This window comes from Columba livia, chromosome 7, assembly GCF_036013475.1.
Source record: "Columba livia isolate bColLiv1 breed racing homer chromosome 7, bColLiv1.pat.W.v2, whole genome shotgun sequence".
NCBI lineage: Eukaryota > Metazoa > Chordata > Aves > Columbiformes > Columbidae > Columba > Columba livia.
Window position 1 is genome coordinate 27,742,847 of NC_088608.1, and position 243,008 is coordinate 27,985,854.

Consider the following 243,008-nt stretch of genomic DNA (forward strand, 5'->3'; position numbering starts at 1 on the left):
GTATTGGGGCAGAGAACCCTGTGAAAACTGCTGTTTTCTCAGCCATTTGCATTGCATGGGTGGAAGCAATGCCTGTAAGTGCACTGAAGGATTGTACAGACGCAGTTGTTGGCTTACGAACCGTAACCCAGATGTCCATCAGTTATGGAAACTTTTAGGAATGCTCATGAGTGCCAAGAGGCTGAGCGTTTTAATTGTTCCTGGAATTTTCTTCCCACTGATAATGAGGTTTTCTTTTCCTCCATGTCATCCTTCTTTCAACAGTGTTATTTGCCAGGATGCTGCCACAGCTCCTTAGACACGTAACATCTTGTTTGTTCATGTCTAATTATGAAGTGGGTACAAAGACTGGAAGAAGGAAAGTCCAAGTCCAGGCTTTGGTGTGGTTCTCCAGGATACCTGGATCCTTTTTGGTATCCCATGTATACCCGTCTCCTTAGATAGAGGAGACAATTCTTAGTCCATGGAAGAAACAAGTACCTAGAAGTTCTGTTTGCTGAATTTCATAGCATGAAATGCTGAGTAGGGGATATAAATGTGGCTGTAAATGAAAGCTATATTAGAAGGTAACTGACACTTTACATTTGATTAATTAAAATTCTAACAGTGATGCAGAAAAGCATGAAACAATTACGTGGGTTTTTTTCCTTGTTATTTTTTACCGTTCTGCCGCAAACCACAGTGAGAGCACAAGTACAGTTAGTAAAAGTACTTAAAAGCAGATGTTTCGTTGTTTCGTTTCTTCTGGCAGTATCTGAGGCATCCCTTTCACAGTTGTTTTCCCTTCTCTTCTTCTGTCATCATTTTACTAGAGAACCCTGTTCTTACTCATAGGGGCATCAAGACAAAAATGTCTTTTTTTTTTTTTTCCTTCTTAACAGAAGGAGGCTTGGGGTGTATATGTTTATCTTATAGACAATTACTCCAATGTTCCTTTAAAGCAGCAAACTGATTTGAAGGTGTATATATACCTTTCAATTAAACGTTAAACCCACCCCTTGGAAAATCTGTTTTAAAATAATAGTAGAAATTGTAATGCCAAAACCTGATCAACAATGCCATTCAGTAACACAAAATATATGGTATTCAGGTCAAGACTTGAGAGTCTGGAAGAGTTGCATTGCATGGGATGCAGGGGGGAAGGAGACAGAAGATTGATTTGCGTGCTGTGTCTGGACCTTTTTTACAGTACTTCTCATGAGTTTCAGGTTGTCAGAAGTATAGGGTACCCCACATTTTGTTTGTGTTAGGATTGTGAGAACAGGCTAGAATGAAAAGGCATGAAATGGGTGATGCGATGTGAAGTTACGTTTGCTGCTTTAGAAGCCTGTGTTACTGCTTCCAGTTTGACAAAAAGATGGCAAGACCGTTTTTGTTGTATTTTGAAAAATTCCACCAAAGTCCAGGTATCCAGCTTTAAGCCAAAACCAGTTTTTATTCTTACTGATAATATAAATTACAGGTGTTGCCAAAGTATATACATAGTTGCTCTCATTGTTCTGGAACATTATTTATATATGATGCTTTCTGAGGAAAAATTACTTACTCTCTGCAGCTTGCTTTGGATCACTCGTATTAATGAACAGAGATGTGTTTGTTCATTTAAAACCTACTCCTGTGTATCACAGAGGTATCTCATCTTTTTCATTCAGTTGCTTTCAACTAATGTCAATAGTACGGGTGAGAGGAGTAAGTAAAAAGAAGAAATGAAAGTAAAATCCAGGTCTTACTGATTCAAGGAGGTTATGTTTTCATCTTGCCTGTCTGATTTGTATCTACTCAAGAAGAGTGTAAGGTGCAAACATTCAAGTTTTCATAAGTATTTTAAGAGCTTTGCATGTTTCAACCATATATTCTGTAGGCAAAAATTAAATATTGAATAAGCCTGCATGCATGAAATGCAGTGGCCTTGGAATTGTCCATTTATTATTCTATTCACAGAGTTTTAAGGGATGATACTGGGTGGGGGGGGGGGGGGGGGCGGTGCGGGGAGAATACTTCAAAAAGGCAATTTACCACTTATATAAAAAATAGTTATTCTGCTTATTAAATGAGTCCCTGACAGGCACATAACGTTCTGTCATGCAGCACAAATTGCCCAGCGGTCAGCAAATGCTGCAGCTCTTCAGTAACTATTTTTAAAAACTGCTTCCCAGTTTGTGTTTACCAGATAGTAAAATGGAGACACCACCAGTTTTGTGTCTCTTTGCCTTCTGGAACTCTGTTCTTTTCCCAGCCTGCCTGCTTTCCACAACTTCTGCTGTGGTAGCAGATAAAGATCTGTGTTAAAGTAGTTCTTCTTTGGAACACAAGCAAACCCTGGACACCTATGGCACATCTCAACTCAGAGGGGTGAGAATCTTCACTTTAAAATAGAAGCTAAACCAATGGTATGCAAGATGATAATGAAACAGAGACTTTTTAACATAATAAATGCTATTTTCCCCAAATGCATTAATGTCATCAGTTATCCTTATATGCTGTTCTCAGAAGTGAAACATTTTGTTATACGCTTGTATTTACAGCAATTCTATGGACATTAATTCTGCAAGTAAAATTTATCCCTGCTGGACTCCACTGAAGTCACGCAACCTCCAAGCCAGAAAGGATTTGGCCTTTTATCAGAGAGGATAGCAATTCTGACTCGCAGGAGGCTGTGTGCAATCCCTAGGGAGCAGATTTCTGGTTTACATGGTATTGATAACAGAAAGAGCCACCAAGAATAACATAATGGTTTCCAGGAAATGCTGATTTACAAAGAATGACCAAACAAACAAATAATTACTGCATCTTTAGCCCATCCAGTGTTCACAGGATTCCTGATTTTTCTAGGATGTGAACTTCAGTCAGTCGAGTAAGGAGAACTCAGCTAGAAGAGAAGAAAGAAAATATTAGTCTCACAGTAGTTACTGCTGTTTATTCAGAAATAACTGCAGATTAAACCTTGGCAAGGTGACTGCAGTGTCATTTTGACAGTGTAGTACAATCTGGTAAGGTTCTGAGGATCCTCTGTCTGGTCCTTTACAAAATATAGGAGCACTCATTAGAAAACACTGTGGGAAACAGTTGCGATAAAAATGACATATATTTTATATGAACTTTTGTGGTTCTTGCAGCCTATGGATATGTATAGCAAGGTTCTTGATGGAGTCTTTGTTTTCCTAATGGGTAAGGGAATAAAAGGGAATTCAGCAAGACTGCAGAAAGTATCTCTTGCTAAGATGGAGTTGAGTAGTAGGATATTTTGTCCTGCTGCAGATTTCACTTTTGTTCTCTGTGCCTCACGTGATGTCTTTTATTGTCATCTCATGGAGGAAAAGTGTTGCTTTAATAATGCAGATTATTTGCTTGCTGTACTCAGCCAACTCTTCCCCAGGGTAGGTCATGTTGTGTGAATTTGGGATGATAAAAAAACCCCCACAACCTCCATAATTTCCTCATTCCCCTTTAGCGAGGTAAATAGAATAGAAAAAGGAATTCTTTAAACATCTTCCAAAACTGTTTTTCTCCCCTAACTTCTGGGAGAACTTGAAAACACTTCTAGCAAGAGCCTCCAGAGATTCACCTATTAATACTATCTAACAGCACTGAACCACTTCTCTAGTAACCTTAAAAAATGCAGCATGATTGTATTTGACTCCCAATTTGTTCCCACTTTTTTTGTGTGGTTGCGACCCCAAAAGATGTTGGTGGTCACAGCTGGTTTGGAAGCTCTGGGCAGACCTGGTTTGAGAATGACTGTGCATGCTAAAAGAAACTAAAAACATTTGGAGCCTGATGAAAAACAAAAGCGAAGCCAACTATTCTTTTCACTACCAAAACTTTGGGAAACGCAAATGTGTATGTAGCTCACAAATGCAGTTTGGAAAGTCAGAAGTGTTTTCATGAGTATAAACCGAACAACAAACAAGTGGGGACATGTCTCAGATTGGGTGCAGTAGGTTTTAACACAGAATTTTCGTTTAGGCTAGTATTTCAGTTTTAGCTGAAGAACTAGTTTCCAAGAGTGCTAACAGAGAAAAGGTGAAGAAGCCAAAAAAGATATTTTGCTCTTAAACAGATCTTCAGCTTGGTGGATATTAAAGAACTTCTCTATTTGTGCACAAAGTTTAACTGCTTCCAATAATTGACAGTCAGGATTATGGTTTAGTTTTGTTCTGTTTGTGGGTGAGGAGGAGTGTTTACAGAGAGGTATTTGAAGGGGAGTTGGCAGGCTTTTAAATACATAACCATTTTAAGATCATAAATCACTGAACATACAGAAAAAGAACTAGTATTGAGAAGGATGTTTTCTTTAATAGCTGTTAAAGCTATTAAATAGCTGTTAAAGCCAAACCACTGCTGTGTTTCTGGATAGAAGTCTGCAGAACTGCAGAAGTCTGTATACCCCAGTGGGTATACAGCAGTGCTCTAAGGACTCTAAGCCACAATGATCCAGAACACAATTTCCAGTCAATAAGCAAAAGAGGAAAATATTTTTAATAGGACATTGGTACAGTATTTTCCCAGTCTTTCTGTATACTAAGTAAATACCAGTTCTATTTGCTAAAAGTGTTTTAGTTGACTTTTAATTTCTCACTTTTGTACCCCATGTAGAAACTTGCAGCACTAAAAGTTGTTCAAGTTTGCTGAATCGGAAATTCCTACGTGCCTTGTGCAGCTTCCCAGAGCAAGTCAAGTTCCTCGTGCTATCTACAGAATTAATGTAATTATTATGCATTTGCCAGTGTAAAGACTTTGTGCAAGAACTCTGAGACCTTTCAGTTATGACATTCATGATTCACAGGCCACCATGTCAGACAGTTTCTTGTAAGACAGAGCTTTCACAGATTCTTGCAGCATCCTGTCCCGTTTAGAACAGAAAATGGCTGCACCATTGTTTCAGAATATAATACAGCAAGTGGTCAAAGAGCTCTATTTTTTCCTAATTGTACAAGCAGCCTTGGTATAACCAACATCTATGTTGTACATGTCCCATTTGCTTAGTATTAACTTATGAGTGGAAAAGTTTACAACGTACAGCAGTTTCGATCACTGTGGGACTCAGGTGTTCTCTCAGCACAGCATAAACACTTGGAGACATTGGAAGAAGATCTGATGGAGAATGTGGATCTGTAGAATCATTTAAGCTTAAAACAAAAAAAACACAAAAATAATCTTAAAAGCAACCTAAATCCCTCTAGCTTGATGCATAGCAGAGGAGTATGGTGAATGCTTATAAAGTTAGTTAAGCCTGTATGGGGCTTGCTGGTGGCACAGGCCAACAACCTGGTATATGTTTAAAAATGTAGGAGATAAGACCAAGGGAAGAGAGAATAAACCTGGCTCTGTAATATCACCTGCTGGAGAGAAAAAGGAGACAGTGAAAGACAAACAGATCAGAGTACTGTAAAGTCTGCATTCAATTTTTACAAATGTTTTGCCACATGGATAGGAAAAGCATTGTAGAAGTAAAGCTCTTTAATTCCATTTCTTGTCTTTAACAATCTTTTGGCCAAATGAAAACAATATGTTACTATCCCAAACTATTTGAATAGGGGAAGGGAGGCAGGGAAAACTTTGAAATAGTATGTAAATTTAACAAAAATAACATTTGAAGTGTAATACATCTATAAGAGTACTTACATTTTGGAGACTGGGATAAAAACGGAAGGAACGTAACCTTTGCCTCCTCCATCAGAGGGCTTTGAGACTAAAAGTAAATATTAGAGAAATTAAATGTTGACTAGTAATTTTATTATTTATTTGAAAATTATTATCTGCTTTAAGTGCTGTAGACCATAATATATTAAAAAAGAAACCTCCCTGTTTATGCTCAAATAAACAGCCATAAAAATGAGGGGAATTCCTGAGATTAGTCTTTCAATTCAGGTCATAGTCATGTAATTGACTGTGCTCCCTTGATATGAATCGACATCTCAGAATGCAATACAGTAACAGATGAAACAGATCTCATCAGGGCTTCAAAAGCAAATATACTGCCGCTCTACAACCTTGGAACTTTGAGCATCTAGATTGCAGTCTGCAAATGCTTGTATGGAACTCTTATCTGTACAGACACAGCTTCAGCAATGTCTTCATTGTCTTCAGCAATGTGAAATTAAGCATATACATAATTTTTTTAGCAGATTAGAGCATTAGGCAAAGTCCACTGAATTAAAATGAAGAAGGAAAACGTTTGTAGCCTCCAAATATTTTTTTAGTAGTGTAGAAAATTGAATTCAAATGGAGTTGTAACTTTTGGTACTGTAAGTCCGGAAGAATGTGTATTCTCTCTTAAAAAATATCAAGGCTTTGAGGGTTTTTTAGAGAGAGTGCGAGAATGATCTAAAACTGGCCTGACTTGGACAAGAAAGAGCATGGGCCTGAACATATTTGGAGCCATTCTTGTCCAGCCTTTTTCTGTTTGCCAGTGCAGTTCTCAGGGGTTATGCTGCTGCAATAAAAGCAGGTTTTCCAAGCTATTTGGAAACTACAGAATTTCCTTGAAATTAAAGAGATGGCATGCTACAGTGTAACACAATTATGAAGCTGATAAGCAGGATGACTTTCCAGTTTCATCTCATTTGAATGCCTGAGCACTGAATTTTGTAATGCATCAGTCAGGAAAAAAAATCTTAATTTTTTTGACTCTTTCTACCCCAAGATATATTTCTTAGCTTCTTTTCAATATTGTTGTCATTGCCTCTAATATAATACCCAAGACCAGGGATATATTTATAAAATGAAGCTGTCTAAATGATAAGCATGCATTAAAACAGTTCTCTTGCAGATGCCGATTAGAGGAGGCATCTTAATCTGTTCCCTTCCTCCTCCATTCCTCAAACGGCCTCTTGACTTGGCAGCTGCTTTGCAGAAAGGGTAAATACAGCAGTGGAGCCCAAACCTTCACTTGGCTGACAGCTGTAGTGTTTGCCAAAGGCCTTATCTTTGGGAATGTCTGGATAGAGATACTTCAGAGGGTTTTCGGGAACGTTGTCTGCCATAATCACTTTGTAATCGCGCAGTATGTCAGCAAAAGGCAGCGCAGATAGGCGACCTTTGTTATAGGGTTCCACCGAATGAAATGTCACGTCTCCTGTAAATAAAAATACAAAGGCGCCGTAACCACTGATACCTGGGAGATCAGCATCTGCAGGTTTTTTTACTTTCTTCAGCAGTTTACACTATTGTGGGTTTCACCTGTTTGTACCCATGTTGGTATCTTTCAAGTTATGCTTTCTACACATGTGGAAAGAAATTTAAAGCTTGCAATAAGCAGGTGCACCTCCTAATAAACTTATATGGTTAATACAAAGAACTGAGAGGTAGGCTGTCAGAGTTTTGGTTTGTGTTTCAGTAAATATGATACTACTATCTTGGCCGAAGCCATACTAAAGCATGATACACATGAATTTTACTTTTAAACCAAATAAATTGTGGGTCTTGCATTACAGGTGTATAGCAGAGTTTGATGTTAATATTCTTTTTCAAAGATGATACTTACCATTTTCTAACTGATCCACCCACGTAAAGGTAATTCCACCCAGATTGCTTTCACTAAACCTTAATAAAAATGTTCCTGGTGTCTTGTCTTTAAGCAAAATTCGTTCCTTCTCTTTGCTGACAAATCCCATTACATACCTGAAGCGTAACAGGAAATAAAGGGTTTGCTTTTGGAAAAAAATAGAGACTTCAACTGCATCTGGCCAAACTTTATACAGGTGTTCAAAGCCTGGTTACAAAAGTTTTATAAGGTCTTGGAACTATTGACAAAAGATTCCTGTGAGTTATGTGTGGATTGCGGCATTGAGCTCAAAGTGCTATGAAGCCGGACGACATTTATCACCGTACTTGACTGTCCACTGACAGAACTGATAAACAGATCTAAATCTGCATTTCTGAGAGATTCAATAGTGTTCCCTTTTGGCAAACATTTCAAAAAGTTATAAATGGGAAAAGGGAGACAGAAGTACAATGTTCTTTACAAATTCTCTTCTGCATAGCTAAAACTGAGCTTAATAAAGAACAAAGACAAAGCAGAGAGAGATCAATATTCAGCTGTTTCTTTGCTCACCCATCAATCCAAAGAGGAAGGATGTGTTTTTTAATTAAGTCCAGGATTGCTTCAAGCCAAACCCAAAAGGTAAAAGACTTCCCAGGCAAATGTTCCTAATGGTTAAAAAGAAAAAAAAACACACAAGAGAATTGTGAGAGTGGTGTTAACCAATATTCACATGATATGGCCATCTCAATTTCTTAAGAATAATCTAGTTTGTTCAAGCAAGAATGAAAAATGTGAACTGCTGTTTTGAGTAATGTCTCTGAGCCTGATGCAAAAACAATTGGTTTTTAAGATACTCACTAGAAGCATCTCATTTTTCAAGGAAAAAAAAAAAATCACATTTGTTTCTTCCTGGTTATGAAATTACATTTTGAGAGAAATGATGACAAAGTTGAATTTCCTTCCAAGGTTCTATATATGTTTAAATAATGTAGTGAATATAAATAAAATGGGTTTACTCTTCTCAAAAACCTTTCCATTCTACATTAAAGTTACTGGATATATCACCAACTTGAAATAATTTAGGTCAGAACTGAGCATATGAAAAAATTTACTGCTTGCTTTATGAAAAATGCATGCTTTGATAGCAGAAATTTACATTACAGAAATATATAGGGCATGCTGCGATGGCCACTTCTGATCTCTGTAGCAATGTAACTGAGTAGATCTCTTAGCCCAAGCTTTAAAATTCTGGAAATGCTATTTTCACAGTTAATTTTTTTTTAAATGAATGTGATTGTGTTGGGCTATGAGTCCCACGTATGGCAAGTGGGAATCTCATCAGTAGCGCCAGAGAGACAGAGTAAAGCACATGGGTGGGTAGAAAGAGCAAGAGGAGTCTGGTTTTACTTTCAGAACCGTACCTTGCAGAACTTTGCCCAGGATAGTTGATAATCATTGTAACTGACTTGTTGTCCTGAGGGGGGGAGAAAAAAAAAGGCAAACTGTGAATCTATTTTTCTGGAGTTCTGAAATAGACATGGGTTGATATCTGTGTAGCTGTGGGTTAGCAGGGGGGAGCACATTACATCCAGACTTAGAGAGGCATTGAGAAGGGCATGCTTAGGGGCTGTACAACAGCTTTTCTGTATCCTTTTGAAGCAGCTGATAATAGTAATTTTGGGAATATTTGCCTAAATTAGTCTGGGACTTTGTTTCTGCAACTATGTGCTCAGTTTCAGTTTGTAGCCTGCGTGTTACTTCTCTTGGCCTTCACTCTATCTTGAGCTTCCATATTTTAAGACAATCTAGTTTTTCTTTCTTAGGATTGTTGTTGATTTACAATGGCACCTCTCAAATCCACTACCTCTACTAAGCAAGAAATCTCCAAGAAACCATCAGAGAAAGTGACTGTCACCCAGGGAAACCAGTCTTTGAAAGCAATAACAGCAAAGATTCCCCCCGGTCTCTGACAAATGCTCATGTTCTTGCCCGATAGCAGAGGCATTGTTACACCCTCAGCTTGGGGTTTCTTACAGCTCACGATATATAATTGTTTCTTCTCCAGAAACAGATATGGCTTTATTTTCTTCTGCAGCTTTTCTTAAGTCCTCTCCCTTCCAGGGGACAGTCACATCAAAGTGTTCGATGGTTCATCTATTGCAGTGATGGGGCCTCTTTGCTGTGCTGTCACCAGTGAAGGAAGTGTCCCAGAAGTAAACAGACCCACAAGAACAGGTACTTAAAATGAAACAAAACCCAAACCAAACCCCATCAGCAAGCAAAAAGACTTCCTTTTTGTTCGAGATGCAAGAGATAAATTACTTGCTAAGGAAACAAAATAACATCACAGTTCAATGTGACTCTGATGCCCTCTTTCTTCAGTTTAGCAGTCTGGGAGTTCAGAAGTTGAATCACTTTGTGGTAAGAATAAGCTGACATGTGCTTTTCTTTAAAGAAAAAAAAGTCTTTGTAGCATTTTTGAAGGCAGCTCTGGGAGTGGAGGTCATGCTTAAAGTCGTTGCCTGTTAACTATCAACTATAAGAGCCCAAAAGCAACTAAAAATCTGTATATTTCTACCGTCTTACCCATAAGTTTCTCCGCCAGCATGTTGAGCTGCTCAGAATTGAGTCCACGACCGACATATGACGAAAACTGCCAGCTCAGCACTTCTAAGAGCTGACTTAAAGTGGCAGCAGGGGGGTTGTTGAAGAAAGACAAATTCTGCAACAGAATCAGTAGTTTGTTTAGACAGTTAGCAACCATGAAATATGGTACAGGCTGCCAAAGAAGTCTGCAAGTGCTTGAGCAGAATCCAGAAGTGTAAAAAGGGCAGGTCTGTATTATATATCGGTATATATTAGCACAAATTGGGGTAAATGAGTGTTGGCCGTCCCACCTGCAGCCACCCAGCAAGGTCCACTTTGGTGCCTGGGAAGAGTTGGAAGGGAAGAGGGAAAGGGAGCAAGAGAATGTATGTGCACCTTGGATGATAAAATACCTTGCTATGTTTCTTACAGTATCATTTATTAAGACAGTGAAGATGTGCTTAAAGCCTAACCAACAAATGCAGATAGTTTCATCATAGTGTTTAGTGCATGGAAGTCCCAAACGGTTACATGCTTGTACAGCGATATGTTGTTGAATTGTTTGGCTCATCTTAGTTTTGCATTTGGTTTTTGGACTGTACATGTGATGAACATAGTACAGACTGTGCAGAAGACTCTTTGGAGTATCACAGGGTGATCACAAAGTCCAGGCTGCTGCTCAGCTGACCTGCCATGGTTCTTAGGTGCACTCCATGGGAAACTATCTTACCCTTTCCCTCCTCCGAACGTCTGTGTGACTGCTGCTAATCCCCGCCTGAAAGCCTGAGAGCTATTGACAGCGCTGTTCTACAATCTGCAAATACAGTGACTGAATCTAAAATACATCCCGAGGCAGCATGCTCATGGCTAAAGCCTCTAGAAGGTGCTACCTGGCACTTCTGATCTTCTCCGTAGAAAGCACCAGCTCCTGGAAATGCATCAGGAAACATTGCAGAGCCGCCTGTACACCTAGTTTGACAGCTTTGAATTGTGCTAGTAGGATTATTTTGTACCCTCTATAGTTTCGGTGAATTGCATCCAAAAAAGACAAATTCAAACTAGAACAGCTGTTTAAGAGCTACTACTTTAGTCTACAAAAAGGAAGGCTTAGTGTGCCTATGGTTTTAGGTCTGCGTGGGGAATAAAAGATAAAGTGAACAACATTAAAGTATGCTGTTGGTAACAGTGTACATGAGAAAAATAAGGCCAGTTTAAGAGGGAAACACAGCCTTTTTATAATTAATATATTTGGTAACCAAATGTGGAAAATCAGAAAGTCAGTACTTGCATACTAGTACTGACTACCTGAAGACCTACCTGAGGATCATTGGTTGATAGATTGTACCAAATAATAGAAGCCCAGGCGTTGGGTAGTTGGCTGACGTTGGAAATCATCACCACAGGCAATGAGCTGGTCTGGTGGAAAGAGCAAACGCAATATGTAAATGCTGCTATGGAAAGTGTTAGTGCTGGGTTATGCTTTTTCTTTTAGCATCTTCTTTCTTTCTTTCTTTCTTTTTTGTTCCTCCACTCCTCAAAATACTATTCTTCAGCTTGTGGAGCAGGACATGGTTTAGATGTGGACTTGGCAGTGTTGGGTTAATGGCTGGACGTGATGATCTTAAAGGTCTTTTCCAACCAAAATGATTCTATAACAATGGTAGGCAGCCAGAAGAGTGATCTGTGACAGTCCTTACCACTACAAGAGGTCCTGAAGGTCCATTTTAGGCACACAGGGATATCCTCAGCCTACACCTTGCAGTTGGTATCATAGACTTTCTCTAAGACATTAACTTAAAATGTGTAATGGAGGGATGTGCCTGCTGGTGCATATGGATTTTGTGACTGGATTTTGTCACTGACTTCAATGGATCCCACAGTCTTTGCTCAGTAAGATGTATTACCTTTGCATAGCATAAGAAAATTACGATGACAGCCAGTACTTGGGCTTCTGAAGGGCTAAAAATGTTGCTGTAAACCTGTGCCTACTACTTTCTGTCCCAAAGTTCTGAAAATCTCCTGTCTGCTTACGGTTACTGCTGACGACAAAATCCAGGATAGACAGACCTGTAGTCTGGCCCCACAGGTCTGTTCTCATCTGAGGTGCTGGAAAATGCTGTATATACTCACTTCCAGGTTGATGGTCAGTCCGTAGAGGCAGACCTGCGTTTCGAAGCTGATGGAGTGCAGCTCCTCGGTCACCATGTGCGGGCCCTGCGGGAGTGAGGGGGTTGGAAAACTGGGAGAGCACAGGTGGCATTTGGCACTGGTTCAGTGGTCCCACTGCTCAGATTACACAATTTGGCAAAAAAAACCATATCCAATATATAAGTAGAGCAGGACAAGAAGTAAATTGTCAGTTTGTTAAACGCTGACATGAAATTAGTCCAGAACCGGTGGTTTTTTCTGATTAATCTAAAAATCCCCTTGACATTGTTAAAGCAACACTCTTAACTTTTGTTTTTAATTCGTTTAAAACGTTGCTTTTAAACGGTGTTGTGCAGAAGAAGGTAACAGATTAGTTTTTGTGTCTGATAAAGATCATCTCCAACTTTTCCTAAAGTTTCTTCACTGATTGATGATTCCAATTTAAACAAAGATGTTAAACTTCAAGGAGAAACAAAATAGAAACAAGAAGCCACGGCTTTAATGATGAGTAGGAGCTCATTTTACAATAGGTTTGTTGTGACTATCCTTAGATGCTACTAACTGAAGGAGTAGAGACCTAAATCATTAATCAAAAGTAAATCTGATTTTAAAAAAAAGAAGTGTTTTTGGGCAGAAAAAAAAGTCTGTTTGATTAAAGTTTGCAGTACAAGCGTTTTGTGTTGATTACAAGCTAGTATAGCTCTGTAAAGATCTGAATCTCTGCTCCTTGGGGAAACAGATCTTTTGAAATACATTTCCACCCCAGAAGTCAAAGCATAAAAATCTGTTTGTCCTTTTCCTATTTATTTTTGTCTGTCACATATTTGTTGTGTCAGATTTTCTAAAAGAGAAACAAAAAATCCTAAATAAAAATGTTTGAATTTATTGAAATACTCTGCTTTCAGTCAACGTAAAATAAAACTGTTCCTTAGGGAAATGCCTCATACAGGACACTGCAACAGAAGATAGTTGTATAAATGAGAGGTTGAGACTGCAGGAGATCCTCAGGCATCTGAATAATAAATCTGCCTTGATAAACAGAAAATCCAGCTTAGACCTGAAGGCTTTTACATGAAATACTCAACCATCAAATGAGCTCAAATGTTTTAATACAGGTAGAATCAACCTGTATTGCTCAAATAAAGTTGAAAAGGGTTGATGAAACTTTCCTTCCCCTCCCGCCCCGTTATGATTTTGCAAAAACTTCATTTTTTTTGTTATGGAAAAATCATGTAGGCAAAAAGATATATCTGCATGAAAGGACAAATGTCAAAGACAGACAGTTTCCACTTTTTTTTTTCCTTTTATGAGGCCAGTCATACTTAACAAGTACACTCTCAGCTTACTAAACATCCTGTAAGCAAACCAAGTTTTTAAATTATTATATTATGTTAATCAAAAAACTTGCTCATGCTAATGATAATTTCAGACTGTGACTTGACCAAGGAGAAGCCGTTTGAGGGAGTCAGTTACCAGTGAACTGTCTCACAGCTCAGCCGTCTTAATTCTCCACAACCCTATATTTTATATAGTTATAAAAGCCCTATGTGGGAAAGTGGGAGTAAAATGCTACCAAAAGTAGAGCACCAACATTTTTCCACCTACGTTTTTGCCTTCGCTTGTCTTGATGCAAATGACTTTAAGTAGCAAAGTAGCTGGGAGGCGAGCCCGGAGTTTCAGTCTTGCTAACCGGGTTGTGGGTTATTCCGTTCAGAAACGCCGTGTGAGGCCTTCACAAGTACCTTCTGGGGGAGGTTTTTGGTGAAAATTCTCCGTGCTGATCATCGCACCTTAAAGACTGCTGGTAATAACTTTTGTGCTTGTATAACTACACTTATTTGGACTGTGATATCAGTGATTTTGGGGTTTATTTTAGATTTTTTTACAAATTTCTTTTTAAACTCATCAATATGATGTTATCCTCAGCACTTCTACTGTGCAAAAAAATTTACAGGGGTGTGGAGATACCTTACTCCAGTACAGGCAACTTCACCTCCTAGGTTAGTAGATGCATTCACAGAAGCATCTTATTATTTCAGTGACCTTGGGAGACACTGGTGGCCTTGTTGGCCCTGTCCTGGTGGCCTCAGCCAAGGCTGAATCCTTGAACATAGCCGATAATGCTGATTTCTGTTCTCTGCAAAGCAAGAGCATATGGATTTTAAGCTCCTCTGCCAGGAGGTACATGCATGTCTCTGAAGTCTGAGTGCTGCAAATACCTGCTGGTTTGTGAGGGTGAATATGTCACCACATCTTGTCACCACCAGAGGGGAACCTACCACCGGGTTTGGATGAGTATTGGTGAACTAAGCACACTGGTCCTGCTTGAGGCCAGCAAACTTCTTTGATGCAAATATGATTATACCCTTACTTCAGCTGTAAACTTGGCCAACAGGATATATATTCAAAGGACAGTTCCTACAGGAGAAATAGTTTCAGCAAAAAATTCAAAAAGCTTATTTTTTTTTTCCAAAATGTAAATGACCGAAAAGGCAGCCTTCAAGAGGAATTGCATACATTCATATTATTACTTCCTACTTTCTATTGTAACTTTCAAAATATAAATATTTAAGGTATGTAATTAAAACTTATATGAGTAGTTCTGAAAAGTTCTCATTATACTATCAGATGATAATTGGGTCCTATGCTTACTGTAAGAATAATGTGTATTTCAAAATCTAACAACATATGGTTGCCCTTGGATTTAAAGAAAATCCAATGTGAAATAATTGGGAGAGTAACCAAAAAATAACATGTAAAATAAATGCACAAACCTCATTTCCTTTGCTTCCAGCACTTGATTTCATTTCTTTGGGTTGCTGTATAAAACAAAAAGATATTTATGTGCCAAAGAAACTATAGACAGAAGTACACGTAAAGAACCTCATTTGTAACCCTGATGTGCTTCATATAATAAGGTTTAATTTACAATATACAAGTATGCTGTAATTAAGGCTCTGACAATATGCCTTTAAAAGTCTATTCAGTGAATAATTTTTTAAACATTTTTTTTTAAAGTAATTAATGTAACAAAGTGTTAATTAGGGTGCTTGCAAAGTTATAATACACAAAAAAAAGAACTAAAGACTGTCAATCTCCATCTCCTTTTGCAAGACTACCCCATGGCCCTGCATCTGTGATTAACCCAAAAAGAACCCAACCCATATTTCCTCTAGACAATTGTGGTGGTGTTTTGTGGTGGCTGTTTGTTTGTCTGTTTTGTTTGTTTGTTTTTCTTCTTTTTAACAGAACTCAGTTTCTGAAAAGCTGTAATTCAGCATTACTAGATTTTCTTTTTATGGCAATAATTAGGATATGCTTTGTCATTTCTGTGAAAATATATAGTCTTATTTTATGGAAGGGATAAGTACGGAACAGGATAAAGAGGTTAAGAATAAACTTTCTGTATAAGGAAAAAGAAAATGAGAGTAGACTTGACAGTAATATAGTTCTCTCTGTATAGTTTTTAAATAATCTTTCATTTCTTTGCCAGAGGCGTACAACAAGACAAAAGCAGTCAAACTTACCAAATGTCGGAATTCTACTGACAGGCTTCCATTTGCGGACTCATCCATGTTCATTGCTTTCACGTGCGTTCCGCACAGAACAAATCTGCGATTACTATGGAGGACATTACACTTACGCACTCAAATAATATTGTACTGGATAATTTAAGAAACGTGGTATTTTATTTTCTTACCTTACAGTTGAAACATTCCTAAAATAGAAGAGGGGAAGGAACAGATTGTGAGTCAGTAAATGTGTAAGTCATAACTTGTACTGAGAAACATATCCCCAGAGTAGATTTTACCTTGTCAAAGTTAATTTGGATTACCAATGCAACTGCAGTTTTTAAACTAAAGAAAACTGGCTAGCATGCAGCTTTGGAGAGACAGAGTCCTGGTTCCTCTCCTGGTGTTTTCCATCCTTCTTTTTGGGTCAACACCCAGGTCTGTGTGCTCAAGGTGTTTTTTAGGGTCCTGCAGAAGGTGGCTGGGACCTGGGGACGGTGGGTGGTGAGGACTTGGGCCACCTATGCTGATTTTTGAAGTCAGACCTTGACAGCAAGTCTTCTGTGTCGTGTTTTATCATGCTAGGGTGCCCTGAGCTATCTGTGACCAAGCTGGCTCTACAGTGCTGGGTATTGCTCAAAATACAGCTTTTGTGTGATGCTACTTTTTCAGACTGACAAATTCTATTTAGCCTTGAAGCAAATCTTAAATAGACTTCTTGCCTCCAATTTCAAAATGTCAATTAGACATAGCAGGGTTTTTTTAAAGAAAACACAAATAAATCTTCCACATTAAAAAAGAAAAAAAAAAAAAGAAAAAGAAAGTGACAAGCATTACCCTGATGTTTTAACTTTTTTTTTTTTTTTTTTCTTTGAGCAACTTCTAAATCAGCTAGAATAGCCATTAGAAAACCTTGTGTCTCTGTAGGGAGAGAGCGAATATCCTCCCTTTAAAGTTTTCTTACTTGTCAATAGTTGCTTTCACTCTGATCTGGTAGTTCAGCTCTGGCAATTTAATCAGCAACCTTCAAAACAGAAAATGGACAAGTGGATATGAACATAATACACTTCTTACTAGAAAATATTAGAGAGCAGTAGCTCCACATTAAAGTATCTGAAGTTATTACAATCTGAAAACAGATTACGCATTTAGGATTATGAAGGAGTTTCTATCAGATTCCCTTTCCTTACCTTAATTTAACAGTGAACTGTATTAACGTTTTAAGAACCATTGGCCTCTGGGGATGCGTTGGCATACAGGGCTGCCTTTCGACCACAAATGAACTGTGTGAAAAGAAGTGAAACAAACAGATTGTTGGGAATATTCATAAACAAACAGCTATATATAGGAGAAAAAAAAAAAGCACTGGTATCTCTAAGACCTGTTTCTCTACAGCTGCTGAAGTGGGAGATACATGTTCCAACTCTCAGTTCTCAGCATGATCGAGTGGTCTAAGTAACAGTTGAGTTGTTTCCCGTAAGAAACGGATATTTGGAATAAATTAAAAGTCCAACCAAAACAAATTCCATAGTCCTAAAATATCAGACTGATAAAAGTCTGGAAGACTGAGACTTTTACCAGAACCATAAAAGAGAGTATGAAAATACACTGAGCCTGGCTCTAATGAAATGAAACAATCATTTTATCTTTTTTTTTTTTAATTAAAAAAATTGACCTTGTTTTGCTTTCAAATAGTCACTTGAGGTATATCTCTAGTATAGCCAGTACAAAAGGAGCAAGGAATGATGATAATATTTTATATATTAAAAGAAGAGTGAATTGGGCTGGGGGGAGGAATGGGGGAAGAGGAAAGACAAGGAACAAATTAGCACCCTGCCACTTTACTTTAAATATATTTATACGTATATATCTGTGTATATATATATATATATATATATATTTTAACAATGTGGTCTCATTGTTGCCAATAAATTAGTGTCAGTGCATTATGTACGTTGACAATGGTTTACGCACTTGCGGAAGAGGTTGTAGAGCAGAAAGTTGACTTTTTCCAGCAGCTGAGGTCTCTGCACTGGGATAGGGTCCCCATCGTATGTCAGTCGGGTCAACAGTTCATCCAGTTTTTCCAGTTGCCTTCTAACTTGAAAGAGACTCTCTGCCAACAGCGTAAAGCTGCAGCAAGACAAAAAATTTAGTATGTGATCTCTGAAATAAGGCATTTCTTAGAAAATAATGGCTCCTGAGGTTCCTGCTTAGGGAAATCAGAATTGAGACTGATTGGTGCTTTCTAGCTTTATCCAAACTCACTTCACTTCCATCTGTCTTTTGTTTACAGGAGTATAAAAATATATCAGGCAAATTACCTACTTTATTTTGAAATATAAATATTTACACAACAGGCCTCATCAATGGCAATGGAGCACCGTCTTTGATAATTTGGAAGAAATATATATAAGTGGTCCTGATGCTTTTACATGCAGGGCACTTGGGTCACTTTTAATTCTTTCCTACAGTGCACTAGTTTTGCAAAATAAAAGGATAATATTTATGTACAATAAGCAAGTTACCAAGACTGAAGAAGTGTAAAAACAACAAGGAAAATAAAATCCAAACACACTTGCTAACAGCCTAATAGGGTGCGTGTGTATAAAACCACATTTTTGAAGCTATTTTTAACATCTTAATTGGAAAAATATCAGTGAAAAAAAAAATGGGGGGAGGGCAGCAAAAAAATAATTTTTTTCTTCAAATTGAAAGGGTTCTTGATTGTTTTCCTTCCTTTTTCCTTCTTATTCTTTACGTTTTCCAGAGGATGAGTTTGGGAGAGAAATAACCAGGACATTGACATTCTCTGGCTGCATTATATTTTAAAATACAATGCCATTTTCTTTTTTATTTGCAATTGCTTTTAGAGTTGCCACCACAAAGACTCCTGCCGTTCAATTCCTCCCTAGTTTGAAGTCTGGAGGAGTGATGTACCTAGTGAGTCAAAGTATAAGGCGTCTGTATCTTGCGATACCAAACTCCCCCTGTTCTCAGTGACAAAGTCAGTTCTTACTAAAATAAAACTCCCGAGAGGGTACGTATCATCTATCCGGAACAATCGCCAAAGCAAAAAAATAAGTGACTGCCATGGCTCAGGCTCAGCAGTTGTTATTAATGATTCTGAACTATTATTCTGAATGGCAAATATTATCCACCAAAACAGATCTTTTGTTGTTGTTGTTATTTACTTGCTTAGCTGCTAGTGAATTTGCCGCTGTGGCAAGGCAGTGGGTCTAAAGGAATGCTTGTTTTGCGCGCAGCAAACTTCCTGTGGTTTTGGGTGGAAACGCGAGCACGGGGCAGGGTTTTACCAGTTCTGGAGCTGGTCGAGGCCGCCGTGGAGCGGACCCCCGATGCAGGCGATCTGCTGCCGCCTCTTCCAGTCCAGCAGCTCCTCGGTCAGCATGTTGCTCATCAGCACGTCGATCTCGTGAATCACGCGCCCTATTTTGCTGAGCACCTCCTGTCAAATGGGAAAGGTGTTGCACACCGACCGCAGGGCACAGCCATGCGATTCGGCGATTAGCATGAAGTGCTGGTTACATTTCTTTCAATTACTGTGAAACTAACCGTATTTACTCCCCCCAGCTTTATTCTCTTTAATTCAGAGGTGACTGGATTCACCACCCATGGGATTTGATAATTAATCCTGAATCTCTATGAGCTCTTCCTCAGTAAAACTTATTTTTTTGGGGGGGTGGAAAGGAGTATTGTTGTATTCTCTGTGGGCATAACACCTCCAAGGAGTTGATGTTTACAAATACCGCTAAGGTCAAAAAGTTCTCCTTTTGTTTTGTATCATATCCAGGGCACTGTTTTGTTTTTTGTTTTGTTTTTTTTTCTGCTTGCTTGTATCTGTAAAAAGCACATGGACTCAAACAAATTGCCTAAATGTACTGTTTTTTGTGTCAGCAAAGAAGTGGTCAGGGGAATAATTGTTGTATTTGCAAGTCTTGGTTACTGAGCAAAGCAAAGTATAATTTAGTGGGGGGGGGTTGGTTGTTGTTTCGTTTTTTATTAAAAGAAAAAATTCTGTTTGGTTCATGGTTTTTTTTCATTATTAGGTTACATATACTTTGAATACCTGTTGCTTACTTTAAAAGGAATAATTGACAACTAAGTTATCCATTTAGCACGGTACATAAGAGGTCCTGTGAGTTGACATCCCCACCTCCTTTCTAAGGTGTGCAGACCCTTGTCCTTGATTGAGCCATTGCTTAATTGCCAGTTTCTTAACTGCTACTCAAAATCACCCCCACCCACCCAAAACCTTTTGTGGATTTGTACCTCCTGTGTTATTTGTCTGCTCTTCTGAGAGGAGAATTTTAAAAAGCACACGTATGCATTTGGGTATTCGGTGTGGGAATAAGGGGAGAAAGCGAACAAACCACAAATGACAGAACATGCCACTGACCTTTCTCTTGTAGTCTAAAGTGTTGAGCATCGCCTGCAAGGCCAACATTTCCTGCTTAATGAGGGCGCTGTTTTTGTCGCTCTGCTCTGCAGGGGGATGAAAAAAATCAGTATAAATGCACGTGGGTGCATGTGCGTGCTTATAAAGGGAGGAGGGGAAAAAACCACCACCAGACCACGGCGTTGGTTACAGACATCAGTAGATGATGTAATAGTGTGTTTTGTTTGAATGGACTAACGTTTAGTACAAGTGTAAGATAAGGTCTTACTACTCCACTCTTTAGATGTGTGTGTGGAACAGGAGAAGGTAGAAAACATAAGGATGATACCTAGAAATCTAGAAATTTCTTATTCTTTTGCATGCTCAGGTGTATTATGTACATCTGGCTTGGACTGATGATTGATCTGTGCACCACTGCAACGTGCTCGTGGTGTCAGCAGTTAAGACTAAAGCTCTTTGGGCTGAGAGAATGGAGGCTGGGCATTTGAAAAGGAGATAAAGCATTCATTGCTGTGGGGATCGCAGCAGCCAGGAGTATTGGGTATATCCCCCTCCCTGTTACTTTTTTTCTTCTCTGGATCATGCATTAGTTTCAAGCTTCCCCAAGCTTGCCCTTTGCTCATTATTGCCCCTTTTGTTCTTCTTGCATCTTTCATGCTACCTTCAAAAAAGAAACTGGTGCCAACTGTGTCTCTGCTAAGCTCTGGATTGACACCTGCCTGTTACATTTGGGTAGATGTTTCAATAACCAATTGTTCGCACACATTTAAGGTACTGCAAGCTGGCTGTGCTGGTTTAGAGCATTTGTTGACATAGTGAAATTTGAAGCCCTGTTTTTTTATATAAACATGTTTTATTTTGTAAGCAGGGCCGGTTGCAGTCATCTTGTGTGGTCAGTAATTATGACCGGCCTGATGACTAATGACTCATTAAACCATGGAAACTTGATCTCTTCCAGCCATATATCCAGCCTTAAACATATTGGCATGTTAAAGAACTTGGACGTTTTAAGCCTTTTTAAGTCTTTGCTTGTTCAAATGGAGATAATATGAAGGTATCTGGGCTGACACAAGTGGACCTCAGTTTCTTTTCTGAAAGAGATCCTGCCAGGGCTGTTGCCGTGTGCAGATCTCAACCATCGCAGGCTGGTCAAACATGCATTCAGAGTGCTTACCAGCTGGTTACCACCACTGCGGTCAAAAAAAGAACAGAAAGCCAAGTTAGAGGCTAAAAAATCACTTCTGAACAACTCTACTCTGGGAAATAAGAGGCTCTTCTACACCCTGCCAAGGAAGGGCCATGTCCAAGGGGAAGAAATTGAAAAACAGGTTGTTTAAATTAAGGAAACTACTACTTTTCATGCCATTATGCAACTTATCTACAGAAAATTACTATACTTGCTCAACAAGATCCTATTAACCCTCTTAACCCCAAAAGTAACTGTGTTCCAAGACAATAACTTTATATAAACTAAAAATCTGGTTTTTATGTTTACATCTATTATCTGAGGTAATGCTCAAAAAAACCCTGATGCTGGGGTCTATCTGTGGAATCAGCCATTTCCTAGAGAATCTAAAAAGTATTACAAAAACTCTTACCTAAGCTTTGTATTGTTTTATACCTGAAGTCAAATTCCTCTTGCAAGTCTTCCAAGTATTTGACATCTTGATCGGTCATCTTTCCCACCAAAAAGAAAACAAAATTATTTGGGTATTCACAGTGACATAAAAAGGAGTTTGTTTTGTGAGGGACAAATGCATAATGTCATAATTTCCTTTCCTATAAACTGAAAATCCCTAAACAGTTTTAGAAGGTCTGGCTTACTAACTTGTAAACTTTTACAAAGACAATTGAATTAAAAGTGCACATTTATAACTACGTAATTATTTTACTTGCTCAGAAAGCCAACTATTTTCCTCTCTCTCACAGTCAAACAGTAGTTGATGCAATGATGTACTGGAAAGTAAGAATGATTACATTTTCCCTGAGAGAAATTGCAATTATTATGCCAGTAATGTAACTCTCTTCTTGGACCTTTAAAGCAGGACAAATGGATAATTTTGCATTGACTTACTGGAAATTGAAATGGGGTGTGCAAAGCCAAGAAAGGTGAAGCACAAGATGGGGCAGAGCTCAGAGATTTTATTTAGAGAATTACTTAAGATTTTGGGTGAAGAAATGAAACATTCTTGCTGCTTTGGCTTTTTGCAAGGCCTTGTTTTCATATGTACTGCAAAAAGTTTAGAAGGTGTTTTCTAGTAACCAAACAATGATAATATAAAAAAAAAAAAAGACACATCAAAAGAAGGAAAACAAAACTGTAGGAAATAATCTGTTTTACTTAGAAGGTTTGTTTCATAGGAAACCTTGATTCTGCCAACAACTCGTAAACAATCCTTTTTAGTTCCCTGAGATATGCATGTTAAGCGTTTGTGAAAAAAAAACCAAACAAAAACCTCACTTGCTAAATTAGGACACACAGAATTTGCCATTTTGGTTTCCTCTTTATTTTGGAGACTAAACATTTAAATTATATGTGTAACATATGAAATTACATACACAAGGAGCTGGCTGATTTCTGTGTTCAACTTAATTACCTGCTAAAAAAACCCTTGTCTCTAGAAATCATTCTCATTTTCACTGTTTTTCCAGGGATGTCTGTGCTGTTCCCCCAGGCAGAAGGAGCAGCATGGTTGGCTGCTGCTGCAGCTTTGGTTTTGCTCTGCAACCCTTATGACTTTATATGTAGATAGAGATCTAGTATCACATTCTTCTAAAGCTAGCTTTATCCTTTTAAGGGTTTAATAGCATCACAGAATAGTTTGGGTTGGAAGGAGCCTCCAAAGCTCATCCAGTGCCACCCCTGCCATGAGCAGGGACATCTTCACCCAGACCAGGTTGCTCAGAGCCCCGTCCAGCCTGTCCTGGGATGTCTCCAGGGATGGGGCATCCACCACCTCTCTGGGAAGCCTGGGACAGGGTCTCACCTCCCTCAGGGGCAAAAGTTTCTTCCTCCTGTCCAGCCTGAATCTCTCCTCCTTTAGTTTAAAACCATCACCCCTTGTCCTATTGCAACAGGCCCTGCTAAAAAGTCTGTCGCCATCATTCTTATCAGCCCCTTTTAAGTACGGAAATGCCCCAATAAGGTCTCTGTGAAACCTTCTCTTCTCCAGGCTGAACAACCCCAGCTGTCCCAGCCTGTCCTCATAGGAGGTTTCATCTCTCTAACTCTTCTTCTGCATGTGGGGAGACACTGCTGAGAGAGCACTACTAGGACACCTGTTCAGTATACCAGAAGTGTTGCTCCTGAGTGGCCCAGGGACTTCAGCACTGAGACTGCTGCAAAGCTGAAAGGAGAGCTGGGACAGCAAAAAGGCCACAAATAATCTGAATTCTTATCCAGCCTTGAACTGAATGGGCAGGTATTCAAGGTCTGCGTTTTCAAGGTCTCTGTGGGACACAGCTACAGGTATGCCTCGGTCCTGTATAGGAATCCCCTGGAGAATTGTTAGCATCAGCTCCCAGTGTTCTTCTCCCCTCACGTCTCCGAAACATGTGGCTTTCAGCTTTACTACAGTCTTGGTACATGACTTGGAGGTCCCAAAGGGTAGCTACTGCTGGCCCAGCTGAAAGAGGTAAAGTTACATGAATACATCTACTGAACCCCACATCTTTTTTAGAGACAGTAGGTATGTTCTTCTTGTACTCAGTGGTCTGCATAGGGATGAGTGTGATAGCTTTAAAATAGGGAGCTCTCACACTGAACCCAGAGCAGCTGTGAAAACCTGAGCATGCAGGTATGTCCTGAGTAGCTGGTCTGGACTCAGATCTTCAGAAGAATGGAAGCTGGTTGGTGCAGCTTGTCATCAAAACTATTTGTGCAACCCAGCTTAAAGATAGTTCAGGTATGTCTGAAAATCACAGCTGCATAAACAGCAAACAGGACCAAAAAAAATACCTGAGCGCTGTTCTTGATGGCTGACACTTTGTGTTCTACGTTCCGTTGTCGTTCCGAAACCACGGAGTTCTGCAGAGATTTCTCCAGTGGCCCCTGGAACACATGGAACAGATAACGGGAGGATGAGGAATAATGAGTGATTGTAACTGAACGGCGAGTTCCTGCATAGGGAGGGGATTCAGACACTGATCTTCAACCGGCTGAAGACTGGTGCAAACAGACAAAGCTGCTTAGTTCCACAGATTTGAAGAACATCCTGATTTAACTTTGAAATCCAGAAGGTGAGAGGGTGTGAGTATACTGCAAACATTAAACACCTAGTCAAGTCAAGAAACTGAAAGATAGATTATTAGATTTCTGAAAAAGACCCATGTCACATCGCTCATATAAGAATATGTATTATATCCACAGGTGATTAAAAAGAACACATTTGACTTAAAAATTCTGTCTGGGTTTTAACCATGTAACAATTTCCCCAAAATAAGTTTTACATGTAATTTTTAAGTTTATTTCTTCAAAAGTGAAAACTATCAATGCCTTTGTACCATATCAGATGGAATGTCTTTTGCATGGCATAAATAATATGAATTGATGCATTGCATAATTTAAAATATATTTGCAAAGAATAATCTTTTTCAAGCCTTTCATACAGATTAAAGTCTTTGAAGATTAGCTGTGACACTTATAGCAATGTTTGCGGCAGTAGAGCCACTAAAGAAGTACAAACGTGAGTTTAAAGGGCACCATTTGGCAACTCCTTGTGCACACAAATCACTCCAGTGGAACGAGAGGATGGGATTTGGTCCTCAAAGCACGTGAGCAGATTAACAAAATATAATTCATTACCTGTACAGGCATGCTAGCTGCGGCCAATATTCTTCGTTCTTCTCTTAAACAGTTGGAGATGATTACTGCTATATGCATGGGATTACCATGATATTTGCCCTGCAAGCACAAGGAAATACAACTTTTAAAGATTCAGAATTCAGGGTGTCCCTCTGGCAATCACAACGTGTTTTTGTGTCTACGGGCAGCAGCGTGAAGAGACTCCTGTACTGCTCTTGACCTTTCTTAGTGCTGGTTCAGCCTGGCCGTGCAGCAGCGCCTTGTGCCATTGTCACAAAATATTCTTAACAAGGTTCCACAGAGATTATAAAGATACAACTTGGAGATATACATGATTTGGAGATCAAATTGCTCTGCTGCTAACACAGCTGTTTTGAAAGGGCTTTCCTGTCAGCCTGTTCTGTGCACGATTTTATCATGTCTTCCATTTTCAGTAGCATGTAGCACTTCTGCCAATAAAAAAATGGTTAGCGTATCAATACGGTAATGATGCAAGCAGAAAAGCCTCCCCAGCATAAAGCACAAGACCTACATTTTAATGTCTATGAATATTTTTTATCCTTCAATAACTATTGTGCCTAAGATGAAGGAAGAAGCAGCTCTTGTGCCAAGCCAAAGAACAAAAAGTCTCTATTTTTACAGCACCATAAGCAAGGTGCAGTATTGCTGATGTGTGACTGAGGACTGGGCACAATTTGAACAATTACTGGTTTGTGCTGTATTTATAAAATTGCAATGACTGAGGACTCTCAAGCAGCATCTTTCACAGTGATGTATTTGTTCAATGTTTCTGAATATCCTTCATGCCTTCTGTTCAGTATTCACGTATAATTCATTTATTCAGTGCTCATACAGTTTTAAGCCACTTGTTAGAATTAATCCAGTTTTTTATTTTTCCTGTACGGTTGCCACTTTTGGACTTTTTCTATTTTCCCCTCTTTCTGATTAGTTTTTATTCTCATCATATTTTGCTGCCATTTGGAACTTCATTTATTCTTGCTTTCTCTGAATGTGACAATAAGTTTATACATACTCAAACTGACGCTTTATTTTCCTTTGATATCTCATACCAATTGTTGTATTAGAAACAAGGGTGTGAACACATCTGATAGAAATGTGAACACGCTGCTTCTATATTCCAGCTATTACTATGACAGTTATGAACTAGACTGATTTTAGGAGTTTCTCTTGAAAAAAGAAGTGGTAACACTACCCCAGGACACATTGTCTCTGATGAAACGCTCAGTACTCCCTGTCTTTGCATAGCATCAGGATGTAACTTTGGGAAGGGAATGCGGGAGATGGCTACGAGCTTCCTGCAGAAGATGGAGTGGAGCTTCATGGAGAAGTAAGGTAGTGGTAGAGTCCAGCAGCAGCAGCCAGAGAAAATGAATTGCACTCATGCTCCTGGCTGTCTGCCTTGTTTTGGCTGTGGTGAGTGGTGTCCCTAAGCCAGTTTCATCTATCGGCACCTCAACTAGAGGAGAAAAAAGAATTCCTGGTTTTAATAATGCTTGAGGATGAAAGCTGTGGTGAGAAATCTGTGACTAGAGTAAACCCATCAATGTGCATATTAATTCCTCAGTTAATGTCTGTTTATTTCTGCTTGTTGCTGTTTTTTTTTTTTTTTTTTTTTTGCTGGTAAAACAAGGTCCCACCTTCCACATAGATGCTAATATAATGAGGTCCATACCACACCTTGGTGGTTACAGGCTCTTTGAAACTACAAAGCCCAAGGAGTGTTTAGTCCTGGCTTACCACTGCCCAACAGAATTGGAGCACTCTAAGGTTTGATGGTTGCCTTTTGTCTTTGCCCTGTGACAAAAAGGAGTCAAACAGAAGCTATTTAACAAATTCAAGAAGAAACAAAAATCCCTTCTTGGAGCTGGAAAATGCATTTATGTAGAAGATGCACTTCTTCTGACAGTGGGATGGTTTAAAATCCCCCAGATAAAATGCCAGTATTGGGGACTTTCCTAGCATTTCTAGATACTATTCATATGCAAAACTTTAAAAGGTATTTCTCTCTATCATTTTCTTTGTTTCATTAAGAGAAAACCATCTGAATCAAGAGATGAAGTGGAAATTCATTTGTTTTTTTCCTTTCTTCTCTAACTGATAAAGCTCTAGTTATAAGCTGTGCCTGTAGTGATTCCCATACTTGGGCCTGTCTGGTGCTTGCTCAAGTCCGATTTGGTTTGAACAGACACCATCGAGTTGATGAAGAAACTTCCACCCACCTTCCTGACAAAAGCTGGAATAATGATGGATCTGCAGAGGTAATTTGACTTCAGACTGTGCCAGCCAGTATTCCCTTATTATCTGTGTACTGCCAGTTCTTCCTGCCCTGCACTTCCAGTTTGTTGAGGACAGAATTTGCTCAAGACAACCTTGGCTTTTGAATGACTAACTGAAAATCATTTCCCATCCTTGAAAGAGCAGTAGAGTTGGAAAACAAAGGAAATTTAACCAAAAAAAGGCTTGAGAGAGGGGAATTCTTACCTAGTGTGACATGAGCGTCGGCAGCCAGGAAAGGAGGAAGGGTGTGGATTCTGTAGTTATGCAAAACTGTTTTATTAAGTTTAGTTAGACAAAACTTACAATCATCTTTTGATAAATACTAACAAAGAGAAATTGAGGATTCACTTTTCACCTGAAGTTTCTAATAAAAACTTTAGTCTTATCTGCTAATACTACTCTAATTCGGTTGTTCTTAGAAATTTTGTTTCTCCTGCCTTCTGCTTTGATGAGGACGTCCATGTCATGATTTACAACAAACAATAAGTGATCTTATTTGGACTGTCGTCTTCTCAACAACTACCAGCATGATGCTAAATTTAAGCAAATGGGGGAAATTAAACTTTCATTCTGAACAGGTGAAAATTTTCTGTGAATGCTGAAGACATTTCCTCAAGAGAAAACTTTCCTACCACAACCCAGCACACACTGTGGCTGCTCCAGGCACAGCTGTTGTGATAGTATCTTACTAGATCATGGAGAAAAACAAAGCAGCATTTCTGCAAAAAAACCCCACAACAATTTAGACGTTATAGTGTGGAGGGTTTAGACCCTTTAGCCAAATTTTAAAACAGTCTGAAATATTTGGGGTATGTTAAGATGCATGAAACAGTGGCTGGGAAATGCAGGATTTGACTCTCCGAGTTGTGAGATCATGGAAAAACTTTAAAATACATATCATGACACTAAAACACACGTGCTTTTAAAAAGAACACTAAACTGTCAGTTTTAGTATCTGAAATTTACTGTTTTTCCTGAGATGAAGAAATTTAGAAGAGAGAATCATTCTCTTACTCTTCTTTTATTCCCATTTTTGTAAGTTTCCGAAATTTAGCTTATTTTCCTGTGGGCAGCTCCACCAAGTGGATTGCTTTTAACCACAGGAATATTGCCCAGCTTTCTTTTCATGTGTCAAAGGTCTCCATATACTGCGCACATCTATAAATGAATGCTATATAGGCACTACTTGAGCATCCTGAGCCTATTTTTGGTGATTAAAGTAGAGGATTAGAAATTGGGGACTGTTGATCTCTAGGTGTAATGTAGAAGTATGTGCAGTGCAACCTTTAGAAAGTCAGTCAGGGGTTTACCTAGTTATCTCCTGAACTTGAGTAGGTTTTAGTGCTTTCTAATTCTGAAAAGAGTGCTCCAGAATTTGACTGGGTTTTCCCCATTTATTTTTTTTTTTTTAAATTTTTTAACTACCGTAAACATCAGCTGTATTTTTCCTTGGTTCTGCTAAAAAAGCCCTGCCTGGGCCTTTTAATTGTATACAATAAGAGCTTTACTGGAGGCATGGAACTGTCAACTAGTATGACTGTTGATGTATTTGTTGAAGTTGAATGAATATTTGAAGAAGCCGATGGAAAGGAGGTGCGACATGGAGACATAGGAAACAGGGATACTAGTCAAGCAAAAATACATTTCCTTCCCTGTTGCTCACTTGTGATATGCTTATTTTACTAAGTGTGATATTCAGCATCTTTCTAGACAAGCGGATCTTTCAACTTTCATGTAAAAAAAAAACAGGGAGGAAAAAACCCTTTTGTTGAACATTTTATTTTTAAAAGAAAAACAACTTTGTTGTAGTCGTGTATCTCAAAGAAACGTGTGGGTAGGAAGGCATAACCACACACGCATTTCCCGTTTTCACCTTCAAATATGGCAAACAATGTTTTTGCCTTGATTTGTTTTCTACTTTTGTTTATGCATCCAGACAGAAAAATCTAATAAAGTCAGCACTAGAATAGAGAGAAAGAGTCAGTCCTTGTGATACCCTGATATAAGTAAAGTGGTTGGGACTTTTTTGAAAGCCTGTATTTAAACAGGTGGCATTCTTACTGAAAACGTCTTTTTTTCTAATAGAGAAGTGGCTCTGTTTTATCTGGGTCTTTTAGAGGAAGTACCTGTGACACTATCTATTTAGACTGCTCTTGTTAGACTTTTATTTTTAGATTTCCCCTTCCCCCTCTCAAAATACATGAGAGAAATTTAAGGCAACCTCATTGTTTTAGACAATGATGTGTGGGACATCCTAAGACATATATCTGCAAAGTTGTAGTTCTGCTTTTCTCTTTTTGTGTTTTGCATAACTTCCAAAAGATTGTACTGGGGGGTGGTGGGGGGATGGCATGTGTAAGTAAATTGCAACAGGCAAGGCTGTAAAGGCACCATCAATAAGCTGTGAAGACAGAGATCTTTTATTTCCATCCCCCAGTTTGCCCCCAAATTCCACTGCTGAGTCCCTCCCAATGGACACTAAAAGTAGTCAAGAAACAGCAGATTTCTAAGCAGGTAGCGCGAGATACAGCTACAGAAAATATATGGCTGCAGATCTCATTGTTGGGCTTCTAATTTGAATGAGATTGTTTTCAGAATAAATAAAAGTACAGTATTCCCCATGAAAAAAAGGTGAGACAGCAGAGGGGAGAGAAGACTGATTTTGTTGTTGTTGTTGGTTTGGTTTTGTTTTGCTTTCATCTTCTGGACACAAAGACCTGAGAATTATTAACTAATCTCTCAGGGAGACGTTTGACTGCAACTGGATCCTTAATACTCCAGAATGAACAAAGCCCACAAGAGGTTGGTTGCTTGCCTTTTTTTTTTAAGCTTCTATTTGTGAGCTCTTTTATTCCTTCTACAAAACCAAACTGAAACATTTATAATTTCTTAGTTACATTCTTCAAATAATAATGAGGAAGTTAAAATATTTTACTTCTAATAAATAACATTTTTTCAGTCTTGTGTCAGGCACTTTTAAAAATCGGTGTTAGCTGATGTGCCATCACCAGCCAGTGATCACTAACACAGCTGCTTTAGCACAGTCTTCTGTGCGGGATTCCCCATTTGTAAGCAGTTTTAATGCTGGAATTGGAAAACTCACTGGGTTCAAGGCACTAATATGAAAAACCAAGCTGTATTTTATTACACAGCAGGATGTATTGTTGCTTTTTTGATCTGGCGAGTTATATGAGTGCAAAATACAGGTAAATAACACTTTAAAATGGATTTTCTGTGGTACAGTAGAAACTTTCTCTATTTTGTTCTATTCTCACCTTGTAAGTTTTAACAGGAAACTGCAACTTAAACATCATCTGTTTCCATTCTTCACAAGTGATTCTCAGCATAGTGTTTATTAGAAATACTTGTGAGGTACCAACAGGGATGTCGTATTTCTGATCTGATGCTATTTTCTCCATTTTCTTTGTTGCACCGAAATAAACAATGTTAGGATTCCTCATGCATGTACCTTTCTGGTGCAGTGACTTGCATAAACAGTCGCCTGAACTAAAATACAAAACTTTATAAGTTTGCTCTAGTTCTCTTTGGAGAAGCACAAAGATGTTCCGTTCTCATTACAGATGGAAACAGGCTGTGCTGTATAACCGAGAACCTGAAACAGAATCAGGAATGTGATACTGTTTTACCATTACAGAAGTAGTATCATGTAAACTAAGAGGCTATTTGTTTGCACTACTGAGAAAGAGAGTGAATTTTTTTGAATGAAGTGCCACTATGTTAATATATGTTGATTAGGCTGACAGAAGATACTTCTAGATGCTCTTCCAGATCTTTCCGTTTAAAAAGTAGGGCTGTGTACAAGGAAAAAATACAACTAAAATATTATTTCCCAACCTCATAGTGCTTCCAAAAGCTCATTTTACTATAATTGGTTGGTGTGAATTGGCAAATCTGGTTGTTCTGCCTGAGCTCACCCTCGGTAAGCAGGGCCTAAGATGTTCTTGGTCTGCACAAAGACCTGCTCCTTCAGGCAGAATCCCCGCTGCCAAGTGGGTAAAGTTCACCGATACCTGAGAATCTGCCATGAGTATTAAATTAATACCATGAACATAGATCATTTACAGCAAAATGTTCCCCTGAGCACACAGTATATTAATTAACTCAGGCTTCAATGCCAAATGAGCAGTGTAGCACTTCTTCCTATTCCTGAAAGCTGTTATTTCACTTTTTTAGAAAAGAAGATGTATTGTGATCGGATTTTCTCATGAATACCGTAAACAGTGATGTGACACAGATGCGTGTTGCCATTAATGAGAAGGGATTGCTTTCAAAAGTTATCTTGGGATGAGAGCATAAATGAGACATACAATCATGAGTGGGACAATTCTGGGGATTTCTGCTCTTTCCTGATGTAGCTATGGTGTCCCCGCTGCTGCTTGGTTCCTGGGAGCTCACCTGAGCCCACACACAGGCCGGGCTACACCCCATGGAGCTGCACCTCGTCTAGCAGGTACCTGCCGATTGCTCCAAATTCCCAGCTTAGAACTGGGGGGGAAGAACATCCCTGAGGGGAACATCATTGCATTACTCAGAGACCCACAGTCTTGGCTCCCTGGGGACACTGCAGCCCGGCTGCTCTCCCCAAACAAAAGGTTTTCACACGTGAGTCATTTATAAACATTCCTTCTGAAAACTAAGATGTAATTGTTCACAGGTGGAGGTGGCATAGATTGTTGCATCTGTGATTCGGTTTCTAGAGCTTTTGGTTCTGAGCTGAACATCTGCCCTTTACGCTTTGTTGTCATGGCAGCAGCAGCATGAACCATCCTCTCATGACTAATCTGCTCTGCTTTTCTCCATTGAGGTTTTAAACAGGAGAAAGAACCATAGACATAGTTTTCCCTCTTCTCTGCCCCGCTGCCTCCAAACATTTTTTCTTCTCATCCCTTTCCAGAACCGCTGCTGGGGGGCGCAGGAGATGGACAGAGAATTTAACCTTAGCAAGTGCCTGTGCCATGCTGTCTGCCACCAAAATTCACAGCCACAAAGGCTGCTCTACTATAAAAATGAATCCAGTTTACTGACTAGAGAAGTAAAAGTAATAATAAGGTAAGAAGTAAATATGAAGGATTTTAACCTAAACTGCTGACCCTGATTTTAATATATCTGCATTTGTACCAGCTTAATGTCAGGAAGCGATGCTTCAATGAAAGCAAGAAACAGTAGCAAATTACTGAGAGCTAGCAGTAACCTCAGCTGATTAGCTCAGTTTCTCAGCACTTTTTAAAGTGCTTATAATTGTGTCAAATTGCCTGTTTCGGGTCAGTGTTTTTTACTTCAAGACAATTTTGGAAATGTCAGCTGTCTGAGCAGAAATGCTACATTCTGTAGCTATTTGTCTAACAGTGAGAGAATAATTGTCCGTGGTCTAAATTACCAGGTAGATCTGTCTTCCCACTAAGACTTCTGCTCTTTGCCCTTCCCAACACCTAAAATTGCCTAAATCTTTGTATTGCAAGTATGAGGCAGGCAAGTTCTCACTTCTTCCACCACTTCCACCGATATTTTTGTGGCACAACTGAGATATTTACATAAAAATGTCTCAGGTGAAGCTCAGAATACAACATTTTCTCAGTTTTATGACAACAAAATGAATCCCAGGGAGATCTTTCAGATGGGGTGTGCTCGGCTGGGGTGCTGGTAACTCATAGGCATAATTGTCTCTAGATTGAGTAACAGCACCAGGAATCTTGATCCTAACGAGTCCTTTGCAACTCAATCTAGAGACAATTTGCACAAGCCATTTGTGAAGTGTGCATTGCTTCCACTTCTCCACCTGTTGTATTTCTTGTTCTACATCAGTCCTTCATTTTGCCTCTTTTCAAGAATGCTACAGAGTGCTTTTGTGTGCTCTCTAATTTTAATTATTTTATTATTGCTATTGTCATGGTATTTAGGAACCTATACCATAGCTCAGCAGACTACTCTGCATATTTACTGATAAACACTGATTTCCAGCATTAGCTAATTTGACAAGTACTGCTTAAAATTGTAACACAATTTGGCTCAAAAACCCCAAACCTTGTGCTCGCATCATGTGTTGAGTTTGAAGAGTTTTGTGTGTATGTGCTCACTGTACCTGTGCCTGTACGGCTGTGTGTGGTGTAGAGGGGAAGGAAGAGGAGGGAGCTGTGAAATTTCAAAGAAGCGCTCGCACTGGAGAGCAAAGCGGAGATGAAGGTGGGCTCCTGGTAACCAGCCTTCAGAGAAAACCAAACCAATGCTGTTCCCAGAGCCACCAGCAATGAAAAGTTGTTTACAAATGCAGCTTCCTCTCCCCTTCAGGAGCCCAGGCTTTCCTCCAGCGAAGCCAGTGAAAAATCTCACTAGTTGTATATGGTACCCTCCCAGTTTACCTTTCTCTAGGTGCTGTGTTGGGACAAAAGGGACTGTGGCACCTTACTTCAGTCACCTTTTTCTGGTGTCTCATGAAGCTGTCACAAACTACCTCAAATCACAAGTTAGGTGTCTTGCAAGTGCATCCAGCTCTGGGTGGGAGGCAAATGCCCAGTTCCAGACTTCTCATATATTCAGCAATAAAACACAATCCGTGATGCATTAAAAAAATTAGACCCATAATGACATAATTTGCCTACTCAAATTTAAGGACATTACAGCAGATACTGTCCATACTGTGTGTTGTGTATAGTTCATAATCCATTAATAACACTTGACAGTTAATAACAAGGATAGGATGTCAGCTAGTTACAACTACTATAGCATTTTTTTCCTGATGTACTTGACTAACCAATAAAGAAATAATCTGAACAGCTGAAACTCAGGGCTGTGCAGCTCTATAGAACATGCAGCACATATTTTAGCTGAAAATGCACTTATCACTTATGTTGCAACTTGTAATTTTTAGAACGTATTTTACAAACCAGAAAAGAAATATAAAGCAACTTTAGTTTCAAGTTACATGAGACTGCTTGCATAACACCAGAAGAAAAAGTGGTAGCGATGGAAATACTGTCACATTTTAAAAAGGCCACCATTAGGGATAAAAAATAGAAAGATATACAGCCATAAAGAGAACAAAATAATTGGCAAGGTCATGCTAAGATTTTCCAGACCTCTGTGTGTGTGTATATATATATATAAAAGAAAGAAAATGTTTTGCAAGCAATATAATTGTCATTTAAGTACCTATGGAAAACACCACCAAAGAAGAGAAAAAACCCCAAACTTTAATTAAACTCAGATGCATATCTGTTTTATGCAGAAGACTGATAGATGTCAGGAAGTAGGTGACTAATGAAGTGGAAGTCTGAGAATTCTTGCCTTAGATAACCCATTATTAGAGAAACATTCACCCAGTCGAAATAAATATCATTTTGCAGAAGCCTAATGGAAAATACTTTCAGCTATTCATAACAAATAATCCCAGCTAAGCATAAAGTGGCAAACCTGCTAATGATTTACAAGGGTTCCTTTTTCAGGGCACTGCTTTAAGGCCAAAATATGCATGTCTGTTCCTGAGATAACCGCAGCTAATCATAGTGAAATATCTGTATGTGTCTGAAAGGTGATAATTACATTTGTAATACACATGAACATCCATAAGCACTACACAGTGTTATTTTTAAGAGCTGAGTGAAACACAGATTCACCTAGAGCTAAGTAGCCATAGCATTGTTGTATCTGAGCAGAATGCAATAAAATGTGAATTGTTGTTCCACAAAGTAACAGACAGTGGTATTATTATTTTGAATTATCTTGTCAAAGGCTTGGTCTTCCTATAGCTGCTTGGAGTCTGTAGCAATCAGGACAGCTCTGAGCTGTGCACAAGAACAAATGGTGTTCAGCAGAGGTTGGGCACTGCCTTTAGAAACCAGAACAAATATGCAATTTGTCATCTGAATGACCTACCTGCAGCAGCTTTCTGATTCTTTTCAGGTTGTGTATCAAGAGAAGATTCTTCTCCTGTGAAACCCGGTCCAGCTGTTCATCCACCTGTATCAGCAAATTCTGTAAAAGGATCGTTGCCATCGCTTCGTTGTTGGACGCAGCCTCCCTAAAGAACCAATGGAGAACCACACATGTTTAAAATACGGTAAGAAGTGTCTGTACAGAAAAATCATAATCCATTCAGAAATCCAGGCAACTAAAAAAAAATGCTTTTAATATGCAGTGACTTGCATATAGTTAGAGGTTTGTGATTAATTGATTTTATTTACGTTCATGTAGATATGCAGCTATTAAGACAGTGTGAGGATGTTCTTAGCACAGGCTATAGCAGGGGTGTCAAATTAATTTTTGCCAGAGACCACATCAACCTCGTGGTTGCCTTCAAAGGGCTGAATGTAATTTTAGGAGTGTATAAATGTAGGAGTAGTTACAGTTGTCCAGTCCTAAAATTACATTCAGCCCTTTGAAGGCAACCACGAGGCTGATGTGGCCCCCAGTGAAAATGAGTTTGACACCCCTGGGCTACAGGGTCACCCAGAGGGGAGACAACCAGGGTTTTCTAATCTCTGGTCCAGTAAATATATAAATATTTTTAGCTCCCAAATAGGGCTTATGCATACTGTTCCTCTCTGTCAGTCACACAGACATCATTTGTGAATTTGCTTCCCAGTTTCAGACAAAGTGGACACTGGGCTCAAAGTCCAAAAGATAGAGTGTTCTTACAAATTTCATTGGAAACTGGCAGGTTGGGAGAGGAGAAGGATCCAAATTAGCACCTCCGCTGAGGAAAACGGCAATAATAACCTGCTCCAGGAGGCAACAGCCAGATGGCCAGTCAGCGGATCCATATTTTCACACCAGGCACCAGATGAGCCTTCGCTCGGCCAAACTATTTGGGGATACAGGAAACCTCTGAAGCTGCTGGTGAAGGGTATGTAGGGGACAGAGGATGCAAACACACACTGAAACAGGCTTTGCTGCTTCTGCTGTTTATGGAACAGTTTGGTAGGTGAAGGGTGATAACATCAGCAAACAAAACAGAGGAAGATAGACTTTGGACTGCAGGGCGTCCTTGTCCTTGGGACATTCTCCTTGCCCTCCAAATGGCAGATGCCTGTTTGAGATACGCCTGGTAAATCTTGTGAAAAGGAGATTTTAATGTTGCCCATGTTCCCATAGATTATATTCCTTACCAGATTGTTTTTGCAATAGTCTTGTGAAATTAGCTTGAAAAATTGAGATGTATCTGGTACAACTAATATTATCTTTTTTTTTTTTTTCTCATTTGGTTCTGAATTTTCTTAGTATAACTATCCAGTGGATTCAATCCAAATTTGTGCACAATTTCATCTTCTAGAGAACCGTTCCTGCAAACAGCTGTCTTGTTCTGCAAAATTATATATCCAACTTTAAATGCCATTTTGGATAAATGAATAATTTTATGCTGCAGAAGGTTGATGTGCAACATTTCAATTGAAAACTAACTTGTATTATTCTTTTTCTATGAAAATTCTGTAATACCATCAATTTTCTAGACCATTTTTATTGGATTTTGTTTAGGAATAAGTCCAAATGAAAGCTCACCTCCAGATATTCCTTAAATTTGTACAGCTCACAAATGAGCAGGCTAAAATCTGCCAGATAAGTAAAAAATTATTCATGACTGAAATAATAAGGGAAGGAATAAATTTAATCCTACCAGTCTTGGCTTTCTATCCATTGTGCGAGGAGATGCCGGATTTCCATGGGGAAGTTATCATCATAGAACTGGTCTACCTGCTCTAAAAACTTTATTTCCAGTTGTTGAACTTGACTCCATTGGGACATACTGCAAAGAAAAAAGATTGAACATGTTTGTCATTGAAAGGTGAATACAAATTAATAGTCTAAAGTGCATAAATTGGTTATTTGCATTGTAGTTCTTATCATATACTTAATACTTTATTCTGTCTTTCAAAATGGATGGTACTTGGCTAAAGTCAGGTAAAGGGAAGAGGGAGAAAAGCGAGGAAGACCATTAAAAGGGGTTCTAAGTCTTACTCATGGATGGGCACCTCTGCCAATTTCCTTCCTTAATCCAAATGTTTTGGGGCACTGTCTGATGCTTATAAAGCAGGGAGCTTTACACAGCGTCTCTTTCAAATCCAGGTAAAATTATTCTTATGAAATAGTGGTAGAAAGCGATGAATTTGCTCTCTTTTTAGTGAATCCATACCACTCAAATTTTTCTTAAAGCCATAAAGGTTCTATGTTACTGTGCTGTTCTTAGAGCCCCATGTTTTCTGTTTGACAAGTGCTGTTTAGTTTACAACCTTAATTGTTTATCTAGCACATCTTTTCCATTTTTAATTGCCACAGAATTCTGAGATTTGATGTTACAGAAAGAAAAAAAACCCACAAAATTGGGAAGAATAAGGTCATAAGAAAACTGCAAGATGAGCAAGAGTAGCATCGCCCGATGACAGCCTCTGCAATTGTTGCTGAAATAACTATCCCAAGGAAGTTTTGTCTGTTTACTGATTTTACTAGAGACTGCACAGGATTAGGTCAACATATTACATTTTGATATAAATTTTGATTACTAATTTTGATAGGAGATTTCGTAAAAATTGATGGTTTTGTAGAAAGTTGACCTTTTTTATAAACAGCTTTTCTATTTCCAATTCTGAATCACAGTTTCAGAATGCCAACAGTGTGAAGTGGAGAATTCATCAGATATTTAATGCTGTGGTCTTTCATTTCACATTTTCTTAAGTCAGGGGGAAAAAAAAAGCCAACATGAATTGTCTCAAGGTGTACCGGAGTCCTGAGCACTTACTCATGCAAAAGTAAAAGTGACAGGTTTTAGTTTCTCCTTAACAAAGGCTGGATGGGATGGTTCTGTGTGTGGTAGCAAGGTCACTGTGTAACGTCAGTGGAAATGTGCCCAGTGACATTTCCCGCGTCTTTATGACTTCCATGCAGAGAGGAAAAAATATTGCCTGAACATTTACTTTGTTTCTTTAAATTGCTGAAAAGGAGTAATGCACAGGAGCTTTTCTGTTTCGCTGTCTTTGTTGCTATACCCATAGTTACAAAGAATCACAGACCTTATCTCTTGAGATGCATACAAGGAGCCAAATCATGATTCATTAATGACTCATGCTCAGAAAAAAAATATATATTAATATTTGTAAGTCTCTTCACTTTCAGTGCAATTTCAGTGCCAATTTCTGGTGAATTCTGTTATTACAGTATCCTAAAAAAATTAGTAAGAAAACTTAATATTATCTAAATATTATCTAAACCAGGAAAAAAATATATTTTGCCTAGGCTGCAACCCCCCTAGGCCTTCTCTGTAGGGTGCAGGGATGCTCACATGCTTGCAAGGCACACGGGTACAGTTTGTAAGGGGGGTTTTGTGACATGCTCAGTGCAATACATCCAGGCATTTATTCTTCGTTTGTGCAAAAGAAGTCGCACAAGTTAAAAAGCTCAGATGGTTATTTTATTCTGGACCCCGTCAAAGGCAGCTGGCAAAGATGGGTGCCATGTAACAGTATTAAGATGCAGTTGATTGCAGTAGTGACAGCACAGCTGCTTGATGTCCTATTTTTCACATGGCGAAGTTCTCACTTAAATGAATCATAGAATCACAGAATAGTTTGGGTTGAAGGGACCTTCCAAGCTCATGCAGCCCAACCGCTGCCATGAGCAGGGACATCTTCACCCAGACCAGGTTGCTCAGAGCCCTGTCCAGCCTGGCCTGGGATGTCTCCAGGGATGGGGCATCCACCACCTCTCTGGGCAACATGGGACAGGCTCTCACCACCCTCAGTGTAAAAAATTTTTTGCTCATGTCCAGCCTGAATCTCCCCTCCTTTAGTTTAAAACCATCACCCCTTGTCGTGTTGTAACACGGCCTGCTAAACTCTGTCCTCATCTTTCTTATCGGCCCCTTTTATGTACTGAAAGGCAGCAGAAAGGTCTCTTCTTAAATCAATCACAGAATAGTCTGGGTTGGAAAGGGCCTTCCAAGCTCATCTGGTCCAGCCCGCGATGCTGTGGGCTCTGTCCGAGCCCCTGTCTAAGCGCAGCACCTACACCAAACCCTCCGGGAATTTCCTCCCGTCCCTCCGGCCGGGACCCGCTGCCCTTCCCCAGCCTCTCCCCTGCCAGAGCCGCAGGACAGGACGGCTCGACCGTCCCCGCTCCAGCCCCCCCGGGATCGCAGCCCCACTCGCCTGTGCCCGCGGCGGCTCCTCCAGCCCGGCGGTTGCTCCTGCCCGGTCCCCCCCCGCCCCGCCGCCTTTATACCGCGCCCGCCCCCGGCAGCGCCTTCCTGTGCGTCAGCGCTCGTTCCACCGCCCTGACACCCCGGGGTCCAGACAGCGTGTTCCAGCTGTGCGGGACCCCCGGGGGGGTGTGGGAGAAGCAGAAAGTTAGGGCAGTTATTAGGTTGGTGCAAAAGTAATAGTTTCAGACGGTGAATTTTAAACTGTTATAACCAGGCTCAAACACATCTTCATTTGTAAAAATAGGAACCGCTACAGTCAACGCATTTTTGCCAATGAGAAGTAAGTTCGTTTATTCCTGTAGCGTAAAAATCCATGCTTCGGCAAACCCTTGGAAAGTATTTTCTGCACCCTACTGGTTGTGGAGGCATTTTCCCTGCAAAAAGTTGTCAAGATGCTTGAGGAAGTGGTAGTCGGTTGGCGAGAGGTCAGGAGAATATGGTGGATGAGGCAAAACTTCATAGCCCAATTTGTTCAACTTTTGAAGCGTTTGTTGTGCGACACGCGGTTGGGCGTTGTCGTGGAGGAGAATTGTGCCCCACCAGCCTCCCCACATATGTACTCACCATCTGGCTTCCTTGCACCAAGGAAGGTTTAGATTGGATATTAGGAAAAAAGATCTTCCTGGAAAGGGTTGTTGGGCATTGGAACAGGCTGCCCAGGGAAGTGGTGGAGTCACCATCCCTGGAGGGGTTTAACAGATGTGGAGATGAGGTTCTTAGGGACACGGTTTAGTGCCAGAGCTAGGTTATGGTTGGACTCAATGATCTTGAGGGTCTATTCCAACCAAAATGATTCTGTGATTCTGTAATGAACACTAATCAGATAATCAAAGAGCAGTGCTGAGAGGAGCTTGGCAGTAGAACGTGGAAGTGTCACACACTGTTGCTTCCTACGGCAGCTCCTGGTATTCCTCATTTCAGGCAGTACCTGGGATGCAGGACCTTCTTTCCAGGATAATAGACTTGGTCCATGCCCTCGGGAGTTCAGGATCCAACATTGTACCTGTAAATGATATTACAGCAAGGGTTATGGCAACAGAGACATGCTCCAAGTATTTTTTCCCTAATGTAGTGTGTTATTGGAAAGAGGATTTCTGGAATAGTAAGTGCAATAATGCTAAAACCAAAGTGAGTGGAAAATGCTAAATTATTACTATTTCGAATCCATCTTAACTCATTACAGAGCTTGAGTGGTAGGACTGTGGCTCTGGTGCAATGCGAAGCAGCTACAGTCTGCCGTAAAGAACATCCTTTTGAGAGACAATTGCTTTATTTGTCATATTTTGTCTGACCAGAAACCCCAGTCATGAGCAAAGCTTTTCTGTGCCAGGCTGTGCAAACCTGAAGAAAGAGGCGTGCTCACAGAACCTGCCTGGGAGCTGACTGAGTGGTGGGACACACTGCACTGGTAGGAACATGAATCCTTGGTCAAGAGAAAAAAACACATGATGGAAACTCAGGTAAGAGGGAGGTGCATGTCCCTACTGATGCGTTATTGCATTTTCCGGATAGAGCAGAGGGAGAATTGAAAGTGAGGTGAGCAGCTTTGCTAGCCAGGCAGCTTCTAGAAGATTGTACACAGGTGTCAGCAGCTGACCCATGGCTGAATGTCGGCTGGGTAAACATCTTATTCACTGTATGCATCCTTGAAATGAGATTTGTCGTTATGTTTAATAGCATTTAGGAATTTTTCAGGTGCATCTATGTACAGAGAGCCGGGGTCATAACAGAATTCTGCAAAATCCTAATTTATAGAATTGTGAAGTCCAGTGCATATATCAGTAGATTATTGATTTCTGTTACTCTTTTATGTTGTAGCATTGCATAATTGTTCATTACTTTTTTCAAGTGAGATGAGGATGTAAAGTACGAGAGGATTTCCTTCAGCTTTTTTTTTTTTCTTTTCTTTTAAATGACTACAGTGCAAAATCACATTAGATTTACAACTCAGAAACAAAAGCTAGGTGTGTAAGGCCCGAGGAATGCTTCTGTTGCTGACCAGATGCACATCTAGTCCCAAACTGCATTTTGACTTCTGTAAGAGAGTGTTCTTGATTCTGATTTGACTCAGCTGCCACTGGCTCAAAAGAGCTGACACTAGAGCAGAATGATGATGTTTTCCCTGCCTTCTGCTGGGAACTGGGGACCAGAGTGAATGTCAGACTTGTTCATTGAAGAGGTCAGTCCCCAAATGCAGCCCGGGTTTGGCAAGTCTCTGCTCAGACCTGCCATCTGTCCTTTAGATTTCAGCTATATTTCAGCTGCACTTTACCTACATTTCTGCTTTTGTCCATGGGTATCCTGGCATTTCATTCAGAATGCATACCCTCACACTTTATCATCTTTCTGTAAGGCTGCATACTGATATTTTGCATAACTGAAAAATAATCTTAGGGATCAACCGGAGTTTTGTCAAATTTTGTTCCCTACCATTTGATGAATCTTCATAGTTTTGACTGATTTTGACATGTTTTACTGTGTTAGAGGTAAGCTTGTGTAGGTACTGCATCAGGACATTGAATTCGTAATTTGAGGACCACCCAAGAAATAACATAGATTACTAATTTGATTTCGTGCTGTCAGTAGGGGGAACTATTGCACTGTACTTTTTTCTTTAGCCTTTAAAAAAATATTGGTAACTATTTATTTTTCTTTTCAGGTTAAGTACTCATTCTCTGGGCATCCTTACGTAACTGCTATCTGTAACGCTAAGAGGACAAGGTGGTTCATACCACTCCAATAAAATAAGGCAGTAACAGGTTTCCAATCCCCTTTTTTGCTTGCTGTTTCTCTGCTTAACTTAGAAAAGAAGCTACATGGTAGAGAGGTTGCTATTGAGATGATACTGTCTGATGCAAATACCTATTTAGGCTTGCTTCAAGAGTCCAGGAGAAAAAAGTTCAGTTAGGTGTCATTCCCAAAACCTAGAGGTCATTCTTCATCTGAGCTTGAGAGATTAATTTCTGGGAAGACAGCAGGAGAACAGGATGATCCTCACAGCGAGGGGTGCAGGAAAATGAGTGGAGTCACCTGTGGCATCACAGTGAGGCGGGGGACCCCTGGGGCTTTACAGAACCTCGTTGGAGATGGTGGAAGGGACATGCACTTTTTTTTGGAGGAGGGGAGTAAAGAGACTCGTGGTCTCAGGTCACGGTTAATCTTCGCTGTGGAACATCTCATCCCACTTCACTAGCGTTTCAGCAGCAGTCAAAGCAAGAAATAGAAGCAAGTGTCTAAATTAGGTGGGCTATTTAAAGGGAAGAAAAAGTCTCAAGTGATGGAGAAGGGATTCAGGACATGGTAATCTTCTCATCAAAGGTTCACAAAGTTGTTTCTAGGAACAAGGAGCCAATTTATTACTTTGATCTGTCTGACCAACCTCTAATCATGATTATCTTCTCTTATGTTTAGCCTCTAGTCATTATACTCCTTGACTAACCTTTAATTAGAGAATGTATCATCTGTCTTTTACATAAAGGAGACATTTAGCTCGTACATGCTATACATGCGTTATGTCTTGTGTCTGAACTGTTCATTCTTGCATTCAGAACATGGACTTCTGGTCTCAGCGAGACCAGTAAACACTGTAATCATGAGAAATTGTCTTGCTGGCAGGATAGTTCCTCCTAGTCAGCACAGCATAAATCAGCAGTTGTGCGTGCAGGTCACGTCCCTTACTGTCTTCTGTTTGGAGAAAAAGACAGGAACAGCAATTTTGTCCTGAAGTTACATCTTGTAACAAGCTGTTTATGAAAACTGGAAAGAACTCTTAGCTCTCTGTTTATGTGTAGCTAAAAGAATTATTGTTATGCTTAGAAAATATGGGGGGTTTTGGCTATTTGGTTGCTCTCAATTGCTGAAAAACTTCCTGTTTCCCCCCTTCCAGTAATGAATGAACCATATGTGCTGATGTGTAAATCTATATGAAATAAAGATACGTATCTCACCCAAATTCAAGATTATATTGGCTAGAAAAAAAGTAACTAACTTGTCATGTAGAGAATAATGAGAAATCAGGAATTATAGAAGATGAAGTCTCCCACTGAGTTGAGTTTGGGTCTCTGCTTTCACGGCAGTGTGGCCTTTCTGCAGTCTCTAGCTTTGCTTTTTTTTTTGGCAGAGGTGCAAGTAGAGCGACCACGCAGCAATGCAGGACCAGGTCAGGACGAGTGTCATTCCTGCCGCAGGGCGAGGATCTTCTGCGCCACTTCATAGCAAGACCAGAGTGAGAAGTTCTTCTGTCACGCTGGGACACCAGGAGTTCTTTTATTGTTATCTTTGAATAACAGGTATGTTACTTCAATGCAAGCCTTTTTTATCATTTTACCTCTTGATGTCATATTTGCAGGTTTGCACTGCATTATTTAATGCGTATCCTGAAAAAACTCAGAGGTATTTGCTCTAAAGAGGAAAGAATTGGAGACTCTGGTGAGTTGTTTTTTTCCCTGGGAAGGAGGTACTCCTCTTGAGAAAGAGACCTGTGCATCTCTCTCATAGAAGTTAAGGCCAGTGCCACTTGGGGTCCTACAGTCACCTTGCAAACTCGTACACTGACAAAATTAAGGTAGGAAGAAATTATCTGCAAGGCCTCAATTCAACCTAAACATCAACGGAAAGGACATGTGTGGAGAAATGGAGGAAGCAAAGAAAGTAGTTTAGAAGAGCAAGGAGAGGAACTCTGAGGGCCTTGTATTAATTACCTTGTAGTGTAAATGAAACTTCCTTTTGATAATGAAAAATTGCATATGTGGAATATAATTGTAAATCTGTTTTGCCTTGTACCCGTCCTCTAACTATTTTTTCATCCCTTGGTATATATGATTGCTTTAATCCTTCCACTTCCCAAATGATACGGTGCAAATTTAAGTTTTGCTTTTCCTGAATTACTTTGAGTCAGGTTTTCTTTTTTGTTTGTAGTTATGTAGATTGTTAGGAATGCTACTAGTGCTATTTTAACCGGCATTTCCCCTCAATGCAGTCTGTGGGTGCTTAGGAAGCTTTTTATTTTTTACCTTATACAACAGCTTCCCTGTCAATTGGTAATGATCTCTCTTTGTTTGCACAGCAGCTGAGGACTTTGTGATTAGTGCTTTCCACGGTAGAGTGTGAGAAAGGAATACAAAGCCAGTGTGATTTGGGGAACGCTTGGTTTTGTATCTCTGTTCCTGTGAGGTAACAGCTTGGAGGGCAAAATGGAGACTCCTGGTGATGCAACTCGATTAGCATGTAAGTCAGTGTTGGCTGGACAAGAAAAAAGGGAATTTTTTTCATAGTAAGCCCACTTGGGATTTGTGCTGTCAATAGTTACTCAAGTTCTTCCTTCCTTCCTTACCTGGGATAAAGATGACTATGCATAATGGTAATTTCTGAGCATACTTAGGAATATTTTCATTTTGCAGTCTCTTAGGTCCTTAGAGGAGTCCTTGAGTTTTATTCAGCTTGCTAGGCTATGCTAATTGCAGAAACCAGTTTGATGCTGAACAATGAGTTCCAAATGAAAAGATCAATAATTTTAGAATTAGTAATGGATCGTGGTCTGAGAAGATAACTTGGTTAATTAATTTAATAAAGTCTTTTCACAAAGGGAGCAATTAAACCAGGGTCTGATTATCTCTGCTTGATAGTACTTGAAATATTCTATATTAACATTACAGGTTTTAACTCTGATGGTACCAAAAGAACCTCTTGATTTATGTTACACTCTGAAACTTCTTATCTCTTTATATTATTTGTATAACAAAAAGTGTACATCTTCAAAAATAATGTCAGCGTTTTCCTCGGTGAGGCAATAAGATATCGACAAATCTGAAGCACTTGTACAGCTGACCGTGACTGTGTTGTTAGATATCACAAGGAGGAGAGCAGTCTTGGGCCCATTAAGGACTCATTGCCTTTGAGTCCCAGTGAAAGCCTTAAATACAGTGCATGGATTTGAAGGGGAGAGGGATGTTTTGCTGAGATCCGTGCGTGTTGTGCGTTATTTGAGCTAGTGCTCTGGGTTAGAGCGGTGCCGAGGCTCTTGACAAACTGGAGAGTTTGGAATCGGAACCAGGTTGGGGCAGGAAGGTGTTGAACAAACCTGGATACAGGTGGCACAGCTTTCATGGCATCATCCAGACTCCCACAAATTCTAGATGTGTAAAAGACTGAGCAGCGATTCTGAGGATTCTGAGGATGGCATTTATGCCACTCAGATTTCATTCGAAGTACATTCAGGTTGTTGTCTTTAATTAAAAATGAGGCTAAGGTTCTCTTTGATATGCTGCCTTGTGTTCAGCAACGAACTGCATGTTGTTGCTATTCTGTGCATGTGGCCGAGTTGAGTTGATGGGTCACAGGAAAGAACTACTTGGGTATTTCTGCATCTCTCCTTGTCAGGCCCTTGTATACCAGGGGAGCATCCCAGCAAGCAGTGTTAGACTCACCCTGCTCTTCCGTCCTAAGTGTCTAACAATGTAAATGTTGCCAAAATATGGAAGTGGTAGGTAGTATGAAGGTACTCTTTTAAAATACAAACCTTAAATAACTTTTGTTTTCTGATGTTCTTTGACTCATTTTTCATTTCTAATATTTAATGATAGATATTTCTCACATTTCTCAAAACTTTGAACACCAAATAAAGAATTTGTCTTTGTACAGTTTGTATGATTGGCCCTAAAGCCAACATGAGTGGGAACCTGTGATCCCAGTTTTCCTCTCCTCTAGTTCAGGATTCCTGGCATCTGCCTGGTGAGAATCTGCAACACTTATATTTTCAGACAGGGAACCCTGATGGTGAGGCCATCTAGACCACTCTTTTACAGGTGTTTTTTAATAATATGGCCTCTTAAACTTATGGAAAAAATCTGAGAATTGCCTAACTTCTTTTTGGGGAAAAAATCACAAATGCATTGTGGAGTGCTGTCACAGTACTTATCATTTGCAATCAAAAAGAATGAGGCACAGCTTTTGAATGATCATCATTTTCCCAGTGCTGATTTTGTTCAATTGTTTCCACACCTAGGAATGTATGCATATCTTTCAAAAAAATCTCACTTTGTGTATAGTTGTTTTGCAAACCGCTGCACGAAGGTTTATGACCTACTTGTGACCCAAAGAATTGCTGCTCCAACAGCTCCAGTGGTGCAGATAACCTCCACCACTAACATTATCTTTTGTCAGAAAAGAAACCACTGAGCTCTCTGAACCCCTGAGAACCGAGCAAGAAGTTCTCAGTTAAGCTGATGTTAATATCTCTTGTGGTATATATTTTTTTTAACTTTGTTTTACAAGCCATATGTTGTTGTGTGCTTTTTTAAAGTGTTTTTACAGGGAAGGAAACAACATAAGGCTGTATTTGAATGCACAGAGCAGCCACATCACTGGGAGGTGCAGAGCGCTGAGCGATGCCAAAAGGTGTGACATTCTTGAAGGTTGTACTGTTTTGTTGTATATGGCCCGGTTTGTAACTCCATTCCTTGAAGCTCTAGGAACAAAAGGGGCAGCTGAGGGGTTTTGCCCAACCTGTTTTTGGTGCCTCCCTTGGCTGTGTGATGGCCGAGCCCTGGGGACACCTCGGAAGGGACCTGCACAGAGGCTTAAGGGAGCGGTACAGCCCAAGTTTGTACACTGTATAGTTTGAAGACTACATCTTGTAAAGCGCCACTTCTTATTTTTTTCTTGAGATGGTTGGAGCCAGGAGTGTAAGTGCATGTCAGGAAGGACAGGACTTGTCCTCTCCGAGGGAGCAAGTCATCTTCACCCCTCGGTGGCTCCTATGTCATCAGCTACAAGCCATACATATGAAAACAGAACAATACATTTCTTAATATTAAAATCATATTTAGCAGCAGGAATTAGCCATATATGCAAACTTAAATGGCCATACTCAGTTGATGAGAAGAACGATCTTGATGCGTAGTGTTAATTTTTGCATACTTCTGCAGCTAGATTTGAATCTTCTGTCTTGAGCTCACTACCAGTGTTGTGTAAATCATACCATATGTCAGGCATCTTCGAAAGAAAACTGAGCAAACCACATAGTAATTAAAAGTGTGATTTTTGAAAAATCAAAATGCTTTTTCTTATTTGAAGATTTATTGTTTTGCAGTTCTGCTGACAAGTATCTTTTCATTGCTTTGTGAACTGCAGATTTTTTTTCTCAAACCGAGAATCCTAATTCTGACTAAATGCTGGAATCTATGGTGTTTGTGCCATGTCCATCAGAATCAAGAGGGGAAACAACTATGAAAGCAGTTCCCAAATGCAGCAGATTATAGCTAGGGGACAGCAAAGCCTAGCGTTGTCTCGAAACTTTTTGTTTCATCAGTCTGAAGAGATATAAGCATTGATAGGTTTAAGGAGGTTCTCAGGTGACAGGAGGTTGTGTGCTGATGTGGGAGTCCTGTAGTGACTCAGAGGTGGCCACATGTGGGTTGCACAAATGCATCTGTTTTTCAGCAATGTGGTTATGTTGCCTGAGTTCACCAAGGTAAATACTCTGTTTTTCATGTGCCTTTCTTTACGAAAAGCTGATGTTGTGCTAGGTAGCAGGCAGTTAGCAAGAAGGCTGCAAAGAGAGACCCTGATGAAGTTACCAAAATTAAAAGGACTGTGTTGCCATTCAAAAGGTCCTTTGAGAAAGTACATAAAATTAGGTTCTACCTCATGTTACAGAAAGATAATACTGGTAGGATATAGAATCATGGAATGGTTTGGGTTGGAAGGGACCTTAAAGATCATCTGGCTCCAACCCCCTGCCCTGGCCAGTGACACCTTCCACTAGGTCAGGTTGCTCAGGGCCCCATCCAGCCTGGCCTTCCAGGGATGGGGCGTCCACAGCTGCTCTGTGCAGCCTGGGCCAGGGCCTTTCCACCCTCATGGGGAATAATTTTGTCCTTATATTTAATCTAAATCCACCCTCTTGAAGTTTAAAAGTGTCACCCCTCATCCTTTCACTACAGTCCCTGCTAAAAGCTCTGTCCCCATCTTTCTTACAGACCTCTTTTAAGTACGGAAAGGCTGCAATAAGGTCTCCCCAGAGCCTTCTCTTCTCCAGGCTGAACAACCCCAACTCTCTCAGCCTGTCCTCATACAGGAGATGCTCCAGCCCTCTGATCATCTTCATGGCCTTCTCTGAATATAGCTTGTTTCCAAACCAGATCTTGCTCCCATAGCTACTTTCACTGGCCTAAACATTGGCTTGGCTTCATAGCCTGCCAATTGGGTGGGATGTGGAGAACCTCTTGAAAATAAAGCAAAGTAATAGGTGTTATGAGGTGTGTTTAATTCTAGTATATTAAAAAGCAAGTCATGTCTCACACTGACATTCAGACTGCCCAAGGAGCTGTTATCCATTAAAACGTGAGATCAGTATTTTCTTCCATGAGTTGTAAATATTCTTTATGAATATGGAAAACAGGCTAAAGAGAGTACTGGTTGTAAAAGGCATTTCGAGCAGTCCAGGAGCAAAGTTCAGATTCAAATTGTAGGAGCCCATTTGGTCTTCTTTCAACATTCAGGGCTGTGTATGTTGCAGTATCTGCCAGATCCCAGCAGTAAGTGTTTCTTCACCGTGATAAAATGTTTCATTTGTTCTACTATCTACTTTACTGTTTTGGTATTATCTTCAAAGAGATTTTTCTACTTATGGCTCCTTTTTTGTTCCTTCTGTTTTAGTGTTTATATCTTAATCTCTAATAGATATGCTTGTTTGACCTGGAGGAAAAAAGCATGATGATGGCCACAGACATGTTTCAGAGTGGTGACATTGTGTGTTAGTTATGCAAAACAGAAGTATCAGATTCATATGTAATGAGTTTTATTACAATAACTTTTCCCTCTTGCATTCCTTTCTTCCAGTCCATCCTACAGCCAGACTGAGGACTCTGACCACCCTGATCATGTGTGTGGTGATGGTGCTTAGGGGCCCCGACTCAGTTTTGCTAAACATAACATGCATCTCTCACCCAAAATGCGTATTATTGAAAGGTAAATGGGTGGTGCAGTTGAATGAGCACTAGAAACGTTGAAAGGGGAATCAAAGGTGACAGCGGAGTAATGATCAGCATTTGAAGCAGTAGTCACAGTGCTTCAGCTGCCTCTCTGACTCAAACCTTGAGGCAAAGCCACTTAGGGGAACACGTTTGGCTTTTGGTGCCTCAGTTTCTCCGTCTAAAATGCAAATATCTAAATCCATCTGGCAAGCATGTTGTCCTGCTTGTGAGGTTCTTGTTGGTTTTGCACAAGAATGCTATTGTGATGGCACAGTCATTGTTTTTGTTAACGAGGCTTGTGGTGTAGTAGACCTGCCTTATCCAAGTGTTTTTTCAAGTAGATGGTGTTATTAAAATCACCATGATATAGAAAAATTAGGATATTCAAGTACAGTTTAGGTCACTTCAGAGATCACTTTGGGCATTACCTGTCAGCTTTTGTTCTTCCCTTCTTCATTTTGTTGTTTGTTTCCCTGTTAATCTCTTTTTTTGGGAGAGCCTGTGCAAGTAGCTGTAAGGGTCCTATGACAGCCAGTGTTTCTGTTCAATTCCGTGTGAAGGGGTATGATATGTAACAAACCAAGCAAATACTGGTGAGATCACACTGAGTGACTGTTAGGTGTGATTTGGTGGGTTTAGTACTAGAAATGTTTACAGGCATCTTATTAACTAGGAGAAAACTTTCCAGATTATTATTGGTTTAGTGTTCACACTGTAGCTTCTATTCTATGATTCTGTCCCTCATGGATTCTGTGATTTCAATCCTTAAAAAACTAAACCATACAGAAAATATCAATTTGAATTCTGCCAAGATTAGCATTGAAATAAACTCTTCTGCACAACTTTCTTAATCTTTCTGTGAAATTTTAACAATTCTTCTTTTTTTTTTTCCCTGCCTCCTCCCTACTGACCTCGACTATATGGAAAGTATCTTTGGAACATTTATTTAAAACCATAGCTCAGAGTCATGAACAGACACCCACATACACTCATCACCTGGAGTTAAGTACTTTAATGACAAACCAGGGTGTAGCGTAAATCACTCTGGATAAAATCATTTTAATTGAGCAAGAGTTGCTTGTAGAAACACTGGTCAATTTGGTTTTTTTGTTTTGTTTTCTGATTTTTTTTAATAAGGGAAAAGATGATGCAAGTGCAAATTGTTGTAATGCTGAAATACTGTAGGTGTAGTTTCAGTGGGAGAATAATACAGTCAGGACTTAATGTCTCTGTCTCATCCTCCTGGTTATTTGAAGGTAGTAAAATCCCATTGCAGAGCACATGCTCAGACTTGCCACTACATTGTTTGTGTAACGTCTACCATATGAATATTTAATTTGAAGGAAATATGGAAAAAAACCAAAGGCTTATTTTTCAGGGTTTCATCAAACTGTCCTCACCTACAAATGATGCCTGAGTTCCCTTTGCATTCCACCAAAGTTAAAGAAAAGAGGTCCTGTCAGGATTTTGAGGTGTGCTACAGATTTAGACAATTCAGCTCTGAACTCTCTGGCTTTGAGACATCCTGAAGTCCATTACCTGTCCTGTGTTGTTCCTCAGCAAGAATTGATCGAGCCTGACATACACTGTCAGGCAAAACTTTGTCTTTGAATGTACATGCCTGTTCATGAGAAGGTAGTCGTATTTGGAGCAAAATCACTTCTTCTTACAAAGCTGGGCAGTGAAATAATGTCAGAAGTCTGCAGATGTGCCTTGATGAGAGCAGAAGCTAGCCCTCCACTTTAGGCATGTTTCCTGTATTATATTGAACTTACCAGTAGGGACTTCCAAACTGAGAAAACCAACGTGCACAGTACTGTATTTATACATTAGGTGATGTCAAACTTTCTGTTGCAGAAGGGGAAGTGCCAGATTTACTAAACCATGTCATTTCTGTGAAGCCTGCTAATCTCTTTTTCTTATTTCTTTCCTTCCGTCACAACATTAAATGCCCTGAGCTATCTTTACAATGATTTCAGGCAGCAATCCACATTGTTAGTTTATTTCCCCTGGGTATATTTGGTGTATTTTTGAAAGTAAATTTAAAAATTGCATGCCGATCCATTTGAAAATAATACAGCAGTTTCCATTCAATTTTGCCTTATGAGTGCCTCTTGCAGGCTGAATTACCAGAGGCACAGAACTTCTTGGAAACCTGTTATGGAACGGTAGAGTAGAGCCCAACAGGAAAGGTGGTGTTAACACATCATGGCTCTGGTATTCGGTGCTCCGGGCAAAGACTTGCAAAATAGGGAAAAGAAAATCACAAATAAGTGATATCTGCAGTTAGTCAGCAAGTCTGTATAGGCAGATACACCGCTTCCACTTAGGTGTGTGCAGGTAATTGAGTGAGGCAATGGACACAGATTGCCGGTTGCACTCTGGACTGTGAAGGGCTGGACTTACCGAAACCTTAGCTGAGACTGAACCTCTGATTTTTCTTGCCATTAAACAAAATCACCTAGAGATTAACAGGTCTGTTACCAAAAATTAGTAAATTTGCTTTTAAACGCACATTTACTAATTTTGTATTTTCCAAACCAGAGCAGATGAAAATGTTCAGCTCCTGTCTGTGTTCCCCCATGCCTGGTGTTCATGTCTCACCTTGCTAGGGAAGGTGTGCTGCTTTCTGTCTTGCCTCTCAGTTCCAAAGATATTTGTGTCTAAAAGCCACCACAGCCTTAAACATCATGACAGCTGGTAGACAGTTGTGCATTTCCATATTTGGATTTCTAAAAGATTTTGCACATCTATTTCACCATGGCCTTACTATTTAGTTTGAGTCTTACTCCATACGCAAACCAGAAGGACTTTTTGTCATCTTCTACCAGGGAAAAGTGGTTGAATATCAGGCTTTCCACTTGTTAATAACTCTTTTTCTCATAGCTGTGGAAATGCTGTTATGACCGAGCAGAAAAATTATATACATGGCTTTGCAGTCCAGAGATATGTGCTTCTCTTTTCCATTGTTATTTTTAGAAGAATTGTTCATACTTTAATTAAGCTCCTTGTTCAATTTTAGAAGAAAATGTTTGACTGTGTTCTGCGATATAATTGTTAAAATAAGAAATTGCCTTGCTTAATAAGCAAGAGGAAGAATTCAGGTGCTCAGCCCACTGTGTGTGTTGCAATATGCTGAAATGCAAGAAATTATCCTCTTGACGGGGTTTACGTTTCCTGCTGAGGCTTGAAGGACAAACCAGCTCACCAGTTTGTGAAATCGGGTAAAGCTGGATTGTCACTTGTCTTGCCTAAGGAAAGAGATAAGTATGAGACTATACTTTTAAAAAAGGGAGTGATCAGTTCATCTAATAAAACAATATAAACAAGTCTCCTGCTGGCCAAGTGTGATGAACCCTATACAAACATTGCATTTGTTCGTGTGTGTGTGTAAGGTGTTTCTGCTAAAATCAACCTCCAGCTTTCTGCTAAGTCACTGCACAGCTCTGGAAAAAGCTTCACAGAGTCAGAGCTGGTGGATTTCACAATTAAACACTTTTGCTGACTTACAGGACTCTAATTCTTGATCGAGATGCGTGACATCTCAGTTTGTGCCATCCGGCGTGCTGATTGACAGTCGGATGAACACAGAATTCATAAGGATTATTGTTTGATTCTCACAGCGTCTCGCATGTTTGACAGCCAGGCAATCTACAGAACGTGGGATGCTTCTGAAATTTGCCTCTTTAGTGGCTTGGGTTGAGTTTGAGCTTCACAGAAACAAGGTTTCCTTTGTGTTCAGGTGGAGTAAAGATTTCACTGTTTGGTCCACTGACAGGCACATACATTTAGTGAAAAATTTTCAGTTTTACAAGGATGTCTGTTTTTAAGCCATTTCACAGAATCAAGAGAAAAATTGTGGAAAATGCAGTTTAATTGCGGTGGCCATGTTGAGGACGGACTGAGTGATAAAATTTTGGATGTTTTTGATGAAGTGTAATTCAGATAGAGTTGTAATCCTGTTGGGACAGAGGTGATGTGATTTCTCCCAGTAAATGAGACATAAATGGAATCTCTTTTTAAGGAACATGTAGCCCCAGAGGACACTGCAGGTGTGAAACACACACTCGTGCAGCTCATGCCAACTAATGCTTCTTAAATGATACACTGGAGCACTATTTTATGTAAGTTGCCATCAGATGGCATAAATTTTCTGACAAGTCTTAACTACACTGAAGCAAGCATTCTTGGAATAGGTTGTAGTTCTGGAGCCAAGCAGTTAATCAGGTGTAACATGAGGCTTTGACGTGATTTACTGCCTGCTGGTAGCTTGTACTGGGACCGTATTGTCCTTCTGTATGTACTGTATAATAGTTTTAAGCTGTCCTTGGACAGGGCCCTATTGTAAACAAGCTGTCTGGCTTAACTGGGATATCCTGTAAAAATATGTTAATAAAAACTGAAGTCAATGTAAGGGATCCTGCTCCTACTATTTCTGCTTCCCAAGCTATTCCCACCGGTGAAGGGCAGCACATGCTCTTAACTCTTGCTGCACCAATGCTTTGCTGCTGTTGTCATCCTGGTTTCCAAACTGCTCAATCATCGCATGCGTCACGTGAATTCTCTCCTGTCTCGGCTTACACAGTGCAGGAATTACCACCAAAATAAAGTTTATTCTCAAAGGGTCATGTACTTTTATTAGCACTTGTTTTATTTCACGTCCCTTCATATCTCAGCTTAGTTGAGTCTATTGACTGAGTTCTGAGGTAGTACTTTATTTAAGTTAAAGGAGTTTTTAATATAAGGTAACTTGTATTGGGTATTACTATATTATGTTTGGTCCTTGTAGCCTGGAGCCAGTAGGTGAGGATACAACATTAAACCCTTCATGGGGTGTAATTTTCAGAAAGAGATTCTGGAAAATATTGTCAGGCATCATTCACTGAGGGCAACCTCTACTAGACTTTCTGAAAATGCAAGTTCTTGCAAAATGGATGAGATGTGCTTTAAATGGAGAGATGTGCTCTGGTGGGTTTAGCCATGCTGAATTTCTGGAGGAAACATGCTGAAAAGTGCATGCTGAGAGTCTTCTCACAGAAATCACTGCATTTTATAGGCAGGGGGGAGTGTTTAGGAGACCCTCAGAAGAGATGGTGAGCTGCTGTGGAGACATTTCTGGTTCTTCCCTCTCTTCTCACCCTGGAGCTCTGCAAAACACAAATCCTCTGGAATACAGGCACCAGGATTTTAGCAGAAGCTCAAAGGGACCCATGGGTGGCTCAAGAGAGATGCATCAGTTCCAGTTTGAAATGGCCGCAACCCATGCCACTGATTTTTTGTTAAAGATACACTTGTGATATCCTTCCTTTTGTAAAGTAATATGTAATTTTGAATGTAAAGCAGACATCAGATCTATTCAGTAAGTACTTGGATCACCCCCATAGTTGGAAACAACACTTGTGGGTTGTGTGGTGGTTTGGGGAGGGGAGTGTTGTGTGTGTGCAGCTGTGAAAGACCATTAAAAAGTGACCTGAGCCCCTCTGAGAGCAAGCCTGGGATTAACTGTAAATTGATATTGCAGATCTCAAACACAAATTTCAGATTTCTGCATGGCAGAGTTTTCCTAAATGTTCTTATTCCAGGCATTCTCGTTACGCTAATCTTTTCATGCACTTTTAAAAATAGACTGCACAGCAAGCCATCAGCTGATGATACAATTTAATAATTGAAGAGTTAATCTTTCAAATCTGAATGAGAAAATGAATCCCTCCTGATGCATTTCCAGCATAGTAGTCAGTATAGAACTTATCTTTAAAAAATAGGACAGAAAAAGGAGGACTGACAGTTTTGGTTTTATATTTCAAAAGGAAAAATTATTTTTCTTGCTTGGTTTTTAAACTTTGAAGTGTATGTTGTCTTTGCTCTAGTAAACATTTGTCACTGAATGCTACAGGACTTACTGCCATAATTGTGCTGTGTAAAGTTCAGCAGAGCTCAGGATAAAATTTGCCAGTGTTGAAGAGAATGAGACGGTGGGTCCTGATTTAGGTTTGACAGAAGCTCACAAGCAAAGCTCCCATGATGGGAACACTGTTTGGATGGTGGTGGAGAACGCAGAACTGCAGGCAGGATGGGGCTGTCTAACCAGGCTGGTGGATGCTGTGCAGGTGATAGTGTGGTCCAGCAATGTTGGCTCAGCAGATGTCCTACATGTTTGGGTTGATGGACAACTGTTTCCCCATTGGTATTTTGGAGACCTTTGGGTAAGCCCACAAAGCACTTCGTCAAGTAAGAGTGAATAATTCTGAGGTGGCAGAGAGCTAGAAGCAACTAAATGCCTCAAACAGCCTGAAAACGGTGGCAGTGGCCACCAACTGGCTCTGTAGGTTATACCTGTATTTGCAGTCGCTTGGTTACCGTCCCTTGAAAGGAGGCAGACGGAAGGATGGAGGAGGTGCAAAACCATGTCCTTAAACTCACGTAAGTGTTTCGTATTTCAAAGGCCACGTTTTATTATTTCTCTCAGTTCCTGTGAGTGGAACAAGTTCCAACGGCACTGGAAGCAGCGCTGCAGGAAAACGATCACTGCTTTTCCATGGGAATATGGAGCTGAGGAGTCAATGTGGACCTTTGTTGTCTTTTCTGGTTTTGTTAACTGCTAGTTTAATGAAAACACAAGGAATGGAACCTAATTCTTACAAGGTGACTCTCTTTGGAACAACAACAACGAAAGCTATCATGTAAAGTTGCATGCAAATAAGCATCAATCACTGTTTGGGGGAAATACATGCAAATTGCTCATTTTTAATAAAAGAAAATGTTGCCCTCCCCTAACACACCTCTTTTTGGTTTTGTTCCTCATCTTCTGTCTGTACCAGTTCTTAAGGGAGTTGTATAACCTCTTTTCAGCAAGGTAAAGCTGAAAGTTTTCTCAGTCCTATAAAAAGGTGGCGAGCCGTGGCCTTCAGAATATAATTTATTCGCTCAGATGTGATAGTCATATCTTGCAAAACATTTTGCCCTAACTTGTCTCTAAATTTTTCATTGAAGTAGTTCGAATTCATCATTCATTTCCCTCCCCTAAGCCAATGAGACTCAGGAGGGAGTCATGGCAGAGGATTGAAGCCTATTGTATAATCTAGTATTTAAGCGACATGCCTTTTGCATACAGTAAAAGCATCAGGGATTAATGAAAGCATTTTAATGGATTTCTATATTCACAATTCATAGCAGAACCGTGATATCACTAGAGGCAGCCTGACTACCAGGTTTTCAGACTGAGTGGTGCTACTCTATATTAGCAAGTATAGCTTTTCTATGTATGTGAAAAGCAACAACAAAAAAACAAAACAACAACCCGCCCACAGTAGTGTTTTTTGTTTTTGCATTGTATTGTTATACCTTTTAAGATGCATGCTAAGGCTAGTCAAAATCATTTTGACAAATAGAGAATTTATATCTTAAATTTAATCACTTTGTCTTCTATAATAATGTGTCTTCTATCCTTTTCCTGAAAAACTGAAGCCGCTCTAAAATGTCATTTTATGAAGTATGTAAGAGACTCTCTGAATTCACAATAATTCCCACTTAGTGATAAGTGATGTTTTCCTATAAATACATCCAACAAAAAGCATCACAGTAAAATAATTGTAAGTTTATTCAGAGTTAAGGTAAGACGACAAGTTAGATCTCCCCGTGACATGTAGGAAATCTCTTACTCTGTGTAGTGCCTAGAAACCAGACTGCTCACTACACTGAAAAGGTGATGTAAGGAAGGGCAGGAATCAGTTCATATGGCTTGTAGCTCACTTTTTTTTTTAAAAATAAAATCCTTAAATGCTAGGGAGCCTCACTTCTCCCCTTCTAATGAGATCCCTTTCCTTCATTCTGGCATCGTCAATGGGTCTTAGGCTGATTTTGGTACCATTCCTTGAAGGTCCTCAGTGATGCTGGAGAGAATCATAAGGAGTATTTATTATATTACAGATGGAAATTGGACATAGTGTTCTGTCCAGGAGACAATAGGCCTGTTCATAGCTCTGTTTATGAAGTCATTAAAAAATGAGGAGATTGACTTCAAAATAGAATGAACAGACACGTCCAAACTCTGTTAGAAACGGAACAAGTTGGACAGAAACTCGTGTTTTCCTATAAAGTGGTAACTGTTTCCTATAGAGACCATATGGAGTCTGACAAGAATAGCTGAGATGACCCTAAAGGTTTTAGACATGAGCTTTCCTTAATCATTAGATTGGTTAATGGTTTTCTTCCCTGCCACAATGAGGATAAAGTAGTTACAGTGAAGCATATACAGCGGATGACACATGAACACTTTCCATGTAGATGGAAATTTGCCCATCTGAGCAACGACATCAAAATGTCAAACAGGATTCTGGAGACAATGGTAATATATGCATTTAGGCAGACCTTGGTCTATGGCTTACAATTCTTTGTAAAATCATTGCATGTTTGCAAAAGATGCATGGCTTGCAAAAATGAAGACCTACAGAATATAAGATTTAATACCTAGTGCTAGCCTAAATTGACAGTTTTAGGGCATGGGGGAGAATTCTTATATTGCTAGCGTGCATATTTTTTTTCAGTTTTCCTGATTTAGTTTCAAAGCCTAGAAATACTATTTCCCCCCTCTCCTGATTGCTCAAGACATTTTGATTATTAAAATACATTTTGTATAATTTCTTCGCATAGCCTTACAGTGCCTCCTTTGAGCATCTGTTTGAATTGTACTGAACCAAGCTATGATTTTGCTGGCTCAAAAATTTCCAAAGCTGGATGTCAGTAGCAATGTTTTTGGCTACTGCCTTACTCTAGTCCTGCCAAAGCAGGAACTCCCCAGGCTATTCACTTCTGATTTTTTTTCTTCTGGGGGGGTGTGTGGGTGTCAAACTTTAAACCAAGAGATGCATGATCCGGTGTTAGTTTTGATTTGCTTTCAGACTCATTTATCAACACATGTCCCTTCCTCTCTGCAAAAATACTACATAGGAGTTCCATAAAAATGCAAAAACCCCCAAATCTGCTTGCTTTAGCAATGAGAAGGGATTGGAATAGGCCCAGCATGAAAATGTTACGGTAGCAAATATGAAGCCTTGCAGCTACTGTTTACAGCTGTAGAGGATGTTTTCTTGTAATCTTATTCTTGTCTTTATGGTTATTGTTCTGAGTAACTTATTCTGTTTACCCAGGAGATGTCTATGTTTGGCATCCTGTGGAGATGGAATATGTAATACTCTCTTATTTTTTAGGAACAGTACAGTGAAGAAAGAGAATAAGACAATATTTAACACATCCCTTGTGCAAATAAAGTGAGTTACCATAGATCACTGTTGCATTTGAAATCAGCTGTAGCTAGCTGGTTAACAAGGAAAGGGCTGGGGGAAGGAGATGCTGCACAGGATTTCTTTACACAGGTAATAGAAGGACACAAACAGATGGACAGGATTATCCTTTTTTAAAATAAAAACAACTTGCTTTTTGTTTTCTTTTTAAGTGCCAACTGAAAAAATGTGACATCTCAGATGAGTGATTAGCCTTACTATCTATCTATCTATCTAATTATAATTATTATTAGAATGACTGCAGCTCGTGCAAGCCACCCTTGTTCCGCTCTGTTTTGCCATGACTGTGTCCTTGGCCATATCAAAGGTGGTTCAGAAGCAGTCTGGGGGCTCCTGTTCATGGGTTATACCTGTGTAGCTGGTAGGTTTTCTCCTAAATTTAAAAGGTCTACTGGCACCCAGCAGCAGACTGTTTCTATTTTCCTTTCTCTTATTCAGCTTATGTTTCTGTGGATCCTTTAGGATAATATAGCTTTAGGGAAGCAGTTTGCTCAGCTGTGTCATAGTATTCTGCTAATGAGGACAGGCAAGCTGTGTGTCTTAAAGGAAAAATTTGCTATTTAAGTGATAATTGGGTGTTCTTGTGTTGCATATCAGTGTGGTGGTGCATTTAACCCTGTGTGAAGCAGTGGCGTGATCCTGCGCTGTGCTTGGGCTTCAGGAAGTTTGTCTTGCTTTACGCCTTTTCTTAAGTACAGAGATTATTCTAAACATATTTTGACATATCTAAATTTTCTAAACATATCTAAATTATTCTAAACAAAATCCCTGAAACAGGTGCCTGTTTTGAAATATCCATGAATTTCACTAAATTTCCTAAAAGTCTGGTTGCAGCAAGGGGTGAAAAAGCAAGAGGAGGCTGCAGAAGGAGCTGCAACCCTTCTTCCACTCCAAGTGGAAAGGATGGAGAGGACTTAAGTGAGTATCCCAGACAAGTAAGAATGCACTTGCCCCTTAATTATTTGAATCTTGTTTGCAGAGGATTGGGTTTTGTTTCTGCAGGTGGCTGAACATATTAATTGGTGTTTCATACCCCCTTATATGCACATCATTCTATTGCAACTTTTTTCTTCAAAAACTTCAAATATTAGACTGTGGTATTACTGAAAAAGTCAATAATAGAGATGCTGAGTGAGCCAGGGCGGCAATAACAAAGGTGTCTACCCCGGGGGGAGGAACAGGAAGCCCCAGGGTAACTGTTTCATCAGCGATATGTCCGTGATTAACAAATTCGTAAGATGCGCTTGTGTGGCAGTCCGCAGAACAGATCAGTGAGTACGCATTTGGAAACCTTGTTTTAGTAGATTGATATTTATACAGGGCTATTCTAATTTGACAGCTGATATCTTAGTGTATGATCTGAGCCACTGTGTATGAAAAGCATAAGTTCAAAAGGCTTCACAAAAATCTTATATTTATAGAAGTAGTTTAGTGATAAACTATTTGCATAAAAGCCTTTTTATTTTAAATTAAACACCTGTATGCTTTTTGCAATGATATCATAGCTGTAGACTACTGGCATAATAAGAAATTAAAACAAACAAACAAAACAAAAAGACACATACACACAAAAACAAGCACCTCCCCAAAGCAAAACCCCAAACAAAACCAAACACACTCAAAACGCAAACAAAACCCTAATCAAAGCATAAGGTGAACTTACATAAATTAATCTCATAAATAACTAGTTTTCTGAAGGTTTTTGTTTTAAAACTGGCGTGATATTTAGTTTCTTTCTTTTGGCTTTTAATTTGGAATCCTAACATGCACAAATAATAGCAAAAACATAGCTAAAGTTAGTACATCCAGTTGTGTTTGTGTTGTTACCTTTGGCAGAAAGATTCAGCATCTCTTTTTAGCTTTTAGATATAGAAGCACAAAGTAAAAGCCTTTTAGCGTGAGAATTTGCCTTTCTCTCTTCCAGTAAGGCTCCAGGACAGTTTCTTTCAGTCTCTGGATTTACAAGGACAGCCCAAAACTTGGCTTAGGTGGCTGAGACAAAATTGCATCCAATCCTGAATGTTTTGCTATCTAAAGTCCAGATTTCAAGTTCAGCCACTGCCACTTGGGATAAGCTCATTCCTTTTGGCCTTACTGATGCTTAGCAAATAAAATCTGGCTGTTCAAAAGACCAAGGACATGATAAATGCAGATACTTGGCTATATCACAGCCTGGATGTTTAAACAAGAGCGAGTTGTTCATTAACATTAATTTTAAAATAAATTCTTCCTTACACCTGAGCTTGATTAAGGACTCATGCTGCTCAAACTGCAATGTCAGGAGATGAGCAACTGCAGACTAATCAGGGTTGAAATCCTAGTTTCTGCTTGGGAAAAAAAAAGAAAAAAAAAGGAAAAAAAAGAAAACCTAAGGCATTTTTGTCACAAGCTTTGAAATCTCAAAGTGGCAACAGTTAGTGAGTGTTTGTATGAAAAGCGCGGTGCTCTCTGCAGCGCCCGCTCATTCCTGTGAGCCCGTCTCTGCTGGAATTTCTCACAAGGAGAAAGTTATGTGCTCGTTAAACAAGAAAATGTAAATTAATGTCTTTAGTAGGAAACGTGCTGAATAAGGATCTCCTACAGACCTAGTTCTGTATGTAGGCAGAGACAGTTTCTGGACTTAAGCCATTCATTTTTCTCCCTACAGTCAAAAACATTCATTATAGCCTACGTAGGTTTACTTGAAGTCTACCAGCTTTGTTTGTAATAAAGAATCCAGCCTTTTGGAGACTTTCCTATCTTTTCTGGTATGCTATCTTGATGAAGTTTCCAGCCTTAATTCTTGTATTATAGCATGGTAAATGTGTTTTATCCATCCTTTCATCGCATCACAGAAACTCCCTGTCCATGAGTGCTCTTTTCAAGGGCTTGAAAAGCAAATGTATCCTCAGCATCTGTGTGTCCGTTGCCTGTTCATATTGCTTCTCATCCCGTGTTTCAACAGACAGCACATTAGTGTGAAGCTAAACCATTACCCAGAGTGATTCCCTGTAAGGTACGGTGTGGTAGCCCTCATTGTGCACCCTACAGGGAAGGTTTTTCTAGAATTTTCCCTTCTGACGTAACTACCAGATATAAGAGGCAGTACAGCAAGTAGCCTTGGCCAGTCTGGACCATTCTCCTTCTTTTGTAAGGGGAAGGCACCTTTTTTCCTCATCTGCTTCCCAGTATTTATAAGACGTACAGCAGGAACAATACTTATGCTTTACTAAGTCCAAGTCTAACTTCCCCTGGCTCCTGGGATGGGTGACAAGTTGGAGGAAAGGCTCCTTTTTTTCTCCTCTCTTTCTCTCAGGGCCACTCTCTCATAAGTTTTTTAAGGCAAAAAGAGTAATTCATCCCTTAAGCAGATGCTTCAGAGCTCAGAAACAAATTATACAGATGAAAAAGCAGCTTTCTAGTTATTTTCTCTGTATCAGTTATGCTTTCCTAAAGAGAATAATCATAGAAACCACAGGATCTTGTATGAGCCCTTTCTAGCTGTGTGTTATATTAATGCAGTAAATCAGTTTCTTTCATGAATGTGATTTTTCTGTGTGGAAGCTGTTGGGTAATTTAGTCCAAAGTCAACTGAATATCTTGAGTTACTTCAGAGATAATGTGTCCTATGGATGGTTTCCACTAATATTTGTTCAGGGCTGTCTAAAGCAAGTATCTAGTCTGCTTGTTTAGTGAGTGTCAGTTAGAAATATTTCTATTTATGCAATTGAATTTTGACCTTCAGACCTGTTGTGGTTTGGCACAGGCTTTTAATTTATGTCCTTCCATCTTTACCATTTTTTAGCCTGTATTGGAAGTAGGCACAATACCCAGGGCTTGTGGGATGGTCAGCCTCAAGCTGGTGCATCTAGTTGGGGAACAAAAATAGTCATCTTTGTTAAAGCAGTTATTATGGATTTTACAGAGTATATTTTCAATGTTCAAAGCCTGGTTCAGCCCAGCTCTTCTGCTTCAAATTAGCAGGCATTTAGCAACAGGACTTAAACATGAACCTGGTTTATGCAGTTCCCTGGCTGCGGTCGTTCAAAAAGCATCAGGGCCTTTTTAGTTAAACCAGTACTGGAGATAAGGATGGTTTATTACTCGCACAATAAGAGTGTTTCTTAACGAGTGAGTACGAAATAACAAAGTAGATGTTTTGAAGAAAAGACAGGCTGTGAGATCTGTGAAAGCAAATTGTTTGTAGTACGTATTATAGGACAACATGTGCGTAAGACCAAACACCATAAGTATATAGAATTGATTATAATGTGTACATTTTGTTTGTGTAAAAATTAGATTCTATGTATTACGTGGTATAATAATCACAGAGAATAGCCAAGTCATACACAATCAGTGAATGCTGGAAGTGTTCTTGTAAGTTACATTTTGATAGAAAGAGTAGTGATTAATCTGGTGACATTTAATAAAGTATTTTCTTGGATTCAAACAGGGAGCGGAACAGCTTAAGAAACTGCACTGATGAGGAGATAAAAGAGCAACATAGAGGTAAGTTGCATAGATGTGTTCACTCTGTTCCTGTTTGGACAGAGTTAAAAGCTTGGCCGAGGCATCAGTTACATCACCGTTGCCTTGCTGCTTCCAGCAGAATTCCAGCTGGTTCATGCTGGAGCAGCTGGGGCTGGATTCAGGATCCTTGAACCTCCAGCATCTCTCACAAGCACCACATTCACCTATGATGGAAGCAGAAACACACCGTATACACATGTTATTAATTTACTTCTCTTTGGCAAAAATTTGCACTCCTAAAGAGTTCACTATGTTGTAGTAAAGCTGGAGAACAAAGAGATTGCTGTTTCCATGCATATAAGACAGGCATAATCCCCAGTGAGCAGTTAACATTTGGGGAACATAGGAAGGACTCTGGTGCTAGGGATGTCTGCCTGGCGTGTGCAGGCACACTCTTCACAGCTGGGTTACCTTCCCCAGACTTTTCTTGCAATTAAGCTGGAGGAAAAAATTGTCCTTATGTGCCCTGGATAAGTTGATCTCTTTTCTTTAGTGAGCAGGGGAAGCAGAAGGCTCATGGGCTTACAAAATTATTAAGATGGAACTTCCAGAAACATCTCGTTTCTGAGTTCTTTAGCCATTGATTTTTCCATGCTGTACTCCTCTTTATTATTTATACTGCTCTCATTGTTGCTACCGTTCAATAGACTGGGGGACAGCCAGCAAAGAATTTGGCTGGATTGTCCATCTGTCTGCACTTTTGCTTGGAGCTTTTGAATCCTCCACAGCTTAAAACTTGCAAAGTCGTTTAGGATGCATAGTTGTTTAGGATGAGACCTTTTATAAGATTGTTCTCTTTTAAACTTCCATTGGCTTAAATGGTGCAACCCCTTTTCTAACACTGTCTTCTGTCAATTACTTTAGTAAGAAGTGGGCTTTCATTTTCCAAATTCTAGTAGAAACTGCAGACCAGTTTTAAATAGTGGGAAAAACAATAAAAATAATAAAAAAGCACAACTCCTCATTAGAAGTCTTGATAAATATGTTGTAGAAATTTCATATCATTTCATACTATCACACAGGCATGGTAATTCCCAGTGTGCAGCAACTTGTTAAGCCTCAATATATGGCATGTAGGATTTATTATTGTAATATACTTGGTTTTATTCTGAAAACAAGTCTGCATATACCTACAGTTCAATTCCAATGCTTCTGTGTTGGGTAATTTTGTTAGCAAGAATAGTCATAATCCAATATCCTAAATCCAACGACAAGTTTTTGTTCCAAGCAGAGTCCTTGATAAAAGAGGACCATACAAAGCACAAGAACATATCATTGCTATGTTCATATGTCTATGGGAAGGAGGTTCTCCATGTAAGTGCAACGCTAGTGCATCATGTATTGTGCTCGGGAATCTACAAAAATGTATACATTACAAACCCAGACTTATCTGTGAGAAGTATCTAAAATCATAGAATGACAGAATCATTTCAGTTGTAAGAGACCCTCAGGATCAGTGAGTCCAACTGTAAAATGTGGAAAGAATATCCACAATTACCCTGCTGCAAAGATTTTCAAGCTGTGTATCCCAGTATGCACAGAGATTACAGTGTGAATACTTTAATGGTGATGTTTGTCTTTTGGTGCACAAAGAGACTCTTCTCCCTAGTGCTACGTGGTTTCAAACTGAAGATTTTTTCTTTGACACTTAATGTGAGGACAGATCTGACATGAAATTTTTAATCTCGCAGGACACTGGGTCTTTACCTCCATTAATTATGCTTTTTATGATTTGCTTGGAGGGGGTGTTTGTGAAGGGGTGCATGCAGCCATGTCTCAAAAATGTTTCTTTTTCAGAGAGAGGGGAGATTAATTCTTTGTACTGGGAAATATGGGACCTTCTCCTGTCCTGTAAGATCAACAGTACAATGCTCTGGGCATGTGAGGGAGGGAATATTACTTAGGAAGTCTGAAATTGCAAGCGTTACCTCTGGCAAATCCTTCCTTAAGTTGCTGAAAAACATTCACATTTGCAGAGTTATGGGGTGACAGTTCAGAAGGTTCTCATAGCTTTCTTACAACTTTCTTCCTGCCTTTTCCTTATTTCAGTGTGTGTACTTTTGAACGGAAAAGTGGAGACATTTGGGTAGTTTGAGAAATCTGTAATGGGAAGAGATCCTAAGGCAGTTTATCAGGGATAGCTGTATATTGTTTGCTTAAAAAACAGGAAGAGAAGAAGATTCAGCACCTACTGAGTCCATCGGACCATGTAGGACCTGCTTCCTTGGGGAGTCCATTTTTCTGTGCTATTTTCTGTGGCTATCACAAGACCATTAGAATGATACATACAAGTAAAGTTTGGGGACTTCGGTAGCTTGTGTCATGTATTAATACCAGACTGATTTCAAGCCTGAATTAGCCAGAAAAAAGTGAATGCGGCTTCTCAGATCCTGTTGTGTGCTTAATGCCAGCACAACGGGTGAACTCCCTGGGGCTGACCTCTTCTCTTGGACTCCAAGTCTGGACCCTCGGGCTGTCTCATGCAGGTCTTTGCTGTGAAGGGCAGACATGCGGAGCTAATTGAAGGCATATTGCTGCCTCTCGATGAAAAGGGAAAGTCCTTATTTGGCAAAATCAGGAGACTTTATGGCAAAATGGAAAACTGGCGGTGTTTTGACAGGTGGGAATATAAATCCTGTAAAAGATCCCCAGTTGGAGAAGGTGGATGATCCACCTCCGTCCTGAGTTAACTGATGCTTTCCAAAGCAGCGGAGGAGCATTCCAGTGCATGGCTGTACAGAACCACCACTTGTTTGTTCTAACTTGCACACAATTTAATTTGCCACAGGTGGGTGAAAGATGAGACCTGTTCAGTTTTTGCTTTCTGGTTGTCCAGTCACAAAACTGGAATTCTTGGGGCTGCTGGCAGCTTGTTTGTTGAATCATTTATTTGTGCACAGAAAGAGCTCAAACATGTGGCCATTTTCCATGACAAAGAAGCCAGAGACTATTATTGTTAAATCCCTGTGCTCAGTCTTAGAGCAAGATTTCCTGTCATTGTCTTATGAATATTATTTTTGTTTTTTTGCTTGAAGTGGAAAAGTATTGCAACTACTGTAGGGTATATTTCCATGGCTCTCAGTCCCACCGAATTAGAACAGAGGTGTAGCTGCAATGTTTTATGAGGGTGCAGGATTTTCTTACCGTACATAGGAAAAATGGCTAAGCTTGGTGTTGTGGCTGAGCATGAGATTAGAAACATGGACACCTAAATTGTGTTTTCAGCTCTGTCAAGGAATTGCTGTATTTTTTTTTGGTTGAGTTTTATTTCTCAGCAAGTTTCCCTAGGAATTACTTCTAGCCATTAACTAGTGCTCTTCTAACTGCTGGGGATTGTCATGGGCAGATCTATGGACTTTAAGTGTTTGATTTGTGGTTTGTCAAAATGGGTCCCTGAATCTCTGCAGTTCTGCCCTTGCATTCTTAGCAACAGCTAGTTTTACAGTTTGCTTGCTTGGCTTGTAGGCCTTAAGGCTGTAATGAAGAGACTGTAATCTGCCCTGTGGAAAGGTCCAAAAAGAGAAAAGTTTTTAAAAAAGGGTCATCTGTAAATAAGCGTCTCCTGAACTGCTCGATGTACACGGATGTCGGCCACAGCTTCTGCTGAGTCTGTGATTTGGGAGCTGCAAAACAGGGGTGAAGCAACATTCCCCTTTTCTCTCTGAAAATGCTGTTGCCAAATGAAGCCTCTGCCCTTTCAGAGTGGCCTAAAGAAACCATATTTAATTATTCAGTAGCTAGAAAATCCCCTTTAAAATCCTCTGGGTTATATCTAATGTTCGAAAGAGACCTGAATGTGTGCTGGATACTGATTATCCCTGATCTCTTATATGGTCCAGGATATACCATTTGGCTTTAGAAATGAGCCATTTCTTAAAGAGTTCTGAGTATCTGCTTGAGCATCTGTGACCAGACACGTCTTTTAGCTTATTTTAGATGTTTTTATTTAATTTACTGCAGATTGTGTCAGTGGTAATTATGGTAGTTCAGTAGATGTAGTAAAAAGAAAAAAACACCAAACAGCTTGAGTTATGATACCCTTTGTACTAATGTGTGTTAGGGACACAACGCAGGTTTCAGGACCCGTGTTTCTTACTAAGCCAGGAAAAAGCAAAGAGTGTAAAATACAGCAATAGGCTGCTAATTCACATTTTACGAAGAGTGAGAATAGAAAATTGCCCCAGAATAAGGATGGATAATGAGAGATTTTCTTTCGCACAGATCTGAAACAAGGAGGAAATGGAGTGCTGGAAGGCCAGGGGAAAACTCTGAATATTTGTGGCTCGTTTCTTATAGAGGACAAGGCAGCCTCACGAGGACGCTTAATATTATCTGTGTATATAAGTGCTACCAAATATCACCAGCTGTTACAGATGAATATTCTTTTTTGCAGGAATCTAAGCATCCAATGGGTATGAAGAGTGCGTCTGAGAAGCAGGAACCACCAACCCTTCTGAAGCGGAGCGGTAGGACATTGGAAGCAAAGCTACACTGGTTTTGTTCCTGTGTTGAAAATTCTCTTTGGATGAAATGGAGAATATTAAACTCTGAGGTAGAAAATTTTGTATTTTCATGCCAGTGTGATGTTTCACAATAATTTTCATGTGTAAAGTTGAAATGGATACTTCATTAAATGTTTGCAGTCATTGTACTGTCATGCAACTTTCTGTTCTGGGTGCGTTGTTGATAAATAGTGTTGGCTTGATGGTAACTCCTCTCCTTACAAAAACTTGAATTTACTTTTTATTTAGATTTGGAGCAAAAGGAAATTACTTTTTTTTCTTCATTAGTTGAGAAAGAATGCAATAACGATGTCCCGGAGCAGCAAGCTGAGTCATGAGCAAAGCACTCAGCGGAATGGAGAACGGGGCGAAGGGAGGGAGGGGGTCACGGTGCCGCTCAGGAATGGTTCTTCCAGACCACCCCAAACCCGAATTCTCTTCCTGAGAACACCTGCGGCGGAACTGGCGCTGCTTCCGTACAACCGAGCTTAGACCAAGCCTGCAATTTTTCAGTGGGAAAGATATTTTGTTGAAACAGTTTTGACCACTTCTGATGAAAGCAGTCATTGTTTTTACTGATATATAAATACTTAAGGGCAAAACAAACCTTAGGAGCCAAGCATCTGCTCAGAGTATCTACAGATAATAAAACAGTGATGAGTCTATGCATTTGTAGGGCTGTAGAGCTCTGTTTTCTAGAATTCATCAAAAGCTGTCTCTAATATTTATATAGTTACAGATTTGCAAATTTGTGTGAGAATGCAGTATCTTTCTATATGTAGAAGGGCTACTAAGGAATAGTATACGTAACTGAAAATACGGTATTGACTTTGAAATAACGGGAGTGTTTTAATGAGAAAGGCTTTTAAAATGCATTTTGCACCTTTACTGTATGGTTCTGATCATTCTGAATCTGGTGCTGTAAGCTGGATTTCTACCCCATATGAAAAGTTTTGCTTGTGTGCCAGGAGTTCAGTTCCTCTTCACTGTTATCTGTCAAACACAAGGTTTGCTTGTAGCTGAACTGAAGCTTATTGCTCTTTAAAAACAGCATTGCTTGGAAACAGGGCAACGGTTCAGCCCTTTTCATCTCTCTGAGGAGCAAGTGGAGTGTGTAGGTATAAAGTGCAGAGAAAAAGCCAGATTTACATCAGCGTTACTGCAAACTTGCAGTTTTTTTTGTTTGTTTGTGGGGTTTTGTTGTTGTTGTTGTTGTTGTTGTTGTTGTTGTTGTTTTTTTAATACAGTAGTTCTTTTTGTATGTAATTTGGTCAGTTTAAAAAGCCTACTCACAATCATGAAAAAAATAACAAAGAGATCATGTGGTAATTGCTTTCTTAGGAAAAAGTACACGTGGTGAAATTTTTCACATGGGGTATTTTGCCAGGAAGTGTGAGAGTGTAATATATAGACCTAAATACTGCCCTGTCTCATCTGTGCCTTGGGGAATTTTTGTGGGGGTGGGGAGAGATGTCTGCTTCTTTTCCCTCAGACCCACTTTCAGGGCTTTTAACATTTTTTCCTTTCTCTTTTTTTTTTTTTTTTCCCTCCTTTCACAGAATGGGGGAGTCACCCCCATTGTTGATGGCTGATGGTGCTTATCAGGGGCAGGGTTGGGCAGATAAGATATGTCAAAGCTTGCTGTAAATACTTTGGGTGCTTACATTTAAAATGCTGGTATGTTTTGAGGAGGTGCTGAAAACATTATTGCAGAAATGTAGTTGGGGATGTTGCATTTCACACTAAAATAGGTCAGTCTTTTTGTTTAGTTTTGGAGGCTAAAGGTGAACAGTACACAAAACCCCCAATTAATGCCAGGGTAGAGCTGGGGAACTTCAGATGTTTACAGGTGTGAGTCGTACAGCAAACGGGATGGGTGTGCACCCCCTTCCTTGCAGCACGTGGGGCAGATGTGGGGAGGGCCTGTTGAGGTGGGTCCAGAGGAGGCCAGAAAAATGATCAGAGGTCTGGAACAGCTCAGCTATGGGGAAAGGCTGAGAGCTGGGGTTGTTCAGCCTGGAGAAGAGAAGGTGCTGGGGAGACCTTATTGTGGCCTTTCAGTACCTAAAAGGGGCCAATAAGAAAGATGGGGACAGACGTTTAGCAGGGCCTGTAGCAATAGGACAAGAAGAAATGGCCTCAAGTTGTGCCGGGGGAGGTTTAGACTGGATATTAGGAAAAAATTCTTCACAGAATGGGTTGTCAGGTATTGGAACAGGCTGCCCAGGGCAGTGGTGGAATCACCATCCCTGGAGGGCTTTAAAAGGTGTCTAGGCGAGGTTCTTAGGGACACGGTTTAGTGCTAGAGTTAGGTTAGGTTATGGTTGGACTTGATGATCCTGAGGGTCTCTTCCAACTGAAATGCTTCTATGATAGGACAAGGGGTGATGTTTTTAAACTAAATGAGGGGAGATTCAGGCTAGACATGAGGAAGAAATGTTTGACACTGAGGATGGTGAGACCCTGGCCCAGGTTGCCCAGAGAGGTGGTGGATGCCCCATCCCTGGAGACATCCCAGGCCAGGCTGGACGGGGCTCTGAGCAACCTGGTCTGGGTGAAGATGTCCCTGCTCATGGCAGGGGTGGCACTGGATGAGCTTGGAAGGTCCCTTACAACCCAAACTGTTCTGTGATTCTGTGACTCCGGCTCGGGGGCACCTGCCGTGGCTCAGCCCGTGAGGGGCCACTCGGGGGACCAGCCACGGCACAGGGCGAGGCTGGGGGTGGATTTGACCGAGGGTGGGTGCAGCCCGTCCGCGGCCCCGGGGCGGTTCGCGTCGCTCCGGAGCGTTCCCGCCGGGCGGCGCTGCGGGGCTGGGGCCGGGGGGCGGTGGCGCCTCCGCCCCTCGCAGGCCGGCGGGGAGGGGCCGGGGCTGCGCCCGCTCTGCTCCGGTCTGCCGCGGCTTCTCCGGGCGGGAGGCGTCGGGCAGCTGCAGGACGGCGGGCAGCGCCCTGGGCTGCGGAGGTACGGCTCTCCCGGGACCCCCCTGCAAGCACGGCCGGCTCCGGCTTCCTTTGTTGGGGGCCGCGAGGCGCGGATCCCGGAATGGGATGGGGTGGAGGGGGCCGGTGCCCCAGAGGTTTGGGGTGGGGGGTTCGGCGCCGGGTCCTTCGGGATAGGGGAGCGGCGGTGCCGGGGTCCGGGTGCCGAGCGCGGGAACCCTGGCGCCTCCTGGGCGGATCTTCCCGGTGCAAAACCTGCTGCGGCTTTGGGGCGGTTTACGGGAGTTTTGGCTTTCGTTAGCGTGTGGTGAATGGCTGTGGGCTTGAGGCAGCTTAAATTTAGGCACGAACGCTGGTGTGCACACACGCAGGGATGGTCCGGATTTTACCCTTTAAAACAAGAATGTGTGTGTGTGTGTGCTTTTTCTGGAAAGAGACCGTGGCATCTGTTTCTTCTTGTCTAAAATAATTACCGTGTGTGCATGTCTTCGCTCAGTTCAAAAGAGCGGGCTCGGGGAAGAGGGAAGGACCGTGGGAAGAGCGTCCGTAACTTGGACCAGGATGATAAATTCAGCCGTCGGGGAACTTTTGGAGAAGAGTCTTAGGGGAAGTGCTTTCCAGGGCAGGGTTGTTGTCCAAAAGAGCTTGCCTTGGTACAGCCTCCTGAGTAAGACCATCTGTCTGCCCCTACGGGGGCTGAGGCTGTCGGGATTCGGGGTAAGACATCTGCTGCCGCTGTGTTTTGGGAAGGGCATCCTTTTGTTCCTTGGAGTGTCCAGACTCCCCCCCACAAAACAAGGGCCACCCTAGCAGGGCCCACAGGACTGGTCACAATGTAGGTGCAGCGCTTGCTTGTCTTGCCTATGGTACCTATGTGGGCGTCTGTCCATCCACAATGCACAGTGTTTGCTTTTTCGAGTAATTTAATTATTTGCAATTTCAGATGATGTGGTTCAGTCAATTGCTGTATATGACTGCCATCTGAAAGGACAACCATAACAGTATGAGACAAAAGCTAGCTGCTCTTACAATGTTTGTTGCAGAAACTGTTTAAGATACATCTACGTTAGGAATTACCACTGGAAGATGTAAAAGTCAGGTAAATGACTGACTCTGCAATTTTTGTGTTGAATCATGAGTTTCCCATATCCGGCTGGTCCTATTGTTAATTGTGAATTAAGGCTGGCAACAAGCTGCCCATCCTTCCCTGGATGAATCATCACTTTGTCAAGCCCTGTGTCAAAAACAAGGCTTTCCCCAAAAGCGTGCAGTGTTAGGGAATAAAAATAGTCTAACCCATCTGTTAAAGTAGAGTTCAGCACTTGGCTGCTTTAAAACATATTAAAGGTAACAATGTCCTTCTCTTCATGTGTTTTTATTTCCAGTTGTCCCAGGCTTGAGTTTCAGAATGTCTTTAATTTAGTGCTTCATGCAACGTGCTGCCTCTGGCTTGATTCTGTGTCATAGTTGTAGCGTTCCCGTTACTCCCAGAGTAGCATCCAGTGGTCACCACTCACGTCAGGGTTTATCATCTAGTAGCGAGTGCTGGATGTGTTGGTTACCACAAGCTTCCCCCAGTCCTTGGGAAAGAAGGTGTTTCTGGAAACACCTTTGTGGTGTTTGGTGGTGTATTTGGTAGACATCCTAACAGCTTCTGGCTCCATATGGGCACCACAAACAGATTGAGTGCTCTGCAAGGCAAAGGTGAAAGAACTTGTAAAATTGGCTTGGATCACAGAAACTTGATTTTTTTGTATTTTATTTTATTTATTTATTTATTTATTTTTTGGTGAGAGACCTTGTTAAATCACATCTGTGGGGAGGAACTCCGTGAGGAAAGGATGCCAGGTAGTTTGATTTAGCTGTGTGTGTTGGCCCTTTCAAATGTTGTGCAAGACTTGATGTAATTCCCTGCAGAAGGGCAAATGCACATTGCAAACCTACTAGTGCTTCTGGGGGAAGGGAAAATAAAAGTCTGGCAAACGAGAGGAGGAAGTGGGAGAGAAAAATTGGAAACACAAGCAAAGCCATTAATTTTTCCCACTGTGCACTCTGGAGAAACTGCTGGCAGTGTCGTGGTGATGCTCTGCCTCATGGAAGTGTCATGGACTTGCTTCACATGATCCTCTGAGATCATCCGGTTTCTCTGTGGGAACAGAAATTCCTCCTGGTTGGAGTGTGATCTCATCTCCCTTCCGCAGCAGCAACAGCAGTGGCTTGGGAATTGGGGAAGAAGGTGGAGAAGGGACGGTTTGGAGAACAGCTCAGTGCTCGTGCAGGCCAGTCTGGACACCCTGAGATTCCTCCTTTTGCTTGTCCTGTGTGGTCAAAGCTGGGATAAACGCTTTTGACACCCAAAGTTAAGCGCTCGCTCGGTGTGCTGAGCTTACTTAGTGCAGCTCACGTGTCAGACCATCCTATAAGTCTTACCTTATACTTCATTCACCCTTTTTATTGTGCTAACGAAGAACAAACTGAAATGGAAAATGGTGACTTGAGTGATTACATGCATCAAGCTTAGGGAATTTCCTGAGTTTGATGAATGGCAGAAGTAAAGGCTTCCCCCCCACCCTGCTATGTACTTAGTTTTTTAAATTCTCAGAGCCTTCTTACTTGGAAATAAAAGGTATCTAAGTATCTATCCTATTTGTTGAGACCAAAAAATTGAGGAAGGCTGCAGTAATGGTGACCAGCCCTCGAGTCTGTAACCTGATCCGCAGCTTTTTGTCTTCAACTGGGAAAGGAAGTAACAGCTCCTATTACACCCTTATGGAACCTCTCCATTCACATCCTCCAAAAAGAAGGAAACCGGAGCTTGATTTCTGGTGTATAAACTAACATCAAGGCATGCTTCGTCATAAAGAAGCAGTAAAGAATAACATGAATTTTCTTTTGTTTTGCAGAACGAAAAAAAAGACTAAAAGTAAAGATTTTTCATTTGTGCTGATGTGATTGTGGAAAGGGTTGCAATTCTCTGTTGTATGCTGTGAAATAGCTGTTAAACAGAATATTTGAACTGCAAAAAGGGTCTTTTTGTGAATCTTTCCTGGTGAGTTTGACCATTAGGCCCACTTGGCTTGTAGACTGTGGCAGCTTTGCTCTTTTGTTTTTTAAGACTCCAGATTTTGGTGTCTGGATCAAGTGTGGAGACCCAGATTGCTTCTTTTTTGCTGTTGGACTTTAGCCCCATCCTGGGGGAGAGCGATAGGGGAAGAGAAGGTTGAGGTTCTCAGAACCTTCCCATGTGCTTTCACATATATAAAAACATATGAAAGTAGTATATTAAGTTGTTTTCCCTTTCAATAGGAGAAGTACTTCTGCTCACAGAGCAAATAAAGGAAACCTCTCTGTAACTCAGCAGAGCAGGAGTGTGCTTTTGTGGTATGCATGGCCATTTTCAGCGGCTCCTGCCATTTTTGATCCTTTACTCCGTCTTTGAAGAAACTTGTAAGTCCAAGCAGTTTAGCCTCACCTTTTGCTTATCTTTGTTTAAGTAACTGTAGAGTCTTTGGAGCTGCCTGCACACGCAGTGTTTTAGACTGATATATCATCCAGCTGCAGGGCTAGAACCATCCAGATTGTCTTTTTGCATGTGGAAAGCTAGTGGCATGCCTTTTGGAGAAGGCTTTGCAGATGCTTGAACTTTCTGTCTCTCCCAACTCCCTGTTACTGGGAAATTTCTCGTATGGCATCAGCAAGTAAACTTGTGTCTGTTTCGTGCTACATTTAAATTCCACTGGCAAAGTCGCTGTGGTGATGAAATTGTTTCAATGAGAGGGATTTAACTTTCAAAATAAGGTTTCAGAGATTAAGTAGATTTAAGAATTGCATATTTCAGCTGCAGAGTGGTTGGAGCATCATGCTGTGCAGACAGTGTAGCAGAAGCGATGGACCCCAGAGGCAGGAGCAGCATCCTTTCTCTTCAGCGGAAAACGTGTGTACATGTGTGTACACGTACACTAGTGCTTGAGCCTTTGGGATGAATGCAATCCAGAGGTGGCCTGTAGCCTAAGCAGTCAGACTTAACATTTCAGCAAACAAACCGAGGGCCCAAAGTAAGTAATATAAATATCCAGAGTCCCAAGGAACTGAAGGTGAGAAACATTGACTGCCACAAAGATTTTTCTCCTTTGCAGGGGTGGGGAGTTGGGTGTATCTTGCTGATTGCCTTGTCCCTGACTTTGTGTAGTGTTGCCTCTGAATTGCTTTGGGGTGTGGATCTTACTAAACTTTGCCTTGTTCTCCCTCTCGTTTACAGGCAGCAGCCCTTACAAGGGCCTTATGTTAGCAGAAATCCTTATGGTGCTGGGCAATAGGACCACAAAAAGCAAAGCTAGCAGGAAGAAATGAAAAGCATATAGGAAGGAGAAAAAGAGGAGATAATTGTGAGGAATAGCTGCTGACTAACAGGAGGATTGGTGGGTCCTTTGCTATCAGAATTGCTTGCTGTAGATTTCTTTATTTTCTAAATACAGTAACAAAGAGAGACTCATTTTTCCCTACTGTCAGCAGAAAGCAGTTTTTAAAAGTTTGAGACCACAGCCTGGTCAGCGTTGGTACAAGTTTCCTGGGCTCACAAATATGCTCTATATGCTATCTTGCTTTTCTCTCGCTGCTCTTTTTTCTGTAATTTTCCATGATTTTCATAGTTTGTATGCTCTAAAGTGCTACTGCGGGTACTTTGAATTAGAAGTAAGAATAATTTAAACTGCAGGGCTTACCACAATGGGGATAAACACAGGTACAGCACAGTCACATCCTGAAACATTCCTACCCTTTTATTTGTCTTTATGGAGTCTGTTCTTGTGTCTGAAAGAGCAGACTCGTGTTTGAACGTCCTCGTAAAGTCTTGACCTTAAGGTAACCATTTTTTTGTGCACAGTGGAGCATATGTAATGTCCTGATACTGTGCTATAACTTTTCCACTGACCTTTGAAAAACCCGTACCTCAGAAATGAAACAAGGAAACTACTCCGTGTTGAATTCTGTATCTTGGGAAAGTGTGGGCAAAGGAAGTTGCACCTGCTCCCTGTATTCTAATGCCTTTGTGTTAAAACAATTTGTAGGACTGTTAATGGGGTCTTTTTAGATCAAAGAGGTATCTTGAAAGTCCTTATTGTGTATGGACTCTTTGGATGGCACTGTAATGAGAAGTTAGTTCTGGTTTTAGGAGACCTTTTGAAGGGAGTGAAGTTGGTATTAATCCTCTCCATTCCTCTGTGGAAGCAAATAAAAAGATTAACAGAGAGGTGTTGGTGATGCTGGCTGGGAGATCATAGAATAGTTTGAGTTGGAAGTAACCTTCAGAGCTCATCCAGCTCACCCCTGCCATGAGCAGGGACATCTTCACCCAGACCAGGTTGCTCAGAGTTCCGTCCAGCCTGGCCTGGGATGTCTGCAGGGATGAGGCATCCACCACCTCTCTGGGCAACCTGGGACAGGGTCTCACCACCCTCAGGGTAAAAAATTTCTTCCTCCTGTCCAGCCTGAATCTCCACTCCTTTAGGTTAAAACCATCACCCCTTGTCCTATCACAACAGGCCCTGCTAAAAAATCTGTCCCCATCATTCTTATCGGCTCCTTTTAAGTACGGAAAGGCCACAATAAGGTCTCTCTGGAGCCTTTTCTTCTCCAGGCTGAACACCACCAGCTCTCAGCCTGTGCTCATACGGGAGATGCTCCAGCCCCCTGATCATCTTGGTGGCCTCCTCTGGACCCACTCTAACAGCTCCATGTCTTTTCTGTACTGAAGGCTGAAGAAATGCCTTTTTTTCTGGGACTCCAGGGACCAGTTAACCATCTGCCAAGTAGTTTTACTGGAGGTTCTTGTTGGAGGGCAGAGAAAAAAGCTTTTTGTAGTGGGCCTCGTGCTGTGATGTGAAGGAAGAAATACCTGGGAGTACCAGGTGCTTCCCTTCTCATCAGGAGAGGCTTGGAGAAAGGTCAGAAGGAAGATGGTAGGGGTTGAGAGGCAAAACATTTCTGGGAAAACTAGAAGCTAAATTAGTTCAACCTTACAGCTAAACTACTAACCAGTTGGTTGCTGGGCTCTGGAGACCCTTCCTAGTTTTTACCTGTGAAAACAGGTCTGTGACGGATGGAGCAGCTGAGCTTAGTCACATGGGTTAAGCCAGGGAAGTGCTGTTACCAGGTGAAACTTTGGAGAAGGAAAAAAGAGCAGTGAGGAGCGTGAGAGTGAATCCCCCTCTCTTGGAAGGAACATTCACAGTTGTCATGAGGAAATATCGCTGCCACAGCATCTCAGAAATTCTCTGTACAGCCTTGGCAAACCCTGCTCAGCAAAAATGGGCTCAAATAGGAGTGGGAGCAGAAGAGAGCTACTGGGATGGTCGGGGAAATGGAGAAGCTGCTGAGAGGAAAACGAACCATCCCGGCTATGCTTTATTCAGAATGAATCTCTAAAGATTTTCCTGTGAGGCAAGAAAACACATTTAAATTTAAAACAAAAACAAACAATAAAAGCACCCCATAGCATTAGCCCAAGCAAGAAGAAATGGATATTAGCTGACCATGAATACATTTAGGAACTACATCTCATGAAACATCAGCTCTAGAGTAATGCAGTGTGGTACTCAGGAGTGTATGATACAGTGGTTTTGGCACCGGCCTCAAACACGCAGAACAGTTATAGCTGCTATTGCCATTGTTCTCTTCAGAGACCGTTGGGCTGCGGGAGTTAAAAGGGCTCTGGAGATTTTCCTTCGGTGATCAAGGAGCGCAAGGCTGCGGTAAAACAAAGTTCACTCTGGGAGAAAACCTGGAAAATCTTTTGGCAAGCAAAGGCAGAGCTGGAGCTCCTCATACCAGGTTTCTGCCCGGGGAAGCCTGCGTGTATCCCATGTCAATAGATCTTTTTGCTTCCTAAAACAGCCAGATGATAATTCTTGCTGCAACAAAGTGAGGGAAAACTCAGTACATCTGGGTAGATTTTGAGTTTCTCTGCTGTGAGACCGACTGTTTTCATTCTGGGGAAGGGAGGTGCTTTCTGGTGATGTTATAGGAAGGTGCCCCTCTCTAAATCTGCAAAGTGTTACATTTCATTTGTAAATGCCTTTATTTATCATGCAAGATGTTAATCTAAACACTTGTGTACTGGCTTCTAACTTCAGAGCTGTCTGGACAAGAACAATATGATTACTGTGTGTTGAAATGCTGCTGCTTGAAGTGCCTCTGTTGTTCGAGGTGTCTCTTGATAACAGATACCCAGGGATAGCTGGAGAGACCTTGGTTTAAAAACTTATGACTTTGATCAGTTGATTTCAGGTGTCTTACTGAAAATGACTGTTGAGAACGGAAATGACAAAACTCCGGATATCATTTAACACCTGAGACAAGCAAACATGCCTAACAGTACATGTAATGTGTCGAGCTTCCTCTGCCCTTAAATAGATTTTTATTTTTTTTAGCATGGATTTAGGCAAATATTACTTCCTCTTCCTGTAACACTTGCATCCTTTAAAGAAAAAAAAAAGAAAAAAAAATATTCTCCCCTGTTTTTCCTTAAAAATAGCATTGTTTTACTGGAGAGAAACCAATGTGCACAATAGACAGTGATGGCAAGTTGTAGGGTGAGACTCGGCACTGTTCTGTTACCTTGGCAGCTGGTCCTGGGAGAAAAGGGACTAATCAAGTCTGACTTCCCGCAGGTTTTTCTCTTGCATGGCTTGACTTGCAAAGAAGCAAAAATTTCCATTCAAAGCTTTTCTGCAACTCGGGAATCTTGTGAAATGCTGCTGCAGTGGCTCAGTGGTACTTAACAAGGTGTTTGTTCTCCTGGCAGCCCACATCTCTGATGGGATGCAGATGCTCGAACCTCCTTCCATGCTTGATTTTACGAATGTGTAGAAAATCAGCTATTCTGTTCTCCTTTACTCCTTTTTGCTTTGAATGAAATTCAGCATTAGGTATGTATGACAGAGTAGACACATAGGCCAAGACCTGTACAGCTAGCATAATTTGTCTTATTTTTATAAAATACTGGGTTAAAATAAGACAAATATTATTTATAGATGTCACAAGGAGCCTGCCGGCTGTGGTTTCCAGGAGGGGAAAATTGCAGCGAGCAAGAATGAGATCTCTGGAGTGGTGTTCGGGTGACTTCTTTTCCTTCTGTTTTAAATGGAAAAGGAAAGTGAATGGTGTGGAAATACACGGTGCTTTCAGCCATGTAAATTTGAGCTTTACTCAGACTTGTAGTGCTTGGAAGAGAATACGGGCGTGTGGAAACTTGGACCGTGCTCTGTGGGTAGCTCTCTAAGTGTGACGGTGTCTCCCAGCTGCTCGAGGAGTTAACGGGTACGCTTGGTTGTCACGGGTAGTTTGGTGGTGGGTAGACAGAGGCACTAACACTGCTTCTGGGATTTGCGTTTCCTGAAGCTCCTGATGAGCTTCGTGTTTGTCTGTGCCCAGTTCTAAGTCTGGTTCAGTGACTCCCACGATGACTTTGGTTCTGTGGCTGCTCTTCCTTCTGCTCATGGCAGCTGAGCAAAGCTGCCGTGTTACCTGCTCTGTTATTTCATATTCCACATATCTTCAAGGCTTATCATGGACAGGGAATGCACACAAATGTCTGAGGAGAAGATTAGCAGGTGCTCTGGTATTTTAACCCTCTAGTATTAAGACATCTCTTAATATCCACCTTAGCGACATGACATTTGTATTCACTCCAGTTGCCCAAGCATGAGTTACATTTCTTTTGCCGGTATCAGGTATGTGTGAAAGTAAAAACCCAGTTATAATAAAAGTATAAATGAAAAATACAGATTACAGTTGATTGCTGCATTGCTCCCAAAGGAGCAAAACCTCCCTTGAAAGAAATGTTTTGATTTGTGAGGACTGGTTGTTTTTAAGTGGTATTTGGTGCAGATCTACTGAAGGATTTTTGGAAGGCAAGCACTGGTGTGGTAGCGAGCTGCTGGTACGTCACGTACAACAAACAAAGAAGATTCCCCCAAAATAAATAAGTGCTACCTTGGTTTTCATGCCCCTGTTCTGCAACAGCTATGCAAACGTAACCTTTGGATTGGGCAGGATCCTGAAAAACTGGCAGGAAACCTTAAGTGGCAGCTTGAAAGATGATCAGTTTAAAAGGGCACCCCCTGCTTAGTGGAGTTCAGATATCCACTAGTAAAAGCTAATTTTTGTGGATTTTCTTTTTTTGAAAGAATGAGGGTGTTTTCTTCATGTTCATGTTCTGTACTGTTCTGACAACTTAAAAAAAATCATGTCCGAATAACACCGTTAATCTGAAATCTAGTCTTTGGTTTAGGGCAAGAAGACCTCTGACAACTTTTAGTTTTGCAGTCATGTTTTGCTCCTTATTTTGAGAAAGATTCAAGAGAATCTTAACAAGGCATGTGCCAAAAAGAGACCACCCCTATTCCTATTTTATCCTTTTCTGTAGATGTGGACCTGGAATGATTATAAAACTCCGTGGTTAGACAATGACTAAGAAAAGCCCAAACGTCAGAAACCACCATGGATCTTGTTTCTGCTGAAGTCAGTGGGAATTTGACCAGAATTTTGGACTGCAAACAGCCTTGTTAGTGAAGACCTATTTCCAGATGCATTAGACATTGAAAATGCCCAAGGTGTTCTCCCTGTCAAACACAAGTCATTAATAAATAGTAAAAATAGAAAAGTCAGGCTGCAGAATAATATGGAAAAGGCTACTCCACACCAGTAATCTTTGAAGCCTGTCGATATAATCCCAAATATAAAGGAACTTTTGCAGAGTAAAAACGGAGCACCAAGCATGTTTCGATTATTTTAAGCCTGTATTTTATCAGGTGCTACAGCAGAGTGCCTTAGCAATGTTGAAGGACCAAATATTTTTCCCTAAACCTGGCGTGACTGTACAATGGACCCAGGTGAGTTTAAGTGAGGCTGCAGGTTGATTTAGGAAATAGGTCAACTTCCGAGTGCCATTACTGGTGGCAGTTATTGTGTCGTGGTTGCGAAATAATTATTAGAAGTAATTTGAAAACCTGTACTGCTGGGAGCGTAAAGGCGAAATGGCAGAACAGATATGCCCCACGGTCTCTTTACAGCAGGTAATACCTGTGTTAGTGCTATTCAAACTAGTGTGCAAAAGTATAATAAGAGAAAGCAGCCTTAGAGAAATGCAAATGCAGCCCCTCACTCCTTCCTCTGGGCTTATGGATTAGTTTTTAATGGGGAAGTGAAGGAAGGCAAAGCTGTGTCTTCTGCATACATGACTCAGGTTATTTTCAGGTTTTTTTTTGTGATGAGGTGATATGCATCTTTCATGTGATGCGAGTGTGACAAAGGGTATGAACAGAGGCATGAAAGAGGCATCTCTTGCTTTTGGGGGATTGTTAACAGTTAATAAGTACATAATGTAGATTGTAATCAAGCCGATGTAAAAATAAATGAACGACCTAAATCCCCCAACAAAACCCCAACAATACCCCCACAACAAATACCAAAAGACTCCAACAACCAAACCTTTCCCCTTTGCATTTATAAAGAACCTGAGTCCTGTTAGTGCAGAAATTTTTAGCCGCTCTTTATGTTGGTAGGAGATGATGTCCCAGCGAATGTTTTGTATGCTTCCTAATGAACTCTCGTTATCACACTGTCAGTTTTTCTAAACTACAGTTAAGCCTCTGTTGTTAAACGACTAAAAAATTATATTGGTTCACGTGGCTGCAGCTGTTTGTTCAGCAGTACTTTAAGTGGCCTATTTCTTTCTTGAAAATTGCCCAATCTTTAGCTAAATGCGTGGCTTTTGGTAGCAGGAGCCAGCGGAGCATTCGTCCCTCCTATGGAATTCTGCTGGGCAAATCTGTCATCTAAATTGCGGTCACTGGCGTGCAACACTGCGCTGATCTGATGTTGCTAAAGAGCCGTTCCCATTTAGCTGATGCTGAATGCGAACATTCCTGTAGTCTTAATACAAATATACTCAGTAATGTCACATTTTACCTTTGTAATTTGCTGGAGCTGTTTGTTGTTACATACTCGAGGAATCTGATACACATGCGTGGTGTTCAGTGCCTGCAGAAAATAAAGAGAAGTTGCACGAGGCTTTCAAATAATAGCTCTTGCTTGGTAGGTAGGATGTGAGAAACATTAGCTAAATCAAAAGCCTCAAATTATAAGCTTTTTTTTCAGTTTGGAAAGAGCTGATTTGTTCAGTAGGATTGTGGGAGGAAAAGGAATTCAGGAGATATTCAGAAATTGGCCAAACCAAAAGCAAAGCTGGGAAGTCAGAGGAAGCGTTTTGGTGTTTTTGAGAGTGCTTTTGCTGCTCTTGCGATATCTATCAGCATGCCTGCCTTCAATCTGCCTGTCAGGTTTCTCCAGTCCCTTTTCCTGCAGGAAGAAATGGTGACTGGGAACATCGTTGCTGTTTTCTGCAGGCTCTTTTCTTCAGTGTGTTGATGGAGCCAGAGCCACATCTGTAGCTGGGCAGGGGGGACACCGGTAGATGCCGTGTGCACTGAGCTCCTCCGGCGTCCAGAGTCTAAAAAGTTAGAGGATCTGGAGGCAAAGCAAATATTTGGGATGGTATCAATGTTTCCCCTACGTGCTGATATCAGGAAATCTCACTTTGAGGGAAAAGGGCACTGGAGGAGTTGATCTGCAGAGCCTGCCTCAGTTTACCTGGTAAACCAGCACCAGGAGTTACTAAGGAACTTGCAGGTCAGAGATATGTGGGCTTTGTTGGGTGGCAGGACAGGATGAATATAAATCCTGTCCCTCCCTAAATTGATACTTCTGCTTGTCATGAGCAGTGCAAGGTGGCTGTAGTTGCTCTTGGTATGGTTTTGTTTGGGTAATGACACCGTGTCCCCAGCAGTTTGTGCAATGGTGGCCTGTCGGTGTCCCTGCTCTGCCTGAGCCGATTGCTCCCCGGCAGAGAAAAAAGACAATGAGGGGGCAAGTGTGATTACAGCCTGACGGGAGCCCAGGGTCAGCCCTGGAACATGAAATCAGTTTGACCTCCGCTGTTGAATACTGTGATACTGTGTTGAATTACTGGTTGCAGGTTATTCCCATTAACTTTTATGAAAAAGAATAAGGTGGTTATTTTCTACTGTGAGTTGGTGCTAGTGCAATCAAAGGCTTTTTTTTTTTTTTCTTCAATTAGAGCTTGAAGCATATGTGAGTACCTCTATTGTGACAATTTTGGTGGTAGGGAAAATCGTCCTTTTGCTACAACGCCAGAAAAGACGGAAACCAAGCCGCCTCCGCAGTGCAGCAGATGCAAACGTGCGCTGAGGGCTGCACGTCTGTTGGAACCTGCTGAGAATTGTCGCTGTTTTACTGTCGGAAGGTGATGCGGAAAACCCTGGACAATTCTTTATGCTAATAGTGGGGCATTACTTCATTTCCCCTTGGAGGATGCATGAACTTAATTGTATGAGGCCTTGAGGGTTTTGCCTGCTCTCTGTAGCATCTTCCATTTATATTTTTCATTAGCTCTCATTTCAGGTTGCCTGGTACAGGACTGCTGTGGCTGCGTAGCCTAATTTTTAATTTGCCATCCTTGGGGCCAAGAGGGATGAGAATGTTATACATTCCACTGGCCCAGCTGGGTGGGAATTGCAAGTATAAGCTACCACAGCCTGTGTTTTAAAAGGCTACGTGTAACGTGAGAGCAGGTGGATAAAAGCATTTTAAATCCTATTGTGCTCAGCCATTCTCCTCTCGAGCACGTTGTCCAACATAGATCAAACTGAGGAGGGTTACTGAATATTTTTTTTCTGGGAATGGGAATGTGTTGAAAGCGTTCTCACTCTGTTGAATGAAGGCCTAGATGGGAGACCAAAGTGAGGAAGAATAGATTTGACAAGTGACTAAAGAGAGATGTTGTGAAATGCTGCTGAGGCTTGCTTTGGGGATGAGAAAAGTAAATTTGGGTGACAACTCAAGTGGTAAGTGGGTGTGGGAGGGATCAGGGAATAAATATTCAAATGAGGAAGAATCTGATTTGCAGACTGGAAGTGTTGGAAGAATTTGGAATATTTTTCTGAGCTGATTTGTTGCTATATTAATATTTTGCAGCTGTAATCTTTATACAACACTGTTTTTCTTCATCAGAGTGAGATGTTGCAGTCAGAAAAGCAATGTATTAGGTAAACTGAGAGAGCACCAGTTATATTTTTAGGTTATTTTTGATTGAATTGTCGGAATGAAATTGCAGCACAGTTTCAAATAGAGCCTGACAGCAGCACCTTCATCCACCTTTCCCCATCCAGCAATCTTCATTAGAAAATAAATAAGTTGTCCTTCTTTTAAAGGACACAACCCCTTATTGTTCTTTTTTTCTAACCTAATTTCCTATTTGGTGTTTTCTCCCCAGCACAGCTCTGGTTTCAACCATTTCTGGTCTCTCTGACACTGCGAGCGTGTTTTGGTCCTGTCCCTCTCATAGTTATGGTTCTTGAAAATGGTTCTTGAGAAACCTTCACCTTTTTGAACACATATATGGGTAGAAGCCGCTGACTTTTATGCGTTGTTCTCCAAAATGTGGTGAGCACGCTGTCACCAGCGCTGATGGGAGAAGCTTTCCAGCTGCAAGATGCTTTTGAATATATGGCAAATGCTTGCACATGGATTTGGATTTAGTTTCTGAGCTTAGTGACCTGTTGCTAAAAGTCTTGACTCACAATATAGCAAGGGTTTGATTATTTTTATTATTTTCTGTGTAGTGTGCTTTGATTTTTTTTTTTTTTTTTTTTTTTTTTTACATTTAAAATGAGTATTTGTTATTTTGAAAGCACTGTATGTATTGATCTTCTGTTAAATTCTTCTACTGGATTAAATTCAGTTCTTGATTAAATTAAATCTAATTGTATAATGTATGTTTAAGAGCTTTTTTTTCCCCACTCATCACGTCAGGCAACCAAATTATCCCACAAGCTTGCCAGATTTTCCTTTGCTGTTAGCTAAACCAGAACAGGGATTCTGAATGAACACCACCAAAGTGGGGGCTAAAAACATTGATGCATCAGAATACTCATGAATCATACATCAGTGGATGCAGTAATCTTCAAGGAAGATTTTGCAAAGATAAATATTGCAAATGATTTTGAGAACTCAGCAGTAAACAAGATGTCTAAGCTTATTGTCCAATTTTTTCATCACCTATGTTTCTAATACTTTCTGGCTCTCAGGTTAATGGAAATATTTTAACCATAGAATGATGTTAAATTATTGTGGATAAAAAACAAGCAGAAAATTAACCTTTGACCATAAAATTGAACGTTTCAAATATATCCATAAATTAGTATTTGTATACAACTTTCTGATCCAGGTTTTAGTAGTAGATATGGTGATGGTGCACCTCTTCTGCAAACCCTGCCTCTGAGCTTGGGATACCGGAATGTTCTCCATGGGTTTGGCTGCTCTTGGTCTTGAAATTCCCGAGTAGTGATGCATGAAGTGTGGTAGGTGGTATGTGATTTCACAATGGTAGATGAGGTATACCACTTAAAACTTTAATTTTAGGTTGAAATTGCCCATATTAGGATTTTTTATTTTTTTTTTTTTTACTCCAAACCCAATATATAATAAGTTCCATGCTTAAGAAGGCCTTTTTTTTTTTCCAGCCTTCAAAAATTGAGTGTTAGCCAATGTATGGGAAGTAATTAGGTCATTGAAACAAGACTGGTAGTTTAAAGAATTTGTCTTAATGGGATACAGAAGTTCAAGTGGTACCTCTGAAAAGATTTTGGGAATGTTTAAAATTGTTTTGGTGCTTCAGAGAGGTGAACTTTTAAGAAAAGAGAGTATCTTTCTTTACAAAAATATTTGTCCAGTGTTTTTGTTTAAAATAAATGCTCTGTTGTTTGTTTAGCAGAGTTGACTCAGCTTTGGTTGGTTATCATAGTTCAGCACTGTTTTTGCATTTTCATGTGAATTTTTAGTCATTCCCAGGCTTGGTTTGGGTTTTGGGGATCTTGTTGTATCCCTTGCGTTAGCTGCCTGCAGAGCCGCGCTTCTCTTCGCTGAATTTGGAAAAACATCAAACGTGACTTAAGTCTTGATCTGATATCCCTCAAATGTCACTCACTGCTAAGAAAAAAAATATTAGATAACATGTAGTAATGCAGTGGCTGTGGACAGAAGCAAGAGGTAAAAGGGTTTGCTTGTTTTAAATGAGTTACTTGATGAGTAGCTACCCTGTTTCCCCAAAAATAAGACAGGGTCAGTATTAATTTTTGCTCCCAAAGATGCTTACTTTTTTTACATGTATAACTGCCTGGACACTATTTAAATTGACTTTTTTTGATGAACTGTAACTAGGGCTTATTTTTGAAGTAGGGCTTATATTTTGAACATCCTCAAAAATAATCCTGAAAAATCATGCTAGGGCTTGTTTTTGGGGTAGGGGAAACAGGGTACTGTGGGAAGTTAATGATGATCGTGTAAGGTATTAGGTTGGATTGGAAGGATAAAAGGCTTGGACGATGAAACAGGTGCTGAGTTTTGGCCTGAACTTGACTTCTTTGTCTGAATTACTTCATTTATCAGAGTTGGTTTCTTTGTTTGAACCTGGTCCCCGGTTTAAGCCCAGCTTCTGCCTTTTGCCATGCCATATATATCTAGATATCTGTATATGTGCAGAGTCTCCACTTGTCAGCTGGATTGTTGCTGCCCAAAGAAAATGCTCTCTTAAGCAATAAAATAATGAACAAATCCAAATAGGTTTGGTTAAGAAATGAAGTAATTTGGTAGCTGTCTGTAACCAAGAGCAGTTCTATACTGGAATATAGGTGCTGCAGAATACAGAGTTTATGAATTAAGATAAAATAGTGTGGGTTTTGTCTTTGCATGGGTTCATTTAATTTGTTTCCATTTAATTGTTGATGTGGTTGGGGAAATGCAAGTAAGGGTGAGAAAGAAATTCAGATTAGGTAACTGACAAATTTAAACCCTAATTTGATTTGACGGTGAAGCTTTTGCTGAAACTTGGGTTTGTGTACACTTGAACCTGGTGTTAAAGTCATCCAAAAAATCTGGATGTGGTGCCCACTGGGATCTTCATTCCTGTTTCCCGCAGTTTCAAATTTAATGTGTAGTGGGCCAGAAGGCATTATTGACTGTTAGAAATTATTTTTTTGAAATTGTCTGGACTACCTGGGTAGAGAGAATGAATTTGATAGTATTATTTGGAAAAATATTTTAATGCTATTTGATGGGTTTTTAACTTGTATTCTTTAAATAGTGTTACTGGATAATGCCTGTGAATAATTAGAATAATTTTGAGCTAACTTTTCTGTTTTGTTTTGTTTCGTTTTTTTTCTCCTTTCTTTGCAGGACAAAATGGCAAAAATGGAGGTGAAGACGTCACTTTTAGACAACATGATAGGGGTGGGAGATATGGTTCTTTTAGAGCCGCTTAATGAAGATTCCTTCATCAATAACCTGAAAAAGCGCTTTGATCACGATGAAGTATATGTGAGTATATGTTAACAAATAACTTTCTATAAGGACCTGTGTTGTCATTCTTAAAATATATATTTGTTTATAAGTATGCACATAGATTGAATGCATTAATTGTATTAGAGATATTTAAAACCTTACTTGTGCTGTGGTCTTGCCTGTACTGCACTGTTTGCATTTGATCTTTTCCATCTAGAATGTTTTTACTATTTTTGTCATTGCACAGTGTGGTGGGCTTCTGACTTTCATAAAAAACAGTTCCAGAACTGATGATGACAGTAACTTTGATACTTGTATTGTCAGAGGATGTTGCAGGTATAAAGAATTCACTCCCAGGGAAGGCACTTCCAGGATATTAGAGCAGGTGTATGTAGCAAGTTTATGCTTTTGATATGCTTGTGGTAGCTTCAGTGTTGCCTGCTGTCTTTGATTTGCAAAAAAAAAGTTATGTTTATTAGAATGGTTGGATTTTAAACTAGAAACAGTGAGCTTGGATATATGTGGAAGTGATCAAAATATTCAAGCATGTTCATTTCTGAATGAGGATCGATAGGAGAGGTGTTGTGAACTGATATTTGAAACAGGATGGGAATGAAGAGGCAGATTGAGATTACAGTGAAGCTTTTCATTTCCTACTTCATCCCTCTTTAGTCTGTTTTTGTTAAGATGTGCAGAGTATTGTATCTGTTGTACTGCTGGGGCTGTGTGAACTTCGTGATTTGTAGGGACTTTCCAAGGCTGCTGGTGAAAGATATAAGTCTTTTAAGAGCAAAGCTGAAATATTGAAGCCAAAGCATAGCTACGATCTGCAAGTAATTGTGTCTGCAGATTATTACAAATCAAATAATGTGTTCTGTACTTAATTATAACTTGGCTCCCCCCCAGCTTTTAATTTTTAGTGTGACTATGCTTTTCCTTCTTGCTAAGCATTTGAACCTTCATGGTTTCATTATACTTTTTTCCTTCCCATCCTCCCATATGGGAGAATCTGTGTTATTTTTATTTGCTTCTTCTGTCCTTTAGTTATAGTCTGTTGCTTTTGTACCTCTGCTATTCCTTGCCTGCTGCATCTTTTTCCTGGAGTCATTTTCCTACTCAAGCATGCCTGTTCCCTTTTCTGTAGGCATTAGCTTGGCAATACAGTGTTGGACCTATCTGCTATTAGATCACCTTTACCTGCTTGCTTCGGAAGTCTGGACTGACAATTTAAATTAACCAGAAAATTTAAGTAAGATGAAGATTCTCTGTATCCATTAAAACCTTGTTGGAGAAGAAACCAAAATGATATATATTTGTAGGAGGACTTCTTCCACAAAGCTCAAAAGAAAAATCTTCCTGATACCTTTGAGAGTTACATTGCCAAAAATTTGTGTCTTAAATTTTCCTTGTTTTGTGAAGATGTAGAATGCTCCCTCTTGATAACCCTTGGACGTTGATACAAGCAGGTAGATATCAGGCTCCTCTTTGCTGCTCTTCATCCAGCTCTGGCAAGTCCCTCATTCCCAACAGCTGCCATGGGGGGATTCCGAGATAATTTTTTTTTGAGTCAGTGGCTTATATAATTAACCTGTTTCACATCAGTTTTGGGGTTAACTCAGTATTCCTAATACCTACAGTAAAAGCAGGTGATACCGAATCACCTCATTACATTTTAGCTCATAAAAATATGAAGGAGAAGAATAGGGAACTGCTTGCCTAGAGACTGAAGAAGATGGTATTGCCTTGCCTAGTATTGGGTCATATTTGAAAGTTTTATTTAAAGCATTAAGGATAGAAACCTGCTCTGTGAGGGTACCCTGGACTATGGAGTTCTTTAAGAAGGATTGCCAAAAGTCATATGGGAGTGGATTTGTCAGGATTTTTTTTTTCACGTAAACTACTATGGATTGCAAAGTATTTAATTACGTGTTTCTACTTCATTTAGACTGAAGAGCTTTTGCTTGAAAGGAATCAGTTTGAATGGCAAATGGGCAATCTGTTTTATTTTTATCTGCTGTTACACACTAGCTGACAAGCGTGTTCAAACACATGGTTCTTTGAGATGGTGACAGAGAAACATGTATTTCCCTGTTTCTGATTTGTCTGGGCCTGGCACTGATGTGCAAGGTAATTAACAATATTATGTGCTTTGGCAGGTAATACAAGGTGTTCTTTTCTCTAGCATTGTAGGATCCTTTGCCTTGCAGGTGGGAAACCCTCGTACTTAAACATGCTCTGTTGAGAAGTGTGAACTGCTGCCAAAACCAAAAGATATTTTTGTTGGTGTGTTTTTGGTGTGTGTGTGTGTGTTTTGGTATTTTTTTCCCTGAATCATTCCTTTGTAGTTTGTTGTACTATCAGTTACCCTTTTTATCTCCAGGTTTGTTTGATCATGTGTTTATTTTATTTATTTATTTTATTTTATTTTTTAAGGTCTTACAAGTACTGTTTGTGAATATACACTATGAAGGCAAAATGTTGCAGATCTTTGCAAGTATCAAAACATTCACTACATCCATGGTGGAAAGAATAGATGTTTCTGCCTGTGCCACGTGCTGCTACCAAGTATACGAGTTAGTTTGAGGAATATTATCTGCTTTCTCGGTTGAGTTCTGCTGCCCCGCAAATTTCATGCCACTGTTATGTATTTTAGAAAACTTTTCGAACGGTAACAGTTGCAACGGTGCTCATGGTAACAACCACACATTAATTTTCAAGTGAAAATTCTTCTCTCCCTTCTTCTTGCCACCCAGTCTCTTCTCCCCAAACCTCACTCATGAAAACTACACTTTGCATTTCTGTTTTTAGACTCCAATGGGCACAATGAAGCCTTTGTTACATCTGGAAGTAATGTGTGTTTTACCACGTAAAATCTGTAGTTTGCATGCTGTCCTGGGGAAGCCAAATTTGGGCTATTAAAGAACTGCTGTTGGTGCTTAACAAAGACTTGGGATTTCTTCAGCTCTAACAAGTTGAGCTCTCGGGATCCTTTCACAGGCGGCAGGAATGGATTTGTCGTTTTGTGGCTCAGTTGTGGGGTTAAGGTCACCCCTCATGTCAGTGCTTCATTGTGGGCATTACTAAAAGTGGTGTCCAAGTTTAACAAAAAACAAAACTAAGTAGAACTGAAGCTATATGAAGGGATTGAAATGTTTCTACAGCAGTAAACCAGGGCTTACTCAGAATCAGCTTCTAAGCAGTTTTCTGTAGACCGACAGCTGTGTCTGTGCTATGTATGTTCATTTTAAAACAGTTACAGTTACAGCCTTCAAAAGGGTTTGTTGTGAGACCTGTAACATGAATAGCTTTGAAAATGCTGTGAAGTTGGCCAGATGTTGCATAATGGTGTGAGCCGGTCTTGATAGGTAAGCGTGAAAGTCAGGTCAAGCCGTCGGTGCATGGTGCCACATCTGTCCCCATAGCCAAAGGTGACCAGATAAACGGGCTCATTCTACTACAAGAGAACACATTTTTTGTCTTTTGTAGTCTTTTTGCCAGTAGTTAATGTTTGACACTGAATGTTTGATATTGGAGATCCTAGTGGCAGCTCCATGTATCCCTTCGAAATTCCAGATCTGGTCTGTAAGAGACAGGGTGCGAATTTTGGTGTTGTCCTATGCAGGAACAGGAGTTGGACTCGATAACTCTTGTGGGTCCTTTCCAACTCAGGACATTCTGTGATCCTATGATAAGAGCTCTCCTTGCCAAGACCATTCAGATGTGGATCCCCTGACGGTTCTCTTGGACCATCCTGGACATGGTCACTTTCAGCCCTTCAAGAAGATTATATGAATTTCATACTGTGGCAAGAACAGGGCAATAAGAACACTCTTAAGAGTCAAAGAACAGGCTACAGCTTGATTACCTGTTGTTCAATTTTATGTGTATTTGAGGGAAAGTTTAATGGACTTGGGTGTTAGGTTGCATACCAGAGTGCAAAACTGGAGGCCGTGCCATAAAAATAAGTGTGAAGGCTGGTGGAGCTGGAGTTTGGCCAAATATTCTACTGAAGTCCATCAGATTCTGCAGTAATCTCGTGCTGAGTGGCTTTGGGTGGAAGGGCTTCTTGGGTAACACATATGTGTTAATTGGAAATGGGAATCTTGGAGTTAAGTCATGTCTGGAAATGTCTGGGGTATGTCTGACCAAGAAAAACCTCATTAAAAAGCTGTAATTGTTTATTATATTCTTTTTTTTTGCAACGCTTAAACTTTTCATTGACAGAATTTGCATTGCTTTTTCGCAAAAGTTGTTTTGTGTAAATATCAGTAACAAAAGCCTGTGAGAGGTTTTCTTCAACTTTATAAAGTAAAATGTGGCTCATGGGCAATGTAGTTAGCAAGTAGAAAAAAAAAAAAATACAATGTTGATTATTTGAAGGTTCCAGGGAGCCGTTTGTGCGGTTGGAATGTGTGACCCAGAGACCGCATGGAAAACTTCAAACACATTCATAAAATTCGGGTTGTATGTCACTGATGAATTTTGACTCATTCTGTTGAACTCTCTCCCTAAACTTTTAATTTTGATTTTCTTTAAGTTGGCTGAAACTTGCTCAGCCCATCCAGCTCAGCAATTATTTTTCCTTTGTATTTTCGGGATGCTGGCAAATGGGATGGGGGGCATCTGCCTATATGTGCGCTTACAGTGACTCACAAATGGTAGAGATTCAGGCTAAATTGTAGTATATATATATCAGTCTGAAAATTATTTTGGGGCTGGGCTTGTTGCTTTGTGAGGAGTCTGGAGGGGAGTGGTGCTGTGGAGGCCTTTAGAAGCAAGATTCAGCTTTATTCTGCTGCCCTGCACATTTTTCCCTGCAGTTATGTTGTTTCTTGAAGTCTTCCCAAATTTGCAGAGGTCAGTGTTTTGTTCCTCACAACAAAAATGCTTCTTTGCTTTTTGTTCTTTACAACAAAACAGAATCTTTCTGATGTCAGCGTTTAATTTGTATTTTCTGTGCGTGGAGTTTGTGGGCTGCTTTGGGCAGGAGCAGCCTTATGGTACTGAACACATGTTGTTTTATCACTGAAACATGAAATATTTGGCATTCCAGTGTAATAACTCGCTGTTAGCTGTTTGAGGTAACATCCTTGTGGCTGTTGTGGTGCGCTCATTTCACAGACAGAGCTGCTTCCTCTGCGTCTCTATTGTTTTAATATTTTAGGGGTAGCCTAAAACTTGACTTTACTCCGCTATGTCTGCCCGTATATTGATTCACCCCTTTTTCAGCTACCTTATAGTATTTAGGAGTTTACTGAATTGCCGTGAAGCATAGTGGTTTTGTTCCTGCCACGCTTGTACCTGGTATTCCAGGTGCTATGTTTGGAAGGAGTGTCTGGAGGATAGAATTATGTGAACGAGACCTATTGTGATGGTCTGTATTGGCCTTGTGCGACCATCCCACATCATTCTGTTGCTGTTCTGAAGAACAGAATTTTCATAGAATCATTTAGGTTGGAAAAGGCTGTCAAGATCATAGAGTCCAACCATAACCTAACTGCGGCACTAAACCACGTCCTTAGGAACCTTGTCTGTAAAACTTTTAAACTCCTCCAGGGACGGTGACTCCACCACTGCCCTGGGCAGCCTGTTCCAATGCCTGACAACCCTTTCTGGGAAGAAAGTTTTCCTAATATCCAATCTGAACCTATTTTTTTTGGTATTGGGAAATGTAAATGCAGCTTGCTGGGAAAATCTTTGTTGTAATATGATCGAGTGATTGGTGAAGTTCAGTTTTATCCTCAGTTTCATTACCTTCTGATGCCAGCAGTGTTTGCTGGCGTTTATCCAGCCAGTCCAGCCTGGGCTTTCCTTGTGGAGCTGGCAGAGCGGCAGGTTGCGATGGCCGAGCCCTTTCCGAAGGGCAGGATGGTTTGAGAGCCAGAGCCGAGCAGCCACCCATCCGCCCATGGTGGGACCCCAGGGGACACGAGTTCTCTCTGATCTCCTCCTCTTCCTCCCTTGGGAGATGCCTGTGTTGGTTTGAGTGATTTTTCCCAGCAGTGCCCCAACAGTTTCCCTCTTTGAGGGAAGCGACTGAGTTGTAGTAATAATATTGTTGCAGCTGCCGCAGGCTGGGACCTTGGAGCCTTCAGCTTCTCTGGCAGATATGAAGAAGGGCTTGTGTCTGCCCAAGGCACATCTTTTCCCGTGATAGCTTGTCATCTAAGTAGCATCATTCTGCCTCCCTGTAAATCTTGTTTTGCTTGTTATCTAGATAGAAATCCTGTTGGTTCTGTGGTCCTTCGCATCAGTCCACACTGGTAAAACAAACTTTATCTTGCCCAGAGTGAGGGGTGAAGATTTTTGCAGCCAGCAGGCTGTTTGCTTTTTACCTTCAAGTGTTTTGTGGGAGGAGAGTTACTTATCTCAAGGCAATGCTTTCTGTCTTTTCCTTTTTGTACGGCTTTTTTTGACGCGGTTGGTTGTAGGCCTGTATGCAATATCTGCCTAAAAGGAGTAAGAAAACATTAATAAGGATCACAGAAAATTGTGTGTGTATTGTGAGCTGTGTGTAGGGGTCTCCTCCTTCCCTACACACTCTTTCTTTTTTGCCTGATGTGAGGTTCTGAGCAAAGAGAGAAGGTGATGTAGGAAATGCCTCCCATTGGGCCCCGGGGACTGTTGCAGTGCTGACTTTGCCCCAAAGTGCTATATATTTCTTACCTAAGGTGATAATGACATTTTGGGCATTTTCTAGTGGTTTCAGTGCAGGTTATATGAAATAAAACACCAAAAGGAAGATTAATGAAAGGTTGCCAAATAACAGAAATAGAGTCAAAAGCATCCAAATACTGTAAAAACCTGTTTTTCACTGTGAGCAACATAGGTTAGCCTTGGCTGCAGAGTGGCAGGAGCCATCCTTTCACCATGTTTTATTCATACAGAAATAATGAAATATTGTGGACTGAGCGCTCTTGCTAATGTTTTCACCAATGGTTTCTTGGCGCAGACACTGTCCAGCCTCCAGCTACTGTTTGCTTACGAAAACAAGTCTTTATCTTCTGAAAAGTGAGCAAGCACTGACATTCTGGGGTATTTAAATGCTGTCTTTAAAATGTTTAGTGTCTGTTTTGGGTTGAGTTCCTCATCGCTTACTTTACAGGTTTTGTCTATAATTGCGTCCTGTGTTGGAATTCTGTTTGTTTGTATAAAAACACCCCAGTGTAGTCAGAGAGGCGGATGGCCGAGATGATTAATCTGCTTTGTTAATAACAACATTAGAGTCTGTCATAATGATCGCGAGGTTAGCAGCAATATTTGCTGAGCATCAGAGAGATTTTTGGGGCTCGGATCTTGGTTTAGATTGTGGTTGTGCTACGATTAAGGGCTTGATCCTGATTCCTTTTATTTATTTTTGTTTCCCCCGTCCCAATTCCAGGAACTCATCCACTGCCCTTCTATGTGGCTTCCTTTCCAGTCTTTCCTGTCCCATCCAGGTTTTACAAGGCTGCCTATCGTGATCAGTAACTGCGTTAAGCACATAGAATAGCTTACCAGAATTGTTTGCTTTCTGTTACAACATACAGACTTTGTCCACTACATTTCTGGGGCTCAAACGCTGTGTTTGGGATGATGGTCTTGAGCAAGAGAATTTTAATCATCCTGGGGAATAGGCTATGTTTGTTCAGAAATCCAGTATTATATGTCTTCCCTCATACAAACATAATTAGAAAGACCTCCATCCAAACTACAGGGAAAAACGGTATCAAGGAGAGAAAGACTATGTGTGAGAGACTGGTTTGTATTTTCAGTTCACTGCAGACTAGCTTTTGGAAAAGTAAATTTTTAGCAGCAGTTTCCCTTCCAACGAGGGCAAGGGGTAGAAACAGGCGTTCTTATCTGCGGCAACTCACAGATTGTTCCAACCTCTTTAGAGCTCAACAGGAACTTTGTAGAGATGCTGTGTTTGCTGGGCAATACTAAAGAGAGGAGCCAAAGCTCATTAAAGATCAGTGTCATGGGATGCTTACTGGGTATAGGAGTATAGGAGTATCCACATGGAAGGTCTTGTTTGAGGAAACTTTGTTCGTTCCCATTCTTCCCACTTGATCATCACTCTTTGGGGTTTGGGGTTGCGTTGTGCCAGCATCGTTGCTTGCAGGTGGTACCTGGAGGTTCTGCTCATGCTCCCAGCTCTCTGGAGTCCAGCGTTGGCTCAATGCAAAGTGCAGCTGCATGGCTTGGATTGCAGGTAGAATTTATTTTGTACGTGCTGTCATGAAACAGCACCCAGAAACCCCAGGATGAAATCCTAGTTTGTTTGTTTTGTGTTTTTCAAGTCCCCACCCTATCCCTTCCCACCAAACGACACAAACACCTACATTGCTACACACAATAATAAGGTAAATCAAGGGCCCATAAATAATCGCAATCCAAGGTGGGTTTGCTTTTGGTCTTGATGTAGCTCTTTTCCTTATTCTTTTCAAACAGAGCGCCTTGCAACTTTGCAAGCGTTTTCAACCTGAAAAAACACAATGGACCAGAAGGAGGGTGCATTTAGCTATTTTTATTCAAGGTGCATTTAGCTATTTTATTGTGGCCAGCCACAATGAAAAGCAAATTTAAGCATATAGCACACTTGTTCAAATAATAGACAATATTTTAGTAAGGCACTGATCTTGTTGCTCATGTTTGTTAAAATAAGAAACTTCATTGTGGAGGAACATGGCAGTGTTAAATTTGCAAGGTTCTCTTTGAATTTAAGACAGTTCAGAAAACAAAACGTGTAAGTACAGGCTTCCTCTGCATCTGCTGTCTCCTTGGCCTCGGCTGTTCTGAGCATGCAGGGGCACATGTGCTTAAGAGCTGGCAAGATCCAGAACCGCAGTGGTTCAGGCAAATACAAATGAAAGTGAGTATTGTATTAGAAATACAATTTTGCATATGTCACATAGAAACAAAAACAACACAAAAATCCCCACAAAACCAAAGAGCTGCACCCTCACCCCCCCGAAGAAAAAAGTGCTGCTGGATGATCCTTCTTTCTGGATTTGTTCCAATAAAATCTAGTCATGCTTCTCTTTGATCTTATGTCAGTGTCTCTCATTTCAATCAATTGTTATAGTGGTGTGATCTTAAACTCTTCCAAGTCATAGGAACCCAATGCATTAAAGCATGATCTATACTAAAGAAATGTGCTTTATGCACATCTGGAGTATTAACAGTGGTTTGAATAAGTGGAAGAAACAGTATCCACACTAGCAATCTTATTTTACTAGAATTTCTTTGTTTCCTATTTCTGTGTGCCAACATTTAAAGAATAAGTCAATAGAGGACCCTTACTGAGCCCTGGCCATTTAGCACACTTGCAGTTGGGCATTTTACTGCTGGGCTGATGTGTGTGCAGCAGCAATTTTTCTGGGCTGTTACACGCTGCCATGGGTAAGAAGCCGTGATTTTGTTTTCAAAAGAGCTGCTGAAAGTGATGTACGCTTGCAGCCAATCTTTGTAGAGCCTTAATAATTTTAGAGTCAACAGAAAGTTGTTTTGCAGAGGATGCTTTCACCATAGCGCCTGTGCCTCCTGGGTGTAGAGGTGTCTGGGGACCTTTTGCTGGGCTCTCTGTAAGGTTTTTGCAGCCTTTCGGCTGAAAAGGTCCCCAGGCCTTTCGGGCAGTTTGCCAGTTTCTAGCAATAGCTTTTCCCCGGCCCTTGGCCGCCTCTAGGCTTCTCCTGAGCAATGGGAGCCTTGTGTCGTCTTGGTATTTTGGGCCTCTTCTTAAGGCAGTCTTAAGGTTAAAAAGACACAGAAGCCCTCACAGTAGCAGTAATGTCTTGCCCCAAGCAGTTACGTTGGCTTTCAGCCCTAGGGGGAGAAAATGAGGCATCAAGGTCTCTTGGATGTTGCATCTCTTACCAGTACTTGGAGCTTTTCCAATTGAATTGGTATTTAGAATTTTCTTCCTGCTCAGAGTCTTAAACCCTTTACTGGACAAGAACAAGTCATCTGCATTGTTTTGGTGGAGCATGCAGAATGTGGTGTCGTTTAACGTGATAGAAATTTGAATACTGTTTTCCACGGGTGAAGTGCGAGCCCATTGCGGTGTTGCCATGATACGTGACAGATGCACCAATAAACAATGAGTTTAGAGTCCTTTTGGTTTGGGTTCTGGAAAAACATGCCACAGAGGCAGAATTTACCTTTGTGAGCTATTGCAGTAAAGTGGAAATTTGGAGAAAGGAGCATTACCAAGAGTCTCTAGTTAACAAAACTCAAGGAGACAGCAGATCTTGTCCAAACTCGTGTAACAAATCCATGTCAAAGCCGAGAAAGAAATCGGATCTCCTGACTGCCTCCTGTGTGTTCATCTTCATGAGGCTGTTCCTCTGGGGTTTCATTTTTTTTTCCCTAAAACAGGGAAAATGAAGGGTCTCTGTAGTCCCTGGGGTGCCACAGTAGAGTCTCCCGCCACTCTTTGGCATTCTGCTTTCAGCACTGGAATGTTTCTGTGCTTCTTGCATGCTCAAGGATTTAAGCCATTTATTTTGTTTGTTTATAATAGAGTTCTGGTGGGAAGGCAGATGTTATGTGGGAAAGCTATTTTCTGGATTTGTTTATCCCCGTTATGTGGAATCTCACAGACCACCAGTAGCAAGTAGCTATTAGGCATCGGTGTTGAGATACTGGCATTTTTAGAAGAGGAAATATCTTAGTTCTTATAAGCAGTTTTGCAACAAAACCAGTGATTTCTTGGCATGCGTTGGCTTAGTGTTTAAAGTGGACATGAGTATGTCTTTGTTTCTATATAGTCATTTGACCTTTTGAAATATTGATATTTTAGGAAACGGTCTGTATTTGTTCATGTTTGACAATAAACAGCTGACTTGAATTTCCAGAATACATCATCTAAGCAATACTTAGCTACAGGGAGATGGTTCTAAATAAATCTCATTTGCATGCTTGTGTTCAAAATTAAAGATCAAGGTTTTCACTTTTACTTGTCTTTGCCTTGCATTTCAGGACACTTCAAGGAATTTAGCAATTCTATGCTGTTATGATAAACAGAATAGCTGAAAAGGGCAAGCCTTTGAGTTCCAAAGAATTCCTGGTTCAACATAAAATCTTCAAGATCTGACCCTCATCTCTCTTGTGCTGATGCTTTCCAGCACTGATTTCACAACAGCCTGAATTCACAAATTCTTAAGATGTAGGAGGAAACGAGTTAACATATTAATGCTTCATTAGGAAAGAGTCCTAACTGAGGTATCCGTGCACTTGTAGAAGACTAGAAAGCTTCCTACTCTTGGGTATCTTTTATTCTTGCCAAGAATCTGTAGGTTTGCAAATTGCCAAAGCTGCATGCGTTGAGAGTGCAAAGTAAACACTGTAGAAAGGCAATTTTTGCATTTTCTTCTTGTTCAGCCAAAGAGATTAGACATAGATGGAAAACACTTTCCTCCTTTGGGGGAGGATGACCACAAAACTAGAATGATTTTTTAATTATTATTATTTGAAGAAAATATTTATAAGCACACACACTGTGGCGTGTGTTTATAAGAAGCAAAAATCTTAATTACTTTGGATGTATGGGGGGGAGGGGAAATGTTTTGCAGAAGGTTTCTGGCCAGTTCTGAAGGAGAGGAGAGAGTACGCGTTGTTTAGAAATGGTGAGTCTTGAGGCCAGTTAGTCAAGTGTCACATTTCATCGCAGCAGTTACTGTATGATGAATTGTCAGCTGTGGCTGTTCCTGTTTCATCGGATGGGTGGTAAACGCTACAAGGATGAACTGTGAGGGGCTCTGGAAGTCTCATGCTACTTGTTTTATCACTGCAGTTCAGTTCAACTCAGTTCTAAATGGGACAGAAGATGCTGTGCGAGTTCATGGCTTACCTGTGCGTGTGTGTGCTATGGAAATGGGAAGTGGTGCTCTCCTAGCTTTCTGCTTAAGACCAAATTTGTTAGCATTTAGCAGAAAATTGCTTTAGACATGAAAGTTAGATAGGGAAGGGTTGCAGCAATTAATGTTTTTAATTAGTGGCAGAAGCTGTGGAGGTAATTCAGTGCTCTTCTTGGAGGGAAACTTGGGCTCCTGGTCCCTCTGTTCCCAGTTAAAAATGCGTTTTACAGTGCTGCCCTGTGAGAAAAGCTGTGGAGAAAGCCAGATAGTGATTGCGAGGTGCTAAGGTATCACTGCAAAGAAGCTGCTTAAAACTATAGATCTATGTTAAAAACCATTGTGGGTTTTGTTCCCCCCCTCCCCCCGTAGTTATTATAAAATGTAATCCAAATAATATAGGAACCTGTGGCTTTTGTGTACTGCCTTTACACCTCCCAGGAAGTGCCTGTTTATTGGAAAATGGTGTTTCACCAGGTGTTATTTATTTATTTCACAGTTGTGGAAAGAGATACCAAACACTTGGGGATTAATTAGGCTTTGATGAGTATCTTGCAGGTAGGGTGGAATGGGGTTTTGGCATTTTTTGCCGCTGGGGTGTGTTTGAACGCAGCCCTGGCAGCTGGAGGGAGGCACAGAGAGCTGTGGGGCTTAACGAAGGTGGATTAATTGTGTTGTGTGCCAACGTGATAATTAATCATGGTGTATGGTATCGGTCTTCATTCAGCTCGGGAGTGAACGGGAGCTAATGAAGTAAAACAATACATTACTCCCTCTTTTCAGGGGTAGTGGTGAGTATGTGTAGAACCTGGAATTAAAATTATCTTCAGCGCCCGAGGCTCTGTAGAGGCGGCACGAAGCTCCTGCAGCTCCAGCTTTGCCTTCACGTGGTTTTGTGTGAGTGCCCAAGGGCTGCAGCAAAGCTCATGTGATGTTTGCCACACAGATGGAGTCGATTCTTCGTGATGTGTGTCCTTGTCCCTTTCCCTTCCCCAACTGAATGAGTCACAGAAATGTTGTACGATTGGGCTTTCTTTTAAAAAAAGGTTCGTAAGAGGCTTTTGGTCAGGCAGAAATTGCTACTTGGTACCCAGCGGTGATTGTTGAGAGAGAGCTAAAAGATGTTTCAGAGTCTGGGTACTTATCTGTTCATTGCTACAATTAGACTTTTTGTTTGTTTTTGCATAGGTATTAAATGGGAGAATAATATATAAGAAGCGAAAGTCTGTTAAAAAGAAAAATCTGTAAAGATTTTTTTGTTCTTCTTTGACAGACATACATTGGCAGTGTGGTGATATCACTAAACCCCTACAGACCTCTACCCATTTATACTCCAGAGAAAGTGGAAGAATACAGAAACCGAAACTTTTATGAACTCAGTCCTCACATGTAAGTACACTGGAGAAGTTTTAGTTTTCATGCTGTCTCAAAACAGATGGTGCCAGCTGTCTCTGTCATTAAAAAGTCTGTGCTGGTTAAAGCAAACAAAAATCACACCACTACTCCCCAAAATGAATTTTTATTAGTTCATCCTTATTTTAAAGAGAAGTCGAGTTACTCTTTCATGTATTTAGATCCTGATATGTGCATTTCAGAACATTTTCCTGTAATTGTTAGCAGTAGCCTTTATTGCTGCCTTGTGAAGTAAGTAGTCTGTTTTAGCGGAAATGTGTTTCTTTCAGAGTCCAGATTGCCTTGTGAAAGCCTCTAGCTGTTCAAAATGTTTGAGTCATGTAGTGTTACATAGGAAGCTCTTAATTTCTCTTTGCACAATGCCAAAAATGAAAAAAACCCTCATGATGAATGCAAAAATGTATTGTATGTATCTGAATGGTATCTGTAGGGAAAAAGAAGCTTGGTCTCCTCTCCTCTGTGCTGGGTGGCAATGAGCCCATTCTAGGAGGGCAGTCAGAGTGCCATAAATAATGCAAATTTTAAGGCTAAAATATGTAGCATATACACAGACATATAATATTGCAAGGTATTATTTGCATATGATGTAAATTTCAAGTCTAAATTTTAGTGGTGTATCTATTTATTTATTTAAACTTTTAGGTTAAAAGAAAATAATATTTGGAAACAGTTCCGGAAGTTATTTTGTTGTGATTCATTTTTTCGCCTTCACTCTTCGTCAGTAACTTTTGCAGATGCATTGGCTGAAATGCAGACAGCCGATTAATCAGATCGAATAAGCTTCTGGTTGTTCTTGGCCCTCTTGGGTCTGAACTCTGGCTATGTCCAGGTTTTCTTTCTGCACCGTTTTGTTTAGCAAGCACAGCTGCTTGCTAAATTAACAAAGTTGCTAAAAGAACTCTCTGCTCTGCTAACATTGTGCAGCTGCGTAAAACTTACTGCTGTCATATGATGGAGGATTTTTAAAAGCAAAATCCTAGAGTTACAATTTGTTTTGCGTTATGGAAGTCAGTACTATGTACTTGGGTGCATGTTGAATCAAGTTGAATCAAGTACAAGGTGGTTTTCCAGGACTGAAATGCTCAACAGTCAGTCTGGTATGTATTACGAGAGTCTTAACTTGGCAGAAAAATGTTTCATAAACATTACTGATCACTAAAGACAATCATTGTGTAGTCAGGCTGCATCTCAGAGCAAGAACTTCTGGTGTCGAAACACTGGAAATTCACTTTAAGACCAGTAGTTTGAGAAAGTGTTGAATTTTAATTTATGAGATCTCGATTGCGTGATGGTAATAGATATTCCTGGCAAGTTTGGGTAGAGTGCCAAGTCTTGAAAAGTGTAAGACTAATTTGTCTTGGATAGATATGATCTCTCCACAAATTTTCTTTATTTGGTATTGTTTCTGCATACGAATTTTGTTGTCTGACACCTGCTAAGTAGACAAAATATCTTTAAAAATACAGACTATGAAATAATCTCTGTTGTAGTTTCTTCTACGGATACAGTGTTTTCAAACTGTAGAAATACAAAATGATCTTATTTGTGGTGACCTTGCTTCCCTTCCCACCTGTCCGTAGATGCTTATGAGAACTGCAGAATCAAGAGAGTCACTTTTGTCTCTGCTAAAATTGGTGAACTTCTCACCATCTTTAAAAGATGCTTTTGAAATACTGTAGGTGTCTAAAATACAAGGCAAAACTGGGTTTGGGTCAGAGCTGGCATCATCCAGCCTTGGAGCTTGCAGCTAATTCTAGGCTTGACCGATGTTGGGAGGCTGCTGTTAAACACAGGGTTCAGACGTATCTGGGCAGGGAGATACACCTTGCAATCAAGGTTTGGGGTTTTTTAAATTTCATTTTTTTAGCTGCTCAGGAACTTTAATGAAGAGATGTTGTGAGGCAAACTGCAATTAGTGGTATTGCTTCTGACACGGGGGTATAAAAACCACCATGTTGATTTGTGGAGATGTTCATACTTATTTTTCTTTGATGTGTAAATCTCCATTGAGTCACAGCCTCTGCGGAGGAACTGATTGTGGGTAAGCCCACTGTACCATTTGAGCGTGCTTTGGGAAAAGGGGGTTGGTTCCTATTGCGTAATCCTGAGCAAAGCAAAACTCTTGGCTGTTTATAAGGACACTAATGCATATGACCTACAAAGTGTGTCTAGAAAAAAATTTATATATAGTGTGTTTCTTATTTCAGCATCTCCTTTGTGCAAATAATTGGTTTAATTTTATTGCTAGTGCTAGCTAGGAAAATTCAAACAAGGGGCTTTGGTCTCTGCCAAATTTACTCTTCTAAAACATAATGCTCAAAGCCTCTGTGAAGAGAGATTTTTCAAAATTAAGCATGTGTGAAGCCAGCACCCTCCCTGTAGGCAGGGATGTGCTCTTTGATTATTTAAACAAATAAAAAGCACAACCATCAGCACTGGGCATAAATTGGGCACAAGATAATTGGTATAACCTGCAGAGTGTCACCGACCGAATCAGTGTCCTGCACAAAAATGCTGGGCTTTGGTCAGGAAGAGGAAAAGCCATTGTATGTGTTGTCTTGGGCACGAATCGAAGCCAGAGATCAGCAACACAGTTCCAAAGCCCGTACCATACAATCTTTGCAAGCCCTCGTCCAGTCTTTGCAGGGGCAAGCAGAGGACTTGAAAAGACAATTAGAACAAGAAAAAATCCAAGCAAGCAATTGACGATCAGCTCTTAAAGACCAATTTATAGGCACAAGCTGCAGTGGCTTTTTGCCTGCTGGTAAGGAGCCTATATATCCCTCCAAAGAGGTGGATGAGGCAAGATGGAGGATGGAAATGCCTCCTCCCTCTGTCCGTTCACTGGTCAAAAGTGAGTACCAACACGAGCATGGTGAATATGAATCTTCTCAAATTATCACCAAGGAGGTTCCACACTCTGCAACTGAATTAGTCAAACTAAAAAAGGATTTTAGTCATTCACCAAGAGAGTCTGAGATGGAATACATTTGCAGGGTGTCATTGTTTGGGGGATCAGATATTATTAAGTGAACAGGAAGCCGAGGGCTCCTGGGGACCAGGAGGGTTCCGGACCACTGGTGACCACCATGTGCCATGGTCCCTAACACAAAGAGCGGCCTATGGGGCTGGAGGCCTCAACCCTTTGGAAAGGGGGGATCCCCTTGCCATTGTGGGGATGGTCAACCAATTAATGGAGAATGTACAGGAGGCAGCTTGTCTGCAAATGATGTGCGACCAGGAGCTTAAATTTAAACAAGAATCCCCAGTGATGATGCCGGTTGACCCAGAACGAATGACACCCCTCACATGGGGCCTCCTGGACTCCCTAAAAGCTTTTGGCATTCAGCTGCAAGGAAAAATACAGGTGATGTCCCAGAGCAAAAGGGCTGTTGCTGCTTTAGAGGGAATAGTGACCACCAATCACAGATCCCCTGAAAAGTAAATTTGGACTTGGAGAGAGGTGTCCCAGGAGTTAGTTAATTATGGCCAAAAGTATGGTCCAGTGCCCTCTGATGAAGGTGACTCTAAAGCTATCAGATTAACAGAGTGACACCCCCCTTTTAAAACAAAACTCCTGTGGAATAACAACAATAGAGGGCACCTGAAACTTGGGAATCCCCAGGCCACAAGGGAGAAACATTATGCCCTCTGGAAGAAGGGTATTTTAAAGTGGATCCCTTGGGAGGTGATGGACGGGTTACCTGCTCACTCCCAACCCGGAAAGGTTTGTGAGAGGCTGGGCCAAAATACTGATGGGTTGGAAAAAAAACAATCGAAAGTGGACCTTAGGAGGGTGAAAGAAAATGGGGGGATAAAAGCAACACTGGACCCCAACAGGGGCTCTCAAGCAACTACTGTGGGGTGTTCCCAGGGCTCTGGCTGTGTGTGGGAGCTCCTGGGAAACGTGGAATCTAAATAATATTTTGGTTATTTTCCAGTAGTTTTGTACAACCTTCTGTCTGTCCTTGAGGTACGTGTAAGTGCTTCAGTGGGATTGATTTTGGTGTGGGGAGGATGTGCTTGAGAATGCCAACTGTACCAGTAAAAGAGCAGCCTTGGTGAGCACATGAAAAAAGAAGGAAAAAGAGAGAGAATTATATAATAACATGCAGGAAATCCATACCTAGATAATTTTTTCCATATAGGGCCATTGAAGGGAAGATATGGGAGTGAAAAATCTCTTCACATGTTTTCTTAGCCCTGGTCGGACAGAGGAGGGGTGTGAACACCCAGTCACCTGCGTGTCCTTGGGAGCGTCTGCCAGGGTGACTGATGCTTGCAGTGACGCTAGTTAATACTTAATTGTAGGGTTTGGGCAGGGTCACTTTTTTTTATATGATCTTTGGAAACTGGAGTAAAGCCATGGGCCCATTTTGAATGGGCAGCCAAACTGAATTTCTGGCAGAGAGTTTCTGGTCAGGTGATTTTTGGATAGCATTATACCTGATAAAATTTGATCAAAGAGATTTTATTTTAATGGTTTGTTCCTGTCTTAATACACTGTTGTTGTGGCACCATGCAATAAAGTGTTATTTAGATCTCCTGCAATGCATGTTTTTCATAGTATGTGGCTTCTTGCATAGCTGTAATAGGAAATTTACCAAGCTTTTTATTTATTTTTTTTTCCAATGTTTTGTTAATCTGTTTTGTCTTTATCTGCAATGCAAGATCGAACTTGTCTCTGACCTGGCAGGGCAGACTATGACACTTCAGCGTTCAGTGCTTGATTTGTGCAGTCCTTATGCTTCTGTTCTGCTCATTCAGTTGATGTAATTACTCTTTCAGTTGACGTGATTACTGTTTTGCTTACCTTGTGGCTAAGCTAGACATGAGAGAGGACCAAGCTGTCTATCCTGCTAAATTACCTTGACTTCTACCAGTGACAAAGGCAGCTGCTGGCATCTTTAAACTAAAGGTGATAGGAAATAAATAGCTTTTTGTACCATTTATTTGTAACCATCATGCCGTATTGCTTTCCTACCAGTAGCAGGTTAGCTGTAAGGGATTGCAGAGTAGGTGCTTCCTTACATTTCCTATTTTACTACCAGCTGCTGGCAGCTCTCCATCCATGGGAGGTGGGGTGGAATGTGGCATTTTGCTCCCTTTTGTGTTTCGAAACACCTGCTCACTTTACAAGAATCATGGATTATTTTGAGGGACAATGACAGAAAATGGCAGCAGTATTGCTAATGACAGGTAAATAAGAGTTCAGAGTCACCATGCATTTCTTTTAGCTGTGTACTGAAGTATTTGAGGTAACTGGGACAGCAGGAAAATATCTGGAGAAAGCTGTTTTCAGACATCTATTGCATTTCACATAGGCAATTTTGCTGTACATTTTATTTACTTTTTATTATTTAAAGTAAAATATTTCTGAAGAGACAGTGGTTTTGCCTTTAAAATCTTTCAAATTAGAAGACAAACTTGTACATGCAACTCCTGAAAAACAGCTTCCCTTTATATAGGACACAAGCACAAATATATCAACCTGATGGTTGTTAAAATCTAAGAATGAGCAATGTTCCCCATTTCAATGATCATATTAGTAATCGTTGGACCAAGTATTTATCCTGCAGATATCTGCAATTACTCTGACAATAAATACAATTTGCAGTTTCCTTTTCAAGTTTTAGACAATGTCAGCAGTGAATATAGAAGTTATATTTTTATTTCTGGCTTTTTTTGCTCATATTCCAGGATGGCATGTCTTTAGAAACACGAAGGTTACAGTAACTCTTTTTCTCTGTTTTGTCTGAAAGGTGTGATAAAGCCTCAGCTGTAAAGGATAGGTTTTGCCTAGATATAAAACTAAGCTTTTCCGTATCAGTAGCAGAGTTTTAAGGCACACAGTAGCTTGCTTTATTTGTCAAAGAAGGGGATGGTGGGGTGAGATTCTGTGCTGTAGTTCAGTGTCCTTCATTGCCCCAATATGTTTATTTTAACATTTCCTTTTTAATTTGTCCTTTCCTAATTCTCATTTGCTTTAGTTTTGGGGGTTGTGTGTGTGTGTTTTGTTGTGTGGTTTTGTTTTGTTTGTTTGTTTGTTTGTTTTTTATTAATTTCATGCTACGGTTTTGTTCACCTTGCCAGTTATCCCCTTTTTATAGACCTTTTGTTCTACTCCTAATAATTCCTGACTTCTCCAGAGACTCTGTCTTTGGACTTATTCTTGTGGCTCAGTGAAGTGCCTCTTTCAGAAGAGATTTACAGTCGAGGGAAGATGAACTCTTCAGAGGTTAGTTGGCAAAATTAACTGCTGGGCAGGGAGGGAGCATCCATCGCTGACAGAAATCATAAATAGCAATTAGGGAGGACTGCCAGTGTGTAATTGCTAAATCCATGCTAGGAATGAGATGAATGAAGAAGGGGGAGAAAAAAAAAAACCTACAGAGAATGTTGAAGTCTTATTTTGGAAGGGGTCAGGCTTATTACTCTTTTAACCCCTAAGGTGAGGCAGTGCTGGATGTGGTGCATCCATGAATGTAAAACCCTTGAGTTTATTGATGAAAAAGGGATGAAACATCACTTGCTTCAAGAGTCAGAAGGACTCTGGTGCCTGAGAAGAGCCTCTTCTCTTGCAGGCTGCTGGCACCACCCATATCGTGCATGGCTCCCCACATTTTACACTTGGTAGGAGACCTCAGAAGTCCTTCTGAGAGAAGAGAGTTTTGAGGAAGGCAGTTCTGATGTGGCTACATGGAAATGCCTGTTGGACTCTCTGAAGAGTGTTTTGTGAGCTTTGAAGGCTTAGGATATAAAGCAAGATTTTCTCTCGCATACGACAATAAATTTAAGATTTTCCTGAAATCTGAGCAGGGCTGTTTGAGTTGGTTTGGATTGCACATAATGCAGCCACCTCACCCCAGTGCTTTAGAGGTGAATATAGTCTTATTGACAAGAACAGTAGTTGCTTGTTTGCTGCTGGTATTAGATGGCGTGAAATTTTGTACCAAGGCATAATAATGCAGGAAGCGATTTATAGCAGGACATACCATTGTAAGGAGGCTCTAAATTGCACCCAACACCCAAGAAATATAAACAGCCTGGAAAAGCAGTGTATAGATGAGTTGTGTGCTTTATTTTAGTTTTGAAAGTGGTCTGGAGTGACGTTTAGACTGGATTCCAAAGGCCACTGGAACGAGCCTTTCTGTCAGTCCTCTAAGTAGCACTGCCTAAATTAAGAAACGAAAAGGTCCTTTAAATTCCTTCTGTTTGGCACTGGTGCTGTCATTCTCCTGCAAGTGTCTGGGAAATGGGATTTTCAACAGGAAAATGTCGGATGCTGTGCAGCTGTGCAGCCGCAGCACAGGCTCACCCTGGCATCAGATGGTCTAGTGGTGTGGAACCAGGTGGATTTTTGTGCTGTTTTGGCATTTAAACACTTCCTAGGCTAGGGAGGAGCAGATATAGACTACAGGGGATATAAAAAGCATCAAGGGAAATGCATCTCCCAAAATACTCCAGGAAGTGGAGTGGACTCTGCCCCTGGTCTCACCCTCCAGCATCTCTCTGTCTCTCAGTAGCTACAGCAGTGTATATTGAGGTGGCAAAAATTATTCAAAAGCACCAAGTCCACTGGCTTACAGATGATTTTGGTCTCCACGGCCATCTCATTTGGCAGCACTGTCAGTCACGGCTCCTTAAGTCCTGCTGCTGGAGGTCCCTTCTCTGGGCAGGACCTACCTGGCTTTGGTGGTCCTAGCCAATTTAAAGAACAACCAACCAAAAAACTCCCACTAACAACAACAAAAAAACTGCACACAAATTAAAAAACCCAAAACCAAAGTAAAAAAAAAAAAACAAAAACCCAAACAGCCCCCCTCAACTAACCAAACCCAAAACCATAAAAAAACCCAACCAAACAAAACCCAACCAACCAAAAAAACAACAGCCTCCCCCCTGCCCAAAGGAAAAAAAATAACATGTCAAGTGGACTTTTTGAAGAAACTTGGAAGACTTTGAGACCTTTAAAACACAGTGAGTTTGCAAGGGACACTTAACTCGAGATCGGTTCCAGATGCTGCTGTAACTCTAGGATTGTTGTCATGGTGCACGGAGCAAAATAGTCTTGGGGCGTCCTTCATGAATTTAATACTGGCTTAGAGCCTCAACAAAATGACTTTGTTTTCAGGACTGGGTTTGAATATTTACTGGGTTTGAAGTATGCACAGCATACTTCCATATTTGATTTCAGTTGTATTGGGGGTTGAGAGTCAAATGTTATCTGTGATGATCTCTCTTTTTTTATTTTGCATGTGAGTGTATTTGTTATAGCCTGTGTTTATTTGTAAGCCTAAAAACGTTCGAGGTTTGGCTAGATTGTTAGAGCAAAGATAATAAAAAAGGGGAAAAAAATAAAAAGAAAAAAAAAACCCTTAATATATATATTGGATAGTTGGAGATGTGTGTTAATGCTCCCGTAGTCTAAACTAATGGTAACTTTTTTGCCAGATCCAACTTCTCTCATTTTCCTGGAACTCAAACATTCTGGCTAGTGTTCATATTATGCCATTGATATTTTTAGGACATAAAATGTGGAGTTTTTTTTTTTTTTATTAATTCACATTGTCACATGAAGTAGGATCCCTGTAATTCACACAAAAGGCTTGGGAATCCATTCACTATGTCTGACTGAATTTTGTGAATGAAGTAGGCACTTCATTAAATAAAGGACCTTTAGTAACTATTTGGTTTTGTAATATAGTTCTTCAAATTTGTTGATACATAACTGTTCTTTCTCTCTTCTCAACATTTTAAATAGTTCTTCCAGCTCTTCGTTTGTACATCTGGGCTAGAAATAAGACTAGCCGTTTTTGTGCTGCTTAAGAAAATGAGGTTCTTCTGATCAGAAAATTGACTGATGTTATGAGGGGACTTGGAAATAAAAACATTTTTAAACACTTGATGTGGCTTTAAATATAACTCATTTTTTTTAAAGGAGGATCCAATAGTTTCATTTTGATTTTCATTAGAATTTTGGGCCTTTTTGCACACTGGAAGGTACATAAAAACAAGGCACCTCCGTTTTCCTTCCTAAACGGAGACTGAGAAGTGAGGGCAGGTAAAGACCCTGTCAGAAGTGACGGCAATCCCATTGAACGCATTGTGGGTACACAGACCAGAATTTTTATTAGGCCTTTCCTGGATGGGCAGCATGTTTACTCTCTTAAGAACTGAGATTTCAATTTGCAATTAAGAACAGCTGTCATCCTTTCATTGGAAGTGTCTCTTTGTGTTTAATGGCTGTCTATTTTTTTTCTTTTTTTAGCAATTTAGAACACGCCAGGAAATGCCCATCTGCTGTGCTAGAAGCCTTTGTCAGGATTTTAGATACAGCGTAAACAAGGGTCATGTTTAAAGCCTCAAAGAAACTTCAGTAAATTCCAGTTCTTGTACCACCTCAGGAGGCAGAATGTTTTCCATTCAATCTCTTTTTATTGGCAACTTTATGCTCTGATTTCTTCAGCTCTGGGTGCATCATGGTTAATGTAATTTGGATTATTAAAGATAAACTTTTTCATGTTATGAATCAGGAAGTGCACAGTCTTAATATTTACTGTCTAGCACACTGCATAATCTTTGAGTTACGTTTTGAATAGATAAGAGAGCTGGGACTGGGGCTTACAAACAAAGGTCTGAACTACGAAGACAGTTTAATTGTGGCTATTTCAGTAAATTAGTTCAAATCTGCATTTTTCTTGTATGCACAGTTTCCTTTTATATGCTACAGAAAGGATTTTTAGTTTCTAAACCTTGTGGAGTTCAAACTGCAAATCAATCATAATGACTCCAAGACAATTCTTACTGAGGATCTACCTACAGACAAAAAATATATCAGTGTCGATATCCTCCTGGAGCATCAGCAGAGCAACCAAGGACACCGGTCACATATATTGTCCCTGGAAATAATCCACGTGGGTTAACTGAAGCCTCGTGTTTGAGCAATCTGAAGAAGGCTTTTAATTTCTTTGACTGTTCACAGAGAGATGATTTTGGATATATATCCATAAATCTCACGCACAAACTTCAGGAAAAGCCATTGTATAGACTGGATAGATGTTGTACCTGAGCTAACAAGCTCTCAGAAGCTGAGAGAAGCTGTTGTGCCTCCTTTGTCCAGAGGTTCATGAGGTACTTTATTTGGAAAAGAGAACTGGGAGGCAAAAAATAGGTTGCATAAGGCTTCTTAACAAGTTTGTTAAGAGGACTTAAGAGTTACTCGCAAAATTAAAAAATTCAGTAACTCTACCAGTAAAGTAGCAACATTGCTATGTAATTATATAGTGTTGACTTTGCCCATCATATGTTTTCCAGATAAGTGAATGACTTTTATTTGCAGTTTTGTCACTGTTGTCTCTGATAAACTTGTGGCCAGCTACATGCTGACCTTTCTGTTACAAAGCCTAGACTTCAAATCTGATGATTAGCAACTTACTTTAGGTTGTCAATAGCTGTGAGGATGTGATAACACTCCTAATTCTCCAGTATTGTGATGTGAATTTGGTGGAGTGCTCAGTAGTTTTTCTGATGGCAAATTGTTGACTTGCATTGCACATCTGATACTTCTTCACCGTCTCACCATGCAGAGCTGTGCAGTCACTCCAAGATGCACCGTTTAGTGTAAGATGCTCTAGTTCTTGGGTGTGTTCAGCATCCTGGAGTGTAGTTGTGCTACAGTATGCTATTATTGTAGTTTTATATGCTATTATGTACTATTGTTCTGTGAGATGAGCCCTCTGAAAGCTTGTCTATGAGGTGAATATGTGAAACTGGGCACCTCATATCACTGTTTTTCTGCCCCTGAGTACTAGGACATGTTGAAATTCTTCAGAATAAAGGAATAATTTTTTAATTTCCAGTTAGTGGGGTAGAGCAAGCTCATCTGAGAGTGTTGATACTTCTGTGATAAAATGATTTGCAGCAAGAGAAGTCTCAGCATGAGCATGTGTGGGAGCCAATGTTCAAACTGCAAGGCCCAAAGATATATCCTATTAAAAAATAAAATAAAATAAATAACAAAACAAAAGGAAAAAAAATGATTAATAGTATATTTCTATCTGTACAGAAAAAGCCAATCCCTCATGATAATTGTTCCCTTTATACAATTATAGGGTTTGGTCTTTTAGGTATTTCACTTAATCTGTACTATGGGCCTGTTTTTTCCTGAATAATTTTTCTGGAGAATTGTGAGGACCTGTGTATAGCCATAATCAGTGTTTTAAAAATGAGGAACAATTGTTTCTCAGTGTTCTATGTTGATGGATTATGCTTAGCCACCGAAGTCAGGATGAATTACAGTTTTATCGAGGGAGTTCACTTTTCGTGCACTGTTCACACAGCGCAGCAGCTCAAAGCATACGCTCAATGCATGTCTTGTTCCACAGAAAAAGATTTATTTTATGTAAAATTTGGTTGAAGCTGACATGAGTTTGAACATGTGTGTTTGAGCACTAAACTTCCATAATTTTCAGACACATGATGTATTAGGTAGAGAAACTAATTCAATTTTCTGTAAAATATTGAGAGTCTCGCTATTTCAGGGCAGAAAGGGAATGCTTTCCTTTACTCCCCCTTTAGGTCCCTGTCACACAAACCCTTCATTTCCATGTATATGCAAGAGCTCAGATTCAAATCTGTTAGTGTGGAGATGAAATAGTAAACTGGGATTTAAAAAAAAAAATTGTGTATTCTAGTTGAAACCACAGAAGCCAAGTAAGGAAAATCACTTTGCACTTCTCTTTCCTTACGGTCCCATTCAGCTCTCCAGCCCCTCGCTACTCCATTTGAACGAGAGAGTGCCTTTGTTAATGGAATAAATCCTAATTTTTACATCCCAATCTCAGAAAGCTGCAGAGCTTCAGAAGGTCCGTGGAGAAACGAGTCTCTCGCCACTGGCATTTCTGGTGTGCCATGAAGCTGCTTCCCTCACAGGTTTGGTGCAATTCTAGCAAAAATACAGAGCTTGTGACACAAAATATGGCTACTAAAAGGGTTCAGCAGATACTTTTGCAATAAAACCACTGAGTGTAAAGGGTTGTCTGTTTTAGGCAGTCATTAAATCAAGCATGCAAGTACTGATTTATCTTAGGAATAAACTACATCTAATTAAATATGGATTTTTGATAAAAAAAATAGAAAACGCTTCCTGTACTTCCCTTCAAAGGATATCACAGCCCAGTAAAATTATTATTTTTGTAAACAGAAATGCCTTTTCTCCCAAGAGACTTAAAACCCTTTGCAGTGCACATTGCAGCAGACGCATTTGCTGTAGGTCTGTCAGGGGCCTGGCTGTGTCCACCCTTGGTAACACAGCCTCGTGTGTGGGGTGAGGGATTATTTGGGTTTACAGACCCATCTGGGTCATGCTGTGCCTTGGAAATGGGAGTTATTTGTTCGTGCCAGGCCCACGGGCTAAGTATCAGTATGGGTGAGGAGGTGATGGTTGTGTGGTAGGAAATGTAATAGGCTGGGTTTTTGGGTTTTGTGTACAGTGCTGAGGAAAAAAACCCGTTGGCTTATAAAAAAAAAATTGCATTTTCTTAAACTGTCAGTCAGTAAAAAGGAAGTAGTCAAAACTGATAAAGGCTCCCGCTTGCATGGAGGGGAAACGTGTGGGGAGGAGCTTTGGGGACAGACCACTTTTGAGGCAAAGTCCATCAGACACATCTGAAACCTGCTTCATCCTCAGAAAGACAAGATTATCACAATGAATATTTTCATTTTTTGTGATCCAGACCTCAGAATATTGGCCTGAACCAACTCTTCTGCTAAACCTGTAGTGTGTATATGAGTATCAGAGGGTGTATTATATTCTCAGTCTACTAGAACAGAAAATAAATCTCTCTGGCTCACGATTAGCTTGTGTTTTAAAGTGTTGTACTCTTGAAAACCAAGAGTGGCTTTGTCTGTCCTATTCCCCTTTCTCTGCCTCCTCTCCTTCCATAAATTACGGCTGCTTCTCACAAATCAAATGGGCTACTTTACATAGCTTTGGGCTTTATTAGGCATCTTTATTGTGCATCTCATAATGCCACAGTTGCTAATGTGAATAACAAAGTGGGGAAGCAGGAGGAACCTTTCTGCTGTGTATGTTAACCACATAGTACTGTTGACAAAACAGATTTCTGTGCTCACCAGGGAGATAAAACTGGAGAATATGAATAGGAGAAAAGGCTTTCCATCTGTCTTAGCACACCTCTTTATCCTGGTGTTTAAACTTGTTTTATTTTTTTTTTTTCCTGATTGGCACTTCTCAAAGAGCAGCTGCTCGCTGGTGAAGGTCTATCCCAGCCGATGCTCCACCAGCGTGGCTGTTACTTTATTCACTCCAATGGCAGGGTAATCAACCTTTTGTTTTCCAACGTGTCAAAATGCTGAACACGAGACAGTTTGTAATTATGGAAAATGGGAGTACACTTCTTATCCTTAGGGCAATTAACTGAAATGATTCTGCACTATGAGCTAATACTATAAATAATCTCTTACGGTTGTTTTTCCTGAATGGTGAATTTTCCACTGAGCTTCAATGGAGGGTAGCGGGGCGGGGGGGAGAGCATATATAGCAAATGGTAATGATTTACAATGTAAAACCTCAAAGCACTTTATAAAATGTGCTTCCACTGTTCCTGGCTCAGGGTTCTGATATTTTCCCTCTGTGTGCTGATGAGAGGAAGAAATAATTTGTTAGCTCTTGTTCTGTTACAGAGCACTTCTATGCATTCAGAAAGAAACAGAAGGAACTTAAATGATGCTCTTAATTAAACTCAAAAGAAGGAATAGATAAATTACTTTTTGTGTAAAATTTGCATTAAAAATGTATGTATAGTTTACATTTTACTTCTGTTATTTTGAGTCCAGCATGGTCTTTGATAAACACTGAATTCCAGTATCCTGCCCAGTGTGTTTAGACACAGTCAAGCAGAAATGAAGTGGTACCAGGGCTCTGCTTCCTGAGGAATTGGAACAGTCAAGAAGAGAGATTTTTCTTGATTTCCTTTGAAAGCAGTAAATGTGTTGGCAGTTGCAAGCCAAGAATAAGCAATAGGTGCTTTAAAATGGGAACCAAAACTCTCAGAATCAAAGCCACAGCCGGTGAAGATGTGATGCAGGGAATTGCCTCTATTAGTGCCTGACAAAAGCAATGGGAAAGAGTTTAAGATAGTGTTAACTAATTACTGTTAATGGAGAATGCTAAGGGAAATGAGAGGAAGAATGGAAAATGATTGTGGAAAGAAGTACCAAGAGCTGACAAATACTGATCCTCGTGATTTTTGACTTAAAGGAAAAGGATGATAGAAGAGAAAAGCTGCTCCCATGAGATGAATTTAGGACAAGAAGAGTGAGGTTTTTATCCTGATTTAATCGTGGGTGCATTCACAAGTGTTCAAATGAAGAGCTAGCAGGTGATGCTCGTTTTGGGATGAGTGGGAAATTTGCTCCTCTCTCTTCCCGACCCCCCTATTTTGTTCGAGTATGGAGATGCCATCGTACTGCCAAAAATCGCCAGAGCCCTTTGGAAATCCCCCATGGAGCCCTGTATGCTGTTTCCCTTTGTCGGAATTTTTGGGTTTGGGACTTGGTGACAGATCTGGCCATCTGGAGCAACGCGGCTGAAAGAGCCATGCTATAAAAAAAGAGGAGGCTTCTTCCTGAGTGAGGTGTGGGCGGCATTTTGATTTCAAATTGCTTCTATACTTAACTCTTAGCTAAAAGAGAACTCCAATAAGTATTTCTGTGTTTGTTGTGGTAGGAAAATGTTGTCTTCTTTCATGAAAACCTAAAAATCAAAGGAGAGGTTATTATAAGGTATGGTAAACGACACTGCTGACACACTCACCAGCTAATTCAAAACACATGGTTTATAACGGCTTTTTAAACTACAAACTATTCTAAAATTTTCCTTAGGCTCTGTAATTGTGAGGTGGCTCAAAGAAGGGTATGTGATTTAAACCTATCATTGCAAATGCTGACTTTACAGAGCTGTGTTTCTTAATGTTGCTAAAAGGGAAAGAAGGATTCTTTGTGGTCTATGGATCATTAAACTGACCTTAAATGGAAATATTTTATACATTTGTAACAAATAGGGAATAGCATGAAATTATATTTTTTTGAACAAATGGTTTGAACCAAAAGACTCAAAGTTCGTGTCTTTTTTCTTTTATATATGTCAAAGATAAAAGGCCCTAATAGATAGGAAGGAGTGTGAGGCGTAATGGTGCGCCATAAAAGTCAACGTGATAAATGAATAGATCTATCTTTTTCTTTGAGATAAAGATCTTTGTTCAGGCTCTGACATAAATGTCTAATGCCAGAAAGACAAAGACATATTAGTTACTTAAATATACTCTTGGTTATGCCTCCTCCGATTGAATTGTAGGAGTGGTGGCTGAAATGTCAGAGGTAAACTTTAGAACACTTGACTAGTTAACTTTTGATAAGTACATGTGCAAAAGTTCATTTGAAATGAATTAGCTTATTTTTTCTTTTGTCAGTAGTAGATAATAATTGATAGACTGGTGAAGTATTAGGCTTTGATGGGTTGTATAGAAGATTGGAGGAAAAGATGATGGTATGCCAAGCGACTGTGACCAGATTGGATAGACGCAGAACTAGATGAAATCCCACTCTCTTCTCCAACTTCAGAGGTCTCCTTGCTGTCCTAGACCCTCATTTTCTCTGCTGAGTGAGGAAGAAAAGCATGATTTGGTGTTTTTAACTATGCAGTGCAGGCAGAATTAATAAATACATCACATGGTAAAATATATTTTGACAGAGCCTGTTGGGAAATGAAAATTCAGTGTGTTAGAAAGGACAAATGGTTACTAAGCTGATTAACTCAAAACTCAGTATATCAACAATATGCCGACTTAATTTTCTGGTGTGAAACCGCTGCCAAGAAAGTTATTTCAACAGTGAAATAGCAGTTGATGGCTGAGATTGTTTGAAGGGCAGCAGGCACAGAGTGAGCCATGTGGTCTGTGAGGTTCAAAAGCATCTCGCAGTCTCACCTTCGTGCTGAAAGCCAGTTTGCTCAGTCAGATCCATGGACACCACAGCATTAATATTAACCTTCTCTCACGTGAATGCTCTGTGCAACTTTATTTCTTTCCTCTGCATCCTACTGCTTTTCATTCTTTTTCCTTGCAAAAAGGAATGTAATGGGTGCTGGAATAAGCTCTTCTGAGCGCCACACATTGTACTCTCCAGCTTACAAGTACATCTGCAGCAGCATTCAACAAATATTATTCATTTCCTAAATATGTCCTGTAAGAGAGTCTGGTAAAGTGTTATTGCTACTGTAGTTTGGATTCCAGACAGTGAAGTGGATGCCAGAAATTGTGTCATGGTCTCTCAGCAGCAGCATCAGAATGATTTTTTTTATTTTTTTTGCTAGATCTCCAGCATGTTGGCCACATCACAAACTGACTTTGTTGTAATGCTAAAAACGTTACAGCCTGCTGCTTTCTCATAAACACATTTTCACCTCCAGATGAACTACTGAGTTCAGACGCTTGGATCATCAAGGTGGCATGAAGTTTTGAGAGATCTGTCTTCATTCGGGTTCAAGGGTGTATGTATCAAAAGGAGCTAATGACCTTTGATTATGGTGGTGAAGTGGATGGCCCAGCCATCTGTGCAGAGGGAAAAATTGTAATTTATTGCCTTAGATGGTGTAAACTGGGGAGAAGAGCAGTGAGAGAGGGAGCCCTGGGTTGGTTGTGCAACTAGACCATGTGCTGCAGGAGAGACACAAAAATGGGGGAATCAACATGAGCATCATGGGCAGGAGCTAGAGAGGGAGGGGAAGGTGGGATTACTTAGTAAAGGAGCTGTAAGGTATTTCATTTACCTGTTCTCCAGCCTTTTCGGAGTGCTGCTCACTTCTTATGGTGGGCTCTTGCAGGATGGCTGAGCTGATAACACTATACAACCATAAAAAAACCCAACCAAAAAAACCCCAAACCCAAATAAGGAAATATGAGTCTATACTCTTGAGGGATGGAGGAGTATAAATGGTGTCACATATGCATGTGGTGATAAATCGGGGGCAATATGACATGCTCTCCATGAATGTTTTGGGGGATAGACGCCAGAAGGAAGAACTGCCTGAACCAAGGGACAGTAGTAGCAAAAAATAAATATGGACTGATTTGTGTATATGTAGGTTTAATATTTGACATTTTCAAACTGCGGCGATAGGAGCTGGTGGAAAAGGCACTGTGTGGCTCTCAGTACTTGGTGTTGTCCTGCTTCCCCTAACTAGTTCCGTTGACAAAAAGCTTGCTCATCTGTTAAGGGGCTGTGCTTGCATGTGAAAGCACTATACGGCTATGTTATTCAAAAGAAATACTGTTTGTCATTATCAGCTGAATGCAAAGCTCCTGAACTGTCCTAGAGTAAAGAATCGAGTTTCTAAAAGGTGCATTGAATCTGCAACCATTATGTGTTTTGTGTTGAGCTAAGAGTTCTTTCTCTTTTTCATGCCTGGTTTGTTTGCTGTAAATAATATCCACTCTTAGGTACATGCAAACATTAAATATTTTACTAGGTGCAGTAGCCTGACAAAGCTTTTGGTCTGCTGAATGGATATTTATTTAGTGTAAAAACACACTGTGTTTGGCTATCAGTTTCTCTAACTTGTGTAATGCAAGTGTGCCTTTTTATTTGGATTTTACTTTTATGTCCTTTTTCAGATACTACTTGCTTAAGTTTTTCCAGAGGGGTTCTAATGCTCATTTTCCAGAGTCCTTTATCCCCTGAAGTAAAAAACGCGGTTAAAACAAAATCAGTATTACTCTTTGTCTGCATCAAAGTTACTACTAAAGAGAACTAAATATAAGTAACACATCTGCATGTCTCCAAGATTTATGTTGCCACATGGCAATAAAGTGCATCTGGATTCAAAATGCAGCCCAATGGTTTCAGGACATGATGTTCTGAGCTCCGTGGAAGGACATTTTTGGTACAGGAAAGCTGTTGATTCTGAATATATTATTTAATTTCACTACGATGTCACCATTACTGAGTTAAGAACATGCTTATGGGGAAACACTTCTGCATATTTATGCAAAAGTCTGGCAATACCCGAACCCTTAAAATGCTCGGTATTTTATCAGGTTCCGAGATTTCTTCATACTGTTCAGAGTATAAATTGCAGCTTATGGTGTTGTTAGTGCTCAGGAATCTCCTGTTTCCTTTTTCTTAAATGTCTTCAAACAGAATGCTCCCTGTTGATGCACTGACATTTTGTCTAGTGAAGAATATGACTTTTTGTTCAATGAAGAGCACTACCTAAATTTTCCCTGAAATTTTGTGCATTTGTTTTGAGCTTGCAATCTTTAGAAAACCTGAGAGATGATGCTTCCTTGTTCCTGGAGGAAGTCTAAATGAACCAGTGAGAAAAAGTATCTATTTTATTGCTATGGGTCTTTATATTGTGAAAAATGAACACTTCACCACTTACTGAACATTAGGACTTGGGGTTTTTTGTTTGGGTTTGGTTGTGGTATGTGGGTTTTTTGTTTGTTTGTTTGTTTTGTTTATTTAAAATTTTTTATTTTCTCCCTCTGCCTGGACGTGAAGGACAGACTGTAGTTATTGCTTGTATTTTTTTTAATCTAATTCTCAATTGACTCTTTCTTGCTTTGCAGCTTCGCTCTGTCAGATGAAGCGTATAGATCTTTAAGGGACCAGGACAAAGACCAGTGTATCCTTATTACAGGAGAGAGTGGAGCTGGAAAAACAGGTAATAAGCACTTTTGATCGTATTTAAAAAACAGAGTTATTGAGAGTCTTGCAAAATGCTGCTAAAGTCTGTAAGAGTAAAATAATGCTGGTCTGTGAGAGAATATTGTAAGGGCCAGAAAACTTTTAGGCTCTCCCTGTAGGAAACCTGAAGATGGAAAAAATGGAATGTTCTTAGTCTTCTATGGAAGACAATCCTTTGATGCTTTTGCGTGTCTTTTAATAAATATATACATTTAAACTGGATCGTGCCATTTATCCAAGGAAAGTAAATAATAGTAGCTGATTACTTTGGAAATTTCATCAGTTTTTTTGTGTGCTGTGCTCAGCTGCAATTCTAAGATTGGCTTGTGTACCGGAATACTGTATTGCTCAGGCAAAGCTGGAATTGCCTTGAAAATTCTGATTTTTAAACCAGAACGGTAGAAATCAAGCGAGGATTTCATAACTGCAGAACATCTTAAGTTGACCTTGAAAAAGAAAGATGACAGTTATTTTCTGAAATAACGATCTAAAACTGAGGTGACTTGGAAAAGAAACAGCAGGTAGGAACACATACATCTGTTTCAGTAACACAAAAATGCATGTGTTTTCAGTAAAAGTGTGTATCAAAATAATCAAGTTCTTACTGATATGATTGTTAAGATTTCTGTCTAGGAGTTTGGACTTTAAAAAGGAGTGAATTATCAAGCACCTCATTCAAACAAAGTCCACCTTTTATTCGTTTATTTAGTTAGTTAGTTGAAAGGTGCAACAGTGGCTGAGTTTCTGAACGTCTCTATTTGTAGAGAATATTCTGGTGGGTTCAGATTTGTGTAGAGATTTTGAGTGTCCTGGACATAACACGAATTATTCCTTCTTTATAAAGGAAACTACAGAATAAGATAGGGTTTGAAATTCAAGTCAATTATGGAATCTGTGCTGTTCTTTCTCTAAAATGTGTTGTCACTGCTGTTGCTGAAGTGGGGCTGTTAGATGAGAAGTCAAGTTTCTGTTACCAAAAAACAAACCAAAAACGGTATGGAGAGGGAAGTGTTGAGGAAACAAACTTGTGAGTACTGATGCTGTACAATTCTATTTTAGATTTCTAGTAGCCGGACATTTGGCATGTTAGGACCTCAAGAATTGAAACTGAGCTGTCATGAGTTGGGCTTTTTTATTTCCTTCAGATTTTGTTCTTTTGGCACTGCATGTGTTTACACTGTGCAAGAAAACACAGTACATTACCAGAGTAAGTGGTGTATTTAAATGTTTTTGGATGTTAAGGTGATGATTCTCTTCCTGGTTTCTTTGTTGGACAGGAGTTTCTAATAAAATAGAGAGTCTTCATTTTCTTTTGGTGATATTCAAAGTCTATCTTGAAGTCAATGTGTGTTGTCTTAATGCGTATTATTTTATAGTAACCTTATTTGCTGCTTTAGTGCTTTCTTCTGTCAGTGATCGAGTAGCTCTCTACTTCAATATATTGATTGTTTTAGGAAATAAATAAAAGAATTTTGTAATTCTAAGCTCTGAAGGGAATGGATTTTTAAAAATGAGAGCTAGGTTCAAGGTGCTATGAAAGGAGACAGGAGACCTTACAGACACACCGATAGTTCTTGCTCTGTGGGTAGCAGGTTTGCTCAGTTTTCTCTACAATATGGGATAGTAATTTAATAATAGCAAACAGAATTGATTAAATAGGAAAGAATCTAAATCCAAGGGATAGCTTCACCCTTAAATTGGTGACAGATCTCTGAAGAACAACTAATGGGTTTTTTGTGACTACTGTGTTAATAGGGATTCCAGCTGTTAGTAATTACATTGTGTATCAGCTGACATTGCCTCAAATTTCACTGTCTTGCATCATACTAAACATCACAGACTCAGTTTATAAACAGAATCCTTTCTCAGCTGCTCTTTGTCCCGACCAGCAAAATCATAAGGGTTGGATGGATTATTTAATTTTTGTTTCTGTCTGTGTATGGGTGATTGACACCCACATGAACCCAGCCTTGAGAGCCCAAAAATTCTTCCAGGCTTTGTTAAAAGTTTGTACCTTCAAATTGGTTTTGTTACTTTAATGAATGCTTCACTTTTTACATTTGTTATACCTTGAAACAGACTGCTTGATGTTATGAGAAGCTGAATTGCAGTTATTCATTTACTTTTGATGGACTTTAGAACTGTAATTACATGTGCATAGTGTTGTATGTTTACACTTATGTTATTGTGTGTCTGCTGATAGAAACTGATGTAATTTTGTGTCTGGAAACTGCCTGGGTCTATTTTTTCATGCTAGATTAAAACGTTTCCAAAGTTTTAACTAGGGATAAAGTTCTTCCCTTACTCAGTCCTAAATGAAGGCTAAATGAAAAAGTAGCGGGTAATGTACTGTATCCATAGGTGGCTTCTTTAGCTTGGGGGGGCTCTAGGTATTTTAATTAATAGGGCTGCTGCTGCAATGTCACAGATCTTATAGCAGGATGAGCTCCTTCCTCATTTCCAGGTGGCACAACAATGCAGAAGAAAACTGAAATGAAATGTCCTTACAGCTCCTGCCTGGCACGGTGGAAACATGATGGAGATCAAGTCTGCAAATCATTTTGTGGCCTGCTTGCCAATACTTTTCACTGTTTTATTTTATTCTCCCACCCCACAGAAGCGAGCAAACTTGTCATGTCATATGTGGCTGCTGTGTGTGGAAAAGGGGCGGAGGTTAATCAAGTAAAAGAACAGCTTTTGCAGTCAAATCCCGTTCTTGAAGGTAAGAACCTCATAGAGCAGGTACGAGTGTATTACCTCTGTGGGTACTAGCTTTCTTGCTGAGCTGGTTTGGAAAACTGTATCTGTTGTTTCATTCTTATTTGGTGTCCAAAACCATAGGAGGTGCTTTCTGTGAAGACAGCTACAAGGTTTTATTCTGTTACAGGGAGATTTTATTGAGCAGAAGACTGTTTCCCTCCTGCTGCTCTGAGGGCGAACCCTTTCTGAACCCTCCCTTCATGATGCTTGACTGTATCAAAAGGCTTAACTTCTGTCCCTCTGATTCGTTTCCTTCCACGTTATATTATTAGAGTCTCTAGTAAACAAACAAGCTCTGTAAAGTGTTATTTTTCTTTTAGGAAAAAAAAAAAAGGATGAAGAAATGGATCTCGGAACAAAACTAAGGCAATCCATTTGCATAGCTGTTGTTCCCTGAGACTTATTGTTCCCTGGGCCTGCTGGCTCTGTCAGCCTGTCTTCCTGACAACAGCCTTTCCTGCTCTCCCATGAAAGACTTTTGATCTTTTAATTAGCCATTTTAATTTAAAGACATGACTGCCAGAAACAGGATCTTCATTTTTCCTGGAGATAGGGTATACGATCCCCAAAGCTTGCAGTTTTGTCCTGTTGTCCAGTAACTGCCTTCAGACGTGCCTTGGTCAGCACTGACTTATTTAGGTTTAATTGTGTTGATCCCTGGCTCAGCCTTTCCCACAGTTCTCTAAACTGTTGTGGTGCTAAGACAGATTCTCAGGACTGCTGTACAATAATTTTGCATGATTATATGCATGTTTTTAAGACTGTTGAATGTCAATATTTTGCCTATTGCCTAGCTATCTATACATATACCTGATGAAGTCTATAGGAAGCAAGCACTTTACAGGTGAGAACAGGAGGGGCAATGAAAAAACGGGAAGGAATGCAAAAGTGAGCTGAGAGCAGTGGTGAATTGGACGGGTAAAATGCAGCCATTGACTGTACACAAAACAAAATTGTAAGCAAACAGTGGTATATAAAGGATGAAATGTTAAAATATAAGAAGGATAAAAATGCCAGATAAGCCTTTCTTTGACGATCACAGCCGAATAGTGGGACTGCAATCTCACATTGCTTTGGATTCTCAGAGAAGTGGGGTGTTGCTTTTGTCACTTTTCTGGAAGGCAGATTTCAGATGGAGACAGAAACAGTGTGGGAAGTGTGGAGGCTTTTCTTGCCAAAGGTGGATTTTTTTTCTCCAAGGACTGCCAAATATAGTGGATTTCTTGTTGGTTTGTGAATCTTTGTTTTAATGCATAAAGAATAAAATAAGTTTGCGGAAAGCTGCCTTATCATTTTAAGGTATTACTTGTTGTACTTGGTGCTTTTTGAAAGGTTGGACACAGGATTATTCCACAAGGCTGCTGAGCAAGCCTGGCTGCTTATGTACATTTTAGACAGAAATTAAGCATTTGTGGTTAGATTTATTTTTCTTTGGTTATGTAGTTCTGTTTTCAGTCAAGCTGCAGTGCAAGAAAATGATATAAATGTTACATGCATATAATTTATCTTATGGGAATTATTTTTTTTTAAACTATAGTTGCTACTATAAATTAACTTTCAGAAACAATGAACTTAAGGGAAAACTGAGGAATGTGTCTCGTGCTTTATAATGGAACGTTTGTGCTTGATTCTGTGCGGTTATAAATGACTCTACTGTTCAGCACTGTGTTTAGGAAAAGGCAGCTCAGAGATTTGGTTGTTGAAAAGATGATTTATTGCAGGGCATAAAGATTTTTAAAACAATTCTTTCACTTTTTCTTGGCCTTCAGGAGCAACAAACTTCTCCTTTTGGCTTCGGTTCTTCAGTCTACTCATGCAAGTTTGTTGAAGGCTAAAAGCATATATTTATTTCTGTTCAAAAAACATTGACTTGATCTTTGAAAATAGATATGCTATATAAATAAATACTGGGATAAATAAAGTCTCCTATTGGAGCCCTATTCTTAATAATGTAGGGAAGAGTCCTGTTTGACTCAGTGTCCTTTGACAATGTGTGATGAATGTTGAATTTTCCTCCAGTCTGAGTTCTTGTCCTGCCAATGCTCTCAGCTGTTGTCCGCCCATCTAACGTAGCCCTGGGATGGCCTTTCTCGGAGAGTTTTCACTGTCAGAAAACCTGAGCGAAAGAAATTGAAACAAATCTGTTCAAAAAGCGAGTTTAGGTCATGCTGAAGAGAGTGTGTTAAACTCTTGTTGTAAACAGACCTATTTAAGCTGATTAATATTCAACTTAAGCTAGGATAAATGTATTGGAATAGCATAAATATATCAGTTTCAAAGCATTGATTAAACTGTTGCATGCAAACAGTTTTTAAGTATCAATCTGTAATTTCCTCATTTCCGGCCTCCCATCTTTTACCATCTTCGCTTCTGGGAACTAAGGTTCATTTCTTCTCTGAAGAGAAAGAAGTATTTCCTATGTTTAAAGTTATTTGTGTAATAAAATTTTAAATATGGTGCTTCAAACCCTAAGGATATGTGCTCAGTCCAGGTACAGTTTTGTCTTGGAACCATTTCCTCTTATGTGTTTTTCTTTCACTTTTTAAAATAAAGTGTTGAGACAACTTCTTTGCACTTCCATAGGTGTTTTCCCATTTGTGATCTAGTCTGTCACACCCTGTCAATCCCCAGTGAATGATACCTGTACATTTTTTTTGTCCAAAGTCCTTTATTCTTTTAAATACCTATAAAGTAATAGATATTTTAGCATTTAAATATTCTTTGACTGATTGATTTGGTCTCCTTATTTGTTTTTCTCCAGCTTTTGGAAATGCCAAAACTGTGAGGAATGACAACTCCTCTAGATTTGTAAGTATTTTCTTCAAGACCCAATTTGAATTTCATTTAGGGGAACATGTGATTATGTTGGCTGTTTCTATTACACCTTGTATTGGGCACCTATGAGGAGGGAAGGAACGATTTGGAGAGAGAACATTCTTGTAGTTGTCTGAGGGCCATGGTGTGAAGGCAAATACCATCAATAGCAAACAATATTTCATTTTGTACATTCGAGCATGTTCTTCTTCCCCAGTATGTTAGTAGTGCATTATTAGCAGTCACACACATTTTTAAAAGGTGTTTCACCTCCTTATCAGAAGTCTTGTTGGTTTATGATGTGGGCATTGAGTTCTATTGAGAATCAGAGTAGAGGCTTAAAAAAATAAATTAGGATGTGACAGTCTGTGACCAAGTGAAAACATAATTACAGTGTGCTGCTGAATTCTTTAATTTTCTGGCACTGGTGGCTTAAATGTCAGTGACCATGTGCCCAGAAATCTGTCTGCTTAGCAAGTTGATCTTTCTGCATGATCTCGTTTTCAATCCATACACATTCATTTTTGTTAAAATTTTTATTTTGGATTCTCGTTTTCTTCCTGTGATGTTTCAAACTGTGTTTGCAGCTTTAATTTTAACAAAAACTTTTTTAATATTACTTTTTTTTCTTATATTCTTTATAATCGACTGGTTGAACTCAGGGGTTTTTAGCATGAAACTGAGTGTGAAATTATTCTAATTGACCATGGGCCAAAAAAAAAAGTCTAAGCTAGAACTGGGAGATTCTAAAATGTGTAAATCGTAGTTTCTCCTGCCAAAATCAGAAGACTGAATGCAACTTTGTAATTTGCTCATTTGTGTGCAGAAGAGTAATATGAGACATGTTAAGTAGACAACAGGAGAATGAATACACTGGAAAAATGGTGTGTTGTGAGTAAAAGCACATGGATAAAAGGAGGAGGAGACAAGGCAGAGGAGAAGAGATGCCATTTGCAAACAGAATTCTTTCCAGGACAAAGTGCAACCAACTAGTATTTTGCCTTTCAAGTCCTTGTTTATAAACACAAAGCTAAAAATACTTTTGGACATGTCCAGCTGGCCCAGTCCTTGGGAAATTAAAATTTAATTATCTGATTTAATTCTTTATCTCAGAAATTTGAATCTGCTCAGAATTAATTTCCAACAAGAAAGCACAAGTACTGTCCTGTCTAGCCTGCCTCAGCTGCCAGCGAGGAGAAGAATAGAGTTTAAGTAGAGTCAAGCCAATCTTGCCAAAATACCCAGTAAATTAGAAAATGTCTTTAAGGGACTTGATGTAAAGTGCTTGTTTTATATGTTCTGTAATTAAAATCAAAAGGGAAAGAAAAAAAGAAAACCCTAAATGCAGTGAATAAGGAAGTTCAAACACCAGACATTTCAATAAGTTGTTTTTGTCCTCTAAGTAAGCACCAGAGGGTGGTGAGATCATTTCTGTGTGTGGCTTGTGGAATTTGCCTGAATTACTACCCGCAGTTTTTTATCTTTCTACACTTCCTTGCCAATGTGAGCTGAGCTACGCTGCCTTTTTTCTTTTTTTTTGCCTTTTCTACACAGTCTGGGTCTGTCTATTTTGTAGCTGTTACTACATTAAACACTTGTCACATAAATTAAAATGAAGCAAAGACCAGAGCGGTCTTCTGTGATGTGGAGAAGTCAAAGAGAAGTCAAGAAAACATGCAGTGCGGGTGCAGCTGAAAATGAAATGGCTTTTGCGGTAACAAGTCTGTTAATTATTGCCTCTGGTCTCCAGAGTTATGGGGGAAAGAGTTTGGTGGGGAAAATCCATCACTTTTCCAAGGTGGGCACACGCCTGGGGACAGACACCCCCCAGTTACCAACAGGGATCAATGCCAGCCCATCCTTCCAGCCAAACTGGGTGGCCGCCTTTCAGCTGCCTCAGTTGATGCTCCAAAAAGATTGGTACACTGAGAAAATAAGACTGGGTAGAAGATGATTTCTGAGGACATTTTTCTGTTCATGAGCGCAGTAATACCTACATTGCCACAGGTATTTTTTGGTGTTCTTGGTGCTCTGGTGAAAGTTTGTGTAACATGTTTTTTCTTCATATAACCTTAGAAACTGAGCAAATTACTGGCTTGCATTACAAACCTGATTTAAAGCTATTCTCATGAAAATCTTGCTGTGATAATGCAATTGTCTTAGAAGCTTTGAATCATCTTCTGTTTTTCAGAATTTGACGGAGCTTATGGGGTGTTTCCAGATTGCTCTATTAGCATGTAAAAATGACCAACTAACTTCTTAAAAAATGTCTTGAGCAGTCTTTATTAAACAAAACTAATAAACCATATTGCCTTCACAGGGAAAATACATGGATATTGAGTTTGATTTCAAGGGGGACCCACTTGGAGGAGTTATAAGCAACTGTGAGTATTACTCTTGGTCTCAGCATGTTAACAGCTTAAAATGTTTTGTTCTAAAAAGGAGATGGTTAAATTAGTGAAAAGATCAGCTGCGTTCGTCTAGTCAAATCTCTCTCTGTTATGTGGTAAATTCTGCTTTTTAATTTTATTGTTGTTTTGGTGTGCCTTAATGTAAGTGAACAGACTTGAAGAAGTAAACGTGAATAATGAATGTACTGCATTGTTTAAAAGATACTGAGTATGTGGCTGGGTTCATTTTATACTTGAATCCCTGAATCAGTTGTATTACGTCATTTGGTGTGTCACATATTTATGGTAGATGATGTATGTTGTAATTTGAAAGAGGGATACAAGGTCTGCTGGAGAACACTGTGATGTTTATTTGGAATCAAAGCGTTCTATACTAATTTTAACACAGCTCACAGTGCAGGAAGAGGCTTCTCATGAGTGAGGATGGACTGTGGTTGAGTTCAGGAGGAAAAAGTGGCCTCAGAGGTTCTTGACGTGAGGATGCTGCTGTGAAATCTGTAGCAATTCAGCAATTTTAGCCAGCTCTCTGTTGAGAAGGAAGAGGCTGGGAACTGAATGCCAGCCCAGGATGCTTTGACTAGCTTTCCTGTTGAGAGTTTAAAAGCAGCTTTTAAAAAGAAATTCCTCTTTTATGCTATATAAAGCCGAGTGTGTTTGTTTTTCTTATTTTTAAGGAGGGATGGAGGAGGGCAGCGAGTGACTACACGAGGTGTCACTGACCCAGCCTTGCCCTTTCTTTCCTCTCAACCCAATTTGTTCCTCTTTCTAAAGACTGACTTTTGACACCATTGGCATTTTACTGGTTGTGAAATAACAAGAACCATCCAAGGTGAAGTGAACTCTCTATATATAGTATGGACATTTCAAATCCTTGTGAAGACTTTTACTCAGAAATATAGGTTGGGGTTTTTTTGTGTGGTCGTTTTTTGCTTTGTTTTGTTTTGTTTTGTTTTTCTTAGAACAAACATTTTTCCTGCCCCAGGTCACCTTTTGGAACTATGCCTGAAAGAGCGTGATTTTTGTGAAAGAGGAGATCTTGAAACTCAAAGCAGTCACCATTTAAGTGTTTACAGCTATCTATTAACTTTGACATTTGGCAGTTGACAAAATTAGAGGCCGAATGTACTTAGTCTATTCATCAATAATTAAATGGGAACAAAAAGGTTCTAGCAGGCTAGCTGTGTTGTTTGTTTCTTTTTGTTTCACATTCAAAACAGATACATAAAAATGAAACATCCTTTGTAGAATGAATATTCAGCAGTTTGTCTTTGAAAGTACTGCTGAGCCATCTAATTAAAATATTGTGTCATATCAAAAGACGATCCAAATAATTACTCTATAGTTTATCTGCCCTATAAATCTTTGCATGTTGTAATTGTAACATTACATGTAATTATAATGATGTGATGACATATGTATTGAAGGGCAGGCATATTTTTAGACCTTCCTAAAAGTTGTCTATTTTAGGCATTCTCTCTGTCTTCTCGCATTTAATAAATATCTAATAACAAGAAGATGAATTTAAATTTAAAAATAAAGACCTCGTATGTTAGCCCTCTTGTGGAAAAGATGTTACTAGTTGAAACACCCCATACTTGACAGGGTATGTCACAGGTAAGTACTGAATTCCTGTAGCTGTGTGTTAATATATTATCTTATCTTTCATTTAATGTTCTCAAAATATGATAGTCCATCCATCTCTCTTTAAAACAGAGTTTGAATTCTGTACCGTTTTAAAGCAAGTTTGTTGTCCCACCTTAGATCTTTCCCACGCATCTGCAGCATTGCATTCCAAGAGAAATATTTCTCTTGTGAGGTATCACTACTCTGGATGTATTGGGGCTTAAGTTCTTTTACATTTCTTAGAATTTACTCTGATTTTAGTCAAATTTAGGATTTGTCTTAATTCATCAAGTAGGAAATCAAGTAGTGCTGAAGTTTCCTGTCCTTAAAAGGGAAAGTATGATTAGTTTGTTCATAAATATTCTTTGCTTTCTGGCCATCTATTGGCTTGGTGTTAACATGATGCAAAGATGATAGCATAATATTTTGATTAAACTTCAGTAGTTCTATCTGACAAGCTTGATTTCCAAACATCAATGAAACTAGTGGGCGATTTGGATCACAGCCTGTGTCGCCAGGCTGTGTTCCAACCCTGTGGGCGCCTGGAAGCAGACACAGGGAACATCTGGTTTATTTTGCTGGTAAGGGGGGTAATGAAGATAAGCTACTAGTTTTATCAGCCTGGTACAGATAAGCAGAGACCCATTAGACTAAAAGGTCTTGTTTGAAATAACCTGTTCTGTTCTGCTCTGAAATGTGGTGATGCTCTGTGAAAGGCTGGTCCCTCCACCCAAGATCCTTTGTGGAGGAGCTGGTGCTCTTGTGACCTTCCCTTGGGCCATTCTCCTGGTATCCTTCAATCAGCTCTGACTTCTTAATGACAGGGCTTCACCTACAAGTAAACCTTTGATGGGATGAAGCTACAGGGTAAAACTATTGTGACAATGTGTACTGCGTGTCTGTGCTGTTTGCAGTGAATGGGAATGTCCATTGGCTTGGGCAGGAGCCAATAGACACGAAATAGTTAATGTGCTGTAAATGGAAGGGTCAATCTTCTGAGTACAATTAGAATGGAAATAATAAAATGGAAGGAATCGTAATAGGTTTGTGATGTCAGAACCGGTATGTTCCCAAACTGAAGCTTCTCACTCTCTGCAACTGCCTGAAAGGAGGTTGTAGCATGGAGAGTGTTGGTCTCGAATCCCAAGTAACAAGAGATAGGACAAGAGGAAATGGCCTCAAGCTGCTCCAGGGAAGGTTCAGATGGGATATGAGGAAACATTTCTTCCCGGAAAGAGTTGTCAGGTATTGGAAGAGGCTGCCCAGGGCCGTGGTGGAGTCACCATCTCTGGAGGGGTTTAAAAGGCATTTAGACAAGGTTCTTAGGGACATGGTTTAGTGCTCTAGTTAGGTTATGGTTGGACTTGATCTTAATGGTCTCTTCCAACCAAAATGATTATATGATTCTATTAAGATAATTTTATGTTTGAACAGCACAAAATATGTGTAGACTCATTACATTACATGGCTACTCAGAGTACACTGATTTCTGAGGCATTTGATGTACTGCTGTATCATAATGTACAGTCATAAAAACGAAATTGAGAATGAAAAATCAGAGATGAGCATGATTCTGTGCAATCTTTAAGTATATTACTTCAGTTGGGACATTTTCCCCCCTTAGACTGCAAAATAAAAATGATTTCAGGTTGTTTGACCCTATGTCGGCAGCCACTGTGGTGTGGGGGGAGCAGGAGGGTGAAGAAACCTGAGTAAGCTGAGGTGTGGAGTCAGCCCGAGTCATTCTAGTCCTCCCTTTCTTTGTGAGTTTTCTGTGGAGGTCCTGGCTTGTTGTCCTAATGTCTAAGAGATGCTGGGATCTGTGCAAAGTGAAGCACACAGCCCTGGTGCAGCCAACCGCCAGCCCATCCTCTGACCTGTTCCACCACCTGCTTTAAAATGCATTTACAAACAGGTAAATGTATATTTTCTCTCTCTGAATTGACTATAAGGTGTTTCTGCTTTTTCCGTCCTCCCACGGGGCGTTTGCAGTTGCTGCTGTTGCAGTGAACACTTTTGTCAGCCCTTACACAGGGTGGTATTTTTTTCCCCAGAGCACTTGTGAGGTAAGACATTTGGAGTGTTGAGTAATTAACTTGCTTTCACCTGGGTGTAATATTGTGGAAATAATTTACAGGAACCATCAATATTGTTCTTAGTTTGCCGGTTATGATAACTACCACAGTGTAGTGGGGATGGGAGCAGCAGAAAGGTAGAAAAGAAACTACTTTTTTTCTGTAGTTACAGAATAATATATTTTTTCTGTAAATATGGGTTTGTTTGTTTTCAGACTAATAGGTACTAATTGCAATAGCTTGTACATCTCTAAAACATGACTCTCTGTCCACAGATGCTGTGTCTGTGTTGTTCTCCAGGCGATGTTTGTACGCACACTTGGTTTGTTGGTTTTGTGACTGGTTTTGTGTATGCTAAATTTTTATGGTTGAAATAGTTTTGCATGTTACAGTCCAAAATGCTTCACACTTTTGTTGTTTAGACCTTTTCAAAAGTAGGGAATATTACATTATCTTTCCCAGGATATTTGATTTTCAGGTTTCACCCGGGATTTCCTGCTGAAAGATATTGGATTTTTAGCTTTAGGCGATCTTTCCTAATCTGCCTAAGCCTTTCAGTGATTTAATGATTAACTACATGGCAGCGATAGTGCAGGTGAAGTACAGTATGTGTAAGGCCTGCTTTTGAAAAGCTATTTTTAACGAGCGCAGTGTACTTAAAGCCCAAATAACAAGTGATTAAGAAAGGGCCAGGTTTTACCATCTTTTTCAAAAACAAGGTGAAAGAAACCTATAATGTTTCTCTAAAGTTCAAGTTATCAAAGTGACAGTGATAACTCTGCAACTTGTTCTTCTTTACAACTTGTTTGTTCATTATTGTGATTTAACCTCAGCCAGCAACCAAGCCCCACGCAGCCACTCACTCACCCACCTGGTGGGATAATGTAATGTAAATAAAGTAAATTTGTATGTTAGAGTTTGCAGAAGTATTCAGCATCAATTTTTTTAAAAAATAATTTATTTTTATTTATGTTGAGTTCAGTTGTCTGGTTTAGCAGGATGCTTACACAGATCTTCTGCATTTAAACCAGTGCTTTATAGGAATAACAAAGAGTCTTCAGAACCTGAGGGATGTAGTTGGATTTTGAGTCGTCTGAATTGATGGGTATTCAAAAAATATGATTTAATAAGTGTTTCCAGGGTGGACCTTTCCAAAGCAACTGAATTTTTACAGTTGCTTTGATATGCACATGTTAAAAGTTTCATTTCAAGCAGAAGCATCATTAGATAATGCAGAAAATAGAAAATAAACTAATCCATGAATACACCATATGTTGTTCTGTATGTTCTCTCTAGGTAATTCTGTATAGTCACTATACATAATAAATAATAAAGTGTAATATGTAGAGCTTGGGGTTTTTGTTTGTGTGTATTTTCATATGGATAAGCACCATCTGTCTGCATGTGCTGTGTTACAGAGAATTACTGAGTGGGTGCATGCAGAAATCTGGTGAACATCTTTGTGTCTGTCTGTTCGGTCCACAGAATTTATAATCATGTGAGAGTTACCACAAAAGTTACTGGTTGTGCAGTAGCTCATTTAAGGAAAATAGATTTGATTGATTTATTAAAATGTTAATTAGGGCAAGCAAAGGGAAGAAGTCATCTTAAGAGTAGGGCAGGTGGTCTGGATCTTTTTTGCCTGTCTGATTTCAGCCTGCATGTGGCCATGAAAAAAAGGGAAAAAAAAAAAAGGCAGAAAATTATTAATAACACAGGTTTAACAAGAATTGGTAGCAACTGCTTTGTTAAGGTAAATACCTGATTTTCTGTCAGTAGCTGATTTCTGGAGCTTTTTTCCTCACTTACGAAGATAACAGTATGGAATATTGGGACTTTGGAAAGCTGACTGTTAGTTAGTTAACCTCCTAACTTCTAAAAACATGTAAATAAGATAAATGGTGGTGAAAAATCCAAGGCAGTTGTCGTCCTACCATAACTCATTTGACATCTGCTCAAGAAACTCTTAAATCTGCAGAAGGCATGCATGTAATTAGAAGAAGGCTAACATATAATATTTTGCCAGGATATATAGATAAGCTTTTATGGCAGCGTTTGGGTAAATTTATACGTAGCATATTTTTAAAGCCAAACCGCTTCACAAACGGTGTTGATTCAGCGTCCTTCGCAAATGCAGCTGTTTCCTGAAGAGTTCACAACCACCGCGGGAGCTGAAGTTGTTTATTTCTTTGAGACTAAAATTTGGCTGCGAGTCCATTCCAACACTTTGCTTGAGCGTCTCTAGTAGCCAGCATGACTCTGAACTGCCTGTAATTTAAAAATATCGAATAATTTTTTAAAAGCCAATAAAATGGAAAAAAGCAGAAGTGGAAGTCTGTAACCTGCCCCATCCTAATGTAAAGATGAGCTGCTGGCAAAGCCACAAAATAAGACAGGGTCTTATACAATTTTTGCCCAAAAAGATGCTTTCTTTTTTACATGTGTAGCTGCCTGGACACTATTTAAATTGACTTTTAAAATGAATTGTAACTAGGGCTTATTTGTGGAGTAGGGCTTATATTTCAAGTATCCTCAAAAATCCTGAAAAATTATGCTAGGGCTTATTTTTGAGGTAGGTCTTATTTTTGGGGAAACAGGGTATGTGACGGCCACTTGTCTGAGTGTATCTTGGGTTACCTTGTCATCAGGATGTGCAAAAATGTCCAGATGCTGAAACAGGGGGAGAGACTGTAGGGTTATTGAGTTATGAAGCCACAAATGTCTACTCGAACAAGGCTGCAGTTGTGATGTAGTTATTGCTGTCACTGTCTAGTTATTGGGGAAGATATTAATTTTTGCACCCAGTTTTCTGTATTTTATTTGGAGGAGGGCCTCCTAAGGCACATAGAACTTTGTGGGTTGAAGTTTGGGCTTTGGTTCCTGTTCCAGGAGAAGGGGTGTAAATTTGGGTAATTCCAGTGGGCAGCATGGGCACAACATGCTGCCTGTTGCTAGTGAAAATAAGAATACACTCTGTTGCTTCCCTGCTTGCTCCTCCACTTGTGGAGCAAACCATGGGGCAGATGTTGAGCATCTCCTCTAACTGCGACTAGACAGGCTGAGTTTCAGCAGAAATGGAAACCTGAGGAAACACATAGTTTAATACACATCAGATACTATAGCAGCCAGGCAGGGGAAGTGTTTAGCAGCCACCCCTGTGTTTTACCTTTCTGAAAGCTTGATCTCAGCTTTATGACAGCTGTTCAAAGTGTGACATCCAAGCTGCGGTCAGTTCCCTTGTGGGGCTTTCTTCTTGCATGAGCACAGCTTAACCCCAGTCAGGGCGAGCTGGTAGTGGTATGGCCACGGGCAGCTCCTTAGCTCTGCACCTGGAATGTCTCCATGTAACAGAATAAATGCAGCTTAAGAGCACCCTGGAAATGGCGATTCGCTGGCTGGTGTGGAACCCTTGCCACTGTCCGCTCTGCTCTCTGCCTGGATTCCCACACTTTTTGTTAAAGCTTAGACTTGTGGCTCTCGCTAACAGCGGTGGGCAAAGTGATCTTCTCGTCACACCGCTCAGTCAGTGCAGTGATGCTTTTCAAAGCTTTGCCATTTCACTTTAAACATCTTGCAATGGAGCCACTGTCAGTCCCATGAGGGATTATTTCATAGTCTTGTGCACCCGAGGATCACAAAGTGCCACATTTTTTCAATTTAACTTCTTTACTTGGCTTCCCCCTTTCATTTACCCATCTTTCATGTGCTTAGTCTTTTAACATTTCTTTTCAAAACTTCACCCATACAATCATTCTCACCAAATCATAATTTTGTGGTGATCCTGTCAATCGGTTGACATCTTCTAATCACGTTGCTTCCCTAACCTGAGTTTTCTTTGCAGCTCACACACTGCAGCATTTAGAAGTGTACTAGGCTTCCTCAACAACTTATTTGAGAAACATGTACTAATTTGATACATTGTGATAAGGTTTGTGCCTAATACTTTTCATCTTCTAATTTGCTGACAATGATATAAAGCAACAAAGTAGAAAACAGTGGGGGTTTATATTCATATTAAAGGATTTTGCTCCAACAATCTTTCCCTGACCTGTGAGATTTTGTTTCTCTAGATCTGCTGGAGAAGTCTCGTGTTGTTAAGCAGCCAAGAGGTGAAAGAAATTTCCACATTTTCTATCAGATACTGTCGGGTGCCTCAGAAGACTTGCTCTGTAAGTGTTACCCTTCTGTTCTTTTCAGATGTTAGTCTTTATATTTAAGGTGCTGTTCCATGCACATCTTATTTTGTGGGAAATGTGATAACGATTAATTTTTCAAATTATTGGTGGTAGTGGCAATAGCAATACCTGGAGTAAATATGTGGTTTGGTATTATCCAGATATCTGAGTCAGAATTGGCTTTGCAAGATACTATAAACAAAGAAGAAAGCCTGTCCTTATTCAGAAGGTTTATCATTAAAAGATACTTAAAGAAAAAATCCTACTAATAACAACAGTTCTTGACAATAAAAGAGCTGCTAACAAGAATGCTGTTAATAATGCGATTTTTATTTGATTTACTAGGCAAACTCAAACTAGAGCAAGACTTCAGCAGGTACAACTACCTGGGCCTTGATTCTGCCAAAGTGAATGGGGTGGATGATGCTGCAAACTTCAGAACAGTTCGGGTAAGAATTAACAGGGGTTGGGTTTTTGCTTGGTTGTACTCAGGAACAAGAAGAATACAGGACCCTGTTACCCAGTGTTTGCAAATGTAGATTCTTAAAGTTACTGGATTTTAGAGCAACAGACTGGACTGAGGAGACAGCAGTACCTGGTCATTTGACTGAAAACTTGGGTTGGGTTATAAAGTAAATTAGGTGGCTAAAAAAAAATTCCGCATTGTAGAAACCCATAAGCTGAATGAATCCTAGAAGTGGACTGGCCTGACATGCCAGCTCGATTACCAGATCTTCTTTAACCTGTCTTTAATATAAAAAAACTTATCTAAGTATAGTAATCATATCATGTTCTTTTTGTAGCAAAAGTGATCATAAAACATTTCTGATTTATGCTAATACAGACAAATGGTGAATTTTGCAAGGATGATCTGTTTAAATGTAGATTCTTTTATCTCATAATTTTATCTGCCCTCTTTCCAGAATGCAATGCAGATTGTTGGTTTTATGGATCATGAAACACAGTCTGTTTTTGAAGTGGTAGCAGCCGTTCTGAAATTGGGAAATATTGAATTTAAGCCTGAATCTCGTGTGAATGGCCTAGATGAAAGTAAAATCAAAGATAAAAACGGTAAGATGAGATTAGTGATGGGAGCAAAACGACTAATTTGCCTGAAGTAATTATTAATTCTATGATTCTATGGTTAATTTTGTAGTTTCTGCAGACATACAATATCCTTACAGGTGAATTAAATCAGATTGTTTCCAGAACGCACCCACAGGCAAATATGGGTTGAATTCTGTACAATTTCAATCACTCTCTTGAAAATCCAAAAATGATCATTTTCTTTTTTTCCCACTTTATTAACACTTTCATCTGAAAAGTTGAACGGTGCTGTGCATTTCTGTAACTGGTTATTCTGCAGTGGAGAGTTTTTGTTATTTTGTAGTAGGGTATCACTGCCTGTCGTGTCAAATTCATTTGGCTCTGATTTTGCAGTTGATACATTTTGAAAGTTCATTTATTTTCATTTCAAAGCTTTTCATAATGAAAAGTAGCCTGTGCTAAATGGAAGAAAAGTTTTCCTCCCAAAATTAACCAGATAGAAAGTGCTTTCAAAACCATTAACTCTTGTTTCCTCATGCTGTGCATGTATTTTTAAAAAGTTGCTTGGCAGGGTAGCGGGGAGTGAGTGTGGATGGGCACACTTCTGTTGAAGAAAACCTGTTTTGCGAAAATACTGAACTACTTAAAAGCTGGTAGTTTAGGGGGGCGAAAAAGCAATGATACGAAAGGATTAATTTGATTTACTCTCTCTTTTTTCATGCTAGAACTCAAGGAAATCTGCGAGTTGACGGGTATAGACCAGTCTGTGTTGGAAAGAGCTTTCAGCTTCCGGACAGTTGAAGCCAAGCAAGAGAAAGTTTCAACGACACTGAACGTGGCTCAGGTAAAAAAAGAGGTCCCGATTTTTAAGGAAATAGTTGTTTTAAATGGCGATTTATTCTCCATTACTGAACCTTAACTGCCCACATGAAAACTGTAACAATTAGTCTGGAGTGAATAAAACATACCACTAGAATAAGTGTGGTTTTCCTTCAGCAGTTTCAAAGTGTTCAAACATACTGGATGTTTTGTTTTTAAGTGTGAATTACTTCAAAAAGAAGAGGGATAGTAAAATATTGCAGAAAATGAAAAAGTTTAACAGTTCCACACAAAACACACGTCAAAAGTATTGTAGCAAACTGTTTTCATTTAGAGGAACTGGTGTAATTTCATGTGAGCTCTACACCCCGTGCTGCTGAAAAACTTTTGCTGCCAGTGTGAATTTATCTTTGTAATGCTGCAGAGCCAGCACGACCGTCACCCGTGTCCCATCCGCTCCGGCCAGCAGGAATGTCCCTGGCCCAGCCACAGCTGCTCGCGTCCCTTTGCTTGGGATTAGGAGGGGGTTTGCGAGTCTTCTGAGGAAATTCGGATGGGCAGGAAGGGAGTGGGAGTGCCTGGATTGTGGGCAAGAACATAAAACATTTGGGATTAACCCAGTGTTCATAACATGTTTCTTCTTTCTTCTGTTTAGGCTTATTATGCCCGTGATGCTCTGGCTAAGAATTTATACAGTCGGCTGTTCTCTTGGCTTGTTACCAGAATCAATGAAAGCATTAAGGTATTGTTGTTTTGTGCCTGTAAAGAAAAAAATCAATAGAAATCCTTTGAATTAAAGTGGACAGTAAAACTGTGTTTGGCAATTTCATTTTTCCTGATTGCATGGTATTACAAGCAAAGCAAAAATTACAAGCAAATAACTGTATCACAGCCCAACAAGTTGCTGTCAGCTCTGTTATGAAAGTATTTTGAAAAATTATGAAAGTTATGAAAATATTCATGTTAAGTGTATTTTGGGAACCATACTTAACATTTTAGTTTACATAATTGCACAGCGTACTTACAAGAGACATCTATTTTCTTGATTCATGAGTGTGAAGTGTGCAGATGACTGATTCAGCATTTAATTTCTTTTTAAGGCACAAACAAAAGTGAGAAAAAAGGTAATGGGGGTGCTGGACATCTATGGCTTTGAAATTTTTGAGGTAAGACCTTTATAATAGCAAAAAATTAGTGCGAGAGCTGTTATTAAAGCTTAATAGAGTAGTTGATGAATTTGTAATCGGAATACATGTAATTTGAATCAAGTGTGTTATTCCTAACAGAAAAATACTAGAAAAGTAAGCCAAAGAGAGACGTCTTAGTATGTCTGGCAATTGAAATGAAAATTTATGAAAGCCAAACTTGTGTTTTTAGACCATAGATAAATATTTATGGTGTGTAAATGAAATACATTTTGTTGTGACATACATTCTGATCATAAGAGAAACTCTGGCAGTGTCATTTCTGCCCTGAGGTGTTTTGTGGATGTCTTTGAACAAGCTTTGTATCCTTTAAAAAAAACTAAAACACCACAACAAAAAATATACATTTTTTTTCCTGTCAAAATTAAACAAGGAGTTATATTCCGTTCCATCTCGATACACTTAGATAAATATTCTCTGCTGATTCTTAGCTAACTATGTGTGGCTCACTGCTGTTTGTGTATGATACTATGGTATTTTGAAAAAAAACAATCAAAGAGGAGTTTTTAATTGTGTTAGAGAACACCAGGGAGAGGGAGTTTTCATAAATCTTATTCTAACAGTTTATTTTAAGAGATTTTTAGATCTTGGTTGGAATCTGTATAGTGTTTAAACTAGAAACTCAGTTGGAGAGAAAAATCAGTAGAAAATATGCAATCCTTATCCACTTCACTACATCCCTCTTGAAAGTCCAGGCAGAATGTTTTAATTGTATAGAAGATGGAAATAATCCAGAAAAGAGTATTTCTACCTGGGAGGGTGGTGTAAATTTTATTTTGGAAGCGTAACATCAGAGTGAGTGCCATTCAAAATACCTCTATAAAGAGGAAAACGGAAGCTGATTCTTTCTTCAAGGGTTTCCCAAGCCAGGTTGTGTTGTTTGCATTAAACATAAGAGCATGTTTATGGAAATATATTGCAAGTGGTCAGGTGGATGGATGGAGATCTGAGGGCCAGATCTCTTCGGAGTGGTCCTTGGTGCACCTTCGGGAAGGTGTACGCTAGAATCGCGCTGCTGGCATCTTCAGGCCGTCTTAGAAGGTCAGTGTCTTAGAAAGTCAGAAATTGGGAGCTGAGTACAGGAGATGTAGTTTGGCAGAAGAAAAATGAAAAAAAACAGGACTCTTTTCACTTATCTTTCGTACCGAATTACAAGGTAGCTTTCCCAATTCATAAAAATGCAAAAGCTTTAAAGTAGTATAGGTGGTTATTGTTCACTCCATCAAATGCCGAGCACTGGTTCTATTGGAGAAGGTGGGAAAGGTTTGCCTTGTGACTTGAGGATCAAATTGGTTGGTACATTCGTTCAAGACAGGATGCTTCCTCTGGTGAGTTAAGACCCGTGGTGACAGCCAAGCAGCTTGGTTCAGCATCACAGAAACACTGGAATTATTTCTGAAAATTGGGTACCATATTTTAATCTAAAGATGTTTGGAAAAGAAATGTGATGGGTTGAGATTTGTAGAGGTAACTGATACAGTTACTGGTATTGTGACTGCTTGGCAATGCTCTAGTTTGAAGGGTGAATAGAAAAACAATCCCTTAAAAAATCCTGAACCAGCTGTATTTCCAGTACCGTCCATTTAGCCATCCCTGCGTTTCCAGACAGGTTCATTTTATAATCAGATACTGCTGGCTTATTCTCAGTTGAATCAAAAGCAAATATATTCTTTCTAGGGAAAGCAAAACTAATTTTCTCTGCAGCTCTAGTTGGAACAAAAGATGTTATATCATAATCCTTAAATTGAATAAAATAATTCTGTAATGAACACTCTGTAGGCAAAGTGTAACTCACCTTGTGTCACTTCAATGAATGTTACATAGTAAGGTCAATTAAGAGGGTGCCTTTGAAATATTTTTATGTTAAGTTTTGCAACAAATAGTCGAATCTCACAGAAAGTATTAAAGATCTTGAGAAAATGCTTACAAAAACTAATTATTGTTGAGAATTTGAGTAACCACTTCACAAAAAGGATATTGTTTAAAGTTAATTATGTTAAAACAACAATAAATTAATGAAATTTTAGCACTGTACAATACCATAACTCAAGGAAAATTCAATAGCGTCTTAAAATGTGTAGCCTAAAAAGTATAGTGGAATTTGGAGTGGTTTGCTGTGTGGTACACTTGGAAACATGATGGCTAAATATTCAAAATATTAAGATTAGCTGAGGTACAGCTACTGGCAGTAACTATATCCGTCTAATTGTAAATTACTTAAAGCCTCTGACTAAAAATATGCCGTTCCCTTTTGAACCTAATTGTTAAGTCAGATTTTCATTTTCATGTCTCTTCTTGAAGTTTAGAACTAACATTGTCTCTAACAAATAATGCTTTTTGGCAAAAATGTATTTGAAAAACTGCTTCATCTGTAAATCTGTATTGTGCAGGCAATATTTCTTGGGCCTTACTCCTGTTTAGGATGATTCCTTAAAACATCCTACAATTCCTCCTGTAAGAAGAATAAAGAAATCCAGGTTTATGATTCTGAAAGCTTCTACACTTCACCTTCTGATGACAATAGCAGTCTTGTTCTATTATATGCAAATCGAAACTTATCAAAAAGATTTTTTTCACCTATTTTTGAAAGATTAATTTATTTACTGCCCACTGTAACTTCTACAATTTCTTGTGATTAAGATGGAGTTAATTTATAAAGTAACTGTAGGTTCCATGAAATCTACCAAAGGAAAGATACAGGAGTATTGATAATGCCAGCATATACTCTTTGGGCTTTGGTTTCTGCTAGTATTTTTGTCAAGCACAAAAGCCATTTTTCAGACAAACCCAGAATCCATCCAAGAAAGCAGATTTAAGGACTTGGCTGTCCAAAAATACAGATTAGGGAATTCAAATCTATCGATAATCCTCCACCTCTGTGGGTTTGGCAGATGTCAACAGCAAGCTTGCCTAAAATATCCACAAAATAGGTGCTGTAAAGCTGTGTTTATTTTTGAACGCTGCTGTGCCCTTTGTGGTATTTTGAAAGTGAAATGCTGAAATTTGGGTGCCTCTGTGTGCGATGTCTCTGGGCAAGGATTTAGGGACTAGGGTTAGCGTGAAAATACAGGTTCGAGGACCAGGTTGTTGTGTAACACTGCTGGAACTTGAGCAGTGGGTTGAAGCCTGACACTAACTGTTCCAGTTAAGTTTATCCACATTTTTGAGCGGCTCCTGATGGTCTCTTCCAAGCGCAGTGATTCTGTGATTCTGTGAAATGAAGGCTGTAGAAGGCAGATGACTGAGGGCCTGGCAGGTTTCAACAGAGATGAGCAGAAGGCTCATTCCATTTGCTTTGCACGTTTAATTTTCTGTTGTGTACGTTTCCTGTGCAGATGAGGGCTTAGGGTACAAATGAATGTAATGGAGCAAGTGTGAATATTTCATCCTGCCCTAGCCTTCAAAGCTAAAAATGTCTGTCTGTGCAAGTTGCCTTAAAGGCTTTATTCTGAATTTTCAGGCACCACTATGTAGCTGGTCCATATGACGAAGCTAATGGTTTGGAGTGCAGTTTTAAGCCAAACAAGGCTTATTCTTGAAATTTGCCAGGCACTGAGAGGACAGTTTGAGAGCAGGAATGCTTTCTGCCCCATCCCTTGGCGGAGCAGTTTGTTCCATGTATTTTAGCATAACCGGAAGTGGGGATGTGCCGAGGATAGAGCTGCAAAACTAAAGGCTGCAGAAAGGAAGGGACTGCTTCCACCCAGCCCTCATTGACCAGAGAAGAAGTGTTGTCAAAGCGGGGAGCTTTACATAGAAGGGACCCTTGCTTGGACTCCTAGGTGCTATGGAGATTATTTTAAAATACAGTTAAAGCTATAACTTCCTGAAGTTCTAGAATCTCAGAAGCAGAGGTGCATCCTGGGAAGTTAATCACCATTTAATTAATCACATTATAATGTAAGTATTTAGAGAGGCTTATTTTGCAAACACAGGTTTATGAAATTGTGTTGGCTGACGGTTTTCAACAAAGGAACTATTTGAAATGCTGGAGCAAATATAAACAAATGCTGCGCTTCAGGTTGTGAGAATAACGTTTTGCCCTACAGCAGCTCTTCTGCCTTAGCAAAGGAATGGATATGATCATATTGTAGGTTCTTGCCTATTTGTAACTCCTGTTGCTCAGATACACTGGAACATAGTGTGATTACATATATGTGGAATATTTACAGTTCTGGTTCTTTGCCTATAGAGATATTTACAGGGAAGCACAGAGATTATTCTAGTTTACATGAGATATTTTTCAATTAAGTTTGATCACTTGGATGTTTGTATATGTAAACAGAAAAGCACAGGATAAATATTGATAACATATCTTCACTAAATTTGCAAATAATTTAAAAAAATGTTATAACTGGGTCACACACAGCTCATTGCTTTCTATATACAATAGTGTCTTTTTATTTTCTTTAAATGCACTTTCCCCATTTTACTGGTTTTCATTTTCTAGCATTTATATTTCTTAGTTTCATCTCATAAACTTTTATGCTTCTGTGGTCATTCATAAAAATCCCCAGACACCACAGGGGGATAAAAATTGAATTTGCTGGTTTTACCATTCGTTCCACCCTTCATCTCAGTGGAGTATGTTGGTCTATAATCATCATTACTTTTGCCATCTGGCTTTTTCTGTAGGAGCCTCAATAGGAGTTTGGGAGCCTGATGGAGCTACCTGGGATCACCAGTCTGTGTTAGGAGCTGCGTTGATGTTAAAAGTTACTTTCTGGAGCTGTATGAGTTAGAGCAAAAGCATCAGTCTGTATGTCTTTCCCTCCCCCCACGTTGATCAAAAAGTTCATTTTACTGACATTAGTTCTGTTGAATTCAACAGTCTCGAGACTTGAAACATTTACGTTTTAAATTATGCTATTAGAAAAGGTGTTGCTGAACAGCTTTTTGTCAGTGTGGTTGGCCTGAGCAATATGTAGATTTTTGAACTGGCTCTCAACAAGAACTGGTGTGGTGGAAGATGAAGAAGGAAGAGGAGATATTGAGAAACACCTTGTATAGGTGTGATACTGATGGTATCTACTACTGAGTCTGTAGATTTGGATCAACAACATATGCTTGATTTGGGGAAAACAGTGGAGAGGACACAAGAAAAAGGAACACTTTAACTAGGACTTTATTATGCAGATGGAAGATAATAATTTACTCCTACCTACTAGTATGGAAAAGTAGCCACTTTTCAGCTTTAAGTAGGTGCCTTAGTTGCCTCAGTGTGCTTACAATCACTGGAATCTGGGTACTCACAAGTGAATTAGAGTTCTTTGTGGGGAGAGGAGGTTAGAATGTGGCTGGTTTTCAAAGGTAAATATCCTGGTTTAGATATTTTGTGTTTGTAAATCTAAGGCAAGAAATTGGACTCAGTGTATGGAGACATTTCTGCTTGAGACCAGTAAGAGGCTTTTAGCCTTTTTTTTTAGGACAGAAATATTTTTGTCTGTTTGCTATTGATATTTTACTGGTATAACAATGCATAAGGTCAGGAACACCTGTGTATGTTTTTTCACATGATTCCATGATACATATGGCTGGAGTCGTCTAAAAAAGAAATTAAGTAAAATATTGAGGAACAAAAACTATTTTCCTTAGAGTTTCAAGCACCTGTATGTAATTCATGCAATAGCAGTGGTTCAAAACTAGAACTTTCTAATCTTTTCATGGTTGACCCTAACAACCTGAGCGAGTACAACATCGTGATCTCCTTGTGTATATGAGCACTATGTTTTTACATGGAGCAGAGTTTTGTAGAGTTCACAAACTTGCTATTCATGAAATGCCACCCTGATGCCCAGTAGTTTGAAGGCTGATAAACAATAAAGCTGCATGAGCAAGACACCGTTATTTGTGAAGTGAAAAACATGGTGAGGTAGGCTTTGATTTTTATCAGTGACTTTTTCTACTTGTCTGAATTTATTGTTGCACCTGGTAAAAGATGGAGAGGATAAGCTGAGGTGAGGGTGGTTGGTTGATCTGTTATCTATAAATTTGACATGACTTTAAGCCTATCTCAGCTGACATTCTGTTTCCCAGCACCTTTAATTTAATTTGAGAGGTTGGGTGTTTTTTTAATTCCCTGAAGGTTATATTTTGTATTCCACAGTGATTTCAAAGGGATAGTTTAAAATGCTGCTATAAAAATGCAGAGATTGAAGTGGTGCTCTCAACATTAAAGTAGCAGAATGACAGCCTGGAAGAGAAGCTGACAATTTGAGAAGCGCTGGTCTCAATTTTTTTTTTATCCTAAGAATATTTGAATTTACCAACTTTTCCTTGCTTTGGGACTGACTGTGCTGCTTCTGTGTTGGTCAAAACCTTTTCTGTTGCTTAACGCCCTTGATCAACATGAGGAGCAAGTATGGTCTCTGGTGGCTGGGTCTTTCCAGCCCATTCCTCCTGGATGGATTTAGTGATGTGCTATTGCCGACATTAATCATTCTCTGTTGCCTCCTAAAAAACAATGTCAGAAGTCCTTCAGATCCCTTCTATTTCTGCATATTGACTTCTAAGAGACTTCATTAGAAATATTGGGGGACAGTTCATTTGTGAACATTCCTCAATGCTTTGTGAAGCCCTCACATAGTTAAAAATTAAAGATATTCAGTAAAGGAGAATAAATTCACAATCTCTGTTGCCTAACTTAGATTTACCCAAAGATAAACACACTAACTGATTTTTTCATACAGTGTTTCTTAAAACCTGTAAAAGAAAATGCCACTTTCAGAAGTGTATCTAATTTACCAAATGTCTTCTGTTCTGTTTGGAGTTAAGTGTTTTGAGAATTTCAGTAATTCTGAACATTTTTCCTCATTTTCTTTGCTGTAATTAACCATTGGCCTTTTGCACTGTATCCATACATAAAGTAAAAAATTGCCTCTGCTCTTCAATGACTTTTTTTCCTGGAATAGCAATTTTCGGTGGCTTGGCAATGTCCAGTAGAATTTCATAGCTTAAAGTGAGTGATTTGTGAAGAACTCTGTGGGTTTTGGTTTGCCTTTCTTTTGCAAACCATAAATGTCACAGATACATAGCAAATTAGGAAAGCATCTAGCAATTACTTTAATATATTGCTAATGGCCTTTTGGTTAGGTGGTTTAGCTGGATTTGCATTTCAGCTTCCATCCTCTTTTGAAGATGAGGACTGTGTATAATATGAGTGAAATGTCCTGCAGTCCTTGTAATTGGAGTAACTTTTTATTCTCTCTTCCCTCCTGTGTTGTTCCCTCCCTTTGTTGAGATGTGTCTGCCAAAGGTTGTATATTTGGCTTTTTGAGACAAAAGATAGGTGGTGATTTAGAGATGTGAGGACGCGAGAATGCTGTTCTCTGATAGCCTCTGATGTGCCTCAGTCCCTTGATGATCTTTGGATAGAACCCACAGATACACTCATGTCCAAAGCAGTAATAGTAACATTTATGCAGTACTTCACATTTTCAGCAACATACAAATATGAATCTGTTAAAAAGTCTGATCTACTTGCTGTGCCAAAGAAATGCTAATGGGTATATTATATTCTGTGTTTTTCTGGAAGTAGTATAAGTACTGACTGCAGTTTATGTAATTTCTTTTTCCAACAGAATGCAGTAAGTATGACTTGTTTGAAGTGCTGATTTTTGATGCATGCCAAATTTTGACTTTCTCATTTAGAGCTGTGCAAGTTTTGCAGTGTCTGATAATTGCAATTGGTGTGAGGGGCAGAGTTTGATGTGGCTGAGAAAGTTTGGTGATCAACTATGATCTTGCTTTACCTAAAACTAAAATGATAAAAGTAATCTGTGCTGCCTCAATATTTTCTAATCTGCTTGTGTGTTCTTAATCTCATTTTAGCAACCAGATCCTTAATTTAAAACATTTAAATTATTGTAGTTGCCCTGAGTCATAAAAATTATATCACCATAACTTGAGCCTCACAGATGTTGTATAGCAGATTTACTTGATATCATAAAAAAAATCATAGTGGGTTATTCTGCTTTTCAGGCTTCCTAAATAACCAATTTTTTTTGACGACTAATACTTAAGACAGAACTCCTCCCAGGGTCTGCTCTCTGCCCCAGTCTCTTCTGCAGAGGGTCACGTGTGTGCTTGCCCCCAACCCACTTTTATATGAATTAGCCTTTTAAAGGGTTTTTTTAATTGATAAAGTTTGTTTAATTCCCCACATTTCCTGGGGCAGTTCCCTGAGCAGTTTGTTGGCAGGGAGGTGGTGGGTTGACCTCTGGAGCTGATAATCTCTTAACCCAGGCTCAGCTGCAACCAGGAGAGCAGCCTGGGGCTCAGTCTGCAGTGAAGTATGATATTTATTTGCTGCTGAGTGGTCCTGGTTGGAAAAGAGCTAATGCTACCATCATAATTTTATTTACCAGAACCTGCAGGAGACTACATTTTACACAGATCAGTGCAGGTAAAACTATTGTTGCTCATTCCCTGACAGCACTTGTGCCAAGGAATCAATGTAGAGGCATCATGAATATAAAGCTACAGAGCTTTTGTCCCTCCCGATGGAGGAAGCCTCAGGAAAGGATTTGGTCTAAAATTTCCAAATTAATCCCATTCTCAATAGAGTATTACTCAAACCATCGCATCGCAAAACCTGGAAGGAGCAGTTAATAAAGCAGCTTGTTGACTTGCAGCTGCTGCAAGTGACTCCAGCTGGGTTCCAGAGTGTTTACACGAGAGCAAACACAAATATGTTTTATCTGACAGGACAACAGCTTTGAGCAATTCATTATCAACTACTGCAATGAGAAGCTGCAGCAGATCTTCATTGAACTTACCCTCAAAGAAGAGCAGGAGGAATACATCCGAGAGGTAACCCCTAATGGATCTTTCCTTGCCCTCTTCCCCTTGCCCCTGTAATGAAGATACTCAGGAAAGTGCACTGAAATCTGTTTTTAGGGAACAGTCACTTTTTGACCACAGGCCTGGCATGGAGCATGTTTGTGTTGGACTATGTGGCAGTCTATTGTGGCAGATTATTAAGCAAAAAAAGTTGGTTTTGGTTTTGTTTCACATTACAAGTTCTCCAGGTATAAACAAAACCCAATTCTCATTCATCAGCTACACTGACTGGCAGACACTGACTGGCAGTTCCGAGCAAGGGCTAATTATTGGAAGACTAATATTGCGTTCTGCTATTAGTGCTAACCACGCTGTGTTTTGGATTATGAAGTCGCATCTGGGATACACCCTGATAGTGGCCACAGCTAATCCCATTTCAAAAGAGAATTGGGTGGGTGTAACAAGAGCATACAAGTTGAAAAAAAACCCTACAAGTAGATTTTGGTTCTAGTTTTCTTTCTGTTAATTATTGAAGGGAGCTGTGTGAGCTTTAAATTTAAGATGTGCTTTGGAGCCCGGACTCTGGTGATTGATGGGATTCTGTGACTGAATGTCACGTTAAAGTTTTAATAGGTTTTAACGGCACTTCCCATGATACACAGACAAAATACCAGCTCGCAGCTGTAGGACCTGACATACACTGTCCCTATGCAAATTGGATGATACTGTTTTGCTGGGTAAACACTTTAAAAAATTAAATAAAGATCCTGCTTTATAATCCTGAGGATAACGTGAAGTTTTGGTGGAATTTTTGCATTCAGTGGTGAGACTCTTGAAACATCATTACTGTAATTTGCTTCTTGAATGATCTTTCAAACACTCTGGAAAAAATAAACTGTAAGATGTACCACAGAATGCAAATTGAAAATGAAGCTCGTATTTTATTTTTTCAGTCCTCTGCACTAACAGTCTTACCTCCTGATGCATTAGCATCTCATCTTGGAAATTATATTGCTGATATTTGAAAAAAATAGGATATTAGCAATATCCGAACAACTGCCAGACTCTAGATGTTTCAGATAGCCTTGTCTAAATTTAGCCCTCTTTCTTCCTTCTGTTGAAAAAAAAAAGCCAACGAAGAGCTTAGAAATGTTGATCTGGGATGCTCGCAGGGAAACGGGTTTGTTTCCTTGTGTCCAGTGGGTGGTGGGAGCAGCTGGCGGGGGGCCAGGGAGTGCATGGGAAGCTGACACGGGTGGGGGAAAGGAATGGAGAGCGGGTTTGGCAGCCGCTCAAGGACAGTCCTTTTGCGTAGATAAATGTTAGCAATAGATGATTGCATTTCTTTTTTTAATAAATAAAATGTTGGTAAGCACATAGAATTAAATTTTAAAGTAGTATCTTAATTAACTGGAATATAACTTAGATTGCCTAGAGGAAAATATTCCTCAATTGTTTTCCTGTTCATACATTTTTTTTTTCCAATAGGGGATTGAATGGACTCATATTGAGTATTTCAACAATGCTATAATTTGTGACCTAATAGAAAATGTAAGTTATATTCAATAATCTCTCTGAATAATTTTTAGTGCATTAACTGAATTTAGCTGTAAAGTCTGTACACATCTTTACACACTTTGATTTTATAAAAGAAGCAACTCGTTGTATTAGTCATTTTATTTTGTATGGTAAAAGTTTATTTTGCTATTTTTTATGAGACTGCATGTTAGAAATGTTCAGCAGCATCTATGACAAAAAAAATCCACAAAGACCCACAAAAAATCCACAAAAAAAACAACAAACCAACCTTTAAATGTTTCCATTGAGTGCTGTTTTCACTAGCAGATATCACACGATGTGTTATAAGTTATATTTCTTTTCACATGGAAACTAGAAAAATCAATGACTTGTTATTGAGTGCTTTAGGTACAGAAAGTACTCGTATCTAATAAGAGGACTTCCAATGACTTAGTGCAGCAAGAAGGATAAAATTCCTTAACAACTGGAAAATAATAGGTTTTAACAATTAACATATAACGTATGCTGGTTTTACTCCTAACATGGCTACTTTCATTTAAGTTGGAGTTTCTACAGTCTGAGTAAACGACACGAAACTCCAGCATGAAGTTCAAGATTCAGATCTCAAAAGCAGTCTCAAAAATTGAGGTAATGGGGATAAGGAAAAGAACCAAGCTTTGAGATGGCTTGAAGAACAATTTTCTGGGTTGCAGAAGTCAAATGAGAGAAAGCAGTCTATTTTTTATGCCTTGAGGGAAACGTGATGGAAACAAACACTAAAGCTCTTGTCTTGAAACTTCAGAACCAAACTGGAATCCTGGCCATGCTAGATGAAGAATGCCTGAGACCAGGAACTGTTACTGATGACACCTTCTTAGAAAAGCTGAACCAAGTCTGTGCCACTCACCAGCATTTCGAGAGCAGGATGAGCAAGTGCTCGCGGTTCCTCAATGACACCTCCTTGCCTCACAGCTGCTTCAGGATCCAGCATTACGCTGGCAAGGTACGTGGTGAAACTGAGGGTATGAGGTGGTTTGGGGTGTTGTACCTGTGGGAAGCCAAGGTTTGGTACAAAAAGGAGGCTCTTTACCCATTAAATGATATTACAGTAATGAAGGAAAATTGCTTGAGTCAATAGTTGATCAAAAATCACAATGAGGGTGGTGAGACCCTGGCCCATGTTTCCAGAGAGGTGGTGGATGCCCTGTCCCTGGAGACATCCTAGGCCAGGCTGGATGGGGCTCTGAGCAACCTGGTCTGGGTGAAGATGTCCCTGCTCATGGCAGTGGTTGGACTGGATGAGCTTGCAAGGTCCTTTCAACCCAAACTATTCTATGGTTATATGAAAAAACCCAGACCTGTCTTAATCTTTTCCATCTTAAGCCTAAGATTTGTGATTTGGGCTGAAAGTTTTGCTGAGATGGTGCTGCTCTGGTTGAACTCAAGGGCAGTACTCCTTACAGCAGAGGAGAAAAATGTCCCATATGCTTTGGTGGTGAACTGCTTGTGCTGCTGGGTCTCTGGAAATAAAGATGTTGCTTAGAATGACAAAAATTCACACATGTCTAAAGGCAAGATATTTTGGAAAAGATGTTCTTTGTCGCTGAACTAGCTGAAGTCACAGGATGGTTGGGGTTGAAAGGGACCTTTGGAGATCATCTATTTCAGGGGTGTCAAACTCATTTTCACTGGGGGCCACATCAGCCTCACGGTTTCTTTCAAGAGGCCGAATGTAATTTTAGGACTGTATAAATGTAGGAGTAGTTACAGTTAATACAGTCTTAATACACCCATTCATTACCTTTATGTTATGTATTTGCTAAGAATATTTCATAATAGCATTTAATCCATCAAACAGGCTGGTTCGTAGCAAGCAGTGGGGTTCTTCGATCGTTATTGGCATTCACTTACCCAGTAAAGCAGTCAGTGAATTCCTCCTATTTTGGCAGGAAAGTTGTGTTTTTCCATCCTCAGCTGAGAACTTTTTGACCCAGTCACTGGACAACAAAAGTCTGATTCTCCTTTTATGAAGTATAAACAAGTTCATATGAACAGGTTGTGGGTTTTTTTCAGTAGTAGCAGTGACTACTCCTGTCAGAACCATGTGCTCCAAAGAAAAATGCTGCCTGAGTTTCTAGTGTCTTACTGTTGTGTGAAATGTTTTATTCAGTATTCTATGTACTTAGTACACATCTATGTAGAGCTGAGAAATCGTGAAACTGAAGGATCTGTATTACCAGCTGGGTGACTTGTTGCAATTAATCAAACTAAAATAAAAATAAATTAAATTTAAAAAGCCAGTAGCAATCCGAGATCTGCAGGAAGTTCCCCTGGACGCCTCCTGGGTCCCCAGCTGCAGGTCAGAGTGTTGCTTTCATGCTTGTTGTCATTGGACTGTTTTTCTGGTGAAAGATCTTTAAAATATCAGTCCCCTGAGAACTGCATGGGTAGCTGCTTGCTGCTGCAACATCAAGAGGTGATATTTCATATCTCATTTTAGTTAGGCAAATAATGTAAGCATTGGTACTTTGAAGGGAGAAATGGTATTTTTGCTGTTGTGATACGAAAGAGAGGGAAAACCCTTTTGTCAGCCAAAAAAAGATCGGTTTGGAGTGTTGGCAAGTAGCGACGTAGCTGAGTTATCACATATTTTTTTTTCCTATTTCAGAAACCAGAACTGATCAGCTGTTAGCAGTGTGAGAAATGCATCTTTCTCAGGAAGCGTGTTCACAGGCATTTTATCCAACAAAAAGTCTTCCAAATGTCAAATTTAAAATGAAAGCTGGAATGTCCTTTGTCTTGGATAGTGAGAAAGAAGAAGAAATGAATTTCTTGGTTCAGTTTTGAACAAATCTATGTTATAATTCTAAACATGCTCTGATGTGACTCTTCTGTGTTTTTCAGGTTATGTACCAGGTAGAAGGATTTGTTGACAAAAATAACGATCTTCTGTACCGTGACCTCTCCCAGGCCATGTGGAAGGCCAGTCACTCTCTTATCAAAGCCTTGTTCCCAGAAGGTAACCCTGCGAAGATCAACCTGAAGAGACCACCGACGGCAGGTTCACAGTTCAAGGCTTCAGTCGCTACCCTGATGAAAAATCTTCAGACCAAAAATCCAAACTACATTAGGTAAATTACCCTGTGGCAAGGCTTTGGTGAATTTTTGTCTAGTGAAATTAAAAAACCAAAACAAAATCTTGATTTCCAAGGGTAAACTGTTGAAATATATGGTTTGGACTCGCAATAATAGTCGTTGACACTGCTGCAAACTTTGTTTGTTTTCCTTCTCAGGTGCATCAAACCCAATGACAAAAAGGCTGCGCACATTTTCAATGACGCCCTGGTGTGTCACCAGATCCGCTACCTCGGTCTGCTGGAGAACGTGCGGGTCAGGAGGGCAGGTTATGCCTTCAGGCAAGCGTACGAGCCCTGCCTGGAACGGTACAAAATGCTGTGCAAGCAGACGTGGCCCCACTGGAGAGGGCCAGCCAGGTAGGAAACCAGCAGTGTTCTTATCTGCCCTGTTTGGTTGTCTTTTTTTTAATTTAATGAACTTTCAAATATCATAAAAGTAAGTTAAAAACTAAGCCATTGTGGCTCAAGTGTTTTACTTGTTTATTGTTCCTTTGCATCTGGTTCCAGGTTTTCATAGTCATAGAACATTTAAGGTTGGAAAAGACCTTTAGGATCATTGAGTTCAACTGTTAACCCAACACTGCCAAGCCCACCTCTAAACCATGTTCCTAAGAACCTCATCTCCGTGTCTTTTAAACCTCTCCAGGGATGGTGACTGCACCACTGCTCTGGGCAGCCTGTTCCAATGCCTGACAACCCTTTCCATCAAAATATTTTTCTTAATATCCAATATAAACTTCCTCTTGCTCAAGATTATGCCATTTCCTCTTGGTCTATCACTTGTTACTTGGGAGAAGAGATTTTTAAAGAGTTCGTTCACCAAGAAACCGATACTTTTCAGTAGGCTCAACATTACAGTTCCTTGGCAAAGGAGATTATTTTAGTGATGAATGAACCTAGTAATGGGAAAGATTTTGCATGTGAGCAAGGACAACACATGGTTTTTAGAATATATTGCAGCTTTTACTGATTTGGGCCTGAAAGAGAGAGATTAGTCAAAACGACGATGTCTGGAGTGATCAAAATGACACTTATCTTTAATAGCAACGTTCAAAGTGTAGGAACACCCATTTATTCGAAGACAGTCATCATATCTTCTGTCCTTTCAAGAAAAAAAGTACATAATTATTTATCAACATCTATGAGATAATACTTAAATATGTAATTTTAAATTGCATAGTATCCGCATGTATTTTACAGATGATGTCTTGGATGTGATGAGCTTTTCTTAATTATTTTTACATGTGTCCACCAATAGCATGATTTAAATTCCTTTCATAATCGATTAATAACTTTAGCTACAATTGAAATCTTTAGGTTATCTAGATAATGGTGGAAGTGCACTATTGATAACAAGAGCATTATTAGAATCCTCATAAAGTTCTGTGCAATTCTTCTCTTTTTCAATAACATTTATAAAATGCAATTGATGGAGTGTGGAACATTAGCATTTGTCAAACTTGTCAGTCTTTGTTTCACGTTTTAATTTATTATGAGAGTCCTTCCTTTTTTTCTTTCTTTTTATTTTTTTTTTTAATAGTAAAATCATAAAAGGAAAACATAGGCCATTGCTGATGATATAAAAATAGGTCTTTTTTCATCAAATTATTCTGAACCTTTACAGTGATTATTCTTGCCTTTAGCTAAATAACCAGTGAGTAAGTGGGTTAGGTCTCCAATCTTCTTATGTCAAGCGCTATGTAAGAATTAAAAATAGGCTTTCATATACTTTCCATTAATTATTCTGTGAATATGTAAACTAAGGAGTTAGTGCTGGGGGTCATGTTTATTAAGCTTATTTGCTTCTTATTAGGGCTGGAGTAGAGGTGCTGTTTAGTGAATTGGAAATCCCTGAAGAAGAATTTTCATTTGGTAGATCAAAGATATTCATCCGCAACCCAAGGACGGTAAGTGAAAAATGCCTTCCCCTTCAAAATCAAGCCACTTTTCACAAGGACGGCTTGTTATCAACTGCATCGTTCACTGCCCAGTCACTGCAGATTTTTCTAGATACTGTGCTTTGATGTACTGTTGTGGAATATGGCATTAAAAAAGCACTTTTTATGTTGGACCCATTAAAATTGGTGTGAATCAAGACTGTCGTAGCTGTCAGATTGAATTTAATGTAGCTTTTTTGCACTAACTCGTGGCAACATATCTGCCACTAACCCAGTTGATGTACGTGCCTGCAGCTCTGAAGATGAATAAACCAAAAGGTGTCTGGAGGAGGACTTGAGTAGAGATTTCTCTTAAAATAACTGTGCTTATGGGTTTTTTGGTCTTTTCCTCCCTACTGTTTTTCTTCCTACATCAAACAAAATCCTAAAAATCTCCACACCCAGCTCTTCAAACTGGAAGATCTGAGAAAGCAGCGGCTGGAGGACTTGGCTACTCTAATTGCGAAGATTTATAGAGGTTGGAAGTGCCGCACACGCTTCTTGTTAATGAAAAAGAGCCAGATTGTGGTTGCCTCTTGGTACAGGAGATACGCAGTAAGAGAACATCCTTACTAAATGGGGGAGGAGGGCGTTCTTTTTATTGTTTAATATGTTTTTTCCTAAAAACTTGATATGATATTTCATATGATATTTTTCCTTGATATGTATGGAGAAGTTTTGAAATAATTCCATTGTTTGATAGTATTTGAGCACCAAATGTGAATAAAAGGAAACTGAGTTTCTAGAGACCACTATTAAGTATTTACTTTGTTCTTAAATAATTAAAAAGCTCACCAGAGCCCGTTAGGTCTGGGAGAGTGGGATTTTGTGGCGCAGCTGGGAAGAGCCTTTTTTGTTGAGCTGAAATGCTTTGCTGCCTGGCACTTAGAGTGCTCTCAAAGCATATGGTTAATGGGTAAAAAATGTTCGGTAATATACATGTGCAGTTCTGTGGAATTCAGTCATTCCTAAGGCTTTTTTATTTTTGCCTTATTTGGAACCTTTGCATTTGAGGCTCAAGAATGCTGCTTGGGAGGATCCCAGGGATTTATTTTAATTATAGCTTGTAAGACTCATAGTTCACTAGTTGTTATTGATACAGTTCTAAAACAGTTTCAAATCTCTTTGTAGGCTGGTTATTCTGTGTCATGAACCTAGTGGTGCTGCTTTACGACTCTTTCTTGTCTTTTCATCAGTTAGTAAATAACATTAACTTATATGAGAAAAAAAAAGTATTCTTTTTAAGTTTTAAAACAATTCTTAAACATCTTAGCTGCATTTTGCTATTGTGTGCTTATCAGGAAGCTTGATAAAATATATGATATGGAAAGGAAGAAGCTGCAGAATTGACAATCGCAGTTTTTCACTTAAGCACTTCTGTTTATCATCTTGAAAGCCAGTAGTGTTTGGTTCATTTATCTTGGATAATTTGGAAAAAGTAGGAATAAATGCTTTTTCACTGTAAAACCTCTCCTCTCTGAACTTTTAGGATTGAACGCACCGTTTCCATGAACGGCATCATTACAGAGTTGCATTGTGCCCATATGGCTTCATTATGATCTCATACGTTCTAGATGAATTAAAAATGGAGTTGCCTCAGCTAGATTGGCACAACTGTTACTATAAAGAAAACAAATACATCACAAAGTACACATGATTTTTATTTCTTAACTTGTTGCCAGGTCTTTCAACTATTGTCCACTTAGGCTTATACTTAGTCTTACACTAACCATTAGTCTGGTGGAGAACTTCTAAAAAGGAAGGAAAACACTCAGTTGTCCAGGAAGTTAATTGTTCACACTGGCATACTTGGGTAATACTCCAGCATGTCATTGGGATTTTTTTCCAATTCCTAAGTTATCATCACCATTTAGTATTATAAAGGGACTGTAGGTAATAGGAACAGCACAAGTCTTATGAAAAGATGGTAAAAAGCTTAGCCAACAAACCTGAGCATTTGTGATGGTTTGTGTACTACTCTGTTGGCAGGAAAGACAAAGCTGTCACTGTTAGTATTTAATCCATGTCACTTTTGTGCTGCTGACCATGAACTTAGTGTTTCTGTAAACACAGAGTGACATTGTCCATCCAGCATTGTTGATGTGCTTTGTTTCCCCTAGAGTTGAGCACAGAATCTACACTTTGATCTGCTTGGTCGAAATGTATTCACTTTTTGTATTTAGTGCTTGTATCCTTAATCTTATTTTCACAAATGTTAGTAATGAAAGTTTTACTATACAATTACAGTTTTACAGTTGCAATATTCTGTTCTAAGCAGCACATATTTGTTTCCAATACAGCAACAAAAAAAGTACCAGAAGATCAAGAGTTCAGCTATTATAGTGCAGTCTTACATCAGAGGATGGAAGGTGAGTCTCCTGTTACTGCGGCTGGGTCTGCACGGTGAGAATCATAGAAACACAGAACAGTTTGGGTTGAAGGGACCTTCCAAGCTCATCCAGTCCAACCGCTGCCATGAATAGGGACATCTTCACCCAGATCAAGTTGCTCAGAGCCCCGTCCAGCCTGGCCTGGGATGTCTGCAGGGATGGGGCATCCACCACCTCTCTGGGCAACCTGGGACAGGGTCTCATCACCCTCAGTGTAAAAATGTAAGGTGAGCAGCAGGTCCGAAAACAACATTTCAAGTGCAGTGAGCCTCCTGACTTTCATACCTTCTGTCCATTGAGCTGTGGCTGTGCCGTAGCTGTTAAACACTCGTGTTTGCCACAGAAGAGGTGAGTTTGGGATATCTGCTGGTAGCCTGGGCTCAAAATCCCTGCAAACAGTGCAGACTGGCACCACGCTAAACTACTGGGTTATCCTTGGGGCATCTTCTGACAGAGAATTTGGAGAGAGATGCCCTCTTTCCATGGGCTGGAGTGTGAATGAGCAGGTCTGGTGTTCAGAGCAAACCCAAGTACGCACTAATCAGGCAGGCCAGAGAGGGATGGTCCAGGGCTCTGCCACTGGCCTTATGAAAACTGACTTTGGACCAATTTGGAAGAAATAAGTCATGGTTGGCAGTTATTTTACAGTTAACAGAACGAACAAAATTGAAAGCAGGCTTAAAATAAAGCATTTGGGTCACCAGTCCTCAATCCTCTTGCTGCTCAGTGCGTTGTACTCAACTTGTGTTGAGCAAGTACGTTATCGCTGTTTGCGTGTCCTCTGCCTCAATTTGCTACAACTTTGCTGCTTCTCTGAGAGTTTTGAGCTTTATGAAGGGATAATCCTGCAGTCATAGCAGCGACTGAAGGAGTGATGCTGTCAAACCAGGTAAAAATGAGGTTAACAGCTCACATGAAAGCAGCCACAGTGCTTAAAGCAACTACTGCTGTCCAGCTTTAGAAAAAAATGTCCCCGGGCTCTTCTGTTTTCTTACTAACATTTCTCTACCCCATGAAATGTGGCTTTCTCCTCTATTTAGGGAAGAGGAACTGCCTTTAAATCTGGAGTCTGTTCCCCTCCTGTCAGCCGGTGAAGGAAGGGGATGCAGTTACTTGCTATAGGTGTAAACAGCCCTCTTCTGCCTAGAAGGCTTTAATTTTGCTATTGTAATTTAATGTCACTTTTTTCCTTGATTTTTACATTTTGTTATTTTGTGTAAATGAGTTAAAAACATCCTTTCAGTCTGACTGTCGATGTGCTGTCTTCTTCCATGAGCATTATTTGAAGAAAACTGGGTAAAAGCATCATCTCATCTGGAGTTATGGATTTCTGTTTGTCATTGGAGAACACGCTCTTTTGGGGTAGCACTGCCATGGATAAAACCTTGGTATGACAGCAGCCTTAAGTGTGACTGAGAGCCAGGCACTTTATTTGTGATTTATTCTTTATTACAGTCTAAATGAATAAGACATATACTGTGTAGAGGAAGAGTATTGTTGCTTTTGTGCAGACAGACATATCAATATCTCAGATGATGCAGTAAATATGGGAGAAAACTAAATGTTGAACTAAGATTCCCTGAACTACCAGTCCTGAGCTCTGGCTTGTGCACAGAATCTTCCCTGGAACAGTGAATATTAGGCTGCAGAGCATTAATTAATTTATTTTCCTGGGGATTTGGAGACATTATGTTTTGGTTTTACAGGTTGCAGTGACTTAGTTGAAAATCATTAAGAAATTATAGTTATTTATATGAATAAAATAATGTTTTTAATTGTTTATAGGCTCGGAAGCTTCTTCGGGAACTTAAGCATCAGAAGCGTTGTAACGAGGCTGCCACAATAATTGCCGCTTACTGGCATGGTACCCAGGTAAGAAAGTGGCAACAAATTGTGCACATAATTGTCTCTACATAGAGTGAAGAAGGCCCTTCAGGATAAAGTTATCTGGGAATATTTTCAGCAGCTTAAACTACCAATTTTTATGTTTCTCTTTGCAGCTAACATGTTTTAGCTGGTGCAATCCGGGAAGCTGGGACGCGCTTTAATATTTGCTGTTTGTAGTGACTGGTTTCTTTCTTTCTTTCTGGCACCACTGGGAACTTTGCAGTAGCCTTTTCTTTCCTAAGCCTTTCTATATCCCGTTTCCAAATGCATCACAGGCGCGAAGGGAACTGAGACGGCTGAAGGAGGAGGCTAGAAATAAACATGCTATTGCTGTTATTTGGGCTTTCTGGCTTGGATATAAGGTACTTCATGCACATATCACATGCCTCCCTTCATTACCCAACAATACCAACATTTCATCTGTAGTAAATAGTGATAATTAATAACTAATACAATTTACTTTAGAATAATAGAGCATGATCATTGATTCCTTCCATTTCCATTCATGCCACACTTAATAAATCTGACAACATTCTGTCTGTCAGTTTTTTGTAGAGTAGGAAATTCTTTGCATGGCAGCCAAGTAGTGATTTGCACTAACAAGCCATTAGACTAGATTAAAAATGACTAGACTATGGTATTCTCAAATTCAGAAATGCATTTAACTCCATGTAAATTTGCAAAGCATGGTTTGTGGGGGGAGAGAAGGTCGGGGATTTTTTTAGTGTGTTTTTTTCCCCCCCCCAACAAGTGCTTTCAGTGACACTGTATTAGCGATTTAATTGAGATTTTCACCAGGCTGTATATTCTGCACCCTGGACAGTCTTCACTTACAAGTTCAAACAAACGCTATTAAGTTTTACTAAATTTTAGTTTTAATTGGTTTAATTGATTCTTTGGCTGTGATTTGAACCAGTAAGAAAATTTCAGTAAGTACAAGCACAATTTTATGACCTGATCTTTGAGCAGAAAATGATGTTAGTATGCAATTCTAAACTTACAGCCCTAGAAAAATCCCAGGAATTCCAGCATCAGCTGTTTGTTTTCAGAAGCAGAGTCCCACTGAAAGATTCTTGTTAATCCCCAGCCTGCAGTTGTGGGTTATGTGAACATTTGAAATGCTGTTTGCTAGAGGTCAAAATTTTCTTCGTTTAAATCAATAAATTTGTAACGTAGTTGAAAACTTTATTTAGTAAACACTTTACATTTAAAACATCTTCCAGTTATTATTTAGGTTGGAGGGGTGGCGGGGCTGTTGTCAGAACACCTGGCCAACTAGATGGATAAATGTGCTCAAATGACACCTGTGGTATAATGCTTAATTTGACCCTTGCTATTTTGATATAGATATATTAGATTTGTATTAGATTTCTAAAGAATCCAAACAAACACATACAGAACTTTCCTGATACTAGAGAGACTTTGCATCTTTTCAGTTCTAGCTTGATATTTAGGTATCTATGAAATTTGACCGACACGCTGCTTGCTCTGCATTTGTTTAAATGCAATATATTGATAATTTCTTCTCTTTTTAATCAGAATTCCAGTCACCAAAAAATTGCTCAGTACTGTGGAAGTGATATTTACTTTCCCAGTTTTAAGACGTTCTTCAGAATTAAGGAGGACACATCCAGAAAGCAATGCAAAGTGTATTAACTGTGTTAGAGCTCCTCATGTAATTTAATTTACTGCTAGGGTTAGGTGAGGTTGTGGTTGAACTCGATGATCCTGAGGGTCTCTTCCAATAGAAATGATTCTATGATTAATTATTTAGCAGATTTAGATAATTCTTAACATGTTTTACTAGTTATTTTTATCAATTGGCTCATAGGAACTTCATGAAAAATTGCCTCCTTATTCCTTAAATATAAATTATATATATATTTAAAGATAATCTAAATTGAATTAAGATTAGAAAAAGAATTATAGTATCTGATAAAAGATAAAACTTGTTTTGACTTGTGCGATGTTTTATCTTTTCCAAGAGAATATTTAAAACTAGATTTCTGAAAGTTCTCTTCAGATAACTATAGACCTCAAGTACTCTGTTTCCTTCCTTTTCACAAAAGAGACAAATATTCTGCAGATCTCTTGTTTTTCCTGTATAGTAGGGGGTTTTGTTCCAAGGGGATGAGTGACAAATATTCTTGATGAGAGCCGATATCTAACGCAAATTAACCTTTCTAGTTACATCAGAAACTTGTCAGTGGCACAGGCTGGAAGTGCTTCTGCATATACCCTGTTTCCCTGAAAATAAGACCTACCCCAAAAATAAGCCCTAGCAGGATTTTTCAGGGTTTTTGAGGATGCTCGAAATATAAGCCCTACTCCAAAAATAAGCCCCAGTTACAGTTAATTAAAAAAATCAATTTAAATAGTGTCCAGGCAGCTATACATATAAAAAAGTGAAGTTAATTGGCAACAGAATGCAGCAGGACAGATGTAACAGAATGTGATGACATGACTATATTTGAATAAATGTTGATTTTCTTGTTCAAGAATAAATGTAGATTGTTGTTCATGGAAAAACAAAACATCCCTTGAAAGTAAGACCTAACACATCTTTTGGAGCAAAAATTAAATAAGACCCTGTCTTACTTTCCGAGAAACAGGGTAACTCAGCAACTAGAGCCACTGTGACTCATCCTGTAATACTGGTACTCTTCATTTTGCTTGATTTTATCATCAGGTTACTGAATAACAAATGTACCCATTATCTCCTAAAATGTGAGATTCTGTTAAGTTGCCCATACACACCTTTGTGTTTAGAATACTTTGCAAATGGCTTTCCTAAAATGGGATGGATTGGTTAAATGTTAGTAGGTGCCTAGCTCTTTGTATGTGAGGAAGGTGTGAGGTTTGGGGGGTTTACCCCTTCAGTCCTTAAATACAGACATAATTTACTAGGCTGGAGAATTAAAGTACATAAAGATCAAAATAAAAAATGAGCTCCAGAATAAAAGCCCTCAATACAGTGCCGGTAATTCATCATTATGTGTGCAGTGTCAGAGTTGGTTCTGTTCTGCCAGTGGAAGAAAGGACCAGACAGTGAGATGTTTAGTAAACCTGGATTTTCACATACATCATTTTCATCATGCAACTGCCAGCAAAGTTTTCCATTAGAATCCAGTTACGAGATACCACAGAAAAGAAGATGGAAAACACTGATAGCAGATCACAGGGCTGACAAAATTCTTATCTGCACATGCCACTTAAGAGGCTTTTTGAACCTCTGATGTGGCTTCACATCAATTCCACCAACACATTGGGGTTTGAAGGTTAATCGCTGTTCTTCCATCTCTCTATATCTTGATTTTAAGTTGGCTGTTCTGTTTGGGGAGAAGCCTTTTCCTGGTGGTTTTGCTGTCTGCATCGGGCTGTCTCTTTTGTTCACTATCTAACCCTTTTAGGCTCGGAGGGAGTTGAGACGCTTGAAGGAGGAGGCTAGGCGTAAGCATGCTGTGGCAGTCATTTGGGCTTACTGGCTTGGACTGAAGGTACTTTCTCAACGTGAACTCAATAAAGCGTGGCATCTTACTAACACTTAATGAACAAGCAGTTATGCAGGCTCACTAGTAGGGGTGATTTTTTTTTTACACATAATTACTTTGCTTAATTTTGTCGTGGACTTTACTGAAAAAATCCTAAGCCTTGTTTATAGAAGTATTTAGGTATCGATGGTTTTTGTCATACCAGGAATTTCAGTTTTCAATCAGAAGACAAATGACAAATTAAAGGGACCATATTATGGTGGTTGACTTTAAAACCTGACCCACGTTGGCAAAGATCCTATCCAGAAAGATTACAAGGATGTATTTTCTTGTCAGGACCTCTGCTTGTTTGGGTGGAGACCCCTGTGTCGAGGGCACAGGGTAAAGCTAATGATAATTGATAACAATAATTGGTCTTGGGGTCTCTTCCAACCAAAATGATTCTATAATATCCTGTCACTTCCATCAAGCCTTTGTAGGTCATGACATTGTTACCTGTGGCTGGTGGCCACCAAGAATTCCCAGAAAAACTGAGCTATAGAGGTGTCCCTTGTTTTCTGTCCCTTTCTTCCAACGACTGGTCGGCAAAAGAAAACATGTTTGTAATCTGGAAAAATGTAGTTCTGCTCTGTAAACAGACTGTGAAAAATGGCATCTTGAGATGTTTCAGGTCTGTGCCCAGATGATTTGCATAACACCGTTTCCAAACGCTTTTACAGCTGCAGTCCTGAAGAACTGTGGGAATCTGAATCGTTTTTGTTTGGCTGGGTGTCGCTTTTGCTAATAGAGGTATTGTAGAAGTATAAAAGGGAACAATTTGCTTGATAATGCAGAGTTAAGCCCAGCTCTCCTATTTTCATCCTTAATTCCAACAATGATGAAATGGGAAAAATAGTTACAAAACATACAATTATATATAATCTATGTCTATTATGTACATCTATATGTATTATGTATATAAAAATTAGAATACATTGCAGGAAACCAGAGCTGGAAATACAAAGGAGCCATTTTAAGAAGTCATTCTGCAGATCAGAATCACACTTACTGCCAACGTGGGTCTGTTTTTATGATTTTGAAACAAGAATATGGCCCTCCCGAGAACTCAGAGGCTGTTTTATATCAAACAGCGGCATTTAAATGAAAACTGATGAATCCCAAACCTTTAAGGCACATTACAGCAGAAATATGTTTCTGCCTGTCTGTGGTGTGGTTTTTCAGTTTATTTTTTTTAATAATGTAAGCAGTACTTCTGTCTTACCTGAAACACACAGATTTTTCTGAATAAGAACATAATCTGTAATTCCAATATATCACTGTTACCATGGGCAGTTCTCCTTTGGTGGCAAAGTATTTTCACCCGTGACATGTGGAGGTGAAGATTTAAACTGATATAAATGTTCAAGATTACACCATTAATTCTTGAGGTTGTGGTTTGGGGTTTTTTTTTTTTTTTGATTTTAATAGCATTTTTAGTATTATCCAGATTTCGGCTTTTCTGGAATGGCTTGCATTTCTCAGTGCTTGCTTTGCAGCTTCCCTGCAGCGCCGATAGGATGTGTGGGTGTATATTAGTCCCTTTGTTCCAAATTAATTTGCACCTTGCAGCTCACGAAGAATTAATATAAAGCAACATCATTAAAGAGAGTCTATGAGAATATGGTGAGATTTGGGATGATTGTGGTTGGAGTGGCTTTGAGTGTCTTAATTTCCATCCTTGAATAATAAATAAAGGATGTGCACTAATTACAGAGCACTAAACCTTACAGAAAATCAGTGAATAAGAACTCTAATAATTTTTCTTACAAAATGAGGAGGAAAAAAGCTATGTGCTGTATTTGCATAGAATGAAGACAGCTGACTGCTGTACATTCTGTTGATGCATCTTAATGTGTAGTTAAGCAAAGCCTGTTTGTATCTGGGTTTTTTTTAATCCCAGATCTTTGCTTTCAAAACACTGGCTTTTCTTAAAATGCATGACACTCAAGTTGGGGCATAAGGTGTTCCACATAAGGCAAATGAGCTTTTTCTTAGTAATTGATGTGGGTTTTTCCTCTGCGGGTTGATTTTCTGGTTACAGTGAACTCAGCAACACGTAGCAAGTTAGCTAAAACCACTACATTTGCTCTGGGGTAAATTATGCAAAGCCATGATGTTTTCTCTGGTTTTTGCTCAAAATTTTTAACAGGTGTGTTGCAAGCTGTGCCAAAGTTTATTATTTTATTAAAAATAATAAAAATAAAAATCGGGGGATGTTTCAGCTAACTTGACGTAAGCCAGGGCTTCGCATAAAGCTGCAAACTGGTTGTGGTCTCTCTCTCAGATGGGTTTCCTGAAGGGAAGAATTCAAATACTGTGCTAAAATCAGTATCACCTCGAAAAATCGTTCTCAGCGATCACTTTTTAATTTTTTTAAAAAATAGGTTTTAGTAGCACGTATCAAGCTTGCTGACATTAAGCAACCTGTGCTTTTATCAAACACAAAAACTTGTTGTCCTTTTTGAGTTAAGACTGTTTATGTGAAGGGTTGTTTCGTGCATAAGTCTGCTCTGGAGAAAAATATCCCTTTATATTACAGTAAACTCTGTATTAAAGGAGAAAATCTTAAAGGAGAAAAATAAAAAACAGTTCATGAGTTAACTATATAATTACCATTAGTTCAGTGTGATTTCAGACACAATGAAATATGTGTTACTGGTGATACCTCACTTCTTCCAGACCAGTTTTATGCAAAAAACCCATGAAAATGGATTCATGCTGTGAAATCAAGAATATTTGAATAGCTTGCCTTTTCAAAGGAAAGTATTTCAAATTCTCTGTTAAATTTGGAAATTACTCAGGTCATCTGAGGTAACTCTCTGACCTCTTGGTTCATGTATTTTAAGTGTACGCAGGTAATGTTCCCCTTTCAGGGGACACTTTGCATGCTTGTATGCTTTTGAAGTATTTTTCTGTCATAGAACTTTATAAAATAGAGTACCTGTGGAAACAAATTTGTTCTTTGTATTCACTTGGAGGGTTTGTTTAACTTTTCAGGTCCGTAGAGAGTACAGGAAATTCTTCAGAGCCAATGCTGGAAGAAAAATTTATGAATTTACCCTTCAGAGACTTGTATGTATATATCCATACAAAGCACATGTACATTTTCTGTGTTTCAGCGTTTTGTTTTCTAGCAAAAGTAACAGCTGTATCGTGGCCTTAGTAGTCTTTGTAAGGAAATATCCAAGGTCAGCATATGGAAAATTGACAACTTAAATACTCTGATGTTGTGAAGATAGTGTTTTGAAGGTGTGGGAATGGCACTGGCTAAGCATTTGCCATGCTTACATGATGTCTAAATCTGCATATCTCAGTATACCTGGCTTTTTAAAGCCATATTCAGTTTTATTAAAACTGAGAGTTGCTGGTTTTAAAGATTTTTTTAAATGCTTTTAATCACAGAGCATCTGCTTTTCCTTGCTTATCGCAATAACTCTGGTATTTGAACATTAATTAAACATCTTGCTTCAATTTTATCACAGATGCAAAAATACTTCCTGGAAATGAAGAAAAAGATGCCTTCTTTATCACCAATAGATAAAAACTGGCCAGCGAGACCTTACCTTTTCTTGGATTCCACTCACAAGGAACTAAAGAGGATTTTCCATTTGTGGAGGGTAGGACGCATTCTGGCCCAGTCTCTATAGAACTTCATCCCATGATTCTTGATAGTTTTGTTCATGAGGAGCCTGTTTTTAAGATGTATTTCTTCCTGTTCCAGCCAGGATGATTTTATTTCTTTGGAATAAGTGTGTTTCTTGATCATTGTCCTTGGCCTGCAAGGCATATCTCTATCTGCCTACTCCTTTCTGGGCCTAGGGAGAGGATTGCGTCCTGCCATCAGCTTGTAACCTAATAGTAAAGCAGTTTTATGTGCCTGTTCCCTGTTAACTGGTAGCTCATAATACTTGTGTCCAGGGCCAGGACTGGGACTAGAGCTTGGACTGATATTGGAAGTACCTGGTGGAAATTTTTGCTTAGAAACTGTGGTCAGCTGAGGTTTGGTTTGGATCTTTGAATGGAGAGAATGGCAAGAATCCATACAAGTGCTGATGGGACATTTTACTCATCTTGGGGGCTACATTTTCTATGAATCATCAAGGAATGGATCTTCTTTCTGAGCCTGCAAAATTCATCCTCTCAGCTATGTTTTTTTCTTTCTCTCTGCTTACATAAACTTCCACAATCATGAAACTGTATATGTATATGTGAAGCGTTTTAGTACAATCTTCCAATGACTGGTATTGATAGATTAAGCTCATGTTCAAATGCAACATGCTTAAATAAGATGTTTTAGATACTGGTTGTGGTGTACTTCAGAAGTATCTAGAAGGAGAGAGTAGAAAAACCCCTCTGCTGTTTGTTACTGTGCTACAGCAGCGTGTAGGATGGAGCTGAGTCACGTCAGAAGTATATGAAGAATGTGCATCTTGAGCAATAGGCAAACATTAAGTTGTGCTGCTTCATATCAGATGTGGAAGGATAATTTTTTGTTTGTGTAATATGTCATGTTTTGTAGTGTAAAAAGTACAGAGACCAGTTCACAGATCAGCAGAAGCTTATCTATGAGGAAAAACTGGAAGCAAGTGAACTTTTCAAGGATAAGAAGGCTTTATATCCAGCCAGGTAATGACTTATTCTACTGCTTTTAGCATACAGTACATTCAACATCCTTACGTAGTTTTAGGAAACAGAGCAAGATTCTGCTTTTACCTTAAGCAGGAAAGTGCGTTTTCATTGTTTGACAGTGTCACTCCATGATTTTTCTTTACAATCCTGGCAACTGACCTCAGTTTGCTTCTGATTTAAGCTGGTGCAGCACAAATCCCGTGATACTGAGCAGTTCTGTCCAGAAGCCGTGATGTTTTGTTGTCCTAACCCCCCATGACCTGTTCACATCATAAAAGTTTGGAGAACTCGTAGAAGGGAACGACTCTCACCCTTTCCCCTAGTTTCCATCACGCTGGTTCCTGCAACCAATTAAGTGACAATGTCACTCCCTGATGACACGCGCCAGGGAGCTCTCATGTGTTCAACCTTAGTACATCCAGCCTTATGTTCTTATGTGAAGTCTGGGTAATTTAAGAGTTAGATACATTGGTATATATATTTTCTAAAGAATACTTAAAAAAACCCAGAAGTGCTCATTTCCATTTTATGTTTTTTTAATTGCAGAATTCTTTAAAATATGGAATCTCTGCAAATATGTTATTTGGTTTCTCACATTGAGTACTTAAAAACTGATAAATTCTTGTCATTGCTATCTGTGGAGCTACTGTTACTCAAGAAAGCGCAGTAGAATCTGATTTTACTTAAGGAATGGACTTTTTTTTTTTCTTTGCATGCAATAAAACTGTCAGAGATCTGATGTCCTTAAAAGAACTTGAAGTGAATATGAGCTTAGAAACTGTGATTTTCTTGAAAACAGAGGTCTTGTCCATCTCAGGAGAGTTTACTTTTAGAGGCCATAGTTTGCACAGAGCAGGAACAAGGTGCTGTAGAGCAAGTTCAGGCTTCAGTAAAGGAATCTGCAGGAGTTGCTGAGGGCGGTTCCGCTCATGTTCAAGCTCTGCTTGGTTGGTTGTGTGTTTTACTTCATTTTCTCATGCTTCGAGTCAGTATACAGCTGATCAGCGTAGAGCTCCTTGGGAAGGAAGGAATTTTATTTATATCCCTGATTGGGTACTTTTAACACTAAGACTGAACAATGAAATATCATATAGCAAACTATATATATCTGAGTTACTTTTATCCGAGACATTTTAAAGTGGTATATGTGATAGAGAGTAACTGTGGACTCCTTACAGTTTGGGCTTGTAAGTCATTATCGTTTGATTAGGGACGAAGTCGACAGAGAATCTATGGTTTTAGTGACTGTGGTTTCATAATGCTAATTAATAAAAACAAAACAAGAAAAAACAATAACAACAAACACATAAAAACCAAACCAAGAAAAAACAATAACAAACACATAAAAACCAAACCAACCAACCAAAAACCCACCACCAACAAAAAACAAAGCCCAAAGCTCCAGCATGGTAGAACATTACCCAGCCTGCTCTCATTTCGAAACATTTCCATCTGGTTTTGTCCTTTATTCAGAGCTGATTAGCCCCTCTTGTTTTTTTTTATTGGCCTTAAAGGTGGAGGAAATTACTCGTATAAAGTTTCTGATCAGTTAGTATGATAATGACTCATAGGATGTGGCTAATTTTCTGTGTATAGTATAATTATTTAAGGACAGAGAGAGACTTCTGGTGAGCACTAAAATACCAGTAACCCTTTCCCTGGCTCCACAAAGCCTGAGTAGGATGTGACGGTCTCAGTAGGTTTACTTTTTCCCTGTGATTTTTTTATTTACTTCGTGTTTCTCTCATCTTTTTGCTGAGCAGCGTCGGGCAGCCGTTCCAAGGGGCGTATTTGGAAATCAGCAAGAACCCCAAGTACAAAAAACTGAAAGATGCTGTGGATGAAAAGATCATCATTGCGGAAGTTGTCAATAAGATCAATAGAGCTAACGGGAAGGTAATGAAATGGCATTGCTTTATCCAGAAGCAAAGATAATTTTTGCTCTAAATAAACTGAGAGAGAGACTTAATAGTCTGAGGATTTTTAAAAACGCCTCAAGACTGGAAATGTTGGATTTATAGAAACGGGTGATTTTAAGCACCCATTTTACATTTATATAAAGATAGCTAAAATCTTATTCGGGTTTGTAGTTTTCAGTGAATTTTCCAAAAAAAAAGGCATCTCATCAACTGGTAACAGATTGTACTGATTCACAACTAAATGTAGTCTCTGGACCAAACTTAGATCTTCTATTTGCCAACTGAAGAAAATAGTTTTAGAGAATGTTGTTCCTGTTCGAGTGTTTAGAAAACATAAACTTTCAAGATTCACACTGTTGTTTAAGCTCCTCGTTATCATGTTTTATTATGTTTTTAAATTGTGAGTGGCATATTCTGCTATCTTTGCCTGTCTTCTGATTGATATCAAAGGTTTTTTGGAATGAAGAGGCAGGTTTCTTGTATCATTTGAATAAAGCTGTTAAATATGCTGGGTACTTTTTTTATTCTGCCAACAAAGGACTTGTTTTGCATTTAAATTATACTTATTAAAACAGGAAGCATTATCCTCCTGTAGTAAATGTAATTGTTTTCACCATGTCTGTCTAAATATTAGAAGTAGTAGATCTCAGCTTCTCAGATGTCAGTGTCATTTATGCATTCGTGGGAGTGAAATTAGGTTGCCTGTTGCTGATGGCAAGTTAATTTTATAGTTTAGAAGAAACTAATTAAATGAAGGCAGTATCTTTTCTGTACTTGCATAGGCTACAGCTCTAAAAATTTTTGAGAAAATAAAAAATAATAATGCAAAAAGATATATGGTTCCATGTGCTTGAGAAAGCTGCTTCTTAATTGTAATAGTTAAGATTTTGTTATTTCAAGTTTTACAGGAGAAAAAGCGATATGTAGATTAATTTCTTGTTTCTCGTGGTATTTTCTAAGATGAATTCAGTAACACATTCATGCTTTAAAAATATTTGTTGATTTAAAATATTAATGTGTATCTTCTTAAAGAGTAATTCCAATAGATAAAGGGAGGAGAACGTAACGTTGAAAATACCTATGTGATGATTTGTGTTCTGCAACACAGTTTTGGTGTGAGTAACAGTAAATAGTGAGGCTTAGTCCTGATTAGCTGTCACTGAAAAGGTACGTTGGTTTTCCTGGGGACTGACAGAGCATGAGAAATAAGGTTATCCTGATTTGCATAGTTTCTGAGTTTCCATTTCTGAATTTTAGAACTCTAAGCTAGTGATTAAAGCAACTGTTTATATCTAAACATATGTGCCAAAATGAGCTAAGCTTCTCAATCTATGATTAGATACATAAATAAATTTGACCTGATTTTAACTGATCTGCAGCTTTTCCTGAACATCAGATGTACATGTTTACTAATATAGGCCAAGCTTATTAACTCTGTGTAGTGCTCATAGTCTTAGTTAGGTGCTCAATGAAGACCGGTTCCCAATTTGTGTAGGTAATGGTTTGCATTTTTGTTATTTTCACAGGCTACATCCAGGATTTTCTTATTAACCAAAAATAACGTGCTTCTTGCGGATCAAAAATCTGGGAATATCAAGTCAGAGGTTCCACTGGGAGATGTTACCAAAGTGTCCATGAGCTCCCAGAATGACGGATTCTTCGCAGTGCACCTCAAGGAGGTTGGTTACAACTTTATAATGCAATAATATGACTGGTTTACATGCAGTGATATGAATGTTGTTTATTAATTACTTTTCAGCATTAAATCATAGTGGTTAGCCTGTAGGTTTAGAAGTTTATTGAACTTTGCCACATCTGCAAAAATTTAAAACCACTGAAGCCAAGTGAGAACAGTTATGACATTATGAACGATCATTTACTTTTGAAAATCATGTTTCCCATTTCAATATAGACTCTCTGCGACTGAGTTTTCCATTTGTAAAATGGGCCTTCAATTTGGTTCAGATACCTCCTGGCTGTATTTTCCACTTAGCTTCTCATATACTTCTTCCTGCCACACTGGCACAATATTTCTCTCTTCTTTATGGGGTGCCAAGAAATGCACGTTATGGCCCAGCAGATTTGGGTTTTTTGATTTTCTCAAGAGGTTTGTAGTTTATTTGGGAGTGCATTGCATTTTGATCCTATACACTGCACTGCATCCCTATTTAATTTACATGGCAAAAGACTGTTATTTCATTGCAGGGGGAAGAGAAGACGCCTCATCAAACCTCCTGCTTGGCTGGCATTTAATATTGTTCATATTCTAGTAGTCCTAACTGCTTTCTGTTTCAGGGTTCAGGAGCAGCTGGTAAAGGAGATTTCCTGCTCAGCAGCGACCACCTGATTGAAATGGCCACTAAACTTTACCGTACGACTCTCAGCCAAACCAAACAGAAGCTCAACATCGAGATATCTGATGAGTATGTGTCTGGTTTGCTTAAAATTGTGTTCCCTTCTGTGTTCTCTTCTAATGTTAGAAAAACAAAACACATTTTTATAACTAATCCTTCTTTTCTCTTGACAGAGTACTGTAAGTAACGATCCGATTTTCAATGTATGCTCATTTCTAGTATTCATTTTGGCTCTTATTTCCTTGAAGGTCATTAGAGAAGATGAGCCTAAGGTAGCTTCAAATAGGGCTATGAAGCAGAATTGCTGCTGTAGAAATAATTAAAAGATATCACATTGGAGAGAGTCTTTTTGTGTGTGACTGAAAAGTTCACATATTCTTATGAGATGTTTGTTGATTAGGGTGGACACTAGGTGCCAAGTCCTAGCGAAAACAACCAAAACAGAATGAAAAAGTCTTCCCCAAACACGTGGAATGATGGCGCTAGTGATGCAGGTGTATAAAGCTCTACCTTCTTTTTTGTGAAGGTGAAAAATGTACTCTTAAAATTTCTGCTGATGGTGTTTCAGGCACCTATTGTTGTTTGGGGTTTTTTGGTTGTTAAAAAGCTTTAATTGATAAAAAACTTCCATCTCAAATTAGTATTTATTTCTGCTTGGTACAGTTTTGCATTTGGCCTTAAGTAAGGACTGCACTTGCAGTGTTTATAGCCATGGAATAAAAACGCCTCCTGAGTCAGAGTCCCTTCAGTCCAGCATCGTTACGTGCTCAGTCTGTTGTGTGAAGTGCCCCCTGATTTCAGGAGCATTGATTTGGTGAGCTTATTAATTGTGAATAAAGAAGAAAATTTGGAACCCTTTAACAATAGTGAAATAAAATTTCTGTGGGCAAAAAGTGAACCTTTTATCTGGCTGCACAGCACTCTTTGTATTCTAGAGTCACAATGGTGAGTACAGTTTTTATCTGTTCACATTTGAGGGTTTATTTAAAGCCAAATTTTACTCTTTCCTTGAAGATGACATCTGCCATTTTCCTTTGTTCTGTAACCAGATGTGATTTAATTTGGTCAAGGGTGTGTGTGGTTTTAGCCTCTAAAAGAATGTGGCTGTCCCCAGTAAGTTTCTAGTTTAGTGGTGGCTACAAAGGAATAAACTACTAAACCCAAGTTAAAGCATGCATTACACTAGTCTGGACTGTCTGCCTTAGGTCTGGAAAACACTCTGATTTTGGGGAATCTTGCCTTTTGGGATGTGGTTTTGTTTCTTGTCTTTCAGATTAAAACCATTCAAGCGTGAATTGCTATTGAGTTTCTCCAGACTAAATAACTTTTAAATTGTTCGCAGTTCCATCTCTGTTGATGGTGAAGAAGTACTATCTTCTCTCTCCCAGAGTTTAGATACAAGTAGGCATTGAGAAGAAAATGTGGCTTTATTTTGACTACTGTACACTGCTTTTTGGAAAGAGAGCTGATATTGGCAAAAAATTCTGTCGATTCAGGGTATGTCTAGTAAGAGACATACCATTGGTATGTATAATATTGGAATAGTGTGCCCAGGAAAACGCAGCACTGGTGACAAGAGATGATGGCTATCGGACCTACTGGCATTTTTCTGATGTTTGCATGGCTGGGAACGCCAAACAAGTTAATTTTTGAGCGTCAGCACTGTGCAGCAGGAACGCAGGACCGAAGGGTGCAGGAGAGGCCACTTCCTCCCCTGAGCTCTGCCGTCAGCTTGATTTGTGCTTTCCGGCTGCAGAACAAATTCTTTGAAGTTTTTGGCCCCTGCTGAGGACTTTTTAAGGATGGTAAAAGGGAAAATTCTGCCGTATTGCAAAGGACTTTTTAGGTTGGCGACCCGCCACGTGTCAGCCAAGAGGCAGCGCTGCCCCGTTTAATGCTTTTAATGTCACTGTCCAGATCACCAAGAAGTCTGAGGCTCCACAGGAGCCTGTCTTTTTTGGTTTTTTTTGGTTGTTTTTTTTTTTGTGTTGTGTCGGTTGGTTGGTTGGTTTTTGTTTTGTTTTGTTTTTCAAAGCCGTTCTCCACATTCAACAAAATTTCTCTTCCAGTAAAAGTGAAGAGGCAAACCCAGATTAATTTATCCTGGACTGTAGGAAATGTCTAAATTTGGAGACTGCTGGGAAGGAAGTGAATTTTCCCAATTGCCAAGCAGGGGGCTGTAAAAGCTGACAAAGGATTAGAAATATGAGAGCTGCTACGAAACCAGATATATGAAATTAACCATAAACCAGAAGACCAGCACTCCCCATGTTGCCATAGAAGCATTTAGCTTCCTTCCATGAAAATAGAAAAATCCCTTTGGACAATGGTGAGGCAGCTGGAAATACTCTGTGTGGTACATTAGAAATTCCGTTTTAAACTGCCTTCTTTCTAAAGGATTAGCAAACTAATTAATATAAAAGGTCCAGAGTTACAGGCAAAAGGCAATAATTAAGAGAAACTACCTGAAGGAGATTCAAGCCATATGGCTTTTTTTTTTATTCTGCAGCTCTTACTATTAATATAGACCTGAAATGACATTTTTTGGAGTGATGCTCAGAACGAACGTGAAAAGACTTCGACTCTTCGTGTGTTTTTTTTCCCCTTTGACTAAAATGTATCTTATTCCCTCCCTTAGGTTTCTGGTCCAGTTCAGGCAAGACAAAGTGTGCGTGAAGTTCATACAAGGCAGCCAGAAAAACGGCAACATCCCAACTTGCAAGCGAAAAAACAATCGGCTCCTTGAAGTGGCCGTCCCTTAACTGCGGCTGGTGACTCCCCCTTTCACGGACTTGTTTCTTTGTAATAGTGCAATTTTAGTTGCTTGGTTTGGCTGGTTTTATCCCTTTCTAGAGCTGTTGATGGCCAATAGCTTTAGAAACCCTAGGCAAAATGTTTCGATCAATCCACTTTTTAATCTTTTTGTTCACGCCAGAGTTTTAACCCTCAAAACGCAGAGTATCTTACCCAGTGAGGCATTTTTACCAGCTGGCATCTATCTGTCATCCATGAAATCATTCTGTTTGTTTAGCAGTCATATTTTAGCATACCATAAACCTACATATTAATGATAAATTACTCATATTCTTTAGTCTAGAGATCCGCTTGACCGGAACTGTATGTGGCCTTGATGGCCACTTGTGCCCAGTGTCATTTTATACCGATGTTCTTGGGTGTTCTGACGGGCTCCTTGCTTGGCAGTGCTGAGGAGAGCGGCAGAACGGAGATGGACACACTAATTCCCATACTTAACACTAGAACCTGCGTAACTTGGTTTTCTAGTCAGTACAGCACGCAGACATCTAATTCCACAAAACAGAAGGAATATATGATTATACAAGCAGCTATATGTGTAATTTTGTAGTAAAAAAAAAAAAAGGCAGAAATTTTGAAGCAGGATTTTAAATTAGGTCAGATGTTTTTAATGACTTTATACAGTAGAAATCAGTAAAATTAAAGAAGCTTGTTTCTTTCACAAAAGCTATACAGTTCAAGGCATAATTTCTGTTCTTTTTTTTTTTATTTCTTTTAGATTATTAGTTAAGATTAGAGCCTGGAAAATGCAATAGTATTCGTAACACAAGTAACTGCTAAGTATTTAAATGGTTAGTTATCAAGTGAAGGGTTTGAGCCTTTCTTTTAGATATTGGCATGTACAATGTGCAATAAAATATACATGACATTTTGTGAAAAATTATTTATAATACATTTTTGTGTGCAAGAGAGAGGATTGGTGCAGACTGCATAGAAAGTGTAGGAGTTAAAATAGATTTGTGATGTTAATTTGCAGTTTTTTAGAGTGTACACTGCATTTGCCAATTTGAGAAGAACACTCAGAATTAAAAAATCCTTCATTTGGGGTCTGTATATAAATTGGTATTACGGTAATAAAACCATTCTAATTCTGTGCTGTTTGGTACTCCTATGTTATAACCATATTTTTGTATTCCAGACTATTTTATATAACTTGTGTGCACCCGATGTAAATGCGTGCACAGAAAATACAATCAAGAGCTGCATTATCAACTCTCAGTGTAACTGATTGCTCTTAATCTTTTATAAGCCAGAAGCACGAGTTGAAATCCTGAGGAGGAGAAATGCATTTTTTTTAGATAGCAGTAACCACTCAAGTGATGGGTTTGTTGGATGTGCCTGTTTGATTCGTTGATGTGAGGATAGCAGAGAAAGCATTGTATTTGTGCAGCCTAATATAGGACAGATTAAGACCCTGGGTATCTGATGTGCAGTGCTGGAAGTCCAAGCATAAATAAAGGAAAGATAAAGAAAAGTTCAGAGTCTCATTACTCTCCCGGTGGTAATGTTACAGAGCGTTCATGGCCATGAAGTCTTTGGGTAGTTCAATGTTAACATTGGCTCTCTGGGTTAAAACAGCACTTACTGCAATAGTCGTTCTAGGCTAATTGTTATTGGTTGGAAAAAAACAGCCGGTTTGGGTTATCCCACGTTTTGCTTTGGGATTAAAGTTAATGATTTTGCTGTGATCTGGATGCGTAACCGTCATTTTCACTGATTGCCTGATGTTGCTATGAAAAATCCACGCACGTGACCTTGAAAGGTGGGAGTCATCCAAGGTGTATTTTCCCAACTATGACCAAAAGTTGCCTCTTCCTTATGATCTTTTAATAATTGAGTCAGGTTAGTAGTTTTGTAAAATTTAAATCATTTTGCATGTATTGTAATTAGAAATACTTAACAAAGGAAATAGTAGAATGAGTTTATAATGCAAAATTAGGATAATTGCCTTAAGAAGACAGCACGTAGTAACATGGTATTTAAAACTGCTAAATCCAGTATTAGAATTGCTGCTCTGCAAAGACTGGAGGGTTTGGAAAGCCGCTCAGGATCTTGAAAACCTTACGGTAAAATCTACAAGGGGCAAATTTTTAAAATGCATGCAAAAGGAAAATAAGCATTTGAAGTCTGATGTAATCCTGTAGGATTTCAGGTAGGAAATGGGAGAGTTTTGATTACCTGCCTCTGGATATCTGGCCCTTGAAGTTAGGGTATTACAGGCTAATATTAGGATATTTGACCCCTCCTAGGCACACCCAGTACACATATCTTATTTTTTTGATCTTTGCAGCAAGTCACGATAGCTACGGTAGCGTGAGACTGGAAGAGAGGCAAATTCCTCACTTTGTTTCTGTTGTTTCATTTCTTTTTCTGGGCCTTTACATTTTTTACCTTGCATATTAGCTGGTATTTTGTGATAGCGGCCATTTGATACTCACATATTTATTCATGTACCGAGCAAGTTTTGCTGAATGTTAAAATTATTTAGAGATGGTAGATGAGTCGTGATATCTTGATGTTTAGATTTAAGTCTCCGGGATGTTGAAAATAAAAATGCAAGGTCAGCTAGTTATTTTTCCTTTTCCTCTGTTTTCTTTTATAACCTTTTATCAAATGGAGCTGTAAAGAAAAGACTATTCTTCCTATGGTGCTAACCTTACACATACTTTTACTTGTAAATTCTAATTTGTCATCTGAAAGCTGGGCAAGGATCATAAAAAGAAAAAAGAAATTGTTGCATGATACTTTCCAGAATCAAATAAAATTCTTTTCCTAGACCTATACTTTCTCTATATCTGTATCTGCCTTACTGCCATCACATCCAAAAAGTGCAGGCAACTGGTTCTTAGGTTAAATATACACAATATTGGTATGTGATTTGGGGAGACAAGAAATTTTTATTTTGCATGTGTTTCCTTAAGAGGCAACCTGTTGTTCTCAGTGATTCACAATAATCCTTTTCAGTCCAATTCTTCAGCACAAATCCTTTCCTTGATATTCTTTTCTTGGAAAAGTCTGCAAACTCAACTTTCCTGATGTTAGGATTTCGATAGAGTCCCTAAGAACAGTATTAATAACCAGATGAACTTGACTTTCAAATAACTTACTTTGAGTCCAAAGCCTATTATATTCTATGTGTTTTGTCTTATCATCTCTTTTTTTTTTCTTTTATCCCTTAACAATTTCATCCCAATTTATGGTTTTGTTGCCTTTGTTCATCGTACAAATTATGGAATAAAGAAATTAAAAAGTAGAGCAGTACAGGCAAGTGTGAATTTTAATTATATCCAGCGTCACTAACAGATAAGTTCTGGCTTTCCTTCTCTTTAGCTTCCATCCTTACTGGGATATTTTGTCACAAGAGGAAGAAATGTTTTACACTGAGGGTGGTGAGACCCTGGCCCAGGTTGCCCAGAGAGGTGGTGGATGCCCCATCCCTGCAGACATCCCAGGCCAGGCTGGACGGGGCTCTGAGCAACCTGGTCTGGCCGAAGATGGCCCTGCTCATGGCAGCAGTTGGACTGGATGAGCTTGGAAGGTTCTTCCAGTCCTTGGAAGGTCCCTTCCTTCCAATCCCAACATACTATGATACTGTGATTTAACTATGACCTTCCAGTTAAGTGTTCACTCAAGGTTGCTGGCATGTAGAGGGATCTTGTAGCCGTTCCACCACAGTATTTCCTAATTTGCACTACAGGCCTGTCTGAAGTTGTATGAGCTGTCAGATACTTTCAGGAGACTTTATTCAGGCAGTGGCATCCTCCCTCAAGGAGAACAACCTTCACCTGTCAGTCCCAGTTACAGCGAGACTTTCCATTTTATTACTAACGGGAGTGTTTCGTCCTAGAGATGTAGGTAAAGGGAGGTTTAATGTATGAAAAAACCCAACTTTGCTGGAGTTTGTTGGCAGAGCAGCACTTGCTTCTACTGAAGCATCACATGGATGAGCAGTTACTGCTTTAAGCGCACACACCATATATATGTAGAGAGAGAGACAGACACTGCAGGGAAAAGCCACGTTCTTTCTTGCAGGATAACACTGGCAGCAGAACCCACTCATTCAGCAACACCGAATCTCTCTGTTCTTCTGCACTTTTGACATGGAGTGTATGGAGGATGGAGGTGAATTTACCATTGCTGTTAGTAATTCTTGTAAAACTGTATTTAAATAAATTTGAGAAGAGTTCATTTGGCCAGTCTTAAAAAATTAACTGCAATGCAAAGAGGGAAAAAGTGCTTCTACAAATTTGTTGTTTTTAAGGAAATACATCACTTTTTCATGTCTGGCTGCATTTATAAGCTGGGCCTATTTATAGGCTTGGGACTTGGAGAGGAATACCAAACTTACTCCCAAGGGGTTATCAGCTAAAACCAGTTCTGCTCCTGCTCCCTTACCCATATGGATGAGTTGGGTATTCAGGCTTTAACTTAAAATGGGAGTTGGGACAGTTTGAGGGCATTGCAGATAATTTTGATTATGATCGGTTTGTGAAACAGTGTCCTAAAAGGTTTTTAGAAACAGATTCTCTCTCTCCTTCATCCTTAATTTTTAAGATGTTGACAACTGATTGTGAACTGACTAGGCAAAATTTTGAGGTAGGAAGCACAAAAGGGTTTATACACGAATGGAAAGAAAATATGAAGAGACTGAATATCTCTTCTTAATAATTCAACTGATTTCCAAGGCTGCACGTAACCCAAGGTAAGGATCTTTTTGCTGTATAACTTTCCACTCTTGATGGTCTTTAGTTATTTAAGAAAAAACCTAAATGTTCCTCTGGCCAGGGAATCATTTTCCCTGGAAACATGGCAAAATGCTGCAGGTCTGCAGGAGTCCTTGTCCAGACCCCTGGATCTGCCTGGTCTCACCTTCACCCTCCATAACATCAAATGCCTTTTGGACTGTTCTCTGAAAATGGGAGACGATGCATTTTCTCACAATGAATTCTGATTTTTGTTGCCCTGGCAGTATCTGTTCTGGATGTTACCAATCCATTCCCCACCAGTATCTTTCCAAAACTCTGACAAAAAGCAAAACTGAAGCCTGAAACATGAAAATCTGTTGTTGCCATGTGCTCCTTCTCTTCCTGTTAGCAGAGGAATCCACTCAAAATGACGTTATGATGGAGTCCTTGCTGGCTGGATTCGCGGCACATGGCCTTCAAGGTGACTGGACGTGCTTCTTGTAGCCTGAAAAAAGGAGTCCATCAGAATGTGAAATAGGTGGTTTCCAACTGTGGTGCCAAAAGGAGTGAACTCATATATATTCAGATGCAAAGGAGCATTAAATAGCTGCGAATACACCTACATGTGTTTGAAAAGGGACTTTGGCTTAAGTTTCACCACGAAGACTCCAACTGCAGGTGTTCAAAGCAATGCTGTTTGATCAAAATCACCATAAGCTATTGATTAACATTGAATTTTTCAATAATGAAGTCCAAAAAGCTTGCAGCAGAGGATCCTAAATGTTGGTTGCATCCCAAACTTTTTAATATTATATGGTGACCGTGGCCTTGTGATGGCAGGTTCATGAGTTTTCATGAGCTATTCTGGGGATAATGTAAACAAAATCAAAAAACAAAACAATTCAGCTGTTTCTGATATAGTAAAAAGGCATTTATTTTAAACCAACAGAGAGAGCATCTCCTTTGGGATGCCACGGGTGGGGGCGTGCATCTTCCTCCAGCCAGGGTGAGCAAAACCTCTCATAGGTTTGGTCTATTTTTGGGTTTCCACTGTGCTAATCCTGGCCCATGATGTTATTTAAGGGCTTCCCTTGGTGTGGCTTTTCCCCACTCTCATTTTTGTGCCGCCAGATGGTCCCTGCTCTCATGTTGCCCCAGTGTGTCCTACAGGCCCTTGTGCCCGAGAAGTTTTGTTGTCATTGTTGTCTGGGTTTTTTTCCTTTTTTTTTGGATTGTTGCACTTGCAATGTGACATAACAGTTGCCATGGCTTTAAGGATACATCTTTTTTCTCATTAAAAAAAATGTAATTCAACACAAAGAAATATTATTTTTTTTTTTAGAGTGAACTGGCTACTAATGGAGTTGAAAACAGTTCTCAGTATTAAAAAAAAATCCTAACAACTACAAATGAGACCTGTATTTATAGCCATTCCCTTTCTAAAAATGGCTGGAAAAGTGAACCTGATGCTGAACCAGTGCATTTTCAGCCACCCCAGCAGCTGGGGCCACGTGCTGGAAGGACAGAGAAGTTGCCCCACAAGAACAGCCAAAATCCCAGGTCTTCTACCTTTAAGAGAGACAAACATCCCTGAATTTTGCCACTTATTCCTTGATAACGTATAAAGGAGAATTAGACGCAGATGGTGCTGCCATGTCACTGGCGCTTTACAAAGCACAGTTGCAGATTTCTCTCTCCCTGGGCTGAGTTTATTGTTAAAAACCAGGATTTGTATGGGATTTGCATGGTAGCATCACAACCTGTGTCCTCACGAGCTTAGCTTTTCGAAGCCATGTGGGGAAGCCAGACGTGGAGACGTGATGGTGTGAGCGCAGACCCCTGTATCATTGCACCACATACATGTGGATTAGTCAGAGAAATTAAAGATGAACATAAAATTTAACAACTGTGTGAAACCTTCACCCTCCCCCCCCACCCTCCCCCCCCCAGCCAATGATAAAATTCTCATCAGCTTGGTGGGTCCTGGACCTCTCCCTGTTCTCATGCAGGTTCTGTGCAAACACCAAGCAGATCATTACGGAGCTCCCAACTGGGACCATCATGTCATTTCCTCTGCTTTTCGCCCAAATTCCTTTTTCATATCTTCCCATTCCCTCCTCAAATTTGCTGAAGAAACGCATTGTGAATTCACAGTTTACCTCCTGGAGCTCTCTGGTTTATCCAGAATTTCTGGAGAAATCACAGAACAGTTTGGGTTGAAGGGACCTTCCAAGCTCATCCAGTCCAACTGCTGCCATGAGCAGGGACATCTTCAGCCAGACCAGGTTGCTCAGAGCCCCGTCCAGCCTGGCCTGGGATGTCTGCAGGGATGGGGCATCCACCACCTCTCTGGGCAACCTGGGCCAGGGTCTCACCACCTGTGCACCAAATACAGAGTTCGTGTCTACAGTGGGACTGGAGCAAAGCCTGCGCCTCCTTTTTGGCTCTGTGGATGCGATATGCAGTGGACACACTTTGGCATGATTCCTCACACTGGCCCATCTCCAGGCTGAGGATCTCATCTCCCATCCTTAGGGGACAGGACGTATAAATCACTGCGGCTCAGCGATGCAGGGAATGTGCCACCAGCGATCCCCAGCCGTCCTTCTCTTCAAAGCAGGCGGTGGCTGCTCTTTCCGCACGTTTACAGCATGGGCAGTTTGTCCGTACCTCTGAGCTTGGCTTCTCAAGCCTGTTTTCTATGCACAGTCTGAGAATGGATGTGAAGATGGAAGCAGGAAGAAGAAATGTGGGGAAGGCAGCGTGGTGCTGGCATGCTTTGAAAGCCGACTCCTTTGCTCCAGATGTTCTAAATCACATGTGGAGAAGTGTTTGTGGTCTGATGCTGCTTGAAGCTGATTGTTGATAGTCTCCTGAGACAGCTCGTGACAAATCATATAATAAAAATGCTAAAAATAGCAGAGTTATTCCCTGGAAAAGCAAAGTTCCCACAATCCAATGAGCTGGGAAAATTGTTGAACTTTCTTTGGACACATTGTGCTCTTTTTTGTGTTTGTGTGTGTTCTTCAACCTTCCATGGGTCTCTAGAGTTTTTTTCTTACGACCCTTCCTCCTCCTACCAGTTCCAAGCAACCCCATTTTCAGTGTCTCCAGCAGCAGCTGAACTCGCCACTGGCCATGGACGTGAAAAACAGGCTCCCACACTCATTGAACTGCATGTCGCTGTTTTCTGTGTGTAAAACTGTGGGGAAAGCTAGCTCAAAGACATGTAGTGATAACACCAGGAGATCTTTACCACAATAGGCCATCCTTAAGAGCAGCGGTCCTCTACTGACCATGCCTAACCTATGCCACCCTTAATTTCTTCCCAGTGTTGTCTTCTTGTGGCACTGCAAGGCTATGGTACTCACCATCCTTCCTCCATGCATGAGCAGATGAGGGGCAACCACCAAGGAAGAGTTTGGTACAGTGGGATGGTGTGTGCTTTGCTGGCTGGTAACAGCCCTTATCATTTGACAGAGGCTAAATATGTACAACTGACCTGAGTTTCTTTGCTACTGGAAAAAATGTCACCATTACAAAAACTTGCCCCTTCTGTGTGATTGTTTTTTTGTATTTCTCTGATACTGAAATTAGCTACAGATTCTGTCCTGTTCTGGCATGCTCTGCAGGCATGTATACTTATTTAGAATTTTCTTGCCAATAAATTTAGGGGAAGACTGTGGAAATATGAGCTCGACTTAAGCAATGCATTGCGATGTTTTTTTTGTGGGTGATTATTTCAACCATAACTCAATCTTAGCAGTTTCTTTTATCTGACCATTCATTCTGGAGACTAGCAATATTTAAACTTTCAGCAGATTTAATGATCGAGGTATTTGATGTATGCACTCAGTTAAAGTCTTAGTCCTGCATGCCAAAGTCTCCTCTGATGCTTTTTGCTCAGTGGCAAATTCCACATGCCCACCAAACCCTTTGTTGCTCCCCTGCTGTTGGGTGGGTCACCAGCTGATGCCCCTTTCTGTGTCCTCCGTGACCATGGAGTTTTGCTAGTGAAGCATCTGAGCTGCAGCTGTTCCTTGCCCATGTAAAAATCTGAGGCATGTGGCAAATCCATCTCCTCACTTCCCACATCCTTACAACTTTTCTTCTTCTTTTCCCTCCCCATCCTGATCCTTCCCAAGCCTGTTTCCCCAGCCATGGATGGCCCCAAGACACCCTTCCTATCCCTTACTCTGTCTAACTTGGGCTTGCTGCTGCTATGGAGTTTTATTTTGCAGCTGCAAGGAGGAGAAAAAAATTAATTTTCCTTCTGGGAGTGGCAAAATCACTGTAGCCCATGTGCTGAAAAGCCTTGGGCTGGCTCTGCTGCCACATCTTGTTCTACTTAAACTGCTGCTTTTAATAGACCCAAAATGTTTGCTTTACCAAGGATGTTTCCTTCTCTTCCAGCAGAACCATGTGCACTGGTTTGTTCATGTAAGACGTGGCCTGGCTGTGGGACCTCATGTGGCACCAACAACATGAAGACCAGAGACCACCCACTGGAAATCTTCTGTTTGGCTTCAGTTTTGGTGGAAGCTAGAGTGGAGACTGTTTAAAGAGGATTCAAAAAGTCTCGTGAAAGCACATTTCAGATGCCAGCTCCTTGCTTTAATTAACCCTTGACAACGAGACTTACCAGTAGGAACCTGTAGTAGATTTTGGGTGTTGCGTTCGGAGTAATTGGTGGTTTTCTATGTTGAAGCTGGACAGCGTGTGTTATCAAAGCAGTCTCCTTTATCTCTCTATTTCACTGCCATTTCAGGTTCTCCACAGCCAGTGGCATTTCTTTCTCATCAGCCATCTCTGGCAGAGACTTCAAACGTTGGTAAGAATCGATATCTGAAAGATGTAGTTGAACATAAGGTGTTCCATGGGAGCTGGTCATGGGCACCAGCGGGCACCTCTGGGACAGGGATTTCTCATGTGAGCAAATGTTGAGTATAACGTGGTTCCGGCCAGCACACAGCATTGGCTGCAGTAGAGTGTTCCTGCTCTCCTGGCATCTCTCGGGGTGGCTCCTCACTCAGATGTGCCTCTCAGCCAGGGGTTCTTGGCCACCTGCGCAGCGCCAGGCCGGGAGGCCGGGCAGAACCGCAGCAGTTGGGCGATGAGGGCTTGGCAGGGCTGCGGTGGCAGGGGCAGGCCCTCGGGGTACACCACCCCTTTCTTCTGCTGCCAGAGAAACCTGCAGATGTAGGTGTCGTCAAAGGGCAGGCAACCGGTCACCATCACGTAAAGCATCACCCCCAGGCTCCACACGTCATGCTTCTTGGCGTCGTAGGGGATGCCCATCAGCACCTCCGGGGACGCATAGGCTGCTGACCCACAGAATGTGGCGCTCAGGTCTGGGTGGCCGTTGACCTCCTTGCTAAACCCAAAGTCACTGAGCTTGGCCCGGCGGCCATCGGCGCTGAGCAGCACGTTCTCGCACTTGAGGTCCCGATGCACCAAGTCGCGGTCGTGCAGGTAGGACACGGCCCCCACCACCTGTGCAAAGATGTCCCGGGCCCTGGGGACACAGGGCAGCTTCCCCAGCTGCTGCACCAGCTTCAGCAGGTCGGTGGCTGCTGCCTCCATCACCACATAGAGCTTCCCATTGCAGAGCTCGATGACCTCGAAGATGTGCACGATGTTGGGGTGCCGGATCTTGCGCACGATGGAGAGCTCCCGGGGCAGAAACTTGTACGTGACGGTTGAGGGGAGCCGTCGTCGGTCCACCACCTTGATGGCCAAGGGGCCCTTGTACTTGTTGGAGGTGGCCACTTTCACCTTGGAGAAGCTGCCCTCCCCTAATGTGTGACCCAGCCTGTAGCCCAGCTCACGGAGGAGCTTGTCTCCTGTGCTGCTTCTTGGCATGATGTGTGATACCAACAGGCTTAAGTGAGGCTGGGGATTTCCCCCAGGATTTGAAAGGTTTAATAGATGGTGTGTGGCAGCTGTTGGCCTTTGCTCTCCCCCATGGTCCCACGAGTGTCCCTGTGGGCTCCAGAGCTCACCCAGGTGTTGTGATGGGGCGGAGTGTTGTGTGGCACTGCCTTTGTGACATGATGTGGCGGATGCACTCGAGCCCCCCCGCCAAACCAGCAGCGGTTTGGTCCAGGCTCCAGAGGAGGTAAAGGCCTGAGCTGCAGCCAGGCCAGGAACTCCTTCCAGGAGACCAATAAGGAAGCAGAACGGCAACTGAACGCCAATAAGTTGTGGGCGCAGGGACCCTCGTGCAAACCTTTCCCACTGTATGCAACTTGACTATGAGTCAACCACTTTATTCTATAAATACGACAGCCTGGATGAGCCTGCTTTGAGCTCTCCATGCTAAATAAGCTGGCTGTATGGCAGTGCTTTTAACTACCCACAGGACAGTGAGTGAGCCCAATTTAAATTTCACATTAATCATTTAGCTTAAGTAAATGCATACTGAATATAATGAATCATCTAGAAGTATAAAGTTGTGTGATTTTTAATGTACTCTCTGTTTCATGTTACTTAGTAAACTGGATTTGCTGAAATCTTAAGCTGTAAAGTTCTCATATTTACCAAAAGCAACTACAAACTACAGTGAACACTTGCAAGATAAGGTCCAGTTTGCACTTTGTTGAGAAGAAAAGGATTTATTCAGACAAAACAGCATCTACAATGCTCTGGACTCTAAGCAATGTCTACAGCTAAACAAGGGCACATATGAGATCAATGAAAAGGATCGAATGAGAAGTAAGAAGACCCCAAAGTGAAATATTGCTATTGGACTGAATCATGGCATGAATGGTCTACAGAGATAGAAAAGTCTATGGTTTGTTATGCTCAGGTGGAACCTCCACAAAGGTACCAAGCTTGAGCCAGCCCTCCTGCTATTCTACTCCTTTTTTTATTTTCCTGATAATTTGTTTCTTGAAAGTCTGCTCTGCATACAGTTATCAGGCCTCACCTGCAAGTTTGCCTCTGGAGTTCTAAAATATAGACTCCAGAGTGATGGTTGTCAGGGAGGGAACACGCCTGAAAGTTTGCTTTGTGAATGGGTACGGGCTCCTGGAGAGAAGGTAAGCAGCGTTCAGCTTGGGATATTTCCCCCATGCAGTAAATACTAGAGTGAACCTGCCACCAAACTCTTTTAAGTCGTACTTCTCTTTGAGAAATCCCAACATTGTTCTGCAGTGAGCAGAATCCTAAGTTACTCCCCCACGAGAGATGACAAGGGTGTATTGAGGATCTCCCTGGCTCACAGGTGTCCCCAGCCATGCCTACACAGGGCAAGGACTCCCATGGGTAGATAGTTTAGAGTATTTACATTTTTTTTCCCTCTTCACTTGGGTTTTCAAAATAGGGCTCTTCTGGTGGTGAACCATCTGCTTTCTTGGATGAGGAATCCATTTGGGGACCTGGACCCATTTTCTGCAGGGTATTCTATTAAAATCAGAACTACGCAGAGTGGCACAAAGGGGTCTTTTCTGCTGTCCCTAACCACAAATCTCCTTGGCTGTCTGTAAATACTCAGTTTTCTATGACAATGGTGCAGGGACCTATTTTTCTTGGTAGGCCTTCTCACTTTGTGTGGTGTGGATGGGGAACTTGAAACGTGTCTTTCAGCAGAAATAGCTTTTCAGTTTCTTGGAATGGGAATTGCTCTCCTTTTATTTTTATCAGAGTTGTCTTTTGGAGGCTATAGAGAAGAAGTGAGACCAAAGATGCAAGGATTTGAGGAACTGATGCATCCCTCTGAGACGTAAGGTGGTAGGCTACCACGAATTTCTTCCAGGGACTGTCCTGGATGTTTTTCTGCCCTGAGTAATGTCTCTCACATCCTCATAGTTATCTGTGCCACTGAATCAGAAACTATTGCATGTTTGGCTCAGGATGTTACACAAGCAACTGTCCTGCCTATCCTTGCTGTGCTGTGCCTCCCTGTCCCCAGCTCCACCACTGGCACTGCCACTCTCCTGCCCGCTGCTTCCTTCGGCACATCGTTCCCCATCCTCCCTTCTTGGACTTGGAAGATCTGTCCTGGTCTGTGCTCATCCACCCCCTGTACAGCAGGTTCTTCCTTCACCAGGAGTAGTTTCCTCCACTGTGTGGATTTATTGGAAGGCTGCTGGTAGGTCCAGCCCTGCCGTGGGTCCTTCCTCCAGCAATTCCCTGGATCCATCGCTAGTAGATGCTCACAGCTCTCGGTATCAGAAAAGATAATTGGCTGTGTAATGCACAGAAAGCTAAATTGCTTTCTCTGAGATGTATTCATCAATTATAGTTTGCCCTGGATGACACAGTTTGAACCATTTTCTGGACGGGAGAAATATGTCAAATAGAAAGAGACGAAGCTATTGTTATAATAAATTACTGGGTGCATTTGTACATGATTGTGTGTTTTAAGTGGTCCATGACAGGTATCCTATTAACAAGCTAATGAACATGCAAATGAGGAGCCAAGGACTATCATTGTATTTGAGACAATAATGCATGTTTGGTTTTTTGCTTGTAATTAACGAGAATTTGTCTGGTTGGTTTGTTGTCGCTGGGGTGAGGCTGTTTGTTTGCTGTGCTGCTCGGAGGACGTAGCAGCCAGTGAGCTGTGTAAATCTTGCTTCTCATCTTTTGAAAACTTCCTTTTGCTTCTACCTGCTCAGCCCTACCTTGTACTCTTGGTGGAACTGCAACATCTTACCAGCCTTCAGGCATGAACCGTTTGGCTGTAGATGCCAATTTCTGCGTTAAAGCTAAAGCCAAGTCAGCTGCAGTCAATGCTCAAGCTGTATTTTTAAATAGGGTTTTAATGGAAATGGCACTTTTTTTCCTCTCTGGAGAACATACTGATATGACAGTGCTTTGCAAAGTATTATGAAAAGAAATATGTTGCCAGTTACACTTCCAGTAGGTCAATACAGTACATGGACAATAAGCAGAATGACCATATGGAGGAGGAGTGGTCAGGGATTTCTTAAGGGCTCATCTGGTGGTGCTCAGTTCCCTCAGCTACTATTTGCTTTACAACCATTTAGTAGGACTGGAGAGCTCTCAGCATCTGGTGGGATCTGGCCCCTTTGTAAACATGCTCCTACGAGGGCTCAAGGTGAGCTCTGAACCTGTCAGCTACCATGCTGACTCTGATGCTGCTCCTATCTACCTTATGTCTTTATTGGCATTAAACTGGTTTGTGAAGCAGCATTTAATTGGTTTCCTACTTGTTAGCAGGAATCACTCGTATCGTAAAGCACACTGTGAGCCATGCTGCCCAGAAATGCTTTTCTGATGCTCAGTAATGCATGAGGCAAACAGAGGACCATGGTGTCCTACTGACTGTCATCTGTGATGCCACCTACAGATTGCACAGTCCAGGAGAAGGTTCTTTCCCTTGGCCACGGTGCCTCTCAGTTAAGAGGTGAGACCTTCTGAGGCAGGGATGATCACTAACAAAATCTGTATGCAGGACCTCTTCCCAACAGCTGTTCTGGGATTTTAGGTGCTACCTGAATATAACGAACATCAGTCAGCTGAGAGAAAGAAATAACACCACAACTTTCAAGGAATTGGTTGATTGCTGCAGTGGCTGATAATAAAGTGAGAAGGAAGGAGAACAGACACCCCACCTACCCTTGTACAGATCTTTAACTTCAAAGAGAAACATCTAACAACCATGCTTACCCCTGTGCTTTTTGTCTTTTTAGATGCTTATGTCATGTTGACACCTATAAGAGAAGTCAACAATAGCCAAAATGTAATCAGCAGATCCAGGTGTTTCTTGCTGTCCCACATTTTCTAGAAAATAGAGTTATTTATTACCTTTGCTGTCAAAAATCACGGAGAAGTCTGTGTACCAGTGAGAGAAAGGACAGGTGACAGAGCAGAATTCTGGGATCACGGGGCCACTCAGGTAAGAGGAGACCCCAGAGGTCTCCAGCCCAATATCCTGCTCAGGGCAGGGTCATCTCTGAGATCAGACCAGGCTGTTCAGGACTTTAAAACCCCCAAGGATGGAGATGGTGCAATTTCTCTGGGCAAGCTGGGCTCACGCGACATCCCATGGTGTGGGTGCTGCCTCAACTGTCAAAAATGAGTGCTAAATGCAGTTAGGAAATTTGGATCCCTTATTCAGAGCACGGAAAAGAAGCTGTAGCCTTCTGCTTTTGTAGTGTATTCCCTTTCATTCATTTAGGAGATAAAATAAGATGGATTTGGAGGCAATTTAGGGAAAGGGAATTCAAATGTCTTTTCAGGCCATCAAATAATGTTGAATTTACTATCGTTTCAAGACAGAGTTATGATCTGACCAGAAGACTGGAGGCCAGGGAAGTTTTGAACTGTAATGTAAAATGAAATTGTCTTGTGGTAAGCCACTCAGTCTGCTAACTATTACACATGGAGAATAATATTTACCGCTTGGTGCTAGTGCAAGGATTAATGTTTGCTAGGTGCTGTGAAAATGATGATATTATTCACAGAAAGCTTCTTGTCTGCAAGGAAAAATATGTGCACAAAATGCCTCTGGATCCTGTCTTCTGGCAAGAACCTCTTGTTAAGTTTGTTTTGTTTTTTGTTTTTTGTTTTTTTTTAATTATGCTTAATGTAATCAAATGGGTCAAGAGAGGAAAATGTTTGCCCCCTTTCTTCCTCCCTCTCTCTTCCAACAGACAAGTAAGTGTAGAGATCCACAGAGCAATAAAATCATAGAATCATTTTGGTTGGAAAAGACCTTTAAGATCATCAATTCCAACCATAACCTAACTCCAGCACTAACCCATGTCCCTAAGAACCTTGTCTAAATGCCTGTTAAACCCTTCCAGGGATGGTGACTCCACCACTGCCCTGGGCAGCCTGTTCCAAAGCCTGACAACCCTTTCTGGGAAGAAATTTTTCCTCATATACAATGTAATGGACTATGAAAAGAGGAGGAGATGTTAAACTGAAGAAGGATTAAGTTGCACACAAGAGCATGGAGACCCACAGCTTGGTGCAGCGTGGGGTTTGAACAGAGCAAGGAGGATGCCAGGCAGGTGGATAAAAGGCTGCTAGCGCTAAAGACTGCAATTATGGAAAGGTTAATGCATTCAAGCAGAGTGAGGTATATTTATTTGCTAAACTGCCTGTTGAAAGCTTTGCTTTCCCAACGAGGCAGGGTCACTCAGGTATGTCTCCAGCCCAACCTGCCTGCACTGGCCTGGCCAAGGGTAATTAAACAGGTCATTAGGTGGAGGCTGGGCAGCCCAGCGTCACTGGAGGCAGGAATGTACAGCCTGAGAGAGCCAGCTCCAGAGTTAATGCAGAAATACCTGAGGTGTTTGATTGCCCAGCAGTGTTTTCCCACAATTCATGAATATACTTATCCTCCAGAGTGCTGGAACATGGAGACTTTTAAATGGCTGAATCCTAAAGCCTATCAGACACATCAGCTACGACCTGAAATCTTGAAAGCAAATTTTGCTTAGCTGAAAAGGGAGCTTTAATGTCAATGTGCAGTGAATTATCTCCCTTCCTTTCATTTGCCTGAAATAAAAACTATTTCAGGCAAGGTGATTCTGAATTTGGACAAAGGAGCAGTGGGAGGAAAGCTATACTAAAGGTCTGGGAGATGTCTTTGAAATGATTAATGCTCAGATTAAATGGGGTAAAATTGCTTCAAGATGCTTAGAAAATATCTCAAGAAAATACTAAATGCTCTGTTCTGCTGTGTATCATTCTGAGAGTCCCTCTAATTTATTTCAAGACATGAGTTTAAAAATCTGAAAGACAGAGTGAGCCTGTGGGGTGACACAGGGCATGACAGCAGCCGACAACAGGGCTACAGATGGGGCAACGCTCTGGCCGTGCAGTAAGCCAACAGGAGCAAAATGGTGACATACTGCAGGATTGTGCTATACGGTCTCTGAATGTGTCCCTTCTTGTTCTTGGAGAAGGATTAAATTAAGTATCTTTGTTGTGCATCTTGCATGGTGATAATTTCCCCCCATAGAAAGTTATTTATTCGCTGCTGATGTGAAACAGGACCCTTTATTTCCAGATCGTGCCACACCAGCCTGTCACAAGCAGCCCGTGGAGGACAGAGTCACATTGCAGAATGACTCCGGTGGGACTGATGGGGATATTGATAACCCAGCAGAGCCAGTTATGCCTCCCATGGGTGTTTGTTCAAAGTTCAAGGGCTCTCCCATAACCGCAGGGTGCCATGATTGATGTCAGGATAGTGGGGCTCATCTGCCAGCAGTCAGGGAAAGGGCACTTCTGTCGACCGTGCACCTCCCAGGAAGGTTCAAATACATTTCTGCCCTACTGAGGAGGAAATGTTCTCAGGCTCATTCAAACCACTTTTCACTTGAACCCCGGCTGCTTTCCCAAGCCACTCAAGGGGGTACGTCCTCGCAAAATGTTAGTCATCTGTCCCAACTCATGTCCTCAACGGATGCAATTGTTCAGGAGAATGTGGTGCCGACTAGTAGGGTCTGGATTTTAGAACAACTCATTTTATAGCAGCTTTTGTCTCTAACGAAAGAAAATTAAAAGAAAACAAAAGGAGACGGCAGTACAGTAACACCAGGTCTGGAACCAGGTTTCCGCGTTCCACATTGTGGAGAGGTACCTGGAGATAAGCAAGGGATGGGGATGAGAAGGTGCCTGGATATCCTGGGATATGGTCTGGGGAGCTCTCCCAAAGGAAGGTGGTGGCTTTGAAGAGAGATGAGGCTGATGGGCTGGTTGGAAGGTGAGTATGAAGAGGAGAGTTGAGCCTTGTTGAACATTTTACTACCCTGAAAGCCACCTCCTCTATGGAGGCCATGGAGAAAAAGTGAGACCAGAGATCTGTCAGAGAGCTTCTGTAGTTTAGATTTTAAATGCCTTCAAGCAGTTTTAGTTGCCATAAGGTGACAGTTGAATTAAGCATGGGGCATGAGCTGAGCAGCCACATATGTTCAGAGTGACCACGTGGCAGATGGATCCCAACACCAAAAGCCCCAGACTAATGGACTGCCATGGTCACACGTACCCCCTTGGCTGATAGACAGGACCCTTGACCAATGAAACACCTTTCAATTTTTCCCAGCTGATATTGAAGGATTTTCTTGCGATCAATGGCTAAAAATTGCTCTTTAATAATAACATTTGATGTTTTACTATGTATTTGATTTATATATATATATATATATATATATAGTTGTTTTACAAAGAACACTGGACTGAAAAAGAAACCCGCTGCTAGTAGCACTGTTTTCTATCCATGTGGATTTGCAGAGAGTTCATGCAGGTGCTGAATGCTGGTGAAAATTTTGCAGGCAAGAATCATAGAATTCTTCTGTTGTCCTGCAGAGCTACGCTACACTCTCTGGGTATTAGTACCAAAGGGAACAAGCCACAGTGTGGCTAATTTGTAATTGGATGCTCATTAAACAGGGCATAGCCAGTAAAGAAAATTATGCTATTGGCATGCATTCTCGTATTTCTAGGAATGTTATTTGCCCCTTACTCACCAAGTACTTTTCAATGAGCTGTTTAAAGGTAACTGATCACTGGCCTGTGTGATGTCTGAGCAGCTGGAAAAATAGGGCAGATCCCATGAAAAGAGTACTGAATCCCAGCTGCCTCGGGAGGTGAATTGCTGTTGTTGCCCTAGCTCCTTTCCTGTAAAATCAAGCTGTCTGTGAGGTTTGGGTTTTTTTTTAGGCACTGGTATTAAGTGGACCTGGAAAGTTGAAGGTACAAAGCTAATTGTAAAGCCTTGTCTCTGAATGTTTGATGAAGGCAGCCTGAATTTGGCCATATTCTCATGGTAGTGGCAGCAATGGAGAAAACCAAAGTTGCAGGTAATCAGCAAACTGTGCTTGGTAATATGCTGCTTATTTTCCTCTCCCTTCCCCTCTCCCCCAGTAATGTGGGGGTTTTTATCCCTTTGGCAGATATGGAGAGCTGGGAACCTCACATTCCTGATGTCCAGCAGCAGCTGTGATTCCCACAGCTGTGTGCCATCAGATCTTGCCCTTAGTTAAAACACAAAAAAAGTAGTGAGGCTGGTTGTGGGACTAGTAAGAGGTGTCCTAGAAATCTGTCAGGATAAGAGGAACACCGAACAGAAAACTGTACGGATGTCCTTTTGATTAGCCAAGGTTGTTCAGGTACCAAAGAGAAGCCTGGGCCTGGCATGCCTTGCGTGCCAGAAGCATCTCTTCATGTAAATGAGAATTTAGACTGTGTGAGTGACAGAAAATAGAAAATGGGCTTGTAAGCCATCAGAGGGAATGAATATATGGCAATAGGCCATACCACCACCTCTTGGGCAGCTATGAGTGCCTTGGTTGGTGCCAAAGGAGATAAAGAATGGAAAGGGCTAACATCAGGCTGGTCTGCAAACATGATTTTGCAGCTGGCACCGGTTGGCTGCACCTGCCAAGAATCTCAAACCTGAAGGCAAAAAATTAGAGTGGAGGAGGAGACAAAAGGCTCTAAGGAGGCTTTGGCAGGCTGGTTGCTCAGGGAGCAGGAGGATTCCTCTGGCAGGTTTGCCATGTAGAGGCTTTGCACTAAAACCCTTTTGGAAAGAAAAATGAGATGTTGTGCCCCCATCCTTGCGGTAAGTGGAAAGTCATGCCTGGCTCACCAGAGCTAAGGAAAACCAGTAGCGTAGGGAAGCTTTTTATTTTTGGTGCTGGAATTAATGCCTGCTGAGTTGGGGCAAGAGCTGGAAGTGGGGGGAGAACTTGGCCTCGGGACCTCATCACACCCCCTTCCTGGCTGGAGGTGTTGATCTCGCTTTGTTCAGATGGCTTCTTCCCACCACCTCTATTCCAAAAGCTGGGAAGCTTTTTCTTCCTTGGCCCGTGCTGCAGACACTTGGCTTGGCCTTCAAGTGGGTGATTCCTGTGTACTTACCAGGGAGATGCTCCAAACCTCCTCACAAGCCAAAGGGAAGGGCTGTGCAGCATTGACAGGCTGCTGGGTGGAAAGAAGTGTCCAAGCTTGTGCTTCCTTCCTCTCTGTGAGGCCAGGGAAAGAGCCCAGCAAGCCTGCTGAGATAGCCCCTTTGCACTGGGCAACCAGTAAAAATGTAGAGGTAGGAAGTGGGGCTTGGTGCTGCATATCTTTTGAGACCAGGGGACATTTCTCTGTTCTCCTTGTTGCTTCACCTTCAATAATCTCTTTTCATAGCTGAAAGATTAAATGCCTACCACGGCTGTTGACTTGCTGTCTCTGTCCCCAGGCAGAGCTGGCAATGTCTGGCTGTCCAACAGGAGGGAGAGGGCTTTGGGTCGGGCTTTAAGCAAGGCAGAGACTTGAAGAGCCCCAGCAAGTGCCTCTTGAGTTAGAGGAAATTGTATTGGAATTGAGTGGTGATGAGGGTCAAGAGAATTATATGAATTTTGAGGTTGTCCTGTGCAGGGACAGGAGCTGGACATGATGATCCTTATGGGTCCCTTCCAGCTCAGGGTATTCTATGATTCTGTAAAAAGTTGTGAAGTTAGAAGCTTCTCTTACCATGTCAAGTTATGACAGTTAAAGCCAAGTATAACTGAGTTAGAAATGCAGGTAAGTTTAACTATCCCAGTAGAACAATACTCAAATTTCTTCCTTATGTTGATTTATTATTCTGGCTCATTGCAGAGCATTATGCATTCAGAAAGAGATATAGTTGTCTGGCACCTATTGTAATTAATTTGTGGCCAATTAAGAACTGCAGAATTTGGTCTGTAATTAGGATACGACAGCCTACAGTACACAGAGTTGGAATGTTAATGGCAAAGTGTTGCGGCTATGGAGGAGATGTTTAAATGCTTTTAAATGGAAGTTGTCAGGGGCTGAATTCATTAGTTTCTCTGAAGTGAGGTGCTAAAACACTTCATGAAGGTGCTCAGATAAGCATGGACATGGCTTCTCCCACAGGTCTGGTCAGTCCTGGCTAAGCCAGTTCTATACAGGAGTCTGTCAGGGCTGGAGTTAAAGGAGAGAAGGGGCTAGAGATGCAAACCAGAAAGCTTCAGAGCTGTGAAGACTTCTGAGAAAGCTTAGGCTGAGGCTTGGAAGATCAGCAAAGACTAAGTCTAAGTAGCAGAAGGAGATAATCTTGGATCAGATAGTTGGTGCGGGTATAGAATCACAGAATGGCTTGGAAGGGACATTCAAAGTTCATCTAGTGTGCAGAAACAAAAGGATGGGAAGATTGGGTGGGTGGCAAACATGTATCTGCTCACACGAGTAGCCCAAGACCTTGCATCGCATTTGTTGCTTTGCTTTCCAGGAAACTAAGCTTTTTGTTGCTTTCCTGTTTGTGCATTTTCCTAAAAGGGAAATAAACCCATTGAAACCAGGCATTTCCCCTTGATTTCACTGCAGATGTGGAGGGCAGGCACCTAACGGGGCTGGGATGGAGGGACAGGCAGGCCTGCACCCCGCTGCTCAGGCCGTGGGTGCTCGGGAGACATGAATTATATCTAATATCACAGTGCCCTCTTGGGGGCAGGTGTTCCTTGGAAATACACTTTTGTGATTTGTGCTCCGCAGAGCTCATCGCTCCCCACTCTCATTTATTCTAGGAGCTAGTGAAATTATGGGTTTTCTCACCAAATGCTGCTCTAAGGGAGACTTCAGAGTTTTGGCCTTCAATTTTTATTTTATTACTATTTCAGTATAAATCCTTTCTCTGCAGCTGATTTGTACTTTGAATCTAAAATATCAGAAGTGAAGATGGCAGCCTGCCCTCAGAAATGAAACCTCTCGTGCTTAAACCTTTTCAGGTGACACAGTCCCAGCAAGAAACAAATTATTTTAATGATAGATTTAATTAGTCGGTGTTTGTATTCCTTCACTGCATGCTTGAGTCCTGGTGCACCTGCTGGTAGAGCTGTCTCAAAGCCCTGGCATCTCCTGAAAAAGGGGTGTGAAGAACGGCTGAAGTGTTAAATAAGGACACTAGTAACTCCAGTGATTCCCGGCCACCTGCAGGCACAGAGGAGGGGAGTGGGACTGGTGGAATCAGGAAAGAACCTCTATTTTAAGGAAGATACGAAGTGACAAGTCTTTATGACTTTTGACAGTTTTTCCTGCATGTACACATACGAGCCTCTCTGTGTGGTTTTGTGGGTTGCCATTGGGTTTGGTGGGTTTTTTTTGTTTGGTTAGTTAGTTTGTTTGTGGGGGTTAATTTTTTTTTTTTATTTGAACAAAATCTACTAAAAGTGCATGTGTGGGAAGGATTCAGTTAAAAAAGATGTACCACGTGGCAGATGAGTCCATGTTCCTAAAAGCTCTGAAAAGCCACCCTCCAAGATGGATGATGAGGGCTTCTATGTATTTTCTTTTTCTATTTCTAGATCTAGTTTGCTTCACATCTGAAGCAAGAGTTTTCTTAAATGCCGGGCCTGAAAACTTGTTCTGTGCTCTGACAGTCAGTCAGTCATGTTGCTGCTTCTCCCCTTGCCTCTTCCTGTGTTGTTATCTTCCTAGTGATAATTACAATAATGACGCTCTTGCAAGGCAGCAGCCCTCGGATGTCACCCAGCAATACCAGGCAGCACAATCAGTTGGGAAGACAGAGCATGGGCAAAAATACCACGGTGTGAGGAATGAGGTGCAGTTGGGAAATGCTAGGATAGATCTGTTTTCACTTATCAGGCACCCTGTTGTTGGGCTGGGAGCAGGCAGAAATCCCTGTATCTCTGAGCGCATCTTGCATTGTGTGCTGAAGCCTTTTTCTTTGCAAAGACAACTCTTGGCCTCTCCAACTCCCTGCTTGGCTTTCTTAGCTCCCAGCAGGTAGGACACATCTATCTCCTGTGCTATCTTTGTTTCACCAGTTCTCACTCATCCTCAGCCTATACAAAGGCATCGACTACTTTTGTTTTTCTATTTAGTGGCTCTGTTTTAAGGGGGCAACGTGTTTGATTGCTGCTTACTGGATCCTGCTCTCAGTTTGTTGCAATTTTGACAAGATTTAACTATGTCTTCCAAGCTGGTTTGTGCCAGGCAGGACTAAAGCTGAGTGTTTTAGGAAAAGATCCATATTTCAGGGAAGTATCACTTCTGTGGACAAGGGAGGCTTCCCCCTTCCAGCTCACAGCTTCCAGAGAAAACAACTGAATTTCATTTATTTAAGAGAAAATAACAGGTTCAAAACCCATTTTGTTGTCCCATCCAACGGTAGTGTGGTAAGCAGAAGAGCAATGATGGCATCTCTGGGCTCTTCAGGAGCGCTATAATTCTGGCAGTGGTGTAAACCAGGCACAATTAATTCATCAAGATAGTAAATGTTTTGCTCCTTGCAGATATGAAGCGCTGGAACAGGCTGACCAGGGTGGTGGTGGAGTCACCATCCCTGTAGGTGTTTTAAAGATGTGGAGATGAGGTTCTCAGGGACATGGTTTAGTGACAGTGTCAGGTTATGGTTGGACTCTATCTTGAGGGTGTCTTCCAACAAAATGATTCTGTGATTCTGTGATATTTGGGTGGCAGATAGGTGTGCTCATGCAGATGGTAAAGTCTCCTGCGTGCTCTTCTTTCTCCCAGGGTCACTCTGGTTTCCTGAATGCACAAGGGCACAGAGGAGTATTGAGGCAGGGTTTCATCAGGAGCTGTCAAATGCAGAAATAAATAACTTCAAGCAATACAACTTCACTCAATATGTAGCTGCTTGTGCTGGCCATACCTTGTATTTACATGGTGCCACTGGAAGGTATTTTAAATGATAAAATTTAAACGAACACATGGTCCTGTGGACTAAAGCTGTTACCCGTGATAACGTTTCCACTGTAGTTTGTTTTGTAGCACCTCAAGAAAAGCAGCTGATTGGAGTGATTTATTTTCATTCCCAAGGGAAAAAATAGCCTTAGAGCCTTTGAGCTCTAGAGGAAAAGCAACCCTGGCACTGGGCAGGCACTATCTGCAGGCACAGAAACAACTGATAAAAACTTTCTCATCTTATCAGTTCCCAGATAGGTTTCTGCTATTGGATGCAGACATGAAAGAGCTTCTAGGGAGCTTGTGCCCAACATGGGAGCATTAGCAACAATCCTGGCACAGTTTAAGAAACTGGTCGCCTTAGTCACTGTGTAGGACTCGGCTGACTGATGAGGTTGTAGGGAGGCACAAGGACATAGGAATGGGGGGGGTGAGAAGGGCCCAGGATTTGGGAGGGATGGTATGTGGGGTGACTTTCCCCCACAGCATGAAGGGTCCCCAGGCCACCCTGTGTTTCGTTTTACCCACCTAAGTGTGAAGTGAATTGTACCACATCTGGCACATCTCATACTTCTGGTCCATTAGTTGTGACTGTGACACCACACTTCTCCATGGTGCAGGGCTGAGCCAGGCACAGGTGTCAAGGACCCCAGCAGATCTGGAGGTCACAGTCTTAATGACCCTTGTGAATCTTCATGCAGGCTGGGCTTTGGATCATCCTGTGGTAGCCTAGTCACACTGGTCATTATGGCATGAAGGCTCAAGAGAGGACCAGGCTTCAGCGACAGGGGTGGTGAAAAAGGTCTGTGAAAAGGACTGACATGATGTGTTTGTGATGTATGTAGAGAGCGTGGAGTGATGGAATGAGAGGAAATGGCCTCATGTTGTGCCAGGGAAGGTTCAGATTAGATATTGGGAAACATTTCTTCATGGAAAGGGTTGTTGGGCATTGGAACACGCTGCTCAGGGCAGTGGTGGAGTCACCATCTCTGGAGGGGTTTAAAAGACGTATAGATGAGGTTCTTAGGGACATGGTTTAGTGCCAGAGTCAGGATGGTTGGACTTCATGATCTTAAGGGTCTCTTCCAACCAAAATGATTCTATGGAAATTTTCTGCAAATATTTACTTGTATTCTTTGAAGAGCAGGCGTAGGTGCAGGAATATTGCCAGGGCCACGTCTCTCTGATATTTCTATTCCACCGTAATCGAATGCATAACTTGCTTGTCTTCCCAGATACTACATTATGGTTATTTTCTTCAGTAGTCCATTTCTTTGTGCATCAAAACAGAAATGCTGGTAGCAAAAGGAAGCAGTCAGGCCTTCCCCAGTGTCTTTTATCCAGTTTGAACCGATTGCCAGTAGATGCAGGCATGTGCCAAGACTGTTCCCACACACACCTTTGGTCACAAAGGATCTGGGGCAGTAGCAGCCTGGAGATGCTTCAGATCTTGGTCATTTACTAGTTCCTTGAGCGGCTTCCCATGCATTTTGCACCACAGCAATGACAAAATTAGACTATTGATACAGTAAGATTACTTTCCTGTGTGATGTGTGTATATACATATGACATTGGTTTGACATCAGCTGAGAAAGCCCCTGAAGGGCAGTGAGTAGTGTGTACTGGAATGGGTTTGTGCCTTTCTGCCTCCTTGTATTTTTTTTTTTTTTTTTAATATACAAGCAACACTTTTGTGTGTGTGCACAGTGAGGTATAGATCTTATTTAAGAAATAACCACTTATTCACCTGTGCGAGCAGCTTTACAACGGGGAGGCACCTGGTGCAGATTTTATAGCTCCATTTCTGAGATGGACTGTTTGAGGGAGTGTCTGGGTCAAAACTGCTGAAGAAAAAAGTCTCTTTAGGAGGAGATGAGGGCTTGGTTCTTGTGTCTCCTTTTTCTACCAGGAAAATGCTCTTTACTCTTTTAATGAAGGGGAATTTCCCACCCAGCTGCCTTTGTTTTCAGCTTGGATGGAGAAACTTCTCTCTATCCACCTCCTACCTCTCCGAGTACCAAACATCAGGCTTGATTGCAAGGTGCTGAGCAGGAATTTTAGCCTCAGGCATGGAAGCAGTCCTTGGATTACAAAATCTCTAATTATTCTGCTGGCAAAGCCTGCTTATTCTCCCTGGGTTGCTGTGACACCAGATGCCAGGTGTCCTCCCTGCAGTTGGAGGCACCGCTGGTGCTTTCCAGGCAGGGCAGTTGCCCTCTGTAGCCCTTCTCCCTCCTCTCTTTCAGGCAGATCTGTTTTTTTAGGCACTCTTGCTTTGTTTTTCTCACTCCAAAAGCAGGTGGCTCTGTCTAATTATGCTTAATGCTTCTGGGTGCATAATTGCAGGAGCCAGGTGAGAGTGCACTGTGGTTCTGCTTCTTCTTCTCTTTTATCCAGGGCTTCATTAACACCATCTGATTGTCCTGTCATCATTTTGCTTGATGCACTATTTACAGTGCTTTTCATCACAAATTCATCATCCTTTATGTGCTCTGTTCAAACTTTCTTGTGTTAAACAGAGAGAGATCCCAATGGCTGGCTGGGCTGGGCTTCCCGAGGTAGGTGTGGGAACAGGAGCTATGGGTGGCTACTGGCAGGGACAGGGAACAGCACTGGGAAGACCTCTCCTCTCACCCAGCCTGGCTTCTCTTGCATTCATCTCGTCCTGAAAAATAGAAATAAATAATAATAATTATTATAAAATACTTAAAAAATCAGCTGCTAGGTGGTGTTGCCTCCTGCTTCCCATTTCCTTTTGCTCTGTGTGGGCAGGTGTCACTTGTTTTCTTCTTTCAAATGTGACTGCAGTTGGCGACTCTTGATTAATGCACAAGACCCAAAACGTTTCCATTTGCAAAGCCTACTGACTTACACCTGATGCAAATGCAATACCCAGTAGTGCTGCACCTGCCTGGGAAACCACATCTCACAGCCAGCCTTTGCTTTTCTGACTTTATCCTTCACAGTAACAAGTATTTAAGGTCAGAACCTTTGACTGACACCTGCCAAAAATGGTGTCTGCTCCCCTCTGCCTGCCAGTGCTTCCTTGGAGACCTGTGGCAAGCGCTAGTCCAGCCCGGAGCTCTACAGAACTCAGATGTACCCACCTGCTTCCAGCCCAGTGGCTCTACATCTGCAGAGCCTCCAGCCTGGCAAAAACGATGCTGCCAAAGGAGATTTCAGCTCAGTCACCTATCCAGGGGCTCTGGAGCAGCTTTTCTCTAAAGAGTGAGCAAAGAGCAGCTTTCCAGCAGAAGACATCCTCAGCTGCTGCAGAATGGGCTAAGGGAAGGCTCGTCCACAGGGGGGCAGCAGAAATGACAGCTTGCTGAGCCAAGGTGGCCACAAAGGCATGGGAAGGGGCTGCGGAAGGAATAAGAGAGCTTGTTGAGCAAGGATGCTCCTGGCCATGTTTCATGCTGGGAGCCTGCATGGATCATTTATCATCTGTCTTTACGAGCTTGCTCTAAACCCCTCCCTTGGGGAATCAAGGCTGCTTCATAATTCACAGGGTTTGGCCCTTATAAGATTTATTTTCCTACCAAACTCTTGTAGGAAGGGAAAGGTAGGGCAGGTGGGTTAGCTTTAGCAAGTGTCAGCCTCTTGAACTGAAAACACCTTCTCTTTATCTCCTGTTCTACATTTTTGTAACTTCTCCAGTGGCCTCCCTGACAGATCCCGAGGAAGCAAAATAAACACAGGGTTTGGTCTGCTATATTCTGCAGAACAACTGCTTGCAAAATCAATGGTGGGTTGTTTTTCTCCTTTGCTGGAGCCAGAAATAGGTCAAGCAGCAAACCAGCATTGCTGAGGCAACCGTGACTGGTGTATGTAGGTGTGTTTCAGAGGTGGCCTCTTGCTGGGGTTCGTGTTCCCCTCCTGCCTAAAATCCCCGCTTCTGCTAGAAGCAGAAGGAAGTGAATTGTTTGCAGCATAGAAATGAAACCATTTGGGTTTCCTCGAACAAAGAGGGGTAGGTTTTTCAATAGAAAATAGAACTAGTACATCCTCCTCCGAAGCACTGCACCCATGACACCCAGCTTTTCTATTTTGTGTCTCACATCTTTGCTTGAGAGCCTTGGCCCTTCGCTAAGACCCTCTCTAATTAGCACTGTGCCTTGCCTGCAGTTAGGCTGTGTAAGGCAGGAAACCTTATTAATGGGAGAGAGTGAGTGTCTTGCATTGCATAAAGCTATTTTGGATAACATATGGAGTTGTCAGGTCTATTCCAAGTCATGCAAAAGTTAATTTGGTCACAGCAAGACAGCAATATTCACGGTATTTCAGGTCCACTCTTTGGTGAGGCTGTCCCATTTAATTTCCCTCGGAACATCCCAGCGCTGGTGACTGGCTTCACTTTCTGCAGATCTTTCAGATCTTCACTCATCTCTTTTTTGAATGTTTGGCAGCATTTTCAGTGACACAGGCTGTAACAAACTGCTGCAAGGACTTTCACAAGCAGTCACTGCCTTGGAAAAAATAGGAGTCTCTGTTTTTTTGTGTGCCATGTGTCCCTCTGAGCATGAACGCAACCCTTTGGAACATAACCAGTCAGGGTGTGAGGATGGCAGCCCATAGATCCTTTAAGTATTGCTCTTAATTGTAAGGGCAGCAGAGGAGCAGTAATTAGACATGGGCAATATTCTATTTCCTATCTATACTGTGGTTTTTAATATCCAACTGGCTTGCTTGGAAGGCTGAGTTCTCAGAGCTGAAACCCAGGAGACACTGGGCAGCTGCCACTGATGTGCATGGGCTGAGAATGGCTGGAACGTTCCTCTCTCTGCTTCCGATGGGCTGTCAAGTCAAAGGGCACAAGGAATTTGCGGGCTTTCTACAGCCAAGGTCATAGGAAGGAATTTTTAAAAAAGCAAACAAACTGTTGCCCTGTTTTGGAAAATGCAAATGAGGAACCTGCTTTATCACAGCATCTAAATGGGAGCTGCTCAGGGAGGGAAGCAAAGAAAGCCAGAGATGGGAAGTGACCTTCCAGAGCTCTCACCCTGGTGACATGTGGCTCTGTGACTAGTGCCGCTATTGCCACAAGCCCAGCAGAGCCCTTTCCTCCACTCAGGTAACACCTATCACATTCATGTTTGCTGTCTCTCCTTCCACCTCAAGGTCTTTTTTAACATCTCTTATGCCAGCTGCTGCATCCTCCTTCCCTCTAACATCCTTGTATGCCCCAAATATCCCTTCAATCCAGAGAATATGCAGCTAAGTTGAGGTTTCTCCAGTGTGACCTCATAATTTCTCCTCTCTTTGAATTCCTTCATGTCCAAGGTCACGTTTCTTTTCGATTTCAAGATCTTTCATGAGTCTACTCATCTTTGGGTTTTGCTCTCTTGTGATCCAATACTGTTACTTCAGTAACAAACTCTTGCGACCTCCACCATCTAGAAGTGTCCCTGGCCACCCTCAGACAGGGCAGCTGGTTGTATCTTCACCACTTTCAGAGGTTTGGAGCCAGTTCAGCATTAAAGCAGAAACCAGTCAGGGTTAGATAAAAATGAACTTGCGTTTTTGCAAGCTGAACTAACTTATGGAACTGTGTTTAACTCCGAACTCTGGGAAAAAAAAAAAAAAGTGTTTTACCTGGGAGCTGAAAGAACTAAAAGCCTCATGATGGAGCATCTTCAAAACTAATTTGATTTGCACACAGGTCTGATACTTATTCAGACTGAATCATCTGTAATGTTTTTGGAACTTACTGATCAAACTCAGCCTTGGAGAGAAGCTAATTTCTCTGCTCCATTCATGTTTGGTATGGTCAGTGTAATATCACTTTCTTTTTATGAAACCTGTAGGTTGACTTTGTATAGTATATGCAAAGAAAAATAGCTTTTACCCACTCGTGTTGTTAAGGATGGTTATTAGGGCAAGCACAAGGAACAGGCAGCCAGGAATGTGACCCCATTGTGACACACAGGGTATGAACACAGAGCTGTACGCTGGCCCTGCTTTATATTACAATCTAATTACAGTCTGTCACAGGCAACAAACCATTTTTTCCATAATGGAAGCCACACATACTGTGTATTATACAGTATGCTAAAAGGTATTGTGAGAGCTGGAGAGAAAAAAGCCCCTGACTTCTCGTTTATGATGAATTTCTATTGGTATGTATAATTTACCTATTCAATAAAGGGTAGTTATTCCCATATTGACCTGCAGGATTTTAATAAAGGGTAACTGTGGACTGACAATCTTTTTCAAACTCTTCTACTTAAAAAGTAACGGATGTTAAGCTATTACAAATAATATTCTAATAATGTTCTTTTAACAGGTGGGTTTTTAAATTTTTTTTTTGTAGAAATGAGAGATTTTTACGCATAATAGAGATAGGAAAAATGGTGTAACTCCTATATGAAGGGTTTTGCTCCTGTTTGTTGCTAATTCAATACTTGCGTCAGTGCTGTGATTTGTCCTTTATATCCTGGTATTCGGGGGTTGGAATAACAAAGGATGCTCATTGTTTGTGAGCCTGAAGTATTTAAAGGCAAGGGTCTGATGAGAAAGCTTTGATAGCAGTGGAGTGGCTGGGGATAGAGGTGAATGGCGAGTATTACCATTGGCTGCTGCTACTTTTTGTAAAATTATTTTTAAGGCAGTAGTCATTTCATACAGAGCTCCAGCTGAGCAACATTAAAAGGAAGACAGTATTTAATCCAAAAGCAAAGCCTCTGCAGAAAACAAGGACAGTGCAACACAAAAGATGGATGCAATGGTTGTTCTACATCAGCATCTTTCCATTCTGGCCCCATTATCGGTCAAGAAGCACAGGCTGTTCTCTGCAAATAACCAACTGAAATCAAACTAACAGAGAGCAATAAATGAATGTGTAGTGAGAACTATTTCAGTTTTTTGGGTAGGTCATGTGAAACAGGAGCTGATGGGTGCACAGCTCTCTCAGCCATAGTGTTCAGTGCACAAGCTGAGGGTTCAGGTGCTAATAACTCTTCCACTGCAGCCAAAAAAAAAAAAATTATAAAAAAAAAAAAAAAGAGGAGAAGATTGTTCTGGGTGGCCTGTAAAAGGAATGGGAGGGCTGTTAGGAAGCTAATAGTCATTGCTACAAACACAGCTGATTCAGCTTTACTATCACTCGGAAGGAATGCTGGGGAACAGCCTCTCTGAGGAAAGTTTGGAGGTCAGCCTGAGGGAGACTGAAGCCACTCGCTGCAGCAGAGACAGGTTTTTGCTCCAGACAGATTTCAGTAAGAAGGTGCTGTGAAGGAGACCCTTGGCTGAGGCTGGTAGAGCTGCTCCTGGGTGTGCATGACCACCTCTGTGCAGTGCTCCAGAGAGCCATATGAGTTACTATGCGGGGATAGAGCAGAACAGGATATATGCATAAAGACAGGCACGATGCAGAACTGAGTACACGCTGCATCACAGCTGTCCATGAAGAGAGCGTGAGCCGAGATGAGGGGTGGTCGTGCACTGCTCAGCTGTCCCAGGCACTTGGACCAGAGCACTGCCCACATCTCTTGGTCCTTTTGGGGATGCTGTCTCCCTTGGGTAAGCTGGACACTGCTGGTGGGCAGTGAGGCAGGACCACACTGACCCCTCTGAGGGTCTCCTGGCTTGCAGGACCTGGTTCTGCTGCCTGGTAGACATCTCGTGAGCTCTGTGCTCATCCTGGGTAACAGAAGTGGGGAAAAGGGCACCCCAAACTCCAGCCCAGCTGCCTGAAAGCCACAGATCTTGTTTTCATCAGAGGGTTGTGCTTCCATTGCTGCATACGTGAGCCAGCTCAGGCTGTCTGGGTGGAGGAGGAGGGCAAAGACCTGGAAGCCTGGCCAGCTCCTGGACCCTGAGGTCCACCACGACATCAGCCCAGGTGTCGGTGGCACTGAGATCTTGCTCCAGCCTGCAGCTTCTGCCTTTTTCAGGTCATTCTGGTGCCTGCTCTCCACATTCTGGTGTGAGATTAAGAGGTGTTTAGTGTGTTTAGCTATAGTTTAGCACTTTCCTTGTAGTTATTTGGTGAGTGTATTTACCTCTGGTGAGTGTATTTGCCTGGGTGTATTTACATCAAGCTGTTCTGGAAATGGCTCCTATGTTTACTGTTGGATGTAAAATAAAAGAGCTACTGACCAAAAACCTTGATGGGAAGAAAAATGATAGTTTGTTTAATTCAAAGAGGCCCCTTTCCCCTTGTTCTGATTCCCCCTTTTTGTGCTTTACAGTGGCTGTAATATTGATGTTATTCTAGAGATATTTGACAATATTTTGGCATAGTTCACATAGGAAGATTGATCCATCACGAGAAAATGCTGGCACACTCTGCAGGCGGTGAAAAACCTTTGTGAGAATCCACTTTGGGTCACCTTATCTGCATGAAACTGGCTTATTTTGGGGAAAGTCCCACCTTTCCTCTCCAGTGCCAGGCTGCCAGAAGAGGGCAGGCGTGGCAGGCACCTGCTGGAAAGGAGAAACCCTCCACAGACAGGTGAGAAACTAAATCCACCAGGTAAAAGCATAATAGCAAACAACCTCACAGCACATCTAACGCCTGCTTGTTGAAGTTAGAGAAGCAGCAAATTTGCTGCATTTCCAGGTGTGGATGTGAAGTAACAACCAATATCCAGAGACCTGCCGGACTTTGGTGTTCTTAAAAGATGAATCCAGCATCACAGCTTGAGCCTCTCTTTAATTATTTCTCAGTGACATGTCTCTGCTTGCTCCGGGAGCTGACCTGCAGGCTTTCTAGTGTGTGCAGGCATCCCAAGATGACTGATGAAGAAAATCGGGTGGAGGGTTATTATTTTATTCTCTGTCTTCTCAGAGCAGGTGAGCCGGTACTTCTCGACGGCAGCTGAGCAGGCTGTGGGGGTCAGGTTCTGCAGTCCTGGTATCACTTCCCAAAAATCAGTAGTGATTTCAGCAGCTGTTTGCTCCTGCAAGCCAACATTGGCAGGGGATCTGCGGACTGCACCCTGATATACAGGGAACGATGGCTTCTGTCAAATCACATCAGTGATTCTCCTGGGAAACGAACACAGCGAACCCTACAAAAGCAGTGCTTTCTATTCATTTTGGCATAGTTCAGTGGTTTATAAGTGTATACAGTGTACTGCTACAGCATCTTCTGCTTCATGGGGCAGTTGCTTATAGGGCTTCAGTGTTTTCCCCTGCACCCCTAGGAACTGCATTAGAAATAAAGCTACAAGATTATATTAGGATAAGCTTGATTAACAAGCTAGCCCCCGCTACCTGCTGCAAGGCAAGGACAGTCACCTGGGAGCCTCTGGGCACAGTTCCTTTTAGGATGAGAGTGCTTCTAGCTCCTGGTGGGGCTTTCGGTGGGGTTGAAATGACCTCAGAAAATGAGCAACACCTTGTTTCTTTGCAGTCAACCCTTGTGAGCTCACTATGTGATGATAGAGCTGCATGGCCAGGAGTTGAGTGCTTTGCTCCAAACAAGTCTGATCCTTGCTTGACTAACCTGAGGTTCTTAGGGACATAGTTTACAGGTGGACTTGGCAGCGTTGGGTTAACAGTCGGACTCAATCTTAAAGGTCTTTCCTAACCAAAACAGTTCTATGACCTGTCACTCTTCTGGAGTTATTGTCTCAGGAATGACGCTATGTTATGAGGCTACAGGGTGTCTACATGGCAGAGCAGAGCAAGTTCTCCTGTATCTGCCTGACAGAGGTAGTACAGGAGTAGTGTTAAAAGCAGAGACCTCACAGGAGACTGGGTTCCTCACTCTTCTGTCTTGCCTCTCGTGGGAATTTAAAGACCTGAGAGAAAAGGATACAGTCTGCTGCAAGCTGTGAAGGATATCTGATGTAGACACTGTATTTGGTTTTAGGCCCCTCACTACGAGAAAGACCTTGAGGCACTGGAGCAAGTTCAGAGAAGGGCAACGGAGCTGGTGAAGGGTCTGGAGCACAAGTGTGATGGGGAGCAGCTAAGGGACCTGGGGTGTTCAGCCTGGAGAACAGGAGGCTGAGGGGAGACCTTATCGCTGTCTGCAACTGCCTGAAAGGAGGTTGGAGCGTGGAGGGGTTGGTCTCTTATCCCAAGACACACAGATTAGGTTCTTAGGGACATGGTTTAGAGGAAGAGTTGACAGTTAATGGTTGGACCTGATGATCTTTTCCAATCAGAATTATTTTATGATTATTGACCACAGGGCAAGGAAAAGTGTGTGAGAGGTCCCCAGAGCTGTGGGACCCTGGCTGCAAGGTATGCCGAGTATTTCCGCTTCCCTGTAGATACATACCTGCATTAAACCTGTGCTGTGACTTGCTGCTAATGCAAATCCAAATCTAAAGGAGTCACCAAATGTTCTGGTTAGGTGCAGAGGCTGGGAGGCAGAAGAAATTAAATGATTCATGGGTTTTTAGGAGCATCTTTGGAAACCTGAGGATCTAGCAGAGCAAGTGAGCAGAAGTGAAATGGAAATCTACTTAATAACAAAAATCATTAATACCAAGACATCGTTCTAGTGCTTTGTGATAGAAAAAAAAATAATTAGCTGATAGCACAAACAAATGGAAGATCATGGATGATTAAAATTATAATTAAAGCATGGGAATGACACTGGCATCACAGACATCTCTGCTGACTATTTGAACAGTGTGTTAAACAAAGTCAATCATTTCTTCACAGTAATAGTATTTAGAATGCAAGGCCTTTCACTGCAGGCAGTCTGGTGTTTTAAAACATACTTACAGCAGTAACATCCTGAAAGAATAGGTATGGTGTGTGTTGAAAAAATGGCTCAGGCCACTGTTCAATTTTCAGATGCCAGGCTTTAGTATAATAAGCAGCAGCAAAGAAAATGAAAACCAGGGAGGATGTTGAACAAGGGCTTTAAAAAGAGGATTTGCTATAGAGAGTTAGAGCAGGATGATTCTGATTATGTTACTGTACCAGATAAAATGAGCTGGGGGATTCATAATTATGAATGTCTATAACCCATGAGAAACAATTTAAAGATAAGGTGATAGAATACTATTAGCAACTTCAGGCAAAGCTTCCCTATTTGTGGTCATTATTAGTCACCTTCTTTGGATATAATTTAAAAAAAACCCAACATATAGCTCTGTTTCAGCACACAGCAGGAAAGGAAAAACTGATTTTTCTTTTGCTCTCAGGGGCTAAATGACCTTCTAACTGTATGATTTTTTAAAATTTTATTTATTTGTGTTTTTTTTTTTTTTAAAAAAAAAGAAGGCTTCAGAATTGGGCTATGGATGTGTTAGTAGCCCTGGGAAACTTTAAAAGATACTAGAAAAGAATAAGAAGTGCCATCACGAGCCATGCCACCCTCTGCAACATTGTGAGGAGGTAAACAGGTGCTCCCTTTCCATTTTGTCTTTTCAGGATAAACAGGGGATGCTCAAACACATAAAACCCAAGAAATATTCAGAATAAATAAATGTAAATCCTTGCCACAAAATACCATTTTATCAAAGAGGCTAGTAAGATGCAGGAGAGGTCATGAAGTGAGGTTCACAGTCCTTGCCAGTGAGTTGTACCAGCCCCATGACACATCTGCCTCTTCTCGAACAGGTTGAAGAACTGTATTTTCTGTTTGGTATTTTTCTGGAAGAACGTGTTACCATTTCTTCTTTGTTTCATTTCACTTAGTACTGTTCGCTTACAATTTGGGGTTGTTAGTATGCTTGAAGATGAGAGTTCACATACTCCAGGTATCTGATTTTAATAAAAATACCCACCCAACAGATCAAATATGTAACAAGTGATAGGACAAGAGGAAAAGGCCTCAAGTTGCAGCAGGGGAGATTCAGATTTGGTATGCAGAAAAAATGCTTCCTGGAAAAGGTTGTTGGGCATTGGAACAGGCTGCCCAGGGCAGTGGTGCAGTCACCATCCCTGGAGGGGTTTAACAAACGTGGAGATGAGATTCTAAGGGACATGGTTTAGAGGTGGACTTGGTAGTGTTGGGTTAACAGTTGGAATTGATGATCTTGAAGGTCTTTTCCAACCAAAACAATTCTACAATCTTTTCATCTGCTTTTCATTCACAGGTACAGATCCAGCTGATAGGCTGAGCTAGCAAAGCTTTGTTGTTTGTTTGGAAAAACCATGTCTCCACTGCGCTGTTCTGCTGAGGCTCGGCCTCAGCAAGCTGAGCTCTGCCTGAGCCTTGGCCCACAGCCCAGAGCTGCCACCACAGGGCACGGCTTTGAGATCAGTGGCCTCTTCTCAGTAAAATACCAGTGCCCTCTGGTTTGGACAGTGCTGGCAAATGTGGAGCAGTGCCAGGATCAGTCCACCTTGCTGGTCACAGGAATACATTTATTCCAATATCCTCTATTAATTTCTCGTTAGTGAGACACTGAGGGAACGAGCAGCTTTGCATTGAGGCCTATCCAAACGTGTCACCAGTCAGTATGTCTGTGTTCCCCCATATACAGAAGAGCATGTTATGACAGGACAAGGGGTGATGGTTTTAAACTAAAGAAGGAGAGATTCAGGCTGGACAGGAGGAACAAATTTTTGACACTGAGAATGGTGAAACCATGGCCCAGGTTGCCCAGAGAGGTGGCGTATGCCCCATCCCTGGAGACATCCCAGGCCAGGCTGGATGGAGCTGTGAACAACCTGGGTTGGGTGAAGATGTCCCTGCTTATGGCAGTGGTTGGACTGGATGAGCTTTGGAAGTCCCTTCCAACCCAAACCGTTCTGTGATTCTATGAGTACTTTGTTGATACTACAGGAAGGCTAAACTTCTTGATTTTTGGTGTATCAAATTTTGCCTTGGGCAGGTGGTTTGGCCACATTCTGATCTCCATTGTGCCAGTGGAATGTTGATTACGATCGAATTACTCCAAGACAGAACAGCAGGAACAGAGCAGAAACTGGTGAGGCTTTAGCCATGTTTCCAGGTGTATCTACCAGAAAACATCAACAAGCCCACAACTAAGGGGTCCTTTGCCTTACCTGCAAAGTTATCAGAAAAGTACTGGGCATACAGAAAAAAAGGGCAAGGGACCTTAAGGAGGTTCTTCCTTAAGGATGCTGGTGCCTCTTGCATATGTTGGGCTTGTTCCTTCAGAAGGCAGACCTTCCTTGGGAAAAAAAGAAGAAACGCACCATGGGATCCAGCTGGTTTTAATGCCCTTGAAATCTTGTAGTTGTATTTTTTTAAAGACTAAAGCGATGGGAAATAAATAGATACAGTGCTGTACACAGAAAATGGAAAAGGCAGCATGAAAGTGCTGCTGGGAGAGTGGTGTTCTCTTTAGATTAGCAGGAACGAAAATATATGCAGGAGGAATCTCCAATTAAGATAGTATAAAGAAGCAAATATTTGAGGAACCAGTAGATCAACTAGATAAGGGTAGAACAAATGTAATTGAAAGACCAATTTCTTGTTGTAGTGTGTTACAAACATCAGAGCGCAGGTCTGCATTTGATGACGGACTATACAGCACAAAGTTGGAAAAGAAGCAGTAGCTCTCTTTAAAGCTCACTAAAAGATAAATAAATCACAAAGGTTATTGTATCATACTGTCAGTGAGGTTTTTAAGAAGTGGGTAGAATTATTTTAGGCATGAAGAAAATATAAGTACCTACCCCCAAGGGCTGTCATTTTCTCAACAAATGTGCTGGCAGAGAAAGTCAAGCAGAGACATAAAAATATTAGGATGGGGAAAAAATGTGCTGGTGAAAAGTTTGTGATGCTGTTAAAAGTGCCCAGTACAGAGAAGCAGATCCCAGAGGAAGACTTTGATAGAGGGATAACAACCAACCAACAACAACAAAAAATAAACCACCACCAAAACACCCCCAACAAGTTTTACATATGGCAATGAAGATGGGATACAGGGCATAAAGCGATATAAGTACCAACAGTGGGCATTTTAGCAGATTACCAAAGGAAGAATAACATTTATTTCTCTGTTAGGGAAAGAAAATGTAAAGCAATGGATAAATGTCTAAAGTAAAGGAAGACAGATGTGGCAGATCAAGCTTTCACACTTAGATTCAAACTGTATGGGTAAGTGGGAGGATAAGTTAAACCTACAATTTGAATTTTAAAGTAGTCCTAGTGATTTAGGAACATGCTAGCTAAGCGCAATCTAATGAAATACTGTAGAGGGCAGTCCATGTCTCTCACTTACAGGGTGCATGGCAATTTCCATTCTTGTACCAAGCTTGCTCCTGGCCTACCAACACGAACCCTAAATTGTCTTGGTTGTTACTGTTCTCTGTTTCTGGAGCTATTTCTGTTAGTCTGTCATTTGCAATTTTTTTTTTTAAAGTTGAGTGTTGCATCTGGAGGGAGGAAATTTGTGGAGGCGTTCTGGTTTGGTTTTGGCGGGGGCAGGGGGAGATTGGTTGGTTTGTTTGTTTTTTAAGTTCTTGAGAGAGCGATGCTCATTCTATAGCGGCTCTGCGATGTCAGGCATGGATGCTGGGGGGTTCCACCTCTCCCATGCACAGACCAAGCCCTGCGGTCCCCCTTTCTCCCAGGGCTAGTTTGCAGTGCCTGGCAGCAGCAGGTGTTGAAGTGCGTGAGTAGAGCATAGTTACAGTTTGAGGAAAAAAATATATCCTCCTCTGTCTATCCCTTAGAAAAGCAGATTGCCGTGGTTACTGTAGTAACCGTGATCTCATTGTCCAGCAGACAGGAGTCCTGCACGGTCAGAGCCGCGGTTGCAAAGTGTTGCATGTGGATGTCTGCAGCAAACAGGGCTTGGGTAGCATTTCCAAAGTCATCTGGGACACCCCTTTGCCCCAGGGCACGACTGGCATTACCTTCACCAGGAGGGTGTCTGTCTAACTCGGGCTGTAAAATCTCCAGTGATGGGGAAGGGAATGTTTTTCCTTGTTGCAGCTGTTGCCTGTCTCGTGGCCTGCAGTGTGAAATGGATGGCATTTTCATGTAATTTTTATATTCGCTGGTGTAATTGCAGCTCCTGTCACTGGTTGTTTAATAGATCACACTAATGACCAACCATTTGGGTAGTGATCTTTGTCGTCTTCATTTTAATGTCGTAGGAGCTGGAGTATAATCTTGTAATGCTGAGGCGGTGGTGAAGAGCAGAGATGTCCTCTGACTTTCCATGGCTGGAGAGCACCTGAGCAGACTTAAAATAAGTCTTCTTCTATCTAGTCTATTGGGCTGTATTCCCTGTTTATAGAATTGACTCTCTCCCAAGCTTGAATAGTATTAATTTTTTCCTGTTTTACTCACTTCCTTCATTTTGGCTTTTAAATTTGCTGTCATCACTAAATAATAAATCTAGGATAACACCAGGTTGTGAGAATATCTCGAGGAAGAAAGGGCGACTGAAGTAACTGCTGACCAGAAGGTGCAACATGCTTATTAGATGCAACAGAAGAAGAAAAGAGGTTCTTTTAACTGAGTCGATACCCTGAGCATAAGTGATCCACCTATTTGTTCAAACAGTTTAGCTTCCCGTTACCGGCATGCTTTATTTTCAACTAAGGCCCTCCCCATTTCCAGCTGTAACAGTAAGCAAACTGGTAACAGCAGAAGAAATACCATTACAAGGAAAACTCTCCAGTCTTGTGACAATTTTTTTTTCTGTTTTATGTATCAGTTTGAGCTTGTGTGTCCTCCTTTCGCATCCCACTCCTGGTGGTACCTCGGCCCATCACCCTGAGAAGCAGGTTGGATGCAGATGCTGCCTCATTGCGCCCTGCAGCAGGATGGAGATGAGATGATTTGGCTGCTTTGTGGTGCTTTTATATCTCATCCTTTGGTCCATTTGCCACCCCTCTGTGAGTAGGTGGGTTATAAATGCTTTTGCAGACTTTCAGCTTTTTTATTTTATTTTTAATTTAAATTTGTTTAATGAAAAGTACAGAGGTGTTTTATTATTTCTTTAACTCCTAAAGGTCTTTGTTTGGTTTTGCCCATTTCCACTTTGGAATTTTCCTAGGTAAAGTCCGTTGTCTTCGTTTAGTTTCCTGAAGTTGAGGTATAAAGCTCAAAGCAATGTGTGGACTTTGCCATTTGGCTACAAGGCTCATCCCTACCCCGCCTTACGTTCCTCTCCCTCTGCTCTGCTCTTGTTTCTGGATAGAAATGAGATCAGCTTCAAGGCTTGGCGTAATTTCTTGTGCAGCCTCCACGCTGCGTTTAAGGATTTTAATGGTTGCGCTGACACCACTAAGAGCTCCCTTCCTTGCCTCTAGAAACTCTGCGGCTTCTCCCATCCTGCCTGTTTCTCTAGTGCTTTTTGAAATTTTTGCATCAGAAGTGAAACTCATTCCTTCCTGAAGATACGGATATTTAATGATCACTCAGTGAGGGTCACTAAGTTTCTTCATGGACCTATTTTCCTCTGCTGAGCTGGACACCATTTGAGACCTAGGGCTTGCAGGCAGCGCTTGGAAGAGCCCGAAGAGGCTGGAGGTATTGTTGCTAATTATTATAATTATCACTGAGGTAAAGGCATCAGTGGCCAGAGTTTTTGGTTGGAGTTTTGTGTGTTTAAGTGATAGCAGGGCTAGTGAACACACAGCACCCTTTTTTGTTAAAGGTGCCTCCTACTTAATGAAGCATTACACAAAAACTAAATTGTCCCCAGATAGTTTTAGTTGGGAGTATTTGGGTAATACACAGAGCAACAGCTTATTAAAATGGAAGAAGCAAACAAAAATAATAATGATGAAAGCGACCCTTGATTCAAAGTGATTTTGCTTGTCTTACAGCATCGACATTTGTGTCAATACCATATTAGTGGTAATCAAATTCCTCATTGTCTGCTGCAATGTAACCAACTCCTCCGGTATAAAACTCCATTAATCATGGAGGTGTGCTCTCTGTGTCTGTGTTGGTGGGAAGATAAATTAGTTGGTGCTCTGCAGATCTGCTGAAAGAGAGGAGGGCGTGTGTTGAGTATAGATGGAGAAGAATAAGCAAAGCCTACTCCTAGATCTTTTTCCTTGACATTTTATCTGTGCCAAGCCGAAGAATAGTTCAGAGACTGTAATTTTATTAACTATCCTGCATCATTTGGTATCATATTTTTTTCATTTTAGAGCAAAAGAAAGTGTATTTCTATGCTTAAGGAAACAGGTTGCATGAGTCGAGTTTCTGTAAATCTGCGAATCGTACAGACCAGCTTAAAATGGGAGCATGCTGCTAAATTTCATAGTTGTCTTGGTCCGACAGAAACAGCAATGCTGTCAGCAGACTCTGGAGACCTAAGTCTGCCAAGGATCTCTTGCATGACGTTCAGTGTGTCACTTCATTTTGCTCTACCTTGCTTCCCCTGTCTGAAGCTTGGAGAAAAGGAGGCTGAGGGGAGACCTTTTCGCTCTCTGTAACTACCTGAAAGGAGGTTGTACCATGGAGGTTGTTGGTCTCTTCTCCCAAGTAACAAGTGACAGAATGAGGGGAAATGGCCTCAAGTTGTGCCAGGGGAGGTTTAGATTGGATGTTAGGAGACATTTTTTTGATAGAAAGGGTTGTCAGCCATTGGAACAGGCTGCCCAGGGCAGTGGTGGAGTCACCATCTCTGGAGGGGTTTAAAAGACACAGAGATAAGGTTCTTAGGGATGTGGTTTAGTGCCAGATTTTAGGTTATGGTTGGACTCAATCTTGAGTGTCTCTGCCAAACAAAATGATTCTATGACTCTATGAAATGCAGGTAACAATCCTCCCTGCATCCTGAAGGCACAGCATTCATAACACCAAATTAACATACACGAGACAGATCCAAAGAAAGATCTGTTGGGCGTGTTTTCTTTTTTTAAATACCCATGTTCCTGAGGCCTTGTGAGGTGAGGATGTGCTGCACATGGTGGATGCCATCTGGCGGGACGGGGCAGCATTAAGGCTCTGCACCATCCCTGGCTTTGTCCTCGCAGCTCTATCTACACCCCTGGGAAAGCCACTTGCGGTGTGTGCCATAAGCAGGGTGCTTGATAAAGAAACTTGTGGTTTTGCTCCAGCCTGGATCAAGTAGGCACATGAGGAAACTTCACTCCTAGTACCTTTTTTCCCGGTAATCCCCCCGTTGTTTTCTAGAGCCTGTTCTTATCCCAGTGACTCACTTCCATGTAGTTTGTGCTTCAGCCCAAGATGATGTGCAGCCTATCAAAGGGGCTGTATGGTAGAGGTGGTGATTTCAGGTACTAGAGCATTGAAATTGGTGGGGGATACCTGAGGAACCAGTTTTATTTAAAACTGATCATACCTTCAGTATCTCCAGTTGCAAAGTGATGAGAGTGCTTCTTACCTTCTGACATTGAGCTCCTAGTAATAAAAATGCCAAGTGTTGTTGTTGTGTGTAGTGTGACAGGGCTCTGCTCTGTCAGACAGTTTAGAAATCTTTTGTTGTCCATAGCAACCTGAAGGCACTGAAATATCGGCTTGCATGTCACGTGGAGGTTTGAAATGCTGCTGTTGCTGGAAAAGGCTCTAGGAAAAGACTCCCTGCTTTGTTCCTGTGTTGACATTCTCCCATCACTCCTAGCCACCCCATGGAGACGCCTGCTCTTGCTAGCACAGCAGTTCTTACCAAGTTATCGGCCCAAAGTGGTGGATGCATTAACATTGCAGGGTTCCCCCTCCATTGCAAATGTCCCCAATTAACCCACTGGATCATCCTAAACCTGTTCCCAACCTTGTCAAAGGTTGCACCTCGATGTACTTCAGAAGACCCACGTGCCAGACAGCTACTGCACGCTCTGTACTGGTGCGGGGTGTTGTGACAGCCCCGAGAAGGTCACTGCCATGGGTGCTTCATCACCCGTCACTGCCCGGCTCCTCAATACACCGAGAGCCAGAGCCCAGGCTGGCTGTGCAGCTTTGCCCAGCCGGCCCTGCCAGATTAGAGCACAGAGACATTGTCAGCAGCTCCTGTGCCTCTGGCAGCACACAGTCCCTGCTGTCATTAGGCTTGGACATCCGCCAAGATGGCAGGAACTCCAGAAGCTGCAAGTCTAACCTTGGGGGAATGTAGGTGGGACTGTGATTCCAGGCAATGTCATCCTGGGAGTCTTTCAGCTCCAGTGACCAGTTTACATATTCCTGGCTTGACACAGCAAAAAAAAAAAGAGATTTATAATCTGAAGGCTTCAGTCTTTTTAATCTCTATTTCTACCAGTAATCCTCTCCCTGAGAGCAGGCACTACTCATGCAAGTAGTGCTCCTGGCTTCAGCGCAGTGTCTTTGACCTGCCTGCCTTTAATGTAAACTAAGATTGCTTTTGGCATCTGTGGAATCCTAAAAAAATCAAAGCAGTGAAGCGTGATCCAGGGCAACGGGCTTTATAGAGCCAGGAGGTCAGGCTGGAGTTTACATTCGCCGCTGGCAGTTCCAGGGGGTCGCAGGCACAGGCAAGGCAGATGAATTTCCTTTCTGACCACAGAATAAACACTGTGTGTGGGGTAAATATTAAAGGAATTACTGTAATGGGGTGGAAAGAGAGGAGGGCTCCATTGTCAAAGGTAAAGGATGTCTGTTAACCTGATGTTCCCATGTTGCAGATGCTGCTTATTGGAGTGTTTGGGAGCCAAGAGATAAAGCCCTAAACAGGGTCAGTCAATGTGCAAAGACAATGATCACTCTCCTAGCTTTTTGAGTTTCATGCAATTGTGGCCATTGCTCATTTCCATACCATGATGGTTTAACAGTTCTATGCCTGTGACTGTGCAGCCTGATTCACATGGGAAATGCTTTGTAGAACCTAATAAGCACTAAGGTGCGCATCCTCCATGCTGCCATGGCAACGGTGGGATGCAGGAGAGCTGGGAGCTCCATCTGCCATGAGCTGCTGCACCTTAGCAAGAGAACTACCCTTTGGATGTCCATATATTAAACCTTTCAAATCCTGAAGGAAATCTCCAGCTTTGATTAAGCCTGTTGGTATCACACATCATGCTAAGAAGCAGCACAGGAGACAAGCTCCTCCGTGAGCTGGGCTACAGGCTGGGTCACACATTAGGGGAGGGCAGCTTCTCCAAGGTGAAAGTGGCCACCTCCAACAAGTACAAGGGCCCCTTGGCCATCAAGGTGGTGGACTGGTGATGGCTCCCCTCAACTGTCACGTACAAGTTTCTGCCCCGGGAGCTCTCCATCATGCGCAAGATCTGGCACCCCAACATCGTGCACATCTTTGAGGTCATCGAGCTCTGCAATGGGAAGCTCTATGTGGTGGTGGAGGCAGCAGCCACCGACCTGCTGAAGCTGGTGCAGCAGCTGGGGAAGCTGCCCTGTGTCCCCAGGGCCCGGGACATCTTTGCACAGGTGGTGGGGGCCGTGTCCTACCTGCACGACCGCGACTTGGTGCACCGGGACCTCAAGTGCGAGAACGTGCTGCTCAGGGCTGATGGCTGCCAGGCCAAGCTCAGTGACTTTGGGTTTAGCAAGGAGGTCAACGGCCACCCAGACCCGAGCACCACGTTCTGCATGTCAGTGGTTTGCACAGCAGAGACCTCCATGTCACAGCAACCCCCTGAAATCAGAGGCCGGCTATCGAAATGATGCTCTGATATCGTTCTTATGCTTCTGTGTGTTGGGTCACCTGCACCTTGATGAGCTCTCCCAGGAGAAGAGCCTGCATGACCATCACCCCAGTACAGAGCAGTCTGCGCGACATGGGCTCCACGTGAGCTCTCTACACCCTCCCCCAGTGCATAATTTGGCTGAAAACAGACAGTACTTACTGCTAATTATGTGTTGCTCTGCTACCTGCTAATTAAGGAGAGCTGCGAAGTTGAGATGAGTGTTATCTGGGGTAGTGACCACTGAATTCAGTGAATGCGGAAGTGGAGGATAAAAAAATTTAAAAAGAGAATCTGAAATAGCTAATACAACAATGGGATCCCCCCGCCTTTCTTCAAGAGTTACTGGTATTCCTGTTCAGAAATAGAGCAATATTGATTGGAATAAATGTATGTAAATGTCATGGTTCCTAAGTCTAGGGGAGTTAACTGTGGTAGGGAAAGCCAGTCTTATCTGGCTGGAAAAGAAATCCAGTCATATTGGCAGAGACACACTTTGGAAAAATAAAGAGCAGGGAAGAGAGGATGCCGTGGTTCTGCAGAGACGGTGTGCTGGAATGGCGAGGATTCCACCTTGGTAGCCGGGCTGGCAAATGTCATCAGGGGTTTTTCTTTAAACAGCATGTATGCGTTGCAGTTTCATTATAGTACAAATATAGCGCTGGCTTTCAAAACCAGAAAGGTGCCACCAAGCTTCTGAAAGTAACATCTGGTTAAAACCTGGCTTATGTGGACATTTTAAGAACTTGTTGTATCATGAGATAAAAGTGAGCTTGAATGTGGGAAACATTGCAGCACATCCGGGGAAATACAGATTTTTCTCCCAAATCTAGCAATTCCCAAATTGACTGTACCCACTTTCCTTAATATCTCCTCATCTGTTAACCAAATATAATATCCATTACTTTACAGTCATTTCGATAGTTTAATATACCATGGATAATATGGCTGGATTCTATGAAAAGCAAGACACTACACTGGTATAAAATACTACTTGTTTCATCAGTATTGCAAGATAAGTGATTTGTTTTTCTAGGATTTTGTTTTAGTTTACCTAACGATATTTTAAGAGTGTATGAAACAGTAGCCTAACAAATCTCTAGTCTAGCTTACTGGAAAAACTCCATCTTGATACAGGAAAAATCAGAGAACCCAGCAGGACCTGAAACACTGCTGCAGAAGGAGGAAGACAGAACTTTGATAAGAAAACCATGTTGGCATTAATCTTTCACACTGAAGCCCAGGTACAGACATGCCCAGTAGATTAAGACTGATTACGCTAAAGCCTTCATCGTATGAAGTAAGTCACCACGGCAAGAACTACACTTGAGGCTCACGGTCACCTGCCAGCAAAGGCTCTGCCAGGTCACCTGGAGTATTCAGGTGGTTGCCACTTAGAAAATCCTTTTTTTTTCCACTGTTGTCATTGACACTACAGTTAATCATTTCAAAGATGTGTGAGAAAAAGAGGACCAAGTTTCAAATCTGAAGTAGCCTCATTCAGATTTTTCTTGCTATCAGCAGAGGCTGAGGGTATTTTTTTTTCTTGCAACGGCTGGGCGGAATTTTTGAGGATTGGCTCCTCCTGCAGTTCAAGGTGCCAGGCACAACCCTCAGATTGTATCAGGTGGAGGTCAATATGCACAGAAAGATGACTTACATAAAACAGTTGGACTGATGCTCTTCTATTTCTTTATAAATTATAAAAGAAAGTTGAAATAGGTGTAATACAAGATAATTTTCTTGTCTGCTAAGATTTCCATATTGTCTAGCTTGACTGGAGAACTTAATGAAACTACTGCATCAATAGATAATACAACTGCAAACTGAACAACTTTTGGTCCTCCAACTATAGAAGACCTTTTTTATTTGTTTGCTTGTTAAGCTTAATTCCAATAGTTAATTACTCTTTTTGCAGAAAATATATTTTATCAAGTATTATGTAATACCACCCTGCAGTAAAGAGGAGGCTTTTAGAAATGCTTTAAATATAACCTCAACAGGAAGAGTATACTTGGCAGCACCAGCATCTTCTTGGTTAAAAACACAGAAAAAATTAGTCCTTACAAGAATTGAATTTTTAGCTCTCCTGTATATATACCCAAAAGTAACAGGAAAGGAATAAAGTGACTTTCTACACAACATGAAGGCAGTAATATTTTACTATTATTAAGGCCTTTTATTGGCCATGGAGACCCAGCAGAACACAAACAGTAGTTATATCACAGCCGTACAAGTTTTATAATAACGGAAATGCACCCAAACGGCAAATATGAAATAAAATTAAATTAAAGCTGTGAAGGCATCTGATGCCTTGGGATAACCACTTCCCCAAGCAGTGTTGGTCAGGAGTCGCTCCCCTCTCTCCTAAAGTGAAGCTGCATTCACTGAGACATCTGATAATTTTTTTTAAGTGTGGGCAAAATCCACTTTGACTGTGTGGTACCCAATCCCCTGGCACTACAGTGAGAACTAAATCAGACCTCTAAAGGTTAATGTAGGCGTAAGATGCCAGGATAGAATGATCAGCGGGTGGTTTGCAGCTGATGATTGAGGCTGGAAACCTGAGAGCCTGTTGCACAGTTTTCATGCCTGGAGTTTCTGCGGGATCACAAGGAGCCAGACAGCTCTGTCCCTGTTTGTGCAATGCTGGAGCAGTGCAGCCGTGCTTCCCTCCTGAGCTGAATTCAAATGGCAAAATCCATTTCTGAGTAACCTGCAGCATGGATGGTCCTTTTCTGAGCTGCCCTGCCTGGATCTGGGAGTATCCCAGAATCTGTGTTTCTGAATGATGTGTCAGTCATCAGCACCCCCAAGAGCTGGGAAGCCCTAGGAAGCTTATACTGTACTCAGTTTATTTTTCCATTCCCTCCCACACTGTAACACAACACTGTGCAGCAGTACAGATGGAAGTAAAATGGCTCCTACAAACACCTTATCACTGAGTTAGGCTTTTAAAAAAATTTATTTTCTGTTGTAAAACATCCCAAACAACAACTTGGTTTGTCTTAAGCAGCATCTTTCCAGAGATGGTCATCAGAAAGGACCGTTTAGAGCACTCATGTGATTTCCCATGCATCAGTGGTTTTCAGAAGAAACAGTTTCCTTTGTTATCCCATCCAGATGGGAATGTCAACTTTATATATGGTCATAAAATGGAAGTAGAAATGCAAAAGCTGTGGTACAAAACCTCTTTGTGTTGCTAGTGGCACTTGAAATGTGCTGCACTGCCAGGCTTGTTTTGAAAGGACATTTTTTTAATCTGCTGACCCTTTTTGGCCCAGGTGAATGGTTCTTAGGTCTTTTCCTGATGTTGTAAACAGGAGTGATAATGTGCAGCCTATGGAAATCTGCTAGGTACTCATTAGTCACTGACACACAGCTTTGCACATCAGAATACATCTACAGGTGCTACAGGGAGACGGCGAGAAAGAAAAATGTGTCGTGCTCTGAGGTAAACAGCTTGATTCCCTATTAGCCTGCAGGAGGCTGAATTAGTAATTTATGAAGCCCTTTGCCATGATGAGATTTGTTTAGTCCGCTTAGGATTTGTTTTTTTCACTGTTAACACAGAGCTAAACAACTGAGACTGTGTCTACATGCTCTTTTGCAGAGAGGCGCTTGCTCCCTGCCCTGCATCTGCCCTGTACAAGCCACATCATGGCCACGTTGTCAGCCTGGCGCAGAGGGTAGGGCTATAATTTTCATTCCCACAGTTACTCATCCCAGCACCGCACTCCCCTTTTTCTCCACCAGGTATTGCAGCTGTTTCTGACTCATTAGTGAAGCTGTTCACCCAACAAGAACGCACTGGTCAGACCCAGAAGAGAGGTGGTGACTACCTGGGGCAGGGTAGGGGTCAGCACATTTTCATCCAGCTCTGTGGCCATGCGAACAAAAACGTGGTTTCTCTGCCTATGGAACAGACCTGTGCGAAGATTAGGGTTTTTTCCATCTTTAACACACTCTATTGCTTATTAAGAAAGGTAGAAGCCCATATTGTTAAGACCACTAACAAACTTTTAGGAAACACTGCTGCAGAAAAAAAAAGAAGAAACCCAAATCCTCATTACACAAAATAAATCCAAACCAAATTAAATCTTCAAAGCCTCCTTCCTGGACATAAATCCCCTGTTTTTCTTTTGAAGGTCAGATGATGCAAGACCAACACTGAGCTTCCAGCCCATCAGCCTCTCCGGAGCCAGAGTGATGTGGTCTGTCTGCGTTACCTCCTCCAGGCACTTGGTGAGAAGCAAAACCCTTCCTGGGGTGGAAAGAGTTATGAGATCCTCCTCATGTCTTGGGGCATATGTTGCTACCCTGAGGGTGTCATGGGATCAAGTGGTGGGTGCAGGAATCACCCCTGGCAGAGGCAGGGCTGGTAACAGGAGAATGCATTTATAAAGCCTTTTTGAAACGTTGCCTCCCCTGGCTACCGTGGATAGGAAGGTAACTTATTTTCCCTACGAAAAAGATGAGTTACTGTACTGGTTTAGGTGACTGGGACTGGTGTCCTCGTGGAGTGGGGGTTATTCTGGCATAGCTACAGTGGGAAAGTGCTAATCCCCCCATCCGCACTTAAACCTGTCTGATGAAGGAGCAAGGCTGTGCGGTCTGGTTTTTGCTATAGCGCTTGCTGGAGACACAAGAAACAGCAATTGTGAAGCCCCATGTTCTCCAAGACTTGTTGTGCATAGTCCTTTGGAGTACTAATTGAAAAGTTGAGGCACTAGTTCCTATGCTCTCCATATGTATGGGATGAATTTAGACTCAAATTCCTCTGGTCCAAGCCCAGAATCACAGCTGAGCAAGAAAATTGTCCTAAAATTACCCCACAACAGGTCTGTGTTCTGAGCCGGGAGTAGGACCAGATGCACGAAACTACCCTGAACCCAACTGAGTGTGGATTCCCCACCGCATCTGTCCCACTGGCTTTTGGGTTGAAGTTCCTCTCAAACCTGTGTGGAGTCATTCATCTTTCGTTGGGGATATCCTGACCCCAACCGCTGCTCAAGAAATGCTGAAGGCACCAAACCACTGGTTTTTGGGGGTTTCCAGAATGCCAGACAGGCTGCCAGCTTGTTAAATGGGTGCTGAAGTGCAACCAACGTTAAAAAACAGCTGACTGAAACTGTGCCTTAATTCAGGAGCTTGTCAGATGTATGGTAGTCACCTGGTAAGGCTTGGTTAAAGGCAGCATTTGGGAGCTTCCATACATTTTTAATCTTTGTGTACAATAAAATATTAAACATCAGCTCTTGCTGGCAGGTTTCTTGCAGGAAGATCTGCTCTGGGACTTCAGTAGCACTGAATACTGAGCAACTGAAAGAAAAGAGGGAGTTTGGACCAATGTCTCTGCTGGCATAACTCCACTAAAGCCAGAGGGTGAAATCCCAGCCCTGCTGAGATGCACAGGATTTTTGCCAGACTTATGACTGCTGAGAACTCTTTTAACAACTCAACCCTGATTTTGCTTTGGACTAAAACCTCCCCAGGAGTCTTAGCCTACAAACACATCTCTTGCACACAGAAGAAAAATGTTCAATAGCAAGCAAATGAGCTTGGAAACAGATTTAACTTCATCAGTGGAACCCGTGCTGCAGACATTCATCATGGGCTAAATTTGGTTGGTGTGGTAAGACGCTGACCATGCAGCACCCGCAGCCATGGAAAGGTTCCCGCCTTGGCTGCAGTCACACAATTTATTCGACATGCTCCCTGTTGCTCCTGGGAACTGCATGAGCAGAGTTTTGGTGTGACACACTCATGTAGTCAGTGCTCCTCAACATCATTTTTTAAGACCAGGTTATTGCAGGAACCCCAGATACTGACAATGCATCTCTGGCTTCTCTCTTTCCACAGCATCTTGCTGTCATGGCTTCCAGACTTCTTTTTAGGACTATCTGTTGTTACAGGGTAGTTAAGAATCTTCTGGAAGCTCTTGTGGCTGAAGATACACCCGCATCAAAGCTCTCTTGCTCCTTCTGTTTCCAGAACAGTGACTACGCCCCAGCAAGGTCAGAAAGCTGGTGCTTTTGTCACCTATGGCTGCGACTTCATGGCCTTATGGTTCTGAGGTTAAAAAAGAAACAGGAAGGAAGATGCTAGAAAAACAACTTGAATTAATAATAATTCTAGTTTATTTATAAAGAAGCGAGGGAGAAAAAAAATAATTTGTTTTGCAGGTCACCTTCACAGCAAATAGGAGTCATTCAATTGCTGCTGGATAATACAAAGGGCTGGCAATTGGAATGATGATTAAAAAAATATGAGCAAGATTTTCAGCGTTTCTTTGTGAAATAAACAGAGAAAAACTGTTCGTCAATGCGGAACAGACACTGTAAACGCTGCCTTAAAAGGAATCTGGAAGGATGTGTATGTCCCTGGTAATAACATGGAAGATGACTGGCTCTGTCTTTCCAACACAGTCCCAGTCCCTTCTGGATCCAGAGGGAGTTTGTGAGCTTGCTGTCCTGCTCCATGCATCAAGATTTCACAGAATCTGGAGCTCTGCATCTCTTTTTGCATTTGAGAAGACATATGAAATACTTCACAGAATCACCAAATGTTGTTGGCTGGAGCCTCTTGCGATCATCTAGTCCAGCCTCCATTGAGGAGGGCGAGCCAGAGCAGGTTGCCAAGGATGGTGTCCAGTCTGGTTTTGGATACCTCCATGGATGGAGACTCCAAAACTTCTCTGGGCAACCTGCTCCTGTTTTTGAGCACCCTCACAATTAAAAAAAAAGTTTGTGTTCAGATGTAATCTGATGTGTTTCAATTTGCCTGCATTAACATTGCACAACGTTGGCTGGAGCACAGATCCAGTGTGACAGAACACATGGCCAAGTGTTTCACAACTGCTGTGACTGATGGATTGCTGCTCACAGAAATAAAAGGCGAAAGCCCAGCTAGCTAAGCCTGGCTCTGGAAAGGAGAAGCAAAGTGTACATACTCTGCTCCCTCTCCTAAGGAGGAGAGCTGTGTTACAGAACCATGTGCATACCTTCGGGCTGTTCTGTAGCAGGGAACTCTCCTCAGAACTCTCCAGCCAAGGATGTCACAAGGCTGAAGGGCCCTGTCCTACTCACCGGCTTTCCCCCTGAAGAAGGTGCATTCTCCTCATGATTGACCCAAGCAGCCAAGCTCAGTCACACAGATCCTGGCAGAGATCAAGGCACTTCTGTGGCCCTTTCAGTGCTCAGCAAGCCTTAGGCTCACGTTTTTGGCACAGAAAACTTCAAAGCATCAAACCATATAACCACAGACTTCCCTTGTGCCCACTGCATGTGTCTCCAGCAGTGATACAATGTGGTGCAGCCCTGCAAACACACGGCCGCCACACAGCGCTCCCACCCTCCTGCTTGGCAGCCTTTGCTGCTCGGTGGTGACAGACCAATTAGCCCATATTCCCCCCCCTTTTTTTCTTTTCCCCAAGGAAGGAGCCCGGAACCGCTGCGGAATCACTCTCCAGCACAAGCCCTCTCTCGGTCTTATGACCGGGCCTTAAAATGGTGTGGGAATGAGGCGTATGGCTTCTTAACGCCCCTCTGCCCGCTGTTGGCCGACCACCGGGGCGCTGCAGGGCTCGTTTTGTGGGGAGAGGGGAGGGAGCGAGGACGGCCGGGTAGGCAGCGAGGCAGCCTGGCCTGCACCCAGCCACGGCCACGGCGGCCACGAACGGAGAAGGACAAGATGGCGGCGGCGCTGGCCCAATCAGCGCGCGGCCTCGGCTCGCGCCCGCCCGCTGCCCAGTCCCGGTGCTCCACGTACCCCGGACAATTCCATTCGGCACCGTCTTCCCCCCCCCGCCCGGTGGCTGAGGTGGGCCCGCCCGGTTGATATAAAAGAAAGCGCAGCGCACATGTGCTCCTCAGTGCCGGCGGGAGCGGGTGGGAGTGGGATCTGTTGTGTTGGTGGTGTCGTGGGGAGAGGGAGCGGTGGGGGTTGAACAGTCAGCGCGCAGCCCCTCGGTGCTTGTGTCCCTATCCCCTGTGAGGGCTGCCGGTGGCCCCTTGCCCGGCCCTGCGTTCCTGCCGCCGCTTCCCCCCCGCGGGATGCGGGCTCGGCCCGCCCCGCCGGCCCTATTCCCCGCGCCGGCCGCAGCATGAGCGCGGCGAGCGACACGTACCACCTCATAAAAGACATAAAACCCGGATTGAAAAACTTAAATGTCATCTTTATTGTGCTGGAGATCGGTAAGTGGCGCCCGGCACGCCCCACCCCCGGGCCGCCCACGCGTGTCCCGTGTTGCGGGGGGGGGGTGGCGGGACCGTGTCCCGCCTCGACCCCCCCCTGAGCCGCCGTTCTCCCCGCAGGGCGAGTCACCAAGACGAAGGACGGGCACGAAGTGAGGTCCTGCAAAGTGGCGGACAAGACGGGCAGCATTACCATCTCCGTGTGGGACGAGATCGGCGGCCTCATCCAGCCGGGGGACATCATCCGCCTGACCAAAGGGTGCGTATGGGGCCGGGGGGTTCCCCCGGGGCAGCCCTTTGTCACCGCGGTGCGGGGCTGTGAGCGGGCACGGATGGCACAGCTCACCCCGTCTTGTGACCCAGGCAGCGCCCTGAGATCACTTCTCAAATTAAAAACCTCCCCCTCCACCCCAGAACATGCTCACCGCGAGCACACGCTCTAGTCGGTGGTTAGGAGGGGCTTGTTTTTAACGAGGAGGTGGTGGTGAAGAGATTTGGTTCGGCTTAAGAGGAAGCTCCTTAGGAAAATACTTCTTTTTTGGGGACGAGAGGGAAATGCAACAGTCTGGTCTGTAAATCAAGCAAGTTCTTATTTTTACAGCCAATTCTTTACTCTAGCAGTCAGTTCCTTAGTGGAAGGAGGGGATGATTAATGTCTCTCATGCAGAAAAGTTGCTTTTCCTTGCAGTGGAGTTAACAGAAATGACAGGCGGAAAAGGAGAAGCTTGTCAAATTCCCTATAAAAATTAATGCTATGGCTACACTGTGTAGTGTGTTAGTTTTGTTATGTGTAGTTCATTTATTTCAGAGAGCGGATTTATCTTTTTTTTTTAAAAAAAAACCCTTACATTTATCATCAGTGTGAAAGAATACTACTTTCAGTTTGCAAATCCTTTTCCATGTCATTTGAATTGTCAGTAGCAAAGCAATAATCAGTTTGAGTTCTTCCTGCCAGTTAAGTTATGCTTAAAAATCCATTACACTGATCCTTTGGCCAACAGCACACCAGGAGATGGTGGAACTACAGCATGTGTAAGGTCATTTTAATTTGTTTTCATGAAAAAGTACATAGAAGGTTACTCAGTGGAGCTGCTGAGCTGCTTCTAAGTGGCTCATTTAATTGTAATTCCTGGTTTTGGAGTGAAATTGGATGCCCCTTGCCACCAAAAACCACTGCTGCTTCCTCCTATGCAAATGTCCTTTTACACGAAGAACCAGGCTGATTTCTCAGCAGAGGTGGTTCTGGGGAAGCTGGGTTACGTGGGGTGCTGGGACGCTGAGATGCGTGGAACTAAACCAGAGTTCTGGACCAGCACAAAGACATTGAAACAAATTAATAGCGATACTGTTCAGCAGAGTAACTGTACTCTGCTCTGTGACTGGCTTACTGTAGCTGCTCTGGTGCTTCAGTGCAACAAATGGGATGGTTGTTGCATCCCTTCATGTCAAAATTGTGTTTGGCTTGAATGAATTAAATTTATGAACTGGCATCACTGTTCCTGGTGGGTGGCTAAGTCATGCCTTCATTTGCATGAATTGCACGCTCACTTAGGACTGCGTAGGGAGTTAAAAATGGCTAAAGCTAAATACGTTCTGGTTTGGCTCTCATCTCAAGAAAAATGCCTTCATGCTGACATACAAGTTTCTCCAAACACAGTTTTATCCTCAAATAGAATTAATTTGAGTGTGTGATGTTGCCTTTGCAAGGCAGGTAAATCTCAGCTCTATAGGCTCATTTGACTTTTCAGTGCAGGATGCTCACTGTTACAAGCAGAAAAGCTTAGCTAGGCCCCACATGAAAAAAATGTCCTTTTTCTCTGCTGAATTTCAAGCTGTAGATGCATTCCTCTGCAAAAGCAGACACTTACTGATTTTTGTCATTGGCTAATTAACTCATTACAGGAAGCTGCTGCAGTTAATTTGTACATTTGAAGTTAGTTCTGGAGTTTAATGCTTTATGGCCAGCACTTTCTGAGACAAAAACAAATGCTTGTGTACATGAAATAACTTTGTGCTGTAGGTTATCAGTCCTATGATTTGCTGGGTCCTGTCCCAGTAAACGTTTGTTTAACTTACGTTTATTATTTGGTGGGTCTTTTCCTTAGTGCTTTGCCACAAGGCTGTCCAACTAGCTGCTTATTTTAATCGTAGAGGAGATCTTTAAAGTGAAAGGTAGCATTATGAAGAGCTTTAATCCTCTTTCTGGATGGAAAACTCCTGAGACAGGCACTAGATAACAATGCTTTGCTGCTTGTGCCGAAGTACCAAGAAGGTTATCAGTGTATTTGGCATTATGGTTCTGTTCCACTGACCTGACTCCTCCCTGCTGCAGCCGATGACTTCCAGTCTCAGCAGATAAGGCAAAGGGCTCGAGGAAGGTTTGTTATCTGTGTTCCAGAGATAGACCCGAAGCATACAGAAGTGGTGACTTGTCCAGATTATCTCTGACTCGTGAGAGTGCAATAGCTGGGGCTCCCAAATTCCTTTGCTAAAAGACACCCATATTCCTGTAAACTCCCTTGCGCTGCACCTGGGTTTCTGGTCTGCGTTTTCATTATTTTTTTTTCACGTACTTGATGTCCCTCACTGAAAGAAACAACTATAGAGAAAGTTTTGCATAACTCAGATTCCAGTGCTTGAAGTCAAGTGCCACTCTGAGGTCTGGAGTGCACTCCTGCTGTTTTGTAAGTTCTGCAATCAAAAAGTGTGTTCACTGTGTTTCTGTATGTCACTTGGAACATGATGATCAAACTTGTGCCTTTACAAAAATATCTGGTAAGGACATACACTGAAAAAGTAAGCACGTCTTATTATACATATTCAGTAGCAGTATTTATATTAGCCAGTGAACAAATGTAATTCTTCCTGGCTTCTGCTGAAAGCAGAACTGAGAGTTGTCAGTGAATGGCAACACAGATACTGCTTTTGGCAAGATGCCTTTCCTCTGCAGAAACAGTCATAAGGACTGCTTCAGCCAAGGAAAGAGCATCCAGTCTCAAAATAATTGGCTGATTTCCTGGAATTGCCAAAGGAGTGAGCTGAGCTTCTAGTACCTTTTGCTAGAAGTGGAACATGGGGATCTATAACATTTTAGTGTGGTAATTTTGGGGTCCTTGGGGAATTCTTTTAGTCTATTTCTGTTGATATGTAATACTAACTTTTGGAGGTAGCATGCTTCTGCTTTGTTTTTCCAACAGTGATATTTCTCGTTTGTGGAGAGACACTGATTTCTTTCTCCTTTCTTGGGCCAGGTACGCATCTCTGTGGAAAGGATGCCTGACGCTTTACACAGGACGAGGAGGCGAGCTGCATAAAATTGGGGAGTAAGTATTGCATGTTTGTACTTGCCATGTTATGTCCTGTTCTCAGCAGAGCATCGTGGGTAAGTATAAGATATGGTGGGTCTTAGTAAATGAAAGTGAGGGCAGCAAAGCCTGTTGATTGTCATGGATAGGTGTGGTACAGGAAACTGTGGTGTAACTTTTTACATGCTATTGTGGAAAGGAGCTCTGATGCTCTCTGTTTCTAGGTATGTTGAGGAAAATCTTCTTCCAACATGGTACAGGTCTAGGTTTTAAAGGAGGGGAATGCTATAAATGACAAGGGACTTAACTTGCATTGCTTACCTAGGCCTCAGCTGGAATAACTATTTTGGTGAAAGCCTTGTGTGTGTGTACCATGCTTTAGAGACAAGCAGTGCAAAGGAAGACAAAGGTGACTTCAGTGAATCATATCTAAACAGGAGTAGGCGTCATTAAACCTTCTTTAAACTGCCCACAAACTGAGGCGGAGACTCCTCCTGACTAAGAAAAAACATGAGTAATATACTTAACAACCAACAGGAAAATAGCTGCATTTTCTAATGAGTAGTTCCCCTATTGCACAAAGTGCGGTGGGAAGCCTCGTAGTCATCAGGGAAGGGTGGTGACTTGTTGGATAGTTTCAAAAATGCCCAATGCTCAGCTGGATTTTTGTGAGGGATGACGTGCAGATTTTTGTTGGTGCAAAGCTGTTGCCTCAGAAGTGTCACACAGTGACGCTCCAGCAGGCTGGAGTAAGGCGAGTCTTCCTGGGGGTTGTGCCTTCCGGCAGGAGGTAGAAGCTCTACTTCTGCTTAACCAGTCCAAACTGCCTCATGATGCAAATCTTTCTTCCCCTCTGCCAAAATTTCCATCTGGTGAGTTGGTGGCCCTGTTCCTCCGTAGTCCACTTGAGTGGAAAAGGATGCTTTGGATTTCACTCCCAGTTTTGGAGCCCTCTGTTCTGTTACATTAATGGGACACTCCATAGCGTGGAAGTGTGTAAGTTTTCCCTAGAGATCTAATCCTATAAGGGGATCGAAGTGCTTTTTAATACCCATGGATACTCTGAACAGCGGGGCCTGGATTAGTTACTTCTAGGTGATGGGTTGTGTCGAAAACGTAATGCTCTTTGAGTTGTGGAGTTGAGATTTCTGTTCAAAAATGGCTTTAAAACTTCCTCATAATCCTAATTTCTCCCCAGGTTCTGCATGGTATACTCAGAAGTGCCAAACTTCAGTGAGCCCAACTCGGAACACATCGGGCAGAACAAACTGGTATGTTAAAATCGCCTGGGGCTTCTGGCATGAAGTGCTCTTTGTTCTGAATACGTTACACTAGGCTGTGATCAGATGTGACTCCTCTGGAAAAGTGGACTTGAAGTGATATGTAGGCAAAAATGAGCCTATAATTAGAGTAGCAGATAAATTCCATGTGGAGCCACTATAAGAACGCAAGAAAAAAATCAGCTCTTTTCTGTAAAAATGTGAAATTTCTCTCTCTGATCCATGTCTTGTCTTTTTTTTTTTACATTTCTTTGAAGGCACAGGGTGAACAGAATAATAGTTCTGCGTCAAGTAATATGGGTTCTTGTACTTTTGGGCCACTGGGTAAGTTTTTTATTTTGTGAAAGGATGATAAACACTTAATGGAAATAAAAAGAAATTTATCTTGCTAAGGGTTCTCCACTCTGGGGTGAAAGTGCACTGTGCTCTGAAAAGTCTTTTAAACTGAGGCCTGAACCTGCATGCACATAAACATCAACATTTCCTGAGTAATGCTTTCAGGATTTCTTCCCTAGAAGAGGAAGAAATCAGAATATTCAAGGTGCCTGTATCATGTAAAAGGACTTGACTTAATACTAAATTATTTTGAGCCTTTCAAAGAGTTTTTGCAGCACTTGAAGTCGTGGGGTTTTTTTATACTACCCGAAACCTAGGCTTTAAAAATTATTTATTTTAATCTTGCCAGTCACTTTGGCTTTCCTGCCAGGTTTGCTCCCTAAAACAGACATGGTTGTAATCTGAATTCCCACATTTGACCCGGCTAGATCACTTTTGTGATGTATTTAGACACTGAATCTTCAGTAAGTAAATGTTTCAAAGACTCAAGTGAGCGTGAAGTACAAGGGAATTGTAGCAATGGCCTGCCTGCATGATGCCCAGGCTTAGTACCTGGTGTTGTATAGCTAATTTCTTCTGGTGGGTGACAGCAATGGACCCATAACTTGCTGTCCAAAAGCTCTGTGTCACTTCAGTGCCCAGCTGCTTCCTCTTTAGCAACATTGTTTTCATTTCTATTATTTTACTTCGGAGCTCTTTCTGTTCCTTTGAAAATCAATGATTCTGAGCAAAGCAGGGCAGAGTTTCCAGGCCTGTCTTTCCTCAGCACAGGCTTTTTGGTGTGTTGGTACCTCCTTGGTGTCCCTGCTTTGGGTGCTGGACAGCTGTTGGCACTCGTGCAGATCTTCTGAAGCTTTTTGATATTCCTCTTGCTGCTTCTTGTGTGGTCTTTAAATGTAATTTCCTTCTGTCTCTTCTTTCTCTCCCCATGTGTCCTGTCATCCTGCCTTTTCAGCTCTTTCTACCAACAAAACACGAGCAGCGACACTTACGATGCTCAAGTTCATGAGAACTTGGTGCTGAGGTGCTTCTGTGGCTGGATTTCACAAGGCAGCTCTGTGTGCTTTGTGTAGCCTGCTTTTCTGCTGCTGCTTTCTCCTCAATTTCTGCTGCACTCCTGTCTCTCTCTGGAACATCTTTGTGTGTGACCTACAAGCCAGTGCATGGTTCTGAAAGCACCGGCCTTAGTTTCATGAGACTCCAGTCTCTCTCCTGGGCAAAGAATCAGTGTTCAACTCTGTGACCCTTCTTTAGTGGAGAGTTGAGGGGTAGAGATGGACAGGAGGTAGTTTGGGGGGGGGGAGGGGAAAGGTAAGCTGTGGTTTGAGGTCTTGCAATGCCAGAGGGGCTTTTCCTTCTGATGCTTGGGGTGTACTGGTTGCTGCAAATTCCATGTGTTCCCTGTTGGTGAATGGATTTCAGCCCACAGAACTTGTGATAACCTTTTTTTCTGTCTTTTTAGGAAATGGTTTACAAACTGGACCAGAATCAAGTGGATTTCCGTTTACATATAATCATGGCCACACTTATGCAGGTAGTGGGAGAGGCAGTGGCCGAGGACCTGTAAATCCAGCACCAGCTAATAGCGTCCAGCCTCTTCCCCCTGCTGTCAGTAATGGGAGGGACCCACGCAGAGCCTTTAAAAGATGACTATGCCAAATGTGGTTGTACAGCTTGCTTAAACTCTACACTCTACTTGAACACTTATTGCACTTTTATTTATAGTTAACTGTGAACTAGTTTGTCCTTTTTTTTTTTTGTTTTGTTTTGTTTTGTGGGGTTTTTGTTTTAACCTTTTGGTCTATGGAGCAAACTTGATGTGATATATTTCTTGTTTTGCTTAGGGAAGCACAGTGAGTCTTCCCCATAAATTAAGGGGGTGAAGGTGGATATAAGAAAATAAGGGTAAGGGGTTGAAGAGTCTCAATGAAAACTTGGTACCCTTTGCTAAATGCAAGAAAATTTCAGTTACATGTATGTATGTATTTTTCTGTTTCTGTTGGTCAGCCATATAGCCTTAAAAGGTCTATTGCATCCTGTGCGTGCATACGTTGACTTCCATTAGGATTAGTGGGAGTTCTTCATATTGGAAGAGAAATGAAGGGGAATGGCAAAGATGCTCTTCTGAACTAGGTGTCCTTGGAATTACTATAGCTTGTGAAAGCAATAACTGTAAGGAAATAGCAGTGTCAGCACCCAGTGGTGTCTCCTGGATCAGAGAATGGATAGCTCAGGTGAAAGTTGAAGATGTGGCAAGCATCTTGAAGCTTGACTTCTGATTCAAAAAAAAGTGTACACTATTTAAAAATTCTCCATAAACACCATTATCACTGTCAAGGAAAGTGACACTGATTGTTGGTGGTTTTTTTTTTCTTTGGATAGAAGTTTGGCTATTCATTCTTGCTTTGCATGAAATAGCAGGAGAGGAGGATGTAAATTCAGACATCATTGCGGAATAGGGTGTTTGTAGCCACGCCTTGTGTGAAAGCCCAGGGTTATCTTGCAGGAGTCTGAATTTCCAGGAGAACTGTTTTCAAATGCTGCATTACCCATCTCTTCAACGAGGCTGCCTACTTCTTCTTTCATTCACTTTTCCAAATGAATTATGTATTAGGTGAAGCCACGCGCATGGATTACAGAGGTACTGGCCAAACACACAGCTGCACTTCTGGAGCTGTTAAGCTGCTATGCTTTCTTTGCTCTGTTTCATATGAAATACAAATTATCCCTTAAAGAACTTAACCCCCCACCATCTCCCAGGGGAAGATAGCTGTGGTTTTATTTCTGAGATCACAAATGCCTTGGTTCTAGATCAGAGTCCAGTGCCATATTTCAGATCAGGTTCAAAACAGCTTGGAAGCTGAGGTGTCATACTGGATTCATCTGTTTAAATCTTCTTATAGCTGACCTCTCAAATAAAAAAAAAATTGCACTAAGCTTTTCAAAAACAAATCTAACTTTCTTTCTGTCAAGCCATAAAGACTTCATGACAAAATGCTATTTCTGAATTGTGAGTTCTATCTGTGGTCATTCATGTTAATTGAATCTACTACTATGTCACTAATGTTTACAAATTATTTACATTTGATCCTTCTGCTGTTGGTACTCTGTGATTTGTTGAAAGTTGCTTCTAATTGGCAAAAGCTCCTGTCTTAGCCTGAAATACTGAGCTTTCTTTTAAATGCAAGCAGCAGCAACAACAAACTTCTGCAGGGAGGTTTAGAGAGAGGCCTGTTTGCCTCTGATCTGGTGTAAAGTGCTGTCCTGATACCTGTGTCCAGGTGGAATTAGCAAAATTTGTCTTGCACATGACAGGGTGGCTTGTCTTGTGACATCACCCATGGGTGCCATTACAGAAGAACCGTGCTAACTGCTGAGCTGTAACAGAAAGAATGCAATGACTTCAGGGGAAATGGTATAAGGAGGTGTTTAACTCAGGGACTTTAAACTGCATATTTAAATAAGTCATGTATAGTCTAGATGCATGGACAACCTCTTCTGCAGTGTTGCATTAAGGCATTTGATATGTGTGTGAGAAGGAGGCCAAGAGGACTTCTCCACCTGTGAAGGATATGTGACATGTTCCAGAGGTAAAGGAGATGTAAGTATGGCGTGAGAGCTGTGCGTGCCAGGAGTAGCTGTACAAGTAGCAAGAGAACGGTGCAAGTGATGGCATGGTGGAGATTTCATGCTCATGGCATCTGACTGATTCTATGGTTCTATTCTGTATCTTCACCATTGAGCTCAAATCCTGGTGGTCTTGGCTTCTCTCCAGCATAAAGAAGGTTGAAATAGGGGGGAAACCCTGTGTTAGTGTGTGCTGAGGTGCCTGATGTTTGTAGCTCTATGCGTTTGAGGTTTTATTAAGCTAATAAACAGAATACTTGTTCACAAATTCTGAATAAAAAGTGAGATGATTACTGCTGACAAGTGGCATAAGATTAAAAGCTTGCTGTCAAGTGGATGATCGATTTGCTGTTGGGAGGAAAAAAAGCAAGAGGCTGGTCTTCGTGTTTTCAAGGTTAGTAACATTCCTGCTTCCTTGTTTCTTATGCAAGACTATTTCAGTTTATTAATAAATTTTTACTTCTTTGCAGGGGAAATCTGTGCCCTGAAAAGTTGCATGGACTTAAAGTAAACGTAGTAATTTTTCAAGGTCTTCTGATGTTCCAGTGAACCTCAAAGGTGTTTCCCTTGGAGGTATCAGTGTCCAGGTAGCGAGTTCTCAGCTGGCCGAGGAAGCTGGGAACCTGCCTCACATCTGTTTGCATTGCACCACCTCGGTGGACAGACAGACAGACATTTCTCTGTGTAAACAAGCAGCTGTCATGAATTACTGTGACACTATAAGGCAGTTAATGGGCACCTAGAGGTCAGGCCATTAGGGAGTCTCTTTGCAGATGTGTTCCCAAGATATTAAACATAAGGCTGCACTTAGGGTAGGCTCATTGTAGATAACACAGCTTGCCAAAGGAGGGAAAAAAAAATAAATAGAAGGTGCTCACATGTCCACACACGAACTGTGGAGTGCAGAAGTGCAGTGGAGTAATCATGACACAGTCATGAGATGTCCCGCTTTTGTCACCTCAAAACAGGTTGTCTAATCACCCTAAGAAAAGGGCTGGTGGCATCAAGAGTTGCCCTGTATGGCTGCTGCAGACCTTTCTGTGTTCCTGCTGTCTGTCCTCAGCACAAATCCCTGTGCTCCCCCAAGTGGAAAAGCAGTCCTGTACCGTGAAACACTGTCCTGACCTTTGCTTTGTAGTCACGTCATGCACTCCACGCCCACCGTGAAAATGGGAAGGTGCTGTAAAAACAGATACCAGTGCTGGACTGAGCCATGTGATACATAATCACTGTTTTCCCAGCTCATTTAATGAGCTTTGGCCTTAACTGGAAGCTGGCAGGTTGCAGTCCTGTGTGCTACAGTAATGCTGCTCCCTGGCATTGCACAAATTCTGGTGAAACATCCTTCCCATGCAGGTGCAGTCCATACAGATGACACCCTCAGCAGCACTGTGGGGATGTCAGCCATGTTCTTTTCCTCTCTGCATTTCTCTGGACCCAGGGGAATGTTTCAGCATAAAAATACTCTTCGTAGCCTGTTTGGGCCTTAAAATTCTACCTAGATGTTAATACTTGAGTTTTGCTAATGGCCTGGCTGTGCTATGATCATCCTCTGCAACTCGTGTCGATACCCTCAAAACAAAGGACCTTTTCCTGTTCTAAAAGGCAGGTTTCATCAGCAGCTCACTAAGTGCATTGTTGGAACTGGGAATTAGTACAAGCAATGGGGTTTTGTGTGTTTCTGCAGAGATTTCCTAAGCTGCTTCATGGCCTGTGCATTCTCAGCTGCCAGGTTGTTCCCCTCCTTTTCCAAAATGTCTGTAGATCTTTACCCTTTCAGGCATACTATGTATTCTTTGCGTTCCTAGTGCTGCCTCTGGCAGTGCTTTTGTGGCAGGCCAAGGGAGGTGCACTGCTTCCTCCCTGCAGCACTTGCTGGCACCTGTCTTTTGAGCTAGAATTTGTGGATTTGGAGACTTTCCCCTTAGTCCAGCACACACTCCTGCAGAGGTTGCACGTCACGGCGGGGAGGTCCAACCCCAACCATTCTGGGATCTGGTGCTGGACTAGTCCCTGCCAGGCCTGTGCTCCAAATCACTCCATTCACTTGGCCATTTGCAGGGGCCTGTGGCCCCTTCCAGAGCAGCTTTGTGTCTGTGGAGCTCAGTGGGACTCCACCAGCCTCAGTGGCATAGAATCACAGAATAGTTTGGGTTGGAAAGAACCTCCAAAGCTCATCCAGTGCAACCCCTGCCACGAGCAGGGACATCTTCACCCAGACCAGGTTGCTCAGAGCCCCGTCCAGCCCGGCCTGGGATGTCTCCAGGGATGGGGCATCCACCACCTCTCTGGGCAACATGGGCCAGGGTTTCACCATTCTCAGTGTCAAAGCTTTCTTCCTCATGTCCAGCCTGAATCTCCACTCCTTTAGTTTAAAACCATCACCCCTTGTCCTATTGCAACAGGTGCTGCTAAAAAATCTGTCCCCATCTTTCTGACAGGCCCCTTTTGTGTTCCCACTGGAAGACACAAAACCAGGGGCAATTGCATGAAAAGTCAGATAGAAGTTTTCAGCAAAGCCCTTTAGGAATTCATTCAGAAATGCATTTTATGACTTCAGCCTTAATCGTGCTACTAATTCCTTCATTCTTGATTCCACAGAATTTGAAATTGTTATTGCTTTTAATAGGGATTATGTTTTTTAATCTACTCTGTGATGGGCATTTGCGTGTGTGTGTGTATAGAACATTTATAAACATACACACTCTCTTGTAATTGCGATGGAAAAAATTAATCCTAAACAAGCTGTTGACTAAACTACAAAGGATGGAGTTCAAAGGGATTAGAAAAAAACTCTGGACGTGACTAAGGGAAGCACTTAAGGACTTCATTTAGCTTCTTAATTTCTCTAAATTGTTAATTTTTTTTCTCAGGAAGAAAGCCATGCGGTTTTAAGAGCTTCACCTAAAACTGCCTTCCCACCCCTGCAGCTGATAAAGACTGTCTGAATTTGTTTGTTTCCCTGGGAGCAAGATTAGAGAAGGAGTAAAACATCAGAGTTTTTCTCAGAAAACAAAATTCTTGTTCTGTAAATGTGCCTTCAGAGCTAAATGCTTCCTTCCTATACAAGGTTGAATGGCATGGTATCAGAGTGGAGAAGCCAAAGCAGTGCATTCACTGCAGGGCTGACTAGCTGCTGGGGTTAGATAAATGGGCGTATAAAAGACAAAATCAGCTTATTATGACATTAACGGAGACTCCCCCCAGGAGCAGAGTTGTATGTTGTAGTGTATCAGCAGAGTCCTCTGCCAACCTTTGTTCAGCTTCATGGCTGGAGAGCGAAATGGTCTTGCAAAGTACTGGACAACTATTTGGAAAATTTGGAACTAGATTTGCCTTGTATCCCGTTGGGGTGGCCGGGAGGTCCCACCAGCTGCAAGTAGGGTTTGGATCCATCCATGCCGGCAGTACATTCTCAGCTGCAAGGCCAGGGTAAGGTGGCAGCGCACATCTGTCAGGTGCTAAATTTATAATTTATGAAGACACTGAATGTTGTGGAAAAGCTGAAAGCCACAGCCAATGCATTGAGTTTTCTTTCTAAATAAACAAACATTTAAGTATGTATATATAGAATATACATTCCTAAGCTCGGTTTCTTTATAGTTACAGGTTTGCTCTTTTTCCAGAAGTGCCAAATGTTGCAGTTCTGTGCCCAAAATTGCAAGTGCTTGGGTGGAAAACTGTGGCTCTGAACACAGCATCCAGCAGCATAGAAACTGCTGTGCAGGACCTGTCGGTGATGCTTGCTTTTTTTTTCCCTAAAAAAAATAAGGTGGGAAGTGCAGGCACTAGCAACATATCCATTAGAGCTGGTGCTTTTGCTCCAGTCAGGTCCTGCTATGCATTCCCACCAGGGCAGGGATGGGGGACACCCCAAATCTCAGGGTACCTGGAGGGTGCCAGGGTATGATGTGTAGCAGAAGGGCCCTGTAGGGCTCTGTCTGGTGGCTTCTAATACCTGTGTCGCAGGTAAGTTTTAAAAACTGTTGGATAAATATCTGCCAGGAGTAGCCTGAGGAGGGAGGAGCTGATTCTGATATGGGACATCTGTGAAGATGCATTAAATGATTTCCTGTAGCCGTTTCCACCATTATTTTCTATGATTTATGCATTAGCTTAATTTTTATGATTTCCTCCTTCCTAGGTTGATTAATACTAAATTTAATTTTCTGTAATCAGCTTGAGCATGTAACTTGGAGAGATGAGGTTTAGGCTGATTGCAGTAAAAATTGCCTATCCTGTCTAGCTTGAATAAAGCAAAACTTTTTATCTCTAAATTATGCAATATTTTCACGGAGCTTTGCAGCCTACTTATATTTAACCTTTGAATGGAGTGCCCTGTTTTTTTTCAGATCACCTAGTGCAAACTTTGTAAATGTGTTTTTTAATTATGAGCATCCCACCTGCGTGCCATCAACCAAATTATTAGCAAGGCAGAGAAGGATAACCAATAGTGCTGTCAGACCTCAGCTGAATATGAAAAATATTTAAATGCCAAGAAAAGTAGTTGCCAACAAATAACTTTAAACAGCAGGTGCTGGAGGAACAAATTAATATGACGTATTTTATTTTTAGAAATAGTGATGCGGATAGACATTTCTGTGTGCAGCAGCAGCAGTGCTTGGCTATGCAATAGGACTGAGAAAATCAACACAACCATCACTTAAAAGAAAAATAAAAGATCTAATTTAGTTTAAAACAGCAGTAGGTAGGGAGGGAAAGAGAACTTGATCTGCTCTCTGTTATTTGTAAGACTCAGGTGAGCTGTTATTGTGTTGTTGCTTATCGGAATGGTCTGTGATGTGGTTGGGATGACCTTGGAGCAAGAAACCCCTGTGCAAAAGCCTTTCTTGAAAGCCTTTTTTCCCTGGTACGTGCAATCTAGTTTCATTTTGGCTGTACTTCTCTGACGGCAAGGCCCATCGCTAGGGACAGTGAGTCTAAATGTTCTTGCTGAGCTGATTTTCCCAAGTAGTGCAGGGAATCAGAGGTAATTTCCAGAGGAAGCAGGACCTAAAGCATCAGTAAGTTGGCACCATGAAGCCAATATGAAGGATGTGTCAACTCAGGCAAATTGCTACAATAAACTTCCCATAGCTTTTTGAGCCAAGGGGATTTGCAGAAGCCACCCATGCAACTGTGCTGGTGTTGTAGCTGAAGGCATGAGTTGCAAAAATCTGTGTCTTTCTAGTAGATGCCATGTTGGGAAAAAAAAGGCTCATTGATGATGGTTGCTCTGTTGGATGTCTGGTGACTGTCAAACAAAAACGAGTAGTAGATCTGTAGTTACCTTGTGGGCTTGTGAACATGCTTCAGCAGCCTTTTATCACTGAGCTGTTTTGGGGTTTGTTTTGTTTTTTTTTGGGGGGATGGTAGGAACAGAAAGCTCCTCCTCTGGCCGTGGCTGCTTTGATGTCTAAAGCTGGTGAGCTGCAGTTGTTACCGCAGGCTCCTTCTTCTTCAGTCCAGGTATCGAGATGGCCCCTTAGGAATTAATTTAGGGAACTCAGGTGACATGTGGAGCAATTTGGGTGACGTGTGTCACCTGTGGTGAGAAGGAACACCCTGTTGGGGTGCTGTTGGTGACGCACAGGAGGACAATCTCCCTGGGACTGGATATTCAGGTACTGCAGGTGTTTCCTCTTCCTGCAAAAATGTTTGGTTTGCACTGGCCCAGGATGTGTGGACTTTGGGTTGTTGTTTGTTTTTTTTTTTATTTGTTTCAGGCAAATGTGAAAGATCCCTGCTGTACAGCTCTGTGTTTGCCCTGAGCGCCCTCTCTTTTACCTGTTCTGAGAAAGTCTGTGATGGCAGCCGCAGAGGGGGCTTACCTTGCGCTGCGGCTTTTGCCAATACTCAGCTTCTTTAATATAATTCTGATTTGTCTCCGACATGTTATTACTCATTGGGTGTTTGGCAGCCCTGTCTCTTATTATTTCTGCTTGTTCCGTCTCATTTCTGTATTACAAAAGTACAGGGTGTTTCAAAAAGATGGACACAGTTTCAAAGATGTAGTTGTTTCAAACTGGGTCCATCTTTTTGAAACACCCTGTAATTCCCAGCTCTGTCCAATTAGAGCAGCTGTAACCCTCTTAGGGGGGGATGAGGATGTTTGACCCCCAAGATACCAGTGATCCGCCTGCAAAATCCCACTGATCGAGTCCTCCGAGGCTGGATAAGGCATTTCATGCATCGTCGTAACGTGTTGTTCACAACTCCCCGTGCACTGGGCTTCAAATTCAGTCTTTCAAAAGACTTTGATAAAGAAGAAAGGATCATTTTTTTTTTCCTGACTGCTGCAAATGAAAAAGCTTTTCACTTGGGAGTCGTGGGCCGTATTTATGGAAATGGGGAGAGTACTTGCAATATTTATAGCAGTTACAAAAGCGATTGAATCTTTTATTGATATGTATTTACATGCCCACAAAAATCTTATTGCACAGTAGTCGAGAGAACTTTATTTAGATTTAGTATTTTGAAGTAATTTTTTAGTGCTTCTTTATTATCCATGGAGTGTGAGATTCAATATTTCAAGTAGGACTGTCACCAAACAGCCGGAGGTTTTTAAAATATTTTTATTTTACATAAAGATAAATGTTGAAGCCACATTTTTCAGAGGCACCATCTGTTCCGTGTTGACCTTAATTTTCTGGATGAGCGCTTTTCTTCAAACGTTTTAAGTCTTGTCTACATTTCATTTGGTCGCGAATGTTTAGGTTATTTGTTGAACAGGAAATCAGATATTCAGAATGCAAACACACCATTACATTGCAAATGATTCCCTCTGTATAATTTAGCAAACTGCTTTGTAAATGCTCTGCAGACTTGCCGGGGTAGCTCCGCGTCTCTGACATCTGGCAGGTGGGCCCTGTGTGGAAGTGGGTGTCTTTGAATGTCACTGTCATGCCTTGCACAGGAGGTGGCGTGCAGGACTAAGAACTGTGGGGTACCCTTTTCATGGGTCGTTTTGCTATTCTGTTCCTGCCACACGAAACAGTTCACCAAAACCTTCAAACCTGGCATCGTCCTCCCAAAACTCTGTGCTTGTTTTTTATTGCTAGTACAACACCTGGAAGAGGGTGAGCAAAGGAACAGCAAGGTTGGGTTCCTGGGCTTCCGAGAACTGTTTTCATATTTGCTTCACACAGTGAAGTATTAAAATTGGTATTTTGTTTGAATCCCTAGTTTTTGTAAAGCATGCTTCCCTCTGAGAAAATTGCCACAAACCCACATGTTCAAAAGCCAAACCTCATTTTTCCTTTTTAGAGCGCACTATTATCCCATGTAATCTCAGGATTATAGCTAATTAATGTAGCTAGACCTAATTATTGTGTTAGCTACAGGTGAGAAGGAGCTTATTTTTAATGAGATTTTTGTTTGCTGGAAATGAACAGATTCTCCAAGTGTCTTTTCTTCCAGAATTATTTGCCAAGAATTGGATATCATAGTGACATAGGTTGTGTGTGGGGTGTGTGTTGGTTTTGGTGTGGTTTTTTTTGTTTGTTTGTTTTGATCAGATAGAATGTAAAATGTAACGTGTGGTAACTTGGTTACCTGCTCAGGAGCAAAGAGTGCAATTTGAGAAAAGGCTTTGAGGGATGGCTTGCATTTTATTAGGCTTCCCAAATGCAAGAAACTGGGAGTGCAGACAATAGCACAGAGATATTTCTGCTTTAGTAGCACTGATGTGACCAAGGGTAGGAGTAAAGTCACTGCTTGGAAGTGGGCATCTGGAAAGGATGCCCTATATCTATTTAGCACACTGAAAAAACCCTAAAATAAAGGTACAGCTTGTTAATTCACCCCACAGGTGGTTCGGATCTCACCTGGCTGGCATTAGTATTTGGGATGTTTTAACCAAATCTGACAGAGAAAAGGGTGTTCCTGGTCTCAGTGAGGTCGAAGAGAAATACTTGAAGCTAAATATATGCCTAAACATTATTTATTGGTTCATCAAAATGCAGATGAATAGTTTTCCCACTTATTATGGAAATAACATTGTTTACTTGCCATCTGGTTATTAGATATTATTTCCTTCCCTCCCCAAGATAAAATGAAGATCTTTTGATTAGCAGCTACGGCAAAATGTGGCTGATTTATTGTGAGAATTGCTGTTTGCCAAGTACATTTCTGTAGCAAAAGGACTGTTTGTTATGACACTGTACTGAGTCACTTGTTGATGCTATTTGAGGGAGAGAATTTAGTTAAAGAAACTGGAACAGGATGTTCATTTTATTTCAGTCCTTGTAATCCTGAGTCATCTTTGATAGCTGATGAAATGCAGCAGCTCACATTTTAGACAGGGCTTTTCTGAACATAATTTGGGGATCCTGTAGTTTGACAGAGGGTGGAAAAAATACCCAGAGCTGATTTTTACGCAGAGAGGTTTATTTTAGTTGTCGCTCTCTGTTGAAGCACTCTTAAACTTTGCACATCGGTGATGTTTTACCATGTCTTTAAATATTTTCTTCCACTGCAAAAGTAGGAAGTCCAGAGGTGTTTGGTTGTCTGCATGCAAGCAAGCAAGGGGAAAGTTATTACTCATTTAATAGGTTGAATTCAAATTTTAAGTAAGATTTCTGGACATAATTTTATGCAAGCCTGTTCGTCTGTGGGAGTGTGATTATTAAGGTGACTATCAGAGTAGTACGAACCATCAAATGTGTGTTATTATTTCCTGTATGAATTTATTCATGATGGTAAGATCCTGAAGTTGAGCATATTTCCTCTTGGGAGCATAGAGACTTTTCAAAATAATTTGCATGTGTCACTTCAGCTTCACTTTGGGGTAGCAGGCATCAACTCTGTAAAAGCGCAGAGTAATCCTGGGCAGAATATAAAGAATATTGACTCCATTTGAAGGCGTGGGAAGAATTTACGTAGGAAGAGAATTGAGGTAGGAAGAATGTAATTATTAGGTTTCGAATTTGACCAGGATGCATGATACCGCTTTAAATGAGGGAAAATACTGTAGTGTGAACCTTGATCAGAAGATGTAAAGATGGAGTCCCAGGAAATGAGTTTGAACCAGGCAGCAGAGCAGCTAAGGGTGCTCCTTCACCCTTCCTAGCAAAGTACAAAGAATGCAAGGGACGTAGGTAAAACTGTACGTTTAAATTATCTGCAGTCAAGTAGTGAAATACATTCATCCCTTCTGGCACTGCTGCTAATTTATATTTAAAGCAATATGAATTTCATGAGCCTTTTAAAAAAATCATATTTTAAATTCAATTTGCTGTCAACTCATTTGATGTTTTGTGTAAAGTCATTTCCTGTAAACAGGTTATTGAATATCAAAAGACTTGTCTCAAACGTAATTTTTGGAAAGAAATAATGTTATAATAAAGATGAGGATCTGGGCCTAATGTGAGTGAGGAAGCACTTTGTGGATCGCTGCAGTTTCTTTGGTGCTTGCTTTATATCACAGTCAGGGGAATGTCGTAGGCAAGGAACGTTTGAGAAACAGTCAATGATAATAATATTGTTTTCTAGGCTACAGTAGCTTATTCTGCAATT

The 243,008-nt window shown here is 41.0% G+C and overlaps 4 protein-coding genes, 1 long non-coding RNA gene and 1 pseudogene across 15 annotated transcripts; 4 read left to right on the forward strand and 2 right to left on the reverse strand.

Annotated features, from left to right (window-relative positions):
* Nucleotides 1-1,409: 1,409 nt before the first annotated feature.
* On the reverse strand, nucleotides 1,410-39,472 carry STAT4 (signal transducer and activator of transcription 4). Of its 2 annotated transcripts, XM_065068940.1 has the most exons (24): nucleotides 39,407-39,472; nucleotides 36,883-37,011; nucleotides 35,145-35,289; nucleotides 24,957-25,055; nucleotides 24,111-24,203; nucleotides 21,751-21,829; nucleotides 20,153-20,238; nucleotides 19,050-19,201; nucleotides 17,707-17,865; nucleotides 16,923-17,015; nucleotides 16,697-16,756; nucleotides 15,921-15,938; nucleotides 15,748-15,841; nucleotides 14,995-15,039; nucleotides 12,203-12,286; nucleotides 11,390-11,488; nucleotides 10,073-10,208; nucleotides 8,908-8,960; nucleotides 8,057-8,151; nucleotides 7,487-7,623; nucleotides 6,887-7,078; nucleotides 5,626-5,692; nucleotides 5,021-5,129; nucleotides 1,410-2,869 (listed from the first exon to the last, which is right to left on the reverse strand). In XM_065068940.1, the coding sequence occupies exons 2-24, from the start codon at nucleotides 37,008-37,010 to the stop codon at nucleotides 2,843-2,845; spliced, it is 2,250 nt and encodes a 749-aa protein (XP_064925012.1). In that variant the 5' UTR covers nucleotide 37,011; nucleotides 39,407-39,472; the 3' UTR covers nucleotides 1,410-2,842. The 2 variants fall into 2 exon arrangements, with proteins under 2 accessions (XP_064925012.1, XP_064925013.1); XM_065068941.1 differs by lacking the exon at nucleotides 5,021-5,129.
* MYO1B (myosin IB) lies at nucleotides 35,183-174,421 on the forward strand. 9 transcript variants are annotated; one of them, XM_065068928.1, is made up of 35 exons: nucleotides 35,183-35,328; nucleotides 40,790-40,919; nucleotides 43,580-43,748; nucleotides 63,165-63,220; nucleotides 67,635-67,793; nucleotides 86,997-87,137; nucleotides 100,212-100,327; nucleotides 119,005-119,099; nucleotides 121,740-121,844; nucleotides 124,644-124,690; nucleotides 127,017-127,080; nucleotides 134,876-134,974; nucleotides 135,326-135,429; nucleotides 135,904-136,051; nucleotides 136,753-136,871; nucleotides 137,502-137,588; nucleotides 137,947-138,012; nucleotides 146,758-146,862; nucleotides 148,321-148,383; nucleotides 149,153-149,353; nucleotides 151,255-151,481; nucleotides 151,644-151,844; nucleotides 153,301-153,394; nucleotides 153,830-153,979; nucleotides 155,725-155,793; nucleotides 157,600-157,686; nucleotides 157,977-158,063; nucleotides 161,112-161,198; nucleotides 164,229-164,303; nucleotides 164,714-164,848; nucleotides 165,751-165,857; nucleotides 167,624-167,756; nucleotides 169,306-169,458; nucleotides 170,075-170,202; nucleotides 172,772-174,421. In XM_065068928.1, the coding sequence occupies exons 5-35, from the start codon at nucleotides 67,650-67,652 to the stop codon at nucleotides 172,893-172,895; spliced, it is 3,561 nt and encodes a 1,186-aa protein (XP_064925000.1). In that variant the 5' UTR covers nucleotides 35,183-35,328; nucleotides 40,790-40,919; nucleotides 43,580-43,748; nucleotides 63,165-63,220; nucleotides 67,635-67,649; the 3' UTR covers nucleotides 172,896-174,421. The 9 variants fall into 9 exon arrangements, with proteins under 9 accessions (XP_064925000.1, XP_064925001.1, XP_064925004.1 ...); XM_065068929.1 differs by lacking the exon at nucleotides 157,977-158,063 and having other exon boundaries at nucleotides 40,790-43,748; XM_065068932.1 differs by lacking the exons at nucleotides 157,977-158,063; nucleotides 161,112-161,198 and having other exon boundaries at nucleotides 40,790-43,748.
* Nucleotides 174,422-182,174: 7,753 nt separating this feature from the next.
* Nucleotides 182,175-183,687, reverse strand: TSSK6 (testis specific serine kinase 6). Its single transcript, XM_005501766.3, has one exon. It carries the CDS (start codon nucleotides 183,492-183,494, stop codon nucleotides 182,658-182,660), a length of 837 nt encoding a protein of 278 aa, XP_005501823.2. The 5' UTR covers nucleotides 183,495-183,687; the 3' UTR covers nucleotides 182,175-182,657.
* An 8,371-nt stretch (nucleotides 183,688-192,058) lies between these two features.
* LOC102092824 (testis-specific serine/threonine-protein kinase 6-like) lies at nucleotides 192,059-220,272 on the forward strand (annotated as a pseudogene).
* LOC135579870 (uncharacterized) lies at nucleotides 210,746-223,662 on the forward strand. Its single transcript, XR_010473714.1, has 6 exons — nucleotides 210,746-210,964; nucleotides 211,832-212,020; nucleotides 217,887-217,993; nucleotides 220,363-220,438; nucleotides 220,898-220,994; nucleotides 222,018-223,662. It is a non-coding gene; the product is annotated as an uncharacterized LOC135579870 (long non-coding RNA).
* A 946-nt stretch (nucleotides 223,663-224,608) lies between these two features.
* Nucleotides 224,609-233,760, forward strand: NABP1 (nucleic acid binding protein 1). 2 transcript variants are annotated; one of them, XM_021286679.2, is made up of 6 exons: nucleotides 224,609-224,944; nucleotides 225,065-225,203; nucleotides 228,196-228,267; nucleotides 229,448-229,520; nucleotides 229,793-229,853; nucleotides 231,328-233,760. In XM_021286679.2, exons 1-6 carry the CDS (start codon nucleotides 224,854-224,856, stop codon nucleotides 231,513-231,515), a joined length of 624 nt encoding a protein of 207 aa, XP_021142354.1. In that variant the 5' UTR covers nucleotides 224,609-224,853; the 3' UTR covers nucleotides 231,516-233,760. The 2 variants fall into 2 exon arrangements, with proteins under 2 accessions (XP_021142354.1, XP_005501764.1); XM_005501707.3 differs by having other exon boundaries at nucleotides 224,611-224,944; nucleotides 229,787-229,853.
* The last annotated feature ends 9,248 nt before the right edge of the window (nucleotides 233,761-243,008 follow it).

Excerpts from the sequence above, each read along its gene's own strand:
- STAT4 (XM_065068940.1), bottom strand. The coding sequence starts at position 37,010 with ATGTCCCAATGGAGTCAAGTTCAACAACTGGAAATAAAGTTTTTAGAG. Across the intron at positions 20,239-21,750 it reads TAAAACAATACAAAGCTTAG|AGCAGAGCGACAAAAACAGC; the intron begins GTAAGAGTTTTT and ends ATCCCCCTGCAG. Across the intron at positions 5,693-6,886 it reads CAGCTGTCAGCCAAGTGAAG|TCTCAAAGCCCTCTGATGGA; the intron begins GTTTGGGCTCCA and ends ATTTACTTTTAG.
- TSSK6 (XM_005501766.3), bottom strand. The coding sequence starts at position 183,494 with ATGCCAAGAAGCAGCACAGGAGACAAGCTCCTCCGTGAGCTGGGCTAC.
- NABP1 (XM_005501707.3), top strand. The coding sequence starts at position 224,854 with ATGAGCGCGGCGAGCGACACGTACCACCTCATAAAAGACATAAAACCC. Across the intron at positions 224,945-225,064 it reads CTTTATTGTGCTGGAGATCG|GGCGAGTCACCAAGACGAAG; the intron begins GTAAGTGGCGCC and ends TTCTCCCCGCAG. Across the intron at positions 229,521-229,786 it reads ACATCGGGCAGAACAAACTG|GCACAGGGTGAACAGAATAA; the intron begins GTATGTTAAAAT and ends ATTTCTTTGAAG.
- MYO1B (XM_065068928.1), top strand. The coding sequence starts at position 67,650 with ATGGGTATGAAGAGTGCGTCTGAGAAGCAGGAACCACCAACCCTTCTG. Across the intron at positions 153,395-153,829 it reads TCATCCGCAACCCAAGGACG|CTCTTCAAACTGGAAGATCT; the intron begins GTAAGTGAAAAA and ends CTCCACACCCAG. Across the intron at positions 167,757-169,305 it reads TCAATAGAGCTAACGGGAAG|GCTACATCCAGGATTTTCTT; the intron begins GTAATGAAATGG and ends TTATTTTCACAG.